Source organism: Pseudorasbora parva, chromosome 15, assembly GCF_024679245.1.
Source record: "Pseudorasbora parva isolate DD20220531a chromosome 15, ASM2467924v1, whole genome shotgun sequence".
NCBI classification, from domain to species: domain Eukaryota; kingdom Metazoa; phylum Chordata; class Actinopteri; order Cypriniformes; family Gobionidae; genus Pseudorasbora; species Pseudorasbora parva.
In genome coordinates, this window is record NC_090186.1 from 9,821,252 (window position 1) to 10,065,044 (window position 243,793).

Consider the following 243,793-nt stretch of genomic DNA (forward strand, 5'->3'; position numbering starts at 1 on the left):
AAGGCCAAAACGGAGAGAAAAAGATGCGTTTTCAAACGGAACTGTATTAGTATGGACATGGCCAGTCAGTGTGTGCTTATAGGAGTTTGTGGTGATGATGCTGTGATTGGGTGATGGTGGAGCCTGGATAAATAAATGTATTTATTACTTGCAAACTTGCATTAAACAGAAAAGGTCACCTTTAATTAGCATGTTACCTTAAACTAATAGCGCCATAATAGCATTAGTTCATTCTTGAAATTATGTGCTAATGGCCAGCTATTTCTAATTAGTGACATTTAAAATTGTAGTTAAGGATTTCAACTTAATTAACTGTGGAATTAACTCACCCTTTAACATAACAGCATTCTGGAGGAAATATCACAATGACTATGTTCATTTACTTTAATTTTGACAGAGACACAATAAAGTTAAATGCACACAAACTATTGGTTACTGCCCATTACAACCCCATTTATTATATGTATAAAAACCCTATTATTTAACACATATTGGCTAGTGTAGCTAGATAACTTCCCAAAACTGGATGATTTATCTTTGACCCATTTACGTTCACACATGGAAGCAGAATAAGAGTAGCCTATTGAGTTCAGTGGTAGCACTACGTCTGGCACGTTATTTAGAGGCTCTAAATCTACAGATGATAAATAATGTCCATTTAGAATCTGCCTTTAAAAAACACATAAATCAGTCTGAACAATCTTGCCACCAGACACATTTATTCACATATGGCACATTGATGCCTCAATTTCTAATTTACAGTCCTTATGACTCAAAAGACATTAGTCAGTTGAGACGCCATATTGAATTTAATGTGGATGAAAATGACACACACTTTATAGAGGTTCTGGATCATATTTTTACAACTCACAACTTTTTAAACAGTAAACAGTTTTTGCTTACTTAAAGATTTTTTTTAATTTTTTCATTTTATATATAATGTTCTACTGGGTGTTCAAAATAAGTAGATTTGTGTTTTATATTGTGTAAGTTTTGGCTAACTGCTCTTACTGAAATACTTCTGCAAATCAGCTGTGGGCCACTATTACCTAAAACCTATTAATGCAGATTGTCTGGCGTTCTTAATATTTAAGTAAAGATGAAGAATGGAGCAAGATTTGTTTTACAGTCTTTAATCAATCATTGATGTTAGTGCTGGCTAACGTATGCGCTGTTATTGATACAGTTCCTGCATCTGCACTGCAATAAATCAGAGATAAACACATAGGTTTGTAGATAGACGTACACTTGTTAATGCTGATGGTGAGGATTAACAGTTGCAACATCTCAATGTACCTCAAGATGAGTGGCGTATCACAGAGAACCGTTCCGCTAAAGTCGTCCTGCGATGGAGGTCCGGGATGAATAACTAGTTCTTCCAGTGTTTGATCATCGGACTCGTGTTCAGATTGATATGGTAAAATCAACGGCATTGTTACTCTTTACAGTTTGTACAATCGCTGAGCTTTAGGAAGCCTCCGGAGCTGAAGTTCTGTTATGGTGATACGTTACAACCGCTGTCAGCAGTAGACCAATCACACCAGACTGGGCCATCTGGCCTATCAGAGCAGAGAAGCTTGCAGAAAGGAGGGATTTTAGAGAGACTGGTTCATCCGACAAATGTGGCGATGTGCAATTATCAGAAAATGAAAGTGTTTTTTGATGAATGTAAAACTGTTGTAGGAGACCTCCAAAACAAAATTAGGAACCTTTAAAATAGCAAAATATTAAGCATTTTTAACAACAGTACCAAAAATTAAACATGGCGCTATCCTGACCAAGGTCTACGACTTAAAAAATGAGAGGGTGAAGGTGGGTTTCCATTGCCTCAGGGCAGTCCTGTGCCTGCACTGCTCTGCCTTTCATGTAGGCTGCTGAAGTTCAGAAGAAAGATTGTCTTGTATAGACTTATCTGCCGGATCTTTGTTCTGAGTCTTGGCTTCTCTCAGGGTTCCTGAATTTCACCTCAAGCTTGCAACTTTACAACCTGCCACTTTATATAACCATGTTACATGTACATTATTACCAATTCATATTCAATAGGACGTGAGTTAAGACAGGTTGTTAATTATCAGCTTGTGCTTATTCTTTTACAATATTTTGTTATATCTATAAACAAATTTACAATGATCAACAAGTCACAAACGTATTTTTACCCTCTTGAAACTATAATGTAACTTCTACTTTTGGTGTTCAGTCGCATTCATTACCATCTCTGTTTACTGTCTGAATCTAAATATTCAGCCCATTTAGATGACAAATTAGCTCTATGTTTCTTCACTGCTATTTAGTTGCTACAGTACATTTGCTGCAAGCATTGACAAATAAAGTGTAAATATGTTTTGCATGAATTTGTCACAGTTCAGTCACAGAAATCACATTTGCAAATACGCTATATATTCAAAGTGTGAATAGTCCATATATGCATATTTACTATTTGCGTTTGGAATTGTACTTACATGACACACACATCTTAGGCTGTTATATTAGCTGTCATAAGGCACTAGCCTTACATATTACTTCATTTGCATTCCTCTTTTCACGCCTCTCATTTTCTCTGTCCATTTAACACATTTTGGTGCTGGCAGTCATTAGGGGATCATAACACATTATTTTCAAAGCAGTGAACAGAAAGACAAATCTGTCCTCAAGAGCAGTCTAAAACTATTCAGTGTATCAGGGTAGTAGCGGAGTATACGTTTTGTTTATATAACTAACATTTAGAAAACAGATTACTTTACTCACTGCAAGCCTATATAAGTGAGCCGAGATTGCATAAATGAAGGTCATTTGTACATGTGGCCTTGCTGTAATCAAGGCCAAAGTCCTGCAGGACGGTTTCGGAGGCCATGACTGCATAATATGACATTAATATTACATCTTTATTGAACCTTAATCATTTGCGGTTGGTGTTTATATAAGCAGCACAAACAGAACAGAACACTGCATCACACTGAGCTTAATAATTACGCTATATTCAGTTATATTAGAGGAAATCATTTGATACATTTGGCAAATAATGGCCCTTTTTATGTTAATGAGAGAGTGGGAGAGAAATGTCAGAAGTCAGATTTTTATTAACAGCATATTAAACTGAGCTTACTTTGTGATTGTAAATCTGAGGTTGATTAAATTTGTGAAAATCTATAACTAGAGATTATGTTAGTTACATTAACAATTTCTATCTGAAATTTGGAGCTATTATACATCCTGGTCAAAATGTCATGGTAATACTTATTTTTCTCAATTATTATTATTATTTTCTAATTATAATTTGTACTATCAGTATAATAATTTAAATAAAATGTTCTGAATTTAATTAGAAAATGAACATGAATTTGAGAATGTCATAGGTCATTTGGTAGTCCCTATTTTGCCTTAAAGGTGCAGTGTGTACATTCTAGCAGCATCTAGTGGCGAGGTTGTGTATTCCAATCTCCCACTGCTCACCCCTCCCTTTCAGCACTGAGAAGCTACAGGGGCCTAGCCTGACAAGCCAGACCCACATCAAGATGTTTGGTCTGGAAACTCACCATTGGCAGAGCTCAATCCGAGAGGCGGGATAAACGGTTGTCTTTCAAACTCCCTCTGCAGTCTTCACGCGATATGATAGACCAACCAAACCAGAGCAACGTGAAGCGGAGCTAGTTGATAGATTAAACTTTCGCTTACAGTGCTTCGCCTGTGCTTCCCCATAATATAGTCCCAAGTCAATATCTGCTGAGGAAATCGCCTAGTCTTAATCTACATCGATATTTGTACTCGTTGTGAATACGCAGGCCACAAGAAGTAATTAGGTGTTTTTTGTTTTTTTTTGGATCACATACTCGGGACATGCTAGCTGGCAACACAGGATTCCATTCATTATGCTAAACTAAACTATAGCGACGACCCTGCCAAACTAAAACAATGCATCGAGCACTGAGACAAAAATGAATTTTCTAACATATCTAAATGTAGAAAAGAAGTTGAATAAGCCCTATTTTTGGAGTGTTCATTTAACAACAGGAGCACTCAAGCTGCATGAACTCTGTTTATATGGGGTCTTTTATTAGGGAAATAGTACAGAATCTGAAATGTTTTTCCTAATTTCATTTCATTCTTAGTATAGTATACTACTCACAAGTAGCCTACATGAAAAAAAAATGTCTTTAAAAAAATTTTCATCAATTTTTTCAAATGATTAAAGAAACGGCAAGTAACACTTTGAATTAAACATAAAATTTTAACACTGAAATAGTATTGTCTTGTAAAACGTACTCCAATAATCTTTTTGTTTACTTCACAAAACGTCTTATATGTATGTATGCAGAATGAAACACAAAGTAATCTGATCTGGACCACAAGAGAATATATCATTGAAGCAAGAAGATATTTTATGTAGGTTTTTTACTGATTAAACTGAGGGGTCAAACACTGTCTACAAAATGTGTTGCTGTTGCCACCAAGTGGCATACATTTGAAAAAGAGGTTATTCATTTGATATGGTTATTCTGTGATAATTTACAAACTTATATTTTTACAGTCTAAGCTTTCTTAAGGGCTGTGTGATTTGTTCATTATGAATTATTATTACGTCTCCCTACTTTATTCTGATTGGTCACACTTACAGAAAAACCACATGAATTTCACGTTTTTACATGTTAAATTTCACATGTACAAAATCACATGAAGATGTGGTCACATGTTAGCACATGTTTTTTTGCGCGTGAAGTTCATGTGTTTTTTCTATTAGGGCAGTAACAGTTTTCTGTTCAAACATATATTCCAGGAAGCAGATTTACAGTCTCTTTCTACTGACAAAACAGAAAAATGTAAATGTAAATTGTTATTGGTATTTATTTATTTGGTAAAGGTATTTAATTATGTATAATAATGTTCACTAAATGAACAATTAAATAAGAATGGGCATTATATATATTAAAAATGATCTTCTGTCTCTTCCTCTCTGGAAACTCTTTGTGCTAATCAGATCTGACGCCTTTTGACATGAAATCTCCCTAATCCCAATCCCAAATGTTCCTGCTTCCTGCATTTTATTTTCCCCAGAGAAACTGAAAACATCTTGTCCAGACGTGCTGTTGTATAAGTCTCAACAAATCTCCTCCAGAAGTAGAAATTCCCACAAGGCCTGCAAAGCCTTAGCTGGAAAGTAATCAACATTTTGGAAAGTTCTTCCCAAAGACATGCACAATATCAGCTAAACTAAGAAACATTTGTACCTGAAGCAGTATGAATATAAATAACAAGAATGAAACTAATTTAATTTGTGCTGGCTTATAATGAATCAGGAGATAATATAGAAGGTATAATAATACGTTTCCAGTTGTAAAAACCCCCTAAAAGATTCATTGTTTTAAATATTGCTTTGCAATGGCAGTGATGCGGATGAAATGGAGCGCGTCCAATCATCTATGGCTCACAGAGATACTTACAGGCTGTGTGTTATATGGCGACACTGCACTGCAGGCTGTCTACCTTAGGCCATAGAAATAGACTGCTGGACTCTGTTTTATACTCGCCATCATTAGCTGACTCTACGAGACTGATGTTTCCTGGAAAACACTTTGTTTATTGTTTGTGAGCTGAGCTCCTGCCGATTCAGTTATTAATGCACAATGTTTGAATAAGTACAAAGTCTGGACTGCTTGCATAATCACACCATCAGTTCTCTTGAACAGAGACATAGAGAAAATGCAGAAAAGCAGGACATATTATTGTGTATTGATTTTTGTACTGTTCTGCCATGTCCATACTGTAAAAAAAGTGTAAAAATGAGGGTACAATGTACAGTATAAATATCAAGGAATTTTCCGTTTTGTTTTTTTTACAGGTGTTTTACCTGTATTCTGAATTACACATTGCATTAGTTTGTGTTTAATGGGCTAACGGAAATTTTCGTAAAATTACTGGATAATGTACTGGCAAAAAATTACCACACTGTAAAAAATTATTTAGAAAAAAAGTTACCTGGTTGCCTTAAAATTTTGAGTTCATTGAAATTCAAATTTTGAGTTAATGAACATTTTCCTCTGAGAAAAGAACAAAGAGCGGCTCTGAAGTCATTCTTAAAAAGGGAAGATGTGTTCGGAGTTTAGCCGACCGGATACGGCGAATGTTTAATCAGTCAGCGAGCTCCCCTTCACCGTCGTTGCTCCGGTTGGTGTAGCGCTATCCTATCGTGTGCAGAGGGAGTTTGAAAGACAACCGTTTATCCCGTCCCTCGGACTGAGCCCTGTCTATGGTGAGTTTCCAGACCAAACATCTTGATGTGGGTCTGGCTTGTCAGGCTAGCACTGTTTTGCAACACCTACACCTGCATTTCTGTTCTGCATGTGGTTTAAATATTGACACCCTGAAATGTCACACAAATTATACACTTTTGTGCATATGCAGTCATAAACATATGCAAAAGCTGAACATTACACAAAGCAAAACTGGCTTATTACAGCAGATATTTCCCTTTCTTCTACAGAAATGTATTTGTTTCCTGTTTTACTTAATTCCAAGTCTGTAAAAGATTGTTCACCATTGCTGCATTTTTATGTCCCAGGAGTTAATTTCCATTAAAACTAACATATTTACATTTTTGTTTTAAAATTGTTATTTTTGTACTTTTCAAATAGCCTACTTTTAGCTATGTATTTTATTGTTTTACCTTTCTCTAAGTCTACGACCTTTAATTAATAAAGGCAATTATTCCACAGTTCTGGCATTATTTCCACCACAACAAGCAATTTTGGCCCTACAAAAAAGAAACAACGGAGAGGTGATGAGAACTTTTTCTACTCAAATCCTGGGTTGAGCCATTTAGTTTTTTTCTTCTTTTTTTCAGTTTGGTAATGGGTAGTTTTTGGGTAATTCAGGTTCTGGGTCCTATAACGTTCATCGCGGCATTGGCGTCTTGGCGTCTTGGCGGGCTGTTTGCGACCTCTGCCTCTTCAGGAGAGAGCAGCTTCATCAAATTGGTGCATGTCTTCAGTAAAATACAGTTTTGTGTACATTTTAGTTTACCCATAAGTTCGTATCCAAAGCAACATACGAGGGAGTCACCTAATGTTTAATGAGTGTTGCGTTGGTCTTTTCGTGTGATGGAAACGCCTGGTGCATTGCCCTTGCATAAAATCCTATGATTTTATTCAAAAAGATACAGAGTATAAACACTTCTGATGTTAAAATATGTCTTTAGAACTGTACACTGATTGTTTATGGAGCCAGTCGCAGCAAATTTTGGCTGCGAATGAAACGCAGGACAGCGGTCTAAAGTTGCCATTACTGTGGTAACAGGACAACAAAGACTGGTCATTACACTTGAATTACTTGTGTATTAAAAAACGATATAAAATATGTTACACTGTAAAATATGATTAAACAAGTAAATGCAAACCAGTGATGTGTGGTGTAGCCTAACTAAAAAAAAGTTTATAGGGAATTGTATGTAAGATTGTGGCCAAAACTGGTACTGCAATCACTTTCAAATGACTGTAGAGCGGTGTATCCCCTCTCCCCCTCCCCTGACTCGAGGTTACCAGATCGGCTGCAGGATCAGCAGAAACGTTTGTAGCTGCAGCTGTGGTAACTACAGCAGATCTGGCAACCCGGATGCCCAAACACTACTGACTTCGTGATTGGTCGATAGGTGGAGGGCGGAGCTTCAGGCCAAAACACAACATGACAACATCAACATCAGTTGAGGGCTGCAACAACAACTTCTAAATGACAATATCCTGGCTGGACTACCGTTTTCAGTGTGTATTTGAAATTAACATGATTTCCTAATGTGACATATCAGGGCCATTTTATGATTCATTTAAATACATTTCTTACATACAGTTCCTTTAAATTCATCTGTAAGCATTAATTCTGTAGGAAATAAAACAATAACAAGATAGTATTATATCAAAAACGAATCAATCCATTGTGCTGATTTAGTGTTCCATCCAACCAAGCCCTTAACTGAATTTAAACCCAGTGTTTTATGTAGTATTACTCTTTTTTATTTTTTATTTATTACAATTCTCCTGTATATTCACCAATAGATAGGATATAGTAGATAGTATAGATCTACTATACTACTATAGATAGTATAGTAGTAGTTGTTTATAGATAAACAACGCTCCAGATTTCTCTATATCTATAGGAGCAGAGATTCCAAACCTTTCCAGTCACATAAATCAGCACCGACTTGTAGGCTACTAAACTTGTACTAAACTCTCAGGCTGAGATGATAAAGGGCAAATAGAAGAGGAGTTCTACCAATGTCCTCATGAGCATTAAATCATCTCTGTCTGTCAGGTCTCACTGACGACACTGCATATCAAGTTTAGCAACCATGGCCGGCTCATCAGAGAATGGACTTACCCTTCTTTACCTGATCATCACGTTCTCTCTCTTTTCTTTCATTCTCATTCTTCACAGTTTTTATTTTACGCGAAACGTCATCCATGTATGCAAATTGAATAACGTACAACATTTTCTAAGGATTGCAGCCAAAACGAGACGAAAATAAGCTTGTGTTAAAGCTATTGTGGAAGAGGAGGTAGTTAACTGGAGTGCTGCTGTCGTCAGCTTGCCTGTCTGTTCTAGTTTGGTCAAGCATTTATCACCAAAATAGTCACCATGCTGGCAAGCCACCTGAAGAGCACAGCGAAACAAACAATACTTTTTTTTTTTTTTGCAAATAGGCCTACTTGATTTTGTCGTTTGAAAAGTGTGGATTTTAAGGAATAGTTCATCCCAAAAGGCAAATATGTTATCATTTGTATGAGTTTATGTGGAACAACAACATAAGAAGAATAAAGATATTTTGAAGAATGTTTCAGGTCCATATTATGAAAGTCAATGTGGTCTAAATTGTAGTTGACTTGAGCACTTTATTTAGCCTATAGCCTATGTGTATAAGTTTTTTATTTGTCCAGAAAACTTATTTCATATCATTTTGATAATATATATTTTTAATGATTTTTTTTTTTAGAGATGTTTATTTTATTTTTTACCTTTAAATTAGCCTTTGACAATAAATAATAGCACCCCCTCAGTGGCAGATCTAGAAAATTTTACATGGGTGGGCAAAGGGGTGGCAAGAGGTCTTGGCAGGGTGGCAGGTGTAGACGGTTCATGGAAATCCCTATATGTGAATTGCTTTAACAAAACAAACACAAAACCACTTTTAAACTACAGTACATATTGTTTTATCATGCCCTTACACACTATAAAGGTTTTTAATTCTTATTCTTATTATAATTAAAAACGTATAATTAGTCCACAAATGAAATGACCCATGACCACCCATCTTTTTTTAGAAAAGACGACGGTTGTTGTGCTTTGCAGCAAAATGTTTCACAAACATATCAAAATCTAGTGCTTTTGCACGCTGTTTCTTAATACTGAGAACAGCCAGATTTCTCAGAACGGTCATCTGCCATTGTTGAGCGCAGGTGAGTTTTTCTCAGAAGAATAAAAGATTAAAGAGTTAGATGATGCTTTGTTAACAACTTTAGATTAGGTCACATTAAAAGAATGTGAATTCCTTAAAGTTTTTACAAATAAATGAAGTGTACACACACACATTGGGCTTCTGAATTTTATGGGGATTGTACAAATACATTAAGCCAAGATTAGCCAATAGACAATTAATGAAGAACTCACTAGTTGTATATATAATATTAATGTATTAACCACAGTTTAAAACAGTTTATTTTTCTCATCAATTGCAGACATTTTGCTTATTTTAAGTTAATTTCCAGACATAAAAGACATAATATCTTAAGGAGTTTTACTACTTCAGTAAATGCATCTTGATTTAAGAATTTTTAGACATTTGGACTAGTCTAGAAATCTAGACGCACCCTAGTGGCAGCAAATTTTATCTGCCCGCAAGTGTCGGCTAGCAACTCTCAATACCCTTCTGAGCTGTATTCCCCTAATTCTTGCCGGACCAATCACATCGTGTATAGAGTCGGTGGGCGGGGCCATAATGACGATGGCCGAGTTGTGCTTGCGTGCTTCTAGTAAACACAGAAACTAGCGAACGGCGGCGACTGTTTTCCAAGATGGCGCCTGTCCGTGAACGCGTAATGCGCTGTGTTTATAACGTATCTTCTTATTAAACTGTTTGTACACTTACAAAGTTCTCAATGCTTCGGTTTGCATGTAGGGCCTCATTATGCTACTGTGTTAGTGTGAGGCTATTTTGAGTCTTGTTAGTGGTATTAACTAGTGATTTAATTTCACTTACCCGTTGCCCCATAGACAAGCGTTATAAGATGATCTATTTTTAGAGATAACTCTTTACATTCGATTTTCATGAAAACGCATCCCAGAGAACGATCTACTCGATAACCATCTGTTAATTACCCCTAGGTTCATTTCTCACTGGAGTTGTCCTTTAAGACAACCAAATCGCTGGGTTAAAACAACCCAATTGCTGGGTTAGTCCATATTTGACCCAACATTCGGTTGTTTTTTACCCAGAATTTTTTACAGTGTAAGAAGAGCAATTTTTCCTGTGAATCAGGTGCAGTTCATTTGTTTTTCACAGGAGTTTTGGCTCACTTTGATCTCTAAATCTTGTGCTGACGTCCTCCAGGTGAAGGAGTTTGATTCGATCTCCCGTCTCGACCAGTGGCAGACCACCATGCTCCTGCGCATCAAGAAGACCATCCAGGGTGATTCCGGTGACCTGAAGTGATGTGTCCAGGACAAATACTGTGGCATAATATCTAGTTTAATATCTAGTTTAACCGTATAGTGTGTGTGTGTGTGTGTGTGTGTGTGTGTGTGTGTGTGTGTGTGTGTGTGTGTGTGTGTGTGTGTGTGTGTGTGTGTGTGTGTGTGTGTGTGTGTGTGTGTATGTGCGTGTGTGACAATCTGGTTGTACATTTCTGTAGTGATATGATTCTAGCTCAAATATCAGCCGGAAGGTCAGAGGGAACTTGCATTGCAATTGCCTTGCATTTGAGAAAATAGAAGTATATACAATATTAATATGGATAATTCTCTAATGGAAGGCATTTCTCTATCCCTTTACTTCATCATAAAGAAATCTTTACCGTACACCCTTGTTTGTACTTGTGTGTGGTATGCGAGCCCGTAGAGCCATTCTCTTTCTAATATTCACCTCAGTGTTGTCACTGGCATTGTCATGCATGATAAATGTTTAAAGTGTTTATGTGCTGTAGAGTGTCAGGATTTTGTGAGTGCACTTTATTTCAGACCTAATCAGCTGTCTGTTTAGATTGAAAAGTCATCGCTTTTGCTCAGTTAAACCATTATTGTGCCACTGGCCTGAGAAGAGCATCCTCAAGTTGTTTTTGTCGATATGGCAGTGTCAGTTCTGTCGTAGTATTTGCTTTAGTGGTAAAATTAAGCGTTGTACATGTTTCATAATCAGTAGAATAGTGTCTCTTGCTCACTTATGGTGGTGAAGTGTTAGGCTCAAGTGATATTACAGAAAGCCTTGATTCTATACAGATCATGTTGAATACTTGTACATTTTGATTGCTGATTTCTTATGTATTATTTGTAATTTTATGTTTACATTTACATTTAATCATTTAGCAGACGCTTTTATCCCAAGCGACTTACAAAAAAAGGGGAGAGCAATAGAAGCAACGAAACAAACAAGGCCAACAACCTGTAAGAGCTGTAAGAAATCTCAAATAATTAGCACAGTACACAATTTTTTTAATTTTATTTTTTTATAGCCATCTACAACAAAAACTCACGTACGCAAAATACAGAACACTGGATTTTGATAGCCATGATAACAACCCATTAGGACTAAGGCTGTTGCCCCAACTGTTGTCGTTAATGCAGATTCAGTGGCCCAATGGGTTGGTTTTGTATGGCATTCTTGCTAAATGCGCAGCAATAGCCATCGACAGCAAAAACTCACGTATGCAAAATACAGAACACTGGATTTTGATAGCCATGATAACAACCCATTAGGACTAAGGCTGTTGCCCCAACTGTTGTCGTTAATGCAGATTCAGTGGCCCAATGGGTTGGTTTTGTATGGCATTCTAGCTAAACGCGCAGCAATAGCCATCTACAACAAAAACTCACGTCCACAAAATACAGAACACTGGATTTTGATAGCTATGATAACTATGTAACATACCCGCCTGAAGGCACAAATCCGGATGAGAGACGTAGATATGATCCAGGAGTGTGCGCTTTTTGGTCGTTGCTGTGGTGATCAGTAAGTGCTATTCTGTATTGGTCAAGTGCAATTGGAAAAGATGTGTCTTAAGATGTTTTTTTAAAATGGCTACAGACTCGGCAGCACGAATTGAGATCGGCAGGTCATTCCACCAGGTGGGAACGGTCCAGGAAAATGTCCGTGAGAGAGATTTCATGCCTCTTTGGGATGGAACCACGAGGCGCCGCTCACTCGCAGAACGCAAGCTTCTGGAGGGTGTGTAAGTCTGAACAAGTGAGTTTAGGTATATTGGTGCAGAGCCAGTGGTTGTTTTGTAGGCGAGAACTAGTGCCTTGAATTTGATGCGAGCAGCCATTGGCAACCAGTGCAGTTTGATGAAGAGAGGCGTAACATCCGCTCTCTTCGGCTCATTAAATACCACTCTCGCCGCTGCATTCTGGATCAGCTGCAAGGGTTTGATAGTGCATGCTGGAAGCCCAGCCAGAAGAGCATTACAATAGTCCAGTCTGGAGAGAACAAGAGCTTGAACCAGGAGTTGTGCAGCCTGTTCTGATAGGAAGGGTCTGATCTTTCTAATGTTGTATAAAGCAAATCTGCAGGACCGGGCTGTTGCAGTAATGTGGTCAGTGAAGTTTAACTGGTCATCAATCACAACTCCAAGGTTCCTGGCTGTCCTAGATGGAGTTATGGTCGATGAACCAAGCTGAATGGAGAAATTTTGATGAAGTGCTGGGTTGGTTGAGAAAACAAGTAATTCTGTCTTTGCAAGATTGAGTTTAAGATGATGCTCTTTCATCCAGTCATTAATGTCTGTCAGACAGGTAGCGATACGAACACTGACTGTAGGATCATCTGGTTGAAATGAGAAGTAGAGTTGAGTGTCATCAGCATAGCAGTGATAGGAGAAGCTGTGTTTCTGAATGACAGAACCTAATGATGACATGTAGATGGAGAAGAGAAGTGGTCCAAGGACTGAGCCCTGCGAACCCCAGTAGCTAGATGATGTGACTTAGACACTACACCTCTCCATGACACCCTGTAGGACCTACCAGAGAGGTAAGACCTGAACCACTGCAGAGCAGTTCTTGAGATCCCCGTCGTCTTAAGTGTTGACAGAAGGATCTGGCGGTTAACTGTGTCAAAAGCAGCAGACAGATCCAGCAGAATGAGCACTGAGGATTTGGAAGCTGCTTTTGCCAGTCTCAGTGCCTCAGTTACCGAGAGCAAGGCAGTCTCAGTCGAATGGCTACTTTTGAAGCCGGATTGGTTGTTGTCTTGGAGGTTGTCCTATTCAAGAAACATAGAGAGTTGATTGAGCAAAACTCGCTCAAGGGTCTTAGCAATGAAAGGCAGAAGGGATACCGGTCGGTAGTTTTCTAAAAGTGCTGGATTCAGAGAGGGTTTCTTAAGCAGTGGGGTTACCCGAGCCTGCTTAAATGCTGTGGGAAAGGTTCCCGTGTGAAGAGAAGTGTTGACAATGTGAGTGAGTGCAGGAGTGATTGAAGAAGAAATGGCCTGAAGGAGGTGAGTGGGTATAGGATCAAGTGGACAGGTAGTAGGGTGATTGGAAAGGATGAGTTTAGAAATATCTGCCTCGGAGAAGATGTTTAACCCTTAAAGACCGAGACAGCCGCCCGCGGCTAAAAATAACTATCGTTCTAAAATGTTTAATAACTTTTAAACCGCAAATCCAATCTGTATGCTGTAAACTGCACTGTAAAGAGGAGAATCTCTGCTTTCCATAGGTATAATATGTCTCGCAATTGATCATTCAGAGGCTCCATAGTCAGCGTGGATGCGTCAACAAAATATGCAGTATTGATTTGTCCAGGAAACACACGTGGGTTGTTCCCCTGAGCCAAACAGAATTTTTATTTATTTATTAGTCCCACCCCCCTATGCCCAGATTCGTTGAAACTTTGATCAATTCAACCAATAAACACAGTGTTTGGTCTTTTGAACCACGAATCACGTTTCTCTGAAAAATGAACGTGGGTGTGAATTTGCATGCATCATGAAACCAAACAGAATAAACGCGTGCAAAGCGCTCTTTCTCAGAGCACAGTCAGTATATTTCTCTATTTGTATGTAGTTAGTGTTTTACACAATTTTCACTATTTTATTTTCCTCAATTTGTGTTTGAGAATATTATGTGCAGAGAGGTTGAAATGTCCGTTTATGAAAATAGCCGCCCACATGTAAAAGTAGCCTCAGTATATTTTATTTCACGGTTTGTTGTCACAACTTGATGTATTGTTTGCGTTTGTTTTTCATGTTCATATTATAATATATTTCTATGAAGAAAAATGTTTGTTTCAGTGCTGTTATTATAGCCTATAACAATCTTTCTATTTACTTTATTACTTGAACTTTTTTGGACACATTATCAGTAAATAAAACACACCTGTTTTCACTCAAAAACCTAGAAACGCCTAGAATAATGTCATAATAAATGGCTATAACTTGCTGAGGGATTGTTACATGTATACAAAATTTAATCTGGAAGTGTAAAACAACCAAGTCTAACTTTCTAAAGGAAAAAAATCCAAACTTCATGAAGTTCTGTTCGAGTTCACAGTAAAAACATCACATTTTTGCTGCCATTTTTCTTGAAATTATATTAATTTAATCCATTCTCAGAATAAATAAATGTAAAATTGGGACATCAAATGAGCTAGATGGAAACTTCAGGTTCTCCTGTTTAAAATGATATATAGCACTTGATGATAACTGCTAGAATGGGGGAGAAAAACAAAGAAAAGTAGAGGCACATCAGGCGCCCCAAAAATGTTCTAGGTCTTTAAGGGTTAACTGGTTGTTGTTTCACATGGATATGGGGTATTCGTTATTTTGGGCATTCAGAACTTATGAATTATTATTTTAGTTTTAATGCTACTTTTTGTGCTTTGAAGTTCTTTACACTATTGTCAGAACAGCTTTACTCTTTGTGTCGGTAATTAAATTGTTGATTGGATGCTCTATCTAATATGTTGTATGACTTACAGGGATTCAAATATGTATGTTAAAATGTACTTTAAAATAGGTAGGTCTTCTTGAGACGTTTTAATAAATGTTATAACTATTTATTCAAAGAGAAATTAATAAATGATCATCCACACCATGTCTGAAGTTTATGGTCATATTTTATATTCATGCTCATGCATGAAAACTCTGTTTGAACAGCGAAAATCTGCAGTAAAACACTGACAGGTATTTGTGACTTTAAATGCTGTAAGTATAGATCTATTTTATAGTACGTAATGAAGAAATATCATTTAACTTAATTGAGACTGATGCATTCATTTTGGTAATATTTTATCACTGGAAGAGGGTCTTTTATACAGCAAGAATGATGCTGCAAAATATATTTAGGAGGGCTGGGTATTGACACAAAATCCACAATTTGATTATTTTGATGCATATCAGGTATAATACATGGCAAATTTTCTTAAAGAAAACATCTCTGAACTAATGCTGTAAACTATGAGTCAGTTATAGTCTACTTTAATATTGAAGGTAACGTGATTTGTACACTTAAAAAAAAAGTTTAATATGAAATAAACATTTAAATGGTGGCTGTCCTAAAATGGTGGCTTTGTTGCTAGATTTATTCAAACAAACATTAAATATTGATGAATATGTAATATGGTGAATTATGAATTAATTATAGCCTAATGAATATGTGATGGCTGGATTCGCATTGTTTGATCCCATACGGAAATGTAATATATGTACATATATGTCCCTATATCCGAGTAGTGATGTCATATATGTTTCATATAAGGCAATACGTTATTAGCGCATATATACATTCTCATGATATATGAAGATATAGGTTTATACCATGTATGAAATACCCATAGAATAATTATTATATATACATATATTAAAATTATTTATATGATGATTTTTTATATGGTACTGTATGTTAATGCCATATATGTAAACAATATATGTCGAATTTATATATGTAAGTTTATTTAAACATAATATATGCAAACATTCAGTATGCTTGTGTTGGATTTTATATGGATTTATATAGTGGTGTTTGAATCCTGGCATTTCATAATTTGGTTTTGGTTCAGGCTTCGGACATTAAAAGCTCCATGTGTGTTTTCCTCCCCGTTGTAAGTGTACAGTTTGAGCATTCGCTTGGTCTCGTGTGAGCATCTAGTTTTGCTTGGGCATTATACACTCTTTTGTCCATGTGTTTAGGGTTGTTTGTTTAGCATGCGGCTTGTGCTCATCATAGCCATTGCGTGTACTTTCATGTTTTGTTCTGTGTAGCATGTAACGGTTACTCTGGTACATGGGTGACATTTTTCATCCTGTCCTCTAGAGGGCAACAGAGGGAGGAAGTGGTTTTAAGGTTACGAGTAGCATAGAGGAGAGGCATGGCAGTGGAGCATGGGTGAAAATGCCTGGAATCACATTGTGTTTGAGAGTTAAGTGAATTGTACATTCTAATGCTTTACAATCTTGTTCAAATACACATTTTTATGTACCCATAAAAATGTTAATTCATAGTGTTTGGAAGTTTGCAGAGAAGCTTGCAGAGGACTCTGTTATGGGGCTTAAATGCACTGATACCTACTTCTGACCTGTGTTGGATTGTGCCAGTGCCTAATCTAGGATTTAGGATTGTATATCTTCATTGCCTGCTAGGACTTCTACAACACTCAAGAGACTTGCATTGCAGACTGTATATCCTTTTCCCTCTAGGGCATTTTGAATTGTTTGGTACTGTTTTTTGTTTGTGTATCACTAGTATTTTGGGTTTAGAATTGATTTACTGTTTATTTGTTTACTTATAGTGTTGAGCTTTGATATTCACAATGCTGTCTTGGATTTCTGTCCATGTGCTAATTGTTACTATGTTATCTCATTCAGTGGTTAAATAGATACAATTTATTTTCACTCCCTCATTGAGAATCTTACAGTTAGTTTGAACACAAACTATTGGCAAAAGTGAATTCCCGTTTTTTTGAGTATTTCTTATTGTATAAAAAACTAAGACGAGCCAGTTACAAGCATGAAGGGGTTTGTTTGTGTTTCGATTGTTTATTTTTGAAGTCTAATAAAAAGCCCATTAACCTCTGCACCCTTGAGTCCTTCATCTCTTGCCTCACCTGACAATAAGTAACATTATAAATATTTTAAATGTCATTTGTTTTATACATTGTATAGATTTTAAGACTCTACAGCATTTGACAGTGATAATGATTTGTCACATATATAATTTAAACATATATAATATGTGGACTAAAGATATATGTCAATATATGGAATTTCTGATGCTGTGCATATATGTGCATTTATGTTTGTACTCTATATGAGCATATTAGGATATTTCATATATAAGACCTATATGTCAAAATATGTTTTATACATACAATAACATATATAATATATGGGATACATATATATGTCAATATATTGGCGTTCAGCTCGCAAGGAAGGACAACTCAACAGAAGAATTAAGTGATTGAAATCGAGTCAGTAAATATAATCTGAGTACAGTAAATTGTTAAATTATTAATTTTATATTAATAATAAGATCATGAGTGAGTCAGCGACAACATAAACCGTTGAGACGCTGCTACTGCCAATCAATCCGTTACTATGGCAACCATGGAGCGTCGTGTATGATTGCGTCACAGACAGCGCTTGCATCACAGACGGCACTTACTATAAACACTCACCCGCGGGTTCTTTAGTACAGCTATAATCCGAGCGATTTTGAGCGACACACATCTTCTGACTACCGATATCTTACAGCAACCTACCGATACTAACTTTAGAAAACAACTTTACAAGCAGCATCATTCATACAGAGACTATATTCAGCACGTGCATACTCACTGATTATAGACTCTCGCTGCATCTCACACAGTTTTGTGCATCGATATCACCCGTTTTCGGTTGGATTTGATTAAATCAGCATACAAAATGTCTTCAAACACAAACTGCAGAGAGGTGTCTCTGGAGGTGTATGTGAACGGCGAGCTGTGCTGCATTGACACTGTCTGGGTCCCGGATGAGGAGAATGTGCAGGTGGACTTTATGGTCACCGACGGCATCTACGAGCTTCTCGGGTGCTCACCGGGCGACCTAACCGCACAGCTGCAGGTGGACTCGGATGAGTGCCTGTCAGTCACTCGCGCCGCTTTAGAGGGCGAGGATCTGCATATCGACATCGATATGATGAAGCGCCCAACCTGTGTCTGTACAACCCCTGAGGACAGCCCGACAGGTGAATGCTCAGCATGCACCTCTCACAACTTTATAAAACTTACTGTAATCATTATGATGAGCACACCTTATAACAATAACTGTTTTCATGAGATCATTTCAGCTTAAATTAATAGCCTACATGATTTGTATTGATTTGGGTGCCTGTTTATTCAAGGGTTGATTTTAAGATTTGATTGCTGACATATTTAACTGAGCTCCTGGGACCTTATGAAGCAGGGAGATGTCTGAGGTTATCCTTGAACAAGCTGCTGGATGTTCCAATAACTAGATATAAAACTAAAGAAGATTTGCAGTGAGGGCTCAGAAATTATGGAATAGTTTGCCAATTGATATTAGCACATCTGAATGTGTGTCTGTTTTCAAATGTCCTCTGAGAATTGCAGACGTGCTTTTAGTATTCAGTGATGTCTTTTGTGTAGTTTGGGTTTTTGATATTTGATATTTTATTTAGTTTCTTCATAGTGTATAGCTCTTCATTATGTATTTCAATGATTATGGTTTTATTGTTGTGGTGGGTGAAGCAAACTACAGACAGTGGGTGTGGTGTCAGGCCTCAAAGGGGTGTTTATTAACATAAATAATAATGAATTGTTCAAAATGGGGAATAAAGTGTCAAACAAACAGAGATCCAATCTGGTGTTCTCGGTGTGCCTGGGAATCGCGAAGGAAGGGTAGTGATCAGATAGGAAAAGGATGGGTCCAGGTAAGGGACGGGGACACACTTAACGACTAACTCTCAGTGATTCCCAGACTCTGACAGTCTGCAAAAGCATCCTAAGATCCTGCTCATAAGTTTCATACCCCTTGCAGAATATGCATTTCATTTTATTTTTTAACAAAATAAGAGGGATCTGGGATCATAAAAACAATTCAATAATTATTTTCTGAGAAGTGTGAGACATAATGCAGTTGCGAGTTATAATATCCAATTTTGAGGGGGAAAAAGACTAATGATTTTTCTCAGAATTGAGACTTTATTAAAAAAAATGTAAAAAGGTAATTGTGACATCTCAAACTGACTTTAAAGAATGCAATTGTGAGTTTAAATCTCGCAGTTCTGAAAAAAAAAGTCAGAAATGTAGGACGCAAACTCACAATAGAGAAATGTCTTTCCAGTCAGACTAATAATTAATGTCTAATCTGTGGTTTGAAATGTTTCTAATAACATATTATTTAATTTCAGAAAGTACCACGGAGTGGATGGCGAGAAAAATGAGTGGATTCATCCAAACCCTTTTTTGGAGGGATCCGGCTCCTGAACCTGAACCTGAAGTGAATCTGGTTACTGTCCGCTGGCCAGAAGAAGGGCCAGAGAACGAAGAGAACTGCCCAAAAAGAGGTGAATGTCAACAGAGCATTTGAGACGCAACATTACAATGGCCATGCACACACTGTAAAGTTTCAGTAGTGACGACCACATTTAACGTCATTAACAACTATCAGTTCTGTTCCATACACACTGCATATAGTTTTTGTAAATGCGGCCGTGACTCCCATAAATTACTGAACTGTGTGTACAGAAAGAATAAGACGGAAATTTCTTTCAAGCTGGACTATTCATTCATTTATCTGTGGTTAGTGATGTTTCTAATAACATATTTGTTTCTTCTTTTTTTTTTTACTAAAGTGATGAAGAAAATAAGTTCCTTCTTCCAAAAGTATTTTCCGGTCGATCCGGTCGATCCGGCTGAGCCTTTGTGTGATCCTGAGACGGAACCTGAAATGGATCTGGTCGAACCCAAGGAATCGTGTGTCCCAGATGCAAACGTTCCTGAGACTGAACCTGTGTCTGTAGAAGGTCAGGATGTTAACGTCAGTGGTGATATGGATGTTGAAAAAATGAAGAAAATGAGTGCTTTCTTCCAAAAATATTTTCCAGTGGATCCGTCTGAGCCCACGTTTGTCCCGGAGACTGAACCAGTGTCTGCAGAAGATCAGAAGGTGGATGTCAGTGATGGCATGAATGCTTCTCCTGAAATGAACGGCCCAGGAGGTGAATGTCAACAGAGCATTTTAGAGTCAACATTACCATGTCTACACACACACTGAAGTTTCAGGAGTGATAAATGCATTTAAATGCAGGAGTGAGTCCCCAAAATGATCATTCCACGTGTCGCTCCTGAAACTTCACAGATCGCATTCTTGCAGTGTTGCCATGTCCACTTATTATAAGCAGAATTTTTTTTTTTTTTAAGCTTGGCTCATTCAGCAACCTAGTTTATGCAGTATTTCATTTATTTTGTTTTTTCATGGGTGTTTCAGCTGATTTGCTTGCATGATTTGGCAACACGAATTAGTCAAGTTTCATACCACTTTCCCTGTGATTTCTTGCATCGCACATACAGACGAGATACATCTCTGGTCTTATCATCTATCATCTCTCAACGTACATCATTAACAACTAGTTTTTCAGTTCAGTTCTGACACTGCGTATAGTTTTTTGTAAATGCTGTTGTCACTCCCATAAATTACTGAACTGTGTACAGAACGAATAAGATGCAAACAGAAAAGTCTTTTCAGACTAATAATTCATGTCTAATCTGTGGTTTGAGATTTTTCTAATAACATATTATTTGTTTTTCAGAAAGTACCACAGAGTGGCTGGCGAGAAAAATGAGTGGATTCTTCCCAATGCTTTTTTGGATGGATCCGGCTGTTCCAGAGCCAACTCCTGAACCTGAAGTGAATCTGGTTAGCGTCGGGATCAGCAGTGGGATCAAAAAGAACAGCCCCAAAAGAGGTGAATGTCAACAGAGCATTTGAGATGCAACATTACAATGTCCACACACACACTGTGAAGTTTCAGGAGTGACGACCGCATTTAATGTAATTTAACAAGAAGTTGTTCCGTACACACTCTGTATAGTTTTTGTAAATGCGGTCATCAATCCCATAAATTACTGAACTGTGTGTGTGCAGAAAATTAAAAATGAAATATCTTTCAAGTTGGACTAATAATTAATTTTTGATCTGTGGTAAGTGATGTTTCTAATAACATATATGTTTTCTTCTTTTTTCAGAAAGTACTAAAGAGAAGAAAATGAGTGCTTTCTTCAAAAAGTATTTCCCGTTGGATCCGTCTGAGCCCCCGTGTGTCCCAGATGCAATCGTTCCTGAGACTAAACCTGTGTCTGCAGAAGTTCGTGAGGTTAACGTCAGTGATGGCATGGATGCTTCTCCTGAAAAAGGGAAGAAAATGAGTGTTTTCTTCAAAAAGTATTTCCCGTTGGATCCATCTGAGCCCCCGTGTGTACCAGATGCAATCGTTCCTGAGACTAAACCTGTGTCTGCAAAAGTTTGTGAGGTTAACGTCAGTGATGGCATGGATGCTTCTCCTGAAAAAAGGAAGAAAATGAGTGCTTTCTTCAAAAAGTATTTCCCGTTGGATCCGTCTGAGCCCCTGTGTGTCCCAGATGCAAGCGTTCCTGAGACTGAACCTGTGTCTTCAGGAGGTCTGGAGGTTAACGTCAGTGATGGCATGGATGCTTCTCCTGTAAAAGAAATGAAAAACGATTTCCCGTTGGAGCCGGCTGAGTCCTTGTGTGTCCCAGAGACCAAACCTGAATTGGATCTGCTTGATTCAGATGACTCGTGTCTCCCAGGTCCAAGCAGTTCTGTGCCAAAACCTTCTAAGCAGGAACAATCTCCAGAAGAGCATAGTTTACTATTAGAGAAGCGAATGAAGGGCTGCACACAGCGTCATAGACCTGTCACTGCGGTCTGGAACAACATCTTCATTGGAAACGAGTAAGTTTACAACACATCTACACTTATATAAACCATGAATGAACAGGGTATATGTCTACATTGTATATCCTCTTTAGTGAAAGGCTAATCTAGGCTGTTGTGTTCTTGTGCAGAGAGATAGCAAAAGACCGAATGAGACTGAAGGAGCTGGGTATTACTCACGTCCTGAATGTTGCTGCAGTGAAGACCAAACTGAGGGTGTTGTTGGGAATGCCATGGGAGAAAGACCTGAGAGAAGCCGTTAATACAGGGGCAAGTTATTACAAAGGAATGAACATCTCGTATTGTGGCTTGCCTGCATCGCAAGGTTCAGAAATCAGTGAATACTTCTACAAAGCTGCCAAATTCATCCAGAAGGCCAAGAAAAGCACAGAAAGTAAGATCTTTTATCAAGTGTTCTGGAGTGACAAACTGTTTGAGACTTTTTTTAACTTGTGTCTGTTTTTATTTCCACAGATAAGGTGTTCATTCACTGCAAAGACGGTGTCAGCTACGCCCCTACATTTTTTCTGGCATACCTCATGATCCACCATAACATGACTGTGGAGGATGCCATTGATAATCTCATCAAGGTGAGATACATCAAGCCTGACACAGAGTTCCTGAAGCAGCTGGCAGTCCTCAATCGGGATCTTGAGCAAGTAAAAGAACAGCTAAAGGACACACAAGCAGGCAGCCAAAATGAAGTCCTGAAAAAGAAAAAATGCACCAATACAAAGTAAAGGCACAGCAAGAAACAGAAGAAAACCCGAGAAAATTATTAAGAGGGATTGAAAAATAAAATAGAAAACAAAACAATGGTGTTTATACCATGGTCTGTTTTATTACTTGATTCTGATTGGCTGGAAGGTGTGCAGTAAACCCGTTTAATGCACAGGTAGTTCCAGTCAGTTTGATTACAGTTCGAAAATAGTGCCTGAGAAGAGGTGGCTGATCTTTCTGTCAGTGTGACTGATGTCTGCTTAAAAGAGTTGGCACTGAAAGAGTTAAAAAATTCTAACTTAAGAGTTACGAAAGTGTGATATCAGTTTACTTTAAAGTGGATGAAGTTGGACATGAGCGTTAAAGCGACTGCCGTTGGCTATAGTGAATTTGATGTCAGCCAAAATTGGAGGATTTTGAAACATTTTTTTGTCATGGAGAATTGCTCTTTCCTTAAATTAGCCCGAAAACCGTTGGACATTGCTACTGCAATGTGTGATTACTGGTAAGGTACAAAAAGTCTACGTCCCGTTATTAATGGAGGAATCTGCAGATTATAAGGTAGTGAAAGCTGCTGTATTAAAGTCTTATGAGTTAGTTCTAAAAGGGTGTATAGACAGCCTTTCAGACACTTTTTTGAAGCCTCCCGGTCAGACCTACGTTGAGTATGCACGCGGGAAAGATATACTGGTGCACATCTCAAAGACTTGTAACAAATAAGACTACTAATTTTGGTGAAAGAGTTTAAAAACTGCTTGCCTGCTGCTTATAGCTACCTATATAAATGAACAGAAGGCAGATACACTCCACAAAGCTGCTATTTTAGCTGATGACTTCTTTTTTTTTGTGTGTAAAGTTGGGGTTAAAGAGCAATCATGCGATAGAACTTCTGCTGTTTTGGCCTTCAAAAATCACACAATAGTAAGCCTTTTGTTCAGTTTGGTGATGGAGTCTGTTTCTATTGTAAGAAAAAATTTCTATTGTAAGAAAAATTTCAACTCCAAATTTTTAAAAGATGCTTTTATTTAAATTTTTTATCTGATCTATAAGCTATACATGTCTGAATTTACGTGAAAACGTTATGTGATAACTCAGTTCTACATCATTATTGTTGTAAAACCTTTGTTACATCTGCGATGAATGTTTCTAAATGTATCTGCATTTATAGGAATTCTTTCTGTACAATATAGAAACTATTTTTTTATAATTGCCATGATATTAAACTCAAACAAAAATGCAATTACAGTACATTATGCTTGAGAGACAGATGTGACGACAACTGTGATTTCAACTGAGAGAAACCTGTATATAGCATATGGATCATAATTTTGAGAAATAATAATAAAAGATATTTAGAGCTAGAAATTTTAGTTCATTTAATTTATATAATCTCTATACAGTACATAGTTAAACTAATGAAGGTTGTCTTAACATTTTTAAGTACTATTAGTTGTGTTTTTGTAATATTTATAAATGAAAGATTTGTTTGTGCATAATTAGGGGGTTAAGAATATAATTTATTGCAATATAAGAATGCATTACAACATTCAGTTACCATTTTTCTTTTTGTCCACATGTATCAAAAATAGTAGTCTGATCTGAATCAAGATCAGTCACAGAGTTGAAGACGCGTCCTTATATTCTTGTGCAGTGTGTATATGTGCTAAGTGAATAGATAAGGGTTGTTTATAATGAATAAATCTTTTAATAGCGGACCAAGCTTGCAATGCTGAAAATATATATATTTTTTTAAATCTGCACCTAATAACTTTTAAAGCTATTTAAGAGAACAGTGGTAAAATATTTTTTTTGTGAATACAGCACCAGGCCTTTAAAAAACAAACCTCTTCGAAACCAAGTATTTTCGTTTAGCAGAGTTCTCTATTTTCATATATTTATGATTTTTACATTAACTAAGCTACTTAGCTGCAGCTTAACCAATACTTCATTAATAAAGTAAAAATAAATAAATAAACATTTAATTGTGTGAATATTGAATTGTTGTGCATATTAAGTGTAAAGTCGGTGCCAGAGACTCTGGTGGAGATATGAACTGCACTGGATTCACACACACATTTATATTTGTGTTTATATTTATATTTTCCATTTATACACATATATATATTTGACATTACAACTTTTATTGTATCTGTGTTGACCCATATGCGACACAGAACCACCAAAATAAACCCTGAATCCAGCATAGAGAGGTGAATGTGCTGTTGAAAGTGTGTGTGTGTGTGTGTGTGTGTGTGTGTGTGTGTGTGTGTGTGTGTGTGTGTGTGTGTGTGTGTGTGTGTGTGTGTGTGTGTGTGTGTGTGTGTGTGTGTGTGTGTGTGTGTGAGCCTGTTTATGTGGTTTATGAGGACACAAATTTGTATAACTACATGGGTATTACACTGGTATTACACTATAAATGTGGTTTATGAGGACATATCAAATGTCCCCATAATTCAAATGGCCTTAAAAACATACTAAATGATGTTTTTTTGAGAAAGTAAAAATGCAGCATGTTTCCTGTGATGGGTAGGTTTAGGGGCGGGGCAGTGTAAGGGGATAGAAAATACGGTTTGTACAGTATAAAAACCATTACGCCTATGGAGAGTCCCTGTAAACCACATAGACCAACATGTGTGTGTGTGTGTGTGTGTGTGTGTGTGTGTGTGTGTGTGTGTGTGTGTGTGTGTGTGTGTGCGTGCGTGCGTGCGTGCGTGCGTGCGTGCGTGCGTGCGTGCGTGTGTGTGTGTTCGTGGTTCGTCAAAATTTCTGGGGTCTTGGACCACTCCAATGAACACTCTTCTTTTTAAAATGAGTTTCAACCCGAGGGAAGGATGAGATTGCCATTACAAAATTGTCATGTCTAATTCTTTAACCTTGACATTTTTGGACCCCCTTGACATGCATTGTATGGATCAATATATAGTTTATTTATTATTTTTTTCACAGATGAAAGAACTAAATGATAACTACTAACATCATCTCCAACCTCTTTAAGAAAGTTTGAGAGCTTATCTTAGCTATTAGTGCAATTCAATTTCTGATCATATTTTAGTTTTGTGCGAGCAAAGAAATCATGATAATAGTGATATTTTAGCAGCCGAGACAATGCAATGTTTTCGTTAAGTTTCATCATAATCATTCATCATGATTTATAAATCATATTTATCACCAGAGGAAACAGCTATTTATAATGTGAATAACCTGTGGGTGAAGTACCTCTTCAACACCACTAAAACATAATGAGGAAATTAAAATAAGAAACATGTTTTCATTTCACTTTGGCTACCTTGGGACTACAATTTTTGACCCAGTAAAATTACAATTAAAATTACAGCAACACCTGCAGTTTTGCAAGAGTACAGTTTGCGGCTTATTCCCAAAACTGCCTTTCTTAATTCAGGTACAACATCTGGTTGAATAAGATCCCCCAGGAAAAAATTAATTGTAAGATCATTTTATATAGTCGAAAAAACATGATGAATAAGTCGCCATTCAAGATGCTGTGCTGTCCATTAAGGACTTAAGCTGCTACTTTTCTTCATTTATCCATCATGATGTGAATGCCCTGCGGCAGGCTACTTTTAGACATGCATTTTACTCTTTTATTTTTAATTCACACATGCAACTCATTCAAACATGTAATGCAATACATTCAATGCAGCTGACAGGCTTTAGAAAGATTGATTTCAGGCTGTAAATCGGACCTCATACTGTCACTTATTTTAGGTTAATTTATCATACAAATGAGATCTTATTCATGACATGTTTTGCGCTCCTCACACTGAATGAACACATTTGTCACAGCTGCTTCCAGGTTTCATCAGTCTTACACTTACCTATACAACAAAACAGGCCCTGAAACATACAAAAAATAAAAAAGGTCAAAATGTGCTTTATTATATAGGCTAGTCTTTACTAGGGTTGCACAATTCAAAGAATTTTCAAAGCTGGAAACTTTCCATGGAAATTAACATAAATTGGAATAACAAGGCAGCTGAAAAAAATCTTGCAGCATTATCTTGGTTAAAACTTCCAGATTTAATGCTATATCAGTTGAATTTGCAAATTTGATCCAAAATACAGGGAAAAAACAGTAAAATTGTGAAATATTTGTGAAAATTTCTGTTTTAATATACTTTTAAAATATAATTTATTCCTGTGATCAAAGCTGAACTTTCGGCATCATTACTCCAGTCTTCGGTGTCACATGATCCTTCAGAAATCATTCTAATATGCTGATTTATTATCAATGTTGGAAACAGTTGTGCTGCTTAATATTTTTTTATAACCTGTGGCATTTTTTAGGATTCAATGATGAACAAAAAGTTAAAAAGAACAGCATTTACTTAATATTTTGTTACAATAACAATACTACCATATGTTTTCCCCCCTACCAGTCAATGCTGGGATCTGCTTGGTACAAACATTATTCCAAATATCTTCCTTTGTGTTCAGCAGAAGAAAGAAATTCATACAGGTTTGAAACAACTTGGGTGAGTAAATGATGACAGAATTTTCATTTCTGGGTGAACTATCCTTTTATGTTCCACCTCTTTGCAACCCTAGTATGCTATACCAACTTACATGCTATGTAGGACATAACATGCTATTGCAGAGTGGTTTTAACTGTGCAGCTAATCCTTATGTGTTTTTTTTTTTTGTAGAGGAAACCATGTCACTAAAGCATAAAGAGAGCTATTGTCATGCCAAGGATCTCATGTCTTGCCAAACCCGCAAGCATATTTATTCAGTGAACTAATGTGCACCACTTTAAATGTTCATGAATTGAAAGGCTTTGTCTGGCCTTTTGTTTTTAAGTTTTGTTTTCTCAAAAATGTTCAAATGAAGCTAATGGATACAGACTTTCCTTTCATCACTGCCTAACAAAGCTATTGGTGATGTTCAATCTGGAACATTCCTGGACTCTAAACCGTTCACTATTTATTGTCTGTTGGAAAATGAAGCGGCACAAAGCAGAGAATGCAAAAGCCAAAAAACGTTATGCCTGTCAAACAGAAAAATCAGAATGTTCCAGAAATATCAAGAAGGGCCAGCTGCTTAGTTGACATCCAAAGGCTGCTTCCTCTCTCTGTGTGAGCTCTTATTATGCTAATATGCTTGAGCTCTTTAAGTTAAACATTACTTTTTATGGCAAGTTCTTTTATTCTGCTCAAATCCTTAGTCAGCGCAGGGGTCAGCATTTTTAAATAAGCTGCCCACATTTCATTTACTGTAAAATGAAACAGACGAAAGGTCCATCAACAAGAGGCCATCAAGGTTTAATGAATTCTATTGATTCGTCTTCCCTAGTTAAATACTCTGTACTGACTGGAATACTGTATTACCACAGACTGATATTTCAGAGGACTGCTGATTTGCATGTGCTGAAAGGTACAAAGCACATCTATTAATTTGTCATGCAAGTGGCCAAATTAATAGTGAAAAATATGTGTATATATTTTTTAGGTTCACTTTTGTCAAAAGGAAATGGCATGTTTATGCATGTAGTTTTTTGTAAAGTCCCACTATAGTCAATAATTGTATCCCTTAAAGCTCATCCTTGATCACCAAAATGACCATATTTATAAAAAATAAAAAAAATTGTGTGATTTTTTTTATTTTTTATTTCAGTGTTGGGGGCTAACAAGTAACTTGAATTATGTAATCAGATTACTTTTTTCAAGTAACTAGTTACATAACGCATTACTTTTAAATTTACCGCCTAAACAAAAAGTAACACAAAAGTGATATAATGCTAGCCTGGTTCTACCAGACTCATACATTTAATTTGTACAGAGAGTCTGGCCACTCTCCATTAACAAGCTTTAACTTCCTCTTTTGAAGTTTAAAACTATTGGATATGCCCAGAGCTGGATCTGCCATAACCAATCAAGCTTGGTCGTGATGTATGTTATCTCAAATGAACGCACAACAACAACGTCATCGTTCTCAGGCACTCCCTCTGTTTGCTGATTAGACCGGTTAAAATTTGACCGGAGAAAACCAAAGAATATACCGCAATCCTGGACGGAGTACTGAAGGAAAATGAAAATTGAGTGGAAGTTCGTAGGAGGGGGGCGACAGGTTAATGTAACGCATTGCTTTCCATAAAAAGTAACTAAGTAATGCAATTAGTTACTTTTTTAGGGAGTCCGAGTAACGCAATATTGTAACACATTACTTTTAAAAGTAACTTTCCCCAGCACTGTCTATAGCTTGAATGTAACTACACTCTTGCTTCATTTCAGTCAGGACCACTTTGAGAATGAAATTTATTGACAATCTTTGGATTTAGCAAAAGGCTCCAAAGTGCTCGAGCTGCCACACTAGACTTGAGAATCATCCTTGAAACATAAATCCTCAGCATTCAAATAACCAAACGTTTCTTAGCATATATTACAGAATTTTCTACACAGAATCCATTACTCAATAATGAGATATGCTAGGAGGTGAAGGGGTGGAGGTGGGTGTAACTGTCTGTCCGACAGACTGAGGAACAAGCGATTAAATGAGCCTAAATAAAATTCCATTTTATCACTTAAGCTCTATTTAATATACATAGATTTATGAATATGCTAATTAACCCACCTCCACTCACTCACACCAGCTCAGAGACCCACTCAGTCAACTTACTGAGATAAACAAACAATGGTTTTGCTCATAACAATTTTGGATATATAATGATAATTTATATGATTAGCCTTTTGCTTGACTGTCAAACTGCTAATTACACACACCATGTTCCCGTTTGCCATTTCCTAGCGTTACTGGAAATGTACCGCGTAAAATATTACTGAAAATTCATTAGTAATGCCTTATACTACTGCGTTACATCAAAAAGTAATGTTACTGTAATGTATAACTTTTGTAATGCGTTACTCCCAACACTGCTAAGAACACACACACACACACACACACACACACACACACACACACACACACACACACACACACACACATTTGTTTTTGTGACATATGGGGACATTCCATTAGCCTGGCTCTGCCCTCCTACGTACTTCTGCTTAATTTTAATTTTCCTTCAGTACTTCAGTACTATATTTTCTATCCCCTTACACTGCCCCTAAACCTACCCATCACCGGAAACATTCTGCATTTTTACTTTCTTTAAAAAAAAATCATCCTGTATGATTTATAAGCATTTTGAAAAGTGGGGACATGGCCAGTGTCCTCATATTTCACCCTCTCCTTGTAATACCTATGTCATACCCATGTCATTATACACAATTGTGTCCTTATGTGTCACACAAACATGTACACACACACACACACACACGGACGTGTGTGTATGTGTGTGTGTGTGTGTTCTTGACTTTTTCTTTTGTTAAATTACCAATTATATATATATATATATATATATATATATATATATAGAGAGAGAGAGAGAGAGAGAGAGAGAGAGAGAGAGAGAGAGAGAGAGAGAGAGAGAGAGAGAGAGAGAGAGAGAGAGCGAGAGAGAGTACATCCCTAAAAATTGTTTACATCTAATCCTGTTTTAAGGCCATGAGATAATTGTTCCTCCTCGTATATCCTATATGTGTGTGTGCCGACTGCATCAGGTCTGGCTGTGATGGATGAGGTGGATTTAACTCCCAGCGTTGCGTGGACTGGGCTTGGCTCGACTGAGCGAAAAATTGTGGGATCAGAAGAGTGGAGTATATTCTGCCAGGAGACGTTAGTCTTGATGGGAATCTTAGCTGACACAGGGACCTTGACAAAGCAAAATATAGAGTGCGCAACTAAAGTTACTCTCACTGCATATAAAGTGGGCAACTGTGATTGTGAGAACAGTACAGTTCTGTCCAGATGAAAGAAAGAGAGCTTGCTTAAAATGCCATTGGCAGGGTCTTCTCTTTCGTTTAGCTAGAAGTTTCCTTTTATTCATTTCAAAGTCAACTGCACCACTGCACTGAGTACAATAAAAGTGCTTTGAAAAGAGGAGGCTGCATTTGGAGGGATAACAACAAGCATAAAACAAGTCTGAAAAAATATAACACAGGAAGTCTGTGGGTAGTAGATATGAGCTTGAGTCATGATTTTCTACTATTAAAGACCCCATTACACTACAAGAGAGAGAGTTTGTTTATTGGCTTTTAGTTCATGTTTGTAAGCATTGAGCACAGTGCAATTCGAAACTTTGAAGAAGTAGATCATTAAAATTCAGCCTTTTTCTTATGGATAAGCAAGCCAAATAGATTGATGACTGACTCATACTGCACAACACATATTTACGTCCAATCAAATGCTTTCTAGAATGAGAATGCCCCTCCCCTTAACATCAACTAACAAGTAGCAAATTGTGATATTTTTCTTAAGAATTCATACTTTTATTAATCAAAAATACATTTACATTGCTCTAATAACATATACATTATGTTCTAATAAATGCTGTTTTTTCTAACTTTTTATTCGTCAAAGAATCCTGAAAACATGCATCACAATTTCCACAAAATAAGAAGCACCGTTTTTAACATACTATATAATAACAACAGATGTTTCTTAAGCACCTAAAAGGTCAAAATGAGAACTTAAACAATATTTGGATCATCTTATAACAATGTCTGCACTGCCCCCATCTGGTGAAAATATCCTAATATTACCAGGACTCATAGTTTAACTGCTCACGTAGACTTTTACTGGCTGTGATGAATTTTAAAACCCAATTAAATTGCTTCCTATCAGCATTTTATGGCATCTTTTAGTGTTGCAGGTTACAGTGATTAATAAACGGTTTACCACATTTTGCCCTTTATTATTCTAGTTCAGTGTTCAAGTAATTTGTTTCTTCCAGCACAGAAGAACATAGTCATAAAAGAGCTGAGACATGCAATATACTTTCAGACAGATGTTTGATGGCTATAACACTGAAGGTTTTGTCTTTTATTTTTCTACTTTACACAATCCTTTTGAAAGCACATCAGGGTCATAAATTGGGATTTACATTTTATAAATTCTTTTTATAGGCTACATGGAGCATTCACACATAGTCTTAAGTACTTGCATCTAGTGAATGTGTTTGGAACAAACAAGGGAAATATATCTAACCAGCTAAAGTTAATTTGGCTAGTAAAGATGGTGTGGTGTGGAATGGATTGAACTTAGTCTGAATGAGTGAACCAAAAAGGACTGATAGTGTTTGTAATGGGTGTTGTTATGAAATGAAAGAGGTCATATTATGCCCTTTTCTAAGTATGGTTTTTGTTTGTGGGGTGTACAGGAATAAATCTCGCTATTTGTGCAAAGTTGGACACGTGAACATTCTGAATAGATTTGGCTTCATTTGTGCGTGAAATTCGCTTCATTCACGTGTGACATTCACTACACAACAGATGTGAATTTGCGTCATGGGAGGGGCTTCTGCTGGCAGCAGTATGCAGTCATCAGAAGGACTAGCCAAGTTAAAAGGTTAGTTCACCCAAAGATGAAAATTATTTCATTAATTACTCACCCTCATGTCGTTGGACACCCGTAAGACCTTCATTCATCTTCGGAACACAAATTAAGATATTTTTTTTGAAAGCTGATGGCTGAGAAAGGCTTCAGAAAGGCCTCCATTGGCATTCAGTACATTCCCCCTCACAAGACCCATAAAAGGCACTAAAGACATCGATACAAAGTCCATCTCACTACAGTGGCTGAACAATCATTTTACAATGCGACTAAAATAGTTATTGTGCGCACAAAATAACGACTTTATCCACCAAGTTATTTATGTGAACTCGATGCATGCGCGAGAATATGACGCAGATCTGCCGTTCAGATACATGACCCAGAAGAGGAGGAGCGCCGCTAACGCACCGATATCTACACGGAAGATAATAACTTGGCAGATAAAGTCGTTATTTAGATTTTTTTTGCGCACAAAAACTATTAATGTCGCATTGTATAATTATTGTACAGCCACTGTAGTGAGATGGACTTTGTAACGACGTCTTTAGTGCCTTTTATGGGTCTTGTGAGTGGGAATGTTCTGAATGCCAATGGAGGCCTTTCTGAAGCAGAGTCCTGCACGGGTCCGATTTTGTAAATCCGCTCCCGTCTGTACCCGTGGTGCGTTAAACCTCATCCAACCCGTTTTCCCACAGGGAGAACTAATTAAAATCTGCACCTGACCCGACCCTTTAAAATAGAACCGACACCCGACTCGCACCCGAAATAAAATCAGTTTAGCATATAATATTATATAGGCCTACACATTTATTGCCAATACATTGTCATACATACAGCACCGCGCCACGTCTTTAACATTCAAACACATTATTTTCAATGAGACACCGGCGGTGGCATTCGCAGATTCCCAGTTTCCCATCACCATCACTTCACCATGTGACAGCAGCAAGCAGGCTCCTAATTGGTTAATGTAGTGTGAATATCCGCCAAAGTTTCGATTTATCAACTTGCACGATTTGCACGTCAAACGCTCAATTCACTTCATTTGTGCCGCCTCATTCGTATGATTCGCCTCACAGAATGTTTATTCGCATCTTTGCATTGACTCAACATGTAAATCACTCGCACTTATCACTTCATTCGGGTCTGGTGTGAATGCAAAATTAGGGTGAACAATTAATCTTTTCAAAGTTAATACACAGAAAAAAATTGTTTGTCATGGTAATCTTTAATCAAAATCTGAAAAGTAACTTCCGGTCTGGAAACGGCGTTCCTTCTCAGGCAGTTTGACGGCTTAGGTTTTAAAATGCTTAACCACTTCCCTCCAGCCGTCTATGAGCATGAGATGGAGAGGAGGAACGCTGAGGTAAAACCCTGCCCTCTATTCAATATTCTGTTTCACTTGGAAATACATCACAGCACTGAAGAACTCACTTGCTACTTCCGGTTCAATAGTTCTTGGATAGTGAATTCTGCTAAATAAAATATCTCCCTAAGAGTAGACGTTGAGCTTTGCAACCATGCAGATCTTTTTGTATGCTCAAATAGCAACATTACACACTAACTAACCCAGGGTGGGGCCTCTGTGGTGAGTCTGAGCAGATCCCAGGGCATCTCCAACAGAGGTGGAGCTGAAGAGCAATTTGAACCCAGAGGCCGAAGACGCAGGCTGACACCGCAGGTCTAGAGGGCCAAGCCGGTCGGTGATGATGGCTCATGGGACAGAGGTGGAGACAGAGGTTCGGAACACCGCGGTGGAGCCGACTGACCAAGGCAAGCGATGGTGCTGGAGGGAAGGTGGAGCTTGGTTGAGACAAAGGGGTGGAGGTCTGAGGTGTAGCCTGAAGCCTGGAAGGGACGAGAGATGAGCCAGAGGGACAAGGGCGCCCGGAAAAATCAGTAGGACGACAGTCCACTGTAAAGGCGGACCACGAAACCAAGGTGGATCCAATGCGTCAACAGGCTAAAGTAGAGTCATGATAGGTCCTTACACCAAGATGTGGCTGGAGATTAGGAAGGCCGAGTCAGATTCGAGGAAAAAACACTCTCAGCTGCCAAATTTCTACTGCAGCAATATTCTGTCTTCAATTTCACTCCCTCATTTTTGTTGCATGTTGGCGAAGAAAGATGAAGGAGCAGGAAGAGGTGGATCTTAATATCAGACATTCTTTCTTTCTTTCTTTCTTTCTTTCTTTCTTTCTTTCTTTCTTTCTTTCTTTCCAAACTAAAATAGCGAGACAAATAACGGTTATGAACCTCCAGTGTTGCACATTACAGTCATACCAATCATTAATCTAAATCACATTAGGAGGGCCTTTGCCATTAACAAAATGGCAGATCCTTGTAGAAATGGTATCAAATGTCTAATCACTGAGAGAGTGCAATTTCCTCTTACTGTCATAAATTCATATGGAATGGATCATATGCCATAACAGCAAATGGTAAACATTTACAACTCTAATTTCAATGGCGCAAATGTGCAATTTTCTTTTTTGATTTTAGAAGTGCAAATTGTAGAAGTGCTCTATTTTTCTGTCTTTTTTCAATAACAAAAACACCACTGTATGTCTTCAGAAAGGAATATCACAATACTGTAACAATAACAGGGCTGGATAGTAGGCTACTGTTAACAGGGGTGGATTTTAAGAAATATGTCCAAAATCACATACTTACTCGTTAATCTTAGCCAAATAATAGGAGGGTCAGCATCATTCACATGAGAGAGAGAGAGAGAGAGAGAGAGAGAGAGAGAGAGAGAGAGAGAGAGAGAGAGAGAGAGAGAGAGAGAGATGAGGGAGGGTCATCATTTTAGTGTTTGTTTTTTTTCCCTCTCGTCGCGGTAGAGCTCTTCTATGAATCTTGGAAATTATGTTTTGAAAAGAGTAATAAATACAGTAAAAACGAATACCGAGGAAAACTATTCGACTCCTGATTCCTGTGTCCACTTAAGGTAGGCTATATCAAACATATCTGTCGCGCGAAATTCTCAATGCATTCAGCACATTTGAAAGAATTAAAACATTTTTTTTTGCCTACTGCATACTAGAAAATGCATGTTTCTGCACATTTATATGTTCTCTAAATCTGTTTGAGAGCGCGCGCCGTCACCACAGTATAAATACGACATGTAGGCTATCATACTAATGAATGATCATTATATTGCATGCCAGGGGAAACTAACTGTAGCCCACATCGCTAGATTCAAATTATTAATCTGTTCTGAATATAATGTATTGATCTCTTTATTATTTGGACCAGAGGACATTAATTCGTCTTGTTTACATCATGTGCATATCCGAGCGCTGAACTCTAGAAATGTACAGATACTCATTCATGATATATGACGTGACATGCTTAATTTCAAGCCAATTAATTAACTACAAGGAAACAAAAAGCTAATTCCTTACTTCCAATATTATTTTAAATCGTTCTCTTCCATAGAATTAGTCCCGGATCTCCATGTTTGCCTGACTTGACACCTGACCAGCGGAAGACTACTGATTTTTGCAACAAAATGACGGTGATATATTCGGGAGGTATTCTAATGGACCTAGAATCCAAGGCGGTGTAGCTTTGTCTTTGACATCATGGGTTGTGGAGGCTCCAGGACAGATGTGTTGGAGCCGAGATATATGGAGAGCTGGACCAAAGAGACAGAGTCCACTTGGCTGACCAGCACAGACACAGACTTACCCCTGTCATCCATCCAGAGCATCCCCTCAGAAAACTCTTCAGAGGCGGGCTTCCCATCAGAGAAAACGGCCAACCTTGGTGAGAATGGACTGAGATATATATTTTGAGGCATTGGTCTCATTTTAAAAGCTTTGAAATTACACAAATCTGCATTATGTTGTCACATTTAGTAGTTAAATTGGTTACTTAACCCATTAAAACCTTCACATATTTCCTTCCCAAAATGATAGGAAAGTGTTACGAGTCTGCTGTTGGTGTGCAATTGATTCAAGTAGGCCTCTTGTTGCCATGGCGATGGTTAAATCCCTTCAGTACAAACAGTATGAGCACAATAAGCACTCCCTACCTCTTTGTGGCGAATTGTTACACTTAGGACAGCTACAGTGATAAAATTATAATTTTAAAATAAACTGATAGCAGATCATTAAAATAGACAACATGGCATTGACTAAGACTACTAGAGTCATTTTTCTATGTCTTTTTGTTTTGTTTTAAGCCCTGTTAGTAAAACGTCAGTGAGCTATATTACACATTTATTTAAATTTATTTGAAATAAAATCATGTTATTTTATATAAGTCGTTGCTGCTGTTTTGGATCAAATGAATGCATTCCTGCTCAATAAAAATATTTATTTCTTTATTAAAACTAAACAAAAATCTTCCTTGAATGTAGTGTATCACTGTTTCCACAAAAAATAATTCAACACAACGGTTTCAACATTGATAATAGGCAATACATGTTTCTTGAGTACAAAATTAACATATTAGAATATTATCTAAAGGATCATGTGACATTGAAGACTGTACTGGTGCTGAAAATTCAGCTTTGCATCAAAGGAATAAATTACATTACATTTTAAAATACATTAAAATAGAAACTATTTATTTTAAGTCCCTCTGTTGTCAGTAATTGCATCCCTTAAACTCATCTTTGGTCACAAAAATGTCTTCATGGCTTGCCTTAAAATAGCTTGAATGTAAATCTACACCCTTCATTTAGAATGCGTGGATGCATAAATATGCAAATGAGCCCCACCTCCACTCAATCACCCGAGCTGATCCACTGTGTGAACTTTACTATAGTAAACTCTGCACAAAGGCAAGGCAATACTGGTTTAATTCAGCCATTTAAATGTGAACCAGAAACTGATAGATGGATGGATGGATGGATGGATGGATGGATGGATGGATGGATGGATGGATGGATGGATGGATGGATGGATGGGCTAACCATATATGTACCTCCTTCCATCTGATTGTGAAATATTCCTGATTTGACCATCAGTGAATTTGTTTACAAAAGAATGAACAACTTCCATATTTCTATCTCATTTATTAGATCTCTTTGATGATGGTCTGTCTGCTCCAGCTCAGGCATATCTGAAAGTATGTTCTGCCATGTCTGAGGTGGGACTGAATGACATGAAAACTGGCACCACCCCTACAATACTCTCTTCCCAAGAGCAGGAAGTGCTGTCTTCTTCTGCTACCACAGTGCAGAGGAGAAGTGTGTTGCGAACTGAGGAAATTGTAAGTATTTTATCCCAAAATAATGGTAGTATTTAGTTTTAGTTTTATGTACCCCATCATCCACACCACACTTAAAATGATTGTTCATTTGATTACAGTAGTTCACTTTTAAAGGTCCTATGGCATGGATTTTTTATTATATTTTAGAATGTTTCCTGAGGTGTACTTATATTGTCAGATTTTTACATCATAAAGTGTCATAATTAAAAAAATAAAAGCCATTTTTCTTTCCTGATATTAGCTCTCTCTCTCTGGCTTCAATACTCTGTTTCAAGGGGTGTGTCTGCTGTGAGACTTCACTGAAAGCGCCCACTGTTGTGATTGGCTGACATCTTTGCATTTGAAATGAGTATTAGTTTACCGGGGGAGTGGTTTAGAGAGGTCTGCATGCAAGCACTGCCAGCCAGAGATAGGCAGACTGAGCACTGCATTCGTGGACCAGAGAGACGATAAAGATTACTGAGAAAGTTATATTCTACTGAGTTGTTGAGAGCGCTGTGAGCGCGAGTTTATTTTGTTTGTATCTGAGAGTTCTGAATAAACACGAGTCCCAGTCACGCTGACCCTTATTCTATGAACTTTGCAACGTTATTTCTCTCACAAAATGCTTTCACCACAACTAACAACAAACACGACATGAATACAGTAAGAGCTTCTGTTGAGTATAACAGTGTCATTCATTATAATGGCAGTTTGGACAGCAGATATACCTGTGGTTGAAAGATTCAAACATTATAAAGAGTGTTCTTTGATAACTCTCTGTAGTTTAATCATTTAAAAAACAGATTTGTTTCAAGCAACTAACAGAAAGGACGTGAAGTTGATGGTTTTAGTCACTGGCTTGATTCACTGACGCATCAAGACGGCCAGCTGCAGGACTGACAGTTTTAAATGATTTAGAAAGAAAGTCTGTGTGAACTTGAATTATTAGCAACACATGAGAAATCACTGATCACAGATAAAGCAGACAATGGTAAATCCTGCTGCTGACATCGCGACTGATAAACTGAATCCATTCTCTAATTCTCTGGATGGGCAAAGCAGAGGAAGGGGAGGAAACCTTTCCTGGTATGACGTCATAACAGGAGAATTCAAGATCAGCTTGCCTGGGGCCTATTGCACAAAACTAGGATAAGGGATTATGCTGGGATATATTGGTGATGCTGGCTTAATTTATCCGCTAATATACAATTATCTTTCATTATCGTTCGTGGTGTGAGTGTGCCTTCAGGGTAAGTTTACACAAAATTTTGCATACAGATGACAAGATCACCAAGATATCCCAGCTTAATCCCTTATCCTAGTTTTGTGCAATAGGCTCTCATTTTCTCAAAGGCAGAGAAAGAGCCAGAACTCTGTTTACACCGATACAAATTTCTAGCCATTTGAGGACAATATTCAGGCTAGGGGAACTCATATTAATGTTGAAAAACCTCATAAAATTAAAATTTCATGCCATGGGACCTTTAAACAATTGATTAGCACATGAAAAATTGACTTGTAGCTTCCTTTCAAATTAATGAGACATATGAGTTTGTTTGGCTTTAACAGTTTTTGACAGTCCAGGAGGACATTTTAGAGAAACTATCTCTGAAATAAAATATGTTTGCACGGCACATTCCACAGATGCTCGACTGGATTAAGATTTGGGGAATTTGGAGGCCAAATCAACACTTCAAACTTTTTGTTTTGCTCCTCAAACCATTCCTGAAACATTTTTGCTTTGCGGCAGGGCACATAATCCTGCTAAAAGATGTCACAGCCAATGTCGTTTTAAAGGGTGTACATGGTCTGCAACAATGCTTAGGTAGGTAGTAAATGACAAAGTAATATCCACATGGATGGCTGTACCAAAGGTTTCCCAGCAGAACATTGCACAAAGCATCACACTGCCTCCGCTGTCTTGCCTTCTTCCCATAGTGCATCCTGGTGCCATGTGTTCCCCAGGTAAGAGATGCACACAAACCCGGCCATCCACGTGATGTAAAAGAAAATGTGATTTATCAGAACAGACAACCCATTTCCATTGTTCCGTGTTCCAGTTCTGATGCTCACACTATTGGCATTTTCGGTGGAAGACAGTGGTCAGCATGGGCACCCTGACTGGTCTGCGGCTATGCAGCCCCACACGCAACCAACTGCAGTGCACTGTGTATTCTGACACTTTTCTATCAGAAACAGCATTACATTTTTGAGCAATATGAGCTACAGTAGTTTGTCTGTTTGATCGCACCACAAAGGCCAGCCTTCGCTTCCCACGTACATCAATGAGCCGTGGCCGCCCATGATCCTGTCGCCAGTTCATCACTGTTCCTTCCTTGGACCACTTTTGATAGACACTGACCACTGCAGACCAGAAACACCCCAGAAGAGCTGCAGTTTTGGAGAAGCTCTGACCCAGTCATCTAGCCATCACAATTTGGCCGTTGTCAAACTCGCAAAAATCCTTACACTTGCCCATTTTTCTGCTTCTAAAACATCAACTTTGAGGACAAAATGTTCACTTGCTGCCTAAAATATCCACCCACTAACAGGTGCTATGATGAAGAGAGATAATCAGTGTTATTCACTTCACCTGTCAATGGTCATAATGTCATGCCTGATTGTGTGTATATGACCTTTTGTTTATTTATCTGAGAAATATAATTGACACGCTTAAAAAAAGGTTCTTTATTGGCTATATGGTTCCATAAGGAACCTTTAACATTAGTTTAGTCCTTTCCTTTGCACAAAAGATTATTTTGTCGAAATATTCTTCACACCAAGACAAAAGGAGGTTCTTTTAAAGAACTGATTACTGAAAGGTTTTTGGGGAGAGTGTAGGTTTCAGGAAATGTGTAAGCAACTAAGGGAAAACTGTTACTGTCATGTCTGATAATCTTTTAATGTCATCCTCATTAGACCAAATGGCAGGACAACAGGATGTCCACCAAGCAAGTGACCATTACTGTGACTCAAAGTATACGGCAGGTGGACAAGAGCGGGAAGATCAAAGAGACATCGCAAACCACCTATGAGGTCATGAAACCGGTGGATGGTCTGATGGACTCAGCCGTTGACTCAGTGCCTCAATGAGGTGGATACACAAAACCTCGTAAAGATTGTGTTTTGGATTTCGTGAGAACTTTCGTGAAGATGTCATGGACCAAAGAAGTAAAAAGCAGGGATGACCTAAATGAACAAGTTCGTCAGTGATTAACGGGTATCATTCAAGGGTCAATGAATTGTTTGTTTCATCATTCAGTTACATTCGACTTCTTTAATATTGTCTATTTTTATCTACATCTTTCCTCTGTAATGTCTTTGTCATAATGTTCTTTAATGTTTTTCATTTTTTGATGCCAACAAAAAGAATCTTAGTAAAAGCATCTAGTGTACATACACTGAAAGCACAAGATAGATCGGGAAGGGGAATCAAGAGGTGGACACTTGACTCGACCTGCTGAATGATTTTGTGAAAAGTCTAACAAATATATACATATATATATTTAAATTCTTTAAAAACATATGAACACCACAAGTGTTTTTTGAAGTTGATAAAATTGCTTCAGTGTTGATTTTGGATTTGAAAATCAGGGCTTTTTTGTACATCCCATACACCTACTACCACACAATTGTTGCCTTCAAACAGTTACGCTTTTTTATTTTTGAGGTACAAGTGCAAACATTTGTTCAAAACCTAATTACAGTTACTGTAGCAAGATATAGCACTACTGTAAAAAGAGTAGTGTACAAGAATATGAAGCTTTGTTCCATTATTCCAACACTGTTTGATACATCACTGCTTTACTGACTGGAAGATGTTGTTTATTGAGTAAATAAATATTTATTGCAGTAATTTGGAAGAGCAATCCATTAACTAATGTTAATGAATTGAACCTTACTGTAAAGTATTCACAGTTAATCTGTTAAATAATGTGGTTTCCAGTATATTTTTTATTTATTCTTGTGGTTAACATAAATATAGGAATTTCATAAAGTTTAAATCAAAACCACACTGAACTTTAAACAATTATTACAGAATTATGTAGCTTTTGTTCGTGTTCAATATTTTTTAAAGGAATGTTTCAAAACCTTTAATTAATTAATTTTATTTTTACATGAAAAGTCCATAGAATTGAGCTTAGAGTTTGCTACACTAAGGACATTTATTGACTTTTACTGCAAAGCTAGTACATATACATCTCAACTCAAATGAATATAATTTTGGCAAAAGGTGAGGTACATATATTTAGTAGTCACAAAGGAGTAACATCAAAATATCAAATGCAGCAGAAAGGAAACATTTGGTGAAAGTCATATTCATGTAGCTCTGCAGAAGTACCATTAGCCTAGTGATCATCACGTGTCCTGGAGAGTGTGAATTTGTCTCTCCTTATTATATACAGTAAGTCCTACCCTAAAACGTGGCTCATCCATCACCATCCATTCATCTGCATTGAACTCTGGAAAGAAAAATGAAATCTCTCTCTTGGCTGATTCAATAGAATCTGAAAGAAAGAATATAATGCAATGCTGAATTATTAGTGTTTCGAATTATTAAAGGGTTACTTCAGTGATTAGCATGTGGCTTTGTATCAGTAGAAACCCTGGAGTATATTCAAATGATTGTGCTTTCCCCCCTCATATCTCCCCGAGACAAGACATTTATGCATTTTATTTCTGGAAAAATTCCTCCAATGACGCAAATTGACGATATTTGCGTCATAGGAGGAATGTTTGGCCAAAGACTAAAGACTACAGCCAGCAGGGGGAGCCATTTCTGCATGTTTTGAACCAGCGCATCGGGGATGGAGAACACACTCACAGCACTCAGCTGCAGCCTCAGGCATTCATGGAAACTGAACTATGCTGAGACAGAGAGCAAAGTAAGTCTTTTAACTTCTCAAATTAATTTCTATGAAAGTTAAGCTTCCAAAGGAATGAACTGAAAACGCGTCAGACTGTCCTTGCGTTGTGAATATATGCTGCGAATGTGGTCGCGATTACCTCAGCTCTCATCACGAGCTCATCAGCTCATGATGTTAAATGTAATCTTTGATCTCAGATTAATCTTCCGAGCGCTGAAGAAATTAGTCTTTATTTGATAAAACTGGAGATATGATTCTGAACAAGGATGGGCAAACTCGCTCATGGAGGGCCCCTGTCTTGCAGAGTTGAACTCAAACCCAAATCCGGATAACTGGAAAGCTACAGGCAGGTGAGTTTTATCAGGGTTGGAGGACAGTGGCCCTACAGGACCAAGTTTGCCCATTAGCCTTTAATTATCTATTCTACTCTGTCCAGCTATTAAAGGAACACCCCATTTTCCAACACCCCTATATTTAAACAGTTGTGTTTGACTGTTTTCAAATCCATTCAGCCGATCTCCGGGTCTGGAGGTAGCACTGTTAGCATAGCTTAGCATAGATCATTGATTCTGATTAGACCGTTAGCATCGCACTCAAAAATGACAAGACTTTTGATATTTTTCCTATTTAATACTTAATATACACTTTTGTAGTTACATCGTGTACTAAGACCGACGAATGTTGTGATTTTCTAGGCCAATATGGCTAGGAACTACACTCTCATTCCTGCGTAATAATCAAAAAACTGCTGCCATACCATGGGTGCAGCAGCGCAATGATATTACGCAGCACCTAAAAATAGGCTAACTTCTGTAAACCTAACCAATGTGACAACCTGATTGCACAGGGAGCATGCTGGGGACTATTTTCAGATGCCGAGTAATATCATTGCGCTGCACCTGTGGTATGGCAGCAATTCCCTGATTATTACGCAGAAAGAGAGTAAATTTCCTAGCCATATCAGTCTAGAAAAATCACAACTTTTCATTTTACGTCGGCCTTCATACACAATGTAACTACAGAAGTGCCAAGTATTAAATAGGAAAAATATCGAAAGTCTTTGGTCATTTTTGAGTGAGAAACGGTCTAATCTGAATCAATGTTCTATGCTAAGCTATGCTAAAAGGGCTACCGCCAGACCTCGAGATCGGCTGAATAGATTTGAAAAGGGTAAAACAACTTTTTAACTCTAGGGGAGTTGGAAAATAAGCCTATTTCCAAAAAAAGTGGAGTGTTCCTTTAACTGTTCAATTTTAAACATCTTCATCAAAACAGATTACTCTACCTGAACCATGAGTGGTGTTCCTGGTGTCAGTCAGCCCGTACTGGCCTCGAAGGGTGTCTGGTGAAGTGAAACGAGCTCTAAACACTTTTGTAGGACCCATCATCCCCCTCCAGTGAGTGACAGCGTCTTCCCTGGCAAGGATGTACGCTCTCATTGGGCCACTATTGTGAGAACAAGAGTTCATGTGAACAGCAGGATTACACAGAGAGCGGAGGCAACATTGTCTTTCCCTAGATGGATAAACAGAATTGAATCCAAACTGAAAAGTGTGATCATTTCTTATATGACATCAATAACAGGCCTAGTCAATAAAGATGAGTATTACTGACTTAGTGGCTCTGTAGGCACACACATGGAACTAAAGACGTAGGAATAATAAGTGGCTTATTTTTAAATTACCCTGACGTATACTAAAATACGTGTGCTGCACTAATGTTTTATCTTCCGCAGACAAAGACACGTTCTGAGGGCAGGGTGCCATGGTAACGTCTGCCTCATCTCACTGTCCAAACTGGATCAACCGCTACATTAACAACGAGCATTGATGTCCCTCTCCACAGATCATATATCTGCATTCATTATTCTCTTCAAAAAAAAGATGGGTAATAATACAGCATACAGCATTAGTAGTTTGGGGTCATTAAGTATGTTTTTTACAGAATGCTTTTGAGAGAAGTCACTTATTTTTACCAATGCTTCATTAATATAATCAAACAAACAGTACAAACAGTAATATTGTGATACATTATTACAATTTAAAATAACTTCTCTATTTTAATGCATAATGAGCTTTTTACACTGTTATAAAGACTTGGATACCATCCTAAACATAGACAAAAAAAATGTTGGACGTTTGATGGAGCCAAAAAGACTCCTTCCGGTTTCTCATAAGTTTCGGAAAGTTTTTTCCAAGTATGGGTCTATCTGACGTCAGATATGGTGGAATGTCCTGGTACGGGATCTTCTCCCGGAAGGGCGTGAGCGTGACCCTGTTGTTCTTTGTGTTGTTAGCTATCGACTCATTCATTCAAATGCGAATTTGTATGTAAACACGCACTAGTCTGACATGTAAGGAATGTTTGCTCAAAGGCTAAAGACTACAGCCAGCAGAGGGAGCCATTTCCGCATGTTTTGAACCCGCGCATGGGGGATGGAGATCACACTCAGAGCTCAGCTCGCAGCTACAGGCACTCATTTAAACGGAGCTATGCTGAGCAATGAAAGTCTTTTAACTTCTCAAATTAATTTCTATAAAAGTTACGCTTGCAAAGAAATGAACTGAAACGTGCCAGACTGAACTCGCGTTGTGAATGTATGCCGCGAGTGTAGTCGCGATTACCTCAGCTCTCATCACGAGAGCTCATCAGCTCATTTATCTAAATCCTGCAGTTAGTGCTCAGTGCTGTGATACTCGCGCGGTGACTCACTCATTATATTAAACACACACGTTCAGTTTTTAATTGTAGTGTCTTCTCCAACTCAGTCACAGTAATCCAGTAGGTAGCTTTGGGAGTGGCCTCACAGGGCAGCGAAGCGTTCTGGGAATTGTAGTCTTTCATCCCCATAAGACAAAAATACATTTTCTGTCTTTGCTCAGTCTAGAGAGCACCAAATTCAAAAATAATTTCACAAGTCTACTACATTGATGACCCAGTTTAAATACACATTCATCTTCCCAGCGCTAAAGTACCACTTTAAGATTGACTGTAACTGAGTGCCCCACCCCAAGTAGTAATTTCTTTACATTTCTTTAAAGCTACACTGTGTTACTTTTTTAGTTTATTCTTAGCTAAAACACTTAGTTCTTTCAAAAATATGTGCTCATTAATGTATATTTACTTCTTTCAAGTAGTAAAGTATTCTCATAAGTTAATATGCCATTGAAAATACATACGGGTGAGGGGTTCGAATGCTGGTCGCCATGTTGCCCCTCCATCTTGAAAGTACATTAGCCAAAGAGGGACATACCCGTAAATTCAAGCTTCGCTTTTTGCGTTTTAACACTCAAGGCAGTCATGAACGAGGTCGAACTGGAAGCCATGTTAATCTTGGACTAAATCGGCCACCGTAGGAGTTAAAACGAAATCGAAATTGAGAGGAACAGAAACTAATATTCACTGGATTGTCATATACCTTTACACCGCTAGATGGGGGGAAATATCACACAGTGTAGCTTTAAATAGACAGACCCCATATTTTAAAATATTCAGATAGAACAAAAAGCTATATAAAAAAGATCTATTTCTTTACATTCTTTTTTAATGTTGTGATTTAAATGTTTACGTCTTGGATGAAAAATGTCTATGAACCTAAAGGATAATCCGTTCAGATGGTATTATGAGGAAATTGATTTCTGAAGATTCTAGACTTATGAACCTCCATATCAAATAATTGTTAATTTTCTTTTCCACAAGACTATTAGTCTAGAACTTTAAGCTGCATTGTAGGCAATTTTATGGTTAGTGAGAAAACGACAAAACATTTACCTTGACATGAATTCAACCAGTCTTTGATAGAAAAATCGTCCTGTAAAATAAAAACAGTGCTGATGCTGAATGTTTTAATGCATATTTTGATTAGTTTATCAATATCCACTAAGAATGAATCAACAAGGGTAATGTGGTTTATGCAGCAGATTTTTGCTGCAATCTGTTAATATGGTCTGACAAGCTTTTGCAAAGATAATGCAGACATCTGAATGCGAGGCAGCTGCTTTTCTTTGGATGTGGGGTATGATAAGCTGAGAATGAGTAACATGTTCTCTCTGCACATGCTGTCTCAACATTATATCTCCAGGTTATGTGAAGCCTTTGCAATGACTCACCCCTGTTTAAAATCACACATCACATAGACACCCACCCACACATGTACTGTGCTTAACCATTCAATCTGTTACAAAGATACAAACACAGACCATTTTCATTCATGCACTGCATTTCATAGATACGATCATTTTCTACCTGCATGTTCAGCATAAAACTTTTTTGAATCTTCTGTCCTCCACATCAGATCTTTCCTTCTAATGATAATGAAGTTTTCGAGAATCTTCTGATGAAGGGCCTGAAATTAAAAGAAACAATATATTAATGTTTCTGTGCTCCATCTAGGGCTGTGCTCAGAATATCGATCCAACAATACATCGTCATGAACTCCTGACAATGCGTATATCGATACAGCAGCTGCAGTGTCGATTCTGTGTGCTTTGAATGTAGCCAATTATCACGTGACGTCAAGTGGTGCCAATTTTTGCAAAGCAAGCAGCCTTTTGAGACATTTAAAGGGGTCATGAACTGAGAAATCCAATTTTCCTTGAGCTTTTAGCATAAGAGGTCATCATACTAAAGGAATATAATGTAAGTTTCAGAACTGAAAACGCCCTTGTTAGTCCAATGAAAGCTTTCATTGAAACCAGGCCCAGCAAACGGCAGGTTGTAATGTAATGACTCATGTACAGTCAGATGTTCTTTGTCTGTGTGGCAGTAAATCAAACCAGTGCCTAAAGGTCAACTTGCATTGTTTCTCTTAGTAGGATGAAAATAATCAGTTATTTAACGGTGATTAAATTCTATAATAAAAGCGATCAAAGAAAGCTAATGTCACTGTGGTCTGTGATGTAATTTGTAAAGTAAAAATTCCCCCGCAAATTACCTACCATATTTCGCCGAACACCGAGGTCCTGTGATAATAGTAGTCCATCATTTTTTCATTTATTGCATCATTTTTGCAAGTTTTTTTTTTCTTCCTGTGAGCATTTCTATCTTTATCTTTCACGAAGAATGAGTCTGCATTCATAATGCGCACTATTATGAATTCCTGTGCAGCCGCATGGATTATACTTTCACTTTAGAATGAGTAGTAAACTGATTGAATGGTGTGTTTAATATTAACATCAATACTATTCTTAATGAAAAACAGAACAGAACAAAGACAAGCTTGTTTAAATGGGCGCTTTTACATTTAGCATTGAAACTGAATCATCCGCCGTGTGTCCGCTTCTCACTCATGATAAATGAAATCTGACTCGTGCCGCTGGTCTCTGCTCAGTTCATGGTGTCTGTTCTCTAACTGAACGAAATTATGTTTATTTATTACTATAAAATAATCAAAACGATATCGATGTCCGTTTATGATTTCATACGGCTATATCTATAATGAAGTCTTGACATCGTATCTGGGAGAAGTCAGTAAATTCGAGTAAAATCACAGGCTTTGCTTATCCTGTGCGAATGCGCCACGCAAATCTCAGATGTGCGGGAGTAATTTCTAAATCACAGAAGTCCCTAGATAATACTAATCCAGTGCGACTAGTGCTTAAGAGAGTAATGCTTAGCTATTTCAAATGGAAAGACGTTAATAACGCCAATCACAGCAGTGGGCGTTAACACTGAACTCTCACAGCAGACACGCCCCTTTAAACAGAGCGTTCAAATCAGAGCGCTATAAAACCAGGGTAGGAGAAATGCCTTTTATTTATAAATTATGAAAATGTTTGATGTAAAAAGCATTCTAACATAAGTGTACCCCAGGAAGTATCATAAAACAATAAAACAATGCAGTTCATGACCCCTTTAAAATGGATAAGAGGATTTTAAGTTGTTATAGTTCTTACATTTATGGAATATGTTTTCAGTTTTATTTAGCCAATGATCATTGTTGACACGCTTCAGTGTCACTATAAATGACACAAATGAAATCGCATCGTGATGCGTATCGTATTGAGACATTGTTGGTGATGCATAGCCCTCCATCTGCATCTCTTTAAACCAAAACTCATTGTTGGTGGTTAATAAAATGCAAATGGAAGCCTGTCGGAGTTTTGCTGTAGGCTTTTCATTTCATCTTTTCCCAACAATATGAAAAGTATCTCAGCAAAAAGTTAAAAAAGGAGTTAATTAAGAGTTTTAATCTCCCAAAGGAACAAGGGTAAATGCTGTGAGGAAAATACATCTCAGACTAATGAAAACACAAACATTTAATTTAGAATCCGCTGGTGTAAATTAAAGCAGCCTGGGCTTCAGTTTTCAAACCATGTGCATGAGGAAATTGTCGTTAATTAAAGGCACCCTTTATCTCTTTGAAGCGACAGAGAGGAAATTAAATCAAGCAAGATGTAGGCTTGTTTTAATAGTAAAGACAAATTATTATGTAGCCTTAAGCCTCCATATACAGCCTATATTTTAAATTATGTGCCATCCATCTTTCTTCATTAAAAGATTAAAACTCAGCAGGATGGGTAGACCAGGGCTAGTTATCACACTTCTTGTTCAGGATACTAATAGTACCTCCTGAGATTTAGTTTTTTTTATTTTATTATTATTATAATATATATATATATATATATATATATATATATATATATATATATATATATATATATATATATATATATATATATATATATATATATAAATTTAACAAGCCATTTGCATGACCACAACATAATTCTCTGATGTTAGTTGACATGAAGGTAACTAGATTAAATATTAATTAAATACACTGTTATACCAAGGCAATGAAGGGACTTCTTGAACAAGTCTGGGCGGACTACTGGTTGCGTCTGGTTTGGAACCATAGACTTTTTTTATTTTTTATTTTTTAGACTGTTTGGCACAGCATGACGATCAGACGTACTTTCCTGTCTCCCTATCTTATGCATGTTGCATGCAGTTTATTTATTTTTCCTGGAGTTTTTTTAGTTAGTAAAAGGTATTGTTAGTGTCCTAATTATTCTACCTATGACTTGAATTGTCTTCCGCCTATAAACTGTCTTAAAGACTGCTTCACAGATGCATGTGCAAAAATGATTTATGGTTATTTCCATGGTTATTTCAAAAACATATAGTCCTTATCCTTTTGTCTAATAAAGATCTGTAAAGCTTATTTGAATTTTACTAAATGTAAAACCTTCATTTTCCTGAGTTTAGTTTGTTGCCATTTAATTTTTCTTTAGTTATTTATATATTAACTAAACAGGTGTTCATTATAACAGCTGCAACGTCATCATCTCACCTCCAGAATGAGAGGATGGGCCACAGCATCTGGTTTGACGACCGCGAGGGTGAGCTGCAGTGCCTTCACACACCGCATGTCTGCGATTGCTTTAATTTCCCGATTTCACTTCTGTTAAAAGGCATCCATGGACTTGTATATCCCCCGTGTTTTGTCTCACGATCGATATGATGAATAGTTACACGCTAACCAGCAGATCTAACGTTAAACACACGAGAGCACAGCGCAGTTCAGAGCAATAATGCTTAGTACAATATAAATTTATTTATATAATATACACGACCCACCGAAGGAAAAAAAAACGTTGGATAGATCAGTTAGTGGTTAAATTTGATTTCAAATTGAACACCACCGATCGATTTATAAACTGTACGAGCTCCGTGCTGTGGGTTGTATGGGCGCCGCCATCTTGCGCGGTAGTAAACAGGAAGTAACACAGCGCGCAGCACATAGATCTGTGGCGCAGCAGCTCAGGAAAATTTCAACAGTGATATTCTTCACACGCTGTGTTGTCAATAAATCTACAAATAACAAACATCAACACAGTAGCATATATATTTTTAACAAAACAATCAGTACCTCAAAAGATGCTGTTATGCATCATATAGCCTAAAATAAATGATGTTAGATAAAACATTGTGGAAAGCTTTCAATAAAATAGGCCTACAGAAAATATTTGAAAGTTAGATGTAGAGGAAGTAAGATTTATATAGGCTCTATTTGATTTTTAGAAAGATGGCAGCAACATAATTTTGTTTAGTAATTTCATCAGCAATCTTTGCTGATATTCCAACACAGAAAAAGGGTGTCAGTCAAAGTTAACTCAGCCAATTGCCACTTGGGAAGTACCCTTAAAGAGGTTTATTTGTACCACAAAAAGGTTAATTGTATCTTAAACTACATATTAGCATGAACATAAAAAGACACATAACACATAACCTGAACTACTCACAGACATCTGAAGAACAGAAATGGAATAAAGATTCCCTAAGTGAGGGAAATTGAATAATGAGTCCCTATATTAAATAAGTTTATAAAAAAAGTACCAGTCTGTATTTAGTGTTGTCACCAATCTCATCCTCACAGCAGCAGCAGTACATATTACTAATATGCACATTTTAGGAGTAAAAAAAGGTGTGTGTGTATATATATATATATGTGTGTGTGTGTGTGTGTGTGTGTGTGTGTGTGTGTGTGTGTGTGTCCTTTTAAAGGGACAGTTCACCCCAAAATGAAAATTACCCCATGATTTACTTACCCTCAAGTCATCCTAAGTGTATATGACATTCTTCTTTCAGGCAAATACAATCGGAGTCATATCAAAAATCTCACTGCTCTATAATAGCAGTGAATGGCTGTTTCTGTTCTGAATCGAAGGGATGCGTTTGTGTGAAAAAAATCTCCATATTTAAAACTTTACAAACTGATGTCTCTAACTTCCGCTAACTGCCATATGCTCGTTCACGGGAGACTGGTGTTTCAGTGTATGACCTCCTATATGACGCTCCTATGCTCCTATATTGTCGCGGGAACTGAGTTTTGGTTTGCTCTGTCCGTTGCACTTCCACGTTCGTCACCAGAACTTATTCAATGCCTGCGTCCTACATCATAGGCTGGAACACTAGTCAATGCGCATACGACGCAGAAGTTGACAGTTAGTGGATGATGAATAGATGCACTTTTATGGACTTCAAAGAAACGGCCATTCACTGCCATTATAAAGCTTGAAAGAGCCAGGACATTTTTTAATATAACTCAGATTGTATTAGTCTGAAAGAAGAATATTATATGCACCTAGGATGACCTATAGAGTGGGTAAATCATGGGCTAATTTTCATTTTTGGATTAACTATCCTTTTAAGAGTACTGCAGTGACAAGCAATTTTGACACTCTTTTTCTCTGTGTGAATGATGACAGTGGTATGGGAAATTGGGCACTTTGCCTGAAGTTTGCACGCCTGTCAGATTATGGTTCTTAAAGGTCCCGTTCTTCGCATGTTTTCAAAGCTTTGATTATGTTTACAGTGTGCAATATAACATGAGTTCATGTTTCGCGTGTAAAAAAACAGTATTTTTCACACAATTTACTTATCTGTACAGTGCTGTTTTCTCTTTCCTAAAAACGGTCTGATGATTTCCTTGTTCTATGAAGTCCCTCCTTCAGAAACACGTAACGAGTTCTGATTGGGCCAGCGCTTCCCGTGTTGTGATTGGACAGCAGCTTAGCGCACTTTGCCCGGAAAGGTCCTGCCTCTTACCATAACGGGGAGATGCAAGCGGTGAATGCGTGCTCTTCTCCACGTGGGAGAGCAACAAGACCACGCCCCCTATTTTGCATATTCTTGTGGGCGGAGGGTTAGTCAACAAACGGTTCTAGTGATGTCATTACATCCCTGCACTTCCTGCTGTAGTCCAAACCGGCCGTTCGCTGTAGGCTTTGAAAGGGAACTTCTGTTAAATAAAATATCTCGCTTGCCATTGAACTCTGAGCTTTATAATTTTACAGGTATTATTTATGCTCTACAAGCAACATTTCACACTAACTAAACGTTTGAAAGATGGAATCGCGAAGAACGGGACCTTTAACAAAACTTTTATTTTTGGTATCCATATTTTAAGGCCCTATATGATTAAATTTCAAGAAATATAGGGATCCCAAATAGGCTCTAAGAGTAAATTGTTAAGTTGTACACATTTTCAGTGATTAAAAACCAAATATGAGTAACTTTACATACAGCTGATCGTTTTTTTCTTTGAAAGAGGAACAGCTGAAGATTTTTTTTTTTTGAAACTAGACACGTATCTTGTTAATCCGTGTGCCCTTGTATATGGCATGAGTTTTGTGCAAGAACTAAGTTTTTTAGACAACTAAGATGAATTAACAAAAATCTATGTGATGACTTGTTGTGAATTATTTTTTTAACACTGATGTGGCTATACACCACAGATTACTTTTTATTGTCACGTCACAGCAGACTGCAGTAAATAGACCTGAATGTAGAATCCTTGATTTTCACACACCTATTATCTTTTGTTCATTTGGCAGTCTGTGTTTTGACCTAGTTACCCCAACTTTACCCTGACCACCACCATGGCTCACACACGTTCATTCAGTGGGCTTTTCAATGAGTTTGCTGACACCAGTTGAACCAACACAAAATAGTTTTGACGCCCTGTCTGTTTCATGTAGGTCTTTTAAGGAGTGACTGGATGGGGTCAGAGGTGCATTTCCTGCCATATGACCATTTGGTCTGCTGTTCAATAATATCTAGATGCTGCAATTACTAAAATTGTAGCCAACTTGTGATTGGAAAAATGCATGTTAAAGAGTTCAAAAGAGTTTTTATATATTACTTACTGAGACAAACAATGCTTCTCACAGGAGAAGCGTGAAAAATGAGAAAAGTGAATTTTACCATTTGAAATTACCATAGTTAAACTTCATACATGATAACTTACCTTTATTTAAAGTCATTTTTTAGCATCTTTGTTGGACGGGGAATAAGCTGTTTACCTCAATTGCTAGCACCTGTTTTGACATCTACTGAAATGCGAGTGTCCTTTGACCTTTTCTATTCCCATGCTTCACAGAGGCGCACCAGACTCTCACAGACAGCTGTGTCAACCTCAGCGGGAGCAACTGCCATACCTTAGGAAGGACAACACTTTTAAAGCTGAAGAATTATGGTGTGCCTTGACCAACTCCATTTTTAAATATGTGTATTGATGTCTTTCACATTAGACAAGATGACCCCGAAATCACATGTATCATAAAACAATGCATTTCTGTCATCATCTACCCACATTCATGCCCACTTTCTTTCCGTAAAACAATGCATTCTTTGGAGGAAGAGATATATTTAAATTATTAAAGTGTTTTGTCCATGCAATAAAAAAGTGTGATTCAAACACTCAGACATTTATGCAAAATAGAACATGAGGAATTTAACTATGTAGGCCTACTAACATTCAACAACTACAATGTACAATGTGTTTTTTTTTTTTGTATATACATGTTCTTACATTGTACGTATATTTAAAAAAAAAAAAAACGAACTGTCCTTATGACCACAGTAAGCACATTGCGCCTTCATTTCTTGATGTAGGTATATAGTAGTTGAAGACATCTAATATGAAGTGGGACCATTAAGCACACAATCAAATCCATTTTATTTAAGAATTTTACTGATAATAAGTAAGAAACTAAGAAATGTTTTATTTTTCAGAAATCTCACAACTGTTCTTCAGTTTTATTTCTAGATTCTGTTAAATTCATTATCAAAAATGGTACTATATGAATGCAAAACATTTGAACAATTTAAATAATCTTTTAAAATGTAAATCAAATGAAATTTGAATTATTTTCTTTCAAATTTGATTAACAAAGTGCTGCATGTTAAATTAAAACATGGACAAAAAACATCAGTACAATGCCCTGAAGGAGCCTGAGAATTTTTTTCCTAGTGGTAAAATGAAATATTCACCTTATAACTTTGGGTGTGGTTGACTTATTGTCATGAGAGTTATATCTGTAGATTCCTGAATCCTATAGCCGCGTTTAACGATACCAAGCATGCTAGGTTTCGCCCTTATGGTTTTTTTCAATGTTGTGATCTAGCATTAAACAACTTTCGCGGATATCTTCAAAACCGTTAGTCCGTTAATCGAGATGAAACCACTGTAGGAAAATCGGAATCATAGCGAGTTGACTAAATACTTCTGGAGATGGGACTCTGTATTTATGGGTTTTCAGCCTTTTCGCTTAAAATTGTCTCTACACTCTAAAGAATGCTGGGTTAAAAAAAACTCAAGGTGTGATTGAAAAATGGACAAACCCAGAAATTTTGTTGTTTGAATGTATCCATTCACTGTGGGTTCAAACAACCCAATTTCTGGGTTTATCCATTTTCAACCCAACTTGAGTTGATTTTAACCCAGCATTTTTTAGAGTGTAAATGTCAACTCATTTAGGCAGTTGGTCTTCTGCTAGATTCCTTGTTTGCTTTGGTTGTGCTTGGCCCCAATAATTGCTGTGTGCATCTATATTGTTGTCATTAATACTTTGCGAGGTACATTCACTATACTGTAGAATAGTAATATACACCAACAGGGATAATATTATGACTGGTAAAGTGAATAACACTGTCTATCTCTTCATCATGGCCCCTGTTAGTGGGTGGAATATATTAGGCAGAAAGTAAACATTTTGTCCTCAAAGTCGATGTGTTAGAAGCAGAAAAATGGGCAAGCGTAGTTTGAGGGAGTTTGACAAGGACCAAATTGTGATGGCTAGACGACTGGGTCAGAGCATCTCCAGACCTGCAGCTCTTGTGGGGTGTTCCTGGTCTGCAGTATCTATCAAAAGTGGTCCAAGAAAGGAACAGTGGTGAACCGGCCACAGGGTCATAGGCGGCCAAGGCTCATTGATGTACGTGGGGAGCGAAGTCTGATCAAACAGACAAACTACTGTCAAATTACACAAGAAATTAATGTTGGTTCTGATAGAAAGGTGTCAGAATACACACTGCACTGCAGTTTGTTGTGTATGGGGCTGCATACCCGCAGGCCAGTCAAGGTGTCCATGCTGACCCCTGTCCACAGCCGAAAGCGCCAACACGTGAGCATCAGAACTGGACCACGGAGCAATGGAAGAAGGTGACCCTGTCTGATGAATCACATATTATTTTACATCACATGGATGGCCGGGTGCATGTGCGTCACTTACCTGGGTAACGCACATGGCACTGGGATGCACTATGGGAAGAAGGCAAGCCGGCAGAGGCAGTGCGATGTTTTGGGTAATGTTCTGCTGCCTTTCATAACCTTGGGGCCTGCCATTCATGTGGACGTTACTTTGACACTTTCATGGAAACTGTATTCCCTGATGGCTGTGACCTCTTTCAGCAGGATAATGTGCGTTGCTACAAAGCAAAAACGAATGGTTTGAGGAGCACAACAACAAGTTTGAAGTGTTGACTTGGCCGCCAAATTCCATATCAAATCTCAATCCAATTGAGCATCTGTGGGATGTGCTGAACAAACAAGTTTGTTCCATGGAGGCACCCACCTCGCAACTTACAGGACTTAAAGCAGGAGTCCCCTAACTCGGTCCTGGAGGGCCGCTGTCCTGCAGAGTTTAGCTCCAACCCCAATAAAACACACCTGAACCAGCTAATCAATGCTTTTATAGGACCTAGTAAGACTAGGCTGTTAAAGGGTTGGAGCTAAACTCTGCAGGACAGCGGCCCTCCAGGACCGAGGCTGGGGACCCCTGACTTTAAGGATCTGCTGCTAACACCTTGGTGCCAGATACCTCAGCACACCATCAGGGGTCTAGTGGAGTTCATGCCTCGACGTATCAGGGCTGTTTTTAAGAAGGAAAAGGGGAACCAACACTCAATCAAAAATGTCTTCAGGTAAACCTAACTAAGTTATTATAAAACATGGGCCAGAGCTTAAAAACCTCTAGCCTTCCTCTGCAGAAAAACCTCTTGGGTCTGAGTGAAAGAATGGAATTATTTATCAACAGTATAAGGACTAGTAATGGGGGGAAACGTGGATGTCCATACTGTAAAAACTCATCACAAATGTAACCCAAAAAGATAATGGCTGCTGGTTATGGCTATCTGCTTGAAGTTCTGTCCTGGGAATCAGCTGTTTAAATTGCACTGCCTGAAAAATTATATGTCAGCCTCCGGAAAAAGAGAGAGCTATATGACCTCTTAGAATAAACTTGGATGCTGCTGGCCAAATGCTAGTGACAGAGAGGAACAAAGTTATTAGCACTGTGGGGCCCAGCTTGACCAGCAGTGTTAAAAATAGACCGAACGGTCAGATTTGGAGCTTACATTCTCCTCAAACACTGAGCATTCTCTCACTCTCTCGTTCTCTTTTTTCCCGTTGACCCAAGTGAACACTTGCTTTGTATTGTTTCCGCAGTGCATTAAAGACACACCCTTACAATTGTTTTCTCAGCTTCCATGGGATTAGCTACTGAAAATGACAACCAAATGTGGTGGGTTTTTCAATTCTTATATTTCCTGAATGAAATCTAACCCAGAGTTCATTGAAACAGCAAAACATTCAGGATTATGGAGAATTACAGTAGCTTTAGAAGCAAAAATATCTTCACTGACAGGTGTACAATGACCTATGTTGTAATCCCTAGTAATGATGTAGATGGACATGTCTAATTTGTTACTGTCATGTGCGGCCACAGGAAACAGTAATTGTTGAGCATGCATGGTGCTATTCCTGAGATGAGCAATGCTGTTGGCTATTTGTGGTGGTTTAATGCTGTTAAAAGGGTGCAGAGTGTTGGGTTTCAGAGTAAGCCTCATCTCTGGCCTGAGGTCTCTGTGAATAGGGCTGGGTCTCCTGTTGCCTGGGCTTCTTTTAGAACACAGGTGCTGACTTCAGTGGTACTGGCATGCTTGTTGCAGGGGAAAATGTACCAGACCTCTCCCATTTCCTCACAGAACTAGGTCGGGTTCATCATGTGGATGGCCGGTCTTGAAATCATGTGGTCATAAAGGATCAAAGAAAACTGAAGGCTGCCTTTATTTAACTGAAGATACAGCAAAATAGTAATACAAAATCAGTAATTTATAAGTAATATCAAATCAGTAATAAAAAATAGTAATTTAAAATCATTGTTTTCCTTTATTATACATTTAGAAATTCAATTTATTCATGAGACGCGAAAGTGAATTTTCAGCATCATTACTCCAGTCTTCATAGTCACATGATCCTTTAGAAATCATAATATGCTGATTTGGTGCTCAACGTTTAGCATTATCATTATGAATGTTGAAAATGTTTTTGCTGTTTAACATTTTTGTGGTAACAATTATACTTTTATTTATCAAGGATGCATTCAATTGATCAAAAGTGACAAAATATTATAAAAGATTTTTATTGATTCATTTCTTAATAAATGTAATAAATAAATGTGATACATAATAATTTATTATTATATGTATTTATTATACAAATAAGTGCTGTTTATTGAACTTTCTATTCATCAAAGAATCCTGAAAAAGCGTCACCATTTCAGCAGAACCACTTAATTCAACAATGGTAATGAGAATGATGATGATAATAATAATAATAATAATAATAATAATAATAATAATAAATGTTACTCAACCATCAAATCAACATTTTAAAATGATTTCTGAAGGATTATGTGACACTGAGGGCTGGAGTAATGATGTTGAAATTTCAGCGTTGATCACAGGAATACATTTCATTTTAAAATATATATTCTAATATATTCAAATAGAAAACAGTTATTTAATTGTTTTATACCATTTCGCAATATTACAGATTTTACTGTATTTTTTTAATTTAATAAATGCAGCTTTGGTGAGCATAAGAGACTTAAAACTTTTGACAAGTAGTGTGTGTGTGTGTGTGTGTGTGTGTGTGTGTGTGTGTGTGTGTGTGTGTGTGTGTGTGTTTGTGTGTGTGTGTGTGTGTGTGTGTGTGTGTGTGTGTGTGTGTGTGTGTGTGTGTGTGTGTGTGTGTGTGTGCGTGCGCGTGCGTGCGTGCGTGCGTGCGTGCGTGCGTGTGTGTGTGTGTGTGTGCGTGCGCGCGTGCGTGCGTGCGTGTGTGTGTGTGTGTGTGTGCGTTATAGTGACAAAATCAAATGTCCCCACAAGTATAGTAATATCAGTACATGGGTACAATTTCTTTGGTCCCCATGACAAAATAAATTTATAAATCACACAGAATGATTTTTAAAAAAAAATCTAAAATAGCAGAAAGTTGTGTGATGCGGTTTAGGGGTAGGTTAGTGTAAGCGGAGAGAACAAACACTTTGTACAGTATAAAAAACAATACGTTACCTATGGAATGTCCCCATAAAACCCAACAGTAAAATGTTAACTTGTAATAATATTTCACAATTTTTATATTACATTAATATACAAATGTTTATTTAATTAATAAATCATATTACATTTCTAGAATCATGATAATTTGAAATACATAATTAATGTTTCAATTGAACTTTTCACCTTTGTTATTCATGAAAATTAAACATTCAATTTAAAAGCATTTTCAGTTGCAGTATTTGGATCCAATGTAAAGGCTATATTTTATCAAGCTAGAATATTAAGCTATATTTTCATTTGAATAATTTTATTAAGCTATATTTTAAATGATATAAGTTAGAATAACTTATATAATACTTATATTATACACTTAAAGTGCCTTTTATCTAGACATCATTTATATATAAAATACTACAAAATAATGTTCAAAAATATGTTGCAGTCATTAGCCTGCTGTTGATGCTCAGAACCCCAAACACTAAAGAAGACGCTAGGGTTCTCCCAGATATCAATACATTAAATAAAAGGACAGTCATTAACTTTGTTGGTAGCAATGTTCCTCAACTGAAGAGCACAGGAAATAAACCATTGGTTTGTTGTGCATCATTCGCTTATCAAAGTAAACTCAAAAATCACAAATCGTTCAAGACTTGAGCCTAGGTTTAATCCCAGACAGTAGAAACACTAGCTAGTTTCAGCTGTGACTACTGACCCACTACTGTACAGAAGTCCCTCGCCCACAGTTGTTTCCTGGTTTCCCCTCTCTCTCTCTAAAGGAGCCATTGAAATTGGGTGTAAAAAGGGGAGCAGTGGGTGTAGGGTGTCTTGAGGCGAGTGTGAACAGCTGAGAGGTGCGATTTCACAGGCTCGCTCTCCCCTGTCAGGGCCCTGATTGGGTTGGACAGCAGGCATAGGAGAGGCCCTGGCTTCTAAAGGACACCAACAGGTGGGGGACCGCAGGGGCAGAGGGGGGAGTATAAGGGAGGCCGAGCGCTTGAAAAGGCCGGGAGCATGCGGCCATGTCTGGGCAGAATCCACCGGCCGTGCAAAGAGGACGATACACTGCAGCGCTCAGCAGAAGAGGAAAGATGGGAGCGGAGAGGTGTGGGGAGAGTTTTCATTTGTTGTTTTGTTGGTCAGGGAGAACTGGAATAGTTTTAAATGATGTCATTTACAGCATGGTTCTTTCGTTATGTATTCATTTACAGTCGTTTCTCATTCTTTAATTGGCGAAGATTAGATTAAATATCTCCAAATGATTCCAGGTTAAACCAGAGCAGCCAAACACTCGTCCATTCCATGCCTGGGATGAACAACCTGCAATTTATGAGAACTGAAAGGATATCTCCTTTGAAATGTTTCATTTCTTTCTTAGCGGAGGTATATAATATATAGCTCCATTTTGATTTGGACTGAGATGCCGGGTGACATCTCTCTGTTTTACGGGGCAGCAGATGGAAGATTTTACACCTCTTCCACTGGAAATGGTGCTGTTAAAGGAAATGGAGGTGAGCGTGTCACTGGGTTTTCACCTGAGGTGTCATAGCGCGTCTTTGATCTACTGTATATCAGGCTCCTATCAAGAAGGAGTAAAAAAAAGGGGGCAGTTTGTGCATATTGGACTTGCTACATGGCAGAATAAGAAAGAAATGAGAGAAAGATGTTTAGTGCTAGATGAGCTAGTCCTCTTCTCCTTGGCTGCTTTCCTCCTCCTCGTCTACAGATACGTGTCAACACAAAGAATGATTATGGAAAGGAAAGGATATCTACACACAGGTAAATTCAGTTGTTCTTTGCACAAGAGCTCATATTACTCATTCAACAGGGTCAGGATGTGCCATTTTTTGTTTGTTTGCTTCTGTGAAGGACATATTTTTGTTTCAAAAAAGTGCTAAAACTGCATTCTGGACAATATTTTTTGAATTTATCTAACATTTTGCTCTAACAATGTACGCTAAAGAATGCTGGAGTGCTTCAACTTGTGTTTCGGTAAAATAAATCCAACCATTGGTTTAAATTCTAAATTAAATTAAATTTTAAACCCAAATAAATTCCATATTTGTCCATATCTGACCCAAACTGAAATAACCCAGCATTTTTAGAGTGTAGTTATGAAGGAGAGAAAAACAATATTGTAATAAATACATATAAAAACTGTAATGTTCTTCTCTCTGTATGACCTGTGCATTTTTCCTGATAGATTTGTCTGTACTGAAATGTGCCCCTTGTGAAGACATGCTTCCTTATATGCCCATATTAATACTCAAGTTATGGAATGTAAGGAAGTGTGTGGTTTCAGGGGGAATCCATCGCCACAGAAACCTAAATCGAACCGCTTTAAGTTGACATTTTTGTCATTTTGTATTCTGAGATGAATGCTGCATGACTTATTAAAGCACATCGAGTGGATGAGGTGGTAAAGCTGTGAGTCGGCTGGACGTAGGCCTCCACACCCTGATCATCTCTCACTGACCCATAGCTACTGAAGATCAGGGCAGATTGACAGAGTACAGCTGTCCCTTACTTCACTAATCCATATGAGAGCTATAGAAATATTATGGGGTTTCCTAAAGAAGACGCTAGAGTTTTTCCCCCAGCTATCAATAAGTCATTAACAACGCTAGCAATGTTCCTCTGTTGAATAGCACAGGAAATAAACCAATTGTAAATAAGGCAATTTTATTTTTTAAAAGCATTTATTTATTTCTCCTTTGTCTTCTCAACAGGTAAGCACCCCGAATGATTTGCTGAACTGAACAATGTCATCGTAAGCTCTGTTAGTCTTCTTCGTCCTCTCTTCCTGAAGCAGCACGCCTTGCTGTGGCTGGTCAAATGGAACCAAGTCAGGTGTTTCTGCGAGGTTTGGTCCCCTTCAACCAGCTACTGCGTCGTGAATACAGCCAACATAGACCACAGATTATAAGAGAGTTATTCTGTGTGCTTTCTTGTAACTTAAAATGCACTACTAACCCTTTTTATTCTATGTTTTATATATTTTTTCCATATAAACTATTTTACTGTTGCAATGTTGTGCTCATTTTCTCCTTTCTTAATTATAATAGAAATTATTTTTTCATTCAATAATAATTGATTCAGTCCCTGAGTTTATCATTTAATGCTCTTGTGAAAAAGTGTCCAATTGAATGTACACTTCACGTCTTTAAAGTAGGTCTATATAGTTTACTTGCAGATAATATGATATTAATAAAAGACAACTTCAGTGTACTTATAGGGCGTGACTGTTTCTTAAAACATTTAAGTACACCTTTTTAAAAAGTGCACACTATAATTTTGTCAAAGTACACTTTAAAACATTATGTTTTAATAATCTTTGTTAAAGGGTTAGTTCACCCAAAAATTTCATTTATGCAATTAAAGACTCACCCTAATGTCGATCCACACCCATAAGACCTCCGTTCATCTTCAGAACCCAGTTTAGGATATTTTATATTTAGTCCGAGAGCGTATGAATGTGTAGGCACACTATACTGTCCATGTCCAGAAAGGGAATAAAAACATCATCAAAGTAGTCCATATGTGACATCAGTTAGTTAATGTGAATCTCTTGAAGCATTGAAAATACATTTTGATCCAAAAATAACAAAAACTACGACTTTACTCAGCATCGTCTTCTCTTCCGGGTTTGTTTTTAATCCTCAAATTAAGATTCAAAGAGTCATGAATCGGATCATGAATCGGCGTATTGATTCATGATTCGGATCGCCAATGTCACGTGATTTCAGCAGTTTGACACAAGATCCAAATCATGAATTAATACGCTGATTCATAACCGTTTGAATACATAGTTGTGGAAATATGCTAATATGGGACAGTCCGTCAGCATTTGTGGAAGGAGCATGACCAACATGACATCATATTAGTCCGAAAATTAAAACGGCTTAATTATTGAGAGTGTTTAGGCTTTTTGAGGATAAAAAAAGGAGTGAATGTATTTTTTATCATTGTAGGGTGGTTGTGTCCACACACTGCAGACACATTTATATGCAAACCATATAAAAGTAAATTTAGCATCCAATGACTCCTTTAAGAATAAAACTAAATTAAAACATATTTAAAAACATAAACATTTTCAATTTTAATAATTCACTGCTTGCCAAACAAGTTATTTCCTTTTTTTACTTTAACAAAAAATTTATTTCTTTATATTGTTTTTCAACAAATTAGGTAATGTGTAGGAATATATATATACACACTAGGCTATATATACACCGTTTGACGGTAACAGAGTTGATGATATCGTGATTAAAAGATGTTTAAACAAACCACTGTGTGATCAGTTTTCCTTTTGATATTGTGGTAATAATTTTATAGTTTGTTTAAAAAAATAAAATAACGCTTGGTGGAAGAACTTTCAGATTAAAATATTTTCTTAGAGAGAACACCAAGGGTAATCTAGCATTCGGAAAGCGTTCCACCCCTAGGGGCCGTCATTGCTAACCAAGCCATCACCTGCTGTTAGCATCCCATTGACTCCCATTCATTTTTGAGTCACTTTGACAGTGAATAACTTTACATCTGAGGCGTTTAAAGACTCCTGTTGTCCATTATTTCTTTCTAAAGAAACACGACAATGTATAAAAGGCTCCGTTACCTTGTATCTTACACTATCGCCCTGTAGAAGCTGTTTTTGTAAAAAAAATAGGCTAACGATTGCGTCATAACTAACGCGACTCCGTCGCATAGTTGAGAAATTACCGTATAGACCTGAGGAGACGCTCGCAGGCAATCTTTTACTGTCTATGAGGCAGTCGGGGGGACGTGGAGACATAAAGTCTGATAAAGTCAAGGGAGAAGAATGGGGAGAAGCCCATAGTGAGCCAAAAGCAATGAGAGAAAATATTTAAACAACGTGATTCAGATTTCACTTTCCACATCTACTAGAAGACTCACAGCTGTCAGACAGGAGGCTCACGTCACATCTACGTCGTCAAGCTCAGTCTGAGCCTGCGCAGCTCGCTCAGCCATCAGGAAGTGAGTGCTTCTAATTTACTTCATTTTCCACCGTTGAAGTCTATGGGATAGCTCTGTCCATTTCTTTTACTGTCTATGGAGAACACACCATTCAGTGCTTCAGATATGATTAAGGGAAATTGACATCACTTCCTTTAGGCTATCTTAGTTGTGGGAGATAATTCCGATTGAATTGCAAAGTATTGTACATAATAGAATTGACACAAGATTTATGGACACACATTATAAAAGTTATTTTTGAACAATTTAACATTGTAAAATCAGGAACATTACTATTTAGGGTGTTTACATATGTAATATTACCAAAAGAAAAGTGATTTAAGTGATGTCATTTTGATTACACAATGATACACATATTATTTTGAGCTAAGACACTTTTTACAGAAAAGATTACATTGTTATGGCCTGTAACATCTAGTGATCTATGACAATGAGTAAGAAATTATTAAAATCATTTATTTAAAATAATAAAAAAATATATAACCATTTGGGAAAAAAGCAGAAAAAATAGTAACTTTGCTTTCAAAATGGAGGCCTACCAGCAATTACAGAATCACTCATAGCCTACTATAACCAAATAACTCCAACAAAGTTTTACACAGCTCACTAGTTCATTCTTACTCGTCAATCTCAGCATTAAACCATCAATTACTTTGGAATAAATGTTATTTATGATGGAATAAATGTTATTATTAAATATTAGTATCCTAAAACACACTATTTAATTATAATACAAATTATATAATATAACCCTTGTATAAAAAAAACCCACAAAATAAATGTGACCGGTTCCAAACATTTGTATCTAGCTGATTCGTCACTTTTTAGTTTATGTTAACATTTGTTTTGACCACCAGAGGGCTCTAAAGTGCTTTGAAACTAACTTCAAACGTATGCATTAAACTACAACACCATTTGACCTAAAGGTATCAAACTAACTGCACTGTAAACCCAGATAAGTTGGCAAAACTGAGTTTTTACAGTTAAGACATTTAAAGTTTAATTAAGCAGCAGATTTTTATTTTGTAATTATACATTTTAATTGCTCTGAACTTTTGAGTAAATAGTTGAGTAAGCTTATTCATACATTTAAACTTAAAAATATAATATAATAATATAATTATATTTTTAGTGGAAGCTTGACTAGCTTAAACATAGGCTATTCAATAAATGCCACCTTGCTAATTGGATACACAATGCTTTAATAGTATAGCATAGCAATGGTTGAATGAGGACAGCAATATAATGCATTTAACATATCTGTTATGGAAACCATACAAAAACAAAGAAACAAAAAACCTTACATTAACAGACCAGAACCTCTTCTAAGATAGCATAACAAAACATTAGACACACTTCATGTTAATGCTAAACACGTTTTGTTGTTTTACTATTGTTTTATATGTCAAAATAGTGTTGTTTGTGACTGTTTTTAATTAAATTAGAATGTTTGACTGTAAGATCTTTACAAGTAATTGATTGGCCTACTTAAAATCTCTACAAATTACTGATAGGCTAATTTATAAACAAACCTGCTTGGTATTTTAATTCACACACACACACGCGTTTGTTTTGTGACATATAGGAACATTCCATCGGCGTAATGGTTTTAATACTGTACAAACCATATTTTCTATCTCCTTACACTGTCCCCCCTAAACCTACCCATCACAGGAAACATTCTGCATTTTTACTTTCTAAAAAAAATTAATCCTGTATGATTTATAAGCATTTTGAAAAGTGGGTACATGGCCAATGTTCTCATATTGCACCTTCTTCTTGTAATACCTATGTCATACCCATGTCATTATACACATTTGGGTCCTCATGTCACAAAAATATGCCCCCCCCCCCCCCCCCCCCCACACACACACACACACACACACACACACACACACACCTAAACATACCCATCACAGGAAACATGCTGCATTTTTACTTTCTAAAAAAAATAATCCTGTATGATTTATACGCATTTTGAAAAGTGGGGACATATTCATATTTCACCCTCTCCTTGTAATGTCATTATACAAATCCTCATGTCACAAAAACATGACCCCCCCCCCCCCCCCCCACACACACACACACAACAATATCCCGAAGCTTTAAAACGTTACTAAAAACGACAGACCTTGTAAAAACATCGTTATTACTGCGTTATTACTATTTTAAATAGGCCTACGTGCAGTGTCAGGATGGACGATTTTATTTTTTCAACACGAGAAGAACTTGTTGCTTTAAGCCGTAAACAAACGTGCTCCATCTATTTAATAACAAGAAACGTACGGACGTTTTTCAGCTTCGGTATTTGGGTTGTCACTGTACGTAGGCCTATACATATAACGTATATTGCATACTTATTATGCATGCAATTTACACAGTTTTTACCGTACAAATAAACGAATTAATATACATAGAAGAAGAAAAGTCAGCACACTCGCTTCAATCGCTAGAGGGCGACGTAATTCTTCCCGACTGCTTCTCACATCAGATTACCGGCGAGAAGTCACGAAGAAGTAAAACATGGCGGATTCGGATGGGAGACAGATTGACAGCATCAACCATGCTGCAGGTGAAATATACACATTTAAACTTTGTGCTGTGCTGTTACTGAATTAAACACGTACATAAGCAGCCGTTTAAAGTATTAACAGAGAGTTTGTGTTGCTGCTGGTCACGCCGTTGATCGCCACTCTGCCATGTCACAGCTGACTTTACAAATGCATAGTGGAAATTACATCATGCAGTGTTGGACGTTTTGAACATATATTACACTTTAACTAACGTATCACGTATACGATCACGATGTTTACTATTGTTCGCATGTGTAACGTGATGTGTTTTTTTACGAATAACGGATCTTTATGTAACAGTTATTCCCTTAGTTTGGTAAAGATCGAGTGAACCAGCATGATGAAATAACACTGCAAAGTCAGTGTCAAGAGGTTTCCCTGTCGTCAAAGACAAAATTAATTCAAACGTATACTCTAAAAAAAGTCTTCTTTCACTAGCCTTTGTGCATATAAAAAGCAATTTTAACTTTGCATATGTTTTTAATCGATTTATATGTGTCATAGATGATGGAAAGGTGCAAGAAATTGTACGAGCGAAGGTAGGTCAATTTTTTTATTTAATTTTAATTTAAGTTTACAATGTTCATAGTTTATTTAGTTTTGTCTCTTAATTTACAATTTTTTTCCCCAATTGACAAAATATCACAAACGCAATGGTTGTGTCTCAACCAAGTGAGCTGTTTTACCTTGACAGCACTTTGGGCATCATAAATCAATATTTTAAATCCTTCCTTTAAATCAAAAGGAAGAGGTTTAAGACAGCCAATTTTAAGCCTTTGTAAAATTCAGTTTACATGGATAACAGATTATTTAAAGATGTGCAAACTGTGATTACCCTTTTTTATCGAAAGACTGAAGGCAAGGAATTGACCAAAGAGGAAAAGCAGCGTCTTAGGAAAGAGAAGAAGCAGCATAAAAAGAATAAAAAAGATGACAAGGTTCCTACAGAGAAGAAAGAAAAGGAGAAGGAGAAAGAGAAAGCATCTGTTCAAACTCCACAAAAGCCTGTCACACAGAGCCCAACACATAAAGGTACTTCAGTCCACTGTGCTTCGGCTTAACAATCATTTTTCTGGAACCTAAACTTTATTTAAAATAGGATAATTTGAAGAAAACTATTTATTTATTTGTTTATGTATGGGTATTTTTGTATCTCTGAGAATAGATTATTTTTCAGAGTTGGTTAAGCTAAAGGAAGGATGGAGTTAAAGGGGTAGTTCACCCTTAAATGAAAATTGTCATCATTTACTCCCTCTCATGTCTTTCCAAACCCGTAAGATTTTTGTTCATCTTCAGAACACAAAAGAAGATATTTCTGATAAAACCTGAGAGCTTCCTCTCCCTCCGTTGACAGCTACGCAACTGAAACTTTGAATCCATATGAATTGAGCTGTCTAGGCCAAATTTTGTGAAGAAACACGATCGCTTTATATGATGAACAAATTTAATTTTATGATTTTATAATTATTTATTCATCAACTCAACTCTCACACATCAGTTGTTGTAAATGTAAGCTCGAGCATGTTCGCTTGATGCACAAGAACCAATGAGGTTCATTCTTGTGTTTTACGCAGCACTTTTGATCTTTCATGAGAACCAATGAGGTTCATTCTTGTGTTTTACGCAGCACGTTTGAGCTTTCGTGAGAACCAATGAGGTTCATTCCTGTGTTTTACGCAGCACGTTTGAGCTTTTGTGAGAACCAATGAGGTTCATTCCTGTGTTTTACGCAGCACATTTGAGCTTTCGTGAGAACCAATGAGGTTCATTCCTGTGTTTTACGCAGCACGTTTGAGCTTTTGTGAGAACCAATGAGGTTCATTCCTGTGTTTTACGCAGCACGTTTGAACTTTTGTGAGAACCAATGAGGTTCATTCCTGTGTTTTACGCAGCACATTTGAGCTTTCGTGAGAACCAATGAGGTTCATTCTTGTGTTTTACGCAGCACGTTTGAGCTTTTGTGAGAACCAATGAGGTTCATTCCTGTGTTTTACGCAGCACATTTGAGCTTTCGTGAGAACCAATAAGATTCATTCCTGTGTTACGCAGCACGTTTGAGCATTTGTGAGAACCAATAAGGTTCATTCTTGTGTTTTACGCAGCACATTTGAGCTTTCGTGAGAACCAATAAGATTCATTCCTGTGTTTTACGCAGCACATTTGAGCTTTCGTGAGAACCAATAAGATTCATTCCTGTGTTTTACGCAGCACGTTTGATCTTTCGTGAGAACCAATGAGGTTCATTCCTGTGTTTTACGCAGCACATTTGAGCTTTCGTGAGAACCAATAAGATTCATTCCTGTGTTACGCAGCACGTTTGAGCTTTTGTGAGAACCAATTAGGTTCATTCTTGTGTTTTACGCAGCACGTTTGATCTTTCGTGAGAACCAATGAGGTTCATTCTTGTGTTTTACGCAGCACGTTTGAACTTTCGTGAGAACCAATGAGGTTCATTCTTGTGTTTTACGCAGCACGTTTGATCTTTCGTGAGAACCAATGAGGTTCATTCTTGTGTTTTACGCAGCACGTTTGATCTTTCGTGAGAACCAATGAGGTTCATTCCTGTGTTTTACGCAGCACGTTTGAGCTTTTGTGAGAACCAATGGGGTTCATTCCTGTGTTTTACGCAGCACGTTTGATCTTTCGTGAGAACCAATGAGGTTCATTCTTGTGTTTTACGCAGCACGTTTGAGCTTTTGTGAGAACCAATAAGATTCATTCCTGTGTTTTACGCAGCACGTTTGAGCTTTTGTGAGAACCAATAAGATTCATTCCTGTGTTTTACGCAGCACGTTTGAGCTTTTGTGAGAACCAATGAGGTTCATTCCTGTGTTTTACGCAGCACGTTTGAGCTTTCGTGAGAACCAGTGAGGTTCATTCTTGTGTTTTATGCAGCACGTTTGAGCTTTCGTGAAAACCAATAAGATTAATTCTTGTTTTACGCAGCACGTTTGATCTTTCGTGAGAACCAATGAGGTTCATTCTTGTGTTTTACGCAGCACGTTTGAGCTTCCACAGGAACCAATGAGGTTTATTCTCCTGCATCAAGCAGTTCAGTTGAGCTTTTATTTATGTTTGTTGAACAATGTTTATATGTAAATAAAACCATAAATTCAATGTTCATCATAAAAATCAAACATGTCTCTTCAGAAAATTTGGACTAAACCACTTGATTCAAATGGATTCGTTTTTTTTACGATCTCTTTATGAACCTTTTGAAGCGTCCAAGTGTCAATTGTGTAGCTGTCAATGGAGGGACAGAAAGCTCTCAGATTTTATCAAAAAGATCTTCCAAGTTCCAAAAAATTTACAAAAGTCGTACGGGTTTGAAACAACATGAGGGGGAGTAAATAATGACAGAATTTTTGGGTGAAATAAGCCTTTACCAAAAATTATGCAAATGATTCAGTCTAGCCTTGCTTTAGTCTGTAGTCTTCTTTTGGGTGCTTTTTAATTGATGGGCCCTTTGATCTCAGCAGCGGCTCCAGTTCCTGTAAGTATATCTGAATCTCTTGCGGCTGCAGAGAAGCCTGTAAAGACCAAAGCAGAGCTGCGAGCAGAGCGCCGGGCACGGCAAGAGACAGAACGGGTATCAAAACAGGGCAAGAAGGAAGGGGGGCCGCAGTCCACCTCCAGTAAGCCTAAAGCTACCCCCAGTGAGCTTCAGCCAGGTAATTCAATGCTTCAGAAAAGTTTATTCTAGGATGAGAAGTTTGGGCGTTTCCACAGTGGCTAAAAGCCTTTACACTAACTGCTAAATGCCAGTAGAGGCTATTTACACTACCTCTGCCCGCCATTGTCTGTCTGCGCCAAACAACATTACAAAAGAAGCTACATTTTTGTCTAATTCGAATATGCCTTTTCACATATCAGCATAAGTAAAAAAATTAAGAAAACCGGTTACTTGGTGTAAAATAGCATTTATTGCATTTGACTGGTGTTCATGTAGAGGCTGAATGAGCAGTTTTACTTTTTTTTACAGCCTTGTTTTTATTTCCTATCTCTTTTTCATGTTAGTAGTGAAAAGGTTACCGGAGCACGTTCAGGTGGACGACCCTGCTGCATTGAAGAAGTTGGCCAAAAAGCTTGAGAGACAGCAGGTGAGACAAATCAACGCTGTCCTGCCTTGCCTCTTGTCTGATTACTGCCCGTTGACGGATGATGGGTTCATCCAGGTCTTTTCTGAGATCTATTTTGCAGCTTTTATAACCCAGGTCCTTCCCATGTCTTACAGAAGTCAGGGCAGGGATGCGGTTTAAATGTAACTGGAGTCAAGGTCTGGCTCCGCACTTTTGTGTGCAGTGAATTGTTTAATTTTTTCTTTGTTTAATGTAATTCTTATTCTTGGTGAAAGTTGTTGACTCTTATTTGCTTTATGTTGGAGGTGATTTCATTGTGATTATCTTCATTTCATTGTGTTCGTGATGAGGTAGATGTCATGTGGGTGAACGTTCGAGTGTGTATTTTTAATTTGTTTTTTGATAGGTTTAGACCTATAACACTATTGTAAAGCTTTTAAAGTCCTCTATGGAGCCCTTCTTCAGTTGTGCACGTCATGTATGTCTTCATGCACAGAGTGTTCTGTTGCAGCCTCAGCTCTTGACCTGAGGAGGGAGGATGTGACCTCCAGAACATCTGTCCTTGAGGGAACAAAATATTCACATTGACTGCTGTTGTTTGATCTGTTCTCTTAGGTTCCTTTGAGGTCTGATTATGGATACAAGGTCAGCCTGTTCTCCCATCTACACCAGTACAGCCGAAAAAACCCTCCAACCCAACAAATCAGGTAATGGAACAAATGTCTAGGGGTTGTATAAGGAGAAATGTATAGGTTTTTTTTAAATGATTTTTATCCTTTGATAAAATGTATTACTTTTCAAAAGCTTGGGGTTGGTAGAAGTTTCTGAAAGATTTCTTTTTATGTTCACCAAGGCTGCATTTATTTGATTAAAAAAGGGTAAAAACATTAATACTGTGAACTATTATTACAGTTTAAAACAACTGTTTTCTACTTTAATATATTTTAAAATGTAATTTATTCCTGTGAAGTCTAAGCAGATTTTTTTTTTAAAGGACTTAACTGACCCCAAACCTTCAAACTATACTATATCTTCCAGAACTTCCTCCCTTTTTTAGTTTGAATTGATAAAATCTAAGCTTCAAAAACAACTTGTAAGTCTCAGAGAGAGAGAGAGAGAGAGAGAGAGAGAGAGAGAGAGAGAGAGAGAGAGAGAGAGAGAGAGAGAGAGAGAGAGAGAGAGAGAGAGAGAGAGAGAGAGAGAGAGGTGAAATGGTCAAGAAAAAATTATTTAAACATGGTATAAAAACTTTACTAACATAAGTGGACCTCAGTTGAAAAAAAATACATGTATGCTTTTACAATTATATGTGTTTGTTTATTTATTTTATGGGGATAAACCCATTAGAAATTATGTATAAATAACCTAAATGAATGAGTTTGTTGACTGTATTGTTTGATATGGTTTATTTTGTAGCATCCCTGCCACAGTCATTCACCCATCCATTGTTCGGTTGGGTCTGCAGTACTCTCAGGGCATTATAGCAGGATCCAATGCTCGATCTGTGGCCCTACTGCATGCCTTTAAACAGGTAATTCATAATAAAACTTCTAAAATTGCTCAAATGTTCTTAATTTTTGGAATAAATTAACCAGCAATCATTTTATAGGTTATTCAAGACTATAGCACACCTCCAAATGAGGAGTTGTCAAGGGACCTTGTGAACAAGCTGTCACCCTATATCAGGTTTACTTTCTTCCTTGTTTATATAGCACATGCTCAGATGTGTAATATTTCATTTGACCTCTGATCTGACATGGAAATGGATTTTTGACAGACACTGACAATCTTACCCCTACAGTTTTCTCAGCCAGTGTCGGCCACTTTCAGCCAGCATGGGCAATGCCATCAAGTACATCAAGAAGGAAATTTCAAATATACCCAGTCAGTGCAAAGAAGAGGAGGTAAGAGTATTTACAGTCACTGGGTTAGAGACATTAAGGAGTGAGCGATATGACCAAAATCTTATATCACAATATGAGTCATTTCATTTCACAATAACAATATATATCACGATACGTGTAACCTTTTCATAGTTCCTAAAACTATTTACGGAAGTACCTGGAATATATATATATATATATATATATATATATATATATATATATATATATATATATTAGGGATATATATATATATATTAGGGATGTCCCGATCAGGTTTTTTTGCCTCCGAGTCATTTGATTTTGAGTATCTGCCGATACCGAGTCCCGATCTGATACTTCTATAATGCATAAAAAAAGAATAAAGAAGAGCGAAAGAACAAACCAGGATGTTCCTTATTTTTTATTTTATTCACCTTATTTTAACACTCAACAACTCTAACAAACAGAGCACTTCTGTGAGGTAGCTTGAACAATCAAGTAATAAATAACATAAATTCTTCACTTTTGGATTTTAGTGCAACATTAAAATTAAAAAATTCCTGGACCGGAGTTGCAGATGCAGAACAATTAATTATGTTGGTGTGAAATAAACAGTTATGGAAATTAAATTAAATAATCTGCTCCCAATAATCCCGAAAAAAGTCTGTTAGTGCCTTAGTGACAATTTCTTCACTCAGAGATGATGTCGATCTCAGCTGTCAATCATGACATCACACAGCCGTTTTTATAGCATCAAATAACTAACTAAAACTAAACTTATTTAAAATTCGAACACTTGAAATGAAATCATCGTGATGATAACTGCCTACAATGACATAAATTAACTTTGGGGAAAAAAATATTTGAAGTGTAATTAACAATGCTTTTCAGGTTTTTATAGGTGTAACATTAGTTTTTAGGTAGAGAAATTGAATAAAGTAGGCTAATCAAATGTAAAATGCATATTTAACTGTTTAAATTAAAGACTAATCCTTACAAAAGCTATTCAATCAAGAGCAGTGGGTGATTTGATTCCTTATCTTTTCTTTGACATTAAACAGACAGCAGTAAAGGCTACTGCCCCTTTAAGACCTAATGGAAGGCTCTGCGTCGTCTTTCTCGGCTGCATAAAGTCCTCTTAAGGCATATTCAGACTATATGTCTGCTTGGATACTCATCAAGATGGACATGTTGACATACTTCTTGTGTGAGTTGGTCCATTTAACCACAAGACTTGAAAGAGAACTCAATATTTGCGCGCTGTGAGACGAGTGCGCGCTTTCGGGTGATGCACAGAGACAGATCTGTGCGCTCTCATTCGCGTCTTCTCTACACATGACAGTGAAAATGACTGCTCATATTCAATGACAATACAGCACTCGCATGAATTGAACAAAGTTTACACAGATAGACCGTTTTGCCCACGGTTTCCTTTTATTAGCGCTGTTGTAATGTATCACTGAGGAGCCAGCACGTGTATCCATCTACAGAAACATAGCCGCCTACATAAAGCATTATTCTCAAGTTACAACCTATATTATTGAGTCATCAGATGTGAGATGAACCGCGCTGCAAGTGCTCACTTTTTCTCTCACCCCAGAATATACATATATATCCGAGTCCTGATCGGGATGTAACGTCCAATTCCGATCGAGTCTGAAATCACGTGATCGGGCCCGATTTCCGATCACGTGATCGGATCGGGACATCCCTAATATATATATATATATATATATATATATATATATATTAGGGCCGGGACTCGATTAAAAAAATTAATCTAATTAATTAGAGGCTTTGTAATTAATTAATCGAAATTAATCGCATTTTAATCGCATATAAATATTTTACCTGAGAACAATGAGAAGTAATTTTTCACATGTATTTTTAGTATACCATTGAATAATGACTGAATACATAAGCTTAATCAACAAAATATTGTTTATTTATTTCAGTCCAGCAGACCAGCGCAATGTTTGCCATTAAGTATAGCAAAAGCATATTTGTGATATTTGAGGCTCGGTGTGCTGCGGTGATACGCTAATTCCTTGTTGTATAGCAGGGGTGTCCAATCCTGCTCCTGGAGGGCCACTGTTCTGCTGAGTTTAGCTCTAACCCCAATTAAACACACCTGTACCAGCTCATTAAGGTCTTATTAGGCATACTAGAAACTTTAGCAGTGTATTGAGGCAGGAGCTAAACTCTGCAGGACGTCAGTGGCCCTCCAGGACTGACTTTGGATACCCCTGTTGTATAGCTTGCACACAACCATGCTCTTGTCGACGCTTCCATCCTTTCGTTTTTTAAAACTAAATTTTCCATCCACGGGGCCAAGCAAAGCGGTCTCATCAGCTTCTTCGTTCATGTTCACTATGGTTTGTTGTTTTCATGGTTGTTGTCGTGACTCCGGAGCGCTAGTTGGTGTTCCAGTATAATCGGTCCGTCAAAACTCATTCATTGAAAAACGTTCCGCGGGGCAAAAATAAGTGCGATTAATTTTTTTTTTTTTTGCGTAATTAATTAACGCGTTAAAGTCCCGTAGTTAATTAATCTTAATTAACGCGTTAAAGTCCCGGCCCTAATATATATATATATATATATATAGCTAGCGACACTGGACATCAACCAAACTGCAAACGGTAATATGTTTACATATACTGTCTACCTAACAGTTCTAATAAGGTATTAGACAGGACTGTTAAACAGATTGTACTAATGAAGACGGAAAATGTGAGAGCTGCGTGCTCAGGCTCTGCTGTTTTCAGTGACGTCAAAAAATAAAAGTCCCAGCAACAAGCGGGGCTTGTCACTTAAGAGTTCCTACTGGCCCTTGAGGAACTTTTAGTTCTCTGGGAACCACTCTGGTGGCTAGTTCCACTAAGTTCCTACAATTACCTGGTGTGAAACCCCTACAGTTATTTTTGCTTTAAATAAGGTTATAATCAGCATTTGTGATACCATTGAAGTTTCATAATTCTTATCACCATTTTCATTATAATTAAAAAAAGTAATACTAGCCTAAAAAAAGCTTACTGAAGACAAGTAAACTGTGATAAAGAAAGAGCAGAGAAAACACTTCAATAGAACAAAGACATCATCAAAGTATCATCAGTTAGTTAAAGCTACACTGTGTGATATTTTCCCCCATCTAGCGGTGAAAAGGTATATGACCATCCAGTGAATAATAGTTTCAGTTCCTCTCAATTCTGATTTCGTTTTAACTCCTACGGTGGCCGATTTAGTCCAAGATTAACACGGCAGCCCCCCTCTTCACATTTGACACGGTGCAATCGAGTGTTAAAACATCAAGATGGAGGGGCAACATGGTGACCGGCATTCGAACCCCTCACCCGTATGTATTTTCAATGGCATATTATAAAGTTACGAGAATACTTTATTACTTGAAACAAGTAAATATACAGTAATGAGCACATATATTTTTGAAAGAACTAAGTGTTTTTAGCTAAGAATGAACTAAAAAAGTTACACAGTGTAGCTTTAGTTAATGTGAATCTCTTCACATTAGCGTCTGAAATACATTTTGGTCCAAAAATAACAAAAACTACGACTTTATTCAGCATTGAGTCATTAATGACATCAATTTCATTTTTGGATGAACTAATAACCCTTTAAGCACTAGACAATTTACATAATATCTAGAAAGTAAATAAATGTATAAAAATGCATAGTCTTCACTGTATAAATTAAATATACATTTATTCTCATTAGTTACAAAAAGTGTTTCAGTCAAGAGCAGTGAAAGGGTGATTTTCTCTTCTTTTGTTTGATTTTGTTTGCATAATGACAGCAGGTAAATTTGGATGCTGTCACTTTAAGACCGGAGCCAATACACTTGTGCGTTTTCTCTCTCAACTGTTAACGTTCACTTAAGACATAAATGACTTAATTACATAAATTAATGTTAACTTGCAAATACATGGTCACGTTGAAACATGGGTATGTGTATTTAACCACTCAAGCCATAGTTCAGTTCGCACGCTTGCTGAGCAACGGTTTTATGTTGCGCTTCTCTTAGAGAGAGCACATATACTGAAACGAGTTCTCACTCTGCTAATTGTGCTTCAACTGTCACGTCACATACAAAGGAAAATGGTGCGAGGACTCAAGTGCAGAAATAAATGATTTATTTATAAAAAGAAACAAATATAAAACAACCCACAAGGGAGCAAAACACATAAACTAGAAATAACAGAACATAACTTAAACATACCATAAAAGGAATCACGGGGAAGATGGGAGACATAGACATTACAAGGATCCGACACAGACTGACAAACACAAGGAGCTTATAAAGGGAACAAATGAGGCAGGGAACGAGGGAACACAGGTGTGAGAAATCAAACACTAATTAGATAACAAGTGGGGAGGGATAAGACAATTGCTGCGTCCCAATTTGCCTACTTATACTACGTCCTAAAAGTATGTACTCTTTTTGTGAAGAAAAGGTATATACTTTTGAGTGTGTAGCAGAAAAGTATGCAAGCTTCGGGACATACTACTTCGCCATCTTTAACGGACTTTGTCGCTTAGTTACGTGCATCCCATCACCGTTTATCTGCCCTGTCAATCATTGTCAGATTCGTAACAGTTCAAATCCTCCACATTCAGTTGAATCTCCTACCGTATCGGAGAGAAATGTAGCCGCTCATTGATCTGCCATGTGTGGGTCTTCGTGGGTCAGAGACTCTCCTTGTGTGTTTGCAGTTTAAATATAATGATGCATTTAAAAGTTAATGGCCAAACGTGTCATTAAAAAAGTTCACAATGCTGCTGCAGGTGAAATATAATGTGGACAACACTGAATTAATATATTTTTGACGGGTAAAATATTGATAGTTGGTCACTCAAACCCCTTTATCTTAACTTCTCTACTTAACCGTCGAACTCGCACAGCCGATATGTTTGTAGTTTTTTAACGTTTTTTATCCGCGTTTGTAGTTCTAATTGAATCCTCGTCCAACTCGCAAGGGGTTGTGGGCAATATCAGCCGTTAGAGTGCACGTCGATCCATACTACGAATTCGGACCGGAAATAGTAAACCATCCGGGAATCTTTGGAATACTCTTTTCAACATACTACGATTTGGGACATACTAATTCTATTTTCGAATACTATTTAGGATGGATAGTATGCGAATTGGGACGCAGGGAATGACAGAAGCACAATGGCCATACTGATAAAACCTGCATGTGACATCAAATTAAAATTATTTGTTTTTAAATCACAGTGCTTAAAAACGATGCTTGCAAACAATATGCTTTTGTGACCGCACGGTACAGCAACTTCACTTGAGCGTAACCCGGATAAAGGCGATCTTTAATATTCTATCAGTGGACACATTTTTACCAGTTAATAGTGTCTACCGGTATATCGCCCACCTGTATATGTAGTATTATTCCTGTTCTTGTAAATTTCTGAAAGCAACATTTTCTCAACAGGCAAAAGGACAACTGCAGAAATGTATTGATAGTTACGTAAATGAGAAGATCATTTTGGCTTCTGAAGCCATTTCTAAGTATGCTATTGAGAAGATAAGTAATGGAGACGTCATTCTTGTTTATGGCTGGTAAGATTTTTCACTGTATGGCTACAGTCCTGTAATAGTTTGGACTAATGTATTCCGATGTGTTTCAAAAGTGCCTTTCTTGTCTTTTTCCAGCTCTTCACTTGTCAATCACATTCTGTGTGAAGCTTTTGAAAAGCAGAGGAAGTTCAGAGTCATAGTCGTGGATAGTCGGCCCAGGCTGGAGGGCAGAGAGGCGCTGAGGCGTCTGGTGAAAAAAGGCATCCGATGTACTTATGTGCTCATATCTGCCTTGTCCTACATTCTGCCTGAAGTGAGTCATTCTTTTCTGTAAAGCTTGTTACTTGCTGGGATTTTTGCAAGCACACTTTATTTTTAGCTTATTGCGCGATAATGTGCTTTCTTTCCAAAGAGCTTGTACCTTCAAAGGATTGATTATGTGTGCTACATCAGCAGTAGCTAAAAATACAACTTAATTATGGTTTGGTACTTTTGTTCTTAAAGATGTACTGTAGCAACTGCAGTGGTGCTAGTAGAGCAGACGGTTGACAAAGATAGCGTCTGGGTTTTATAGTTTAGAGCAGCATGCAGACTTACTTTACATAAGTAAACTTTAGATAGTGATACTCAGATTAGTATTACGGTTTTATTTGAAATAATTATGACACTTTGAGGTTCTGAATGTTTAGATTGTTATGCTATATATTGTGTTAAACGAAATATGCATTACCATTGAAAAGTATTTGAATTTTTTTGTAAATGTTCTGCTCACCCAGGCTGCATTCATGTACCGTATTGTTCCGAATATAAAACTAAAGTATACTGGTAAAAATAACCAACAATCACATTTAAAAAAAAAAAAATCTTTTTGGCATATCTTAAAAATAACCTGTATCCCTTCTGAATTATATAACAATGAGGGTATCTGCCTCGTAGTGAAAACCATATAGCCTACCAACATTTCATTAACAGTAAAAATCTTACTGTAGGTTTGAAATCTGGGTACCATCTTATGTTGTATGGGGGAAGTTTGGTCCCGTTAGCGAGGCACACAAAACATGACAGTCACACGGCACTTAGAGTGTAAGATATATTTTATATATATTTTATATATATATATATATATATATATATATATATATATATATATATATATATATATATATATATATACATAATATATACAGGGAGTGCAGAATTATTAGGCAAATGAGTATTTTGACCACATCATCCTCGTTATGCATGTTGTCTTACTCCAAGCTGTATAGGCTGGAAAGCCTACTACCAATTAAGCATATTAGGTGATGTGCATCTCTGTAATGAGAAGGGGTGTGGTCTAATGACATCAACACCCTATATCAGGTGTGCATAATTATTAGGCAACTTCCTTTCCTTTGGCAAAATGGGTCAAAAGAAGGACTTGACAGGCTCAGAAAAGTCAAAAATAGTGAGATATATTGCAGAGGGATGCAGCAGTCTTAAAATAGCCAAGCTTCTGAAGCGTGATCATCGAACAATCAAGCGTTTCATTCAAAATAGTCAACAGGGTCGCAAGAAGCGTGTGGAAAAACCAAGGCGCAAAATAACTGCCCGTGAACTGAGAAAAGTCAAGCGTGCAGCTGCCAAGATGCCACTTGCCACCAGTTTCGCCATATTTCAGAGCTGCAACATCACTGGAGTGCCCAAAAGCACAAGGTGTGCAATACTCAGAGACATGGCCAAGGTAAGAAAGGCAGAAAGTCGACCACCACTGAACAAGACACACAAGCTGAAACGTCAAGACTGAGCCAAGAAATATCTCAAGACTGATTTTTCTATGGTTTTATGGACTGATGAAATGAGAGTGAGTCTTGATGGGCCAGATGGATGGGCCCGTGGCTGGATTGGTAAAGGGCAGAGAGCTCCAGTCCGACTCAGACGCCAGCAAGGTGGAGGTAGAGTACTGGTTTGTATCATCAAAGATGAGCTTGTGGGGCCTTTTCGGGTTGAGGTTGAAGTCAAGCTCAACTACCAGTCCTACTGCCAGTTTCTGGAAGACACCTTCTTCAAGCAGTGTTACAGGAAGAAGTCTGCATCCTTCAAGAAAAACATGATTTTCATGCAGGACAATGCTCCATCACACGCGTCCAAGTCCTCCACAGCGTGGCTGGCAAGAAAGGGTATAAAAGAAGAAAATCTAATGATATGGCCTCCTTGTTCACCTGATCTGAACCCCATTGAGAACCTGTGGTCCATCATCAAATGTGCGATTTACAAGGAGGGAAAACAGTACACCTCTCTGAACAGTGTCTGGGAGGCTGTGGTTGCTGCTGCACGCAATGTTGATGGTGAACAGATCAAAACACTGACAGAATCCATGGATGGCAGGCTTTTGAGTGTCCTTGCAAAGAAAGGTGGCTATATTGGTCACTGATTTGTTTTTGTTTGGTTTTTGAATGTCACAAATGTATATTTGTGAATGTTGAGATGTTATATTGGTTTCACTGGTAAAAATAAATAATTGAAATGGGTATAAATTTGTTTTTTGTTAAGTTGCCTAATACTTATGCACAGTAATAGTCACCTGCACACACAGATATCCCCCTAAAATAGCTAAAACTAAAACTTCCAAAAAATATTCAGCTTTGATATTAATGAGTTTTTTGTGTTCATTGAGAACATGGTTGTAGTTCAATAATAAAATTAATCCTAAAAAATACAACTTGCCTAATAATTCTGCACTCCCTGTATATATATATATATATATATATATATATATATATATATATATATATATATATATATATATATATATATATATATATGTATATATATATGTGTATATATATATATATATATATATATATATATATATATATATATATATATGTGACATGGTCTGCAAATCTACAGAGAGGTTTGGAAATTTCGGTCTGAAAAAGTATGACATTTTGAAATGGAAAATGTGTAGGAACCCTGGTACTTGAACCTTGCACTCTCATTTCCAGGTATCCAAGGTATTTCTTGGTGCCCATGCACTTCTTGCCAATGGATATGTGATGTCACGTGTGGGAACTTCCCAAATTGCCCTGGTTGCAAAGGCCTACAATGTACCAGTTCTGGTCTGCTGTGAGACCTACAAGTTCTGTGAACGAGTGCAGACGGACTCTTTTGTATCCAATGAATTAGGTAACTTTAGCATGTGTAGCATGTTTGGCAAATTACCATTTACAAAAAAAAAAAGACAAAAAATAATGGATTGTTTTTTTACAGATGACCCTGATGACCTGATTGTGACCAGAAATGGGAAGACCCATCTAGAGAACTGGCAGAGTGTTAACTCTCTGGGGCTTCTGAACTTGGTGTATGACGTGACGCCACCAGATTTTGTGGACCTTGTGATTACAGACTTGGGAATGATCCCCTGCACCTCCGTGCCTGTGGTACTGCGAGTCAAGAACGTGGATCAGTGACAAGCAGATGAACACGGTTCTGCTTCTCTTTTGCATCTGCACATAAAACAGTATGTGCACACAGGGCTTCTGACATGAAATAAACATATCTATGAAATGGAACAAGCTTTTCAAATAAAGCTGTTTATGTCCTCACTGATGGATCCCTTTAAAATGTTTCATTTTGAATTGTATAACTCATCCAGTTCCAGTTTCTAAATTAAAGGCACAATCCATTTCAATCCCCTGAATGGAAGAATTCTCAAATCACTACTTAAAATTAAACACAGGATCAAGAATGACAGTTTCTTGTTCTTGTGTCAGATCCTTGAAATTTCAAGAATTTTTTGGTTTTAAGTTTTGGCCCATCATGATGTTCGGTGCATAGACATAAACATTATAAGAAATATCTATCATCCTTTTTGGATAGTTGCTGAAATCCTTTCATAGATGTGAAAAGGGGAAAAAGAATGTGGTGCAAATGTAAGACCAAGCAAAAGCCGAATATCTTGCATAAGGGGTTTTGTTTGTATTACCAAAACCTTGGAAAAGCTACAGAAAAATAAATAATTTAAATAAAATAAACTTGTTTGCAGATTCTTTATTTTAGGTACTGTTACTGAGGTACATGCTGAATTCCTCCCAACAATACTACATTGACACAAATGATTTGCATTATGTAACTTATGTCAGTATTATACTCAGGGATGCAAACGGGTGAGGGGTAAAAAAAGGTGAGAACATTGCTTGGATAGAGATGACATTCTCTGAGATTTTTTTTTACATTTTATATATTTACTTTTCACGCTCATTTCTAGACACTATTATGTATCTTTGCATTGGCCTGAAAACTAACAGGCAAGAGGTAGAAAGTTTTTTGTGTTGTATGTAGGGCAAAACAACCCTTTATAAAACACAAAAAAAGATTCAATAGATATGGGAGATGAATACATAAACAAAACAAAAACAAGATGACAACAACCAGATAAAATGTATGTTGGAAATCATCTTAGCTTCATTAACACTCTGAAGATCCCACTGGTTACAAATGCATCAATATGGGATACTTTGTACACCGCCTCGTAAGTTAAACCCAATTTCTTATTTACCTTGTATTGTCACTCAAAAAAAAGATCAGCCTGAACAGACCCTCAAAACACTTTCTCATTGGATCTATGCAAATCTCATAGGTGACTTATTTTGATCTCTGACCTAAAGATGAGGTGTTTGCATCTATGTATACTAATAGTGTGTCCCTCTTAATCTCATATTAGCAGATTTCCTTTTCTCTGCCAAACAGTTTTAGAGGTTGAATGGTCATTGATTAGCATCTAACATGTGACCTCTGTAAACACTAAACATCAGGATATAGCAATAACATATATACATATATATATCTTAAATAAAGATAAATTTGTCTTAAAATAACCAAAGTATGACATAATCATCCCGATGCTTCACTTTACTATGTTTAGAGTCGAAACATCTGTCAGAAATGTGGCTGCCCTCCAAAGACAATCCGCAAGGTCAGTCTATGGTCAGTTTTCCCTTTATAGACCAGTCTTTTCAAGGCTGTGAAAATATGTCAGTATTCACTAAAATATTTGTATAAAATGTATAAATAAAAAGGTTTAAGGAACTTAAGGGTCAAAATAAAGTGAACGTTTAAAAAAACTAAAATGGACATACAATTGAAAGCCACGCAAACCTGCTTTAAAAAACAAACTGAAATGTTCATCCGCTGGTTGCCCTTCCAGTGTATGAAACTGTTCTCATTACTTCTCTCATCAGTTCCAATAAGCTCGATGCATTTTGTGGCACTCCAACAATCGCTTCTCTTTAAAATTCAAGTGGTCTCGACCTTTCGTCTTTGTGTGAACCAGAGTAAAGATGAAACCACAACTGTTGATCCGGTAAGTATCCCAAGAACCTTACCTATGGGAAACTCCCCCTGCAATTGAGAAAAAAGAATGAAGGTGTGCAATAAAGGAGTGATGGCCAACCTGTACAATTTATAGTTCACCCACAAATGTAAATTATCCCATGATTTACTCCCCCTCACGACATCCTAGGTGTATATGACCATCTTCTTTCAGATGAACATAAACACAGTTAAATATAAATGCAAAAATCCAGGCTGGTTTTGAAGTCCAAAAAAAAAATTCATCCATCCATCCATCCATCCATCCATCCATCCATCATAAAAGTACTCCATAAACAACTCCAGGGGTTAATTAAGGCTTTCTGAAGCAAAGCAATGAGTTTTTGTATGGGTACATGGGTACATATTTAAAACTTTATAAACTAAAATAACTACCTTCCGGCAGACAGCCGACGAAAGTTGACTTGCGCCAAAAGAGTAACCCATGATATGATGTAGGAGTAGCCTAATCTTTGACGTCTCTCGCGGTTAAAACAAATAGTGCTGGACAACAAACTCAATCTCCTCTTACATTTCTCTTTAAAAATTCTTGTTTTAGACTTCTAATTTGTGATCATTGTTTTGTTTTGCTCTATCCTCTACGCTTCCTCTTTCACCTTAAAACATATGGTCATCTGTCAGAAACTAGTTATTTTAGTTAATACAATTTTAAATATTGACTTTTTTATTTCTTACACAAACTCTTCGCTTCACTTCAGAAGGCCTTTATTAACCCCCCAGAGCTGTGTGGAGCACTTTTATGATGGATGGATGAATGGATGCACTTTTTTTGGCCTTCAAAATCTCATCCTCCATTCACTGCCATTATAAAGCTTGGAAGAGCCAGGACATTTTTTAATATAACTCTAATTGTATTCGTCTGAAAGGAGAACGTCATATACACCTAGTATGGCTTGAGGATGAGTAAATCATGGGGTCATTTTAATATTTGGGGGAAATATCCCTTTGATGATGATCTTTCAGGGGTCTCACCTTTCTCATGCACTTGTATCCGTGGAAATCATGGAGACAACCACACTCAAAGAACCCTGGTCCATATGGGCTACAGAATGAGTTTTCAGGGCAATTCCAGGCTGAAGAAACAAACAATATTCAAGAAATGCATCGAAAGACATGTTAAAGATTGAGATCCCAGTTTATTGATAACTTACGCATCTGCGCTGTCTGATTGCAAACATTTTTCTGTCCTTCGCAGATTCTGGCATTGTTTTTTACTTCAACCTTATCCCATGATGCATTGCCTCCCGGACACTCCAGTTTTGAGGGTAGTAAACTAGGTAAAGATTTGTCAAGTCATCTTACAATGTTTGCTTAAATATGGAATTTTCAATCTTTGAGATGCCATGGACCCCCAAATAACCCCATCCTTACATAAAGACCCAATTTATACTGTGAAAATTGTATAAACATATGTAATATATTATTTGGTAAACATTTCGATTTTATTAGTTCTATTTATGAATGTATTTCATTTTATTTACTTTATTACATTTATTTTTTATTATATTTGTTACACTCTTTTTCTCTAGACATGTCCACTAACACCACCTGGCAATTTTGCTTCATGGAGCTCAGTTTGAAAACCCATGGCTTAAATGTTATGAAATTCATATACTGTGGTCTTGCATAACTTACAGTTGGGTAAGATGGCTGAAACCCTGAAATATGAAATCACTCAGATTGGAGACTGGGTTGTTAGAGAGATCTCTGTGTAAACAGTTAGATATTGTTTAGGTACTGCATTTAGTGCTAAATAAGACGCATGCACAGATTACTGATAAGAAACCTCCTGGTACATACATTATGACTGCTGTGAATGAATTATACAGGTGCTCTATGTGGCTGATAGAGCAGTTTGACAGGTCCAACCTAAAACAATGTACAGGTATACATTTAGAAATGGGGGGGGGGGGGGGGTTACATATATATAAAATCACAATATCACAATTAAAAAGTGGGATACTAGAAAGTTTTCCTACCCTATAAGGGTGTCTATATTGCTGGTATTATTTTCAAAACAGCAGCGTCCATTAATATGGCCCTTTTTTAGGCAGAAACCCCAGACAGGACTGTCTTGTCGTACAGTCCCATTGCACATGTGGCATAACTAACGAAAATAAAGGTGAAAGCTTTCAAAATATTATAGAACAATGTGCGCTATTATAAACAATATTAATAATGAGTTTTACTTTACAACATCGTTGACAACAAGGTAACGTAGCATGTTTCATTGTAATCCTTTAGCTGTAATTGTTGCAATCATTAGATGTAATCGATCGTCTCACCTGTAGGCCTACATCAATATCCTGACTGTCGACATATACATCGAATAAAAGAGTACAAAAATACACTGCAGATACCGCATATGTTGTAAAGGCAGCTGTCATTTTTACCAAAAACAAAGTCATGTGACTCGATGATCATGTGACGTTCAAGTTCCGCGACCCCATTCATGACAACCAGGCGGCGTAAATATTTCGCATTTCTCATTGTGAAATTTCGATAGAGACGAAACACTACAAAAAAATAGGTGTTTTTTCACAATTCGCTTTGTTGTATTGATATCCTTTTCGCCATGCATGCCTCCAATATTACTCCACTCTACATGTATTTAATATGATAGCCTAAGGTCTAAATTTTAACGAATAGGCCTACGGCTTATTTTTTAAAACAGTAGCACAGGCATACATAACGTTTAATTATTTAATTTATGTTTAGTTAACTATTATCTAACATAAAAATAACCTAGTAAAAATGTAAGTAGTTGTAAATAGGCTATGATACAATTCTGTATCCCCTTTAAATGGGGGTTTTGGACTGTCCCAGTTTAGAGAAGACATGTCTCTGTGGCAGGAAGACAAATACATTCTCTCATTCACTTGTCTCGATTTTAGACGAAATTATTAGTGTGCCTTGTCAAGCTAACCATTTAACATTGCTATCAAAGTTGTAAGAAAATATTATAAAATAAATATTATATAGGCTATATATATATATATATATATATATATATATATATATATATATATATATATATATATATTTTTTTTTTTTTTTTTTTTTTCATGGAAATTCTTTAGGCCTACTACAAAACAACGTTTCCAAACTATGCTGCCATGTTGAGTTATAGGCTAATTTTACTTAATAAATACATTTTATAACTTTATTTTGTTTAGGCTATTGCTAAAACTGCAATAACAATAAAAAGGAAAACGTGGTTGTATATATATATATATATATATATATATATATATATATATATATATATATATATATATATATATAGGGGCTATAGCCCCTAGGCCTACTAGATAGCCTTGACTTCAAAAATTAATTCAGGGTTCCGACCCGGTGACCAATTTTTTTTTAAACTATTATAGAGCCAACATTTAAATACACGTTTAACTGCACACTATTAGCTACTTTATCACAGCACCATTTTGAGCCTATTTAAACATAATATTGAGTGTAAACACTTTCAACCATAAATCAATTATAAATATTAGTTTACATCTTCGTGAAAAATTGTTTACTACTACAGCAACATCATGCCAAAAAGGATCTCGATTCACGAATGAACGTTTTACGCAATAACACCCCCATCTAAAGAAGAATGGTTTGATCCAGACTGTTGCAATGCTTCGGAATTGGGAGAGCACAGATACATATTGAATACATTACAGCAGAGAGAGCTGGAAGCTTTCGTTACAATGTGGACGGATGCGTGTTCTTCTTAACGCCCTAACAAGTACGAGCACTGTATCGGTATCTCGACATGTATCCTGCGAAAAACAGTTTCTTCATTTGTTTCCTTTTCACGCTCGCTCGTATGTACCAATGTAGGTACAAGCGGGGGCTGTAGACAACCACGGAGCACCTTTACATGGAGTAACCTGGAAAGTTAATTGGATCGTTGGCCTTGCGACGACACTTCTGTGTTTTGTTTACTCTCTTCCCGCATTCTTTTACAGTGCGCGAGGAAGTGGGGGCAGATTTATCGATAAATTGCCGACAATGAACGTGGAATTACCTCCAGTTGCAACATGGCTTCTGCTTAGATGTTTATTGGAAAAGTTTAGCCCTGAACATTAAGAAAGTTTTTTTTCAAATAATCCAACTTTTCTGGCATAATTAATCTCAGGATTGGACTGGTCTGTTCAGAGCGAGTGTAGCTCGCCGTCATTCAGTTTGGTCCCTGCATGACAGCAAACCAACACCGAGTGCTTTCCGTGAACGTTCTCGCTTTTAACGGCAATTTCAACTTCGTCAAAGACGTGTAGCCTAATCATACAGTAGAGAATGCATTTCTCCATCCCAGAGACGGAGGTCCGCTCCGATGAAAACGGGTCTACATATGTGGTAAGTGTACTGGAGGTCAAATAAGCGATGCGCCTATAGCTTTTAGATTTGAAGACGCCGTCGAATAGGGTTTTGAATGAATCTTCTGACTGACTTGAACGCGAGGGAACGAAAGCGTCATACTCATACGAGTGATTGTCTTTTATTACAATTCTTGTTAAAACGACTGATGACTAAACAAAGAGAGTGACTAAACGAAATTAAAAGAACAAGTAAAATTAGTTTATTTAGGTTATTTATTATTGGTTATCATTTTCCTACTCATTTTCAGTTGACAAAATACTTTGTAGTCATTGGAAGGGTAAGCGCATGCTTAAATATATTCTGGAGTCTCTTAGTAGATGTGTAGAAACACATTTAAGAAAATAAATAAAGGATAACAACTTCTTTAATTTGTAAAAGACTGCATTTATAAACGAATCGGTTGAGTGAGCGATTCAATTACTAAAAACATTTGCAACCAGCATACTTGCATAATAATCAGCAAAAAAATAATCATTTACTCAATCTCAAGTTGTTCCAAACTTGTATGAATTCCTTTCTTCTACTTAACACAAAAGAAAATACTTTGAAGAATATGGGGTCCGAAACAGTTGATGGACCACATTGTTAATGGGGTTACCGACCGACATTCATCAAAATATATTATTTAGTGTTCAGCAGATTGGATTCATTCAGGATTGGAATAAATGGAGGGTGAGTAAATGATGACAGCATTTTCATTTGTGGGTGAACTGTCCCTTTAAAACTGTGTCTATGACATGATGAATAACAACAAGGGCACAATAACCAGGAACTAAGCTTTGAAGCGTTGTCACTTTCAGTATTTTTATTTGAAGGGTTGTTCAGACTCCAGCTAGCATCTTCTAGAGTTGTTGTTGTGTGAATTGGATTCACAATGTCTCAGTTCTTCTGGCTTCTCTCCTTCAGCCATATGGAGTGCAATATTGCCATTTCGTACAGAATAACAGTTATCCAGTATTATAGCTGGCTCGCTGCTCTGAAGACATGACACTTTTTTATCCATGCAACATCGGCTACAGCCTATTCATAACAGACAGCTTCAGCTCCTGGGGACAGTTGCATCTGTATTGCACTGAACTGTGGCTTGATTATAAAGTATATTCTGTTTAAGGACAGACACTGCAGTCCAATCCTCTTGTAGATGTCTGCAAATGTGCCTGTGGTGTTGACTCTCTTTAGCTATCAAATTATTTGAATAAAGGCTGAGATTATTTATGAGCTATCAGTTCACATACCTCCGTTAGTTCCGCAATGTGCTGACGTGAAGATTATTATGAATCATTCCTAACAGATTGACTGCAAGAGTTGTTTGTTTCCATCTGTGACGGTGATCAGATGCAGATGAGTCTTTCAAGGCCACTGAGAGTTAAATTGGCCGTATGTATGAGTCGTACTCACCCTTAACTCTTCTTACTGGTTTCACTGATGACTATATCTAGCCTGTTGTTTTGTCTTTGATTTAGACAGGTTCGCCCAGTGTTATCTGATATACTTATACACACTATCATAGTTTTTATAAATATTTTGAAATAGCTTTTTATATATTTTCATTTTAAATCTAGTTTAAATTTGACAAATTTTGTCATGTGCGTTTTATATATATATATATATATATATATATATATATATATATATATATATATATATATATATATATATATATATATATATATATATATATATATATATATATATATATATATATATATATATATATATATTCCAAAGTCAACTCAAACTGATTTAAAACGAGTGCTTTGCCCCTCTGCATTCAGCTTTCACTCATGGATGGAGGTGGTCTTCTTCAGACATCTAAAGCGTAATGTTGTCTTTTTGTCTTGATCTGCATTAGGATAGGCAGGAAGTTATGTAGTATATTTTGGAGCTGTTTAAGTCACAAAATATGCATACTTTGCAGAAAAGCCACAAAATCGAGTGGGCTGCGTTTTAAATGGCACACTTCCTGTTCAAACAAAGGGCAAAAATGAATGATGGTTTGTTATTCCTGAAGACTTGCATACTCAATCTTCCTCTTTTAAAAAAAATAAAATATTGGAGACAAATAAGGCCATGGCAGTTTCCTACATCTGTCCGACTTGTTCTAGGTTTGATATTTTTGGTGACTTGCATGTATGAGTTGTTTAGCAGAGGTTACTTTCTTTGCTCTCAATAATTGGGTCATAGCGTCTCGTCCGCATTCGCCGGGTGCTGAATCTGATCTGAATGCATGTTAATTCTGTGAGGTCAGTTGAGACCATTCCTGTAATTTGCCACAATAAGATAGATAAGCACAGCAACGTCCTGTCCTGAAACAAACCAAAATGAAGCAAAATATTTTTGGGTCACACAACTGCTCTGTATTGTGTGTAACTTGCTTTGTTGGATTGGAGTTTCTAAAGGCCACACAACCCACAAGAATGCCCCAAGAAATGTTTTGCTGTATTTACTCTACCTAAAGCTTAGTGTCTTTGAAACGGCACCCTTCATATATTTTTCCATCCTAAAGTCAAAGTATTTCTTTTACAACTAGGCACATTTTGGTTTGTGTCTAGTTGACAGATAGCAAGTATTCTGATGCATAGCACAACCGTTGAGGAGAGACCCCGGTCATGATTGTAAAGCGCTTTGGGTGTACAGTAGTACAGTCATTCATTCATTCATTCATTCATTCATTCTGTAATTTAAAGGATACATAACACACAATTTCTGCACACAATCTCATGCTAATCTTGAGGACCTATAGAGTAGTATTGTTTTTTTCACATTTCATATTTCATATATTCATATTTGTAGAGTCTTTAAGCTTGCAATGGGTGGAGTTAAAGAGTCTCTCTCTCTAACACACACACAAACACACACACACACACACACTCAGAAGACATCATGGCATTACCCCTGGTTAACTTTAGATTCACTATACGCTCGTGTTGTTTTCATTATAAGCACTTATTATATCTTTCATTATATGCTGATTGTCAACTTAACACAGACATTGATGCAGTTTCACTCACCGTCTGCAGTTTCGACTAATGACTGGGAACAAAATCTTGCAGAACTCTGTTGTTGCTTGGGAAGCTGAACAAGTTTATCTTTCCCTCACAACCAGAGACACGCATCTTTAGAGACATTGTTGTTTTCATGTTCCTAAAACAAAATGACAGAATAGCCCTGAGTGAAGCCCGTTGATGGGTGCTGTTGCTCTCGCTCTGGTTGATGTGCGCACACTCTCAGCCGGGATAAGTGCCCATACAGGCAATTCAGCACTTTATGATGTCATACAGGGCCATACTAAAAATAAAATAAAAAACCTTCTGAAGCTGGTTTGATGCAGTATCAGCAACAGCACTTTTGTGGAGAAGAAATAGTGACCTGAATGGCTTTGGTTTCCAGGCTCAATAACCGCTTCAGATACTTTGCTTTAGATACATTTTGTGTGTGTGTGTGTGTGTGTGTGTGAAATGGCAACAAAAATACTAAGACGCCACCATTCAACTAGCTGTTTTGATATAAAATGTTCTCATTTACCAAGCAACTACATAATTAACAAACTGTTTTTTTTCTTCTTCTTTTTTCTTCAGCATCAAATCGTGTTTCAGAGTTTATATTTGATGTAAATATATATTTGATGTGTTTATATTTAATAAAATAATTGTGTAAATGTTTTTTTTTTTTTGCACTTGGTTATATCGATCAGCTTGCGGTTACTGATGAGCCTTTCAGATTACTAATTAATATCTATTCAGTGTTTATTTTTTATATGATGTATAGTACTATTCATAAATTTGGGGTCAGTAAGATACATTTTTTTTTCAAAAACAAAATGACTTTTATTCAGCAAATATCCATTAAATTGATCAAAAGTGATGGTATAGAAGCCATAAATGTTGTTACAAAACATTATATTTAAAGTAAATGCTGTTCTTTTGAGCATTCTATTCATCAAAGAATAGCATCTTTGAATAATTTCTGACTGATCATCTGACACTGCAGACTGGAGTAATGATGCTGAAAATTCAGCTTTGCTATCACAGGAATAAATTACATTTTAAAATATATTTAAAATAATATTGCAAAATATTTTACCGTATTTTTGCAATCTTACTGTCTTCAAAATGTTGTATATAATTAAAACTTTCCTGTAGTAGGGCCTTTAAAAATTTCTTATGAATATCTATTGAGTGTTTATTTTTATAATGTAATTATTAACAAAATACTCTTCTTTCTTCAGGCTTACAATATCCATGTGAATGGTGTCTTGCATTGTCGAGTACGTTACAGCCAACTCCTGGGCCTCCATGAACAGGTAAAGACACACACACACACATATATATACACACACACACACACTTAGAATACTGCCACATGAAAGCTGTTTGTTGCAAAAAGCAATATCTAAACAACTGGTTACGAAACACTGGCTGTTAAAAAGTCCATTAAACTTTTCATTATTTGCAAAAAGTGTGAATTTAAAGGGGTACTTCAGCGCTGGGAAGATGAATCTGTATTTAAACTGGGTCATCAATGTAGTAGAAATGTGAAAATATTTTTGAATTTGGTGCCTTCTAGACTGAGAAAAGACAGAAAATGTATTTTTGTCTCATGGGGATGAAAGAGTACAATTCCCAGAATGCTTCGCTGCCCTGTGAGGCCATTACCAAAGCCACCAACTGGATTACTGTGACTTCTGTGAACCTCTGTGACTGAGTTGGAGAAGACACTCTAATTAAAAACTGAACGTGTGTGTTTAATATAATGAGTGAGTCGCCACGCGAGTATCACAGCACTGAGCACTAACTGCAGGAGTGAGATAAATGAGCTGATGAGCTCTTGTGATGGGAGCTGAGGTAATCGCGACTACACTCGCGGCATACATAGGGCCCTATAAAATTTGTTTTATTTTTTCCCAAATTCCGTTCTATTTTTTCCCAAATTCCGTTTTTTCCGTTTTAATTTTTGCAAATTCCGTTTTAATTTTTGGGAATTCTGTTTTTTTTACCCTTTACTGTTATTTTAGTCAAAAAAGAGTGTGCTTTTAATGTTAATATAATAGAACATAAAACAAAAAATAAGAATGACCTTAAATTTATTGAGGTAACAAATACCACATTTACTTTTTAGGACAAAGACTGCATGATGCAAATAACACTGCACTTCAAATATTAATGGTTATGAGCTTTTAACTTTCAGGTAAAATACATTATATTAGTTTAGTTTAGTTTATATAGCTAAGTTAAAATGTAAGTGCTCCGTTAGCTTTTTCTTTCAAGTAAAAAAATTCAAAAAGAACTAAAAAAAATTTAAAAGAATAATCTTTTACATAGAGTGCTATTAAGTAAAACATTTAAAGCTGAAAATTTACATGAGAAAAATTACACATTTCACCATGAAATCATGTAGTGAATTTTTCTGTGGGTTTAACAATCACCATCATGATCCAGAGCTGTGAAAAATAAAAATAAAACCCACGAAAACACAACTTTCCCAGAAGTTTTTGCACAACTTCAAAGGCCCCTTTAAATGATTAAAACTAGAGGCTAATCTTAACTTTAAAGTTACTTTTATCATGTAAACTACACATGTACAGCATGTTATATGCATGTGTTTGGAACAGAGGGGAAAACGGTCGCATATGAAGCAGATATGTTGCCTAATGTGCCTATCATAAAACAAAGCACGAGAATGACAGGGGTCGAGCAGAAAACCGGAAAATCTGACAGAATGGACAATATTTGTCTGTATATGAAATACATGAGCTGCGGTTCAGCTGCGCGCGACCAATGCTGCCTGAGCACAACGGCCGCGCGGCTCCCGCTCTCCATACGCAAAGCTTCTGCGCTGCCTGGTGCCTGTGCAGTGTGAAACCGCTGTTAGCGTGGAGTTTTTTTTAACTTTTTCTCTGACGAAAGCAGAGCTGCGGAGACAAACTTCGCCATACTTTCATTGTTTTGAAGAGCGAGCTAAAATGACAGGAGGGGTTGTGTCGCAAAGATATGCTTCCACCAGTCTGCATTTTCCTCAGACATACGTTCTCCTCCCACACAAAACAGAATTCCATTACAAATATGTAAAATTCTGGGAAAATCTGCATTTAACACTAGATTCCGCGGTAATGTGCAGATTCCGCGTTATGCCAATTCCGGGATTCCGTGATCGCGGAAATTATAGGGCCCTACATACATTAACAACGCGAGTTCAGTCTGGCGCGTTTCAGTTCATGCTATTGCAAGCTTAACTTTCATAGAAATTCATTTGAGAAGTTAAAAGACTTACATTGCTCATCATAGCTTCGTTTAAATGAGTGCCTGTAGCTGCGAGCTGAGCTCTGAGTGTGATCTCCCCCCATGTGCGGGTTTAAAACATGCGGAAATGGCTCCCTCTGCTGGCTGTAGTCTTTAGCCTTTGGCCAAACATTCCTCCTATGATGCAAATATCGTCAATTTGCATCATAGGAGGAATTATTCCAGAAATAAAATGCATCAATGTCTTGTCTCAGGGGGATATGAGGGGGGAAAGCACAATCATTTGAATATACTCCAGGGTTTCTACTGATACAAAGCCATATGCTAATCGATGAAGTAACCCTTTAAAGTAACTAAAGTCAAAGTAACTATATATTATTGCATATATAATCTTGAGCTTGATTGAAGAGAATACTTTTTGGTTATTAAATACAGTCCCTGAATAAAGTCTTGTCGCTTGTGTACAAATTGACCTAAAGTGCCGCTGAAATATCTTTCTAATCAAGATTTTTTTACAAGAAATGGCTCATTTTAATCCCACCAGCTTTTGTGATAATGTTTCAGTGAAAAACTAAAGTTTCAAAAAGTATTCTAATATTCACAGCTTGGTAAAGCCCATTGAGTCAATTTTTGCAAAGACATAAGTGTTGTCGCCTTGTCATATGAGCTTCACCTTTGACTAATAATGGATCAGTTAGGTCTCAAGTTTGTATAAAAAGAACCCCAGTACGCTAGACCCTCACATCAACTGCAACTAGACCTCTGCAAACATGCCTAAGATTCACCCAGAGACTAAAGTTTTGATTATCAAGTGGCTGAAGACTATATCAACTTCTGATGTGGCAGACACCTTCAATGTGTCTCAGCGTCAAGTACAGAGGATAAAAAAAAGATTTGAAGAGACTGGAGACGTTTTTGACAAGCCCAGGTCAGGCAGACCCCGCAAGACAAGTGCTCGAGAGGACCGTTTGTTGGCTCGAAAATCCAAGGCCAGCCCATTTTCCACTGCAGCAGAGCTCCACGAGACCTGGTCATCTGAAGTCCCTGTGTCAACCAGAACAGTTTGTCAGATTCTGTCTCGAAATGGCCTCCATGGTCGAATCAGTGCCCAGAAGCCAGCACTAAACAAAAAACAATTGAAAAACCGTGTGGCATTTGCCAAGGCCCACAGCCTGTTAAAAGGATGGACGCTGAAAAAATGGCAGAAGGTGGATTATTCAGATGAATCTTCTGTTGAATTACACCAAATATTGCAGGAGACCTACTGGAGCCAGAATGTATCCGCGATTCACCCAGAAAACAGTGAAGTTTGGTGGCGGAAAAATCATGGTCTGGGGTTACATCCAGTATGGGGGTGTGCGAGAGATCTGCAGGGTGGAAGTCAACATCAATAGTCTAAAATACCAAGAAATCTTAGCTACCTCTTATATTCCCAACCATAAAAGAGGCCAAATTCTACAGCAGGACGGTGCTCCATCGCATACTTCCATCTCCACATCAAAGTTCCTCAAGGCGAAGAAGATCAAGATGCTCCAGGATTGGCCAGCCCAGTCACCAAACATGAACATAATTGAGCATATGTGGGGTAGGATGAAGGAGGACGCATGAAAGACGAAACCAGAGAATATTGATGAACTCTGGGAGGCATGCAAGACTGCTTTCTTAGCTATTCCTGATGACTTCATCAATAAATTGTATGAATCCTTGCCAAACCGCATGGATGCAGTCCTTCAAGCTCATTGATGTCATATAAGAGATTACATTTGGATCTCACAGCACCACAACTTAATTTGCTGACATATTTTTGTATTTGCAGTAAATTTGTTCAATTTCTGTATAGGCGACAACTTTTGTCTTGCCAAAATTTGACCTTTCCGTCTTGATTAAATGATAAATATTTTTTCTGTGAACATTATTTATTTCAGTGCATTAAACATCTTTTGGGAGGGTTTTAGCTTTTCATATGAGCTATTTCTAACACCAATTAATTAATTAAAAGTCAGGTTAATATCAGGTATTTCTAGAAAATAGATAAGCGACAAGACTTTTTTCAGGGACTGTAGGCTATGTTTGAAAATGGTGTTGTGATATTAAATTAATAGTTTTCTAAATTAAATTAAGTCAGTTTTCTATGTTAGATGGGGAAAATTATGTCAGCACTATTTGGACATTCTTTTTAAGATATTTTAATGACAGTTATTAAATCTGTAAATTGTGTACTGAGTTGGACGTGAGGGTTACCTCTGTAGTTCCCAGTAAGCCAAAAAAAAGTCAGTAATTTGCTTCATAATATTTACTGAGGTTGTGTGAGAAACACAGGCATGTTTGATTTGGACTGGATTAAAATCACAAAGTACGAATGTGAAACACAAATTTACTTCTCGATCAAATAGTGAAGTGGTAAAACTGTGCACATATTAACAGTATTGAATAGGTCAAAAATATTCCAAATAATTTGGAAGTGAAATATTCTCGTAAAAGGATCTGCCTATTACCTTTTTTTACACCAAACTCTGCGTTTCCTCATGAATGAAAGAACTTGGTGATCTCACCATTAAGGACATGTTGTGTTGTTTCAAAGCCACTGTTGCTAGGTAACAGGGCCTAGTCAGATCATACGTGGTCATATGATGCAATCCGTAGAGGCTATCATGGTGTGAGGCTTGAAGTTAACCCTTAAAATGGACCTCTAAATACTTTAAAACTAACATTTAAAAAATGTAACCCAGGCAACGACTGGCAGAGTTTGCTGTGCCAGCCGTCTGAGGCTATGATGCCCTCAATAAGTGAAAGCAATGTGTGTAACTATTAGTCTGCATGCCAGCCGAATGGCGTGTGGGGGGTAAGATGTGTTATTTTGGCACGGTTGCCTGCTAAAATTCCAGACTGATCTCATGAAATGGCGTATGTATGACACGCCAATTCGTATGCCATTTTGGCATGCTATCTAGACGCATAATCGCTTTTTAGCGTGTTTATCAATGCTGTTTTATTCTATTCCCCCCACCCCTAAACCTACCCATCACACACACACGCACGCACACATTCCATAGGCGTAATGGTTTTTTTACTGTACAAACCGTATTTTCTATCCCCCTACATTGCTAATCCAGGTCGAACTTTCAATGAAAAAGTCATCCCTTACATCCCAAAAACACAAACCCCGTTCTCATGAACAAGTCTATAGCACGAGCACGACAGTCCTACTAACGAGTATATAACAATTATGTCTAGATTAGCGGGTTATATCGATCACTAAAAGAGGAACCAAAGTAAATAAACATGTTAGGAGTTTGTCTTATTTTTTCAGACACACTGTGAGCTGATGCTTGAAACAGACAGTGGTTTATAGGATGTGGAAATGAATGGATCTTTATCATCACTGAAGTGGACAATGATACGATTGCAATTGGACAAACAAGCGAATGAAACAAGCATATTCAAGCAAAAGACAGCAAGCATATATTAGTTCTGTGAAACAAAACAAAACCAATGTTACTCGTCTATCAAGAAGAAATAAAGCAACCTCGTTGAGTTCTCTGAAGCGCTAGAAAGTGTATCTGATATTTCTTGCCTGATCGTGACAGGCGAGTATTTTTCACACAATTTACTTATCTGTACAGCGCTGTTTTCTCTGTCCTAAAAACGGCTTGATGATTTCCTTGTTCTATGAAGTCCCTCCTTCAGAAACACGTAACGAGTTCTGATTGGGCCAACGCTTCCCGTGTTGTGATTGGACAGCAGCTTAGCGCACTTTGCCCGGAAAGGTCCCGCCTCTTACCATAACGGGGAGATGCAAGCACTGAATGCACGCTCTTCTCCACGTGAGAGAGCAACAAGACCACGCCCCCTATTTTGCGTGTTCTTGTGGGCGGAGGGTTAGTCAACAAACGGTTCTAGTGATGTCATTACATCCCTGCACTTCCTGCTGTAGTCCAAACCGGCCGTTCGCTGTAGGCTTTGAAAGGGAACTTCTGTTAAATAAAATATCTCGCTTGGCAACTTTGAGCTTTATATTTTACAGGTATTATTTATGCTCCAACAGCAACATTTCACACTAACTAAAGTTTGAAAGATGGAATCGCGAAGAACAGGACCTTTAAATAATAAAGTGCACCGAGTAATGTCTTCTCCTCATCATTACCAGACATGCCCCTTACTGCTGGTTGGCTACAAATTTGTTTTGGTACTCAGCCCGAGACACTTTTCTTAAGCATTTTTGAAATATAGCTTACCCCACCTTTAACAATAGCAACATTAATATACTTTATATTTGCCAATGGCACAGATGGAGCAACAGCAGGCATCATTTTAGTAGATGCTGTGGAGTGTAAACAGATTTATTAGTGTGGTGCCTGAGAGACCCACAGTCAGCATGCTCGAGTTGACAGCAGCCAAGGGCAGGCAGTGGTCAGTTTCATAGTGTCCTCTTTTAGAATAACCAAATGTTCTGTTTTCAGAATTTGACCTTATCAATTTAAAATGAACTCCTCTCTGTGTTCTTTCAGATAAAAAAAGAATATGGAAATAATGTGGTGCCAGCTTTTCCACCAAAGAAGATCTTCACTCTCACACCGGCTGAAGTTGACCAGAGGAGAGAACAGCTAGAGAAGTACATGCAAGCTGGTGAGAAACACAAAAAACTGCATAAATACACCCCTTTTCTGCTGAAATAAAATTAAAAACTCAATAAAAACTTTGTAATATGCACTGTACAGATTAATTATCTTATTGGAAATGATAAAGGAAAGAGATGAAAGAAAACAGATCGAGAAAAAGCGTAAAAAGAAAAAAGAGAGAGGGCAAGAAAGAGAAATACTTTTACAATTAAGTATTTTTTTATGGAAACAGCCTTTAAGGATTACTGAATTTCCTTATTAGGATCAGTATAGAACAAATGTACCGTTTACAAACAAGATCTGCAACCTGAGGTACAGAAATGCCTATCACAAAATATAAGGGAAATATAACAGTTCACCTGAAAATGATCTTGAAGAACTGCACATAGGAGTTGAAACAAACCTTCAAGCTGGGAGTGAGGCATACATAATACATGACAGAAATCTTGCTGACTTCAGTCAATATTCAGAGTTTCAGACATTACGCCACTCATGATCTGAAAGTTCATCAAAGTAAAGACTCTTGGGTTCACATGAACACGTGAAGTGTTTGTTTTCTCCGCTTTAGTGCCCTTCTCTACGTTGATGGAGAAAAAAACACATTGGAAAAGACGAAAAACAGGCAACTGTATCAATGATAAAATAGCTTTATTAACTGAAACAATAATAACATTTTCTTTTTTAAAGCTATAAATAATATAAATACTCCCCCTCATGTCGTTCCAAACCTGTAAGACCTTTGTCTATCTTCAGAACACTTAATTAAGATATGAAGATTTGATGAAATCCGAAAGCTCTCTGACCACACATAGACAGCAATTCAATTACCACTTTCAAAGCACAGAAAGGAAGTAAAAAAAAGACATCAATAAAATAGTCCATGTGACTCCAGGAGTTCAATCTTAATTATACGAAGTGACGAGGATAATTTTTGTTTGCAAAAAAAAAAAAAAAGAGAGAAAATTCACATGAATAGCATCAGGCAATGGCGAGCTGGCAAACTGGCGTTCTGAAGTAGAAAAAAGCACTGCGGTAACAACGTAAACTGCATAGGAGAATGAATCACTGGAGTCACATGGGCTATTTTTACAATGTCTTTCCTACCTTTCTGGGCCTTGAAAGTGGTAATTACATTGCTGTCTATAGCGAGGTCCGAGAGCTCTCGGATTTCTTCAGAAATATCTTAATTTGTGTTTCGAAGATGAACGAAGGTCTTAGGGGTTTGGACTGACATGAGGGTGAGTAATGAATGCCAGACATTTCATTTTTGCTTTAGCTAACCCTTGAATAATTGAGAAATCATTAATTCAGAATTCAAATTTTCCTTGATCTTTTGACATGTAAGAGATCCTTTTACTATAAAAACTATTGTATCGATCAGCCCTATCTAATATATTAAAAGGGATCATTGTCATTTATTACTTACCCTCATGTCGTTCCAGACCCGTAAGACCTTCATTCATCTTCAGAACACAAATTAAGATATTATAATGAAATCTGAGATTTCTGTCCCTCCATTGACAGCAACGCAACTACCACTTTGATGCTTTAAAAAGTTGATATAGAGATAGAAAAAAACGAATCCATATGAATTGAGCAGTTTAGTCCAAATGTTTGCAGAGACACAATTGCTTATTTGATGAACAAAGTTAATTTAGTCTTTTATTCACATATAAACGTTCATCGAACAGAAGCTCAAGCATGTTCACTTGACGTTCAGGAACCACGCCGCCTGTTTGAGCTTTCTCAATAACCAGTGAGGTTTGTTCCATAAATTAACTGTCTCTATATCAACTTTTTAAATCATCAAATTGGTAGTTGTATTGCTGTCAATGGAGGGACAGAAATCTTAGATTTCATTATAGTAAAAAAGCAAAATCAAATGTTAGATGCTTATATAAAATAACACGATCAGTTTAGACAGCTGTACAGCTGAATCAGATTAAACAGCATATTAATCAAAACTGCCTAATGTTACTGAATGAAATGTTGACCCAAGACGAGCTATAGGACTGTGCAAGCATTAGGACTGTAGACTACGTTTTGATAATCGATCTGGATGTACACTTTGACAAAAGCGTGATTTTTCTCAGCTTTTTGCTCAATGGAAAGACTCTTTCAAAGCAGAGGCTCTGTTCTTTCTTATGTTCTGATACTCATACATCAAAATATTCTAGGGGCCATGAAACTTTTGTAGAAATTATCAAAAACGCTGGCTGAGAAAGAGTTAAATAGAAGCATGACTTCTTTCAAAGAAAAAAAAACAAGCCTAATATCAGTATAGACATTTCAAATTGACAGTAAAAATAGTGATGACTCATCTTGCACTACAAAGATTTCTGTCCAATCGAATGCTCGATAGAACGAGAGAGCCCCTCCCTCTTCTGCCAAATGCATAAATGTAAATGAGAGAGCCCCTCCCTCTTATACTGCCTGCAACTGCAAGTAGCAAGCTGTGGTTCATTGCTGTGATGTAAGCCTGTTGGCTATTTAAAAAGACACCCAAATTTCCTGTTTCAATAGGACATGCATCAACACAGTATAGAAAACTTGTTTTTTAGCCGTAATCCTTCATATGGGGTTTTATATGTCTTGTAATTACTGCTCTTCCTGAAGAGGACGGAGCTTGTTAATGTTTTACACGGTCATTCCTGAAAACATCAGGCACACTACATGAAAGAGAGCTACCGATAGTGTACAGCATTAAGAAGTTTGCCATGCATGTCATTTAAGAGGTTATGGGTGAGGTTTTCAGCACACAAAAGGAAATCAGCAGTGCTGGCAGCACCAAGAGCCGTTTGCTCTAATCCATTCCAGCACTGGCACTATCCGTCGAACAAGCTAAGCCTTGTTGAGCTTATTTGCTCACAGTCTGGAGCTGCTCTTGGCTGGGGCTCCCCTCAGTTACATCACTGAGAAACATGGTTATGGAAAATTAACTGACACAAACGCACAAGCTGTTCAGAAGGTTAATATTTCGTTAGTGTGTGCAAATGTCTTGTGGTTGTTTGCTCATGTGTTATATTGGAAGTAAAAGTAAACATTGTAGTTCATGTTGCTCATTTTGCCTCCAGCATCTTTTTTCTGCAACACTAAGGTTATGATCAGTCAGTGAGCCATGGTGGCATGTTTTAAGAAAAAGTTTGCATTTTATAACAGATTAGTTTGTTAACATGATTTATGATGAATTAATTTTAAAACATGTACTCTTTAGTTTAATTGAGACAGGACACAAGATTAAGAAAGTTGTTTTAAAATATTACCTCAAGGTACACAAAAATATTCTGACAAGCATTCTACAATCATTCCCAGAGAAATTTGAACCTTGAACTTAAAAAAAAAAACAAAAAAACTATATATATATATATTTTTTTTTTTTTTTGTTTTGTTTTTGAATACATTGATTAAAACAATGCTGTTTAAAACAAAGGATTTTTTTTCAGGATTCTTTGATTTAATGGAAAGTTGAAATAAGACATGACAGTTGAAAATTCAAATTGATATCTTTTAATAAATTATTTATGTAAAAGCATTTGCTGTTACTTGATCAATTTAATGCATCCTTTGATAAATAAAAGTAGTGATTTCTTTTTTTTTTTTAAATCTTACTGACCACAACAGTAGTATAAATGTTTAGTTGAATGTTTGTTTATATTTATTAGTTATGTATTGTATACATTTCTGTTCCTTTCTACAAATAGCATGATATCTGGGTATATTATTATAGTAGTTTATATGAGTATAGTAGTAAAAATCAATTACCTCATAAGTAACTACATTTTTATATTCACTTGAAACCTTTAATGACAAGCTTTTCCCCCTGCAGTGCGTCAGGACCCCATTCTGGGATCCAGTGAGGTGTTCAACAGCTTTTTGAGAAAAGCCCAACAGGTAGAATTTTTATATTCCTTTTGTTTATTGAAAGTGTTTAATTATTATTTGAAAAAGTATGATAATTGTAAATATAGTATTTTAACTGCTGCTATTTGAAGTATTGTAATCATACATATGAAAGCTTATTGTAAGTTTACAGATCCAGAACCTGTAATGAATACAATTATTATATCGGTAATTGTTGCATGATTATCCAATTAATCCACAAAATTAGTTACTTTCCACAGAGTTAATTTCTGATATGTCAGAATTTGACACGTCATAAACCTTAAAGGGTTAGTTCACCCAAAATCTTAAAACTAATCCATATGATTTGCACAGTTTATTTCAAATTTCTGAAGAGACTAAGAGACTTTAAATAATAAACGGATTGAATATAGGCTTTTATTTACATGTAAACATTGAGAAGTTCAACCAAACCTGATTGATTTGCGAGAATGAACCTAATTCATTCTTGCTGAAACTCAAACGCCTTGCGTATCGTGTAAATTAACCTCTTTAGTTGTTGCGGAAGCTCAAATGCCCTGCGTAAAACATGAGAACGAACCTCATTGGTTCTCGCACGCCACGCAAGCTTGATTGAGCTGCTGTTTACCACAACTGATGTGTGATTTGATGAATGTTTATATGTAAATAAAAGCCTAAATTCAAGCTGTTCATCATATAAAGTGATCATGTCTCAAGCGAAAATTTGGACTAAACTGCTCAATTCGATTAGATTTAGAATCTCTTTATGATCTTTTTAAAGCACAAAAGTCATAGTTGAGTGGATTGACAGATAGCTCCCAGATTTCAATCAAATATCTTCACTTGTGTTTGAAGATAAAAGTCGTTTGTGGTTGGAATGACATGAAGGTGAGTAAAGAATGACAGAGTTTCTGGGTGAACTAACCCAGAGTAATTTTCCTAGTCATCCTGTTAAAGAGTTAAATATTGGTGGGTCTGATTTATCTCATTTCCTCCTTAAGATAATCTTGTGTGTTGAATGAAGAACCACTTCATGTTTCTCTGTTCACTTCCTTACATTATTGTACAATCCTGTACTACATTTGCTGCCTGAATCACATAGGTCGCATTCATTCTTTGGGAATTTTGCAGTCAGATCCCGTTTGTCCCAGAGCTGCCCATCAGAGAGCAGTCTGCAGGAACAGAATAAGAGATTAGACTTGGCCTTGCGCCTTTTCATTTTCCAATCTCTGTAAAGATCAGCTGCTGCTTTGAGACCCTCTGCCTCAGTGGGAGATGAAACATGCAGGAGGGGGGGGGGGGGGTTGCAAATTCAAAATTTTGCAAATTTTGAATTTGCAAAAAGTGAAAGATAGGAAAGTGAAAGAACAGTGACGCTACTTTTTATCCATGGAAATGGTGTGCTGTAGTCAGCACTGTAGTGTTTTGACACGTGTGGATTTGTGTTTTAATTCTAATATCTTATTACCGCATCACCAGTCCTATCTAAACACCTATATTTTGTGATAAGCCTGAATCCATACTGTAAATCACACAGAAATCAAAGTGTTACATTGAATCTGAAATGAAAATTCCCCCATGACATGCAAGCTGAAATACAGAGGAAATTAATCTGCTGTGTAAAAGGATGTTATTAATATGACCAGTATTGAGATCAGCTGAACAGGAAGCATCAGAAGTTGAATTAGAGTTCAGCACAGTATTTTTCCAAAACCTTTAAAGGGGTACTTGCTAGCAAAATGAGCTTTCAATAAAAGTTGGCTGCCTAGTGCCTATACAAAAAAAATGACTTTTTAAAAATATTTTTTATTTACTTAATTTCTAGATTTAATCAATAAATAATTTAATTTAAGCACATTCTTTCAAAGTAACTCTCCAATACATGCAATAACCAGCTCAGATCGGCTCAAAATATCTCCCAATGGGTCAATATTGGGTGTCTTTGCGAGCTATTGTGGGGAAAAAATATAACATGACATTTCATGACTCTTATAGTTCTTTATGGAGCAAATGATCCTAAAAATCAGATCTTGAGTTTATCTTTTCAGAATGCATTCAGATACACATGTAGACATTATAAAGTCATTATTGGTAACCTTTTCATTCTGAAGCATTCCATTCATTCTTAAAGACCTGTGAGAGAAGGTTTTGATACTACTTTTTTGGTAATTTTATTTTTTCTTACAACCACATAAACTCCTCAAATCCAGTCAATTTGCTTTGTGTGTTAGTGGTTCAAGTGTGACAAAAGTCCTGAAGTCTTGGACCACTCCAGTGAATTCTCAATTTTTACAATTTTTTTAAACAAGACCCGAGGGAAGGATAAAGGCATAGTACAGTAACACTTTCAGTGATAACATATCCATGATATCTATAAAAGTGATAAACCTTACAATACCTGTTCTGTTAATTACCCTCTGTCGATCTGACTGTCTGTGAGTGGGTTTACAAAAATGGGGAAGTATAATCTGTAGTTTTCAGAAGTTGTCAAAAGCCCGCCGGAAGTCTGTCACCTAGCAGACTTTTGCTGATTAATACATGTGAATTTCTTGGTTACATGGAGAATGAGAAAATAATACCATCCATTTACATATATTAACGATATTTTAATCATACAAAGCAGATTGAAATTGGTGAAGTTACACTTTAAAGAGGACCTATTATGCCCTTTTACAAAGTCTTGATTTTCATTTGGGCTCTACTAGAATGTTTTCATGCTAGAATGTTCAAAAAACACCTTCTTTTTCCACATATTTTACATTGTTGCAGCACCTATCTTCCATGTCTGTCAGTTCCTGTCTCTATGAAGCCCCTCCTTTCGAAAAGCACAATGTGCTCTGATCGGTTAGCTGGAGCAGTGTGTTGTGATTTGCTCAGTTGCTTCTAGTATGTTTTGGAAATGTCATGATAGATGTCATTTGATCTGGGGTGGAAAAAATGTCTCTTGGACATGGCGACAACACACTACTAATGCAACAAAACCAGGCCATGTTCCTATTCTTTTGTATAATGCCTTGGGTGGGAATTATTTGAGGAATATTGTGACGTACAAGTAAAAGACTACAATCAAGGCTTTTTAGGGAGTTCAGAAACAGTGCACACTGATATAGAGCATAACTACCAAACAGCAACATTATACACTAATGAAAGTTGAAAATGTAAAAAAAAACAATAATATGACTTTTAAAAGAGCATCAATGTTTCACTCTGCCACAGGAGACCCAGCAGATCCCGACTGAGGAGGTGCAACTAGAAATCTACCTGTCTAATGGCCAGAAGGTCAAAGTCAACATCCTCACATCTGACCAGACCGAAGATGTTCTGGAGGTGAGAATGCTGTTTCCAAAGCACATATCAGCTTCATGTTCTCAAAGCCCAGTATCACTTCCAGGTTAATGCCTTTATGTAATTTTGGATGGTAATATCTTTCCTGACACCTTTTATTGTAATAATGAGCTAACATGAATATCCTGTATGCACATATTAATTTGTCTTGATATAATAAGTGAACTCATATGGCCACATAGAAACATGACATGAACACCTTTTCTGATTTAACAGAAGTGAAAAAAATTCAATTTGTTTATTGCCCAACAATAGGTATAGTCTTATGATACAAAACAAACTTAAAATGTTCAGTTTCCTGTATGTTTTCCAGATATTATTGTGGATTTCTTTGAAAATGTAACGTTTTAATGATTTAAAAAAATTGTTTAATGATAAAAAATATTTCAAATAATTTCAAAATACACAATTAATAATTATTTAAAATAATCTGTAAATTATGCATTTAAAACAGTAGATGTTTTAATTGTAAATGTAAATACAACATTTGAAATTTAAAGTGGGGCAAAAGTAGTTTTATTATGCAGTTATTGCAGATTAGCATTTCTGCAAACGAGACCATAAAATATCACCAAAATCTTCCTCTGTCCAGTGTCTTTATACACACCTCTGTTCAAAAAATTTGGTCGGTAAGAAATTAATACTTTCATTCATCAAGATAAAGACATTTATATGTTATGTTATATGGGTCAATGACATGATGTGCATTATTTCCTTTAAAAATAATTTGATAAATTCATGACGTATATCACCTTATTCTATTAACTCTAATTTAGTTTGAATACATTTTTAGTACATTTAAATACATATTATTTTGTAGTCGGTAAACCCACAAAATGTCAGGTGGTACAACTGTCCGAACAATTGAACATACTAAGAATAACAAAAAATAATAAAAACTATGGCATCATTTTAGGTTTGAAATATTTCATATTAACCAAATGAATATTTATCAGTAGTTTTAAAGCAGTTCACTTTCCATAACATCAGATGGTATAACTGCAGTGTGTTTATGTGTATGTGTGTGTGTGTGTATGTGTATGTACACACACAACTATGTGGCTGTACCTCCTGACATAAAAATCGTCACAAAAAAATCTATATATCTCACGATTGTCACAAAATGGTTTTCAGCAAGAAATGTTTGAGTGGCAAATCATCCTATTGGAATGATTTCTGAAAACATCTATTTTAAATTGTAATAATATTTCACAATATTACTATTTTACTCTAATTTTGATCAAATAAATGCAGCCTCTTTGAGCATAGGAGACATTTACGCTTATACATTTTGGCAGACTCATCCAAAGCTACTTCCTGTACATTACATTCAAGGTACAAATTTTATTATCAGTTCAGCATTCCCTGGGAATTGAAGCCATAAGCTTTGGCATTGCTAGTGCTGTAAACTAAACTGTACTGTACTGTTTAAGCTACAGGAATGCTTCTTTCAAAACATTAAAAAATGTTTTACTGACCCTAAACGTTTGGTAGTAAATGTATGCGCATATAGTCCACTGTGAGTTTAATTAACACAGGCTAAACCCAGTAATGATGTATATTATTTCTTCTTTTCTTAAAAGGGAATGGAATGCATTAACTAAAGGAAAAAATTGTGTGATTTTAATCATGATTAATCACTATTTAAATTGATTGACAGTTCTAATATAGACTTCCTTTTGTTGTTCCTTTTCAATGCAATTGAATACAAATAATATTATGCTGTACAAGTCTTAGTCTGTAAAATAAAATAACATCGTGTATTTCCTTCACTTAGACCTGCTCTCCAATCAGCATAACGTATATTAGAGCTTAAGTCTTAAGGGCTTTAAGAAGCTCTTCGTGGATCATAGCTTTCCCATGTGCATTACACAGAGCTCTCATTAAAATGCACCCTGCACCCATATGCAGCACACACTGCTTTCTGCTGTGCTACTGAACCACAGTGATGGCCCAAAGCGCACTTTAGCACCTGACGGAAGTGAGAAAGTCAAGTGTTACGCATAAAACATGGCTTAAATGTAGTGAAGAGTAACTTGATCATGGGACCACTTGGGTGTAATGTTTAACACTTGCACGCACAACACTCCTGTAAAAGAACACACTTCTAAAAGATTTGACACAAAGAGAAAATGTTATGTTTAAAAATGGCATATTATATAAGGAATTATAAAAGGAAATATGAAGCCTACAGTAGTAAAAATACATTTGTCCAATAAAAGCATGGTAACATAGCAAGGGTGTTTACTTGTCTATTCTAAATTCACATATACACACATCATTTATCAAGTTTGTGTGCTGTGGCTATGAATACATATGCATATCTTGTGAATTGGTTTACTCTCATCTCTTGTGGGTAATAATAAGTGCTGTGTAGATTAATGATGCTTTTTGTCCTCATCAGGCAGTGGCCTCAAAGCTTGACCTTCCTGATGAGCTGGTGGGATATTTCAGCCTCTTCCTGGTTCAGGAGCGGGGGGACGGGGGCTGCACATGTGAGTATAACATTTTACCCATTTCATTTTCAAACCTTAATACCAATTTGCCATCATAAGGTGTGGCCTGCTGGCTTTGGCTGGAAAGTGGCTTGGCTGTTATTAAATTGTATCTAAAAGTCAACATACTCCCTCTGGACTGGATCTAAATGCAGCCCTGGCAGCTCAAAAGAGGGGTCTGTGTTCTGTGAGATGGCCGCCCACTCTTCTCAAAAGTAAACTGAGGTCAAGTAGATGAAACTTCGGTCAAGCTGTTGTTGGCATGGTACACGCAGCTCTGCTGTAGGCCTGTAATGGATGTTAGGCAAGCATTGTAATTGTTATTTTTTTTATACTTGCAGGAATTGAATTATAAATTGAAGTATTAAACTTTTTTTTTGTTTTAGATCCATACATGAATATGTCAGTAATATAACGACACGTTCACATGTTCGTGGTTCTCGATTGTCAGTTAATTGTCAGATGACATACAGGGGATGTTTACATGACACCATTTTCAGTGTAAACAGAGAACTTTGAAAATAAATGCCTTTCCGATCTGATGTGTGATGGAAAAAGGGATTAGAGCAGGTTCGGCAAAAGGCAGATTCGAACTTCTGGTCGATTTGTGTCAACTTTCTGCCATGTCTTACCCCTGAACTATTACCACTGTAAATAATTTGTAATTTTGTCTGGCCCTAGTAAACAAGATGGGCTGTTTGCACTTAATATAAATGATGTATACTCAAATAAATGTTCTGGAGGAGTATCCACCCACTTTAAAAAAAAAAAAAATTGCTTTTTTTTTTTTTTTGCTTCTGACACCCATGCATTTATTTACACGACAGCGATGTTTTGGGGGCCTGAAATGAACTTTTGAAAACAAAGTTTCAAAGTTCAAATTTTTGAAAACTATACAGTTATTCTCTCTGCATACACAAATGTGAATTTGTGAAGACAGTGGTGCCGTGCACATACGTGCCATCGCCAACTACTGGCCTGGCAGCATAAAACAGTGTTTAGTCGTTTTTGTGAATCCGTTAGAAAGGGGATATGTACCCTGATTCTGTGTTTAGTTTACAACATGTTTATATAAGCTTCTCGTTAGAAGTCTGGTAAAATGCTGAAAACATATGTCTACAAAAATGTTAGAAATAATGCAAATGTGAAAATTAAATGAGCTTGGTGAACATAAAATAAAGTTCCCACAAGAACCCCCAATTGAGAAACTGTGTTCTAAGCAATAAGTCATTAATTTTCGACTTGCCGACAATCAAACAAATTCCCATAGGGGCCAATAACGTACTGAAACCACTCAGAATGACTTACCAACTGCATAGTAACTCCCTGTCAACACCCCACAACATCCTAGCATAATGATGAGTTTTGCACAGAAACCTAGGGTTACCTGATAAACAATAGTCAATTTTTTTTTTCTGTAAGCATTGAGACATGCCTTTATCAGCTCAACACATTACATACTCTGAAAGGAGACAAAATACTGCATTATAGTTGCCTAGAGGGTGAAAGACAACATGAAACACTGCTCCGGTAGAAATAGATGTGCTTTCCTCATTAGTCTGTTATAAACAATGTTTGCTGAGACTTTATTTGCAGGAGTAAATGCAACAGCAGCAGTATTTAAATTGGTTGTCACTGTATTGATTGATTGTGTATGGCATAAAATGCCCTGTTCAGAGAAATATCACTTGCTCCATCTGAAATTAAACCGATTATACACTCACTGCAAGGAGTTGTGTTTGCTCAAGATCATATTTAATAATATTCTGGCTTCAAGTGCCTTTTCGAATGACCATGAGTTCATCGATCATTTTTCTATGAACACCCCCCAGAGACAGAATAAATGAATTCCCTGAGTCCAGATTTTTTTCATTTCTTGTGCAATATCATGTTGGTTCAGTGCGCAGGGAAGAATTTGTAAAGAATAGGCTATTTTTTCCTTGACTTTTCTCTTTCCAATACTGCCGTCACTGTTTTACAGAACTGAACATTTTTCAAAAGATGAATCCCTGGGAGAGCAGTAGAGTTATTGGAATGGGATTTGTTATTTTTCTTTAGACTTCACCGACTCAGGCCAGTTCTTGAAACTGGAGGGCATCACGTCTCTGATTTCATGCAGATGTCTGGCAGCCGCTCTCTTTGTCTGCATGTAACGTTGTCGTTTTGTTTGTGGAACTTTCCATGTCTACTTTTTTTATGAGCTGTCATTGTTCGACTACTTTTAGCTTAGAATCCTCACGCATCCCCGAGGAATGACATGCTATGTGCCTCCCACTCGGTTGCCAGATCCTCACCTGAAACAAGTTAATCCTGTCAGATATGATGGAAAACAGTCCCCATAAGAATCCTTCCCAAAAATGATTTTGGCACTCTGCCCATTCTTGGCAGAAATATGTATTTGGGGGAAAAAATTAGGAAAATAAATGCCTGCAAACAGAACCTGATTTTCAAGTTGACTGATGGTGGAGCCAAGATCAAGAAATATGTGCCAAAGAATGTCTGTGCTAAAAACAGAAAACGTCATTTTTGTTATTATTGTTATAAATTATGGAAATGCATCTGAATTGTATTATTATAAATGATCTTTACAGTGACAACAATATGCAATAACCATACAAAACAATTAGAAACATGGTGATAATGTAGTACATATGTATTTATTAAGATATTCCCATCATATAATACCGTTCTTGTCTTAACATGCTGTCTAATGTCAGACTACTGAAAGGGTAAGCCAAAGAGTAGAATGAACAGTTGTGACGGCATGCACTATGCTATAGATCTAACTGTCGTCTCTTCTTCTTTTCACACTCCTCTTTTTAATGTTCCTAAAAGCTCAGTGCCCATTTCAGTTCAATCCCTGGCTTCCTCTCCCTCTTTCCCAACTCTAGAGAAAACGTCTTTTCTAACAGCTGCAGTATTTATTCTCTCCCTTCCTCCCTCCTTCCCTTTCCTCTGTTCCTCCTTCTCTCTTGCACTAAGTGATCAACATGTTATTGTGCCCTCTACGGCTTTTGCCAGATGGATTCTCCCCCATCTCACGTTGTTTGTTGTCATTGTTATTACTCTCCAAATGTCCTTGAGTCTGAAGGCACTCATACATTTCATCTGGTCTCTCATTCCCTCATCCAAACCTCTCCGACCTCCCACGGTGCCCCAGACGTGAGAAAACTGCAAGAATTCGAGCTGCCCTACGTGTCCATCACCAGCCTGCATAGTCCTGACTACCGTATCGTCCTCCGTAAAAGGTACAAAACTCATTTTGGAAGTGATTGCTGAGCATTGTCCAATAGCAGACCATGTTTAAAAGAATATATATTTATTTAGCTCAGGGCTGAAGTCATTTGGTGTTCTGAAATACTTCTATAACAGCCTGTTTAAAGGGATTGTTCACCAAAAAAAGTATTTACTCACCCTAAACCTGTATAACTTTGTAACTTATGCAGAGCTTAAAAGAAGATATTTTGAAGAACATACTGTTTTTAAGCTTGAAAGTATCACAATGAAAATATAATTTCAAGTCTACGGAAGTGATATAGTAGCCGCATTGTGAAGAAAAGATCAAAACCGAAACACTTCCAACTATTCACCAAATTTTCCTTGCACAAAGTTATCAGATATTTTCTAATTATATCCCAAAAGTCACATGGACTGTTCTTTATCATTTTATTGTGTTTTTTTGTCATTATTTTAACTTGACAGCTACAATGCTTATTTGCTTTTATTAATAATGTCCAAGATATTTTTTTTTTTTTTAAATCACCTTTTATGTTCTTCAGAATAAAGTCATACAGGTTTGTCATAACATGAGTAAATTATGACAACTATATTTTTTTTGTTTAATTATCCCTTTAATAAAGTTTAAAGTGCCCCTATTATTCTGTTTTAAAGGAACTGTATGTAAGAAATGTATTTCAATTAATCATAAATTGGCCCTAATATGTCAATAGACATTAAGAAATCATGTTCTTTTTAAATACTTATATCACTGACAACAGTAGTCCAGCCAGGATATTGTCATTTTAAAAGTTGTTGTTGCAGCCCTCAACTGATGTTGATGCTGTCATGTTGTGTTTTGGCCTGAAGCTCCGCCCTCCACCTATCTACCAATCACAAAGTCAGTAGTGTTTCGGCATCCGGGTTGCCAGGATGTGCAAAATCTAATTAGCACAGCTGCAGCTACAAACGTTCCTGCTTGATCCTGCAGCCTATTTGGCAACCTCAAGTCAGGGGGAGGGGGAGAGGGGAAAGTGATTGCAGTTTTGTCCACAATCTTACATACACTTCCTTTAAAAGTTTCTACTTTTTTTTGGAGGTCTCCTGAAACTGGCTTACATGCAAAAAACACTTTCATATTCGGAAGCTAAACAGCCATTTCAATAAACCTCAGCTCTGGAGGCTTTCTAAAGCTCAGTGATTGTACACACTGTAAAGACCGTTTGCATTATGCACATTTTTTTCTAGTGACATAGAATCGTAACGAAGCAGGATTTGAAATATAAATTACTTGTTTGGGCGATTCAGAGTCAATTCTTTCTTTTGTGAGACTACCTTTATTAAACGTGCACTTTCAACTTAACAACTTTCGCAAAACGTTTACATTCACAGCTGTATTACACACTATGAAAGGGAATATTCGAAAAACCAAAATAGCACTTTAAACTTTCCTGATTTACAGAGTTTAAAACGTTTCTTAGAAACTTCATGAACTCTTCCCAAAGTATAACTTTTTAAATGGTGAGATTTTAGTCCTCTCAAAGGGCTATTCAACACATGGGTATTTGCTTAAGGAAGAGGTCCCCCACAAGGCTCCATCTTTACCCTGTTTTAAATACTAGAGGTACTGTTTTGCCTTCCGGTTGTATTATAGTTACCACAGCACTCAGCTCGTGTGGTTCTGTGCAGCAGTCGTTTTTGTATTTCCTAATTTAGATATTTTGGACATGAAGGCAGCTTGATTTAGACGTCTCTTTTATAACTCGAACAACTGTGCTTTAAAGAATCTCTGAAGTAGTTTAAAGCAATACAAACTTCATTATTTATTCACAGGAAAGTGCCCGTCTGCACACAGCTTATACATTTTGCTGTTGCTAGTGGTTTATGAACAGCAGCATATTCATCAAATGCCCTTTGGAATGCACGGTTTATGTAATGGCATAATTTGAGAGAATCAAGGGAGATTATTTATGTAAAACCATGAGCATGGGCATAGAAAACACCATGTGTTTCAGCATGTGCAGAGGAAGCAGGTGTGAAGGTGTTATGTGAACATAAACGTCACATTTTAGCATATTAGAACAGCTTAGCAGGGATTATTTTGCTAAAATGGTTCTACTTTCACCTCTTATAAATCCTTATTGCTAAATCACACACCTCTTCATCACAATCTGTTTAAAAGGGTGTATTCTTTTGAGTACCTTCAGGAGAACTGCAGGCCTCTTGACCTACTTTACGGATTACAGACAGCCTTCAGCCAGATCCCACCTGTTCAATTCATCAGGAATGGGATATAAATCTGGCTGCTCTGATTGGCTGCTAACGGTAACAGGAAATGGGTATAAAAGTGCAGAAATATTTTAGAGAAAAGTGAAAAGATATCATAGCTTTATCCCTGGATAACTTTGTACACTATGCGTTTGTGTTGTTTTCATTATATGCACTTACGAGCCGCACCGATTGCCAAAAAAAACAGACATTTTCACTCACTGCCTGCGGTTTTGATTCATAACTGGGAACTAACAAACACAGTTGCACAACTCCGTCGCTACTCCAGAAAAAAACAATCCAACGCTCTTCATTGACTTTGTATTGCATGAGGCTGCCTCCTTGTCATTTTGGACTTATTACAAAAAATAGAACAATGTCTAAATGCTGATATGTGACAAGTGTACAGCAAACAAGCTAAAAAACATAACCAAGTTTTTATAAGCCGTTGACCCCCAAAAAACGAGCATTTAAGGACACAAAAGTGGATCCGGGGAATAAGACGTGAAGCTTCAGCGGGAAGAATGAGTACATTTTGGGATCCTGACACTCCGTATGCCTCAGTATGCCTGCTTATGCAGTAAACATTTTGTAAAATATCCACGTGTCAGTTTTAAATATTATATGTCCTGTCGCTGATTACTTTCCCCTCCAGTGGGCGTAGTTCTCAATGTAATATAGCATGTCACGCTCTGTCTCTATTGCGTTCAGATTATGACGCGTTGCTCTGTCTCTATACAGGCAAATCCGCACTTTATGATGTCATACAGGGCCATACTCGAAAAAAACGTTCTGAAACTTTGAATCCTCAAAGAGTGTATATGCCACAGAAAAAGTCATTTGTCCAACTCATTTTTTTTGTTTGTTAAAATTTTGGCCACGTTTAGCATAAGAATCCAGCTCTTTAACAGTGTAAATAAGTTATAATGCATGAAATAGCATTAGACCCCGCACCCAATTGTAATATTTCACAGGATCCCTTTTTTAATTATTTACATTTTTATTTTAACTGCATTCTTGATCAAATAAATGTAGCATTGTTGAGCATAAGATACTTTCAAACACGTTGAAAGTCACAAAGCACAAAAACATTTTAATAGTAATGTACATTTTTGAGAAATACACATTTCACATAATGTTCTCATGTCTTTTGTCTTATTAAAAAATAATACAATGAATTGATGTTACACAAATGTTTTAATGTATCATACATGTTTATTTTTCCACTTTTCTCCCAAATATGCATTACAAAAAAATTACTTATTTTTTAAAAATGCAGTTGTACTTTTTCTTAAACTAATTTAGATTCACTATAGAGTATATAAGAGTCTGAACCTTCACTACCCACATTTCTCGCAGACCACATGAAAATGATCTTTTCAGACAGTGTGTTCTACATCTGAGAACTTCATGACCATTAAAAAAGCATACATGTATATAGTATGAATAAAGTATTATCTAGCATGTATGTTTATATAGTATGAATGCAGTCTGAATGTTCTACATCCGCTGCCATGTCATGTGAGTTGAGTGAGCTCCTCTCCCATGTTCCATGGCCAGTTGTGTCTATTGCATGTGAACTTCAGAAACTTGGCAGAAGTAGAAGGTCACATGCAGTTTTCCACCTACTATATGATATGGAGATGTGTGTATTCAGACACGTGATGATTGGCAAATTCTTGGCTCAGGGCAAATAAGTCAAAACAGATTTTTAAGTAATCAATTAAATTTCAAGAAAATAAATATTATTGATTGAAAAATTCCATAGGAAATGATGAATATCTTGAGGTAGTGATACAAACAAAATTTGCCATCTTATGACCAAGAAATATATAAATGGCATTTATGAAGGTCAAAAAAACATGTTTTTTTTTTTTTTGAAGAATTCATGGAATATCATATAAATAAACATTCTTATTTTGATTAAAATGTCTCAAAAATCTCAGTGTTCTTATGCCTTCTAGGGTTAAAAATATGCAAGCATCGCCTGCTAAAAGCTTTCAAATGAGATTTAACGGATGTCAAGTATTGGATGCTATGTGAACAATATCTATTGTTATGCTCGATTGTATCTCTGTGCCATTACAAACTCTGCTAAAACGTTTTTACCATTTCTGTACAAAGTGTGATGAGAATAGTTTTTGACATATGGACGGCCATTGAGCTGAAGATTGCTTGTTTGCCAGATTGTCATTTGCTTCTGGTCAAATGGAGAAAAACACTGCAGCAGCATTTGTTCAAGAGCATATAAGATACTATTTCCATATAGATAGGCAGATGTTTCATTTCAGGACAGATCTCTTCTTTTGTCTGTTTTACTTCATGGAAGATTTAATTGAATGTTTTGTAGACTATTGTTAAGCTTTCTTCTTGTTAGGTCCTCAGGCATGTGTGCATAAAGGGTGTGATTATGCAGTAGAAGGCAGTAATTGTAGCGCTTAATTGTTTTAGATGATACATCAGACAGCAGATGTGATCAAAGAGGACAAAGGTAAATTATATTATGTGCCTAAAATAACTTTCAAATCATTATTGTCTCCTGTCCTATTCTTAGCTATTGGGACACAGCGTACGACAGTGATGTCATGGATGACCGTGTGGGACTCAACTTGTTATATGCTCAGGTAACAATTTTTAAAGGTACTCTGTGTGTGGTCCATCGCACAAAAAGTTGTCAATGTGTGTAATGGTTCTGGCAAATATTGTGGCTTGTGTTCTCATTGGTCATTTCTTTTTACATAGTTATTTACTCTTTGTGGGAATCATCTAAAAATGGCTTGGTTATAATTCTTTGTCAGCGTTTATATTAACTGAAATAAAAATACAGACCTTAACCTTACATTCATCTTGTCATTCTTATGACTATAACGCTAACTAAAATAAAATAAAAATGGGCATAAAATAAGTTGTGTAATAAAACTGACAACCCATCTGCATTTGGTTATTTTACTGAATAACAGTAACACTAGACTACTGATAAATGAATGCAACGTTAAACATTTTAACATAATGCCAGTTGTGTTTTACCTTTGCTTTTGGTGTATTAACTTCCAAAGCCATAAAATACTGAAACGGTAGAATTTACAATAGTGCTCAATTTGTTTACATAATTTAATGCATCATTAGGTATCATGAACTAACAATTGTTATTCTATAATGTTAGTTTATGATATGTAATGCATAAGATAATTAAGATAATAAAATGATTTTGTATTAAAAACTAACATGAATTAACAATGAACAACAGTGAGTTTAACTAACATAAATTAAGATATACATATATCAAATGTTGTTCATTGTTAGTTCATGTTACAATGAAACTAATATTAACAAATTGAATACTGAATCTAGAACATTTTAAAGGATTGCATGCAAATTAAATTGAAACTAGAAATAGAAAACTAAACTGACTGCATATTGAGCTGGGATTGAAGATTGTTTTATCATTAAAACATTCACAAATCTCCTTTAAAAACCACATAATTTATTCAAAAGTCAAGTTCAGAGTGAAATAAACCACTTTTTCCCCCCTCTTCTTCCACTCAGACGGTTTCTGACATAGAGCGGGGATGGATCCTTGTGAACAAAGAGCAGCACAGACAGCTGAAATCCCTGCAGGAAAAGGGCTCAAAAAAGGAGGTACGGCTGAGCTCCACCACACACGTTATTTGATCTCCCTAGTGTCTTTGAGCTGGAAAGAAATTGACTGCTTCTATTAAAGCTGAAGTCCATTCTCAGACCGGACTGTATAATGGTGAAGCTTTGTTAATCTAGTGCTTTGTGTCTGTTAGATTACCATCTGTGTATCTAAACATGTTTCTCCACACAGTTCATCAGATTGGCTCAGACACTGAAGTACTACGGCTATATCAAGTTTGATCCCTGCATCACAGATTTTCCAGAGAAGGGCTGTCATGTTATAGTCGGTGCCGGCAATAATGAACTCAACTTTCATGTCAAACTGCCCAGCGAACAGATGAAAGAGGGCAGCTTCAAAGTCACGCGCATGAGATGCTGGCGGGTCACTTCATCTGTAAGTTTGATAAAAGAAGTCTTTTTATTGTAAAAGTCTTAAAGGGGTCCTTGATTATAATTTAACTTTTTAACTTTAGTGTGTTATGTTGCTGTTATATAAACAACATCTGCAAAGTTACGACTCTCAAAGTTCAATGCAAAGGGAAATATTTACTTTTAGAGAAATCACTTTTTAAGGACTACAACAAACGGCTGATGAGGACTACAACATGCTTCTTTATAGTTTGGGGACATCATAAACCCTAAAATGTATATAAACCCTGCCCCCGTGAACACGCAACAAAGGGGTTAAGGCCATGTTGGGCTGCCTTAGAGAAGAGGAAGAGTTGTTGTAATAGAGCACATTTGGCAGCTCAAGCTGTTGCATCCGTCTTTTAACATTTATTGCAATACGGTAGCTGCAATAGCATGTCATAAAAGCAAGATGACAGCATAAGTTATAAACTATACATGTTCTATCTTCATGCAGCATATATTATCTGGCTCTGTGCATCTTACAACAGTTCCCACACAAGTGATTTATAGATTATCATGACAGAATATGCTAATCAATGACTTGAAGATTGTTAACTCCACATCAATTACATAAATTCATCAAGTAACCTTTCAGGAACATCCTGTTGCATTCTACATTTGATCACTTCTTCTTGAGCCTCTCCATCATTGTGCGACTCGACATAAACCTTTTCATAGCTGCTAACGTGAGCTCTTGAAGCTCCACCCTCTTCAGCTCATTTCCATTTAAAGGGACACACACACAAAAAAAAAATTATATGGGTTGATTTCCATCCCTGCAAGATTTCAGTGCTCCAACACCCCGACATACCCACCAGACATTCAAATTCAATGGAGAATTTGGCCGCCCCATACAGAGAAAATTGCATTTGGCTATTTTTGGGCTACTTTTGGCTGGCCATTAGGTTACTTTTGTTGCACAGACCTGGCAACCCTATCTGACACATTTCTTGTCCATGACACGGCAAGAATTTAAAACCCAAAATTGCATAATCGGACAGTGACTTTTGTGTATTCTGGACCCAGCATTTAACAACAGTCATACAAGCTTAAGATTAAAAACAACTGGTACCATTTAGTATGTGTCTTGCAGAGTCTGATTGGCACAAAAGCTTGTAATTCAGCAGTTTCACAGTACCAGAGTCCTTTCTCAGGTATTTCAATAGTTATGAGAGGTCATTGACCCTGTGAAGTCAAATGTTTTTGAAGAAAGAACAGTTTGTTTGTTTTTAGACATAATTAAGACACTTTTATTTGTTTGTTTTAAATGAAACAGTCAAGCAGCATTTCATTTTAGGCAGTGGCTATTACTAAATTCATCAACTAATGGGTCCTGCACACTGTGTAATTTTTCAAAATCCTTTGCGACTGTCCCTTGTCAGACTGTACGAACATGATCCCCAGCGTAAGCCATGTCACACTGTAAAATCTTGGCATTAATGTCAGACTGTACGATAGTGAAGGCGCGCTAAAGACGGACACGCATCAGAAAACTCGTCTGGAGTTTTATATTATCAATGAATGACACGTTCGGTGACAGTGAGCTACATTACACGCAAGACTGAAATGCTGGCTACAAAGAAATCTCCAGCTCTCGTTTTGGTCATAGTTTGTCTTGAAAAACGGAGATATTTGACTGTCGTCGTAGGAGAAGTCACACTGCAGGATTGTGTGCCAAATCTTCTGACACTGCCAGAATTTAGTCTGAGGTAAAATTTGATCGCAGCGCTCATTAATCGGCTGCCGGTGAACATGTCAAACTAACGACCAAAGACGTCAGATTTTAGCCTAGGATCAGAGGAATCTTTTAGGATTTGCTAAATTTGTCTCAGACGGCCAAATCGTGGCCAAAATCACACAGTGTGCATCCGGGTTTAACAATTCAGAAACGTCCTATTGCATTCTATGTGATAAATGTAATAAAACCCTTTTTGGCCCTTGTCCAATTTTTTAAACTTGTTGTAAATAGCATCGATCACTATCTGCACTAAGTGTAAATAGCAACTAGATACTATTTACACTGAGTGAAAATGGCTGTAGATGCTATTTATTAAGTTAAATAGCATACTAAGTGAAAATAATTATATTTACACCACGTAAAAGTTGCAGTTCTTTGCAATATGTGTAAATAGTAATTAGATGCTATTTATGCTTAATTTTGACAGATACATACTGTTTGCTCCTCAGTATTGTTGAACATTAACAGGATGCAATTAAATCATAGAGTGTAAATGATTATTTATTAAAATTATTAAATGGATGCAGCCTTAATGGGACAATAAAAGCCCCCCCCCCCCCCCCCCCCCTAACCCTACCCAACAAATGTTTTTTATTATTATTAAACATTTTATTAGGCAATTTATTTCCACTTTTACAACATTTTCTTATTTTTTTATTGGAAGTAAATGCCTTTCCAATGTGATGGGAAAAGGGAGAAGAGTGAGCTCAGCAAAAGGTGGATTCAAACCTGGGTCGATCTACTGACTACATCACTGAAGACATTAAAATATGCATATGTTTTTTAAAATCTTGTTAGGCCCAACCAGGAGCTAGTGCGACTAGCACTTGCCAACAAGGCACACTATTTGCACTTGGTGTAAATAGACACTCCGTTCGTTTCATGTTAGCGTGGTTTGAAATCTTTATAAAAGAGACTTTTTTAATTAAAATATTATTCAGTAAACTTTAAAACCCCTTATTTTTCCAAATGATCTGTACTACGTTTTAAAGCAAGGAAAACTTAGTTTTACATCTCCAGACAACTCTTCTCCAAATTCCTTCTGTGACTGTCCCTTCAGGCATGTCTGGTTGGTCTATTTCTGAAAATGGGAAGTTGCAACTTGGATGACCAAAAAGCCACTTACAGCAGGAAAAGACACTGCGCTCTTTGTCTTGTGGCTCACTTAAAACTGTCAGATACTAGACACTCATCCACCTATCCATTCATATTTATTTCATGGGACTCCTGCCGTGCGTTTGCACTGCAGCCATTTTAATATACTAGAAACAAAATAAAGATGATGTAAATTAACTTTCTAAAATGAATGCAGGTTCTGCTGTTTCATTGGAGAGTGGAAGTCGTCTATGCTCCACTCTGCAGTGGTCTTGGCTTGGTCTGTGGACTAGAATAACAGAGTTTGTGTTACTAATGAGCTCAGAATGGCCGTCCTGAGATCAAGACCCGAGGATGAGGATGCTGGGACTGCATAGCCATGTCTTTCTAATGGGACTGAAGAGAGTTTCCTTTGTCTGTGTAAATAAATTGTCTGTATTGTGACATCTGAGACAATTCTAATGAGACACTTTTGTGTTTTGTGCTCGTGATGCAATGTAATTATGAGGACGATGACATTTAGAGCAGAGCTAATGATGACTAATTGAGCTTTGAAAGTAATTGCCGCGTAGAGGAGTTTAGTAACGGCCGCTGTAATTGCCTCGACACAAATAACAATGATTATCATGATCGTATTTGTGATGACCTGGTTTGACTCTACAGCAGGTGCCTGTGGCCAACGGTACCGCAAACCCAAGCAGTTCCAGTAAATGTGATGTGAAACTAGAGCTGGCCTTCGAGTACTTGATGAGCAAAGATCGTCTGCAGTGGGTCACTATCACCAGTCCACAGGTCAGTACAAAATCAATCGTCAGAAAATGCTACAAGTGATCACTGAGGTTAGACCACTGGACTAAGGGACTTTTTGTTTTTTCCCCAGGCCATCATGATGAGTATCTGTCTGCAGTCTATGGTGGATGAGCTAATGGTGAAGAAATCTGGCGGAAGCATTAAAAAGGTCACTTGGTCTATGTTTGCTTACTTGTAAAGACCTGACAAATATCTGTTGGAATATCTTACAGTTGGGTGATGTGTCTGTGTTTTAGTTTTTGTCACGTGGAACCGGCATGATAAACCCTTTTAGGATAATATGCTTAATGTGGCATATGTGAAATTGGATTTTCAATTAAATGAATCTGTCAAAAGCACTGCAAAAAAACGCCATGAAATTGGTTTCAGTGCAAAACAACTATTTTTTGTTGTTGTTTTCAATTTATTGCACTTTAATAAAAAACGAATCCTGCACAATAAGACAAGGAATGTGTTTTATGAGGACAAATGTGGCAATGTTCATTTGAAGAGCATTCTCGCCCTCTTTTTCTCTAAGTTTGTGATTGTGATGTGTTTCCAGCAGATGCAGAAGAAGCGACTGAACGGCACGTTCCAGCGGTCTGACAGTCAGCAAGCTGTGAAGTCTCCTCCATTACTGGTGGGCATGGAGGTTTCAGCTAATATAGAACAGCTCTACTTTTGATATGGAACATGTACCATTGTTAATATGTGATTTGCATGAATATTTTTTAGGATTCCCCTGATCCCAGCTGTGAACAAGTAGTCAAACTCTCTGTGAGTTTTTTTCATTTCCTTATTATCAACTTGCAATGTAAATATCTTATACACACACACATATTTGTTTTTGTGAAATGTGGGGACATTCCATAGGTGTAATAGAAAATACAGTTTAAACAGTATAAAAACTATCTCCTTACACTGCCCCTGCTCCTAAACTTACCCATCACAGGAAACATTCTGCATTTTTACTTTCTCAAAAAAAAAAAAAAAAAAACTAATTCGGTATGATTTATAAGCATTTTGAAAAATAGGGACATGGGAAATGTTCTCGTATTTCACTCTCTCCTTGTCATACCTATGTCATTATACACATTTGTGTCCTGATATTTCACAAAAACAACCACACACACACACACACACACATACAGAGAAAGACTCTCCGTCCAAAAAAAGTTGCTTTTTGGATTTAAAATGGCAATTGAGTCACTGATTGGACCATTATTGCAGTGATTTTTATGTTTCTAGCATGTTGTATGTTTGCCAATACGTCTTCCAACCCTAATTGATGGAGTGTGTAGCTTTTCATTTCTAAAACAACCATGCAGGAAGACACATCATGGCTGTATTACAGGATGACCGTATCAAGATTCATCAGGCTCAAATTGTGAAGGATAGTTGCGAGGGAGAATGAAGAATAATTTTCACACAGTTCAGACCTTAAATTAATTGAAAGGCTTTGCCTCAATTTTTGGTCCAGATCTTATATTGACAAAGACTTTCAATTTATGTGTGAAAATGAAAATGAAAATGTGAGGTGCCAATTCATGTGTGAAAATGATTCTAAACATACAACATGCTAGAAACATAAAAATCACTGCAATAATGATCCAATCATGTATTCTCAAGCATTTGCCAATTTAAAACCAAAAAGCAACTTTTTTTTCTCCGTGTATATATGTATATGTATGTCTCTGATGAGCCAAAACATTATGACCAGTCACAGGTGAAGCCACATATTAAGATCTGGCTAGATTAGATGGTAAGCAAACAATCAGCTCTCGGAATCAATGTGTTGGATGCAGGAGAAAAGGGAATGATATAAAGATTTGAGTGACTATGACAAGGGCAAACAGAAGGTCTACTGTTGCAAAAGTCGCATCAAATTTTAATGATAGTTATGGGAGGAATGTGTCAATACATAGTGCATCACACTCTGCTGCGTATGGTGCTGTGAAGCTGCAGACCAATCAGAGCACCTGTGATGACCCGTGTCCACCGCCGAAAGAGCGCACAAGCATTAGAAATGGACCTTGGGGCAGTAGAAAAGGGTTGCCTGGTCCGATGAGTCCCGTTTTCCTTTACATCACATAGATGGCCATGTATGTGTTTACCTGGTGAAGTGATGATTGCACCAGGATGCACTGTGGGACGACGACAATTTTAGTACTTTTTTGTTACTAGCACTTTTTTAAATGTAATTTTTAGTAGGCCTACTATTTAAACTTCGTTTTTTCATCTAATATTTATATTTTATGTTTTTAACACAAACTAACAACACATTTTTAAATAGTTAACAAAAACCTCCTGTTCTCTTTATTTTTTTATTTCCACAGACCAAGCTGTCTTCTGTCTCCCTGAGAGGACTTAGTTCTTCCAACTCGGCCAGTGACATCAGTGGCAATGATTTCCATGGAAACTATGCTTTCGAAGGAATAGGGGACGATGACCTGTGATGGAGTCATCCTCTTAGACTGGACTGAAGGAGTCGGATTCATTTAGCGGTTTCTCTGCGTGGAGTGTAGTTATAGATGCCCAGTTCTGCAATATTGTAACCCCTTTCTGAAAGCATCACATTAAGGGTCTAAGAAATGGCCTATGAAGTCTCTCATTTGTTTTATGAGAGGCCTCAGATTCAGTGCTCACTCAAAGTAACAAAAATTGGATAATTTCAGATTTTAGGCATAATTAGAGATTTCAAAGGTTGAATTAATAGAGGGTTACATAGGCACCTCAGGGCAAGTTACTGCATTCAGGAAAGATGTTCATTTAGGCTGTGATCAAAGTGAATCGTACTTCCTTAGTAGAGACACAAAACTGTGCTTTTCCTCTCATGTCATCATCTTGCAGGCACAAATTCCTGTCATCTCATTTTCTCTTGCTCCTAAACTGTAGTTGCCTATTCGAGCAAGGGCCATACCAGCAAATTGTGTTATGTTCCTTATAAAATCTATTGAGATTATTATTTAATAGAGAAGTGGTCCGCTTCGCGTCGTGCAGTGTGCCAATGTTGCTCAACCTGTTGTGTGGTAGCGACCTATAGCTTGGTAGATCTCCCTGTTTTTTTTCAGGAGAGGTAATCTTGCAGCTAACTCGACTTGATGCCTACTGCATATTCATTGCATAACCTAGATGAAATTGTGGCCTGTTTGTTCTCTGCCTTACGCTGATTCAACCGCCTTACATTTCAACTTGTCAAAATGAAAATAAAATGTAGCGCCGGACACAAGTTCTCTCACTCTGGCCTCGGCTGTGTCCCGAATCTCGCTTCAGCAGGCCCACTTGCACTAGCTGAACCAGTTTTTTTTTTTTTTTTTTGCACAGTATTAAGAAAGGTAGATGGCTTTAGGTATTTATTGAGAGAATAACTGTGGGGAAACATCCTGGAACATTCGCGAAACGTTTGTCATTGTTCTTTTCTTTTTTTGCGTTTTGTCTGTGTTCTGTTATTCGAACCAATATATTAAAAAGGTTTGTCATAAATGCCAAAATTATAATTTACTAAAGCATTTTGCACAAAAAAGTAAATTCATGGTAATGTCACTTTTATAAATGTACATGCAATTTAAAAAAAGTATTCTGAATATTTACTAATACCTGTATTATCTTTAGTATATTACAAACAAGTACAGTTGATCAAATATAATCCAGGCTGTATAAAAAATAAATACTAACATTTATCTGTTTACAAAATTGTAGAAAAAGAAGGGTTTACAAATTTCACATTTAAATTTCAGTGATTGTCTTTGTCTTTATTTTGAAGAATATCATTCGAGACTTTCCTTCTTCATTTATATATGCATACATACATATAAAATCCATTTTGTATTTTACTAAATACATTGTGGCAATCATCTCAGAGGACTGTGATCACATGGTGCTTGGGAAATGGCTGCATTTCACATTTATGCTGGGGTTTTGACTGCATTGATAGTCATACTGAACAAAATGTCCATATCCTTCATTCCAGATGATTCCCCCATGTGCAGAATGTTTAATGCGCGAAGGTTGTTTTCATTTTGTCATACTTTGGGCTGTATGTCTGATTTTTTTTTTTAACTGATGACTGTATTTTGTGATTACCATGTTCCATATGTTCACCAGCAGCAGCAGCATCATCTAGGATGAAAAGGGTAAACCGTTTGTACTCTTAAATCTTGTACATCTCTCATAAACCTAATGAGCATGATTTATTTTAAATCCAAGAATGGGAACTAGAGCCTTCTGGGTTTCAATAAATTTAGGTGCCAAACAATGCTATTCTTGTGTGTGAGTTTTCTCTTTGGTTTGATAACACTTGCATGATGGGTATTTCAGCATGTCAGATTATCACAGGGGTGAACATGACTTTTCATGATTTTTTCGAGGGGTGGGGGGGGGGTTCTCTCAAGGGAGAACCTGGAGATGCTGCATTTATTTTTTTCCCGCATGCACACCAGATGCATTGACTCATGACTAGCTAGTGAGTAAAATCCCATACAGGAAACCTACCACAAAAGGTGCAGGGTAAAAAGAAACACCATGTAGCAGGAACTGTAGCTTTTTGACCTTCTATAAGGTGAATCATCATTCAAAGATCAAATTGTCAAATTTCCTTTTTATGTAAGCTTTGGGCTCAAAACAGGCTCAAACTGATTCTCACAATCTTACAGCATAAAGATCACTGCAAGAGTTGTTGGTGCTCTGGTGCCGCCCGGGGCTATGTCTTCATTAGCATGTGTGGCGGTGCTGTTTCGCAGAAGAGCGTGGGGGGGATTACAGCTCTCATTATGAAAGTGTGAGGATTACATACTGCCTGTCTCAGCATCTTAATCACATCCTGCTGGTCTACTAGTAACTTCAGCTCTGACTGAAAGATGACAAGTGAGACAAAGAAGTGAAGCAAGTCTCAACACAAACTGTTTTATTTGAGGATATTTAAGGCATTAATGAAACCACTGCATAATAACATGAAAACACTCAAGCACCGCACACCTACAATATTCTTGGCAACCTTAAGGTTTAACTGCATAATAGGGTTAACTTTTACCGTCGTCCTTCAGTATAGCTAACAATGCCACGGGTGGCAAGTACATGCCAAACATTCCTCGGAGATAAAAAATCACATACAAAAATAAAAGCTCTATGTTCAGCATGACACATAAATCCACTATGCTTCAAGTAAACTCAGACAAATGCCATTTTTCACAGTCAATAAAATACACACAACAATAAAAGGCAACACGATCCCCCAGAATTATTAAGAGCAAAAACAAGATGATCAAAGATCACAACATAATGCTCATCTGTGAAGGCATTTTCACCAGTATGGTTGAGAAGATGGAAAAATGATCTATTAAGTGCATGCAACTTTGTGCCAGGCCTAAAGAGCAACTTCCGATGGCAGTGGTGCAGTAGTGTCTGTTTGGCACTGATAAATGAACCACAATCAGGCTCAGGATGCTCTTAGAGAGCTTTGGGTAACACAAACATTTTGCCTTGTTCAAAGGCATTAATCAGGAATGTCCGATCCTGCTCCTGGAGGACCACCTTCCTGCAGAGTTTAGTGTCAACCAGCTCCCACAAACACACCAGGAAGTTTGGAAAAATCCTTGATTAGCTGGTTCATGTGTTTATTTAGTCTGCGGGAAGGTTGGACTTCCAGGGGAAGGATTGGACAACCCCTACATTAGGACATTCAGGTATCTGTCTTTCATGTTGTGCATGACTTCATGTAGCAGCTTGTGAACAATTCCAAAAATAATTCTGGCCACACAAAAAAAAGATGAACAACAAACAAAGCTTACAGTAAAATCTCATATGAACGACTCTCTTGCAAGAAGAAGAGGCTACTCCTCTTCCTCGTCCTCAACCTCTTCCTCATTTTCAGGCATCTGCACTTTAACCCAGCCGTCTGTAGTCAGGCTGTGCTTCTTCTGGTGTCGTTTGTAGTTGTCCCAGTGGCCAGTGGTGTAGCCACACTCTTGGCACTTATGGGGCTTCTCGCCCGTGTGGCGCAACATGTGCCTCTTCAGGTTCATACTCTGATTGCAGCTGTAGTTGCAAATTGTACACTGAAATGGTTTGGCGCCCGAATGCACCCGTTGGTGCCTCTTGAGATTAGCCAGGTTTCCGCAGGCATAGTCACACAGGTGGCACTTGTAGGGTTTCTCGCCGGTGTGCACTCGGTGGTGCCGCTTTAGGTTGTCGAAGTGGGCGGAGGCGTAGTCGCACTGTGGGCACTTGTATGGCTTCTCTCCGCTGTGGGTCTTCATGTGGCGTGCCAGGTGGTTTGGGTAGTGGGTGAGGAAAGGGCAGGCAGCACAGGTGTAGACCTTGTCCCCTCGCTCAGCGGGGCATCCGGCTGTGTCCTTAGTCAGCATCTCCAGGGTGCACTTGGCGCAGATCTGGGCAGAGGATCCGTCCTCGTCATCCAGGACCATGCCGCACAGACGACAAGTGAAGGGGAAGAACATGTGGGGTAAGGCGGCAGGTTCAGAAGGAGCCTGTCCTGACTGCAACACTCCGGTCGATGACTGCTGTGCAAGTCTGAGGTCATCAAAGTTCTGCAAGTAGTTCCCATCTCTTCCCACGCGGGGACGTGAGACAGACTGCACAGCGCCTGCAACTGAAGGACATTGAATTAAAACTCTTTGTAAAACTCTGTTCAATGTAGGACAAAGCAGAACCTTGCTTACCTTCAGTGGGGGCGGGAGCGGGAGCCGCTTCCTTTTCCTTCTGACCCACGGTAGTGTGATTTAAACAGTTGCCACTGACAGGCTGAGTGGCACTCTGACCAGGGCTTACGGCTACATGCATGCGCTGGTGCCTCTTCAGGTTCCCTAAGGAACTGCACGCAAAAGTGCAGTGATTGCATTTATAGGGCTTCTCTCCGGTGTGTATGCGCAAGTGCCTTTGCAGGTTTACAAGTTGTGCCGATGCATAGGAGCACAGCGGACACCCGTATGGCTTTTCGCCGTTGTGTGTCTTCATGTGCCTCTTAACGTGGTTAGTGTAGCGTGAAGTGAAACCGCAGAGCGTGCATGAGTGAAGCTTCAGGGAGCCATCCTCGCCACCAGCGCCCTCGTTCCCTCCCCCTCCAGACTCCACTTGTAAGCCTAAGCCCGCGCAGAGCTTCCTGTCCACAACGCCGTCCGCATTCTCTTTGCAGCAGCGCATGCAGTAGGGCCCCACCAAGTCCATACCGGGTCCCAGGGGGTCTTCCAGGAGCTGACCACAGCCCCTGCAAGAGAGGTAAGAGGGAAAGGCAGACTCAGAAACCCTCTCTTCACGCTCGCTTTCGGTTGCGCGGAGGTCGTCAGCGTCACTCTCCATACTGAGGCGGCTGAAGGGGGAGCTCTCCTCGTCTCCCAGGGGGAAGCCAGGCAGACTGATGTCAGCTGTACAGGACCACAGCAGGACACTGCATTACATTATGCAGCTGTATAGATATGTTTTCTGCAATCTGAGACAGTGTGCAAGCATTCAAATACAACAGAAACACTATTTCAGTATCTGTAATATGTATAAGTTCCTAAATGGTTTAGGAAAACCTCTCATGAAAGATCATATGAATCTATAATTGTCTTAAAAGTACAACTACAATGAAAGTACAAATTCTGCACAGAATATCAACAGCTGAGGTAAATATTTTGAAAAATATTTTCTCGCATTTATACTTACCCCCTGAGCCAGTGCACAAATGTTAAGTAAATTCCAATAGAAACTATTCAAAGTTGGTACTCCAACAAAACACAAGACTACAATGTTTCTTCTCACTGCGTTTCTGTGAAACGTTTTCCTTCTGCAAGCGTTGTCCTCATGCACATGCTCTGTGTAGAAATGTGTGAGTCTGAAGTCTGAACGGGCCTTTATATCGCCCGTTTCAGAAACCCCAGGTGGATGATTACCCAGACTAATGATAATGATGATGACTATAATGGTCCTACTGATGATGATGAGGGGGAGATGATGATGATGATGATGATGATGATGATGATGATGATGATGATGATGATGATGATGATGATGATGATGATGATGATGATGATGGAAACTATGATAAAGACCCTGAGAGGAGATGATGATGATGATGATGATGATGATGACTAAATGCCTTATTATAATGTGTCCTTGATGGTGATGACTGTCTTGATGACCCTTATATAATAGCAGTGGCACACTGTATTTTTTTTTCTTCTGATTTGCCATTTTGAAATAGTATGTTCTTTCAAAATGCCAAAACCAGTATAATTTTCCAGGACGGTAGGCTCCCTTCTCCCATCTGTACATGAAAGATCTGCTTGCTGACAGACAAAATGCAGCACGATTGCATAATAGCGCTAACATCAGTCTTTGTAGTTAATGTCCATTCCCACATTGAGCACATATGGCCCTTTATGAATGCCAGCAATATATCATCTAAAGCAGTGTGGTTCTCCAACCTGTCCTGGAGGACCACCAGCCCTGCACATTTTGTATGTCTCCCTATATCCGACACACCCATTTCAGGTCTTGAAGTCTCTACTAATGAGCTTATTGAGTAGAATTAGGTGTTAGATGAGGGAGACATACAAAATGTGCAGGGCTAGTGGTCCTCCAGGACAGGTTTGAGAACCACTGATCTAAAGCATGTTTTAAATCCTCAGGATGTGTCCGTATCCATCATATAATATTCATAGTCAATTATTTAAAGGCACATTATGTAATTTTTACCGCTAGAGGGTGCTTGTTCAAACCAAAGCCATAGCTTTATGACACATTGATTCACAGGATCATTCAGGCAGAACTCATATTCATAGATGAGTTAATGTATTAAAGATTTATTAGCGTTACTTTAGTATGAAGCAGAGTTGAGCGTAATGAGGCCACTGGAGCGAGTGCTAATGAGAGAAAAGGGGCGATACACGGCTCGAGAGCAGTGGGGCTTTTATTATACCGCAGATGAACGCTTCTTCCGGTCGTGTGTGTGGTAACGCAGAGCTGTTTTATCATATTACATATACATTTGAGTGTCTTGAAAGTTATGTTATAATGCTTTTCTGTGCGTTTGTTCAGTGGCTACTATGAGACACACGTATGAAGGTAAATTAATGCTTTAAGAATCGCAAGCGCAGGGTAAGATTTGTGAAAGTGTACATTAGATTGCAAGCATAAATTAAATTTGCATGCGCAAGATACGTTTTGTAAAGGTGTAAATTGCCTTTCTAGTGTAAGAAAAAAAAAAATTGCAGCCTTTTACGGTTATTCGTGAGTGTAAATCATCTATTGTGAAACTGCAGCTTCATGTTAATGCAAAATAAATATGATCTGTATTCTTCTGACTTCCATTTTTCTGCGCTTACCCTTTTGACACGTTTCTTTCGCCAAAATACGGCCAAAAGCATTGCACGCCAGTGAACATCGATTTGCAAGTGAAAACAACGGCGTCAGGAAATGCGAAATAGATTGACCGTGTAAAACCAACCTTTGTGTGAAAAATAAACTGTTGCAAATGTCTAAATGACTTGTGTGTGCGTAGGGCAAAAAAGGCTCCCGAAATAAACCCATTTGTACAGTTCCGTCTTTCTTTTAGCTGCGCTTACAGTTTTGGCACAATTCTGTCACTGACTGAGTTTTACAAGCGCGAGGAGGAAGGCGGGTCCACCTTCTTCTGGAGCCAATCAAATGAGCTGCTTCCTTACTCTCGAGTTAATCTTATCTGATTGGTTCAAGAAAACCCTCAGATGCAAGAACCACACGAACGTAATTAGTTGACCTCAGACAACAGTATAAAAAAAATAGAATGTACAATTCCTGAAGGAATTGTGAGAGGTGCTTGCAAAGTGGCAAAATTCAGGGCCCTGTTGCTAAGGTGTGTTGAGGCGGTTGCTAAGGTATTCTGGTTGGTTGCTAGGCATTTGTTCGGGTATTCTTGGTGGTTGCTAGGTTGTTGCTAGGGTGTTCTATGTGGTTGCTAGGGTGTTGCTAAACAATTGCTAGGGTATTCTGGATGGTTGCTAGGCAGTTGCTAGGGTATTCTGGGTGGTTGCTAGGCGTTTGCTAGGGTGTTCTAGGTGGTTGCGAGGCGGTTGCTAGAGTATTTTGGGTGGTTGTTAGGTGGTTGCTAAGGTGTTCTAGGTGGTTGCTAAGGTGTTGCTCTGTGGTTTGCTAAGGTACTCCGGGTGGTTGCTAGGCGGTTGCTAAGGTGTTATGGGTGGTTGCTAGGGTGTTCTGATTGGTTGCTAGGGTGTTGCTAGGCGGTTGCTAAAGTATTCCAGGCGATTGCTGGGCAGTTGCTCTTGTGTTCTGGGTGGTTGCTAGGCAGTTGGTAGGGTGTTGGAGGTGGTTGCTATGGCGTTGCTATGTGGTTGCTAGGGTATTCTGGGTGGTTGCTATGGAGTGGCAGCATCCAATAATGATACCCCCAAATCACCTTGCCAGTTTAAATTATATAAACCAACCCCCATGTCTCTATGATGTTCTAATGTAGAGAGCTAAATGGTTGCTAGGGTACTCTGTTTGATTGCTATGGAGTGGCTTGGCAGCATCCCATAATGATACCCCAAAAGCTTCTTGCCAGTATGAATGATATAAACCAACCCCCATTCTTCAATGAAATTCAGATGTGAAGATATCCACCATACATTTGGGTTGCTAGGGTGCTTGATAATGGTTGCTAGGCCGTGGCTAGGAAGTGTTGAAGGTTATATGTGATTGGCTGTTGATGCCCTGAATCAAACAAACCCACCCTTATGTTTCTATGACACTTCTATCCAAAGATACCCCTTTGATCTCTTTCAATTGAAGTCTATGGGATCGGTTGTTAGGGAGCTTTAAACGGTTGCTAGGGCGTGGCTTAATAGCGTTGAGATGTGTGTCCTGACAGATCCTGTCAGCCTCTTCAAATGTCATATAAGGGACGAGTTTCTACGAAATCCTCGCTCTGAGCTATGAGTCGTTAAAATTTTTCGCAATGAAATGTCTATGGGATTTTTTTCGCTACTTTTTTCGCCCCTGGGGACCCCTGATCCCTTAGAAGAGATATAGCACACCATTCCCGATTAGGCCGCACATTTTGACATCACAACTATGGGTCTGTGACAAAATCTGTGGGAGGAGTAGCGCCGCCGAAATGTTGTGTGGAATAATAATAAGTATGGTGGAGAACAATAGTGATGCTTCGTTCGCAAGCACCACTAATAAAACAAGCCAGTTCATGACAGCTTTAAACAATAAGACTAACTGAGTTGATCTGTATAACAATGACTTGTTTTCTGTCAATGATGTTTTTTATGATGTTTCCTGGGGTACACGTCTAATGTTAGAATGCTTTTTACATCAAAAATTGTCATAATTTATAAATAAAACGATTTCTCCTAGCGCTCTTTTTGAAGGGGCGTGACTGCTGTGAGAGTTCAGCGTTAACGCCCACTGCTGTGATTGGCTAACGTCTTTCCATTTGAAATAGCTAAGTATTACTCTCTCGTTTAGTGCGTTTTTACTATTACAGTTCATGGTTAACTAATTGTGAAAAGTGTTGCATTACATTTCATCTATAGCATTATATTTCGATCTATAACATTACATTTAGATCTGTGGCATTATATTTAGATCTATATTAAGATCGTGGTGTGAAAGGTTGCAGTGATGATCATTGTAGCCGATCACACACGTTGAGCTCATGAAAGCAGTGATCTCATCATTGCAGCTCAGTTTCTGTACACAAGCTTTCATCATAACTAACAGTGCCAACGTGATAGTTAAGAGATTCGTTATTTAAAACGGGAGTCACTGATTAACGCGTCACTGATACCATCAAGCTGTTTGATTGACAGCTTCAGCGCGCACTGCTCAAGCGATTGCAAATGGAGCTTTCTTCGTTCATTTTTTTATTAGAATTTAATCACCGTTAAATAATAGATTATTTTCATCCTACTAAGAGAAACAACGGAAGCTGACATTTAGTCACTGGTTTGATTTACTGACAGAAAAATAACTTCTGACTGTAGCCCATTTTAGCCAATAAATTAAAAAAATAAAACGAGTAATTGCGACTTTTTCTCTCACAATTGCGAGTTATGAAGTCAGAATTCTGAAATATAAACTCGCAATTGCGTGATAGTCACAATTCTGATTGAGAAAAGTCAGAATTGTTACTTTATATCACGCAATTTCGAGTTTTTGAGAAAAAAAGTCAGAATAGTGATTTTATATTGTTTTCGAATTTATATTGTTTTTATATTGTTGTTGTGTTTTAACGATATAGTGAATTTATACCGTTTTATAGTTTTTTCTCAGAATTCTGACTTTATACCACGCATTTGTAACTTTATAACTCAGAATTCTGAGATAAAAAGTCGCAATTACTTCTTTTTTTTATTTAGTGGCAGAAACGGGCTTCCGTACATTACTGTTGAGCCCTGGCACTGCACAATATTTTGTAATCCTCTATAGCATGTTTATTGCTTGGTAGCTCGATCTGGTTTAACACTAGGCCTATGTTACATGCGCGAATCGGTGGACGGGGCTAAACAGGCAGTGATGAAGTAGGCGTTGATCTTCTTCTGCAGGGGCGGTGTTTCACCACAAGCTGACTCACAAGGAACTTTTCAGCTCTGAAACTTAAAGGATATTCTTATATCACAATTAACTTTTATATATTAAAGGCTGAATGAAAAGTTGATTTCTCAATTCATGAACCCTTTAAAACATTATATTAAAGGGGTGATGAATTGAGGAATCAACTTTTCCTTGAGCTTTTGATATATAAAATGTCATGGTAATATAAGATTATCCGTTTCAGAGCTGAAAAGTTCCTTGTTAGTCAAAGAAAAGCTGTTATAGACACCAGGCTCAACAAACGGTTCTTTGCTTCTACTGACGTCAGTGCGCGACGAAACACCGCCTCTATGAGCACATGTAATTCAGTAGCCCCGCCCACCGACTCATGGAGGGCTCGTGCTAGCAGCTGGTCAACAACAATACATCGAGGAATATTAAGATATTGCATTATTCCTTGTTGTGGAAGAAAACAGTCGCTGCATAAGCTTCCTTCTGATCCTAATATTAGGAATGAGTGGTTGAACTTTATTTTAATGAAGTTCCAGCTCACATGGGGAAGACATGTTCAATGCGGAATCCTTCATAAAAAAATCTCCGGCCGATGCTGGATTTGGATCTGACAAGAATGGTGCAACACACCATGTGAGTAAAACATGTTTGGATGTGTGATAGAATTGCATTGTTATAGATCGTTTTGCTTATGTGTACGTGTCTAACAGAAACATACCTCAGCCCGCTGGACTCAGACACATTTGGGCCAGGGCTCACAAAGCCCGACAGGCCGATGAATCTCTTATTCCGATCTCGTTCTGCTATTCTCTCTCAGTTTCTCATTGCGGGCGCCAAACTTGTATGTGTGTGCATGCAGTTCGCGCTTATATCTTCCGATCTTGTGGGCTATGTGTAATATAAAAATAATAGTCCAATCAATCGCGGGTCAGTGAGAAATAAATAATTGCGCTTGTTTGATAAAGACGTTTACGAGCCCAGGGCCGGCTCTGACCAATTTGCTGCCCTACTCAAGATTTTACTTGGTGCCCCTTGTATCAAGGTTTTTATATGTTGGTTGTTTTTATAATTAAAAAAAAAAATACACACACACAAACACACATGTCTGGTTCACTATCTTTTTGGGGACTCTCCATAGACGTAATGGTTTTTATACCGTGCAAAGTGTATTTTCTATCCCCTTACACTGCCCCTGCCCCTTAACCTACCCATCACACACACACACACACACACACACACACACACACACACACACACACACACACACACACACACACACACACACACACACAGCCCCTAAACCTACCCATCACAGGAAACTTTCTGCATTTTTACTTTCTCAAAAAAACTCATCCTGTTTGATTTATAAGCCTTTTGAAAAGTGGGGACCGCTGGCTGGTTCCCACAGTGTAGGTGATCTCAGGTTTTTGCTATCCATATGGGGACATTTGGTCCCCACGATGTAATACAAACAAGGACACACACACACACACACACACACACACAGACACACACACACACACACACACACACACACGCATACAAAAATGTGTGTGTGTATGTATGTATGTATATATCATACATTGGTATTGATGCTGCCCACTAAACTATGCATGCTCATGTTTTCACCATGAATTAAACATTTTAAGAAATTTTTATATTTAGTGTGCATTTTATTTTATTTTTTAGCTATTTTAGATAAACCTGTATATAAATATTACTAATTTCAGAAAATAAATTTAAAAAACACCATATCCCCTTACAATTGCACAACTGAGCAAAAAAATAAGGCTATTAAAAAAATGATATATGTTTATAAACAATTGACATGATTTTTTACAGATTGTAATCACCCAGAACAGTTAAAGTTAAAGGTAAAAATAACTGGAATTAATTAGCAAACAGTCATATTTAGATAATGCATTTAGATAAACTGTTCATTCATTTCATCACTTTACCCATTCATTTGTCTTTATCCCCTTATTCCTTATCTTTCCTGTATCAGAGGGTTTCGGTCTTTTTGACACATTGGCCATCCGTCATAAATAAATAGGCAATTTTCTCTTGTCTGGCGCGAACGAACAAGCACATTAAAACGAAAGCATTCCTGTCTGTTAGATGCGCGAGAGGTGACGCGACAACAAATTCCCATTCCCTGATCGCGCGTTCAATACACTCTAAAGCACTCGCTGGGCAGGAGGAGATTGATGCGGTGGTCTGGGAAGAGTCAGGGGAATTATTTAAGGTTTTTATTTTGGTAATATTTTGAATTAATATTAATAAAAAGTAGTAGTAATAAAACCGAAAAAATCACTCATTTTGGCGCCCCTATGGACGAGTGGCGCCCCTAGCATTTGCCTATTCCGGCTATGCCACGGGCCGGGCCCTGTAAGAGCCCTGTGATCGAGAGAATCATTCTGGTTGCCGCTTCTCCCTCATTATCTCCTCTCCTTCATGTGAACTGACAGTGGAGCTTCAGCTCATTAAATATGCAAATATTATCCAATCCTAGCCGTGGGCGTTTACTTCCAAGTCTTCAGTGCTGCACGCCCATCAAAACCCAGCGTTTTGGAGAGAGCCTCAAAACCAGTGTAGAATATAGCCTATTACTTATTAGTTATGATGTTTTTGAATGTAAAAACCACACGAACGTCATTAGTTGACCTCAAACAACAGTATCATTTTTTTTTTTAAAGACAGTTCATGACACCTTTAAAGCATATTTTGTGTTTTTGGAAATCAACAGTAGCGCAGGTACAATGTTGTGATACACAGACACGGTTCGTGTACTGGTTAAAATAGCTGATTTCTCTGGATTTAAACGTACAGTCAGTACACAAGTCAACAAAATATATAACATTGCTCTAGTAATTTTTTTTTTTTTTTAAGATTTTAATTCAAATATCTTACATATTGTGCCTTTCAGTACTTTTCTAGAAACTTATTAAAAAATTTAAAAGTTTTTTTTTAAGTTCAGTTTTTTAAATAATATATATATATATTTGTTTTTTTTTTGTTTTTTACTAGAAATGTATGTTAAATTCTATAACATATTATTGTACAATTCCTAAATATTTCCAGATTTTCAATGACGGTGGGAACCCTGTAATAAGAACTAGTTTCCAAAATGTGGTCTTTGAAATAGAAAAAAAATATTTTCCTAGCATGAGAACTGGCACAATTCTCATTCAAACAGTGGTGCAGATTAAAATTTGAACAACAAGAACACGTCCCTACCAAAGTCGGGAAACTTAAGTAACTCACCTGAGAACTTTTCAAGGCCTATGATCTTGTTGTCATTGTCAGGATCTGAGAATTCGAGTTCTTGTCCCAGGAGAAAGTCGCTCTCAAAGGTAAGGCTTGCTGGACGTACAGTGCCTAAACCATCTTCAGAATCCACTGAAAGCAAAGGGTCATGGTTAAATACAGCAACAACGGCGTCTATTGGAAGAAGATCATGCAACTTGACCTATGTATATTTGTATGTGAGCCCTTTCTGTCCTTGCCTCTGTGATAATGCCTGTTGATGTTAAGTATGCAATATACTACAATTGTATTTCATTTTTTATGATATATTTTATTCTTTATTTTATGTTATCAGCTATTAAATTAAATTGGTACTAAGGCCCTATGAAACTCATTCAGCTGCTGTAAAATTCATAAGAAGAATACTGAATCTTCAATTTATTGTACAAAAAAGATTAATAGGAAACTGCACACCAACTTGTGGGATCATGTTCATTTGTAACAATTACAAATGAATCAACTAATCAACTCTCATCATTTTGGCCCTGTGGAATAAGGGCCACATTTAATAATAATAATTTAAAATATATATATATATATATATAATAATAATAATAAAAAAATATTAATAATAAAAAATAATAATAATAATTTATATATATATATATATATATATATATATATATATATATATATATATATATATATATATATATATATATAAAACACAAATAACATTTATTATTATTATTATACTTTTTTTACACTCTGATTGGTTTATTTCATTTCTCATTTCAGCCAAGTCACAATTTATGTATTGTTTAATAAAATTCTGGGGTTAAAATTTAATTTTCTGGAGACAATGATCGGCTCCAATTAAATATTTTTATACGTTTTTTTGTGTTTTTTTTCTTCATAATTTACAGTTATGAAAAAATTACAGCTTGATTGGAAATACAATAACATCTGTGAAATCTTAATTTTAGATCAAGTTAGTTCATATTTCATTTTCTCACAACAGCGAGATGATCTTAGCTTTTTAAACTGTAATGGATTTTCATATGTTGTTACAAGTATAAAAAAATAAAAAACTACTATACATGAAAATAGTAAAGATAAATGAAGAAGGCAATGTAAAATGTTTCCAAGACAGTTTTAATGTGACCTTTATTTAACAAAAAAGGAAAATAAGGAGCCCATTATGCAGTACTGACTCTGGCTTTACTGTAGATTTACTGCCATCTACTGGGCGACATTGAAAATACTGACCACTTTTTTAAAGAAGAAAATAACAAACAATGAACAAACAATAATTTAGCAGCAAGTTATGTTTACACTAAAGCAATTAAAATATTATGAAATTATTTACCATGACAGTCTAAATCTAAAATTACTTTTTACACGGTGCAAATGGCTAAATGCAGCCTTCTTCACAATCTAATACAAACACAGAAATAACTCCTAGTTTTGTTAGTCACATAATACACTTTAAGACACCGTATACACAGCATATGTGTATCCAAACTCATCAGAAGAATCCTGTCTGACACCTGGAAGCACAATTCAAAATCAAGATAATCAAAACAGATGGCAGTGTGGAATTATTTTATTTATTAGTTTCAGTGAGACTTGACAAAATACTAACCATGTAATTATAATTTATTATAATTATATTTAGTTTATAATTATATTACAAACGAATTATAATACTCTAACCACACAGTCTAGATGTCTCTGTTATTACTTAAACATTTAGGAGAATTTGGCTAAATATGTCATAGTTTACTTTATTTATAGTTTGTAGCATTCTAGTCTATTATATTCTAGTTTATTACAAGGAAAAGACCACATGACCAGTTTTATAATCTTTCTGTGAATTAGTTAACACTTACAACAACAAAAAACGCATGTGAGAGCAACGAAGCACATCGTTTAGCCGACAAAGAAAGCAGCTTACACTTGACAGGTTGTGGATTCTGCTGTTTTCTTCTTGGCATCTTCCAGTCAGCCTTTTTATTTGTAACCTCCTCTGGATTCCCTCGTAAATAATCAACTCATTCTCCAAAGTAGCCTTTGAAAGCATTGAAAAAGACAGACGTTACTGTAATGACATGCACGTCAACATAACCTCTATAACAGATACACGGCGCATTTAAGAGCTAACGTGCTAATCTTACAGTGTCATTTAACACAAATAAGACTGGCGTTATTTATAGAACATACAAGATATTTTAAACTCGTAGTGCGACAGAATGCATGTCTGTATTCGTGGTGTAGGCTACACGTACTGAATTGCATGACTCTTTCCGCCCAGTCTCTGCGTTTATTCTGTCGATATGTAACACACAAATCTAAACACTGAACTCCAGCTATATTGTCAAGCTCAGCAGATGTCATAAATATACCTGCTCCTTCTGCCTGACACGTCAAATAACAGTTCCCGTCGAGGCAAAACAGCGGCGTCTGACGGTGCACTAAAGCTCACGGTCCGCCATTCCATAACACAGCGACCACAAAGAAAGGCAATTAATGCTCTTTTTTCATAACTTAATTGATTTCCAAATTGCCATTGTATACATTTTTCTTCCGCTACGTTGCGTATATCCGTTTCCTCGGTTACGCGTTTCCGGGTACGTTGCAGCCTTTCTATTTTTTACATTTCTTTTTTTATGGAATATATCTAAAATAATGCTTTATCTTAGATATATTATAAATATCCCATAAACATGCTGTTTATATTTATATAAAGAAAAATAGATTCATTTCTAGCGCATTTGATTCATATGGACACAATAACAAATAATAGTTCTTACTTAAACACTATTATTATTTTAATAATATAATAATATAATATTATGAATACAACAACGATCAATATTATCATTTTTCATTCTTTACTATTCGTATAATCCTTTATTTTAGCTAGGTTATATTATAAATATTCCGTAAACATACCTAGTGTTAGCCTATATATGTTTTTATTTTTTATAATTAATTTCTAGCGCATTTGATTCATTTGGACCTATAACTAATAATTATTCTTATTGATTATTAGGCTAGGCCTATTTTATAACAACATTAGCAGCAACATTATATTATATTATATTATATTATATTATATTATATTATATTATATTATATTATATTATATTATATGTCTACTCTATGTTATAGCCTATTATAGCTAATATATTATTATACAACACCGATCAATATTATAATATTTTCTTTCTTTACTATTCATATAATCATTTATTTTAGCAATATTATAAACATTCCATAAGTGTAATTTGTTTTTATTATTCATTTATAGTGCATTTGATAGGCCTAGACGTATATGCCTAATATCTAATTATTATAAACATAATTATTTTTATTGCTTATTAGGCTATAACATTAGCAGAAACATTATATTATGAATACAACTATATTATATTTATATTATATTAGAATACCGTATAGCAAGTAGGCTAGCCTACATATCAACTTGGCCTATATAATATAATATAATATAATATAATATAATATAATATAATATAATATAATATAAGATAATATAATATAGTTGTTGTATTCATAATATAATGTTGCTGCTAATGTTATAGCCTATTAAGCAATGTTATATATATATATATATATATATATATATATATATATATATATATATATATATATATATATATATATATATATTTTTTTTTTTTTTTTTTTTTTTTTTTTTTTTTTTTTTGAGGTAGAGATCGTTGTTTCAGGTATGTTATTAACATATGGCATAAAATGTGTTTCGTTATTGAATGAAGTAAGTGATTTTTACGTCATCCCATCACTGCAGTAGCAGCTCTCCCGCCGGCCATTGCAAGCTCTCAAGCAGCAGAGGCGCAGCCGGTGTGCCGAGGAGGGAACCTCGCGGTTCAAGGGGATCTCCTCGCCAACGTCATGGGGCCATTCTTGGACCACAGGGTCCAGAAAAACGCTCGAAGACACCAAATAGGCGACGTTTTACAGCAGTGGGAGGAGCCGCGAGAGCTTGCGCGTCCTCAGCCGCTCAGTGGGAGGAGCCAACCAACCGATGGTGCTGAGCTGATAACGCACTGAGCGGAGGTAAGAGGCTGATTTCATTAAATTATTGTGCGCTATCTTTTGAACAGAAGATGATTTTGTCTTCTGCCTTACAGTATCATACGCTGCATTTGAACATAAAAGTGTATTATTTGGCAGGGGCGAACTGTAATACGTAATAACCTTGCCACTCCCTGCAGTGCTGTGATGCCCTGGTCAGACCTTCTGATTAATTAATAATACACACTCTGTTCGTAGACAACGAATTTCAGTCAATAGAATTTAAGGACCGTTTAAAGGGCAAATGTCCGCTCAAACAAAAGGGCTTTAGTTCAAGTTATTATGTTGATATTACATATAAGGATTCGTACTGTATACCATAAAGTAACAGTTGGTGTGAATGTCGTTCTTGGCCCTAAAGTGGAGGTGTGTCCTCCTCATATAACGTCCTAAACGGCATCGCCACTATGCTTTTCTTATGAGAGTTATTCAGGGTATTAATGGGATCCCCTCCCTCTTCAAAATATGGAACTGTAAACAGAGATATGATAGCATTGCGCAGGCTTTTGATATTTTGGTTTGCCAAGTTGTTGCCCAACTTTGCTTAATGTGGTTAAACAAAAAAACAAACAAAACAAAAAATACCGTTGAGTGCATGTCCAGGAATAGTCCAGGGAACCAAGTGAAAAAAAAACACACTAAAGCCAATCCAAAGATCTCAGCCACAGGATTTTGCTCTATGGCCAGAGAAGCTATAATACACATTTGAGCTTTGTATCATCATTGAGGTCCACTGGCACTGCATTATGCATGATAAAAGTATTTATTTTCCATGTGTGCAAGAGGAATAATATAAGAGTATAATGGAGGCTGTGGGGCTCCAAAGCTTGTTTAATACATTACATGATATATTAAATTATTTCATGGGTGCATTTAGACTGTTCTGATTGCTTATCATTGATTCCCACAGCCACGTTGCTTGTCCCCTATGTCCAAATGCACCCATGAAATATCTATCTATTATAATATCTATTATAATCATATAAGCGTTTATATTCACGCTCCAAGCTTGATCCAGTGCATTTTAAAACCCTGCTTGTGTGAGTGTTGAATGACCTTGATATTATAGGTCCTCTTTATTGGTTTCTGTTCTGTTGAGTGATGAAGCATGCAGTCAAAGGCAAGACTCAGACCCTCACATTAATTACGTAATGCTGCCAGAGGGGGCTGATGTTGCTTATCTGAGAAGATCACAATATTGATCTTTGGCAGATCTTGGCTTTTTTGGCCCGTGGGATTTAATGTTTTTCTCTATTAAACAAAACCATGTTTTAGTCATTTTAGTACTTTAACTGCTCTTATTTCATTTAGTTGCCATAACAACATTACTAAGTTTCAAAGACAGATATGCATGTTCATGTTTAAAACGATGGAACATGATGTTCTTAAGTAATGAGGTTATCTATCTGATATGGAGTCAGGTGCATCAGTGTCCATCTTCATATCTGGCTCTCTATAACAGTGTTTCTTTCTGAGGAGAGTACCATTAACAATTTAAAGTGCCCCCCATCCCCCACATCGAATCCTCTGAATCCTTCAGGGGAAAAAGAATCAGTCTGGACTATTTTTCGTCTGTCTGGCATCTCCTTCTAGCCTAGAAATCTAGACGCACCCTAGCGGCAGCAAATCTAATCTGCCGCGAGTGTCGTCTAGCAACTCTCAATACACTTCTGAGCTGTAAACGCCAAACTCTTGCCGGGCCAATCACATCGTGTATAGAGTCGGTGGGCGGGGCCATAATGACGACGGCTGAGTTGCGTTTGCGTGCTACTAGTAAACACAGAAACTTGCGAACGGCGGTTTTTTCGAATCAGCTTTGACCACGACTCTGGAAGACTTGGAGTTAAGCTTTTCTCTGAGAAAAGAACAAAGAACGGCACTGAAGTCATTCTTAAAAAGGGAAGATGTGTTCGGAGTTTTGCCGACCGGATACGGCGAATGTTTAAAGGGGGGATGAAACACTCAGTTTCAGTCAATCTCATGTCAATCTTGAGTACCTATAGAGTAGTATTGCATCCTTCATATCTCCGAAAAGTCTTTAGTTTTATTATATTTATAAAAGAAATATGGGCTGTACCGAGTCTTTCCGGAAAAAAACGAGCGCTTGGAGGCGTATCGTGTGGACGAATGCGAACAAAGCGCTGACGTCCTCAAGCGTGGAGAAACTCATGGCTATCGAGCTCAGCTAATAGATATATGATCCAGAATCATTCGAAGGCTGAAATGAATTGAACAGGAGAAACAGCAACAGCAGGACGTCCGTCTCTGAGGTATGTACTGTATTTAGTGGCCTGTCAACATTTGTGTGTCTTTACTCGCAGTTTATGAGGACATGATTCGGTTTATGGACTATTGTATGCGACTAAACCTTAGCAGTAGCAAGCAAAACGGTTTTGCACGTCAGACTAGTGTAACTTTATGCATAGAACAACAATGGAGTCCGTTAGCGCATTTGAATGACGAAGCACGCGATCGTGTCGTTTACTGATGTTTACTCATGCGACGGTAGCCAACAGCACAGACATTTGAAGCAGTTTTACTCACCGGCTGCTTCCAAAGCAGGACCGAACCTTTATCACTGGGACCGCTCCGTCAAAAACACACTTCTTTGGTATGATTTGGTAAAGTCCTGAGTGCAGTGAACGGTGGAGATCCACTTTTGCGACACGACTGAAGAGATGTTGTGAAGCTTCCCGTCATTTCTGCGTTCAAATCGGTTCAAATGCAGCGCTGCCTTCCCGGAATGCTGTGCTGAAGCGTTGAAGTCACCCATAGGAATAAAGTGGAGCACGGCGCCTGGATCGACTGGATCTGCACCTGAGAGAGTGTTTACAGGCGTGCATTTCCTCTCTCGCTCTAGTCACGCGCGCGCGCACCCTACCGGGAGAAGAGCCTGTACGGCCCATACAAGGACCTTCCTATTAACGTCAACCCGACCCATACTCAAAAAAAAACTCTCTGAAACTTGTGAGAAACCGGAAGGGGTATTTTTAACACAGAAATACTCCATCAAACGTCCAACATTAGTTTTTTAAACTTTGTCTATGTTTAGGATGGGAATCCAAGTCTTTAACAGTGTAAAAAGCTCAGTATGCATGAAACAGCATTTCACCCCCCCCCCCCCCCCCCCCCCTTTAATCTATCAACAAGCTCTGTTTCACCTTCATTGCTCTGGTTGGTTGTAGCGCTATCCTATCGCGTATATTATGACCACTGGCAGGTGAAGTGAATAACACTGATTATCTCTTCATCACAGAACCTATAAGTGTATAATTAGATAATAGATATATTAAGCAGCAAGTTAACTTTTTGTCCTCAAAGTTGATGTGTTAGAAGCAGGAAAAATGGGCAAGCGTAAGGATTTGAGTGAGTTTGACAAGGGCCAAATTGTGATGGCTAGACGACTGGGTCAGAGCATCTCCAAACCTGCAGCTCTTGTGGGGTGTTCCCATCTGCAGTGGTCAGTGTCTATCAAAAGTGGTCCAAGGAAGGAACAGTGGTGAACTGGTTACAGGGTCATAGGTGGCAAAGGCTCATTGATGCACATGGTACCAGGATGCACTATGGGAAGAAGGCAAGCCGGCGGAGGCAGTGTGATGCTTTGTGCAATGTTCTGCTGAGAAAGCTTGGATTCTGCCATCCATGTGGATGTTACTTTGGCACGTACCACCTGCCAGAGCATTTGCAGACCATGTACACCCTTTCATGGAAACATTATTTCCTCGGTGGCTGTGGCCTCTTTTAGCAGGAGCTTTTAGCTTGGCCTCCAAATTCCCCAGATCTCAATCCAATCGAGCATCTGTGGGATGTGCTGAACAAACAAGTCCGATCCATGGAGGCCCACCTCGCAACTTACAGGACTTAAAGGATCTGCTGCTAACATCTTGGTGCCAGATACCACAGAACACCTTCAGGGGTCTAGTGGAGTCTATGCCTCGATGGGTCAGGGCTGTTTTGTCAGCAAAAGGGTGAAAATTAGGATTAGGTCATAATGTTGAGCCTGATCATGTGTATATATATATATATATATATATATATATATATATATATATATATATATATATATATATATATATATATATATATATATATATATATATATATATATGTATGTATATATATTTGCAAGAGAAAGTATGTGAACCACTTGCAGAATCTGTGAAAATATGAATCATTTAAACTAATTAAGAGAGATCATACAAAATGCCTGATTTTTTATTTAGTGCTGTCCTGAATAAGATATTTTACTTAAATTATTTGTACATAAATCCATAAGTAAAAAAAAGTCTTATTAAAAAGACCCTAATTAAAAAGTTTATGAACCATTGATTTTTAATACTGTGTTGTTCCCTGGATGATCCACGGTTGTTTTTTTGTTTTGTGAGGATTGTTCTTGAGTCCCTTGTTTGTCCTGAGCAGTTAAACTGACCAACGTTCCGAAAAATCATCCAGCTCCAGCAAATTCTTCAGTTTTCTAGCATCTTCTGCATATTTGAACCCTCTCCAGCAATGACTGTATGATTTTGAGATCCATCTTTTCACACTGAGGACGATTGAGGGACTCAAACACAGCTATTAAATAAAAAAGGTTCAAACATTCACTGAAGCTTCCGAAGGAAACACAATGCACTTTTTGAATTTGAAGATCAAGCTAAATTGTACTTAACTTGTCTTTGGGGAAACATGTAATCATCATGTTAGGTTAGGGATAGGGTTCTGTTGCTTCTGAAGGGCAGTCACAATGAAAAAAGATATTATATTTAAACAAAATATGAAAAATATCATAATAATGCATTGTGTTTCCTTCTGGAGTGTCAGTGAATTTTTGAACCTTTTTTAATAGTTGTATTTGAGTCCAAAAAGATTTTAAAAGATCAGAATCATACTGTCGAGCTGGAGAGGGTTCAAATATCAAATATGCAAAAGGTGCTGGAGAACTGAAGATTTTTGGGACCTGAACGATTTGTCGGTTTAACTGCTCAGGACAAAAAGAGACTCAAAAACAGCTGTGGATTATCTAGGGAACGACACCCATTATGGTTCATAAACTTTCGAATGGGGTCATTTTAATAAATTCAGCTATGTTTTTGTCTTCTACACCATACAAAGAAAAGAAAAAAAAAAGAAAAAAAAGATATAATTCATGACAGCACCAAATAAAAAATAATGCATTTTGTATGATCTCTCTTATTTTGTTCAAATTATTCACATTTTCACCGATTCTACAAGTTTTGCAATTTCTCACAATTAAAAGCCATGTTCCAAGCACACAATTATATTGTTCTCATAATTTTATGTAGCCTTTATGACAGACTTGCACTGCACATGCACTTAACTTTATTCTCCTTTTTTGAAGTGTCAATCACATTTCAAGAAATTTAAAATTATAATGGCATCAGCTGAAGGAAATGATCCATTATTTATTGGATTGAATATATCGGCCACATTTTCTCATCGGGCTGGTAACGATAACATAAAAAAATTGACATATATCGGCCAATACCGATCGTGCATCCCTATAAATATTTTTTACAAGGATGCTTCCAAAGATCCTGATTATTTTCTGTCTTGTAAACTATTCTCTCCACCTACATGCAAAGACACCTGCATAGTGCAAACTTTCACTGAGAGGCAGTTATTATGTGCTATGGAGTGACGAAGCCTGTGGAATAGAGAATTTAATCTGAGCTGTATTTTATCTTGATACATGATCATGTTAAATTAATCTCCCAACTGGACCACAGACTGTTACTACGTTCATATTAACAGTCAACATGTAATGGAGAAGGAGATTAGCCTGACAAGCCAGACCTCTGTTGGATGAGATGTTTTCTACAACAATCTTACTGTTTTTTATATTGTTTTTTCCCCAGTTATGAACATTTGTGGTTCGTTTGGATAACTAAAGGACCATAAATCATTTCATATGAAAAGGAAACAAGGATGACCTCTATCAGGAAACGCTGTTGTGGATGATTTTTGTACTTCATCACAATGGTCTATTTGCCAATGTTCCGTATCAGACCATAAGCAACGAACAGAGACACACAAACTGGACTGTCCAGCTCTGTACAATGAAGAGACCCAAGCAGCAGTCACAGACTCTCAGTTTTCTCAGCTTCTTCAGCCGAAAGCCCAAATCTGACCCCAGGATTGAGAAGCCCGTCGGGACTTTGAACAAGGAGGAAGTGGCCATCACTCTCACACCCAATGAGCATGAACATGTGGAACAAGTAAGAGGACATTTATATATTTATTCTCTGTACCTTTGACTGTATGTAACCATTAAATATGTTTCAGTTTAATCTCTGTATTCTGTAAGCAGTTGCTGCAATGGCTCATTTGACCTGGTAGACCTTTTATCTCCTTTCAGAAGCCTCATGCCTAATCAAACATGCTCCTTCAGATTGTTGAGCCAAGTGAATGCAACTTCCAAAATAAATTATAATTAAATAGCATAATTATTGTAAATAAAAAGTGTCTATCCACAATGATGTGGCAGAAATCTCACAAGTCTAAAATTTGCACTAACCTGTCATCCTCTGTGACACATGACTTTCTTCTTGGAAAACAAAATGAAGTGTTATCAAAATGTGATCTTTCAATGCAATGAAAATAAAACTACCTACGCTGGACATTTGGGCTGCCATTTGGACCACTTCCAGTGGGACACCACCATGCTCACACCCACTGAAAAATTAGATGCATGACATCCCACAAATCTTTTGATCTAATTTGTTTTATTATGAATGTCTCATGTGTCACGTTGAGTGGTTAGAAACAGACATGCCATTTTCTTATTTAAGGGTTTGTTCACCCAAAAATGAAGATTCTCATTAATTACTTACCCTAATATTGTTTGACACCCATAAGACCTCTTCTTGTGTTCATCTTCGGAACACAAATGAAAATATTTTTTGTTGCTATCCGATGGCACACAAAGTGTCAATGTCATTTTCTCTCTCAAGACCCATAAAAGGCACTAAAGACGTCGTTACAAAGCCCATCTCACTACAGTGGCTCTACAATAATTTTATGAAGCGACGAGAATATTTTTTGTGCACAAAAAAAACGAAATAATGACTTATATAGTGATGGGCCGTATTCAAAACAAAGTTTCAAACCGTAATGAATCAGCGTATTGATTCAGGTTTCGGATCACGTGTCAAACCGCCAAACTGCTGAAATTTTGGCCCATCACTATATGTCGTTATTAAAAAACTATTTGTGCACAAAAACTATTCTCGTCGCTTTATAAAATTATTGTAGAGCCACTGTAATGAGATGGTTCTTTAGTACCTTTTATGGGTCTTGAGAGAAGAAATGACATTGGTGTCAATGAAGGCCTGTCTGAGCCATTGGATTTCAACAAAAATATCTTCATTTGTGTTCCAAAGATGAACTGAGGTCTTACGGGTGTCGAACAACATTAGGGTAAGTAATTAATGAGAGAAGTTTTATTTTTGGGTGAACTAACCCTTTAATATAAAACAATTTTCGTTAAGATAACTTGTCTTCATTGGTCTGAGATAGTCATAACTTTCATTCAAATGTAATTTTGTCTTTCCTCTCAGGAGCGGGCTCACAGTTATGTTGGATTAGAGGGCGTTAGTGATGGAGGAGATCCTGGGAAAGGGGAAGGAGGTGGAGTGGGAGATGATGAGGGAGGTGTGGAGTGTGGGAGCAGTGGTTCAATGGGTGTACTGTCCTTGTCCTCCTCCAGTCAGGATCATCTGCTCGAGCACCTGGTCGAGTGCCCGCTCTGCCTCCTGAGTCAACCACGCGGCCACTTCCCTCGCTTGTCCTCCTGCCAGCACCGTGCTTGCACTGACTGTTTGCGCCAATACCTACGCATCGAGATCTCGGAGAGCCGCGTGGGTATCGCCTGCCCGCAGTGCCCTGAAGTGCTGGCTCTGCCCGACGTCCGTGCCATCCTGGATGACGGTGCACTGCTGGAGCGCTTTGAAGAGTTTCAGCTGCGCCGCTTTCTGGCTGCTGACCCGGACACGCGCTGGTGCCCAGCTCCAGACTGCAGGTTAGCACATAGATGTGATTGGTGAAGCACAGCTATTGTCCCATCCTCTTCTTAAGTGCCATTATAGAGGGAGATTGTGTCAACATTTAATTTAACATTTAGTGTAATTTTCTTTCATTGAACTTTGTTGAAAGGTTTTTAGATGTTTTTGCAAAAAAAAAAAACATATTATATTACAAGTTCAATTTATATTAAAAGTGGTAAAAAAAAAGTAAAAAAAAGAGCAATGAATTTATTCTTGGCAGTTTGTAACTTTGATTTTAAATATTAGGGATGTACAATATATATCGGCCACCATATCGGTATAATTATCAGCCTAATAAGAACATTTGGCCAATATATTAAAGCCGATAAATAATGGATTATTTCCTTCAGGTTTCCGCTGAGACACTTCAGATGCGCACTGTTCACCATGATGGTTTTGAATTGCTTGAAATATGATTGGAAACACATCAAAAAGGAAAATACAGTTAAGTGCAACTTGTGCAGCACAAGTCTGTCATATAAGCTACATAAAATTATAATGAGAATATCATTATAATTGTGTGCTTGGGGCATGGATTTAATGGTGAGACTTGTTTTTGTAATAAGGCTCTCAAAAATGGCATAAAAATGTTGATATAGATTTTTTGGCCGATATATCGATTATCGGCTTTCAAAAACAAGAATTATCGGTATCAGCCAAAATGTTCACATTGGTGCAACCCTATTCAATATAAAGCAGAAATTGAACTTATGATTACAATATTCATATTGTGGCCAATAATGACAGACTTTTTTTTTGCATTACGGCTGATATATGGGAAATTTACATTTTTTAAATTCTATACTATTTTATATTTTTATGTTGAATTAAAAAAATGTATATTTGAATGAAAAAAAAAAAAAATCAGCAATGAAATGCTACAGGTGAATTTATGCATCACAACATTAATTTACAGTAAGAGAAATGGATATTCATTTTTAGATTACATTTAGCAATGTCATTCAGTTATTTGTGGTTTATAATATTAATTTATCATCTGATAACTGATCCCAATACTGTATATTGTGCATCCCCTCAGTATTCTTTACAGTATGATGCTAGTCACAACAAATTCGATTGTGTTTCATAGAAAAGGCTTGCTGACATAGAGGCACCACATAATATTCCTCAATAGAATTGCTTGTGAGAAGCATAATTGCTAGTGAGAAGTTTTATATTGAGTAAAATTCAAGAGTTCATTTTGTTAGGAAATGACGTCACATCAGTTCGTTCTTCAATTCCGCTTGAAGTATATCTAAACCAGCTTGTCTAAAACGGTTTACTAGGTCATCCTCAGTCACACCAGCTTTTAGTCCTTCTTATAACCCAACTTTAACCAACTAAAAACCATGTGTAGTTGGTTTTAGCTGTATTTTTAATGAGCAGAGTATAAAAAAGTGGCAGATCATTATGTCACGCACATGCTGCAGCGTGACGCACGTTCTACTCTGTGGTGCATTATGTATAGTTCTGGAGCCTAGCTTTAGGTTTCGTAAAAGTAACCGGATCGGGGTAGTGATGGGAATCTGTGGCTGTTTGGCATTTCTTGTCAACAAGACAGTATTAGGTATCACCTGCAGTCACTCCACATGGGGTCGAGAGCATCCTCTCTTTTTACTACTGTGAATGAAGCACGAAAAAGCACGATAGCTGTAACCACCACCGTCTGCTACATGGTGGCTTATGTTCACATATCAAATGATGTGTGTGTAAAATATTGATTAACACATGTTAAAGGGTTAGTTTACCAAAAAATGAAAATGATGTCATTAATGACTCACCCTAATATCGTTCCACACCCGTAAGACCTCCGTTCATCTTCAGAACACAGTTTAAGATATTTTATATTTTGTCCGAGAGCTTTCTGTTCCTCCATTGAAAATGTATGTACGGTATACTGTCCATTTCCAGGAAGGTAATAAAAATATCATCAGAGTAGTCCATATGTGAAATAAGTTGGTTCGTTTGAATTTTTTGAAGCATCGAAAAGACAATTTGGTCCAAAAAATAACAAAAACAACGCCTTTATTCAGCATTGTCTTCTTTTCCGGGTTTGTTTCCAATCCGCATTTGTGACTGCGCAGTGACGCTGCTGACATTATCTGGTGCGAGCAAGCTTTATTTAAAGTCTGAGGGAGACTGCGCAGTTGTAGTTTTTGTTATTTTTGGAGCAAAATGTATTTTCGATGCTTAAAATATTCGAATTAAACCAACTGATGTCACATATGGACTACTTTGATTATGTCCTTTCTGGAAATGGACAGTATACCGTACATACATTTTTAATGGAGGAACAGAAAAGCTCTTGGACTAAATATAAAATATTTTAAACTGTGTTTTCCGAAAATCCGGAGGTCTTACGGGTGTGGAATGACATTAGGGTGAACTAACCCTTTAACTAGCTGCATATTGTTCTTATTTTAAATATAATTTACTTACTGCATAATCTCATCTTTATGTTTTATTGTGTCGTTTCTGTTATTCATTAGCTATGCAGTGATAGCTTACGGCTGTGCGGAGTGTCCCAAGCTAAGCTGTGGTCGGGAGGGCTGTGAAACCGAGTTTTGCTACCACTGCCGTCAGCTGTGGCACCCAGACCAGACTTGCGACCAAGCCAGACGTCAGCGCACTCGCCACACATCAGGAGCCAATGATGTCTCCACTCTCTATGTGTTCAACGAGGAACCTGGCGGTATGGTGCAGATATTGAGACTAACGTAATATCTGTATGGTGTCCCAGCTAAGATGTTTGTTTCTGCTGTCGCTCTTCAAGATGCAGAGGAAATTAAGCCCTGTCCACGTTGTGGGGCCTACATCATGAAGACTAATGATGGCAGCTGCAATAGAATGAACTGTACAGTGTGTGCATGTCAGTTCTGTTGGCTGTGCATGCAGGAGATCACTGATGTGCACTACCTCAGGTACACGCATACAGAACACACATGGTCATCAAGTTACAGTAAGAGTAGACGCACGCAGCCAGATCTTTGACTAATCGCTAACAGCTAAGGTCTTGTCCACGTTGCAGCTTATTTTGTACAAGAACTGCCCATAGACAAGAAGATACCCACTGATTCATATATAAAAAGCAGCCAACCACAGTTGAGTTTAAATTTGTATGCACTTTAAAGGTGGATTTAATTGAAATACACAATTCAAATGAATGCTGTGTTTTGAATACAAATGTATCATGGTTTCCACAAAAATATTAAGCTGCACAACTTTATTTAACATTTATAAGAAGAAGAAATGTTTATTGAGCAGCAAATCAGCATGTTAGAATGATTTCTGAAGGATCATGTGACTCTGAAGGCTGGAGTAATGCTACAATTACAAAAAATAAATTAAAATATATTAAAATTAGGGCTGTCAAATGATTGATCACATCCAAAAGAAGGGTTTGTGTTTACTTAATATACAGTATGTGTGTACTGTGTATAATTATATATATATATATATATATATATATATATATATATATATATATATATATATATATATATATATATATATATATTATACACAGTACACACATACTGTATATACTGTGTATATGTATTCAAATATACATAATAATTATACACACACATATATTATGTAAACAAAAACTTTTATTTTGGATGCAATTAATCCTATTAATTCCTATTAAAATAGGAAACATTTATTTTAGGTTGTAGTAATATTTCACAATATCTCTGTATTTTTGGTCAAATAAATGCCTTGGTGAGCATAAGACACTTAAATTATATCACATTAAAAGATTTTAATATCTATTTTTAATTTAATGGTTCGCTAATCTCTGTGAACAGTCATATAGAAAATCATTTAAATAATGGTTTAGAAAACACTGAAAAAGTAGACAAAATGGTACAGATTATTTTATGGACAAAAAAGGGCAGAACAGTTTTGATCATATATATCTCATTCGGGAGATTTGAATTTGAATTTATTTTATTTGATCAGGGACAATGCACAGAAAAAACATTAGTCAAAAAAGAAGAGATGTCATGTGCCAGGTTATAGCAAAAAATGCTAATTTCCACCCGCAGTCCCTGGACAGGTAGATTTTATAAGCCCTATGTACAAAAGTTCATAAAACATATACAGAATAATACATAAAATCATTACTTCACTCACATCATAAAAACACTCCACTTCAGGAATCAATCAATCAATCACTCACTCACTCACTCAATACATTGATTGATGCCTCTAACATTGAACACTCTTTCTCTCAAATGCTCATTGTATCAACCCTATACATTCTAAATACTTTAATAAAAATAATAAAAAAACGTACTACCCTTAGAAGTCGCATTAACCATGATCATAGTTTGTAATTGGTGATTTTCTGAATGTGCCTGTAGTTTCGTATGCAAAATTTGGTAAGTGGTTGTGTAAGAGAAACGCACTGTATTTATTAATTGATTAAGTTACTGTAGGCTAATGTAAACTTTCTAATTAACATTTACAGAACATTTATCCAGTGTGCAGAGCTTTCATAGCCAAATATAGGACATTTGCCTGCAAGCACATATCCCACATTCATCACAAGCATTCACCAGAGTTTGTGATCTGTTATTAAGCTACTCTCTGACACATTCAGTCCAAGCTAAACAGGGGTAATTCCGCTGCTCAAGAATGTTTTCCTGGCTCTGGAGTACTGAGATTGTGCCGAGTTACTTTTGTAGCCGACTTCATGAACGTTGCAGATTATCAGATTTGCTTAATTATTTTTAATCAACACAAGTCTTGCAGAAGCCAAGGCGTTTTAGAGCTTTAAAATTGCGACTTTGCTACCAGTTTCAGTAAGCTATCGCTGCACCAAAGCTGATTGCGAATAGATTTTTCCGTTCTTGGATGTCGGCCAGCACCGACTTTTGTCAATTAATCAGTGCAAATCTCGGTTCATATTTCCCTGTCCATGCAACCCAACCCCCATGATTTGCCAGAAGCAGGTTTCTTAATTTAATGAACACCCATTCTGCTGGGCTCCAGCTGGCCGGAGAAACATTTTTATGAAATGACAGAATACATACATAATTCTGTCATCACTTACTCACCTTCATGTCGTTCCAACCCTTTCTTTCCTTGGTGGAATATAAAAGAAGATATTTTGATTGTCCAATTGAAAGTCAGTGGAGCCCAGTGTTGTTCTGAACCCCATTAACTTTCATTGTATGGACAAGAACGAAAGAAAGAAAGAAAGAAAGAAAGAAAGAAAGAAAGAAAGAAAGAAAGAAAGAAAGAAAGAAAGAAAGAAAGAAAGAAAGAAAGAAAGAAAGAAAGAAAGAAAGAAAGAGACAACCATATAGGTATGAACCAACATGTTGAAAGAATGTTTTTATCACCAAAAAAAACCTTAAATATTACTGAGATAAAGGGACAGTTTACTCAGTCTCAAGTTGCAAACCTGTATGAATTTCTTTCTTCTGCTGAACACAAAAGAAGATAGTTTGAAGAATGTGGGTAACCAAACAGGCCCACGGACCCACTGACTTCATAGTATAGGGGAAAAAAGTTAAAGTTAAAAAAAGGCTCTAAAGTTAAACAAAAAAAAGGTGGTGTTGAAATTGGATCGATTATTCACATTTCTTTTAGCTTACAATTTGATGCGCTAATCCATATTCTACACAAAATCCTTGGATGAAAACTTGGCCGTTGTTATGAATGGTTGATCAGCATTCATCAATAATAAAGTGTTGTCTTCAAATATTTACTTCAAATTGGCTTTCAAGCTAGAACCCTGTAACACTTTGCCACACTGAACAAAACAGGAAGTGACACTGACCATAGAGGATTGTAATTCACCCAGGCAGTGCATGAGGCTAATCGAGGATGGGATCATAAAATATTGATCCGAATGAGACAGTGTGTGTGTGTGTGTCTGCCTTTTATTGTCTAATATTCCTTGTCTTATCGTTAACCTCATGTCATATACATGCCACAGTGTGTGTGTGTGTGTGTGTGTGTTTGTGAGTTAGATACAGTAAATTAAAAACTGCCTCTTGTTCTTACAGTCCCTCAGGCTGCACTTTCTGGGGAAAGAAGCCGTGGTCGCAGACCAGAAAGGTTTTGTGGCAGGTTGGCATGCTGCTCGGGGCCCCGGTGGTAATCTCGCTCATAGCAGGAATTGCTATACCGGTCATCATTGTGGGCATCCCGATTTATATGGGCCGCAAGGTAAAGACTTAAAGCACGCTGTATTATTTAACTCAAAGTGAGCTTCTATGTCTGTCCTCTCTGTGGAGAAATAGATACAGTGACCGTTTAATAGCTCTACGATGGTAAAGACAAGGTCATGCCCTGGCTGTGTGCTCATCATAAAAAAGTGCTGCCGAATGCATAAATGTAAATTTATGTAAATCCACCAGACCTGTCCTCTTCACACAGCAGGTAAATGTGATATTAAAAAATGTTTGCAAAGTAAGTAGAAAGTGTTTCACTGTGCCATTCGTTTATCGAGTCAATTTAGCTTCTTGGGACCCCATGAAAAAAACATCCCCTCCCGTTTGCAATGACGTCTCTTCTTTGATGACGTGTAAACAAGCAACCTGTCAATCACATGAGATTGCAGTAATTAGCAAACCACAACCAACCCAATCAAATCAGCTATCCCAATAAACAAAACCAAGCCCCCCGCTCTGCATTTTTTCTTGTTTAAGAAGCTGTTACACTTTGATATACACTATATTGCCAAAAGTTTGCCTGCCTTTACATGCATATGAACTTTAATGACATCCCATTCTTAATCCGTAGGGTTAAATATGGAGTTGGCCCACCCTTTGCAGTTATAATAGCTTCAACTCATGTAAGAAGGCTTTTCACTAGGTTTAGAAGTGTTTATGGGAATTTTTGACCATTCTTCTAGAAGCGGATTTGTGAGGTCAGGCACTGATGTTGGACGGGAAGGCCTGGGTACAGTCTCTGCTCTAATTCATCTCAAAGGTGTTCTATCGGGTTGAGGTCAGGACTCTGTGCATGCCAGTCAAGTTCCTTCACACCAAACTCGCTCATACATGTCTTTATGGACCTTGTTTTGTGCACTGGTCTGGTCATGTTGGAACAGGAAGAGGCCATCCCCAAACTGTTCCTACAAAGTTGGGAGCATGAAATTGTCCAAAATGTCTTGGTGTGCTAAAGCATTAAGAGTTCCTTTCACTGGAACTAAGGGACCAAGATCAACTCCTGAAAAACAACATCCACACCATAACCACCCCCTCTCCACCAAACTTAACACTTGGCACAATGCAGTCAGGCAAGTACCGTTCTCCTGGCAACCACCAAAGCCAGAAGGTTATTTGAAAGCCACATGAAGTTTGGAGGTCTGTAGCTATTGACTCTGTAGAAAGTATCCAATTGCTTCCCCTTTGTTATAATACCACTAACAGTTGACTGCGGAATATTTAGTAGTAAGGAAATTACATGAATGGACTTGTTGCACAGATGGCAACCTATCACAGTACCACACTTGAATTCACTGAGCTCCTGAGAGCGACCCATTCTTTCACAATGTTTGTAGAAGCGTCTGCATGCCTAGGTGCTTGATTTTATACACCTGTGGCCATGGAAGTGATTGAAACATCTGAATTCAATGATTTGTAGGGGTGTCCGTCGGAATACTTTTGGCAATATAGTGTGTCACAAAAAAGATAGGATGATCATGGTTTTTCATGCCAACTTTAAGTGTAAATCTGTTTGCTTGGCTTTCAGGTCCATGGTCGCTGTAAGAAAAACAATATCTCAGGAAGTAAGCATTATCTGACAGTGGCCAGTGGGGTCATGATGTCTGTTTTTGTGTCTCCAGTCATAGCGGCCATTACTGTAGGTAAGAAACTCATCCATCCACTTTGGCTACTTACATATTTGAGAGGTAATGTCATGTTATATGTTGTGTTTTATATTTTATATATATATATTTAAATTTTGGGACCAGTACATTTTTTGAATGAAATGAATACTTTTATTCAGCATGGATGCAATGCATTGATCAAAAGTGACAGTAAAGACGTTTGTAATGTAATATTTCTATTTCAAAGGAATGATGTTCTTTTGAACTTTCTGTTAATCAAAGAATACTGAATAAATCACAGTTTACACATCAATATTAATTGTTTCTTAAGCAGCAAATCATCCTATCAGAAGGATTTCTGATGGATCATGTGACACTAAATACTGGAGTAATGATGCTGAAAATTCAGCTTTGCCATCACAGGAATGAATCCCATTTTAAAATAGAAAACATTTTCAATTGTAATGTTTCACAATATTACTGTTTTTATTATATTCTTGATCAAATAATTGCAGCCTTGAGCATGCGATACTTTTTTTCAAAGTAAAGTCTTACTGGCCCCAAACGTTTAAACAGTAGTGTTTATCTTTTTTATATTATTGAATGTGCATATGAGAAATGGGGTATTAAGAAGGCAACAAGTGCTTTAGTGATCTTATTGTTAGGTTACAGCAATGTAAAGGTGCTGACTTAAGTGTTATTTCTTGGTATCGATTGTTCTGTCATGATTTTAGACAAATGAAGCTATTTAAGACACAAGTTTGCCTCTCAGCAGAAGACCTTGAATGAAAAAGGCAGAAATGAAAAAACACTTAAAAGGGATAGTTCAACTAAAAATCACTTACTCACCCTCATGTCATTCCAAACCTGTACAACTTTCTTCTGTGGAGCCCAAAATGGGAACTGAAGAATATCCACACCACTCTTTGAAATGCAAAAGCCATCTAAAAGCAAAAACAGATGCCCCAGTTCTTTTCAGTAAATTAGTTGATTTAACTGAATAACAACTTATGCATAAATCTGTTCATCAAGCAAAGCTATTGCATCCTCTTTTATGATGTTTTATTGATATTTTTGATATTATTTAAATCTCCAGTCTCAATCATAATTTTATGGAAAACAGCAACTAGCACATTATCAAAGATTTCTTATTTTGTGTTATACAAAATCAAGAATATCATATAGCTTTGGAAGGACTTGAGGGTAAATAACCTTTTTTGGATGGTGGGGTAGGTGAAATAATCCTGTAACTTTCCTTATTGCACACATTTTAGCCTACATATGTGCATGCAGCTGTTTCATTCATTCATACGCACGCACACAGCGACTGCCCCGGTCGTCTCTGATGACTCATCTATCTTCTGCTTTGGCACTCCTGTGAGAGTTGGAACGGGGAGGGGAAGATTACAGCAGCCGGCTGCAACTAAAATGTCAGAGCGATCTCCATGGCATAGTGTGAAGACCTGAGCACAGCACATTCACTGCTCTGTGCTCTCCTCCCAAACCCAAAGCTTGTGTTCCCTCTCATTCTCCTGTCTGAATAGCCCTGTCTGTTCTGCAGCTCTGACCTCTCCTCAGGAGAGCCACAGAGGGGCCTTGTCCCCTACAATGTCCTCATCAACAATGCCACAGTGTTCTCTTCCAGAACCAGGAGGATCATGGCCTTTTGTCTCCTTTATTGCGTGTTGTCCTTGTCTTTGCTCCTAGCATTTTGCCTCTGTGTATTTACGCTGCCGTTATGTGAATTACTGCCCTTTTCCTTCAGATTCATCTGAAAATAAGTTCACTTTTGAGGTAATTATGTCAGTGATTTGATGTATTCGTTTGCATATACAGGGACTTGTACACTTATACAACATTTTCTGTAATTAATAATAATACTCTTTTGGAATGACTTCATAATTAATGCTAATTTAGTAAATCTTCTGTGTTTCAAGGTGTGGGGGTGCCTCTTATGTTGACGTATGTCTACGGGGTCGTGCCCATGACGTTGTGCCGTAATGGCTGGTGCAGGCCACAAACTGAACCTCCTGAAGTACGAAACATACAGCTGGAAGATCTGGCCAATTGTAAGTCCAGTTAACAAGTTAAAAGTTGAGCCTCTACTAAATTAAATATTTGCTCAGTAGCCTAAGAGTAAAAATAATGCTTCAGTTAATCATGTTTTAACTCTAAATCTAGCTGTTCAGTTTAGTACAGAGATTCCTGTTGTTTTTGTGCCAGAAAATGGCTATATGGACAAAGTACACAACTTCATTACTTGAGTAAAAGTAAAAGTACTACTGGTCAACTATTAACTATTACTCTGTTACAGGTGAAAATTGTAAAAACTGATTTTTACTTAATTAAAAGTACAGAAGTATTTGTTTTCAAAAGTATTTAAGTATCAAAAGTAAATCTCCTTATGTCAATGCATTATTTTATTGTTGTATAAATGCAAACTATGCCATCATGGTTTGAGCCAGTCAGTGATGCTCCATCCGATATACTAGCATACGACTACCTTAAACTGATTTAAATACTTGTATAAAAGTTACAAAGCTCTTTACAATGCTGCTGTCACTTTAAGGCAGAATGCACAGATCCTTAACACTGTTTATGTGAATACTCGCCAAAATGAACATTTCCACATCCGTCTTCTTCCATTTTGCTATAAAACTATAAATCAGTGTTCAAAAAATGCTGGGAAATCTTTGAACTTCACGTGACCCTACAAGAGGGATCCCTGATAGGCTTTCTGCAAAAACCCAAACACCTTTTAAAGAAGAAAAAATCATCCAATAACTTTCAAAACTGCTACAGAAATGACTTTCGACTTTGGGGTTCAAAGTCGAGCTTTTCGAACAAAGTTTCGACTTTCCCTCAAAGTCGAAAGTCATTTCTGTAACAGCTTTGAAAGTCATTGGATAAAAGGTGTTTTGGGTTTTTGCAGAAAGCCTATCAGGGATTCCTTAATCGAAATGTAGTGTAAAAAGTTTTTATGCTGTAAAAAGTATGATATTTGTCTTAACGATATACGATATTTTGCCCTTACTTAAAGCGTTAGTTCACCCAAAATTTAAATGGATGTCCTTAATGACTCACCCTAATGTTGTTCCACACCTGTAAGACCTCCGTTCCTCTTCTGAACACAGTTTAAAGGGGGGGTGAAATGCTGTTTCATGCATACTGATCTTTTTACACTGTTGAAGACTTGGAATCCCATACTAAACATGGACAAAGTTTCAAAAGTTAAGGTGGACGTTTTATGGGAGTATTTCTTTGTCAAAAATACTACTTCCGGTTAGTCATAAGTTTCGGCAAGTTTTTTGCGATCATGCGTCCCCTTGACATTAATGGGTATGGAATTTCCTTGTATGGGCCTTACGGACAATTCTACCGGAAGAGCGTGAGAGAGAGAGAGAGAGAGAGAGAGAGAGCGAAAGTAACAGGCTACCCCCATCAAAGCGCTGGCTCGTAGGCTGCTGCACAGGTGATGTGCACAATTACAATGTCACCAAAAAAGTGCGTTTTTGGTTGCCAGACCAAGACAGTCCTGCACAGATTCCCCAAAAACCCCGCGTTAAGGCAACAGTGGATGTAATTTGCTTTTCCGGATCAGCAACTGAGTTGCACGAATGTTTATATCTGTTCGCTGCATTTCGGTGCCGACTGTTTCATAAACAAGGCCCAGCTCGACACAGGATTTTCCGATCGCCTAATGCTGAAGGATGGAGCAGTCCCAACGATAAAGGTCCCAACGTTAGAACCACAGGCTGTGAGTAAGACTGCTTCAAATGTCTGTGTTTTTGCCTATGCTCATCAAGTAGCCCAAACATGATCACGTATAGTTAATTGATCAATGGAGCATGCGATGTGTAGTGCGTGTACATTTGTTTAGCTGGCCACTATATGTGTAACTTTATGTTTGTGTATTGTAAAAGCACTCCAAACAACAATACACAAAGAGGGGGGAAATATGTTGAACTAAATAAGCACGCTTCTTCATTCAAATGTGCTACTATTCCGTGTCTTTCTATGTAAACACTAACTTAGCCTGCCGTGCAAAACCAGTCCGCTTACTAACGTTACAATTGTCTACACAAACCACGCGTAAACACACACACACACGTGCACAACTGCACTTCCCACATGTACACCTTCAAAGACAAAAATACGACGATATAATTCAAGTATAAATATGTAAATAACACAAGCCGCTAAGCATATTATATAGTTAGTGTATAACTTGTACCACATAGAGACGTCCTGCTCTAGTCGTTTTTGCTGCTGCTCCTGTTCAACTGCAGCCTCTGGGTCTGATTCCGGATCATAGATGTATGGCTGTATCTGATTAAAAGCCATATTTTTATTTTGAATAAAGTTTTTTTCCCGCTGTTAGGGATGACACAGCTTTACGACGCACTCGACTCAACACAATAGCAGCAGCGAGCACACGTCATTATTTAGCTCCGCTCACACGACACGCCCCCACCCGCTCGGCTTTTTTCGGAAAGACTCGGAACAGCGCATCTTTCTTATATAATTATAAAAAAAATAAAGACTTTTCGGAGATATGCAGGATGCAATGCTACTCTATAGGTACTCAAGATTGACATGACACTGACTGAAACTGAGTGTTTCACCCCCCCTTTAAAATATTTTATATTTAGTCAAATTCGCGTGTCAAACTGCTGAAATCACGTGACATTGACTGATTGACTGGCGATTGACTGATTCATAACCGTTTGAATCTTTATTTGAGGATTGAAAACAAACAGGGAAGAGAAACCAATGCTGAGTAAAGTCGTAGTTTTTGTGATTTTTGGACCAAAATGTATTTTCAATGCTTCAAGAGATTCTAATCAACCAACTGATGTCACATATGGACTACTTTGATTATGTTTTTTTTAGTTTTATGAACATAGACAGTATAGTGTACACTTGGATACTCTCTCGGACTAAATCTAAAATATCTTAAACTGTGTTCCGAACATGAACGGAGGTCTTACGGGTGTGGAACGACATTAGGGTAAATCATTAAAGACATGCATTTCATTTTTGGGTGAACTAACCCTTTAAGTACAGTACTCAAGTAAATGTACTTAGTTACTGTCCACCTCTGACCTTACCAGAATGTTAGCCAATGTTCTTAGAATGTTCCCTGTTAGATGGTTACACTGGTTTTACTACAGTACTCAGGAGCTTTTAGTTTAGCTAACTACTACTAAGTGTATCTTTGCTGTTCTTTAACATCTTAAAGAAATTCACTGTAGTTAATACTTTTTGTTAGGAACTTTTAATGTAGCTAACTACTTTTAAGAGTGTCTTTGCTGTAATTTAACTACCTTAAAAAGATTCACTTAGCTACTTTTTATTAGGAACTTAGTGTGGCTAACTAAAGTATCTGTACAGTGTAATTGACTACTTGTTAATTTGTTTAGCTAACTACTATTTTAAAGGGGTCATGAAGTGGATTTTCGTATTATTGTATGTTTCCCGAGGTGCACTTTTAATGTTAGTATGATTTTTATCATACCCTCTCGTTTTTACTATTACAGCTGTTGAGATTAATAAATCCTGAAAAATGTTTATTATAGCATCATATTTATATTTTATTCACAATTTAAATAAGATTATTTTCACACTACTAAGAGAAACAATGTGAAGTTGATCATTTAGTCACTGGTTTGATTTACTTTTTGGGATAAAGAATATGTGCCTGAACTTGAATAATTACACATCAGAAATCACTGCTAACAGATCAGGCATTAGAACGAACACGGTAACTTTAATTTTTGTGGCTTGCTGTTGAGTCCATATCGTAAAAGTCAGTGTGACCGAATTACCAAATAATCAACAGTGAAATGTTACAAAATAAACTGAATTTCTCTGATATCGGGATCCTTCGGCAGCTTATGCAAAGATGATGATTTTCCACAGCCAGGAACAGCACAACGTCAGCATGGCATCACAATCTTGTTATTATCACATTCTTATCGTAAACAACTACTTTAGATCTACGCATTTACATCAGCGCAGACAACAATGCGCTGATGTAAAAGAAGTTGGGGTTGTCTTGCTCCAGAGGCAGTCCTAAATGATTGTGCCCCTGTGACATCACATCTCACCTCAGATCGGATTATATAAATGCTTTTTTATTGATGACGAGGACGTTTTAAGTTATGGAACTTAAAGTATGTACTAAAGGTGCACTATGTAGGATTTTCGCAGTAAAATATCCAAACACCACTAGGCCAGTGTTATATATATACAGTCTTGTTCAAAATAATAGCAGTACAATGTGACTAACCAGAATAATCAAGGTTTTTAGTATATTTTTTATTGCTACGTGGCAAACAAGTTACCAGTAGGTTCAGTAGATTCTCAGAAAACAAATGAGACCCAGAATTCATGATATGCACGCTCTTAAGGCTGTGCAATTGGGCAATTAGTTGAAAGGGGTGTGTTCAAAAAAATAGCAGTGTGGCATTCAATCACTGAGGTCATCAATTTTGTGAAGAAACAGGTGTGAATCAGGTGGCCCCTATTTAAGGATGAAGCCAACACTTGTTGAACATGCATTTGAAAGCTGAGGAAAATGGGTCGTTCAAGACATTGTTCAGAAGAACAGCGTACTTTGATTAAAAAGTTGATTAGAGAGGGGAAAACCTATAAAGAGGTGCAAAAAAAGATAGGCTGTTCAGCTAAAATGATCTCCAATGCCTTAAAATGGAGAGCAAAACCAGAGAGACGTGGAAGAAAACGGAAGACAACCATCAAAATGGATAGAAGAATAACCAGAATGGCAAAGGCTCAGCCAATGATCACCTCCAGGATGATCAAAGACAGTCTGGAGTTACCTGTAAGTACTGTGACAGTTAGAAGACGTCTGTGTGAAGCTAATCTATTTTCAAGAATCCCCTGCAAAGTCCCTCTGTTAAAAAAAAGGCATGTGCAGAAGAGGTTACAATTTGCCAAAGAACACATCAACTGGCCTAAAGAGAAATGGAGGAACATTTTGTGGACTGATGAGAGTAAAATTGTTCTTTTTGGGTCCAAGGGCCACAGGCAGTTTGTGAGACGACCCCCAAACTCTGAATTCAAGCCACAGTACGCAGTGAAGACAGTGAAGCATGGAGGTGTAAGCATCATGATATGGGCATGTTTCTCCTACTATGGTGTTGGGCCTATTTATCGCATACCAGGGATCATGGATCAGTTTGCATATGTTAAAATACTTGAAGAGGTCGTGTTGCCCTATGCTGAAGAGGACATGCCCTTGAAACGGTTGTTTCAACAAGACAATGACCCAAAACACACTAGTAAACGGGCAAAGTCTTGGTTCCAAACCAACAAAATTAATGTTATGGAGTGGCCAGCCCAATCTCCAGACCTTAATCCAATTGAGAACTTGTGGGGTGATATCAAAAATGCTGTTTCTGAAGCAAAACCAAGAAATGTGAATGAATTGTGGAATGTTGTTAAAGAATCATGGAGTGGAATAACAGCTGAGAGGTGCCACAAGTTGGTTGACTCCATGCCACACAGATGTCAAGCAGTTTTAAAAAACTGTGGTCATACAACTAAATATTAGTTTAGTGATTCACAGGATTGCTAAATCCCTGAAAAAAAAAATGTTTGTACAAAATAGTTTTGAGTTTGTACAGTCAAAGGTAGACACTGCTATTTTTTTGAACACACCCCTTTCAACTAATTGCCCAATTGCACAGCCTTAAGAGCGTGCATATCATGAATGCTGGGTCTTGTTTGTTTTCTGACAATCTACTGAACCTACTGGTAACTTGTTTGCCACGTAGCAATAAAAAATATACTAAAAACCTTGATTATTCTGGTTAGTCACATTGTACTGCTATTATTTTTAACAAGACTGTATATATTTTGTTCAGTTGAGTTCTTACAATATCCCAAAAGTTTCCAACTATTTGTAAATTGTGAGAAAAAAAAAACAAGGAGCCGGGACGTCTGAGGGAGTCACCTGTCAATTGAGTCATATCTACGTTACCCTCGGATTTCCGGTTTTATTCTGCAGAAACGCTTTATTCTCACTGCAGTGTGCAACAAGTGTCACAGCAGCCGCTGATCGAACACCCAGAGTAACGTCATAACATAATTTTAAACAAACTCAAATGTATCTAATATGATAAACAGTGCTGTGTTACCTCATACTCATGACCGGAAAAGCGAAAATGGCGCCAGCGACTGTGTCCCGTCATAATAAAAGTCTCGCTGCTCGCGAGCCGTGTGTTTGCTTAACAATCGCTCCAGTGGCCTTGCTCGGCTCCGGAACACTCAGCCCTGCTCTGCTTCATACTACAGTAACATTAATAATCGCATTCATGAACATGATTTCTGCCCGAGTCCTATCCCGATTCTTTTCCACCGGCTGTGAGGTGAAGACCACATGTCCCAAGATTCTGCACTCAAACTCAGCGTCATCAAACTACGCCTTTGTTTTAAATAGGCGCCCTCTAGCGGACTGAAAAATTACATAGTGCAGCTTTAATGATACAAAGACCTCTTATAGTCCAAAATATTCCAAAAGATCAAGGAAAATTGTATTGTTCATGTCATGACCCCTTTAAAAGAGCTTTAGCTTCAGATAACAAATATGTTTTTAGCTTGGAAAGCTACAGTTAAATACAATTGTTTACTCTGCGCAAACTGTACATTACCCATGACACTGTTTTGCTTGAACATGATCCAGCTCTATTATAAATGGCTTATCTTCATGTATGAGTTAATGTTTGCATAATCAAATACATTTTAGTGCAGGAATATTAGTTTTGCTATATTAAGCTCTGTTTGGCCTGATCTGATGACATTTAAACTTCTCTTGAAGATCTTCTATTTTCTCATGTAGTCAGTGATCATTGGACTGGCCAGCCCAACCCAGCTCTAACCGACAGAAGCGTACAGGAAGTGAGTGTGAATATGGAAGAAGTGATGGCACTGCCCAGCACCAGTGTGGTCCTGTCTGGAGCAAAGGGTTCCGTTGAACTCTCTAATGATGGACATAATGACAGCACTGAGCAGGTTGCTCAGTCAGACCATTTGGACGTAGCTGAGGAGTGTGCCTTCAGAAGCACACAAACATTTGCTCTGAGGTCAGCTAATGTCATGACATGGCTTGATTTTGCAATCATTTTTTAAATATTAATAAGTAAACTAAGAAGGACTAAGAGTCTCTTATGCTCACCAAGACGGCGTTTATTTTGATTAAAAATACAATAAAAAACTGATAAGCTTATAACGTGAGTGTATGGGGCATAAAAGTCACTTAGCACAGCATTCGTTGCTCGACTTGTCGAGACTGTTTTCCAAGATGGCTCCTGTCTGTATAAAGTATCTTCTTATTAAACTGTTTGTACACTTACAAAGTTCTCAATGCTTCGGCTGCATGTAGGGACCCTCATTATGCTACCGTGTTAGTGTGAGGCTATTTTGAGCCTTGTTAGTGGTATTAACTAGCGATTTATTTTTACTTATTCTATGCCCCATAAACTAGCGTTATAAGCTAATCTGTTTTTAGAGCTAAAACTCTTTACATTCGATTTTAATGAAAACGCATCCCAGAGAATGATCTACTCGATAACTATGTGTTAATTACCCCTAGGTTCCTTTTTCACCTGAGTTGTCCTCTAAACCATTATATATATATATATACATACACTCACCCACTAAAGGATTATTTGGGAAAACCTGTTCAATTTCTTATTAATGCAATTATCTAATCAACCAATCACATGGCAGTTGATTCAATGCATTTAGGGGTGTGGTCCTGGTGAAGGACGATCTCCTGAAGTCCAAACTGAATGTCAGAATGGGAAAGAAAGATGATTCAAGCAATTTTGAGCATGGCATGGTTGTTGGTGCCAGACGGGCCGGTCTGAGTATTTCACAATCTGCTCAGTTACTGGGATTTTCATGCACAACCTTTTCTAGGGTTTACAAAGAATGGTGTGAAAAAGGAAAAACATCCAGTATGTGGCAGTGCTGTGGGTGAAAATGCCTTGTTGATGCTAGAGGTCAGAGGATAATGGGCCGACTGATTCAAGCGGATAGAAGAGCAACTTTGACTGAAATAACCACTCGTCAGAGTCCTGCACAGGTTCAGGTACCCGACGAGTTGACCTGCAAATTTTGCGGAAACGGGTGAAAAACATCCAAGTGTGTCGGATACGGGTGCGGGTCGGGTTAGACAAGGGGGAAACGCGGGTCTAACACGGGTTTAAAACAGTCATGAGCCAACGTAAAAATGTATGCATATTTTTAGGAACACATCTACAAAAATATGTCTTGCCTGTATTTCAAGTTAATCAAATAATTTAAAAATAATATCAGGTTATTTCTGCTCGCGCACACTTATTGAAAATAATGTGTTCGAATTTTAAAGACGTGGCGCGGTGCTGCATTTACTTTTGTATGACCTGACAATAAATGTGTAGGCCTATATAATGTTATATAAACTGATTTTATTTCGGGTGTGGGTCGGGTGTTGGTTCTATTTTAAGCGGGTCGGGTCGGGTGCGGATTTTAATTAGCGCTCCGTGTCGGAAAATGGGTCGGATGCGGTTTAACGCACCACAGGTACAGGCGGGGGCGGATTTACTAAATCAGACCTGTGCAGGACTCTGCCACTCGTTACAACCGAGGTATGCAGCAAAGCATTTGTGAAACCACAACACGCACAACCTTGAGGCGGATGGGGTACAACAGCAAAAGACCCCATCGGATACCGCTCATCTCCACTACAAATAGGAAAAAGAGGCTACAATTTGCACAAGCTCACCAAGATTGGACAGTTGAAGACTGGAAAAATGTTGCATGGTCTAATGAGTCTCAATTTCTGTGGAGACATTCAGATGGCAGAGTCAGAATTTGGTGTAAACAGAATGAGAACATGGATCCATCATGCCTTGTTACCACTGTGCAGGTTGCTGGTGGTGGTGTAATGGTGTGGGGGATGTTTTCCTGGCACACTTTAGGCCCCTTTAAGGCCAATTGGGCTTCGTTTAAATGCCACGGCCTACTTGAGCATTGTTTCTGACCATGTCCATCCCTTTATGACCACCATGTACCCATCCTCTGATGGCTACTTCCAGCAGGATAATGCACCATGTCACAAAGCTCAAATCATTTCAGATTGGTTTCTTGAACATGATGAGTTCACTGTACTAAAATGACCCCCACAGTCACCAGATCTCAACCCAATAGAGCATCTTTGGGATGTGGTGGAACGGGAGCTCCTTGCCCTGGATGTGCATCCCACAAATCTCCATCAACTGCAAGATGCTATCCTATCAATATGGGCCAACATTTCTAAACAATGCTTTCAGTACCTTGATGAATCAATGTCACAGAGAATTAAAGGAACACTCCACTTTTTTTGAAAATAGGCTTATTTTCCAAATCCTTCTAGAGTTAAAAAGTTGTGTTTTACTTTTTTCAAATCCATTCAGCCGATCTCCGGGTCTGGCGGTAGCACTTTTAGCATAGCTTAGCATAGAACATTGATTCAGATTAGACCGTTTCTCACTCAAAAATGACCAAAGACTTTCGATATTTTTCCTATTTAATACTTGACACTTCTGTAGTTACATTGTGTACTAAGACCGACAGAAAATGAAAAGTTGTGATTTTTCTAGACTGATATGGCTAGGAAATATACTCTCATTCCTGTGTAATAATCAGGGAATTGCTGCCGTACCACAGGTGCAGCGCAATGATAATGATATTGCTCCCTGTGCAATCAGGTTGTCACATTGGTTAGGTTTACAGAAGTTTGCCTATTTTTAGGTGCTGCGTAATATCATTGCACCGCTGCACCCATGGTATGGCAGCAGTTTTTCGATTATTACGCAGGAATGAGAGTGTAGTTCCTAGCCATATTGGCCTAGAAAATCCCAACATTCGTCGGTCTTAGTACACTATGTAACCACAAATATATTGTGATGTATATCATGTATTAAATAGGAAAAATATCAAAAGTCATTTTTGAGTGCGATGCTAACGGTCTAATCAGAATCAATGATCTATGCTAAGCTATGCTAACAGTGCTACCGCCAGACCCGGAGATCGGCTGAATGGATTTGAAAACAGTCAAACACAACTGTTTAAATATAGGGGAGTTGGAAAATTAGACTATTTTCAAAAAAAGTGGAGTGTTCCTTTTAAGGCGGTTCTGAAGGCAACCGGGGGTAAAACACAGTATTAGTATGGTGTTCCTAATAATCCTTTAGGTGAGTGTATATACATATATACATATATATATAATATATTATATTATTATATCAGGACAGTGGCATTACTCTGACATTTTTAACATTATACCCCTCAAAATATGTCAAAATTAAGGTGTATTTAAACCATTGTTTGCAAGATTTTACTTTTAATGTATTTTCTTTTCTTTTTTTTAAATGAATTATCAGGTAAGTTTCACATCATTGACTCCTGTTTCCTAAAACTGTTGTTGTTTACTGCAGGGAAGGAACCAATATTGAGGTCCGTGTGGAGATTGAGGCCCAGCCACGGGGCAGCCGGAAGCCGAGTCTCAGCAGTGTTCTGTCTAGCAAGAGCCTGTCGGCGGAATCGCTCAGCCAGCCCTGTGAACCTCTGTGTGCCTCTCAACAGCCAGGGAGCACCGACCCCGTGCCAGTACCTGGGATAGACAGCGTCTGAGCGACTCCTGGAATACCACGGCTTCCACGGCCCACCTACACTCCCACTAGGTGCTTCCAGCCTCTGTCTGCAAACGCAGAGAGTCAGCAAGCGTGGAAGAAAAGAGAGAGATGGAGAAAAGCATCCAGGGCAGCTGCCAAATGCCACGGAGGGGATTAAAGATGATCATATAAACTCAAATGACCAAGCGCATGTTTGTCAACAAGTATGAGGAGTGCTAACCAATTTTATACTATGTCATATAGAAAACATTGCCTATTTGGATGCTGGTCTGTTTCAGTTATTCAATTTGATTTCCTTTTAGCTATACCCTTTTATCTAATAACCATATGGTTCATGTCCCCTGCCTGATCCGTAGGGGGTAAAAGAAACAGTAATAAGCTCCGGATTAATAGCATGGTTATTTCTGCCACAGTTGCTAGCCTGACATGCCCCGTGACAACATGGTGAAATGCAGGCTGAAGATAAGTGTGCTGCAGGCTAATGCTATGGGCTTTTCCCTCATGGCATTCATTCATTTGAATTATGCAATTTCATTTTACATAACTGTTGCATTTTCATGAAGGAGCAGCAAAATCTGTGGGATTTAGGTCTAGAATTAGCTCTCAGCATCATGCTGTTTCTATTATGTCCTAAATATTATAGGCCTAATCTTTGGTCAAAAATTGTGATCTTACGGAATGTAAACATCATGAGGACTTTAAGTGCTGCTTAGAAAACTGATGATCTTGTTTTTCTCTCTTCACGTTACATCTTTATTTCTGCAGTAAATGCAGTCCCCCTGCTGTTATTGAGTACTTGATGAATCAAGAGCTTTAATAGTCCATTAACTAAAGAGAACGTCTTATATCAAACATCTACATTGACAGTTTCAGCTTGCTAAGTAATACATTGTACTGGTACCACAGAGCCAACAGTTGCATAATGACTAGACTTTCTTAACTGGTATTTTTGACACTTTGCATCAATGAAATAACTGCTAGATCAGGTATCTAACTCCAAATTTTACCCCTTGTCCTATTTGAAACGAGCAGCTGACAGCCATGCCTCCAGGAGTTTCCAAAACTGAACCTTTAAGGCTGCACTGTAGACTGGAAACAATGAATGGAACAGAATGTCAGTAAAAAGATTTGTATGGAATGGTGTCATGTTTTTCTTCTCGTTTTTCTATATATGCATGTTCATTAATCGGATGTTATGTTGTATGTAGATTCTATATTTTTGTCAGCGTTTCTATAAGGCACAGACAGAGGGCGCTAGAGCTCTAAAACACTAGATCGATGACCTGCTGGCTGCTGCACCTAGAAATTCCAAGCAGAAAAGTTTTAATATTTCCATTGAATTGAGCAGAACAGTAGCAAACTATATAAATGCATAAAACAATATATTATTTTTTTTTGATGTTTTTGTTGTAGTTTTTTTTATTTTTTTAGGACTAATCCATTAAAGAAAAAAACTAAAACCTGACTGTCCCAGCAAGAACTCATATAATGGGCCAAGGATCGATCTCCCAACAGAACAGAGATCCAAAAAAAATATCAAAATGAAAGCAAAAATTGGTCTCTGAGTACAAAACCAAGCTTCTGCCATGGCCATCTCATGAGTTCACTGACCTGAACCCTAAAAGATGAGTGGGGTGAACTGAAGAGAAGAGCTGGGAATCTGAAGAGATTCTGAAGGAATGGGATCTGATCTCTGGTCAGGTGTTCTCCAAAATCATCAGGAATTATAGAAGAAGACTCAGAGCTGTTATCTTGGAAAAAGAAGGTTGCAAAAAGTATTGAATAAAAGGGTATTAATTGTGAGCAATGTGTATTAGAGAAAACAGGTTTATTTCATAATGAGATTACCCCTCCCCATTTAAAACGGCTATTCTCCAATTAATTAAATGTAATATTTTAATTTTTTTTTTAAACAAAAGATAAAAAGAATTAACAACGCAGATTTATTTTCACACCTTTTTTTGGTCATATTTACCAAGGGTATGAATATTTTTGAGCACAACTGTATAAAGTTATTTGAAGAAGAAAAAAATGTGCAAGCTGTTAACCCATTGTAAATTCAATGTTTCCAAGTTTGTACACTTAAAGTACACTAACTGAATGGATTGAACTGAATTTATTACAGAATTTACACAAAAACTTCAAGTAGAAATATTTCATACTAAAAGACACACACACACACACACACACACACACACACACACACACACACACACACACACACACACACACACACACACAAACACACATTAGCTATTATGTGGAATTATATAGCCTATAGCCTGCAAATATCCAGTTTCCAGTAGTGAGAGGCTTATGTACAAAATCATGATAACATGGGTTGACTTTTGAAGATCGCCCCCTACTGGCAAACCAAACAAAACATAAGATAAACTAATAAAACAGATGAAACATCCACAAAGATGAGTCCACATCCTGAAAATATGTTATGATTCTTTATTATTATTATTATTATAGGCTACTATCATTTTAATTATGATAACATGGTTGACAAATAATATGGGGGACACTTCAAGTTCAAATAGGCCATATTAACTATTATAAAATGATACTATATTGTAAGAAGAATGTAAAAAAAGGATATAGCCAATAGCCTGTATGCAAATAATGCAATAATGACAGTAAAAGTTGTATTAGCTTTTCTTTGTTAAAGTCTTTGTTTACATTGGTCACATGCCACCATGGACATGAACAGCTCATTATGGTTCATGGAATGAACCGGATGAATAACTATATGGTTCGCTCCAAGTTTTGCATGGTTTTCTTCTCATGTCATCATGAAACGCCAGCGGGTGTAAAGGGAACAGCTCGTGGATCTCTGTCAGAGTCAGTCGGGCGGTGAAGGGTTAATGTTACTGTACAGATACAGGACTGTGTGAGGTGTCTATAGGCGGCTCGTGTCCACTCGCACCATTACTCGCTGCATGTTACTCTACTTTCCTCATTCCCACAGTAGGCACCAAAGAAGAGCTCTGCACCTGCTCTGCAGACACCTCCTCCAGCATGGATGCGTTAAAATCCGCCGGGAGAGCGATAATTAAAAGTCCTGGAGTTCCGCGGCACACATGGGGAACGTCCAAGCATGAAAGTGAGTATAGCCTGTTTATCTCTGTTTACATTGACTGAATACAACTGCATCCGAGCTGCTGTTCACGCGATGCTACGATAACACTGCCTCTGTTACACATGAAACTACCTGAACATCTTTTATTTGTGCTTAGGCTACTGTAAAAAAGAAAAGGGTGTTTTTGGTTATTGCAGTGCGATTTGCTTGCTTTTATTTGTCTCTGCATAGATATTCACATGTGCATGTATCAAGGTTATTACACTTATTGTAAATTGTACTCTTAAATTACACTTATTGCAAATTACTATTACTAATATTTCTTCATTGTATACAGTTTTGATCCTATACATAACAGTGTGGTTATTGTAAAATATATGTTTCTCACTTTTTCCCACGTGTACAAGAAAATCCAATTAGATCGAATAGATGTTGCCTAACCACTGAGCTGTTCAAGGTTGACTGGCTTTATGAAATGTGCTGAAACTTGTTCAGGGTCAGAGAGACATAGTCTGGCCACACTGTACAATTTTTTTTATTTTTTTTTACAAATAATAATAGAAACAATTCTAACTTTCACACTTCCACTCCAAGTCACACTTCATCCATTTATGTTTTAATGATTGAATCAGTTGGCCGGTCCTGTCAGCTTTTGTTCTGTCAGGAGGAAGAATCGAGTGCTTATGGAAAAGAGGGCAGTGGTTATATGAGACAGCCCGTGTCACATCGGTGGTGACAGGCAGGGGCCTGAGGCTCAACGGGCTGTCATTCTGACGTGTGAGATGTGAAGTTCATGAGGCACTCTGGGGAGAAAACATCTCAATTCCCACTTGAACTGTGTGCCAGGCATACAGCTGGAGGAAATCCTCTTTTCTCTTGTTGCTGAGAGAATGTATATCTGCTAACAAAGAAAGAAAATTAGCATAATGAATTATTAAAGTCAACAACTGTGTCTTGGGAATTTAGATGTGCCCTCCACGGATTAAATTTTAATGATTTGATCTGTAATGGCTGTCTGTCACAAAATGCATTGTATTTCAGAGACAGAGTGAGTCGGATCAAATAGACTAAGTTTAATAATTGGTTTAGGCCATTAAAGGTCCTTCTCAAAAAATTATCATATTGTGATAAAGTTCATTATTTTCCATAATGTAATGATAAAAATTTAACTTTCATATTTTTTAGATTCATTGCACACCAACTGAAATATTTCAGGTCTTTGATTGTTTTAATACTGATGATTTTGGCATACAGCTCATGAAAACCCAAAATTCCTATCTCAAAAAAATAGCATATTTCATCCGACCAATAAAAGAAAAGTGTTTTTAATACAAAAAAGTCAACCTTCAAATAATTATGTTCAGTTATGCACTCAATACTTGGTCGGGAATCCTTCTGCAGAAATGACTGCTTCAATGCGGCGTGGCATGAAGGCGATCAGCCTGTGGCACTGCTGAGGTGTTATGGAGGCCCAGGATGCTTCGATAGCGGCCTTAAGCTCATCCAGAGTGTTGGGTCTTCCGTCTCTCAACTTTCTCTTCACAATATCCCACAGATTCTCTATGGGGTTCAGGTCAGGAGAGTTGGCAGGCCAATTGAGCACAGTAATACCATGGCCAGTAAACCATTTACCAGTGGTTTTGGCACTGTGAGCAGAAAAATGAAAAATGAAATCTTCATCTCCATAAAGCTTTTCAGCAGATGGAAGCATGAAGTGCTCCAAAATCTCCTGATAGCTAGCTGCATTGACCCTGCCCTTGATAAAACACAGTGGACCAACACCAGCAGCTGACATGGCACCCCAGACCATCACTGACTGTGGGTACTTGACACTGGACTTCAGGCATTTTGGCATTTCCTTCTTCTCAGTCTTCCTCCAGACTCTGGCACCTTGATTTCCGAATGACATGCAAAATTAGCTTTCATCCGAAAAAAAAATACTTTGGACCACTGAGCAACAGTCCAGGGCTGCTTCTCTGTAGCCCAAAGTGGCTTGACCTGGGGAATGCGGCACCTGTAGCCCATTTCCTGCACACGCCTGTGCACGGTGGCTCTGGATGTTTCTCCTCCAGACTCAGTCCACTGCTTCCGCAGGTCCCCCAAGTTCCGGAATCGGTCCTTCTCCACAATCTTCCTCAGGGTCCGGTCACCTCTTCTCGTTGTGCAGTGTTTTTTTGCCACACTTTTCCCTTCCCACAGCCTTCCCACTGAGGTGCCTTGATACAGCACTCTGGGAACAGCTTATTCCTTCAGAAATTTCTTTCTGTGTCTTACCCTCTCTCTTGAGGGTGTCAATGATGGCCTTCTGGACAGGGTCGGGTCGGCAGTCTTACCCATGATTGCGGTTTTGAGTAATGAACCAGGCTGGGAGTTTTTAAAAGCCTCAGGAATCTTTTGCAGGTGTTTAGAGTTAATTAGTTGATTCAGATGATTAGGTTAATAGCTCGTTTAGAGAACCTTTTCATGATATGCTAATTTTTTTGAAATAGGAATTTTGGGTTTTCATGAGCTATATGCCAAAATCATCAGTATTAAAACAATAAAAGACCTGAAATATTTCAGTTGGTGTGCAATGAATCTAAAATATATGAAAGTTAAATTTTTTGTCATTACATTATGGAAAATAATGAACATTATCACAATATGCAAATTTTTTGAGAAGGACCTGTATTTCGCAATAATTTATTTTGTAAATGCAATGAAAACGGGTTCAGAACTAAAGAATTGAATGCTTTTATTCAGCTGGGAGGATGCATGCATTACATTGATCAACATGACTGGAAACACATTTATAAAGATTTCTGTTACAATTGAATGCAGTTCCTTAGAACTTTAATCAAAGAATCCTGACAAAAAAAAGAAATATTAATCAGCAAATCAATCAGCATATTAGAATTATTTCCAAAGGATTGTGTGAGACTAAAAACTGGAGTAATGATGTTGAAAATTCCGCTTTTTGTGTTTCTATACAAAAAAAGCTGTGAAATTAATGAAATATCATGAAAGTCAAAGGGGAGCGGATGCTGGTACAGCACACAAACAAGTGAATAATGAACTGTTTTTGTGCTGTATGATGAATATTCATGGAGGGTGGTGTGATGTCTCTCAAGTGTGCAGTTGACTTGATGAAGGTCAATGTTTTCACTGGTGCTCATTAAAATCAAAATTTCATGTTTTTGTGTTGCCAAAAGAGAAAGTTCAAGCTAAAATATCATGATTGAGCTCCTTATTTGTATTTTTCCAGAGAACTGGTGTCTAAAGTCAGGATGTTCAGACAGAGAAGTCACTATCAATTATCAGTGTGTCATTATAATAGCATTGACAGCTCCAAAGGTCACAATAGTGCTGTAAGTGTTAGACGCCCTTTCCAGTTTTTATACCGCAAGCTAGTGTTGTCACGATACCAAAATTATGACTTCGATACGATATCAGACTAAAATATCGATATATCGATACTAAATCGATACCACAGTAAAAAAATAAATAAATAAGATAAGATGCTTAATATGACAACAGAACTTGTTATTATTCATTGTTATTTTTTACTAAAAAGTCATGTGGCCAGCATGTTCCTTAGGGTTGGGCATCGTTTTGATTTGAACAATTATTGATCAATTGATCAATTACTATTAAAATTATCTCACAAATTTTTGCTATCTCAATGTATTTTTTACAATGGGGTAATTGTGTTGCAATAGCTTACACACAGCACAAGAAAGCTTGATTTCGAATGGTAAATTGAATTTAAAAAGACGAGTAAACAGTAATGAAATAAGGACAAATAAACAGATTACAAACAATAGCACAAATAAATGCAATAGAATAGAAGATACAAAAAAACAGACTGCTTTATTTTTTCAGGTAAGTCTAACATTCGGATAAGAAACTGAATTAAAAAAATACATAGTAATTACATTTAAAACAACATTGGATAATGTTCTTTGTAAAAAATTCAATAGCGTACAGATGAAACTATTAAAGTTACACAAGTTGATCAGTCAAGAGCAGTTGATTGTGTCTTTTTGTAGTTTGAATAGCAAATGACTGCGGTCCCTTTAAGACTAACAGACGCATGGTTCCTAAACACTGTTCCTGTTACTCGTTCTTCCTGAACTGTTTGCGACTGTGGTTACGTTAATACTCTTCCAGATGTGCACTGATAATTCTGTGAGTGTATTTGACCAATAATAAGCTGGAAAAGGAAGCAAATGTTTGCACTTGTATCATGTCAGAGGCGGCTTTATTACGGTAGGCTATGTGTGTGTGCGCTTCAGATGTGGAGCACGAAATCTGCGGGGATTAGTAGAATTAATTTATGTGCAATCCCGCGCGAAATTCAGACCGATCACTCACTAACACTAACACACTGTCATGAGGAAAAAGTCCAGCAGAACGCGCGTTCGCCCGCTTCGCCGTGCTCAGAGGTTAACCGGGCTGAGTGAGAATATGCCGGTGTGTGTGTCAACTCGCTGACGGTCAGAGAGGAGAGCGCAGCTGATATCGATACTGTAAAAACTGAGAATCGTATCGTTTCAGATATTCCAGTATCGATATATATCGAAATATCGATATTTTTGACAACACTACCGCAAGCTTGTGCAATTTCCATCGTAATGACCCCTGGTTGGGAAATAACAGGTTTGATGATGTTAAGCAACTTGCCTGTCAATCACATGTAGACACAAAAAAAATATATATTTTTATTTTTTACTGTTTAATGATAAATTCCTACGTCAGATCCTCTGAGCTGACAGGTACAGTTGTGTCAATCCATGCTGACGTAAAGCAAACATGACTTTGGATGAACTGATTATAATGTCAGCAAATGTATCATGCTTGGACCAGGACGGGGAAGTGTACACTATCAACAGGGAACTGTGTAATTTTCAATGATTAGAAATGGATAAGGTGGCATATACGTATACCGTAAGTTTGGGGTCGTTAAATAAAAAAAAAAGTATTTTATGTTGACCAAAGCGTGTGTGTGTGTGTGTGTGTGTATATATATATATATATATATATATATATATATATAAGGGATAATGTACACCCAGCCGGTTGTTATCGCAGAATAAACCCCGACAGAGTGGGTCTTGCATCACTCTGAAGGGGTTTATTCTGCATAACAACCGGCTGGGTGTACATTATCCTGCTTATTACACGGCTACTAGTCTCAAATAAATTAGACACAAAAAAGGTTCCCGCCTCCTTCCGTCCCATCTACGAACCCCGATACAAGCATATTTGCCCCGTTAACGCTCCGACTCCGCCAACGTCTGAAGATAGCAAAGCTGCGTGCATAGGATTGTGGGCGATTTGAGAAAGCGAAGAGCGCGAAGGCTACTTAGCGAAGGGTCCTCGACATTGGAACAGTCCTTCGTTGGATGTCGTAGCATCCTTGGAATTCTGGCTTCCGAGGATCCTTCCTTGACATTGAGAAACGCCTACTGTCTTTTAAATATTAGATTAAATAGATAGATTAAATAGATTAAATATTTTATTAGCTCTTCCGCAAAGCTTCCGCAAAGAAAAACTGTTCCAAACTGCTTTAAGCCTTTATCTATTGCTGCTAAATGTTGAAAACGAATGCTGAAAGGGTTAGTTCACCCAAAAATGAAACCAAGTCTATGATTTACTCACCCTCAAGTTATCATAGGTGTATATGACATTCTTCTGTCAGACAAATACAATCGGAGTTATATTTAAAAAGTCCAGGCTAACGTTAATCCCAGCAGTATTTGTAGCTGTTTTTGAAGTCCATAAAAAATGCAGCTGTCCATCAAATAACGCGCTCCACACGGCTCCGATGGGTTAATAGAGCCTTCTGATTCGAACCGATGCGTTTGTGTAAGAAAAATATCCATATTGAAAACTTTATAAAGGAAACCCACCTTGAAGTCTTCCATTGTAGCCATGGCTTTAAGTATTTAACAGCCACAAGATGGCGCCACTGTTAAGCATAGAAGTAGTACCGGTCAAGATAACTCGTAGTACCCGGATGAGCGGTTGTTATCTGGAATAATTACACGGCTCTGTGAAATACTTGATTCTGATTGGTCAATCACGCATTCCAGCAGTATGTTATTTCCAGATAACAACCGGTCTTCCGGGTAACCCTTTCAGCATTCATTTTCAACATTTAGCAGCAATAGATAAAGACTTAAAGCAGTTTGGAACTGTTTTTCTTCACGGAAGAGCTAATAAAATATTTAATCTCAAGACAATATTTTGTGTCTAATTTATTTGAGACTAGTAGCCGTGTAATAAGCGGGATAATGTACACCCAGCTGGTTGTTATGCAGAATAAACCCCTTCAGAGTGATGCAAGACCCCTCCTCTTCCCATCGGGGTCCTGATAACTCTGTCGGGGTTTATTCTGCGATAACAACCGGCTGGGTGTACATTATCCCTTACATAACATACCGCTGGAATGCGCGATTGACCAATCAGAATCAAGTATTTCACAGAGCCGTGTAATATATATATTACAATTTGTAATATAAATTACATTTTCAGCATTATTACTCTTTCAGGATCTTTCAGAGATGCTCAAGAAACATTTAATTTTAGTTCATTTTAAGGAAGTTTTCTGTGAATTCTTTATCTTTATATTCTTATTATATTTTGTATTCATGGTTCAGTTAGAAAGTGAAGGAATCTTGGTGTTTTGTTTCTTTTAATCTTTTAACCATAAAGCTAGTATCATAGCATATTCTTTATTTTAATTTTAGCTGACAATTGATATTTCTCGCATATTGATTTTGTCTTGCTACACGCTTTAATGTTGTTGTGCAAATAAGCAGTAGTTTCCTCTGTGAATTCTTTGTGTGCTTTTTGACTGCATTAGAGGTGGTTGTAAGGTGGCTCTTGTAATAAAGAAAGCTTTGTAGCATTTTTCCACAACAATAAGCACAGACATTCATACAGACATGGTGGAAAATACACAGCTGTTTTCCAATTCAAGTGTGTGCGGTGTGCAGTGCTGTGTAAAAAAGACCCCATTAGGTTTTATAAGGGTGTCCTGCTGCTCATTTCAGAGTGTGTCCACCAACTATCACTCTTCACCCTTAATTAGGAATCAGTACTGACCTGGAAGGCACACAGGGAAAGAGAGAAAAATAGACATGCTCCTTTATTACTTCTAGCCTCAGTGACTCCCAAACATTGTTATTGTGATCACCCTCAGACACTGTGACAGCCGAGTGCAGCAGCCTGTCTGCCTTTAGTTGTGTCTCAGCACACACAGGTTAACAAAAAGGTTTGATTTCTTGAAAAAGACACTAGACCTTATGCCCTAGGTGACAAAATCGTACAAGCTTATGGACCTGAATAACGAAACAGAAGTCAATACTGCATTGATTAAATTAATAGAAATTTGATGCTTGCTCAGTTTACTTAATTAAAATGAAATACTGCAACACACTATTAAATCGAATGTAATTGTGAACAATCCACGTAAAGGCACAGTATGTACGTTTCGTCGCTAGAGGTCAATTATTCAAAACAAAGGCATAGCTTGATGACGCTGTGAATGAGCATGAATCATGGGAGTTGTAGTCTTAACTCCTCACCTCCACAGCCGATGGAAAGGAATCCGATGGACTCGGGCAGAAAAAAATGAATGTTCACAAATGAGCGAATGTATTAAAGTTTTATTAACTTCATGGTGGAATAAAGCAGGACACGCCGAATGCTTATGAGAGAGAACTGCACGAAACACCGGTACCTGAGCTTTTATTTTGCTTACGCTGCAGTCGCTTCTTCCGCTTTTTTTTTGTATGTGGTAGGGGTGTAACAATACACATATTCGTACCAAACTGTTTTGGTATAGGGCTTTCGGTTCGGTGCTCGTGTGTAACCAAACGGTTCCGAATGCCATCTTTTAACAGTTAACAGTCGGCTTGTTTTAAGCATTAAACATACTTCAATCCAAGTTTTCAAACAAACTTAAGTATTACAAAGTATTCAGTCCATTTTATCACGAAACTCAAACGATAAATTCTGTTTTGACGGTTTGTAATGTGACGTGACTGATCACAGTAGCTATAGCGTCAGTTCAAGCGAGTGAACACGGTCATCTTTTCCTAAAGAATAAACATGAATTAATATCTCTTAAGGTATGTTGAGGATACATTACAACTTACTGAAATATGTCATATGTTGTGTAATCGCTCAATCTGTGTTTCAACCGCGGAAAGACAAAACAGCTTAAGAATGTCCCACAACATCGCATTTACCTCAGTGTCCACAGCTGTTAGTTCACTAGAGAAACTCTTTCACTAAATATATACACTGTATTAGCCTATATATTCATTATATTCTACTTAAATAATAATGATCTAATAAATCTGTCATGATTTGACCAATGTGTATAAATGATTATATTTCAACAACAAATTGGAGGGAAAAAAATAGATTTAGAAGTTCTTCAGAAGCAAAAACTGCCTTATGTCAAGCTTGTGAGTGTAGATTATAATATCTAAAAATAAATAAATGAATTGAATTGGGCTCTGTTGTTAAACTTTAATATTACAATGTGCAGCCTAAGTAAGGACTTTCTATATTTACAGCATTATCTTTAAGAAACTTTTAGTTATAATTAAATGACAGACCTTTTTTTCTTCAGTAAACCACTGTTGAATAAAAATAAATAAAAAGCATTTTTGTAAAATTGCTGTACCGAAAATCAAGGTACGTACCGAACTGTCAGATTTGTGTACCGTTAAACCCCTAGAATGTGGGGTAACGCAGCGCTGTTTGCGTGCAACTAATTTAAAAATATATGGAGAAAGCTCTCTCTGATTATGCTATGTTAGCCACTTGACAAAATAGTGTTCTCTGAAGCATGGTAAAAATGTTACTCAATCAAGAAAACAAGTGATTTAAACAATCAGACTAACCGTGGAAGGCAGACCTTCGTTTCACGTCCTTGATTCAGCTCATTTTAAAGGATGCATCAAGTGTATCCTCCACATCCTTCTATCACCCGCAATCCTTTGCACACATTCCAATTCACAACGGAAAACAAGTCGGAGCTAAGATTGTCTGAGTTCTTTATGAAATGTAAGACAAAAAATTACGTTTTCAGAGATAAAGGCATGTTATCTTTTGTTTTGGTGTTAATTAATCACTTAAACATTAAACTTCCACTATAGGGAGACCACAGACGGTTGTCTTTGAATGTATTAATAGATATAAGATTTTTTCCAAAATTAAGTTTTAATAGTATTTTTGATCTGTGACTGTGGAGCTGGTCACAGCACATAAATATCCCATGTCCAAAATCGCATACACTCTTGAGTAGATACTTATTTTGTAAGTAATTATTCACAACCTCTAAAAAATTTAAAAGTATGTTCTATATAGTATGAATGTGTGTAGTATGAATGTAATCTACACAGACTACATTCACCATTTTGTCATTATCATGTGACCTACCAGCATCAGTTATGTTGCTTCACTTCAATTTATAAATCCTCATAGAAACATAAAGTGTCCATCATATGCACACCTCAGAATCTCACCGGTAGTACAAGTAGTAGGTCATCCGGGTACTTTTTGCCAACTGTTGTATAAGTACTGTGAATTTGGACATACCTAAACTTCTTTGGTTACATAATGTTTTCCGCCTATACTATATAGTAGCCATAGGGTTCTCTGAGATCGCCCCCTATTGGCAAACCATTGGAATTTCAAAACGTTACGAAACAGTTTAGACGTAACAAAGCCTTGTTTACTTAAATTATGAGGCAGTTTGATACACACTCCAAATCTCTGGTTCAAAAAAATAAAATAAAATAATTGAAGCTTCGCAAAACACTGTTTTGAAGGCAGGCCAGGCACCCATTACTAATGTGCAATAGTTGTCGAATTGCTATTTAACTGACTTATTTTATTGGCTTCACTCAGTTAGTCAGTTTTAACTATTTGAGGTATTCGAGTAGAGTTTAGTTAAATTTAAGTTCAAGAAAACCCATTTTAATATTTGTAACTTCTTCTCTCACTATGAAGTTCAGCCAAACAGTTGTCTTAATGCTCTGAATGTGAATATCTAGATGTCCGTTTGAAAAGCATGTGAGCTGTGCTGTTTTGATGTGTTCTAAAGTGAATATTACATTTTGACAGTTTCTTTGAAAAAGGTTTTTTTTTTTTTCTGGATCAAATATAAATGCATTCAGTTTGAACTGCCAGCTCTCACAACTGTCAGCAAAGAAAAATTTAACTTCCCGTGCCTTCTTTTTAAGCCAAATAACAACCAGTCTCTCTGTTTCCCCCTCTTCTTTTGATTTGTTTCCTTGTTTCTTATCTCTCAAATCACTAGCAAATAAAGAGCAAAATCCCTTAAGTCCTCAGAATAGGTCTCTCGCTGTCTAAATCTTTCTGTCTTTGTCATTATTTTACCTTAGTGTCTGAGCATGGAGACTCCCTGTGGTTTGTTCCCTGCAGGTTATGAATAAAAGAAGAGAAAATGATTTTGAAGAGAGAAACAATGTGCACAATGTACGTATGGCCATATTCAAGACAAAATAAATAAAAACCTAACAAGGAATCAGGCCCATACTTTACAAACAAATTCACATTACAGTGTACAATATTATTTGTACATTTATACATATAAATCGGTTGTAATTGACAACATGTAATTTGAGTAACATGGACACTGTAATGTGGTGTGTTGGTGCTGTGAAATATGGACATTTCAGAAATATTAATTTCCTCAAAATAAAAGTAACATGCTGGCCAAGTTGGTCTTACCAAATACACAAATACACACTCTAAAAAATGCAGGGTTAAAACAACCCAAGTTGGGTTGAAAATGGACAAACCCAGAAATTGGGTTGTTTGAACCCAGTGAATGGACCCATTCAAACAACCCAATTTCTGGGTTTGTCCATTTTCAACCCAGTGCATGGATATGCTTTTTTTAAATAGCAAATTTAGTTTAAACGATACTCAAATACTCACTCTCATAAAATACTCAATTTACTCATGCATTAAGAAATAATTGCATATATATATATATATATATATATATATATATATATATATATATATATATATATATATATATATATATATATATATATATATATATATATATATATATATATATATATATATATGCATGTGTGTGTATTTGTATTAACACAATAATTATACATAGAACACACATATATTATGTAAACACAAACTTTTTATTTGGGATGTGATTAATCATGATTAATTTTTCCAGCACTAATTAATTTATATATTATTAATCGGAAATTTAAATTACTTTTATTTGTGGACAAATTAGTTAATACACTTAAATATGAAGTACCAAGTCTTTCATTTCTAGTTTCATTTCTGTATAATTGGTAGACACATGGAATTTTGCCAAAGACAGAGGGTGAAATATAAGCCTTCATTATACTTACATGTATAACATGGTTCCCTTTCGGGGAACTCGAGCTGCGTCGAAACGCTGTGAGAACGCCTCTGCGTTAATGCGTCGTGAAGCGCCTGTAGAACCATTCCATCGGAAAAAAGATCGATCGTCGGCGTGATGACGTCATCGACCGGAAGCTATAAAACGTCCGTGAAAACAAACAGGAACTAGCTTCTGAGCCTTCAGCAAGCGATCTGTGTGAACCTGTCTGTCTATTTGGTGTTTTTGTCTGTCTATATCCAGAGATTTTCCACCCTTTTGTTAAATATTGCAACATATATTAACAAACAAAGAGAAAATAAAATAGATAGAGTAAATGGCGAGCGAAAGCAGTAACTTTAAGAGCTGTGTTCATCCCTGCCCACGCTACATCACGAGCGGGGATACACACTCTCTTTGTGTAGCCTGCTTGGGAGCGCAGCATGCCCAGGCAGCCCTCGAGGGGGCTGCTTGCGAGCACTGTGAGCGTATGCCACTGAGAACGCTGCGCTCCCGCCGGGCACTCTTCAAGGAGGGTGCCTCGGCTCGTGTTCCCCGCGGCTCTGGTCCCGCTGCCGCCGAGGCGGAGCGAAGGCTGCAGTCGTGGGGATCACAATTGGATGTTGCAGAGGGGTTAGAGACGGGCGCTGCCTTATCTCTGCCCTCACCTGCTCCATCCAGCGGCTCTTCTCGGGGCATGGAAGCACGCATGGCGGTTTCTTCCCCCCCGAGAGAGTCGCCGGTACTTCATCTGTCCAGCTCTGAGGAGGTGGACGTTGAAAGTATCGATACTGAAGACTCGCCACTTCAGTCCCCTGCTAGTGAGGAGCTAGTTGAGGTTTTGACGCGAGCAGTGGCCAGATTAAACATCGACTGGCCCACTGAAAGATCTGAGGCAGGAAGAAAACGTCATAGTAAGCTAGACGAACGCTTCCTGCCATCTCGCGCTTCAGAACCTCAGCGACGGGGCCTGCCGTTCTTCCACGATTTGCACACCGAGGTGGCAAGATCGTGGAAGAGACCGGCATCATATCGTGTCTTCAGCCCGCAGACTTCGGTCTACAGCAACATCAGCGGGCTGAGACAGTATGGTTATGGGGCGATGCCAAAGGTTGAAGAGACGCTCGCGAGCCATCTCTCACCTTCCTCGGCATCGTCCCTTAAGGCCCCGACTTTACCCACCAGACCATTAAAGACAACGTCGGCGTTGGTGGGTAAAGCGTACTCGGCAGCGGGTCAAGCGGCTGCATGCCTGCACACGATGGCTATCGTGCAGGCATACCAGGCTGACCTGCTAAAGGATCTGGACAGTAGTGATGCTGTGGGGGGAGATATTATCGCTGAACTTAGATCATCAGCCGATCTAGCTCTCCGGGCCACCAAGGAGACGGCCAGATGTGTTGGCCGCTCCATGGCAGCATTGGTGGCTACGGAGAGGCATTTATGGTTAAACCCCACAGACATCAAGGAGAGGGAGAAAGCCTTTCTGCTTGATGCGCCGCTTTCTCCTGGAGGCCTCTTCGGTGACGCAGTTCACACTGTCACCGAGAGGTTCCAGGAGTCGAAAAAGCAAGCTGCGGCGCTCAAGCAGTTCCTCCCTCTCCGGGTCCAGGTCCCTGGGGCTGCTGCTGATACCACCAAGCAGCCCAGGCCGAGTACGAGCTCCTCACACAGGGCTCAACAAAAGCAGAGCGTCGCTGCCCGAGCTCCCCCTCAGCGTGGGGACGAGGGGCGGCGCTCTCAGACGAGGCCTTCAAGGGGCAGGGCTGATCTGCGGACAGTCCTGATCGCCAAGAAGGCCTCGTCGAAGCGTTCCTGACGCCAGAAGCGTCAGGACGCTGAGGGTGGTTCCCCCCGTAGGGAAACGGTGTTTACCCCTGCCAACGGTACCCGTTTCCCTACGGCACCCTCGGGGGGCCGCGCTGCCAACCCCGCCACAATGCCGGGGCGCAGTCGGTCTCCCCGGGCCACCCGAGGGTGGTCCGCACCCCCTTCGGGGGGTCCCCGAGCAGTCAAGTCAGTTGTTCCCTGCCGGTCCGCCGCTTCAGGGCACTGCGCTTGTTGCTCAAAATACACCAGAGGCCAGCCTCGAGAGGCTGGTTCCCTTAGTAGATTTTCTAGACGAGTGGAAACGTCTATCAAATATATCTCGTTGGGTCCTGCAGATAGTAGAAAAGGGGTACGCCATTCAATTCAGAAGTCGGCCACCTCCTTTCTGCGGTGTCCTACCTACAGAGGTGGGCCCGGAGCAGGCTCTGGTAATGGCACAGGAAGTAGAGACACTCCTGCAAAAAGGGGCTATAGAGAGGGTTCCCCCTCCCAGCAGGGAGTCGGGCTTTTACAGCCGTTACTTCATCGTGCCGAAGAAGGATGGGGGCTTACGCCCGATATTAGATCTGCGGCTATTGAATCGCTCGGTGGCCAAGCTCAAATTCAAGATGCTTACACTCAGACAGATTGTAGCGCAGGTCAAATCAGAGGATTGGTTTGTCACCATAGACCTCAAAGATGCGTATTTTCATGTCTCCATCCTTCCACATCACAGGAAGTTCCTGAGGTTTGCCTTCGGGGGAGAGGCATACCAATATCGTGTACTTCCCTTCGGTCTAGCACTGTTACCCCGCACGTTCACCAAGTGTGTGGATGCAGCTCTGGCGCCGCTGCGTCTACAGGGCATCCGCATACTGAACTATATCGACGACTGGCTGATTCTAGCGAATACAGAACAGATGGCGGTTCAGCATCGAGATGCTGTTCTCGCCCACATGTCGAAGCTGGGGTTGAGGCTGAACGCCAAGAAGAGTGTGCTTTCTCCGGCTCAGAGAACCACTTTTCTGGGTGTGAACTGGGACTCGGTAATTATGCGGGCGCAATTATCGCCAACACGCATAGCATCGATCCTGGCAGCCGCCAAAGAACAGAAGCTAGGCCGAGCCGTCACTGTGAAACAGTTCCAGAAACTGTTAGGTCTCATGGCAGCAGCGTCCAACGTGATACCTTTTGGCCTACTGTACATGAGGCCACTGCAGTGGTGGCTCAAAACAAAAGGGTTCTCCCCGAGGGGAAATCCGCTCCGCACGATCAAAGTCACGCGGCGATGCCTACGTGCTCTGGTCATGTGGAAAAACCCGGGGTTTTTATCTCAGGGTCCCGTGTTGGGGGCTCATGTTCGTCGCGTAACGCTAACGACAGATGCCTCTCTCACGGGCTGGGGGGCGACCATGAGTGGTCGCTCATCCCAGGGTCTATGGCAGGAGCATCAGCGGCACTGGCACATAAATCGGCTAGAGATGCTCGCAGTGTTTCTTGCATTGAAACAGTTCCTGCCCGACCTCAGGGGCCACCACGTACTAGTCAGAACAGACAACACGTCCGTGGTTGCCTATATAAATCACCAGGGGGTCTGAGGTCTCGTCCGTTGGACAAATTGGCACATCGGATCCTCCTGTGGGCCCAAGGGAAATTGCTGTCAATCAGGGCAGTATATATCCCGGGGGCCCTGAATCAGGAAGCAGACAGCCTGTCGAGACAGGGGCCGAGGCCCGGGGAATGGAGACTCCACCCAGAAGTGGTGGAGCTCCTTTGGAAGGTTTATGGGAAAGCAGAGATAGACCTGTTTGCTTCGGCGGAGAATTCTCACTGCCCGCAGTGGTTTTCTCTGACCCATCCGGCCCCGCTGGGGCTGGATGCCATGGTACAGGAGTGGCCGAGGCTGCCTCTGTACGCCTTCCCCCCGATTGTCTTGCTTCCAGGAGTTCTGGAGAGGGTACGCCGGGACGGGGCCCAGGTACTTCTAGTGGCTCCGAACTGGCCGACCCGAGTATGGTTTTCGGACCTGATATCTCTCCTGGAAGGCTCTCCGATGGAGATTCCGACCAGGAGGGATCTACTCTCTCAGGCGGGCGGGAGATTCCTGCACCCACGCCCGGAGATGTGGAAACTGTGGGCCTGGCCTCTGAGGGGGCTAGGCTCATAGAGGAAGGTCTCTCGGCCGAGGTCGTAGAGACCATCCTACACTCCAGAGCTCCGTCCACAAGGAAGCTGTACGCTTTGAAATGGAGACTTTTCTCAGCATGGTGCAGAGAACGCCAGTGGGACCCAGTTAACTGCCCGGTTGGTACAGTGCTGGAGTTCCTGCAGGCAAGGTTCTCGGCAGGGTTGACCCCCTCCACACTAAAGGTGTACGTGGCGGCCTTGGGTGCCTTCCACGTCCCTTTCAGTGGAGTGTCTTTGGGAAGACACCCTCTAATTACACGCTTCCTTCGTGGCACATTAAGGTTGAGGCCAGTTATGCACTCGAGGGTCCCAGCATGGGACTTGGCCATTGTTTTGAGGGGCTTGTCCGGACCTCCGTTCGAACCTCTGGAGGAGGTTTCGGATAAGTTCCTCACCTTAAAAACCATTTTCCTCTTGGCCATTTCGTCTCTTAAAAGAATAGGAGATATTCAGTCCCTGTCAGTAGGGCCCTCATGTTTAGAGTTTGCACCAGGGATGGTGAAAGCATTTCTGCATCCCAGGCCGGGTTATGTCCCCAAGGTTCCTACGAGCCCACGGGGCCCCATCACTCTACAAGCCTTCTGTCCTCCTCCGTTTATGACGTCAGACCAGGAAAGGTTAAATCTGCTGTGTCCTGTGAGGGCACTGGATACTTATGTCCACAGAGCTGCCCTGTGGAGGAAATCTGAACAATTGTTTGTCTGTTTTGGACCCCCTAAGAAGGGGGCCCCAGTATCCAAGCAGAGGATGAGCAAGTGGGTGGCCGAGGCCATCTCACTTGCTTATGAAGCTACCGGGCAGCCATCTCCACTGGCTGTCCGGGCGCACTCAACCAGGGGTATGGCTGCTTCTAAAGCACTCTTGTCGGGGGCTTCCCTCCACGATATTTGCAACGCGGCCGGATGGTCGTCTCCTTCTACCTTTGTCAGGTTCTACGAACTAGACCTGGCATCTACAGTAGGGGCACAGGTTCTCTCGTAACCGTGTGCGCTTCGGCTTCACACATACGAGACACTTGGTCCTATGGCGATTAGGGTATAAGCGTTCTCACAGCGTTTCGACGCAGCTCGAGTTCCCCGAAAGGGAACGTCTCAGGTTACGTATGTAACCCTAGTTCCCTGAGGGAACGAGACGCTGCGTCGCTCTGCCATACTCCCGGCGTGTCCGTGATCACTTACTTCAGGCTTTATCAGAAGTTAGTTCCTGTTTGTTTTCACGGACGTTTTATAGCTTCCGGTCGATGACGTCATCACGCCGACGATCGATCTTTTTTCCGATGGAATGGTTCTACAGGCGCTTTACGACGCATTAACGCAGAGGCGTTCTCACAGCGTTTCGACGCAGCGTCTTGTTCCCTCAGGGAACTAGGGTTACATACGTAACCTGAGACGTTCTCTGACATGATGGATTCAGATCAATCATGGCATTCAGCAGTGGTCAAATATTTCCTAATAGTCGCCCATTAGAACAATGTATATCAATGTACTGGCTCTGTTTTTTTTTTTTCATACAAATGTATGCTGCTACTGATCAGAATCAGAATCAAGGACTGTAAAAAACTGTTTCTTATTCTCAGGTGAAAAGGTGTATAATTAATAAATGCATACATTTGCATATATTTATCCATTGAGTTTCCCCTCATGACATTAAACAACACACACATAGACCTTTGCTCTAAATTCATTTAAAAAATAACCTGTGGTTCTTTCGTGTCTTTCTTTGAAGTTGTGTCGTTTTTTTCATTAGTCTGACCTGCTTTATCTCAGTTAGACCTCAGTTATACGGTCCTCCCAAATATTGATTTTCTTTGTTCTCCTTATGTTCACCAAAACTAAACAGAATTTTACACCGTCCTCTCCTCTGCTTTAGACTGCACTGAACCATTGGCAGGTTAAGGCATATAGAAAGCACTGTATAAATATTTCCCTCAGTTGAGTCATGGAATGTGTTTGAGTTAAAGGATTAGTTTACTTCAAAATGAAAATGACCTGATCATTTACTCACCCCAATGTCATCTAAGATATTCATGTCTTTCTTTTCTTCAGTGGAAAATAAATTAAGTTTTTTGAGGATAACATTGAAGGATTTTTTTTTCTATATAAGGTATTTCAATGGCAAACAAAATGTGGAAGGTCCAAATCAATGCAGTTTCAAAGGGCTTTGAAGTGCTTCAAAGGATTCTGCATGATCCCAGCTGAGGAATAGGGTCTTATCTAGTGAAACGATCGACCATTTTCACAAAAAACAAAAAAACAAACAAAAAAAATTATATACAGATCCTCTTCACTTTTTCACTCTGTGTTATATTGCAGCCATTTGCTAAAATCATTTAAGTTAATTTCTTTTCTCATTTATGGACACACAGCACCCCATATTGACAGAAAAACACAGATTTGTTGACATTTTTGCAGATTTATTAAAAAAGAAACACTGATATATCACATGGTCCTAAGTATTCAGACCCTTTGCTGTGACACTCATATATTTAGCTCAGGTGCTGTCTATTTCTTCCTTCATTTGAGTCCAGCTGTGTTTGATTATACTGATTGGACTTGATTAGGAAAGCCACACACCTGTCTATATAAGACCTTACAGCTCAGTGCATATCAGAGCAAATGAGAATCATGAGGTCAAAGGAACTGCCTGAAGACCTCAGAGACAAAATTGTGGCAAGGCACAGATCTGGCCATGGTTACAAAAACAATTCTGCTGCACTTAAGGTTCCTAAGAGCACAGTGGCCTCCATAATCCTTAAATGGAAGCCGTTTGGGGCAACCAGAACCCTCCCTAGAGCAGGCTGTCCGGCCAAACTGAGCTATCAGGGGAGAAGAGCCATGTTGAGAGAGGTAAAGAAGAACCCAAAGATCACTGTGGCTGAGCTCCAGAGATGCAGTCGGGAGATGGGAAGAAGTTGTAGAAAGTCAACCATCACTGCAGCCCTCCACCAGTCAGAGCTTTATGGTAGAGTGACCCGACGGAAGCTTCTCCTCAGTGCAAGACACATGAAAGTTTGCTAAAAAAAAAACACCTGAAGGACTCCAAGATGGTGAGAAATAAGATGAGACTAATATAGAACTTTTTGCCCTTAATTATAAGCAGTATGTGTGGAGAAAACCAGGCACTGCTCATCACCTGTCCTATACAGTCCCAACAGTAAAGCATGGTGGTGGCAGCATCATGCTGTGGGGGTGTTTTTCAGCTGCAGGGACAGGACGATTGGTTGCAATCAAGGGAAAGATGAATGCGGCCAAGTATAAGGATATCCTTGATGAAAACCTTCTCCAGAGTGCTCAAGACCTCAGACTGGATCAAAGGTTCACCTTCCAGCAAGACAATGACCCTGAGCAAACAGCTAAAATAACGAAGGAGTGGTTACACAACAACTCTGTGACTGTTCTTGAATGGCCTAGCCAGAGCCCTGACTTAAACCCAATTGAGCATTTCTGGAGACCTGAGAATGGCTGTCAACCAACATTTACCATCCAACCTGACAGAACTGGAGAGGATCTGCAAGGAGGAATGGCAGAGGATCCCCAAATCCAGGTGTGAAAAACTTGTTGCATCTTTCCCAAAGAGACTCATGACTGTATTAGATCAAAAGGGTGCTTCCACTAAATACTGAGCAAAGGGTCTGAACACTTAGGACCATGAGGACCATTGCACTTTTTTTTTTTTTTTTTTTTTTTAATAAATCCTGAAAAATTGTCAACAGTTCTGTGTTTTTCTGTCAATATGGGGTGCTGTGTGTACATTAATGAGAAAATGTTTTACTTAAATGATTATAGCAAATGGCTGCAATATAACAAAGAGTGAAAATATATATAAATATATATATATATATATATATATATATATATATATATATATATATATATATATAAAAGTATATATATATATATATATATATATATATATACTTTTTAAGATGTAGGCAGAAGTACCACCTCATTGTCTTCGCACTATTGATTCGTATACATATCTTTGCACGTTCCCTTTGTAAACAATGGGGGGGGGGGGATTTACGCTTACCTCCCGTCACGTGTGACCTTTCCAACGTGATTACGTAATGCCTGGCGCATTGCAGACCAGTACAAGACGAACTGTGGTTAAAAAGTATATACAGTTTTGTTAATGATTTCGGGAGATAAGACCCTATTCCTCTGCTGGGATCATGCAAAGCCCTTTTTCAAGGCCATTTGAAACTGCATTGATTTTGACCTTCAATATTTTGGTTAAAAATTATATGGAAAAAAAATCCTGAAATCTTTCCCTCAAAAAACTTTAATTCTTTTCCACTGAAGAAAGAAAGAGATGAACATCTCAGATGGCATTGAGGTGAATAAATATCAGGACATTTTTAATTTTGGAAAAGTGAACTAATCCTTTAAGCGATAACATTATAGTCTTATTCATAAATTATATTTGTCTCTCTCATTTTAATCTGCATCATAACTCCCATAGTCAGTTGTACCAGCCTGCAAAATAGTCGTGTCATGTAGAGAATGTTAAGTAAAGCTCGCACTGAATGCATGAGAATCAGCCGTTGCTTCCTCCCACAGAGAGATCTGTGACATCCGAACCTTCCTTCCTGTTTGACAACCTGGACATGCATCAGGGAAATTTGACACTCGTTCTGTCTATCTTCCCGTTTCTCATTCTCTCCGTCTGTTTTTCTTTGTGTCTTTCCGCTTCATCTCACAGCTCTCTTTTCCTCTGTTGATTTTAGGTACCCATTTCTAAAAAATTCCCTTGTTAAAAACAGCCTTTTATTCTATTTTAGGCCTTCCCTGCTGCCAGCATTAGCCCTAGTGAACCTTGTCACTGAATGTCTCTCTTCGTCTGTCTGTCACTCCAGCTACACATGCTCTGGTTGTCTTAGATCTGTGCAGTTGGGCTCAGTGGGATTCTAACGGCTCCGCTCAGACTGACTGAACACCTGAAACAGGAGCTGATCAAATGAACTGTCTTTTATGAGTTTCAACCATATATATGCATAAAGAACACGTTACATTAATAACTTATTATAGCTGCGTTATTGGCATTTGAGATATATAAAGAGGTTCTGTATGAAACAATGTCACCTTGAAATGGTATATTTAGAAATATGCAGTTTAGTGTTCTACTCTTTCATTTCAATGCATCACTTCTGCCATAATTCTTATAAGTCTTATACACAAATTATTTTAATACTCATGTTCTCTCGAGGTTGACCCTATGATATACAAAGATAACTTTTCACTTTCTATTTATCAAAGAATCCTAATGTTTTCAACACTGATAATAATAATAAATGTCTCTTGAGCATCAAATCATCATAGAATGATTTTTGAATGATCATGTGAAAGTTAAGTCTGACAATTCAGCTTTGCTATTACAGGAATAAACTACATTTTAAAATATGTTAAAAAAGAAAAAAAGTTATTTTAAATTGTAATGATATTTCACAAATACTTTTTTTTACTGTATTTTTTATCAAATAAATGCAGCCTTGGTGAGCATAAGATTCTTTTCCCAAAAAACTAAATACTAAAAATGTGTCCCAATATCCCCGTATATAAGTTTATTATATTAATATAATGGATATAATTATATAAAATATGTATAAAAAATACTATTATTATTTTTAACAAATGTGACCATTCTGTTTTCGTTTTTTGAGGGGTGTGGAAGTATAATTCCAGCTAAAACATTGTAAAAAAAAAAAAAGGTACTGGATACTTGAAGGTATTAGCTTCAAGTATCCATCATATGAAAGGTTACAAATTTTTAAAATATATAAATATTTATATACTGGTGTTTAAACTGTAGAAATACACTAATCATTTATTTAGATTTTTTTTATATATATATATATATATATATATATATATATATATATATAACGCTTGAACGTGTGTACGACAGTTAGCGGAAGTTAGAGATTACAGTTTGTAAAGTTTTAAATATGGATGTTTTTCGTACACAAACGCATCGCTTCACTTCAGAAGGCCTTTATTAACCCCCCGGAGACGTGTGGAGCACTTTTATGATGGATAGAGGCACTGGAATGGCCATTCACTGCCATTATAAAGCTTGGAAGAGCAAGGACATTTTTTAATATAACTCCGATTGTATTCGTCTGAAAGAAGATATAGGGTGAGTAAATCATGGGCTAAATTTCATTTTTCGGTGAACTATCCTTTTAAAATCTGACAAGAAATTTGCTATTTGTCATAAATTCAGACCCTGAATATAGTGTAATGCTTAGTTCTGACTGAGCCTCCGGAGTCAGTCAGAAGGCCTGCTGGGAGCAGTGTTCATTTTAGCATGCAATTCATCTATCCTTTGGCAGTGTCTTCAGTGCTTTGACCTTTAACCTCAACCATTACTGAGTGCATAGTGCAGGCAGGGTGTTCAGAGGGGCTGTGCTGAACCAACCAAAATCCACCAATCAGAAGCACACGGAGGGGCTGCATTAGTGCCAAACCCCCATGGGACAGCACTTACACCGCACACACCAGCTGAGGCCAAGCGACGCACATCTCCATTAGACATCATCGTATTAAGCCCATACAGTTTTATTCTATTACTGAGCTCTTAGAGGAGGCATCTCTGTTGATGGTGTCTAAATATTCACTGGACAATTAGATTAAACTGTTATCTAGACCATTAGATAAATTAATCTAACACCAGCGGTTGAAGCACAGTGTTGTGTAACAGTATAAACTTTCATACTGTGACATGCATAACAACAAATAAACTGAGATATAAAATATTCAGCTATGATTTACCCATCTCAAATGTGTCTGTCAATAAATGGATTCAGCTATGCATTTCCCAGATATTTTTTCTAAAAAATATTGTACTTCCAATAAAAACTTGTGCATTTTGTAAAAGTTACGTTGTGCCTACCCTCTCTTATCTAGCAAAACATCCCTCTGAAAAGCAGACCTTGATGAATGGTTTCAAACATGACCTTTGCATATAGGTGACCAACAGCCGATAGTGTTGCCTGCTTGCTTATCAGGATAAAAAGTTTAATAAATAAATAAAAATGTGCTGAGAAAGCCCATAACTAAAGCTTATAGAGTAGAGAATGTTTCATATTACACACTTCTATTCTTACCAGAAACTTAGACCTGTATTACAACTCGATGTGCTTTTTCAATACTCAGAATCTGATCTTACGCCTTGTTCGCATTAAAGTTGCATTCAGATCATTCCAGTCACAAGCTACAGATACACCTGAAGAAAAACAGTCCCTTTGTGGCATACGAAACATGTTTACATTTTCTTAAAACGAAATGTTAATGCTGTTCAGTATAAACAGAACCCGGGCGCAAAGTCTGAGCTGCTGTTTTGCTGCTGATAAGACGTTTTGTAACATTTTGTAGTGAGTTTTGGATTACTTTGAAATTAAAAAGCAAATAATCCACATTTTATGTATGAGGATTTGAGGTGAAAATGTCTGTATGATAACTCTTTACTCTTTGTTATGAACAAAGTTGAGAAGGAAGAATGGCCATAATCTGTAATTCATGCAGCTCATTACTGAAGTTATGACATGTTTCTTCAACTTCAGACACTTTTTTAAAGTTCTATACTGTAGGGGAGACCGGGTATGGTTGTAACACTTTTTTCTTAAGCAACTAAAATTACCCCCATCTTTTAGCTACACGTCTGAAACTTTTAGGCAAAGTGCCAACAATTGTCTACTACAAATGGCAACAATTTAAATTTCTTCAAATATAGCACAGTCTTTGTGAGATGATGACAAATACAAATTGGTCCTTTGTTACCCCACTACTGTAACAGGTAGACAAAATGCAAATAAACCAAGGGTACTCCAAGTGACCTGCCACAACAGCAGTTTTATTTTAAATAAATTACTGTAACAATAAAATATGTGTGATTATGGGGTGTGAATGTGCATATTATGTGTCTGTGCACATAGATGTGTGTGTGTGTGTGTGTGTGTGTGTGTGTGTGTGTGTGTGTGTGTGTGTGTGTGTGTGTGTGTGTGTGTGTGTGTGTGTGTGTGTGTGTGTGTGTGTGTGTGTGTGTGAGCCTGTTTATGTGGTTTATGAGGACACAAATTTGTATAACTACATGGGTATTACACTATAAATGTGGTTTATGAGGACATATCAAATGTCCTCATAATTCAAATGTCCTTAAAAACATACTAAATGATGTTTTTTTGAGAAAGTAAAAATGCAGAATGTTTCCTGTGATGGGTAGGTTTAGGGGCAGGGGCAGTGTAAGGGGATAGAAAATACGGTTTGTACAGTATAAAAACCATTACGCCTATGGAGAGTCCCTGTAAACCACATAGACCAACATGTGTGTGTGTGTGTGTGTGTGTGTGTGTGTGTGTGTGTGTGTGTGTGTGTGTGTGTGTGTGTGTGTGTGTGTGTGTGTGTGTGTGTGTGTGTGTGTGTGTGTGTGTGTGTGTGTGTGTGTGTGTGTGTGTGTGTGTTTGTGTGCGCTTGTTTTTGTGAAATATCAGGACACAAGTGTGTATAATGACATAGGTATTACAAGGAGAGGCTGAAATACTGTACGAGGACATTACCCATGTCCCCACTTTTAAAAGGGCTTATAAATCATACATGATGAGTGGTTTTTTTTTTTTGAGAAAGTAAAAATGCAGAAAGTTTCCTGTGATGGGTAGGTTTAGGGGCAAGGGCAGTGTAAGGAGATAGAAAATACGGTTTGTACAGTATAAAAACCATTACGCTTATGTCCCCACATTTCACAAAAACAAACGTGTGTGTGTGTGTGTTTGTGAGCGAGAGCAAATTAATATAAACATAGGCATTCTGAAAATGTAGAATTAAGTAGAATTATTAAAATCACAAAAATGTTCTTAGTTGTATGTAAGTGGATGGTTGTGTTACAACTTACCCCACTGTCACCCATTGTTTAGCTAGTTCTATTAGCATGGCGCTTTAAAATAAGCAGGGGGTTGATACACCATTATTTACTATAGAAACTACATTTTGGCCAGATATAACTCATACAACTGTAACAAGATTTGACTTGTTACTTTAGCTGTTTTATATGTAAATTGTCTACCTGACACTAGGGGCAGTGTAGTACCATTTGGTTGTAAATCAGCGGGGTAATGATAGAAGAAGGGGTCTCATTATCTTAATGTTTTCTCCAATGCATGTTGGCCACAATTATTGTCACCACTAGAAATTCTTGTTGAGTAAAATAGAAATGTGTGAAATATCTCTGAAGTATATACACATACCTTTTTTCATCTTTGAGTGGACAAAGACTCTTCAAGGACCACAGCTGGAGAATTGCAGAGAAAGTACTCCATCAGTACTTAAATATACTGATGGATCTTTAATGTTGTTTGCCTATTTATTTATTTATTTATTTATTTATTTATTTATTTTTTTGCTGGAGGTCCTGGACATCTTGTTCAGATTAGATTCATGGTATCATGGATTCTAGCAAATACCAACAGATAAAAAATCTAAACCTGACCGCTAAAAGTCTTATAATGGGCCGTGATTGGATCTTCCATCAGGACAATGATCCAAAACAAACATTACAATCAACACAAAAATGTGTCAGTGAGCACAAAATGAAGCTTCTGCCATGACCGTCCCATGTAGTTCCCTGACCTGAACCCTATAGAAAATGAGTGGGGTGAACTGAAGAGATGAATCTGGGAATCTGAAGGATTTGGAGAGATTCTGTATGAAGGAATGGTCTCTGATATCTTGCCTAGTGTTCTCCAAAATCATCAGGACTTATAGAAGACCCAGAGATGTTATTTTGGGAAAAGGAGGTTGCCTAGCCTGACAAGCCAGACCCACATCAAGATGTTTGGTCTGGAAACTCACCATTGACAGGGCTCAATCCGAGGGGCGGATAAATGGTTGTCTTTCAAACTTCCTCTGAACGCGATAGGATAGCGCTACAACCAACCAGAGCAATGTGAAGCGGAGCTATTTGATAAATTAGATCAGAGAAAAGCTTAACTCCAAGTCTTCCAGAGTTGAGGTCAAAGCTGATTCGAAAGACCGCCATTCGCCATTACTAGAAGCACGCAAGCGCAACTCTGCCGTCATTATGTTAAGCCCCGCCCACCGACTCTATACACAATGTGACTGGCCTGACCAGAGTTTGGTTTTTACAGCTCAGAAGGTATTGAGAGTTGCTAGACGACACTCGCAGCAGATTAGATTTGCTGCCGCTAGGGTACGTCTAGATTTCTAGGCTAGAGGTCGCCAATAATTTAACTACATGAACAAACATGAACTAGAGAAAAACATATATTTCATAATGTGAGTTTCACCCCACTTTCGATTGTTTTACTTCAGTGAGTGAGTATTTTTTTTTAAAATTAAATATTATGAAGATAAACAATGCAGATTTATTTTTATAGCCGCCTTTGCTCATATTTACCACGGGTGCCAATATTAGTGAAGGGCACTGTATATATGAAAGATATTTCTAATGCTCATCAAGGCTGCAAGAATCAAGGTAAGTATTACATGTGTACAGAATTTTTTATTGTATATCATTTCCAATTAATTCTCATCAGATCTTTGGATGTGTGTGTTTTAAGGGAGTTTATTTAGAAAATCTCTACACTCTAAAAAATGCTGGGTTAAAAACAACCCAAGTTGGGTTGAAAATGCACCAACCCAACAATTGGGTTGTTTTAACCCAATGGTTGAGTTGTTTTAACCCAGTGGTTGGGTTAAATGTTGCTTAAGACAACCCAATTGCTGGGTAAGAACAACTCAACCATTTGGTTAAAACAACCCAATTGTTGGGTTGGTGCATTTTCAACCCAACTTGGGTTGTTTTTAACCCAGCATTTTTTAGAGTGTACAGTGGCCTAAATGCCAAAAGTGGCCCATAGCTGAAGAAACACCCATATAGTATGTATAAATATATATTATATGCTGATAAGTCAGCCTGTGAGTATTAGTTCCCATTGGTTAGCAAGTGAAGCTGAAAAAAAGTAATTAATTTGTTCAGTTTTGGAAGAATATGCCCCTTGTCGCCTTGAGGGAGGAGCTGTTGTCTTTCTTCTTTCAGTCATATTGTAAGACAGACCTTGTTTTCTTTTCATTAATTCCATTTGTGCAGTCTTGCATATGAGTGATAACACTCGTAACTATAGGCCTCTGCTGACTGAGAACACTTCAGGGGGGAAAACTGAACATAGATGAATTAAGGTTTTTCAAATAAGTATTTTGTTTTATTCAGCTTTTTTAATCATAAGATTCAATTACATTGAAAAACCACTCTTCCTCTGATTTATTATTACTCTGCAAAAAAAAACCCTCAAAGTTCTGTCATGGCACAGACTGAAAGGTCCTTAACGCAATCACAGCATTCTCTATAGGGCAAGCCGATTGGTACCTGCTGTATCAGCAGCCAATGAGCTTGCTGCTCAACCTTCAAATACGGTCAGCATTGGTGTAGCAGCTGCAGTGCTCTTTCAGAAACCTTTTACCTTCACCAGCTCCACCTATATACACTATATTGCCAAAAGTTTTGGGACGTCTGCCTATGCATGCGCATGAACTTAAATGACATCCCATTCTTAATCCGTAAGGTTTAATATGGAGTTTTTTTCCCCTGAATTGTTCTTTTGAGAAGGCTTTCCACAAGTTTTAGGAGTGTGTTTATGGGAATTTTTGGCAATTCTTCTAGAAACGCATTTATGAAGTCAGGCACTGATGTTGGACAAGAAGGCCTGGATCGCAGTCTCCACTTTAATTCATCCCAAAGGTGTTCTATCGGTTTGAGGTCAGGACTCTGTGCAGGCCAGTCAAGTTCCTCCACACCAAACTTGCTCATCCATGTCTTTATGGACCTTGCTTTGTGCACTGGTGCACAGGCATGTTGGAACGTCCCCAAACTGTTCCCACATAGTTGGGAGCAGGAAATTTTCCAAACTATCTTGGTATGCTGAAGAATTAAGTGTTCCTTTAAACTAAGGGGCCAATCTGAACCCCTTAAAAAACAACCCCACACCATAATCCCCCTCCACCAAACTTTACACTTGGCACAATGCAGTCAGGCAAGTACCGTTCTCCTGGCAACCGCCTAACCCAGACTTGTCCATCGGATTGCAAGACAGAGAAGTGTGATTGGTCACTCCAGAGAATATGTCTCCACTGCTCTAGAGTCCAGTGGCGGCGTGCTTTACTCCTCTGCATCCAAGTTTTGCATTGCACTTGGTTATGTAAAAAGGTCTGTAGCTATTGACCGCTCTGTGATTTTACATGGCCTACCACCTTGTGACTGTGTTTCTGTTGTCCCCAATTTCTTACACTTTGTTATAATACAGTTGACTTTGGAATATCTAGTAGTGAGAAAACTTCACAAATGATTCATTGCACAGGTGACAACCTATCACAGTACCATGCTTGAATTCTCTGAGCTTCTGAGAGCGACACATTCTTTTACAAATGTTTGTAGAAGCGTCTGCATGCCTGTGGGCTAGATTTTATACACCTGCTGTGGCCATGGAAGTGATTGAAACATCTGAATTCAATGATTTGGAGTGGTGTCCTAATACACCACTTTTGCTAATGTAATGTATATCTGCTACAGGTATTTCCTTGAATGCTATATTATACAGTAGCAGCATGTCTTATATGCTCACAGCAGCATGTCGTGCAGTAACAAATCCTGGACTCAGCAGAAGCATATCTATTATAAGACCAAATACATTACCATTGTCATATCCAATATCATGCCAAATGCTCCGAGAGTTGTCATGACAGAAATTTAGAAGTCTATACCAATTATAACTTTTTAAAACAGTTTTATTAAACTTATAATTTATAACTTTCTCTATACATAAGCCTATAGAGAATCTGTGAAAGGAGTGCACAGTAAATTTGACTTATTACTACAATATATATATATATGTGTGTGTGTGTGTGTGTGTGTGTGTGTGTGTGTGTGTGTGTGTGTGTGTGTGTGTGTGTGTGTGTGTGTGTGTGTGTGTGTGTGTGTGTGTGTGTGTGTGTGTGTTATGTTGTTTAATTATGTATCAGAATTTTTTTATAATTAAATATTGCTAGGATTTTCATTATAATGCTTTCTCAGAGTTTGGCGTGCGCTATTGTGACCGCTGATGTTTATATGCTAACATCCCCCATTGCAGGACTGTCTTATGCCCAATGACATTTGTTGCTAAGCAACGGAGCTTGGTCTGACACCACAGTGGTTGTCCTGAGCAGAGAATTTTGATGAAGATATGGCACGTTCAACACAGCTCAAACTGCTCTGGGGCTAAGAATGCAAAATTAAACATTGAGACTTTGAGACCTTCCTATTATTTCTCCTCAACATTGCAGATGTAGCGGAGAAATATCTTTCAGTCTTCAAAATAAAGGTTCTAAACAGAATCAGTAATATTTGATATAATATCAGAATTCAGTTTTCAGAATTCCTCTGAAAACATTGCCAATAACTTTAATGGGACATGAAGACCTATATAGCCAATTCAAGAGTCAAGACCTATACTGCCAAAAATGGCATTTAAAATAATATATATATTAGGGATGTCACAATACTCAATATAATATTCAAGCATTCGGTATGGCACTCACGGGTCATGAGCGCTGGTGAATTGCGTTTTTTTCACTTTTGCATTTAATTAATTATTTCCATTTCCCTCCGTTTGAAATTTTCCTCTCAGTTTATTTTGGCTCTTTCTGAGTGTGCCTGTGAGTCTACGCAAAAATCCAATCATAAAGTTAGCCAGGGGATGTTAGCCGCCTTTTAAAGCCTTGCCGGTTAAACATTTAATTTGCGTGCATGCATGAATTAAATGTTTTACCGGCAAGGCACGGACTGTTCAATGCATGCACTTTTGCATTGAGTGCGCGTTGCGTTTGCATTGAGTGCGCGCACTGAAAGTCTGTCAAACACATGTGATTACTGGACAGTCCTACTGCGCTAATACTGTCAAATACACACATGGTTAACATATAAACACAGTCGGTTATATCTAAAGTGAAAGTAAAATCGTGTGCGTCTATATATGAGATGTGAGCAGGTCTTCAATTGACAGCAGCAGCCTAGTGAACCGCTTGTCCTTAATGGGACAGTGCACCTCTAAAATGATGTTAATAAAAAAAAGACCTTTAATACAGTAGCTTTTAATAAATGTTGTATATTGAAGACTATGTAGTTTTAATTTAAGCCTACATTTATTCATTTAATTTCATTCTTAAATGCTACTGTACATCTCTGAACTGCCACTGTAAATCTTTATAAATATTTATTTTATATTATATAATACACTGGGAATGTGTACAAGGTTTTTTTTAATGTAAAGTTTAAGTTTAAGTAAGGGTTTTCAAGTCTTTTAAGTAAAATAAAGAAAGAGTATTACAATAAAAACATTTTCTTCTTAACCTTTTTCTGTTCCTGTCACCTAAGAATAGCAAAAAATCGAACCGAACTGAAAAAGCGTGGTTAAAAACCGAGGTATGTATTGAACCGTGGACTAACTGTATTGTTGCATCCCTATACGAATCTATGGTGCGAAGACTATGAGGTGGTACTTCTGCCTACATCTAGCGTGTGGTTAAAAAGTATATAGATATATATATATATATATTTTTTTTTTTTTTAAGTCTGTATTCCACTTATGGCTGATAGAATCGGTTCTATTCCCCAGTTCATCTCTGCCCTCCCACTTTGCCATATCATGTCCTATATACTGTCAAGGTAATGTCCTAGATTCTTCCCAACACTCATTATTTAAACACTAAGTGGAAGAAGCAGAGATCATATGCCTTTATTCAGCTGCTGTCAGCACATATAAAAACCTTTCGTTTTTCTTAGATGGCTGAAGAAGGGAAAAACATTCAAGTCTGAGGTCTGATTTCATATTCAACTATTTGGACGTGCTGCATAAAAATGCTATTGAAGAACCATTCCAGGAATGTAGGCATTTGATTTACTCGTTGCTACGGGCAACTGTCCTGCCCGTGTGTCCATGTGTGAGCTCATGTTTTAATTAATCATCTCATCATGGAAATGCAGTCATTATCTTCATTGGGACTCAAGATGCTTGCATATTCATGTGACTTGTTGACATATACTGTAGATCTTACGATCGCTTGCTTTCCTTCAAATACGGTTTAAGGCAACAATGTGCAAGTGAAAAGGTCTTTATGAGTGAGAAATGTATCAACATTAAGAAAGTTAACTGCTCATGAGTCTGCCTTGTCTAATGGTGTGTACAGATGTTTTTATTATGTTTATGTTAAGGCCTGGGATACACTAGACAATTTTCAAATCTTAATCGATTATCAAGACCGCAGACATAAGGGCAGTTTCAACCGATGTTTAGCATTATAATCCTCCAAATGCACACAGTAGAAGATTCATCCGGACCCCGTGAACACACACATGTCCATTGTAGTAAGGTTTTCACGCTGAGATGAGATTTCACAGAGATCTTGAAAAGAAAAACAGATGGAGGACAAATGACATCGTCAGATGGTTCTGGTTTGTATTTTTACGGGAGAAAAACAATTGAGAAAAAAAAAACAACTGAGCTTTTTCAATACTCTTTCTCAATACTTTCATGGCATGTTTGTGGGTGACAAGTTTCTGCTATAGAGGCGCGCAACATCCATTTGGTGAAGCTTGCTCGCTCTCCTGCTCTTATTGGCTGGTATCGCGGGTATCATTTCAGAGGCAGCCGGATCAAGAGTCGTCAATATTGAATATGTTTTATATTTACGATTTTGTGCAGGCTCCGAGACAACTGGGAGCAGTAAAATACTAGTTTTAAGGGAAAAAGTTGTTTGCAACAAGCATCGAATTGGCTCCACAATCACTTTGGGGTTCAGGTCTCAAAATCGCGTCTGCGCCATTAATTCACACAGAGAACTGAACATGCAGAATTCATATTTTAAAAATATTTTTGTGATGTAATATCCACAGGCACTAGTCCATATTGCTATTAGAATGAAGAACTTTATACGACATTTCAGAATGTTTGTAAACAATTGGCACCAAGATACTTCCGGGTGGCAGAACGCGAGCGGCTTCTACTGACAAAACATTGTTTTTGTAATGTTCTTAAAACATTAAGAACATTGTTGTTGATTAAAGTTGAAACTATGATGAAAATGTGTTGTGTTTGGGGTTGCGCCGTCAGATATACAGCAAAAGGTGTAGGATTGTATCGATTTCCTTCAGAAAAAAAGTAAATATATCCAGCAAAACCTGTGGGTGAGGAGGCTAAAGCGAGTGGAAGTCGTTAAAAGAGGCGCTACAGAGAAGTATTCTCAAAACGGTCCATCTACAAAATCATAGCAGAGCATAATTATCTTCAGCTGGGGAAATTTGAGACTAATATTAGTAAACTTTAGATCTCTTTTAAAGATCTAACTCATTGCCAGTCAATGGCTGAAGTAAAAGTAGGAAGAGACCGAACTTCTAGTGTCATGTAGGCTACTGATCGAATGTCAATGGAAGAAATAGGAAAAGCAAAACATAGATGTAGGCGGATGGATGATTGATGTGTGTACCACATTGGTTTCATCATCACCGTGAGTTTAATTTGAGTGAATGCCTAACGTTAGCGGAGTAGCGCTAGTCTACAGCACGCTATCCTTTTGACCATCAGAAGCTCACGTCTGTGCCATCCCATCCGACTCAGAGCAACAGAAAACGATCATAGCCTTTTGAGTTAGATAACAGGGAAATAGACCATCTACGATAGCCTAACATATTGTAAGTCAAAGCAGCAACAGTCCCTAAAATAACTACTCAATGGTAGGCTGAGGCTCATTTAAAAATTATGGTAGTAGACTAGCGCTACATCTACTGGAGCAAGGTTAGGCATTTGCTATCTTTGCTATCTCCTGAATAAGTTAATCAGTCCCTCAATAATCATGTTAAGTATGCCTGAATCCCAAGCAATTTACTAGCGTTGCCATAGGAACGCTTCGGCTTTTGCCACCCGGAAGAACGTTTATTACTTTTGTGACGTCATGGTGAATTGTCGTATTGAACTTTAAAGAGCTTTTTAAAAATAAACGTATCCATCACAATCCTCGGCTGGCTCAGTTGCTCTTATGTGAGCGTGGCCACATTAGTGGATAATGAGAAGGCTCGCAAAAGACTGACAGCTCTGTCTTTTTAAACAGATTAAATAAACAGAGAATATTTCTTTTCCATTTGACTTACATTATTTAAAACCTGGCATTTCAAAACATTTTTAGACATAATCATGTTTGTGTGACAAGTATTTGCTAAGTTACTGTTCATTTTCTGACTTCATTGAAGTCCACTCACTTTACAATGGACTTCATTAAGAGAGAGTCGGCCGATCGTGCATCATGTTTGCGTTCATTTTGCAAAAAACAACATTTAGTTTTTATTGTGAGTGTATAGGGCTGTGTTGAAAAAATCGATTCACCAATTCTGAATCGATTTTCTTATTAATTTCTAAAGATCGATCCGTAACTCAGAGGATCGATTTAATAATAGGCCTACATTTTCCCTGTGAATTTTAATTTGCCGCGTCATTGAATTCACGAATGCGCGCGAGGTGGAAAGACATTAAAACAACGAACAGCTTTCAAAACTCCAGAACCGCCGCGGACAGAGAATACTAGAGTAGATACACAAAATCAAGCCGAAGCTCTCGTCACTATACCGCCGCCGCCTCGCTGAAGAAGCGTCGCGGACAGACCGAGTTTTCCTCACTCTGCCTCTTCTCTCGTTACCGCGGCGGACAGAGAATACTAGAGTAAGGTAGACGAGTGAACTCGGGCTGCTGGATATGTCGAAAACGCGGCTTACGTCACAGCCGTTCTCACTGCAGCGTGCGCTAGGGGTGCGCGATATACCGGTACTGGAAAAATACCGGTATATATTTTATTTAAAACGGTACGATATCATGATTTGGCACATTTCGGTATATGCTGCTTTTCCGAAGTTCACCGCTAGATGGCAGCGCTGTGTATTTGACTGTTTAAGGAAACTTAATGTGTAATGTGCGAGCGTGACTAAGTGACAGGTGTGTGTGTGTGTCGTATGAGCTCATATCTCCTGTAACTTACGAAATGCTATAAAATCTCTTGCGTGTTCAAATGATTTCCGTTCTCCATCCCGAGACGAGCGTGAAATGTTGAATCGGATTATGCAGATTGCTTTAGTGTAGTGCGATGTCTTTTGAAACCAGAAGCAATTTGCTAATTTTGAGAGATTTTTGCTGAAATTATTTCTCACAAGAAAGTTTTCAAATGACTGATTTGATGTGATAAGCTTTGCTAATTAATTTACTAATAAACATTTGTGGTAATTTCCCACTTTATAAACTCAAAACGTGCATAATTGTTCTCATTCGCATGCAATAAACCCACGCTAATATTAGACTGTGTGGTATCGATTTAATATCGGTACTTCGGTATTAGATTGTGGTACCGTACCGAAGCCAAAATTGTGGTATCGAGCCATCCCTAGCGTGCGCTTACTGCCAAGGAAGTTGTAATGGCTGCCTTGTCACGACGGCACGCGCCCTCTCCACAGTGCGCGTCCGCTGAATAATAATCACTGCATGAAAAGTGGGATTTTCGTCCCCGTAAACGGCCGGAAATCTCCCTGATTTTCGACAATTAACGTCAGTTTACAGCCTGTGAACGTCGCGTTCGTCTGTGCCACATATTGACGGAAACGAACCATGACGTATGTGGAGCTTGCGGAGGCATGCTGGCGCCGGCGCTAATGGCTCTAATTAGCATATGAATAGCAGCTCTGGGCGGCGCCTTGCCGGAATGGCTTGAATTTCCTCACTCAGTATTGGTTGAAACTACTACATTGAAACAAGAAATATCACTCGTGATTGGTTGGCAGATCTGTTACTATTGGTCAACCTGGGTAATAAATTAATAAATTTAAACCCCCAAATTATAATAATTTTACACACATATATATAAAATTATGATTTGCATATTTTTTAATTATATATATTTATATTCATGTGATATGCTATTATGTTTTATATTCATGTCATTGTTATCCTATGGACTACGCTATTATAACCATCAAGGACATTCATTTATTGAGGAAAGGAAAATATGCCAGGGACGTGCAGTTTATTCAAAGAAAGAGCTTTATTAGAACAAACACAAACACACAACCAAATGCAAAACGTTTGAGATCTGCCCACACAACAATAGGAAGCTCACGAGAAGCCCAAAATCCTACAGCACCATGAAGTCTCTGTTTTCCGCTTCAGAGCTGTAGGTAACTAACGCCATTCTGTCTGTTTTAAGTCCATTTTTCAGACGTCTGTCGTGCGTTGCCCTGTTCTTTGGAATCGCCTCTAATCTCGATTGCAGCGTGGCACAGAGCTCAGCGAGCTCCTGGCTGGTCGAACAGTCCATCCAGACACCGCGCGAACGATGCCGTCTTCCTCATCAGACATCAGGTCTATGGTAGCGCACTTCCAAAGGCCCACCTCATCCTCAGCTAACACACTCTTTCTTGCTTGTAGCAGCTGTAAAAACAAACAATAAAGACAATCAGTATTGCGCGATGTACTGCGTAAAATGCACCTGAAAAATAGTCACACTGACCAAAAACAGATCTAATCTAATAAATCTTACCCTCTTTCTTCTCAATCGACTCCGAGCTGAACTCTTCACAGCTTCTGCGTGCGATGCAAGAACTGGATGTTTGTTACCTCCTGCGTACTGTCTCTGTCTTACATGCAGCTGGAAAACAATTAAATGAGTGTTATGACGAAGTTGTGAAGACGGCGTGCTGCTTCCTGTAAAATGACCAGAAAAAGAAAACACTTTTATAAAACAAGGCTAATTTCAGCTTGTGCTACTTAAAAAGCTTTGCTTTAGGTTACTTTAGCTTAGATAACAGTCTTACCGCAATCTTAGGACTGGTCTTCTCTTAGGCACTCGTCTTCTCTTCTTAAAGTTAGTATCTTCCACACAGTTTTTCGACTCCAAAGCAAGCAACCTATCGTCTATGGACAGCAACCTGGAGATTACTAAAGTTAACTGCTCGTTAAAATCGGCAGCAAACTGAGCAAGCTGACGAGATAGCCCACTGATTGCATTCAGCTGTTTCTTCCCGCCGGTGTTACGGATCAACTGGGGATCATGTTATCTGGGGACGGGCGCGTGCACGCAGCTAGTTTTACCTGGATTTACAGCAGATGTTAGACGAGGACAGATTCGTCACAGCGGATTTTCCACTGAACAGATTTAAAATGCTTTCCACATTATTGGTAAATGTTTGCATAATATCAGGCTCTGTGTTTTCCTCTGTCGCTGCTTTGCTGTATGTTTCAAACGCAGTTTAATGGAATTTTTAATGTGGTTTCATTTCACAACACAGACCACGCCCACATTTTGTTACATTCATAAGTCGTATCGAATGACAATTACATTCAATAAATTACATTGTGTCGTATTAGTATCGGAATTTTTATTTTATTTTTAATAACTATTGTTTTTGTAATTTGCTTAGGGTATTTTTTAAATTATATATATATCCTAACTAAAATAACTCATAGCCTGTCATATTACCTTTCTCATATTAGCCTATTATATTCTATTATAATCTATTATATTGCCCACCCCTTGCCCACCTGCACATCCCAGCTGATATACAAGATTTGGGGGGTCATTCTGCATTTGAAAGTTTGAAAGGGTTTTAAATCTTCTAAATAAAGTAAAATGATTCAAAATCAAGTAATTTATATATGCCAAAGTCAACTTTAAACATATACAATTTAATTTCCAAACAGCAAAATTGTGGCCTGTGAAAATGCTGAGTGGCTAGTAACTTTGGAAAACCACTAGCCACGGTGGCCGGTGAGCAAAAAAGTTAATGTCAACCCCTGTATATATATATACATATACACACATATACATATACACACACATATATATATATATATACACACACATATATACACACACATATATATATACACACACATATATATATATATATATATATATATATATATATATATATATATATATATATATATATGTAGTGCCGTTAAAATTAATTTGCGTTAACACGTTAATTTTGACAGGCAATGATATATGATATATAAAGTTTGCTGATGTATGACGCCGCTTATTAGCAGGAGACCGCAATGATTGGTAAAAGTTGCGGTGATTGGTCAAAATTGCGAGTCACACTGAATTCACGGGGACTGATTGCAAATGACACACAATAAATAATCTAGAATACTTTCATCAAATATATAAATTCAAGCTTAAGTTTAAGATTTTACAATTAGGCTATACTGAGCCTGATCTATCTAAGAGATTTTCTTAGAAGGAAGTTAATACCTTTTAAATGTCACATGGGTTAAAACTCCTGCTACCCTGATTTGCATTTGTATAGCTCACAGCATGTTCATTTACATGTTAAAGCCTCCCCTGGAGTTAAGGGAAGGGGGGTATTGGGGGGGACAACTGCCAAGCAAGGCCCACGTCAATTTCTGACAATTCACGGCAGTTTTCGGTGTCGCCTGCAAACTGCCGTGTACAGTCGTAAACCTGATCTTCCACGACAATCTACAGTGCCGCTTACTGACGAAAATCCCACTTTTCATGCAGTGAATAGTATCAATATGTTGCATAAGTACAGTCCTGTAATATTCAGGTAACAGCTGGAAAAAATGCTTTCTTTAAAAACAATTATCTAAATCTCAAAGATCGGATCGCATAATGATAATCGATTCAAGATCTTGAGAATCGGAATCGAATCGATTCTTGAAATTTGAATCGAAACCCAGCCCTATGAGTGTACACAAATAAAAGTAGAATGATGTACACTTATCTGTATGACCAAAATCAACAGAGTATTTTGAGTCTCTTTTGCACAGAAAAGCAGTGTAGCCACTGACCCCTGGGGGTTAAAAACTTTGGCCAGCCTTAAATTAGTTGTCTTTATGTTCTCATGTTTGTTTCTGGTGGTTTAGTTTAGTCCCTATATTGTTCCCTTGATTACTGATTATGTCTTCCTGCGTATTTAAATGGTGCTGTATGTAAGGATGACAGTTGTTAAAATGGGTACTGCAGTCAAAACTCTAAATATTGTTTGCCCGCCCCCTCATCCTAAGACTCAACGCTCATGCAGGTTGCCAGTTTAAAAACACCCAACAGGAATGAGCGCAATTGACAATGAAAGGCGAGAAGATTTACACATTGTAAGTTGTTGATCAGAATCTGCAATCTCTTACCCAGTTTGTTTGCTGGCTTCCATGGCAACAATACACAGTTTTTTCTGTCTAACTGGCAACCTGTGGTGTTGAAATACTATTGGGTAAACTGGCAACATGTGTTATTGCACAGACCAAAACAAACATTCTGGCACGGAAGGCACATTTCAAAGTAGACTAATTGGCTGTTGCATTGATTTTCAGAGAAACTAGCATGTTTCCTAAATATCTGCAAACATACTCAAAAACTTACATACAGCACCTTTAAGCCCATAGTTTCATCAGTTCATTGGCCGATATTGTCTTTTTTTCATGTAGTTGTGTTCTAGTTTTCTCCTGTAGTATGTATCGTTCTGGATTAATAAAGAAGTGTTTGTTTGGATTCTCATGTGATTACTACAAGCACCAGTATGTGACAATGACAGGGTGTGTATGCTAATATAATTATTGTTGTAGTTATCGTTATTGTTAGTTCTTGGGAATTTAGTGGTTAGTGGAACATCCTGTGCTGGGAGGTTCTAGATTTCAGCCTAACTCTTCAAAATGCTTCTGAAAAAAAATATGCTAAACAACAAATTTAAGTTGATTTCTTTTGATTTAAAAATCAAAATCTTAGGCATTGCATCACAGAAACCTTTACACCCCGGCAAGATCAGTCTGGAGAAATGCCATGCAGCTTTTGTCTAGCTCAGACACAAATGCGGTTACAGAACGTCTCAGCGACTGTGGTAATCGCATTTTATGTTTGCACAAATCGGATCACTCTATCATGCAGACACATGCACCAACCTAGACATCAAATTATGTGCTGTTAAAAATGCCACTCTCACACAAAACACAATACTGGCTGCTTTTTCCCCCCACATTGCAACCCGTTCTTGGCTAAACCTGTGATAATCCAATTACAATCAGCCCTTATGGCCTTTTTGAATTATTTTGCTTCACTTTATTGTCATAACCTTTGCAAAGTTTTATGAACATAAACATGTCCTACTTCAATCTAATCTGAGCGAAGGCCTGGAGCATCAACAAAAAAAAATCTGATCAATTATTCATTTAGCAGTCTGGTGAGCATATGATACATCCCTCGAGTTACAGAGCGATACTAGTTGCAGCTCTATTGTGACCCAAGTTATGTGTGTGTCAACATTCCCACTTCCAGGGATTTCAGCACGACAAATGTGCTGCAACAGCTCAAGGAGATTATACATGCCAGAAAGTCTCCCTTATAGCTTTTTTTGGCTGCTTCTGTTATTTTCCATGCCCTGCAGCTCATCTTAAATAGGCTTTAACAGTTCATTTAGAAATGGCTGCAGTGCTGAGTGAGCATTGAGTGTTAGTTCTCCTGCCTATTGAGTGCTAAGATTTTGTGTCTTCTTAGGTAAATAATTGACTTTACAGTGGAGAAAGCATGGTGGTGTGGTCTTCCTGGCCTCAAACAGCTGGTGCTGCTGGGAGAGCCAGATGGCTCCGAGCAGAGCTGTCAGAACAGGACACAGGACAGTGTCAAATGAATGAGTTTCTGTCCTCTGTAGTTTCCTCTTTAGGCAAAGGAACATAGACGTAATCAGCTAAAGCCAATTTATACGTATGCCTCGAGTGTACACTAGGTATAGCACAGTTGTGTACACTGTAAATCCTAACTCTCAAAATAATGAATTGGTTTGAGTAGAACAAACTCAAATTAGTTCAATCAAACTAACTTTTATGAGTAATTAGATCGTTCTTTTTCTTTTTAGTTCGCAAAAAATCTAAAGCATTCTGATTTGTTTAATTGTTTTGAGTTTTATGAACTTGTTTCTTTTAATTTAGACACATTTAAATTTAACTGGGAGAGTTTAAAAAATTGTTATGTATTGTTTTTTGTGTAAGATTAATGTTAATGTGGATATTTAGTATTGTTTAATGTTTTGCTATGTTAGTTTAGAAGAGTTTTGTGATGTGGTGTTTATTTAATTTATTTATTTATTTTATTTTATTTGGGGGGGGGGGGTACCATCAATGTGAAGAGTGGAACATGAGCTTATTTGAGAACATGTATGTTAAATGTGCTGTACTCATTCAGCAAGTGATATGCTATGCTAATGCTATCAAAGCATTTACTGAATAACCTAATTGAAGCTAGCCAAGTTTCCACTACTAAAAATATTAACTTTAATTTAAATAAATGTATGAATTAGCTTACTCAAATATTTCAAGTTAAGAGCAATTAAAATTTATAAAATAGTTTGAAATAAAAATATGCAAGGTCTGCTTACTTAAAGCTACACTGTGTAACTTTTTTAGTTTATTCTTAGCTAAAATCACTTAGTTCTTTCAAAAATATATGTGCTCATTGATGTATATTTACTTCTTTCAAGTAATAATGTATTCTCGTAATTTTATGATATACCATTGAAAATACATACGGGTGAGGGTTCGGATGGCGGTCGCCATGTTGCTCCTCCATCTTGAAAATACATTTGCCAAAGAGGGACATACCCGTAAATTCAAGCTTCGCTTTTCGCGTTTTTACACTCGATGGCACCGTGTCGAATGTGAAGAGGAGGATTGGGCTGCTATATGATGATGGAGGATCACTCATAAGCCCCTTTCACACTGCACGTCGGACCCGCAATATTCCCGGAACATTGCCGGGTCGCCTTCTGTGTGAAAGCAACCACGTCCCGGAATTGATTACCGAATTCGACCCGGGGCGGGGACCTAGTAACATTGCGGGATATGTATCAGAGTAGCCAAGGAAGCGAAAAAGAGAATAAAGACGGCAACGCAACAGGCAAATCAACAAGACAAAAGTAAATATTGGAGTGGCCTTTCCAAGATGGAAAGAGCTCATGAGGAGTAATGATTTTAAAAAGAACGCCGACGTTGCCTGCTTTCTTCTCGACAGGTAATATTAATTCAGCCTATTTGTGTATATTGGAAGTTTTATTGTTGCTTGGCTAATTATATCATGGTGTGCTGTGCATAACACTAGAATGACGTCTAGGATAGTTTTCCTCGCGTCAATGATGAAAAAGTATTGTTTACCTTATAACATAAATCCGTGTTCTATGACGGATAACATGAGATTAATATTTTAATTGCATTATAATTTGTTTGCCTTACGCTAGTGGTGTTGTACAATATACAGAATAACGATAGCACTGATAAAAGTTACTTTACTAAGATTAGCTTGCATTCGTCTGGGAACCTGATAGCTGATGTTAGCAATGAAATGGTAAAAAATAACGAAAACGTAAAACTTTTATTCATTTTACATAGATTAATTTGTTCATAGATCATTTGGCAAATTAAATAACTGCAAATTATAATAGTTTTCAAAAGTAACCTCATCACTTGAAGCAACACTCACCGAAGAGGTCGAACTGGAAGCCATGACTAAATCGGCCACCGTAGGAGTTGAAATTAAATCGAAATTGAGAGGAACAGAAACTATTATTCACTGGATGGTCATATACCTTTTCACCACTAGATGCACTGTAAAAAATAAATGTTGGTTTTTGTTGGTTTAACTTAAAAAAGTAAGTAACCTGGTTGCCTTAAAATTTTGAGTTTATTGAAATTAAAAATTTGAGTTGATACAATGAAGGAAATTTGTTTAATAAATAGAATCTGAAAATATTATTGTATCTGAACCACATAAAAAATTTAATAAATCATGAAAATAGCACAATGTGGCATGTTTCACTGCATCATCAGAAATAAAAACACATGCAATTACCCAATATGATTACAAAATCTTTGAATTATATTTTAATATATTTGTCGAATCTCAAAAAATGTTCATTGTATTAACTCAAAATTTTAATTTCAATGAACTCAAAATTTTAAGGCAACCAGCTAACTTTTTTTCTAAATAATTTTTTACAGTGTGGGGGAAAATATCACACAGTGTAGCTTTAAAAAATTGGACGGAACCGACTACTATCAAATTTTTCACGGCATGTCTTTAGTAAATCCTGACAGTAGTTTTTTTTAACGGCAAACACATAATGACATTATATATTAATAATAAAACAATATTTTTTCTTATTTTGTTTTCTATTTTTGTTTTGCTACTAGAGGTCACAAAAAGAGCTTGATGTTTGAAAATGGCTAACTTTGGCCTACCTGTCACACTGAATATAAATGATCAAGGAGGCACTTTTTTCAATGCTATTCTAAATGTTTTAAAACAGACACATTTTGGCTTACCTGTTATGATGAATATATAAATTATAAATTACACTATTTTCAATGCTCTCTTCCTGCAGTTCTGATGGTTTTTCTAACATAAGAAATTTATATAAAATAAAATAATAATAAAGAATCTTTGTCGTTTTGAAAGCATAATAATCAATAATTCACTCTGATATAACACCACTGGTTAAGGTCCAGCACTTCACTGCTTGCTTTATATAGATTTTGCCTCAGAATTGCTCTAGCAGGGCAGTGGATATCCTGTAGTCTGGTTCATTCTGCTATCTTTCGATCCAGCTCTACACTCCTACAGGGCTTTGTATTGGACCCAAATGGGACTGGAAAGCTATTTAAAGCTCAGTGTGTGGCACAGTTCTCCTTACATGGGAATGAGCCCCACTTCTCCTAATGGAAAGGTGTGAAACCTGCCATCTATGTTCAATGGATGTATTTTATATGAAAAACATTTTGCGAATGGACATTTTGCTTCCAGTTGATCATTGTTTATTTCATCAAAAAAGTAATTACTTCGTAATGGCTTCCAGGCATCTTTCTTGTGATACCCTGCAGTGTTAATCAATAAATCCACTTTCACATTTTAGACGGTCTGTTTTGAGCCTTTGATATTTGAAGCTTTGAACATTAAGTTGGTTTCTTAAAGGGACAGTTCACTCAAAAAGGAAAATGTTCTATTCTGTGTTTTAGAGCTCCCAGAGAACTGGACAGACACCAAGGAGACACTCCTGGAAGGGATGGTGTTCAATGTGAAGTATCTGGGCATGACTCTGGTTGGCCAACCTAAAGGAGAAGACATGGCAGCGGCTGCCATCAGGAGGATTGTAACCACGGTCAGTCATCAGTGTAAAAGCAAGTCAAGGGACTTGAGATTTTTGGAATGATTGTGATCCAAGTTGGCAAAAAAACTTACTCAAATGATTTTGTGCCTTTGCCAATTTGTAGTGGTATAAAAAGTTGTTGTCACATAATAATAAGTATTATTATTACACATTATTAATAATGTAAAATAATATTTTTTATTTTGTTTTTTATTGAGCTACTGGAGGACACAAGAAGAACTTTGTAAAGAATGTATTGAGGGTTCTCCTTAGTATCAAACTGATTAAAGGCACAATATGTAATTTTTACCATGATCCTGTGGCCCTCTTCCCCAACAGGGTGAATTCAGGAAAAGTTAGATTTTCCAGCTCGCTCCGTTAGTGGTGAAGGAGTTGGCTGGCTGAAGCCCTATTCGGACGGTAATTGTTTCTCGTGGGGTCGGAAGGAATTGCCATCATTTAAGTTACAGGGACTGGTCAGTTATTTTATTGCCGTCCGTTTCCAACCACCCGTGTAAAAATCCAAATAACCTACTGCTTTTGACAAACACCAAGGTCGTGTGGTGAGGTAATAGCTGTCCAAATCCACATCTCTAAATTTTCAAGAATATATCACTTCAAAATTCTTCTTTATAATCCTTTTTGACCACTGCAGAGCACCATACGGTTGCTTTGCTGTTATTTGGATGCATTTCTAGACTTGTATTTCTTTAAAATGCAGGCATGTATTTACAAGAGCAATATGTTTCATCCCCGCTCAAACAAATTAAAATAAAAGCGCATACATTTTTGAATTGGTCCGTTATTCGTGGCAGCATTTATTCTTATCATACTAAGCATATGACATTTTATTTACAGCATACAATCATGTTACGGGCCACGTGAGCAGCCCGTTCCCGATCACAAAACTCTCCCCTCCACCGTGAATAACACAATCACAATCCGAATGCATGAGTTTTAGGTTTTATCCTCCGGTTTTATCACTGAGGTGGCGTGCCTGCACATTTATGTTGTCAGATTTGTGTGAAACAGGCGAAGGGCGCATGACATACATCACGACCAAACATTAGCGATTGGTTATGGCAGATCCAGAGTGGCTCAGGGCAGATCCAATAATTTTTAACTTCAACAGAGTGCCCACCTTCGCGGAAGTAAACGCTTGTCAATGGAGAGTGGCCAGACTCTATGTACAAATGAAATGTACGAGAGTCTGGTAAGCCCAGGCTAACTATGAGACACTTAGCTAGATTGATATTAGGTACGGTAAAACATGGTACTGTAAATCAAGAAAACCAGACTTAAGCAATAAGACTAACTGTGTTGATCTATATAACAATGATTCACTTTCTGTCGATGAATCTATCCAAACAGTTGCTCACCTGTTTATTAAAACATCATATAATAAAGGGTCTTTGGTGTTTCCATGGTTTCTACAAAATAAAACCAGAAATCGAGGGTAACACGGGTATGATGTCACTATAGCCTATTCGCAGACTCTGTCCATGTCCTGGTTAAAATTGCTTATTCCTCTGGATTTAAACTTTCTTGGAAACATTTGGGATAATGTAAGTAAACAAGTTAACATTGTTCTTGTGGGGTTTTTTTTATATTTGAATCCAAAAATCTTACATATTGTGCCTTTAACAGAACAAAACAGAAACTAAAAGCTTTTTGATCAATAGTTTAGTGCCTCACAGAGGCCTTTGTAGCTTACTTGTTGTTGTGATAAAATGTTGTACAGAACAAGTAAGTCAGCCTTTCAGTACAGAGTGTTTCCCATTTAAATACACGAAATGATTCCTTGTTCTACAGAAAGCAAATGAAAAGACTCACTTCCTTTAACAGCACAATCGAATCAGAATGTGTTCATTTTCTCTCCAAACGAAATGTCAGACTGGGAATCCTTGTTTTAAATCAGTGTTTACGGTCTCCTGGGAAGAGAGAAAGACCCTCCAGATATGCGTTTGCCTGATTTCCTTTGTCCTTGACGAGTCCCCTCTCTCTCCTCTTCTGCATTTTAACTATAATTTCCGCTCGTACTCATCCACATTGGCCTCTTTTCTTCCTGCCAGCACACTGTATTGATGAACCAGTTTGTTCATATGCCAGCACTTGAACAAGGCAGGGGAGGAATTTTATATATTGAGTATCCGCTCTTGTACCCATGGAATTGGATTTAATAGCCCACACAGGTTTCGTTGACCTTTCAAGTTATTGTTTATGGTCAGTGAGTTATGAGTGACATTTCAAAGTTGACAATGACAAAGATGTTTGTCCAGGGTTCTCACAAATTGTTTATCCGTGTCAACCACATGCAGGCTCGGGCCAGTGCAAAGAAGTTTCGGAAAGTGACCCTCACTGTCTCCCCCAAGGGAATCATCATCTCAGACACAGAGACCAATGACCTCATTGAGGACGTTTCCATTTACAGGTATAAAACCACACCAAAACAATCCAAAATCACAAACTCCTGAGCTCTAAAAGGCATTCTTAATATACTTAAATATCAAAAAGGGAAATATTTGCTCAAAAGTTTGGGGCTTTTGAGTTTTTTTTAAATACGTTTTTTTGCTTAAGCTGCATTTTTTGGTAACAATTAAAAAAAATGCATTAGTTAACATAACATTTAACAATACTTTTAAAGCATTAATAAATTATTGTTAATGTTAATATTAACATTTACTAATACTTTTTTAAGATCATAATTTGTATCTGTTATCATTACTTAGTACACTGCAAACTAACATGAATATGAGCATTTTTAATAAACGCTGTAAGATGTTGTTCACTGTTATCAATCAATCAACTGTATTTATATAGCGCTTTTACAATGACGATTGTTTCAAAGCAGCTTCACAGTGTTAAACAGGACAATATTGCAACAACATTTTATTTGGATAGTTTGATTTGGATATTTTATAGAATTAAATATGTTAAATTATATATACATGTTATATAATAAACATGTTAGTTCATGTTAGTTAATGCATTAACTAATGTTAACAAATGAGACCTATTCTAAAGTGTTACCCATGCATCGGCTTAAAATACAGTAAAAACAGCAATATTGTGAAATATTACCACAATTTAAAAAATATTTTTAAATTGAATGGCAAAGCTGAATTTTCAGCATCATAACTCCAGTCTTCAGTGTGACATGATCCTTCAGAAATCTTTATAATATGATGATGATTTACTATAAGAAACAGTTCTTATTATTATAAATGTTGAAAATAATGTTTTGTTTGACGCTTTTTGGAAATATAAGTTCAAAAGAGTATTTATTAGAAATTTATTTTTTTGTGTGACTTTAATAATAATTTATTACATATAAAATCTGTATCTACATATATATTTTGTTTTTTAATATTATTTTTGCATTGTAAATATGACATATTAAATAATATTTTTGTCAAACCCGAATGATTAAAACCACACAAAGCACCTGACAAAGCATATCTTGGTTCTGTATGATTTAAAAATAAATAAAACATAGAGTCAGTTACTGCAATAAGCATACTTCAACCTCCAAATCAGTTGTTTAAAGATTTTTAGTCAGTCAAGGTCTGCAGAACAACATGAACTCTGCAGTGAGATCTAACCAGTAAATCATTAACATTTACAGTTTGACAGTTTGTCAAGCAAATATTGATGCAAGAGGTGACCTGCTTGGATCGTATTCATAAATGTGAGATTGTGGTGCCTGTATATAATATGTGTACATCTTGACTGTATTATAGTTAGAGGGAGGTGATTTATTCAGTGGGCATGAGGGGTGCTTTAGAGTGCAGAGAGGAGCCCCCATCCTGATCCCCCTTATCAGCTACACCAGAGACACAGTCACGGGAATCACGCATCTCTTTAATCCTCTCCCGTAAAAAAAAAAAAACTTATCCCACACCCTACTGTCTCATTCTTTCCTCGTTCCCTCCTTCCTCTTTCTTATTTTCTCATACAGTACAAAAACACTTTCCTTGTCTCTCTTTCACAATTTTTCACTTTTATGGTAAGCGGCCTAAATTTATTTGATACACAAAACATAGCAAAAAAAGGATGGATTATTATTATAAAATGGATTATTATTATTATTAATAATATAATATTACAATATTATTTATTATTATAGTTCCTTCTTTTATATATTTCTTATATATTTTATATATTTCTTATATATTTTCTCACCCTCATGTTGTTCCAATCCTGTATGAATTTCTTTCTTCTGCTGAACACAAAAGAAGATATTTTGAAGAATGTGGGTAACTAACAGTTTTTGGTAGCCATTGACTTTTATAGTATTTTTTTTATTTTTTTGCTCTTTATACTATGGAAGCCAGTGGGACCCTGTGCATGTTTGGGTACCCATATGCTTCAAAATATCTTCTTTTGTGTTCAGCAGAACAAAGAAATCCATGCAGGTTTGCAACAACTTGAGGGTGAGTAAATGATGACAAAATGTTTATTTTTGGGGTGAACTGTCCCTTTAATACAAGATACTGTACATTCTCTCTAGTCTTTAATATAAATTAATTAATTAAAATGGTAATCAAAGTCAAATGCATTTGTTTTAAAAAAGCTAAATTGCATAAGATATTACTCTAATATTTCTAGAATTTTTACAATTTATGTTTTCATATTTCGTTTCTGCTTGTTCTTCTAAGCACTATTTGTTGAAGTTTACACTAAAAGGGGGGGAAAATACTCTTAATTCAAGATACTTAATATCCTCTCATCTTATAAATGCATGTAAAATTAAAATAGTAATTAATCTATTTGAGTTGTATATTACTTTAATAATTCTTGATGTTTTCTGTGTTTTAAACACTATTTATTGAGGTTCACATTTACAACAGAAAAAGTATATACTTCCCATAGGGGAAAGAAATATAAGCTTAAATCTAAATACTGAATATTCTCATGACTCTTAACATAAATTTTAATTTTGTTTGTAAAGATATTCATATATTTTTAGGACTGTCAAACGAATAATCGCGATTAATCACATCCAAAATAAAAGTTTGGGTTTATTTGTGCGTACTGTGTTTGTATAATATTGAATTATATTAATAATATTATTATGTATTTATAAATACACACTCGTTCATATATTTAAGAAATATTTGTATTGTATTTGTATAATATGTATATACTGCATGTGTGTGTACTTATATACATACACAGCAAAAAACATGTTGGGAGATTTATCACCACGGGTGTTAAAATTATCACTTTCCGGGTGAACATACAGGTCCGTCTTTGCTAGTGTTAAAACAACACTGACGAAAGTGTTCGTTATACAAACACTGTGTTAGTGTTTCTTTTTAGTCACTCAAGGTGTTGAGAAATGTATTACTCATAAGTGTACATTTAACACTTTATGGTGATTAATCTCACACACCCAGTGTATTTAATGTTTATTTAATGTAAATACTTAAATACTAAAATGGCACTGTGAATGAAATTTAAAACAATTTATATATATAATTTTATTTTTTCCCCAAAAAAATCAAGTGACTACAAATTTATTTGAATATTTATTGAAATTGTAATATATCAATTCCATTACATTTATGTATTTGGCAGACACTTTTATCCAATGCGACTTACACTGCATTCAATACCATTTTTAATAAAAAAAAAAAAAAAAACATTTTTGTCAGTTCTTGCTTTCGCCGGGAATCGCTACAGTAAAGCCATTGTAGTCACACATACAATTGAATAAAACAATTTCTTGTTATACTCCAATGCTATAACATCTTACCATGATAAATCTCTACTGCGTTTCAAACAAGATTAAACAAAGAAACATTCCTCAAGTAATGTTTTAATTGAAAATACAAAAATTCAACATTGTATATATTAAATCAACCTTAATGTTAAAAAACTGTCTGGTTTGTAATTCATTCTGATAAAAAATACTATTCCTTTATAAATTAATACATTTACATTTGGCAGATGATTTTATCCAAAGAGACTTACATTGCATTCAATGTACGCATTTTTACATTTTGTCAGTTCTTGCTTTCCCAATTCATCGATCCCACGATCTTGGCGTTGATAGCGCTCCTCAAAATGATCCAAACACATAGTATCGTTCCTGTTAAAGAGACACATTTGGTTAAAACAAACACATTAAAAAAATCTAAGATATAAAGTTTCAAACATCTTCAATCAACAAGCAGAGATACTTACATAGCCTGTCTTCCTTTCAGGATCGTTTAGGTTTGTAGAGTAATAATGCCAAGGGCATACATAGATTGTGGCCTTAAGTGGTTTCCTTCTGCAATAATAAACAATATTCCATGAAACAAAAATCCTCCAAAGCAGAAAGCAAACTAAAAGACTCAAAATAATCAGGTCACTTTGTGTTTTACTTCAGGTTATCTTTATACCAACACATAGCAAGAAAATGTTATATTCAAAACATAAGCACTCCTGTTACAGATTTACAATACTACAACTAGAAAAGGCTAGAACTAAGTTGTACAGAAAAAAATCGCGCATGGAAGGGCACTAATGCATGTCTGCTCAACTAATACAAAATAAGACGAAAAATGTCAAATAGTATGAGTGTGCAATGTCGTGGAATGTATACGCCAAAACTCATTTCGGCGTGCATATGATACGCACTTTATGGCGTATATATGACACGCTCTCTTGGGTAGGTTTAGGGTAGTGGGGTGGGGGGTTCGTATGTATAATACGCCATAAATTGCGTATCATATGCACGCAAAAAACAGCGTATCATATGCACGCCAAAATGAGTTTTGGCGTATACATTCCACGACATTGCACACTCGTAGGCTACTCGATCTTGAGTTTCTATATGACTGAAGCAGTTCATGAAGAAAAGCGTGTCCTACGATGTTTCCGACATTTTGGAGCGCTGTACAGAATGGTCGGCGTATGTTATCAAAGTACAACGAGAAGATTGCTAGAACACACAGAGCATTTCACTCGCAAAATGTTGCAGGCCGATCAGTATGCGCAGCGCCGACAATGATGGACCGTGCTATCCGTGGGTGCTCGGCCAGGGATCGAGCCCCGGCGTCACACAAGAAAAAAAAAATTAAGAGCAATTAATTCATTCGATTAACGTCTGCTTTCTCATTTGAATGACATTTCAAAACACCAGAATTAACTCGTACGGGGTGAAAGATATAAACGGTCTTATAAAGGTTGGAAGCCCTAAAGATACTTAACGTTATGCCAAATGAGAAGAAATAACTATCCAAGTCCAGTGAGTTAAAAAATGACACATAATGTTAATGCTGCTACATTATTACAAAATTAATACAACGAAATTAAGTCACTTACGTAAATCTCGTCCTCCATTAACGCATTTAGTGTGTTAGTGGGGGTTATTCAGTTATGTTAAACTGAATGGCGGATCAAAAGCGCGCTAAATTTAAACTGAGGTAAAAAAAAAAAAACGCTAAGAGTTAAGTCATCCACATCGGCTACGTTACTCATTATACAAGCTCATTAATAAATCACAAGTTGATAAGATAATAATACTATACTATACCTTGTCCTTGTAACCGTTGTGTGTGCAGGGAAATCCATAAAGATGGAGAGACCGATGAGCTGGGAAATTTAAAATGCTCTGCACATGCGCAGATGTTGATTGTTAACACCCAAAGGAAACACTGTGCTTTATCACCCAAAGGAAACACTGTGCTTTAACACTAAACAAGTGATAAAGCATATAATATTTGTAAATTAACACCAGATTTTATCACTAGATGCCCAACACCAGGTTTTTATCCCTCAGTAATTTGCTGTGTATATATGATGTAAACAAACCTTTATTTTGGATGCGATTAATCTCGAATTATCATTTGATAGCACACTTTTTTTTATGGTAATGAAGGCCAGAATACTAATGTTTTTTTGTTTTTTTTAGCAGCAGTGCATCAGGTCTGACACAAAACACTTTGTCCTTGTACCTGGAACTCCTCCATCCGTGGCACTGCTCCCTTCAGAGATGCTCTGTGGGCTTCTGGCTATTTAGCGCAATGACATATGGATTCCCGTGTTGGACCATAAAAATCAGAGTTCAGTCAGAATGCTATAATAAATGCTATTTCAACCCTGACCCTGAGGGGGTTTTGGACAACCATTTGGAGGGTGAAGAACAGAATCATGGGTATTCTCTGCCTTTTCACTGACAGCTAAATAAATGAGAGCATCTTGAATGAAGTGGTGGGGGTTTCAAAAGAAGGAAACATATTAGTGCTGATGATATGAACACTTTTCCTCATCTTTATTCACTCCTTTGAGTCCCATCCCCCTCTCCACAGCTGAATATACAAATAATGAACAAAAAACACAGCTGTTCTATTTTTAGTAAAAAATAGGAGATGATGATGTTTGTCTATAGGCTCAGTAGGCGCTGTCAGCTTTATTACATCAGTTATTTTAAAGGTTTGAAGGGCATTCTGGGTCTTTTTGGTTTCAGTTTCATCAATGCTCATTGCAATTTAGGATTTTTTGTGCCTTTTTATCCTAATACACACATTAGTTTCATTACTGTCACTACTGCCAGCTTGTCTCTTGAAAAGAAAACATCTATATTTGTGTGGAAGACTTTTCCTAAGCCACAAATCTTGCACAGTGATTTGTGTAATGAGATTCACAACGGTCCCGCATTAACTGTACGGGGGTTCATGAAAAGATTAAACCCCACTTTGGCTTTTTTCCCGTTTTGGGAATGCCATATTCTGCTGTAATGTGTTCGGCAAGAGAAGGGAGCCAGGCATCACTGAGGGAGCAATCTGTGCCACTGCCAAAGCAAACACTGCCAAGGAACGCTATAATAAGAAAAGGCTTTTTGTTGTTTTTTGTAATCAGACTTTTTCATAAATGTTATATTTAATTGCATATCATATTTGCTTTACTTTGCTCTTTGCTCTGTTTAATGACATCGGTAACATTTGGAAAATGTGGAAGCTGTTATGCTAGTCAGGGGCACAAGGTCATGTTTTTTACCCTTGAGTTGATTATGTGAAAGCCCCTATTTTTTCCATGTACATGACCTAACTGAGGCTCTATATGTATTGCTGAAATTGAACAAGCATGTGTCTCCTTCTTGCCTAAAGCAGAATGCTTTCATGCTAAGGCCAAACTCACTTAGATGTGCATTGCCACTTTCCTGCATATCACTGCTTTTCACTTGGCCTGGATTCAGTGTCTTTATGTTTTCTTTTCCCTTTCATTTAGGATCTGGTAACAGAAGGGAATGAGAATACATTGACAATAATTTCAAATAAATATATAGCTGCAAGGAGCAATTATCGGGGACAAGCACAAAAAGAAACATGCCAACAAATTCATTGATGCTTTACTTGAGAATGCTTAGTTTTTAAAAAAAAAAAGCTTTTGATGATATTTTGTCGACGTGGTCTGAAGATGATCGGAGACAATTTTGGTGAAAATCAGACCAACGATCTTGGAGGAGTTAAAAAATGATAAAAAAATTCAGCAAGTTCGAGCAAATATGACATTATTGGTATCATTGTTCTCGGCATGACCCAAGGAATATATCAAGACTTCATTAAAATAGGCTAAATTAATCAAAAGTTATTAGCATTTTTAATTTATGTCCACAAGGTTTTGAGTACCTTTAGGGTATGGTCCCGATGCGTAACAATATGTTAATGTGTTCATAAATACAGCATTTTAGGACAAAATTTCAAATATTAAAATTCGACACCCACAAAATTTAATATGGGAAAAAATGACGCCAGAAGAGTCAGTGACCAGTTTTATTATTTTGGGGCAAAATGTTCAGAAGCAGAAATAGCCCTTATTCATATCTTCAGACCAGTATTTGATATTGTGATGAAACGCTGCATGTAGCCTCAGGTCATGTTTGTGATGACGACATGTACTAAGTTTGGTCAAAATATGCTAAAGTGTTGCTGAGATATTGGCTCTTGTCCAAGTTTGGCGTGTTCTACGCCACATTCGTTCACGTGTTATTGGGGGTGGGTTTGGGTTTAAGCAAAAAACTTTTTGCCAACATGGTCTGAAGACGATCTGATTCAATTTTCATGAAAATAGGGCAACCATCTAGAAGCAGTTTTTTTTGGAGGAAACATTTTGTTTCTAGCCTTTATGGCTCAAAAGTATGTACGTAAAAATTTGAACTGTTGGTGGCGCTAGAGGAATTGAGTAAGAGGGTTCAAATTTGCTGTGGTGAATGTTTGGACTGACCTCTATCAGTGTATATCAAATTTCACAACTTTTTACCATACAGTTCTATAGGCTGCCATAGACTCCCATGGCGTAAGAAGAAAAAGAAAACTAATGGGTACAATACGAACCATAGCACCATTCAGTGAAGTTGAGCAATGCACTTATATACTTGGCAATATACTTGGGCAATATTGAGTACCTTTCATTTTAGACACAATATTGCCATTACTTAATTTTTTGCAGCGGCAACAAAAAAAGAGATGAAAATAGTTCCACAGCAAAAGAGCCAAATTGTGCATCTTCCAGTGACACACAGGAGTGGTGTTACGTTTCGAAATGAATCTGTGATTTTGATTGAATCGGTTAAGTGAACGATTCAGTGACTTGACCTGCAGAAAAAGTAAATGTAACATCCCTACCTGTAGAACTCAGAGAAAAGTGGAGTGATGCAAACACTGTTGTTGAGCTACATACATATATCAGCACTATAATGCCGCTCAGCCAATCAAACTCTTCATGGCTTCATTTTTGCTTTCAAAATGTCCTATTTGATTTCCACGAAAGCAGAGATTGAAAGGTTCATGTCAGTATAGCTGAGGTTAAGATAAAATATCCTCCTCCTTTAATTCTGTTCAATAGGAGCTACAAACAAGCTAAATTCGGGCCATTTACGATTTCCTTCCCTCTCAGCATCACACTCTTCAATAATGAAGTTGTGCAATGCACCACAGACTGGAATAAATGATAATTCACCACACCCCCCATGTTCAGAGTGAGAAAGGGGAGGGAGAAAGGGAATAGAGAGTCTTGGGCATTTCTATTTAGGTCGTGCATCAGAAGTAGTGCACTAACAATTTTAGATGAAGTGAGATCCGAGCTCTGTCTTCCCTAATGTGTCTCGTTATTTCACACAAGCTCTTTTGTTTTGGTGCTCTAAATTCCAGTCCGATTCCTAAAATGACATTCATAGTCCTCTTTCTGCTACATTTCTGATGGTTATGTTATTGTAAATGATGTCTCTTTATAATATATTGGATCATCTCATTGGATGTGTGGCTCTAGCTCTCTTTACCCCCCCAAAAAAAAAAAAACGGTCACTGTCGGATATCAGGTCTTTTTAGGTCCTTTTTCTGTGGAACATAAAGTGCAGAATGTTCAAGCTGGTCTTTTCCATTGTCTCTGAGAATGGTGACCATGGCTGTCAATCTAAATTTCCCGTGGTGAAAGAATAACATCTTAAATATCAATCATGGTCTTTAAAAAAAGGATTGACAAATGGCTTCAGAATATAGTGCACAAATATGTTTTAAGTGCTTTTGGAAGCTTGACAGCTCGAGTACCCATCCAATTTCATTTACATTTATGTATTAGATGCTTTTGAAAATGACGTTTTTTTTCTTCTTTTTTTCATTGATTAACGTTTTGCATTCCCTGGGGCCTGAACCCATGCGTTACTGGGAAAACTTTATTGTGTGGAATGGAGCAGTGTAAACATTCTTCAAAATGTCTTCTTTTGTGTTCCACAACAGGAGGAAAAGCATACAGGTTTGGAAAGAATGTTCTGGTGCATTATTTCTTTAAATGCAAAAATATGTCTTCGTACAGTTGAGGCGATGAGCAGGTTTTTCAAGGGTTAAACCAATGCGGATTTGACAGATTACAAACCCTTGTTGCTTTTTAAAAATAAAAATATGCCAGTACATTATTCATTCTTGTAAACGTTTTAAAGTATATGAGTCTTTATGAACAAAAAAAGTCCACAGTGAAAATCCTTTATTTCTCACCTTTGCAGAATATCCTACTGCACAACAGACAAAACTCAGGATAAGGTCTTTGCCTACGTCTCCCAAAGCCAATTCAATGAAACTCTGGAGTGCCATGCCTTCCTGTGCCAAAAAAAGAAAATAGTAAGTGTCTTCAAATGCACATCATGAACATATTTGGATGTACAGTAACAAATGGCAGAACATATACTCCCAGGCATATTTTTTATGTAGCCTGTGCAGATTGATTGTTAAAACTTTTCCCATTTTGATAGTATTTTTTCACTACAGTTTTTATTTAATTTTTGACGAACTGATTATTGTCTACTCTAAGGCAAGACAGCCTTTTCTCTTGATCCGTAAATATAACTGGCATCTATCGCCATCTAGTGGACAAATGCATGATTCTTTAAAATCGTACCCAGTGCGCCCGTTGATTTGAATGTGGTCTTGTGTCCTCCACAGGCTCAGGCTGTGACTCTGACAGTTGCGCAAGCTTTTAAAGTAGCTCTAGATATGTGGGAGATCGCACAGGAAGGTGAGGTTTTTTTGCCACGTTTGTTTACACAGGCTATATATGGCAATTATTCTATGGATGGAACAGAACACAAATATACTTATGTCTTGCTTTTTCCATTGCAGACAAAAGCAAGAAAGTTCACACATGTTACTCGTGTTCAGACCCTGAATCTCAGCCTGAATCTGAACCAAACAATGTTTCAGGTACATTTACTCTAAACACAATGGTTTGCTTAAAGGTGCACTATGTAGTATTTTTGCAGTAAAATATCCAAAAACCACTAGGCCGGTGTTATATAATTTGTTCAGTTGAGTACCTTCAATATCCCAAGTGTTTTCAACTATTTGTAAATTGTGAGAAATTGCTATTTTAACTAAGGACCGGGACGTTTCAGCATAGCGTTTGAGGAAGTCGCCTGTCAATCGCGTCATATCTGCGCTACCCTCGGTTTCGGCTTTTATTTGGCAGGAGCGCTTTACCCTTAGCAGTGTGAACAAGTAAACGCACAGAGTAACGTCATAACATCATTTTCAACACACTTAAATTTATCTTATATGATAAACAGAGCTGCATTTCCTCCTAATCATAACGGGAAGAGAGGATCAGTGCAGGCGCCCAGCGACTGTGTCACGTCCCGTCATAATAAAAGTCCCTGTATTCGCGAGGCGGGTATTTGTTTAACAATCGCTCCAGCAGATGTGCTCAGGTCCACAACACTCGGTCCTGCTCTGCTTCACACTACAGTAATGTTAATAACCGCATGCATGAACGTGATTTCTGCCCGAGTCCTATTTTCCACTGGCTGTGAGGTGAAGACCACATGTCCCAAGATGCTGCGCTCAAACTTTGCGTCATCAAACTACGCATTTGTTTTTGAATAGGCGCCCTCCAGTGGACGGAAAGTTGCATAGTGCACCTTTAATGTTTGTCTTAAAGGTGCGCTATGTAGTATTTTTGTAGTAAAATATCCAAAAAAACACTAGGCCAGTGTTATATATTTTGTTCAGTTGAGTCCTTACAATATCCCAAATGTTTCCAACTATTTGTAAATTGTGAGAAAATTGCTTTTTTAACCAAGGAGCCGGGATCTTCTGTTAATTGCGTTGTATCTGCGTTACCCTCGGTTTCCGGTTTTATTTAGCAGAAGCGCTTTACTCTTAGCAGTGTAAATGTGTCAAGGCAGCCGCTGAGCGAACGCACAGAGTAACGTCATAACATCCTTTTAAACACTTAAGTGTTACCTCATACTCATGACCGGAAAAGCGTAAATGGTGCCAGCTAACAGTGTCCCGTCCCGTGGAAATAAAAGTCCTGCTGCTCACGAGCCGTGTTGCTCATCAATCGCTCCAGCGGCCTTGCTAATCTCCACAATTCTCGCTCCTGCTCTGCTTCATACTACAGTAACGTCAATAATCACATCCATGAACATGATTTTTGTCCGAGTCCTTTCACGATTCTTTTCCACCGGCTGTGAGGTAAAGACCACATGTCTCAAGATTCTCCGCTCAAACTCGGCATCATCAAACTACGCCTTTGTTTTGAATAGGCGCCCTCTAGCGGACAGAAAAATGACATAGTGCAGCTTTAATTTTGTTAAATTCATGGAAATATTCTTAATTCCTGTTCTTTACTTCTGTCAGAGGAAGAGAAGACTCAGGCTCTGGTGGCGCACAAACTGAGGAAGTCCTTCTTTCCTTCCTTCCTTTCACCATCTCCACGCAGCAACGCTAGGAGACGGCCAATCAAACATGACTCCTGGGTATGATGTCATTAAACTTTACTTTATACACTTTTACAGGATTTATAAAGTTTTTAAAACAAGCCTCTTTATTTTAAATATAATGAATTTAAATGAATTTTCAGCTGCAATTACAACCCTGCACTCGCATATGCGACTAAATCTTCACTCTGGGCGACTAAACATGTCTATCATTAGCCATTTGCTAGTAAATTCTTAGATTTTACTCGCCAGTGTATGTGTGTTAGAGGCTAAGCATAAGTTTAGCATAGATATAACTGCAAACTCATTGACTGGTGCTCATCTATTACCATTTGATTTCAGCAAATCAGTTCAAGCGAACGCCCATAACGTGATTAATATTCTTAAACCCAGCAGCTCATTAATCATTGTATATTGTTTTTAGTAATATAATTAGTAGTAGTAGTATCTTTTAATAATAATTATCTATTACTCTTCTTTATTTGTATTTTTTTACAGAAATACAGAATGACCAACAATATCTTAAGCATCACCACCAGTCCTAAGTTCAGTTAAAATGACAATTATGAATTCATGGTTACCATTCTCATAATCATAATATAATGCTTTATTGACTGATGTTAATAGTGTACGTTCAGTTATTTAAAAAGCTGTGCCATTTTACAAAGATTAACTGATTTGGTGGTTATTTTGATAACCATTGAGGGTTGCATTACTTCCGTCTTAAGTGTCACGTGAATCTTTAAAAATCTTTCTGATATAGACAGGATTCTCTGACAAATAGAAAGTTCAAGATATTTATTAGAAAAAAAAAAAAAAAAAAAAATATATATATATATATATATATATATATATATATATATATATATATATACAGTATATATATATTTACAATATATATATATATATATATATATATATATATATATATATATATATATATATATATATATATATATATATATATATATATATATATATATATATATATATATATTGGAAATTAGTTTGGGTTATTGCAGCAAATGAACAGATCTCAGTGTTGAGAAGGTTAGTAGTTCATTCAGAGCTTAACTAATTTCACACATAATATCCCAGAGAAAGACGGTAGTGCTTTTCCAACAGTCCGGGACAGTTTTAAATCCATTACATTTCCATATTATTTGATTAAATATGGCTGCAATTCCAGGCAATCCTTTCGGGTAACCTAAATCTAATTTGTCTTTTGGCCTACATGATCATCTGAATCCACATTTTAATTATTTTTTTGAAAGAGTGCCTCTATTATGCAGGGTATCAGGTCCAAAATGAAGGTCAGTTGTTTTGATACAAAACAAGCCATGCCAAAATAGGTAATTACTATTGTCACTGTCTAATTGTCATTACATTGTCAGTCAGCATGGTCTGTCCTGTTGATAAAGCACAGTCACCACTATGTGGCATTCTCTGCTTTAATACTGTATTTATTGATTGAACATATGGCCACTAGGCGGAGAGCTGCCCATATTGTATCCGTCAAGCTCTCTGTCTGCACACTATGCTCAACTGTGACTTTTGTTAATGACTTTTTTCAGCTATGATTGAATGCCATTCACTGTTCAGGCAGGTTCTTCAGTCTTCAGTCTGCTGGTCTCAGATTTAATGACAGTTAATCACAGAAGATACAGTAGATTAAGTCTTTAGAGCTTGCTGGTGCTGATATTGTTCAGGTTACTCTCTGGTTCTGCAGGTATGATATAGATGTGCTCTGAGATTTGCTTACATGGTTATAGCATGGTTTCTTATTTTCAGGATGCGGAAGATGGCCTCGATGATGCGTTTTCAAGGTAAGTTTGTGTTCCTTTCTTGTGTTGCTTACTTTTAATCACACACAGTTAGCCTCAAAGAAAACTGTCTGTGAAATCAGAGCTTGTTCATCCAGGATAGTGTTTATTTGAGATATAGTGCTTATTGATCATAACTTACCCTTTAAAATACTTGCATACATATACACAAAAAGGAAAGAACTGACTGTGGTTAGAAAAACACTATCGTTCAAAAGTTTGGTCTCTGCAAGATTATTTTAATGCTTTTAAAATACGTTTATTTGATCAGAACTACAGTAATATTGTAAAATATTGTATCTTTTAGTTTAATACACTTTTACGCAAAGCTGAATTACTCATTACTCCAGTCTGCAGTGTCACATGATCCTTCAGAAATCATTCTGATATGATTATTTGATGCTCAAGAAACATTTTTTATTATTATCAATGTTGAAATCAGCTGTGCTGCTTAAAAATTTTGTGGAAACCGTGATTCTTGGACAAATATAATTTTTGAGAATTTTTTTTTCAAATGTATTTACTGTCAGTTCTGATAAATCTGAATAAAAGTTTATTGAAGAATCTTACCGAGCCCATACATTTGAACGGTGTATATGTACACTTGTGCTTATTCTAAAAGAATCTTGGTAGAAACCTTGGAATTTTAACTGCAATGCAGCTTTATTAATGTCTGCTTCAGTCTGAATACAGAATTTTAAAAAGAGATCATTTCCCCTGAGATGCACTCAAATTTAGTCAATATATCTTGGTTTATTATCTTTGTTGATTTGCTACCTTTAAGATCCCTTGAAATAAAAATGTGAGTTTTGTAGCATTTTGTACATGTGTATTAGCTTCGAGGTCATCTGTATGGCGATACGGAACTATTTGTAAAATATTTTGCCCCATATAATCAGTTAATGATTATGTTCGCGCTCCCTCAGGTGTGACATTATGTCTCATAAAGTGGATATGAAGCGAGAGATTCGGCACACAGTAGGAGCACTGAAACAGCCATTATAGCTCTGGTTCAGATTAATGGGCATGGTGAAACATTTTATTCTGAGTGTTTCTCCATACACGGTTATTAATATCAATTCAAACAGAGCCCTGAATATGAATGCAATGATAGTCTGAGTTAGTCACGTTTAGCAGCAGATGGACTGTAAAGACGGTTAGGGTCATAACAACTTCATTCAAGCATTTCTGTGTACAGTTAAAGCTAGTTGATGCATGTATATAAACAGTACCAAAACAGATCATTTGTTCTTATTATCCAGATGAACAGATAGTCTGTGGTACAGTAGGTGAGGTTTGGGAAACACAAATAAAGAATCTGTTCTGTGAAGGTGAGGATCTGTAGTTGCAAGTAGAATGTTAAAGCGTTAGTTCACCCAAAAATGAAATTGATGTCATTAATGACTCACCCTAATGTCGTTCCACACCCGTAAGATTTCCGTTCACCTTCAGAACACAATTTAAGATATTTTATATTTAGTCCGAGAGCGTATCCAAGTGTAGGCACACTATACTGTCCATGTCCAGAAAGGGAATAAAAACATCATCAAAGTAGTCCATATGTGACATCAGTTAGTTAATGTGAATCTCCTGAAGCATCGAAAATACATTTTGGTCCAAAAATAACAAAAACTAAGACTTTATTCAGCATTGTCTTCTCTTCCTTGTTTGTGTTCAATCCTCAAATAAAGATTCAAACGGAATATGAATCAGTGAATCGATCAATGATTCGGATCGCCAGTGTCACGTGATTTCAGCAGTTTGGCAGTTTGGCATGCGATCCGAATCATTGATCGATTCACTGATTCAAAACTCAATCTTTATTTGAGGTTTGAACACAAACAAGGAAGAGAAGACGATGCTGAATAAAGTCATAGCTTTTGTTATTTCTGGACCAAAATGTATTTTCGATGCTTCAAGAGATTCTAATTAACCAACTGAACGCCATCATTAATCACATCAATTTCATTTTTAGGTGAACTAACCCTTTAATAAAATAATCAATGTATTCAGGATAACAGGGAACCGCTGGAGAAACAAAAACCACACTGTGATGAGGTAGTCAAGCGAGAGAGATATGGGAGGAGCAAGCGAGACCGGTACGTGATTGAAGATGAGCGTCGCCTGCGACTGCGAGGCACACCGGTTTTGAGTCCTCTCATCCACGCTTTCTGAACTCCTTAGCACAGCAATCCCCCTCAAGAGCGAGGGCTCTCCGATAGCATGTACCTCCTTCCTCCCAGGTTTTGGCACCAATGTAACAGTTAATTTTTATGGGAAGAAGGAGGCGGGAAACAGCGATCATTTAAAGACTTTAATAAATAAACACAAAATGAAAGTAAAAGCGGCAGCCCCTCAGGGACAACTGCCCGCACACACATAATAAAACGTAAATGAAACATAACGTAAAGTCCAGGTCAAGGGTCTGTTCTTTGTACCTCGTATAATACATCTGAGATGATTTGACAGATCCCAGATCTTTTAATCATGATAACTGATCTCTGGCTAATTTAGTTCTTCAAACGAATTTGCGGATTGGATTAAGATTACTGAGCGTTCTTGTGGTCACTGAAAAGGGGAGATGCATCGATACTTGAAACCACCATCAGCATTGCAGCGATTGGCTGGCGGCAAGACAGCAACGTAACAACATCATATAATTAAAAAAGCCATTACATTAAATGGAAAATAAAAAAAATTAAAAACATGATTTTTAGACCTTTAAAAGGCAACAAACAACCAAACCAACAAAAGTTGAGGTGAATGAATGATCAATTCTTTAGACAATATTTTTTATTAATGTATTGAAGTCCACAAAATTATTAGTTCTTAGACACAGTGGAATGAACTCTTTAAAGCCTTTTTTTAAAAGTGTTTGTATGGGTTTGTAGTGTTGCCACAGTATCGAATGCTCTTTTCAATGTGCTATCATCAGCTTCGCTCACTCTGTTCGCTGCTCCTCGGCGCGTTGAGTAAGTGAGTCACGTGACGACACAACAAAAAATCACTGCAGAGCAGCAGCCAGGAGGAGGAGGAGTAGCAAAGTGGGCCAGGATGTGAAAGCAGCGTTTTTGCTCAGTATTGTAGAGGTAGACACAAGCAAAGTATAATGAACGTAAAGGATATTTAAATTAAAAAATCGATTAAATTACAACTGTATCGATCCGATACAAATAGCAGTGTTGGCATCGATACTATCGATATTTAGATCGATCCGCCCATCCCTACTTGTTAGTAAAAGAAAAGCTTTTATATAGACACCAGGCCCAGAAAACGAGAGCTCTCAAATCAGTGATGTAACAGAAGGGTGAAACGCCACCGCTACAGATAAATATGTACGTCTGCTTCTGTAGCCACGCCCACCAACTCCTGCAGCTAAACAAGCAATAAACACGCCAGAGATCGCAAGACAAGCGTTTGTAAATAAGACACAGGTCAACACTGGATTTGCAGACATATTGAGATTAAAACACAATGCTGTGCCTTCTATATTGGATCCGACAGGAATAGTGCAACACACTTATGTGAGTAAAACATGTTTTTTGTATATGTGATAGTATTGCATTACAGAATGTATTAATTATGTGTACATGGCTAACAGAACATACCTTAGCACGGTGTCACAGGCAGGAGAATCCCTTATTTGTTGGTTCATTGTGATTCGGGATCAGATCAGATCGGATATGTTATGGGCCAGGGGGCTTGCAAAGCCCAACGTCCCGGGGATGTGTGTTTTCCAGACAGGTTACCAAAACGTAAGCACGTCAGCAGGCCAGTGAATCTTAATTAGTGAAATAACATTCATTTCTTGATCTGCGTTGTTCACTCTCTTGACTTGATATTTGAAAAGCGTGTGTCCACGTATGTGTGTGCAGTTCGTGCTTATATCCACCGATCAGGTGGGCCAAGTAATAAAATAAAAAAAATCACAGGTGTATAAGAAATAAATCATTGTGTTTGTTTGATAAATATGTTTTGAGAGCCCTGTCAGATAATTATTCCGGTTGCTGCTTTCAAAACAATCCCTCCCTCATGTGAACTGACAAGGGAGTTGAAGCTCATTAAATATGCAAATCTTATTCAGTCTTAGCAATGGGCGTTTACTTACAAGTCTCCAGTGCTGCATGTCCATCAAAAACAAGTTTTTCTTGAGAGAGTCTTAAAACCAGTGTAGAAAATAGCCTATTCCTTATTAGTTATGATGTTTTTGAATGAAAAACAAACACACGTCATTAGTTGACCTCAGACAACAGTATAAAAAATAAAAAAAGTCAGTTTATGACACCATTAAAGTACAGTGGGGCAAAAAAGAATTTAGTCAGCCACCAATTGTGCAAGTTCTCACACTTAAAAAGATGAGAGAGGCCTGTCATTTTCATCATAGGTACACTTGACAGAATGAGAAGAAAAAAATCCAAAATCCAAGAACTTATTTGCAAACTATGGTGGAAAATAAGAATTTGGTCACCTACAAAAAAAGCAAGATTTCTGGCTCTCACAGACCTGTAACTTCTTTAAAGGGGTACTTCACCACTAGGAAGATGAATCTGTATTTAAACTGGGTCATTAAAGGTGCACTATGGAACTTTCCGTCCACTGGAGGGCGCCTATTCAAAACAAATGCGTAGTTTGATGACGCAAAGTGTGAGCGCAGCATCTTGGGAGATGTGGTCTTCTCATCACAGCCGGTGGAAAATAGGACTCAGGCAGAAATCACGTTCATGCATGCGGTTATTAACATTACTGTAGTGTAGAGCAGAGCAGGACCGAGTGTTGTAGACCTGAGCACAGCTGCTGGAGCGATTGTTAAACAAATACCCGCCTCGCGAATACCGGGACTTTTATTATGAAGGGACGGGAGACAGTCGCCGGTCGCCTGCACTGATCAGCTCTTCCGGTTATGATTTTGAGGTAATGGAGCTCTGTTTATCATATTAGATACATTTAAGTGTGTTTAAAACGACGTTATGACGTTACTCCGTGCGTTCACTTGTTCACACTGCTAAGAGTAAAGCGCTCCTGCCAAATAAAAGCCGAAACCGAGGGTAATGCAGATATGACGCAATTGACAGGCGACTCTGTCAAACGCTATGCTGAAACGTCCCTGTCCTTAGTTAAAATCGCAATTTTCTCACAATTTACAAATAGTTGGAAACATCTGGGATATTGTAAGAACTCAACTGAACAAAATATAATATTTTACTGCAAAAATACTACATAGTGCACCTTTAATATAGTAGAAATGTGAAAATTATTTTTGAATTTGGAGCCTTCTAGACTGAGAAAAGACAAATAAATCCCAGAATGCTTTGCTGCCTTGTGAGGCCACTCTAAAAGCCACCGCTACTGGTTTACTCTGACTGGATCACTCACTTTCCCATCGCGTTCATTTTCATAAAATCAGTTCATCTGGAGAACCGACAGTACAATTAAATACTGAACGTGTCTGTTCAATATAATGAGTGACTTGCCGCGCAAGTGTCACAGCACAAACGCTGCAGGAGTCAGATTACATTCACCGTCATGAATGAGCTGAATGAGCTCTTGTGATAAGAGCTGAGGTAAACGAGACCGCTCTCGCAGTATACATTCACAGCGCGTGTTCAGTCTGGCACGTTTTCAGTTCATGCCTTTGGAAGCTTACCTTTTAATTAGGGCCGGGACTTTAACGCGTTAATTAAGATTAATTAACTGCGGGACTTTAACGCGTTAATTAATTACACAAAAAAAAAAAAAAAAATTAATCGCACTTATTTTTGCCCCGCGGAACGTTTTTCAATGAATGAGTTTTGACGGACCGATTATACTGGAACACCAACTAGCGCTCATGAGTCACGACAACAACCATGAAAACAACAAACCATAGTGAACATGAACGAAGAAGCTGATGAGACCGCTTTGCTTGGCCCCGTGGATGGGAAATTTTGTTTTAAAAAACGAAATGATGGAAGCGTCGACAAGAGCATGGTTGTGTGCAAGCTATACAACAGGGGTATCCAAAGTCGGTCCTGGAGGGCCACTGACGTCCTGCAGATTTTAGCTCCAGCTTGCCTCAATACACGGCTAAAGTTTCTAGTATGCCTAATAAGACCTTAATGAGCTGGTACAGGTGTGTTTAATTGGGGTTAGAGCTAAACTCAGCAGAACAGTGGCCCTCCATGAGCAGGATTGGACACCCCTGCTATACAACAAGGAATTGTATCACCGCAGCACATCGAGCCTCAAATATCACAAATATGCTTTTGCTACACTTAATGGCAAACATTGCACTGGTCTGCTGGACTGAAATAAATAAACAATATTTTGTTGATTAAGCTTATGTATTCAGTCATTATTCAATGGTATACTAAAAATACATGTAAAAAATTACTTCTCATTGTTCTCAGGTAAAATATTTATATGCGATTAAAATGCGATTAATTTCGATTAATTAATTACAAAGCCTCTAATTAATTAGATTATTTTTTTTAATCGAGTCCCGGCCCTACTTTTAATATAAATTAATTTGAGAAGTTGAAACACTTACTTTACTCTTACAAATATTTCTAACAATGTTTAAATCCAGAGAAATCAGCCATTTTAACCAGTGTTACAAACGCGCCCTTGCGTCACCTGTCAGTGATGTCATATCCGTGCTACCCTTGCTTACCACATTCTCGCCCACCATAAGTTATAACCGATTGTGATGCCAAAGCATTACTATGACTTCATTGCTGGCATACAGCAGGCCAGAAACAGCACTCTCATCTTGCCGGTAGAATCCATTATTATAAGTAATGTAATGGGCCAAAAAGGACCATGATTCTTCTAAGTGAATCAGTTGAGGCAAATCCAAATTAGCTCTTTCCTTTCACTGAGCATGTAGAAAAAAACCTATAAAAATTGTAATAATAGATGTAGTATTTGAACAGTAGGACGCTGGGGAAGATGTGATTGTTTAATCATGACTTACTGTCAGCATGTGTCATGCTCTCTTTTACCTGCAATGCAGCAATATGGAGGTGGAGGAGATGGACGCAGGTAAGTGAGGTGAGAGAAACCATACCGGGTAATGATATGCCTTGGTTTTCATCAACCATCACTAAACCTCAATAAGAAACTATTACACTTCAACCCAGACAGCAACATCGTGTCAGCCCAGATCCGGCCCACATCTGGTACGTTAAATTATGTACCAGATGTGACCCGGATCTGGGCCGACACAATGTTGCTGTCTGTTTCACTTCAACACAACTTACAACAGGGTTCCCAGTGAATTCCCATGACTTTGAGTCATTTGTGATTTATCAAAAAAAAAAAAAAAAAAAAAGTTTTGACGATTCTGATTTACTAATTAATCAGGTCTGAATGATTCACTGAAAGGAAGTCAAACAAATGATTCACTTAATTTATTGCCTGCACAAGATTTTTTTGTCTACACTACCACTCAAAAGGGTTTAATAAAATGAATACTTTTATTCAACAAGGATGCATTAAGTTGATCAAAAATATAAGTTACACAGATTACACATATTTGACATATTCTTTGAATATTTTAAAATAGAAAACTGTTATTTTAAATAATATTTCACACTATTGCTGTTTTTACTGTATTTGTATTTAAATAAATGCAGCCTTGGTGAGCATAAGAGATTCCTTTCAAAAACATTGAAAAAATTCATACTGACCCCAAACTTTTGGACAGCAGTGTGGCCGATGAAATGTTACACTGAAAAAAGGGTGTTGGATTTACATGATTTAATTGTGTATATCGGTCCCACATGAATCAATTAAGTTAGAGAAATTTAATTTGTTCATGTAACTTCAACATCATAGAATGAATGCATTTTAAGTGACTCAATGTAGAAGTTTCAAAGTGAATTTTATATGGATCCCTGTAATGATTCAGACATTCAATTTCATATACTTTAATGTTACAGAATTGAATTATAATACTGCACTAGCTAATTGACAAACTTCTAGCTAGCAATAACACATTAGCATCAAGCTACTTCAGCAAAGCCGTCATGGCATTAGTTCCATGAGTCATGGTACTCTTCTCCACAATGGTAACCCACTGTAATTTAAATTGTTCTAATAATCCCAACATAATTGAACATTAAACACAATCAAGACTCATCTTGCTAAACAATACATAAAATATCACTTTTACATATACACTAACAACATTTACTCTCTCTTGACTTATTTAAGTGGACTGAGCACAATCAAATTAAGTTTGGACAAAATGTATAGCAATTGTGTTGCTTTAGCTCATTTTAATTAAGCAATTTGAACAAGCGGTAAAAATCTTTTTTTTTGTCTGGAAAATGAAATTCCCTGATGTTTCCAGGTTTTTGATGAGTGTGGGGACCCTGATGAAAGCATTGTTGCATGTGCATCTTTCACATCAGTGTAATTTTGAATTTAGTTTTAAAATCCAATTTATCCTTGAAATAAACGTAGGAGTTTGAAAAAGTTTTAAACAAGAAGGAAACATTATGAGAAACATTAAAATGTACTCTTCCTGTTCCCTTAATCAGACTGGCAACGTCCCGCAGCAGAACCGTGTCTGAGGATGCAGCTGTGAGTCCAGTGGAAGATCATCTCCTGTCCTTCAGCAGTGAGGACTCAGACTGAACACACACAAATCACTCTCACCAGCCTGTCAGAAAGTGTCCTGAACACACAACACACCCCAGCACCCCAGCACCGCACACAACGTGCAACTTATGTCTCAGTGATGGACTGACTCACACCACTGCCATTTAAAACAGCAAACAATACCACAAAAAAGCATCACAGACATGCATGATTCAGCTATATAACTCTTGAATGCCAATGTACTTGCATTATAATACTGTACGTTCAGGGTAAGAACTTGACAATACAACATGTATAAAACTGCATGTTATATTGTACTCAAACGTTTGTGTAAGTAGATTTGCTACCTATATAATGTAAAGAGTGTAAATCTTTTTAATGCATTGGTGCTATAATGTAGATACTTTGGTTGTTATTTAAATGTATAATAACTACACACATGTACTTGAAAGGGAGAACAAATGTACATTCCACAAAGAACTGATATTTGTCCTTCAGCCCAGTATTCATCTAAACTTCAGATTGCACGGGTTATTTTAGTCGAGTGTTTGTACTGAACCTAAGCCACTGCAACACTCTCAGACAAGTGTGATTAGATCTGCACGTGTTAGTGAACTTTTGATGTGCAGTTAAACACTAGGTGAACATTTACAAATACACTATATTGACAAAAGTTTTGTGACGGCTGCCTTACATACACATGAACTTTATTGGTTCTTAATCCGCAGGGTTTAACAGGGAGTTGGGCCACCCTTTGCAGATATAACATATTCAAATCTTCTGGGAAAGGCTTTACTTTACACAAGGTTTAGGAGTATGTTTGTGGGAATTTTTGACCAGAAGAACATTCTGCTTGCTTATAAGCGCATTTGTGTGGTCAGGCATGACCTGATGTTGGATGAGAAGGCCTGGCTCTCAGTCTCCACTCTAATTCATCTCAAAGGTGTTCTATCGGGTTGAGGTCAGGACTCTGTGCAGGCCTGTCAAGTTCCTCCACACCAAACTCGCTCATACATGTCTTTATGGACCTTGCTTCGTGCACTTGTTCACAGTCATGTAGGAACAGGAAGGGACCATCCCCAAACTGTTCCAACAAAGTTGGGAGCATGAAATTCTCCAAAATTGCACAATTGGTCAAAAAAGAGTTTCTTTCACTGGAACTAAGCGACCCCCCCCCCCACCCCCACCCACCACCACCACCACCAGACTTTACACTTGGCACAATGCAGTTCTCCAGGTAACTGTCAAACCCAAACTTGTCCATCAGAATGCCAGACAGAAAAGTGTGATTGGTAACTCAAGAGAACACATCTCCACTGCTCTAAAGTCAAGTGGCGGTGTGCTTTACACCACTGCATCCGACGGTTTGCATTGCACTTGGTGATGTAAGGCTTGGCTGCAGCTTCTCAGCCTTGGAAACCCATTCCATGAAGCTCTCTACACACTGTTCTTGAGCTAATCTGAAGACCTCACAAAGTTTGGAGGTCTGCAGCTATTGACTTATTAAGTTAGCGACTTCTGCGCTCTGTGTGCCTCAGCATGTGCTGACCCCCTTCTGTGATTTTACGTGGCCTACCACTTCATGGCTGAATTGCTGTTATTCCCGATTGCTGCCACATTGTTATAATACCACTAACAGTTGAAGCTAGAATATTTAGTAGTGAGGACATTTCACGAATGGACTTGCGGAGGTGGCAATCAATCACGGTACCACACTGGAATTCACTGAGCTCCTGAGAGCAACCAAGTCTTTCAAAAAAAATTGTAGATGCAGTCTACATGCCTAGGTGCTTGATTTTATACACCTGTGGCGATTGAAGTGATTGAAATACCTGAATCAAATTATTTGGAGGGGTGTCCCAATACTTTTGGCAATATAGTGTGTGTATGTAGAGCTGTTCAGGACTAACATTTCAGATGAGTTAGCTTAAGCAATCATTACATAAATAATATTCTGTGGATCATGGCATTTTGAAAGGCCTCAAGACACTTGCAAATTTTTCTTGTGTAGGATCCAAACGATTGCCCTCTAAAAGCCTCTCACACTGGCTTCCAACCATACGTGTCAGATTATTATTACCATTGTTAAGTTCACAGTTAAGTTTCACCCTGATGCTTGTCATCAGTGAAAACTATTTTAAAGTTATTTTAAATATATGCACCGTCTTAATTTAAGGACCCAGGCTCTGTGTGTGTGTGTGTGTGTGTGTGTGTGCGTGCGTGCGTGCGTGTGTAGTGTGTGTGTGTGTAGTGTGTGTGTGTGTAGTGTGTGTGTTAAATTCATGATATAATTCAGTCAGACAATTTCATGTCAATCAAATTATGTCAAAGTCTTCATCAATTTGGTTTAACTTTGGGCAGACAATCATCACACAATCATTTTGGAAATAAATGTCATATTCTGTCAAATGGATATAGACTTATTCCTAGGCTCTTGCATTTCTTTGCTTTGTAAGTGCTGAACTAAAGAATATTACACTTTGGCTCTCAGATATGAAAAATAATCTTTTCCACGTTCCATCAGTCTCTAGCAACTACTGTTACATGTGATGTACTGCCATTCTGCCCTTTTTAAGTGATATTAAAATCCACACTCTTCATCTTTTTCTGAAATCATTAAAGGGGTGGTTCCATGTTTTTTTGCTAAGCTTAGTTGTTTTTATTGGCAGCAGTATAACATGTATTAATACTTCTCCTTTTTTTAAAAACGCTGTTTTTCTTATATTTGACCTTTACTCCCCACCACTGTCTGCACTGTCCTTTAAACGGCTCATTTGCTTCCTTCTTCTATGAAGCCCATCCCTCTGAAAAACGCAATGGTCTTAGATTGGTTAGATGGCCAAATGTAGTTTCCTGTATTTTTATTGGCTGAAGTGCTAAGCACAGATTGTCCGGAAACGCCACACCCCTTTACCATTATGGCCAGAAGTCACATCTGCGGTGACTAGCAAGGGTTTATGATGTCACCAACCCGGGATGAAGCTTGTTGTAGTCCAAACCGGCCGTTTCTGTAGTAGGCAATAAACTGGCATAACTTTAAAAGACAATATCTCCGTTTGCATTGAACTTTCAGTGCTGTAACTTTGCAGATACTGTTTATGCTCAAGCAGCAACATTACACACTAACTAAAGTTAAAAAAGTGAAATCACATGAAACCACCCCTTTAAACAATCAGTAGTTCTCAGCTGTTTTCTCTTTTGTGCATTTTTTGAACATGCAGTATTTCTTCTCAACATACAGATCTTTTTTATTATTTGTTTGTTTTATATTTTCTATCCTCCTAAAAGTGGAATAAGTTTTATTTAATTTAATAGAATATGCTGTAATAGCAGTATCTACTGTAGCTAAAGGTTCAGTTAGTAGTGGTCTGGTCATTTTTGTTAATCATATTGAAACTATCAGTGGTTTAATAATGACTGTTTGAACAGATTTGACTGCTTATTCATTTCAAATAATCACTGTTTTCTGTAAAAGGATTTCAGACACTTTCAGTGTCTTTAAAAATTGCCACAACTACAAGTGAAGCAAATATTCAATGATTTCAATCAGTGTAGATCGTCTGAATAATGTGTGATTGTCTTTATAATGTTTTATTTAATCATTTTATATAGTAAGAAATCGAAGTTGGTAAATTTTTTTAAGGAAAATCTATGCAATCTATTTGGCTTTGTACACATAATTTGTATTATTTAACCATCACAAAACCATAATGGAGAAAAGAGGTTATTTGCATAAATACATAAACAATGGGTTGATATTTAATAATGTGTAATAAAATATTTGTTCTAAAACACGTCTTGTGTTTTTAGTAAATTGGAAAAAAAGAATTGCCTTCAGACCAAAGAATATTTCGTTAATTTGATAAATTCTCTAATTTTTTAAGGCCTGGTTTTACAGAACAGGGTTAGGCCTTAGTTTAAGTAGCTTTTATAAATGTGCCTTAAAAAAACTACTGGTCTCTGACATATATTAAGATGTACAAGTGCAAGTTCCCTTCAATTAAAACAACTCAAACACATTAAACCTTGTCTGTGAAGC

General features: G+C 37.7%; 9 protein-coding genes across 16 annotated transcripts; 6 read left to right on the plus strand and 3 right to left on the minus strand.

The window, feature by feature from the left end:
* Positions 1–17,839: 17,839 nt before the first annotated feature.
* LOC137041824 (uncharacterized) lies at positions 17,840–24,107 on the plus strand. Its single transcript, XM_067418496.1, has 7 exons — positions 17,840–18,416; positions 19,602–19,757; positions 20,046–20,411; positions 21,003–21,158; positions 21,439–22,165; positions 22,279–22,541; positions 22,622–24,107. The coding sequence occupies exons 1-7, from the start codon at positions 18,113–18,115 to the stop codon at positions 22,885–22,887; spliced, it is 2,238 nt and encodes a 745-aa protein (XP_067274597.1). The 5' UTR covers positions 17,840–18,112; the 3' UTR covers positions 22,888–24,107.
* Positions 24,108–35,067: 10,960 nt separating this feature from the next.
* On the plus strand, positions 35,068–41,397 carry baalcb (BAALC binder of MAP3K1 and KLF4 b). Its single transcript, XM_067417049.1, has 4 exons — positions 35,068–35,225; positions 35,717–36,046; positions 37,308–37,498; positions 40,400–41,397. Exons 2-4 carry the CDS (start codon positions 35,863–35,865, stop codon positions 40,571–40,573), a joined length of 549 nt encoding a protein of 182 aa, XP_067273150.1. The 5' UTR covers positions 35,068–35,225; positions 35,717–35,862; the 3' UTR covers positions 40,574–41,397.
* Positions 41,398–41,542: 145 nt separating this feature from the next.
* nme6 (NME/NM23 nucleoside diphosphate kinase 6) lies at positions 41,543–50,079 on the minus strand. The gene is made up of 5 exons (XM_067417050.1): positions 49,643–50,079; positions 46,594–46,693; positions 46,120–46,159; positions 43,634–43,794; positions 41,543–41,988 (listed from the first exon to the last, which is right to left on the minus strand). The coding sequence occupies exons 1-5, from the start codon at positions 49,718–49,720 to the stop codon at positions 41,840–41,842; spliced, it is 528 nt and encodes a 175-aa protein (XP_067273151.1). The 5' UTR covers positions 49,721–50,079; the 3' UTR covers positions 41,543–41,839.
* Positions 50,080–65,921: 15,842 nt separating this feature from the next.
* On the plus strand, positions 65,922–81,474 carry eif2b4 (eukaryotic translation initiation factor 2B, subunit 4 delta). 2 transcript variants are annotated; one of them, XM_067417052.1, is made up of 13 exons: positions 65,922–66,043; positions 66,549–66,583; positions 66,896–67,076; positions 69,524–69,715; positions 70,062–70,144; positions 70,739–70,830; positions 71,540–71,654; positions 71,733–71,809; positions 71,925–72,027; positions 77,448–77,575; positions 77,669–77,846; positions 80,521–80,701; positions 80,786–81,474. In XM_067417052.1, the coding sequence occupies exons 1-13, from the start codon at positions 65,995–65,997 to the stop codon at positions 80,983–80,985; spliced, it is 1,614 nt and encodes a 537-aa protein (XP_067273153.1). In that variant the 5' UTR covers positions 65,922–65,994; the 3' UTR covers positions 80,986–81,474. The 2 variants fall into 2 exon arrangements, with proteins under 2 accessions (XP_067273153.1, XP_067273152.1); XM_067417051.1 differs by having other exon boundaries at positions 69,521–69,715; positions 80,786–81,468.
* A 76-nt stretch (positions 81,475–81,550) lies between these two features.
* On the minus strand, positions 81,551–85,341 carry atraid (all-trans retinoic acid-induced differentiation factor). The gene is made up of 7 exons (XM_067417053.1): positions 85,192–85,341; positions 84,886–85,013; positions 84,707–84,775; positions 84,542–84,613; positions 84,058–84,179; positions 83,879–83,979; positions 81,551–82,915 (listed from the first exon to the last, which is right to left on the minus strand). Exons 1-7 carry the CDS (start codon positions 85,312–85,314, stop codon positions 82,811–82,813), a joined length of 720 nt encoding a protein of 239 aa, XP_067273154.1. The 5' UTR covers positions 85,315–85,341; the 3' UTR covers positions 81,551–82,810.
* A 1,189-nt stretch (positions 85,342–86,530) lies between these two features.
* On the plus strand, positions 86,531–125,264 carry snx17 (sorting nexin 17). Of its 2 annotated transcripts, none has more exons than XM_067417054.1 (15): positions 86,531–87,265; positions 91,518–91,592; positions 98,037–98,154; positions 101,974–102,038; positions 105,225–105,335; positions 107,758–107,848; positions 111,009–111,096; positions 115,887–115,956; positions 116,879–116,971; positions 117,162–117,365; positions 120,879–121,007; positions 121,096–121,173; positions 121,567–121,644; positions 121,740–121,781; positions 123,341–125,264. In XM_067417054.1, exons 1-15 carry the CDS (start codon positions 87,206–87,208, stop codon positions 123,458–123,460), a joined length of 1,422 nt encoding a protein of 473 aa, XP_067273155.1. In that variant the 5' UTR covers positions 86,531–87,205; the 3' UTR covers positions 123,461–125,264. The 2 variants fall into 2 exon arrangements, with proteins under 2 accessions (XP_067273155.1, XP_067273156.1); XM_067417055.1 differs by having other exon boundaries at positions 121,570–121,644.
* Positions 125,265–125,892: 628 nt separating this feature from the next.
* znf513a (zinc finger protein 513a) lies at positions 125,893–139,397 on the minus strand. Of its 3 annotated transcripts, none has more exons than XM_067417059.1 (5): positions 139,187–139,397; positions 138,739–138,852; positions 136,800–136,934; positions 127,682–128,383; positions 125,893–127,605 (listed from the first exon to the last, which is right to left on the minus strand). In XM_067417059.1, exons 2-5 carry the CDS (start codon positions 138,776–138,778, stop codon positions 126,833–126,835), a joined length of 1,650 nt encoding a protein of 549 aa, XP_067273160.1. In that variant the 5' UTR covers positions 138,779–138,852; positions 139,187–139,397; the 3' UTR covers positions 125,893–126,832. The 3 variants fall into 3 exon arrangements, with proteins under 3 accessions (XP_067273160.1, XP_067273158.1, XP_067273159.1); XM_067417057.1 differs by having other exon boundaries at positions 125,893–127,611; XM_067417058.1 differs by having other exon boundaries at positions 125,893–127,611; positions 139,070–139,397.
* A 1,219-nt stretch (positions 139,398–140,616) lies between these two features.
* On the plus strand, positions 140,617–170,573 carry si:ch211-278j3.3 (E3 ubiquitin-protein ligase RNF19B). Of its 2 annotated transcripts, none has more exons than XM_067417061.1 (10): positions 140,617–140,882; positions 146,774–147,133; positions 148,475–148,935; positions 151,450–151,652; positions 151,734–151,881; positions 154,981–155,143; positions 156,674–156,788; positions 158,690–158,821; positions 165,616–165,859; positions 169,238–170,573. In XM_067417061.1, exons 2-10 carry the CDS (start codon positions 146,873–146,875, stop codon positions 169,431–169,433), a joined length of 1,923 nt encoding a protein of 640 aa, XP_067273162.1. In that variant the 5' UTR covers positions 140,617–140,882; positions 146,774–146,872; the 3' UTR covers positions 169,434–170,573. The 2 variants fall into 2 exon arrangements, with proteins under 2 accessions (XP_067273162.1, XP_067273161.1); XM_067417060.1 differs by having other exon boundaries at positions 140,621–140,882; positions 165,595–165,859.
* Positions 170,574–172,208: 1,635 nt separating this feature from the next.
* On the plus strand, positions 172,209–243,558 carry si:dkey-71h2.2 (low density lipoprotein receptor adapter protein 1-B). 3 transcript variants are annotated; one of them, XM_067417064.1, is made up of 10 exons: positions 172,209–172,544; positions 215,018–215,160; positions 217,467–217,579; positions 227,138–227,252; positions 227,574–227,646; positions 227,751–227,831; positions 229,269–229,387; positions 231,140–231,174; positions 238,163–238,200; positions 239,694–243,558. In XM_067417064.1, exons 1-9 carry the CDS (start codon positions 172,460–172,462, stop codon positions 238,197–238,199), a joined length of 801 nt encoding a protein of 266 aa, XP_067273165.1. In that variant the 5' UTR covers positions 172,209–172,459; the 3' UTR covers position 238,200; positions 239,694–243,558. The 3 variants fall into 3 exon arrangements, with proteins under 3 accessions (XP_067273165.1, XP_067273164.1, XP_067273163.1); XM_067417063.1 differs by having other exon boundaries at positions 172,210–172,544; positions 238,163–238,191; positions 239,694–243,557; XM_067417062.1 differs by lacking the exon at positions 238,163–238,200 and having other exon boundaries at positions 172,210–172,544; positions 239,694–243,557.
* Positions 243,559–243,793: the final 235 nt, after the last annotated feature.

Coding starts and splice junctions, on each gene's coding strand:
- nme6 (XM_067417050.1), bottom strand. CDS start 49,720: ATGCGGTGTGTGAAGGCACTGCAGCTCACCCTCGCGGTCGTCAAACCA. Junction 46,694..49,642: donor CCCATCCTCTCATTCTGGAG/GTGAGATGATGA, acceptor TTTTAATTTCAG/GCCCTTCATCAGAAGATTCT. Junction 41,989..43,633: donor GAACACCACTCATGGTTCAG/GTAGAGTAATCT, acceptor TCTTTCTTTCAG/ATTCTATTGAATCAGCCAAG.
- si:ch211-278j3.3 (XM_067417060.1), top strand. CDS start 146,873: ATGATTTTTGTACTTCATCACAATGGTCTATTTGCCAATGTTCCGTAT. Junction 155,144..156,673: donor CGATTTATATGGGCCGCAAG/GTAAAGACTTAA, acceptor CTTGGCTTTCAG/GTCCATGGTCGCTGTAAGAA. Junction 156,789..158,689: donor CATAGCGGCCATTACTGTAG/GTAAGAAACTCA, acceptor CTGTGTTTCAAG/GTGTGGGGGTGCCTCTTATG.
- LOC137041824 (XM_067418496.1), top strand. CDS start 18,113: ATGTCTTCAAACACAAACTGCAGAGAGGTGTCTCTGGAGGTGTATGTG. Junction 22,166..22,278: donor AACATCTTCATTGGAAACGA/GTAAGTTTACAA, acceptor GTTCTTGTGCAG/AGAGATAGCAAAAGACCGAA. Junction 22,542..22,621: donor GGCCAAGAAAAGCACAGAAA/GTAAGATCTTTT, acceptor TTATTTCCACAG/ATAAGGTGTTCATTCACTGC.
- atraid (XM_067417053.1), bottom strand. CDS start 85,314: ATGACTTTGTTTTTGGTAAAAATGACAGCTGCCTTTACAACATATGCG. Junction 84,180..84,541: donor TTCAGCCATCTTACCCAACT/GTAAGTTATGCA, acceptor ATCTTTACCTAG/TTTACTACCCTCAAAACTGG. Junction 82,916..83,878: donor GATACAAGTGCATGAGAAAG/GTGAGACCCCTG, acceptor TCTCAATTGCAG/GGGGAGTTTCCCATAGGTAA.
- znf513a (XM_067417057.1), bottom strand. CDS start 138,778: ATGCCAAGAAGAAAACAGCAGAATCCACAACCTGTCAAGT. Junction 136,935..138,738: donor GAATCCACAACCTGTCAAGT/GTAAGCTGCTTT, acceptor CTTTGCTTTCAG/TGGATTCTGAAGATGGTTTA. Junction 127,612..127,681: donor CGCTCCCGCCCCCACTGAAG/GTAAGCAAGGTT, acceptor AATGTCCTTCAG/TTGCAGGCGCTGTGCAGTCT.
- eif2b4 (XM_067417051.1), top strand. CDS start 65,995: ATGGCGGATTCGGATGGGAGACAGATTGACAGCATCAACCATGCTGCA. Junction 69,716..70,061: donor CCCCAGTGAGCTTCAGCCAG/GTAATTCAATGC, acceptor TTTTCATGTTAG/TAGTGAAAAGGTTACCGGAG. Junction 77,576..77,668: donor GTCATTCTTGTTTATGGCTG/GTAAGATTTTTC, acceptor GTCTTTTTCCAG/CTCTTCACTTGTCAATCACA.
- baalcb (XM_067417049.1), top strand. CDS start 35,863: ATGGGTTGTGGAGGCTCCAGGACAGATGTGTTGGAGCCGAGATATATG. Junction 36,047..37,307: donor AGAGAAAACGGCCAACCTTG/GTGAGAATGGAC, acceptor CTCATTTATTAG/ATCTCTTTGATGATGGTCTG. Junction 37,499..40,399: donor TGTTGCGAACTGAGGAAATT/GTAAGTATTTTA, acceptor CATCCTCATTAG/ACCAAATGGCAGGACAACAG.
- snx17 (XM_067417054.1), top strand. CDS start 87,206: ATGCATTTCTCCATCCCAGAGACGGAGGTCCGCTCCGATGAAAACGGG. Junction 107,849..111,008: donor GGGGGACGGGGGCTGCACAT/GTGAGTATAACA, acceptor ACGGTGCCCCAG/ACGTGAGAAAACTGCAAGAA. Junction 111,097..115,886: donor CGTATCGTCCTCCGTAAAAG/GTACAAAACTCA, acceptor TCCTATTCTTAG/CTATTGGGACACAGCGTACG.
- si:dkey-71h2.2 (XM_067417062.1), top strand. CDS start 172,460: ATGGATGCGTTAAAATCCGCCGGGAGAGCGATAATTAAAAGTCCTGGA. Junction 227,832..229,268: donor TGAACCAAACAATGTTTCAG/GTACATTTACTC, acceptor TACTTCTGTCAG/AGGAAGAGAAGACTCAGGCT. Junction 229,388..231,139: donor CAATCAAACATGACTCCTGG/GTATGATGTCAT, acceptor TCTTATTTTCAG/GATGCGGAAGATGGCCTCGA.